The sequence below is a fragment of the Chlorocebus sabaeus genome, chromosome 19 (genome assembly GCF_047675955.1).
Source record: "Chlorocebus sabaeus isolate Y175 chromosome 19, mChlSab1.0.hap1, whole genome shotgun sequence".
Classification (NCBI taxonomy): Eukaryota; Metazoa; Chordata; class Mammalia; order Primates; family Cercopithecidae; genus Chlorocebus; species Chlorocebus sabaeus.
The window spans coordinates 26,675,745-26,954,371 of record NC_132922.1 but is presented as its reverse complement, the minus strand read 5'-3'; the positions used below and the strand labels follow the sequence as shown (position 1 = coordinate 26,954,371).

The window sequence follows — 278,627 nt, the reverse complement described above, 5'->3', positions numbered from 1 at the left end:
GAAACCCTGTCTCTACTAAAAATACAAAAAATTACCTGGTCGTGGTGGCAGGCGCCTATAATCCCAGCTACTCGTGAGGCTGAGGCAGGAGAATTGCTTGAACCTGGGTGGTGGAGGTTGCTGTGAGCTGAGATCTGCACCATTGCACTCCAGCCTGGGTGGCAGAGCGAGACTCTGTCTCAAAACAAACAAACAAACAAAACTTACAACATGCTTTTAGAACCTGCAAGAGTGAAGAAGGCAAGTTGTAGATAGCAGACACTCAGTATTATCTTCTTTTAATTCAAGGTGGCTTGTATAAGCATACTGGATGAAGGACCATGATGAATTTGGTTCTACACCTTCCATTTTTATGTCCTCTTGCCTTGCTTCTGTGACATCATTAGTAAACATGGCAGCAAAATAGTCTGAGCCAGAGGAGAGCACCAGTCTGTGAGCTGAAATTTGCAATCACCAGCAACAAAAATTTACATGGCACAACTATTTATGTCTCAAATAGTTTTTCATTTTTTAAAATGCTTGTTCGGCATAATAAAGGGCTTGGAAAAATTCATGATGAACACGGTTCCATTGTATGACAGGATGATAACGTCTGACTACCACAAGAAGTCCGCGTCGGGCTCCGGAGACTGCCGGGAGTCATGGCGGGCGGGGGTGGAGAAGTGGGGGAGGCGAGGGCAGAGGGATGCTTGCGTGCCCCCAACCCCTTCTTGGCAGCCTCACCTCCGGCGCTGGCGGCCCCAGGCTAGCCAATCCTGATCCATCAGGCGGCTCCAGGCGGTGGGAGCGGGGTCAGAGTCCTCAGGTGGCCCCACAGGGGGCGGGTGAGTGGATGGGGGTCCAGACTGGCTCACCCATCAGTCCCGACACTGCGCAATTGGCTGCCCACCCAGCCCACACAATGATTGTTTTTGTATCTAAACATAGAAAAGCTACAGTAAAAATATGGTATTATAATTCTTTTTTTTTTTTTTTTTTTTTTGACAGGATCTCACTCTGTTGCCCTGGTTGGAGTGCAGTAACTCGATCACAGCTCACTGCAGCCTCGACTTTCCTGGGCTCAGGTGAGTTTCTCACCTCAGCCTTCCAAGTAGGTGGGACTACAGGCGTACATCACCATGACTGGTTTATTTTGTATTTTTTGTAGAGACAGGGTTTCACCATGTTCCCCAGACTGGTCTCAAACTCCTGGGCTCAAATGATCCACCCACCTCTGCCTACCAAAGTGCTGGGATGACAGGTGTGGTAGCTCACCGACATTGTAATCTTATGGGGACACCATTGTATATTTGGTCCGTTGTTGACTGAAACATTGGTGACAGTGCATGCTTTCTTCTAAAAACCTTGATTTACACCTAATCTCCTGGTCAAAAAGGATGGCAAGACTTGTTAGTTGGCAGAAGCTATGCCCTTTTTACCTGTTGATTTATGTGCTCCAAGATTACTAGTTAGTTCCTTTATGTAGCTGTCATAGCATTGCACTGTTCACTTAAGAAGTCCCCACAATCCAGGGATCACTCAATCCAGGAATGAAAGGATTAGAGATGCCAATAGGCAAAGGGCAACCAAGCACTATTCAAAAGAAGTTAATCCACGCCTCCCATTTGCAGCATTCTAAACTTTATAAGAGGTAAAGGCAAGAGGTAATGCTTTTCCTCCCTTCAATTCAGTTTCCTGACAGATTTTTCCTAAAGTCTTTTTTTTGAGACAGAGTCTCACTCTGTCACCCAGGCTGGAGTGCAGTGGCACAATCCCGGCTCACTGCAACTTCTGCCTCCCAGGTTCAAGTGATTCTCCTGCCTCAGCCTCCCGAGTAGCTGGGATTACAGGAGTGTGCCACCACACCCAGCTAATTTTTGTATTTTTAGTAGAGACAGGCTTCCCCATGTTGGCCAGGCTCGTCTCGAATTCCTGACCTCAGGTGATCTGCCCACCTGGGCCTCCTACAGTGCTGGGATTACAGGTGTGAGCCCCAGCACCCAGCCTGTTGAATATAAAAATGCTCTAGGAATAAATGCTTGGTGCCACAAAGTGAAACCAGCGCTCAGGCAAAAGTTTTCTCAGCAAGGCAATTTACTTCTGCAGAAGGGTGCCAGTCAAGTCAATCAAGATTGCAAGAGCACACTGAACAAAGGAGAGCAGGGGGTTTTTATCTCTGATGCATAGTCCTTACCTCTGTGTCACTCCAATGGGCTGGGGTTGGACTGCACAGCCAAAAATATTGGCTATTTGCAAATATTTTTCTAAATATGGAAGGGAAGGGGGATGTGAGGTACAGTGGTGAACCGTGTAAGAGATGCATGGGGCTAACAGGTGGTATATCTTTGTTACTATTCTTATCTTTTTTTCATGAGACCTAGGGACTATCAGGTGGTATATCTTTGTTGTGATTCTTATCCTTTTTGCTTGTAATATTTCCCATATTGGGTCTTGGCTAGGTGCAATCCCTTGTATTAGGAATTTCTTGCCTAGCAGGGGCTTGCTGTGGCTCAACCCTTCATATTAAGGATTTCTTGCCTATTTGGGGGGTTCCTTGTGGCTCAACTCCTCATATTAGGGGGTATCTTGCCTATCCTTCACTGGAAGCTTTACTAAGGCTCAATTCTCACATATGAGAGATGTCTTGCCTATCCTTTAACCCCACCTGCTGAAGGCTCCTTGCATACTTCTTTCACTTTGTCCACTCTGGCCACTTCCCTTGCAGGAATATTTCAGGTCCCTCTTAGCATTAAGGCGGGTCAGTATAAACTCCTGAGGGGACCCCTGGAGGGCCATCCTAAGGTCACCTATGAGGTGACCACAGAACCGCAGATTAGACTCACTCACTCCACACAGCAGTAGTGCTTGTTTGCACTTTCGACCTCCAGAATGCCCTGACCTCCCCTGACCACCAAGGAAGTACTTTGTTGCCCCTGTGACATTTCCTACCTTGGTCTGTGCACAGAGTTTACCTAGTCACCGCAGTATTGCAAGCCTTTCCTCCCCACATTGCTGAGAGTCCGGGTTTATTCATCCAAATGGGTGGGTCTTGATCTCCCATCCCTGAGTCCACCACAAAGGGGCAGTGGGACACATCTCCCCTGGGTGGGGTGACCAAAGACCCCTTCCCAAAGAAGAAAGGGGATCCCAGAGGAGCCCCCAGAAATGTTGGATACAAAAATGCTCTAGGAATAAATGCTTGGTGCCGCAAAGTGAAACCAGCACTCAGACAAAAGTTTTCTCAGCAAGGCAATTTACTTCTGCAGAAGGGTGCCACTTGTGTCAATCAAGAGCATAAGAGCACATCAAACAAAGGAGAGCAAGGGTTTTTTTTTTTTATCTCTGACACATAGTCCTTACCTCTATGTCACTCCCCCATGGGCTGGGGTCAGACTGCACAATCTGAGCTGACCTGATTGGCTATTTGTAAATATTGTTCTAAATATGGAAGGGAAGGGGGATGTGAGGTACAGTGGTGAAGAGTGTGAGACATGCAGTTTTGGAGTAACAACGGGTGCAGGTAACCAAGGGAACAGATGTGAGTTATTGATTAGAGTTGATGGAAGGGGGTAGGCTGTTTTGTTTTTGTTTTGTGTTTTTTTTTTTTTTTTTTTTTTGAGATGGAGTATCGCTCTTGTTGCCCAGGCTGGAGTGCAATGGCACAATCTCGGCTCACCGCAATCTCCACCTCTCAGATGCAAGTGATTCTCCTGCCTCAGCCTCCCTAGTGGCTGGGATTACAGGCATGTGCCACCACGCCTGGCTAATTTTGTATTTTTAGTAGAGACGAGGTTTCTCCATGTTGGTCAGGCTGGTCTCAAACTCCCAACCTCAGGTAATCCACCCACCTCGGCCTCCCAAAGTGCTGGGATTATAGGTGTGAACCACCGCACCAGGCAGGGGTAGGCTGTTTTACAGTAACTAGGGGCAAGGAGGAATAAGAAAGTTAAGTCTGAGAACAAAGGACAAGGAAGTCAGCAAACTAAATCTTTGAAGAGAAACTCAGAGAAATTCATTGTATCTTACACGGCCTAATGTCCTTTTTACATCTAGATTTTTACATTTCACTTGAGCTGAGGATTGGGGGTGGTATGGGGTGTGAAATTTTAATGAGTACCCCAAAGGAGGTTTTTTTGGCAATCAAATTGTTTATTTCTGCTATAAAATGAGTTCCTTGGTCTGACTTAATCTATAACAGAAAGCCAAAATGAGAAATAATCTCAGTTATTAATTTCTTTTTTTTTTTTCAGACAGAGTCTCGTACTGTTACCCAGGCTGGAGCGCAGTGGGGCGATCTCAGCTCATTGCAACCTCCATCTCCCAGCTTCAAGCAATTCTCCTTGCCTCAGCCTCACAAGTAGCTGGGATTACAGGAGCCCACCACCACGCCCGGCTGATTTTTTTGTATTTTTAGTAGAGACGGAGTTTCACTATGTTGGCCAGGCTGGTCTCAAAATCCTGACATCGTGATCTGCCCACCTCAGCCTTCCAAAGTGCTGGGATTACAGGTGTGAGCCTCCATGGCCAGCTGAATTATTAATTTCTTCACCAGTGTTGTGGCATCAGCACATCCAGTCCAATGGTATTCAGTCCATCCACTAAACATTCAGACAGTAACCAAACCGTGGGAATGCCCTAAAGCCAGAGGTAAATCAATGAAATCCATCTGGAGTCCTACAAGTGGCAGTGTGGGCCTTGGAGGACTCCCCAAGGAATGCTGGTTTCCTCCAGAGATTCCATGAGATTTAGAAGTTGTGCACTGGGAAACAGTGTGGCCAGAAGTTTTGTGGATGCCAGGGTGAATTAATTATATTTTAGTTCCTTAGCTATCCTCCGTCTCCATATGTCCCATTTGATAAGTGCAAGCCAAAAGGTCAAAAGAAAGGAAGCCACGGAAAGTCTATTCGGTCCAATGTATCATCTGTCTGGTAATTATTTGCTGTCCTTTTGAATTCATTTGTCTTTTTCAGATTGTGGGGCATTTGCCTGGTAATACTAACAATAATCAATAATATCAGTCAGGGATAAAGACACAGATAAATTGCATGGAAAAAGGATGCAGGGGGATCCATTTCTGGCTGTGTATTTTGTAGCCTTGTCAGCCCTATCATTCCCTAGAGATATAGCATCAGGGCCAGGTGTGGTGGCTCACACCTGTAATCTCAGCATTTTGGGAGGCTGAGGTGGGCAGATCACAAGGTCAGGAAATCAAGATCAACCAAGACAACATGGTGAAACCCTGTCTCTACTAAAAATACAAAAATTAGCTGGGTGTGGTGGCATGTGCCTGTAATCCCAGCTACTCGGGAGGCTGAGGTAGAAGAATCGCTTGAACTCAGGAGGTGGAGGTTGTGGTGAGCCAAGATCGTGCCACTGCACTCCAGCCTGGCAAGACAGCGAGACTCCATCTCAAAAAAAAAAAAAAAAAAAAAAAGATATAGCACCAGTCTCCTTAGTATGGGCTAAACCATGAGCAACAGCAGTTTTTCTTGAGAGGTGAATAGCCTGTAGTAGGGCAACAATTATATGCCCATTGGCAATAGCAGTACCAGTAGCGTTTAAGAATTCTTAGGATTGGTCATGTATGGTGGCTCATGCCTGTAATCCCAGTACATTGGGAGGCTGAGGCAGGAGGATTACCCAAGACCAGCCTAGGTAACACACTGAGACCCCCATCTCTCCAAAAAAATGAATTCTCAGGATTTCCAGATTGCACCAATAATCAGCAGACTCCAACTGGAGTTGGTATAAATAGTGGCAGTTTTCCCTTCTGCCAATGCACAAGCTCTAATAAGAGCTATAAATTCCCCAGCTTGGGTTTTACTTTACTGTGGACAAGGAGGACCTCAAGGGTTTCTTGTGGGGAAACTATGACATAGTGGTTATTATGTTCCCCTGGAAACACCGTTTATGGGAGCCATCACAAAATAGGAGTGAGTCTGGGTTGTCTAAAGGGTGCACAACAGGTCTCGTTACCTTGAGACCATTTCTATCATTGGAAGGCAATCACATGGAATGGAATGGGGTTCTCCATCGTCAGGGAGGGCTAATAGAGTAGCCTTTTTTTTTTTTTTTTTTTTTTTTTTTTGAGACAGTCTCACTCTGTCGCCCAGACTGGAGTACAATGGTGCAATCTCAGCTCACTGCAACCTCTGCCTCTGGGCTCAAGCAGTCCTCCCACCTCAGCCTCCCAAGTAGCTGGGACCACAGGTGTGTGTCACTATGCCCAGCTAATTTTTATATTTTTTGTAGAGACAGAGTTTCACCATGTGGCCCAGGCTGGTCTCGAACTTCTGGGCTCAAGTGATCCACTCACCTCAGCCTCCCAAAGTGCTGAGATTACAGGTATGAGCCACCATGCCCAGCTGAGTAGCCAGATTTAAAGTGGCACAATGATGTAAGATAATGGAGGTTTTGGTTAATAGGACCTGTTCATAGGTCTATTGCCATGTGGAGAGGTACTATGTCTTACAGACTTGGAAGATGGACAGCATGGGGAACATAACAGAAAATGGATAAGCCTAACATGAGTGCTGGCTTTGTCAATTACAAAGTCAGCTGCAGCCACCACATGCAGGCATGAGGGCAGGCCTGCTGCCACAGGGTTCAACTGGCATGAGAAACATAGGATATATCTGAGAGGCAAAAGGTTGTCGTAGAATACCTCCAGCAATTCCATTATTTTCATGGTAATAGAAGTGAAAAGATTTGTCAAAATTCAGTAAGCCAAGATCAGGGGTGTGGGAAATGCTAATTTCAAGGCTACAAAAGAGATTAGTGCCTCTGAGGGCCAGAAAATGGGCGCTGGGATGGTGTCTTCAAGGAGGGCATATGGAGGTTTAGCAAGGGCAGCAAAATTAGAAATCCATTGGCGACAATAGTCAGCTGTCACTGGAAATTTATGTAGTTTTTGTTTGTTTGTTTGTGTGTTTTTTGAGATGGAGTCTCGCTCTGTCACCAGGCTGGAGTACAGTGGCGCAATCTCAGTTCACTGCAACCTCCAACTCCTGGGTTCAAGCAGTCCTCCTGCCTCAGTCTCCCAAGTAGCTGGGACTACAGTGCACGCCACCACACCCAGCTAATTTTTTGTATCTTTAGTAGAGACGGGGTTTCACCATGTTGACCAGGATGGTCTCGATCTCTTGATCTCGTGATCCACTGCCTCGGCCTCCCAAAGCACTGGGATTACAGGTGTGAGCCACCACGTCTGGCTTATTTGTTTTTGAGACAAGGTCTTGCTTTGTCACCGCGCTGGAATGCAGTGGTGCAATCATGGCTCACTGCAGCCTCAACCTCCTGGGCTCAAGCAATCTTCCCACCTTGGCCTCCCAAAATGCTGGGATTACAGGCGTGAGCCACTGCGCCCAGCCGTATAAAGTTGTTTTTTGTTTTGGGGAGAGAGATAAACAAAATTGACTTAAGACATTTGGGGGTGAGCTTCTGAATGCCCTGAGATAGCTCATGCCCTGAGTAGGTTATAGTTGTTTGTACCCACTGAGTTACATTAGAAGGCTTCGTGGGCTTCCTCAGTCAGCACCTTTAGGAGAAAGAGGAAGTCTGTAAGAGCATCCTGCTTAGTATAGTTTATTTTATTTTTCTTTTTTATTTTATTTATTTTATTTTTTGAGACAGAGTCGCACTCTGTTGCCCAGGCTGGAGTGCAGTGGCATGATCTTGACTCACTGCAACCTCCACCTTTTGGGTTCAAGCGATTCTCCTGCCTCAGCCTCCTGAGTACCTGGGACTACAGGCGTGTGCCACCATGCCTGGCCAATTTTGTATTTTTAGTAGAGACGAGGTTTTGCCATGTTGGCCAGGCTGGTCTCGAACACCTGACCTCAGGTGATCCGCCCACCTTGGCTTCCCAAAGTGCTCAGATTACAGGCGTGAGCCACAACGCCTAGCCTGCTTAATATATTTTCAAAGTAAAAGATCAACATATTGGCAAGAGGGGAACCTTGGGTCAAGGCTATGAAATCTAAGCCAGCTTTAAGAACTTAGGAAAATATTGAGGGAGACTCACAATGTCTCTGAGATGTGTGAGTCCACGTTAACTGTCTCCCTCTCAGTGTAGCTGTATAACCACACCAGACCAATCTGGTTCAACTTCTATGTAACAAAGTTGTGAGCTGCATACCTGGTTCATCTGGACACAGTCAGGTTAAATGACCTTCAGATTCAACCTGAGGACCGCGGCAACTGAAAAAAAACTCACAACTTTGTTACATAAAAGTTGAGCCAGGATGGGCACCATGGCTCACACCTATAATCCCAGCACTTTGGGAGGCTGAGGTGGGAGGATTGCTTGAGCCCAGGAGTTCAAGACCAGCCTGGGCAATGTGGCAAACCCTATTTCTACAAAAAAATTTTAAAAATTAGCTCGTCATGCTGACACGCACATGTAATCCCAGCTACTTGGGAGGTTAAGGTGGGAGGATCACTTCAGCCTAGAAGGTCAAGGCTGCAGTGAGCTGTGATCACACCACTGTACTGGAGTACAATGCCTGGTTGACAGAGCAAGACTCTTTCACACACACACACACACACACACAAGCTAAGCCAGATAGGGTTGGACGCAGTTACAAACCCCCTCTGAAACATCCCACCCCTCATTCTTGAGGGGTTAGGGATGAAGGTCATTCTTCTCTATCTACTTCATGCTGACAGGGAGCAGTGAAGCTACTAGAGGAGTGAAATTCTCAGGGTCCTGAGTTCAAATAAGTTTTTGGGTCACCTGAAGTTGCTCAAAGGAGCTGGTATTGCTGCTGTTATACAAAATGAGGACACAAAGTTTACTATCAGTTTAAATATACAGGGACTGAAAAGGAACAGAACAGAGGCCACTAGGGGCCACAGCACCAATGAGGTGAAGTGAGGTATAACGGACTTCACTGCATTCCAAGGGTAGCTCGCTGGTTGAGCTACCCTTCTGGTTGAAGGAATGCAGCTGTTCTGCTTGTTTAAATATTTCCTTTTTTTTTTTTGAGATGAGTCTCACTTTGTCACCCAGGCTGGAGTGCAGTGGCGTGATCTCAGCTCACTGCAAGCTCCGCCTCCCGGGTTCACGTCATTCTCCTGCCTCAGCCTCCCGAATAGCTGAGACTACAGGGGTCCAACACCACGCCCAGCTAATTTTTTGTATTTTTAGTAGAGACAGGTTTCACTGTGTTAGCCAGGTTGGTCTCGATCTCCTGACCTCGTGATCTGCCCGCCTCAGCCTCCCAAAGTGCCAGGATTACAGGTGTGAGCTACCGCTTCTGGCCCCTTTCTTTTTTTTTGAGACAGAGTCTCGCTCTGTCACTCAGGCTAGAGTGTAAGTAGCACAATCTCGGCTCACCACAACCTCTGTCTCTTGGGTTCAATCGATCCCCTGTCTCAGCCTCCTGAGTAGCTGGGACTACAGGCGTGCACCACCACGCCCAGCTAATTTTTTGTGGTTTTTTTTTTTTTTTTTTTTTTTTTTTTTTTGAGACGGAGTCTCGCTTTGTCACCCAGGCTGGAGTGCAGTGGCGCGATCTCGGCTCACTGCAAGCTCCGCCTCCCGGGTTCACGCCATTCTCCTGCCTCAGCCTCCGAGTAGCTGGGACTACAGGCGCCACCACCACGCCCGGCTAATTTTTTGTATTTTTAGTAGAGACGGGATTTCACCATGTTAGCCAGGATGGTCTCGATCTCCTGACCTCGTGATCCACCCGCCTCGGCCTCCCAAAGTGCTGGGATTACAGGCGTGAGCCACCGCGTCCGGCAATTTTTTGTGTTTTTAGTAGAGACCGGGTTTCACCATGTCGGCCAGGCTGGTCTTGAACTCTTGACCTCAAGTGATCCACCCACCTTGGCCTCCCAAAGTGTTGAATATTTCTTTTACATTAGCCTCTATTTCCTCTGGAGGTATTTACCCAAGTGCAACAGGAGGTATTGGTGCCACACACAACCCTCCTGTTCTGCTAGTAAATAGTCTAAGGCCAATTGCTTTTCCAACACTACATTGGCTAGTCAATTTAGAGAAATATGCATATTTTGGAGAGCCTCTCCAGTTTAAGCTACCAGAGCCTTGGGTATTCAGATTAAATTTCTTAGGGTGACCTCATAACAGGCAACCCCCTGCAAGAAAGGGCGGCCACCCTACAGCAAGTCTGGCAGCTTCCACAGTTTGTCCAATAGCGCCCCCTGCTTTTTTTTTTTTTTTTTTTTGGTTTCTTATGATGGCTGGTTGCATTATGGGCTGCTACCCTGAGGGGCCCCAGAAAGCCCACAGTATACTGTCCTAGGCATATTACATTGCCTAAACAAGGGTGAGACACTGTAAATACTCTTTTGTAGCATGTTTGCCTCTTTTCTCATTTTCCTGAACAATGTAAATAAACTTGGCCTATTCTCCTAGTGACATTGCCCCTAGCAAGTGAGGTCCACACAACCCTGTGATGTTTTGTTTTTTTTGTTTTTTTGTTTTTTGTTTTGTTTTTTGTTTTTTTTGAGACGGAGTCTTGCTCTGTCACCCAGGCTGGAGCGCAGTGGCGCGATCTCTGCTCACCACAAGCTCCGCCTCCCAGGTTCATGCCATTCTCCTGCCTCAGCCTCCCAAGTAGCTGGGACTACAGGCGCCCGCTACCACGCCCGGCTAATTTTTTGTATTTTTAGTAGAGACGGGGTTTCACCATCTTAGCCAGGATAGTCTCGATCTCCTGACCTTGTGATCCGCCCACCTCGGCCCCCCAAAGTGTTAGGATTACAGGCGTGAGCCACCGCACCTGGCCAACCCTGTGATGTTAACGACTCCTCTCAAAGGATAAGCAACAGGTCACCCCATCCAAGTTTGGGGATGCCTAGGGCACATCCAACATTCGAACAGATAGTTCCCACCAGCTGTGATACAGGAGACCCTGACTATTACATTGGCCTCCCAGAGACCGAAAGGGCCAAAAAGCATAAGGGAAGGAGAGGGGCCATTTTAAGATGTTTTATGAAGGGATTTGCCACCACCTAAGCATCTCCACAGTGTAAAAGGGCAACACCATGAGGGTTCTTGCAGGGATAAGGAAGATGCCTACTATGGCAAGAGAAGGGCAAGGGGCACGCTTGACTTGTCTGAGCCTTTTCTTCTAAAAATCAATTTGAGGTTTGAGATGGGTTCACAAATGTATGCGGGGGAGGCATCTTCTGGGGGCTTCTGGGTTTTCTTCACTTTTTTTTTTTTAGAGACAGAGGCTCGCTATGTCACTCAGGCTGGAGTTCAGGGGTTCAGTCACAGCTCACTGCAGCCTTGAACGCCTAAGCTCATGGGATCTTCCCGCCTCAGCCTCTGTGTACCACCAATTAGCCGTGCCTGGCTAATTCTTTTATTTTTTGTAGAGACAAGGTCTCACCATGTTGCCCAGGCTGGTCTTAAACTCCTGATGTCAAGTGATCCTCCCCACTCTGTGTGAGCCACCATGCCCAGTCTCTTCACTCTTGAGTGATGGATCCAAGGGGTTACTTCGTGGAGTTTAAGAGAAGAATGAGTGGTTAGAAGTGTTAGGTAGGGCCCCATCCATACCAGGCTGAGCTGGTCCTGGGGGTACTCGGCCTTCCAGGTCCTGAGGCATACCCAGTCTCCTGGGTTGTACAGATGAAGTTTTACCCCAGAGGGGACCAGGAGGCTGGGGTTGCAGAGGTGGTTGACAACAGTAACCAATGACTCCAGATGAATAATATGAAATGCTTCATTACCCTTTCTATCTCCCCATCCGGGCAAGAGAAGGGGCTGGCCATGCCTGGATAAGGCCTTACGTATAACATTTCTTTTTTTTTGAGACTGGGTCATCCAGGCTGGAGTGCAGTGGTGTCATCATAGCTCACTGCAACCTTGACCTCCCTGGGTTCAAGCAGTGTTCCTCCTTCAGCTTCTCAAGTAGGTGAGATTACAAGTGCGTACCACCATGCCTGGTTATTATTATTATTTTTTAAATAGGGATGAAGTTTCACTATGTTGCTCAGGCTGGTCTCAAACCCCTGGGCTTAAGTGATCCTCTTCACAGGTACGCCTCTCACAGTTCTGGGAATACAGGTGTGAGTCACTACACCCAACCCCATATATTTCTTTCTTTCTTTTTTTTTTTTTTTTTTTTGTGATGGAGGCTTGCTCTGTCGCCCAGGCTGGAGTGCAGTGGCATGATCTCGGCTCACTGCAACCCCTGCCTCCCAGGTTCAAGCAATTATCATGCCTTAGCCTGCTGAGTAGCTGGGATTACAGGCGCATACCGTCACACCCAGCTAACTTTTTTGTATTTTTAGTAGAGATGGGGTTTCACCATGTTGGCCAGGCTGGTCTTGAACTCCTGACCTCAAGTGATCCACCTGCCTCAGCCTGCCAGAGTGCTGGGATTACAGGCATGAGCCACAGCGCCCAGCCCCATATAACATTTCAAAGGAGCTAAGACCCATTCTTCCTCTGAGTGCTACCCATACTTGGGCCAAGGCTATGGGTAACAGCTTTAACCAATTCTCTTGGGCCTCCTGGCATAACTTGGCTGGGATACCTTTGAGAGTTCTATGAGGGCCAGGCATGGTGGCTCAAGCCTGTAATCCCAGCACTTTGGGAGGCCGAGACGGGCGGATCACGAGGTCAGGAGATCGAGACCATCCTGGCCACCATGGTGAAACCCCGTCTCTACTAAAAATACAAAAAAATTAGCCAGGCGTGGTGGCGAGTGCCTGTAGTCCCAGCTACTCGGGAGGTTGAGACAGGAGAATGGTGTAAACCCGGGAGGCGGAGCTTGCAGCGAGCTGAGATCCAGCCATTGTGCTCCAGCCTGGGCGACAGAGCGAGACTCTGTCTCAAAAAATAAATAAATAAATAAAAAGGGGGTTCTATGAGACCTTTCAGTCTTTCCGAAGGAGTTTGGTCTCCAGGCTACATGCCACTTCCACTGTATGACCAAGGCCTGGGTAGTTTTTACCACTATGTTAGAAGTGAATGCAGGTCCATTAGCACTCTGGACTGACTCAGGGAGACTAAATCGAGGGATAAATTCCTTTAGTAAAGCTTTCATGGCTTCTGCCTTTTCAGTCCAGCATGGAAAAGCCTCTATCCAACCAGTAAAGGCATCAAGAAAGCACCAAGAGATATTTAAATCCTCTACAAGACATAGGTGTAACAGTGGAGTCAATTTGCTAGTCCTCCCCTCACATGGCTCCCCTGAATTGTACCACCTCGGCCAAGGGAGATATGGGAGGTCTGGTTTAAGCATTGTTTCTCTGACAATAGACACATTGGTCAGCCACTTTACCTATCATTTTCTTTGCTTTTTGGGGTCCTTATTATCCTGAGGAGCTAGGTGTGCATAGCCTCCTTGCCATAGTTTGAGAGATCATGCACAGGTTTTGTAATAGCCCAACTCAGATTTCTGGGCACCCAAATCCTGCCTCTCTTATTTAGGGCCCATCCCTCTGAGAGGGAACTCTGATGATCTCCCTCTCGTATGGCTTCCTGTAATTCCCCAGGGGAGTGTCTTGGTTTATTGGTTTATATTCATAAAGAGGTTCTGAAGGAAGCAGGGACTTTCCCTCCCTGTGCGTGCCAGGTTGCTTCCTTCATTATTTCAAAGTCCCCCGTTAGATGACCACTGCGATCTGTCTAGTCATTTCCACTGTGCAGTAGTGCTAATATGTATATTGCATATTTGATTTATTTGTTATTGGCATTTAGAAGTCCCCTTTCTTACCCGATTGCACCATGGGCATGGATCACAGCGAACACATATCTCAAGTCTGTACAAACAGTCAAAGCCTTGTCCTTTCTTAGTGCCAGGGCTCTGGTTAAGGCTATTATCTCAGTTTTTGGGGCTGAAGTTTGGGCAGGGAGGCTTTTGGCCTCTGTGGTTTTCCATAGGGAGAGAACCACATATCCTGCCCTTCTTCCGTCTCTTTCCATGAAGCTACGGCCATCTACAAACCCTATGTCTTCATTTCCTTCTTCAACCACATCTCTGCTACAGAGAACCTTGAAGGTCATTTCTACTAAATGCAAGGGGTTAATATTGGGAACCGAGACTTGCATTTTTCCCGGGCATAACCTCAAACTTTGGCTAAATTAACATTTATTGCTTGAGACACCTGTCTCAGTTATTTTTTGGTTAACACAATACAGATAAAGTAGGATCCCTATCTCATATCACACATAAAAATTAATACAGATGGACCAAAGACCTAAATATGGGGGGTGAATCAGTAGAAAATACAAGAGAATATCTCTATGACCTTGGGACAAGGGCTGAGTTTCTAAGCAAAACACAAAATGCTCAAATCATAGAGGAAAAGATTGATAGTCGCCTGTGTTACAATTTTAAATTTGAGATTCAAAAACACACCCTAGGAATTAGGGGTGGAAAACAAGCAAGCCACAGAGTAGGAGCAAATATTTGCAATTAATGCACTGAACTGGTATCCATAAAATTATAAAGAACTACCAGTCAATAAAAACCACAACCCAATAGAAAAACGGGCAAAAAATATAAACAGGCATCCTCAGAATATGAAAACAGAGTAGCCAATAATTACATAAAAAGAAGTCCAGCCGGGTGTGGTGGCTTATACCTGTAATCCCAGCACTTTGGGAGGCCGAGGTGTGCGGATCACAAGGTCAGGAGATCGAGACCATTCTGGCTAACAGGGTGAAACCCCTTCTCTACTGAAAGTACAAAAAAAATTAGCTGGTAGGCCGGGCGCGGTGGCTCAAGCCTGTAATCCCAGCACTTTGGGAGGCTGAGACGGGCGGATCACGAGGTCAGGAGATCGAGACCATCCTGGCTAACACGGTGAAACCCCATCTCTACTAAAAAATACAAAAAACTAGCCGGGCGAGGTGGTGGGCGCCTGTAGTCTCAGCTACTCGGGAGGCTGAGGCAGGAGAATGGCGTGAACCCGGGAGGCGGCGCTTGCAGTGAGCTGCGATCCGGCCACTGCACTCCAGCCTGGGCGACAGAGCCAGACTCCGTCTCAAAAAAAAAAAAAAAAAAATTAGCTGGGTGTGGTGGCGGGCGCCTGTAGTCCCAGCTACTCGGGAGGCTGAGGCAGGAGAATAGCGTGAACCTGAGAGGCGGAGCTTGCAGTGACCCGAGATTGAGCCACTGCACGACAGCCTGGGCTACAGAGCGAGACTCTGTCTCAAAAAAAAAAAAAGAAAAAAAAAAAAAGTTCAAACTTACTCAAAGTAGGGAAATGAAAATCAAAGTTATGATGAATATTACATTCCACACCCATCAGGTTGGCCCGCTCAAATTGTATGTTTAAGATGCTATATTTAATGTTATTACAATCAAATTATGTTCAAGTTATTTAATACGCTATTACAATCATTATAAGAGCAAATAATTGGCAACTCTCCAAACGCACATTACAAGAGGATGGAACAGGATATAAGAGTGGAAATTAGCGAATTAGGCCCATACATCTGCGTGGGAGGATCTCAGCGAATGGACGGGTGAAACGCCGGAAGGGCACACAAACCGAGCCCCGCCCCCGGGAACCCCGCCCCCCCCCCCCCCCCCCCACACACACACACGGAGCATGCTGGAGGCTGATAGGTTGGTTTGACCACGCCAGTCCGGCCCTCGCCTGGCCCCTTGGAGCCCCGGCCCCGCGTGGAGCATGCTGGGGAAGTACGAACTTACTTTCCTCGGCAGCCCCGCCTCACGGGGCTACCGGCTACCGGCTACCGGCTACCGGCAGCGGGCAACGGGCGCGCGCTGCTCCGTTAGAAGGCGGTGACCATCTGCCAGTGTGCCCAGGGCTTCTGAGGGCGCTGGATGGCTCCGTTGTGTCCGAGTGCCTCGGGAGCTGCAGGGAAGGGGCGGGAACACTACCCCGGACCCCATGGAGAGTGCAGAGGCGGAAAGGGAAGGGCCTAGGGACCTCAGATTGTTTTGAATCAAGGGCCGAAAGCTCGGATCGGAGGGAGGGAAGGAAATACTTTCGTGCCTTCAGAGAGAGTCTAGAGTCCCAGGCCGTGTCGGGTGGAAGGAACTGCTTAGCGCCCCAGAGGGAAGGAAGGAGAAGGGAAAAGGGTTGGACTCAGAAAAAGTGGAGGGGAAAGAAGGGAGATGGGAGAAATGGAGGGCAGAAGAGGCAACGTTACTTTGCCCTGTAAACCATAATGAGCCCATATGAGAAAGCAGAAAGGTGGGTGGGGAGTCGGGGGCTAGAAAGGAAAAGAAACAAAAGCTGTCTTGGTCTGAGTCAGGAGCCCAGCTCTTGGACAGGAAGGGACCTCAGAGATGGCTTTCACAGGTGGCTGTGACTGCAGCTCTTTCTGGTGCCTCAAGCTCCCTTTTAACTCCTGGGAGACTTTTACCTTCGGGAGAGATTTCCCTTCGGGTTAAGGAGGGGAAAGAGGGACAGTGACAAGGAATGCCAGGAGAAGGTGAGGGAGAGCACACATGAGTGTTAGGTTTTTGAAAAAAGACGAGGGTTAAAGACAGAGTTGACAACTCTACAACACAGGTTTATTAACACATCCTAGAGAGGTGGGGACCAACTTAATGCCAAAGCCCCACCAGCACTTACAGCCTGGAATCATTATAGGCCTGGATGAGGGATCTGGAATGGTACAACTTACCGCCCAAGAGGATGTTAATAAAAATACTTCTTAAACCTTTGTTGCAACAAGATGTGATAAAGAAGTCAGACGGTTGGGGAGGATGTTACAGCCCAAACCCCTGCAGAATGTTTCACTCTGACCAGGGTCTATGAAATGTTGGGAAGATTTACAAAATAATACAGCTTGGACTAACAGTGAGGGCCCAGCCTGGGGAGAGCTAGGCACTGATTTTAAGAGAAATCTATGTCTTTGGCTATGCCGGAAGCACTGCAATCTTGTTTCAAGAACTTCTGGTTGTGGTGGACTAAGTCTAAGACTGGGGGTCCAGAGAAGACCCCATCCTTAGTAACCCTTGTCAATAGGAAGACTTCTCATGGAATCTGCTCTTTGGGTTTGACCCTCTGTCTTGATGATCATGCCTCATTCATCCTTGTTAGGTTTTAAAGGAAAGGTGAGGGTTGAAGAAAGAGTTGGGAGCTTAACAGCAACACAGGTTTATTGCCAGCACAAACCTGTGGAGGGGGGACCAGCTTAGTCTCAGATCATGAGTCCCGCTTACAGACTGGGACAGTTACTGTAAGAAAGAGGAAAGCAACACAAAGGGTGGTTGGGCAGTCAACAAGGACAGGTTTATTTTAGAAAACAAACTTGAGAGGGGCTTCTGGATGAGTTAGCTCAGACTAACTTCTGTTACAGACTAAGAATATTTAAGGGTTTTGGAAGGGGGCTTATCGTAGGTTCTGAATGTTTCTGTGTGAGGGAAAGTTTATTGCGGGGTTGGAATGTCTCTGGTTGGAGGGGAGGCTGTCTTGGGGTTGGCATATTTCTGGTCAGAGAGGGGTTTATCTCAGGGTTGGAATGTTTCTGGTTATGCTGACATTAGCCATTAGGCTGATGTTTTGGGGCTGGATATAGGCGGCTTTTAATTAAGGGGGAACTTAGAATGGTGGTGTTTGTTCAAGATGGCAGTGCTCCTGCTCTGTCAGTTATAGGTCTGGACGGGGGGAGAACAGGCAGTATGGCTTGCTGCCCGGCAGGATGTTGAAGATGTTCCTTGGGCCCTTCGTCCAGGAGGATTTGATAGAGGTTTTCCTATAGTTAGGTGGTTAGGCAATATTTTTTTTACAGCCTGAACCCCCATGGAATGTTTTACTCCGACAAGGGTCTGTGAAATGTTGGGAAATGTCTATGGCCGTACTGTAAGGCTCTTGCATTGGTTCGAACCCCAAGAGCGCGCCAACAAACAGCACAAGGCAGTGTGGAGCAACACACTGTTTTAATGAGTGCCTGGGTGGAGACGGGCTGAGGCCTAAAATGGCATCAGCCCCAAGTGAGGATGGGGCAGGGGTTTTATAGTCTCCTGTAAACAGGAAGTGTCCCAGTCCGACGTAATGGCTACGTGGTACCCAGTTGACCTCTCTCTCGATCTTCAGGGGTACCTGTCTTCTGGCCAGCTCTCTTCCTGCTTCTGCTATCTTGCTGACACATGCTGCTAGCTAGCACAAGTGGTCTTGAGCCTTGGGACTGGGCCTGAGAAGGGAGGAGTTATTCATCCCCCCAAGCTTTCAGGTGCTGGGGAGAATCTTTCACATACCACCCTGAACACACCCAATCTCTTCTGATCTCAGAAGCTAAGCAGGGTCTGGCCTGGTTAGTACTTGGATGGGAAATGTTGGGAGGCTTACAAAATGGTGTAAGTTATCTTTGGATTTAAGCCTACGTCCCACAGGGAAGACCTTGTTGGTTTTCTCCCTACAGAACCTGCTGTGACATTAAGTGAACAGCTCCTGGGGGTGCATCACAATAGGGAAGTTATTGAGCTTCCAATGTTTTTGTGAAGCTGCTTTGTCAACTGTGAAATAACTATTGCCCTGCCCACTCCTGGGGTTGTTAGAGACCCAGTGAGATACTAAAAGCGTGTTTAAAGTGTGTAGGGTCTGCAAATGCAATAAAGTGTTGTCAGAAAACCCAACTCACGTGGCTTTGGGGGCCACTGGTGAGAGAAGAGACTGGAGGCAGCCTGCTGTGGCCAGAGCCTCCTGCTATTGTCAATTTCTCCTCACTGTCCCCTTTACCAGGAAGGCTGTGTCAGTTTGATCAGCTGCCAGTCTGTTTGCCCTCATTCTCCCTGGCCCTGCCCTGAGTCCAGGGACCTGGATTTGAAACCTTCATCTGTCACTTACTATCTGAGTGATGTTGGGCAAGTCATTTCAGTCCTTTCCTGTTTAAATAGAGCTAAGACAGCCTATGAATGAAACTGTATAAACCAAGGCATTTCTGGCTCCAGTAGGAGGCAGCTGCTCTGAGGGAGAAGCCCTGGTCAGGAATCTGTTACAGTTATTTTGTCACCAACTGGGATGGCCTTGGGACAAAGCACAGCAGCTGTCTTGACCTCATCAATAGCCTTGACCTCATCCCTCATGTCATGCTGTGTCATCTTCAACATCTGTCACTTCCATCAGCCTTAGCATTGGCTTTGGCCTCAGTTTCCTCATGTGCAACTTGAGGATGATGATTCTTATAGGAATCAATAAGCTTAGGATAAAGAAGCGATTGGGTCACATTATACCTTAAATGCATTAAGTGGTGTCTTCAGTTCCTAGAGATTAGCAGATTGCATGGCATGAGAACAGAGCCATAGAGAATGTTTGAGGTCCCATTAATAACTGATAAGAGGCTGATCAGTAAGCACTGGGAGGGGAGGATTGAGTGTTGAGTGAAGAGTTGGAGGGTGGAGGATTGAGTCTTGGGTGAAAGTTGGTGGGTAGAGGATTGAGTCTTGGGTGAAGAGTTGATAGGAAAACAAAGCTGAACAGAAAACCAGGGCATCATCAACACTGATGAGTAATTTTTTTTCTCTATAAAGTGATTATTTAGATTAAGAAAAGGAACGACAAATTTTGAAAAGCCGACAAACACCACAAACTCCGGGAAAAAAACATCCTGACATTTTTACTAAGTGACAGACACATCTGCGCCTTTAAAATACTCTGTCCCCCCCATATTTTTTGGCTGCAGACTCTGATCACATTTTTGTGTGACAGTGATTTTGTAATATTTTCGATGGAGGGAACAGAGAGATAATTCTGTCTCTCCTTTGGCAGTAGGCATGTCCCTGTCAGGTAGGAGCTCAGCAGGACTTTTCAAGCACCTGTCAAAACTCTGCTGATCAAAACAGAACATAACAATAACAAATAACGGCCAAAACCAGCTCGGATTAGGAATTATAATGCATTTGCATAAAATACTCCCACCAGGGCCATGACAGTTTACAAATGATCCCATGGCAATAACCCAGGAATTACCTTACATGGTTCCAGCAACTTCCTGTTACTTTTCCAGAAAGTTTATGAATAAGCTGCCCCTTATTTAGCATATAATTAACAGTGGAAATAAATATAGCTAGCCAGTGATCCTGGAGTGCTACTCTGTCTATGGAGTAGCCATTTTGCTGTACAGTGTTGATTTAATAAACTTACTTTGCTTCCGTTTTGTCTGTTAGCTCACTCTTGAATTCTTTCCTGAGCAAAGCCAAAAACCCTCCAGGCTGAGTCCCTATATGGGGATTCGCCTGCGTCAGCCAGAAGTAATTTATGCACAAAGATAACTATAGCAATTTTTAGTAGATACAGAAGTGACGTCAAAGCCCAGAAATCCATCCCACTTAAACACACACAAAATGATCCCCAATTTTACCTTCTCCCTTAGCCATATCCAAAATAGCCACAGTCATTCCAACAGGACAGATGCATGAGCGAGAATATGAACTGAAAAGAGAGAGTGGGCCTCAACCAACTTGTAAAAATGGCTTCTACATATTTTCCAAAAGCACATGACAAAAGCATTGATAGGGCTGCTCCCAAGGCAAAGAGGACCCCTGAGGGTTAAGCTTCATGTTGTCTGTGAAGCCACCTCTGCTCTGAATAATTGCAGCTCCACCCGTTGCAGCTTGCTCTTCCCCCCAACACGTCCCACCTCACCCCACTCTCAACACATACAGTGGGGAGGCTCTGAGATTTGTACCCACCCCCTAAAAGAATCCTCCTCTGGGCGGGATGAGATTCTCTGGCCCTTAGCAGGGCTCCAGCCTGCCCTGTCCTATGCCACACATGCACGGGCAGTCAAAGCTGAACTTTGAACCACAGGTGCACTTCTTGAAAGGGGGCAGAGTGGGAGGCAGAAAAAACAGGTTGGATCCTATACATGCCTTTGGGAACCCTGAATGAACTCTCGGGGTTCCGCGTCTGGTCACCTTTACACTGCCTTCTAAGACTGTTGGGAGGAGCTATTGAACACTCTTACATAAGACGTCCGCAAGCATAAAAACATGGCAGCAGGGGAGGGGAAACGAGAGAACAAGAGTAGAAGAATTGGAATAAAAGACTGTAGCTTGGAAGGGAGGGCAGTGTGGAGGGGTACCCAGATCGGGCCATCCTCACTGTCCCCCTGTTGCCGTGCCAGAGGCTGGCCCTGCCAGGAAAGCCTCATACCTTATCTCAGTTTCCCCTTTAAAGCAGGGCTGCTAATTCCTACCTCACAGGGTGGTCCTCATGAGGACAACATGAGGTAACATCTGAGGAAATTGCTTGGGAAAGTGTAAAAGGCCACTTACACAGAAACCCCTCATGACCCATTTGGCCAAAGTGGGGATGTGGACTCAGAGGCCCTGGACCCAGGCCTGGGTCCTGCCTTGCCTGTTTGGGGAAATGGCCCTGGCCTTTACTCAACACTGACCCTGCCTTAGGAGGAAGAGTCCTGCCCAAGCCAACCTCCCACGCCCTGACCGAAGCAGGTGCGGTCAGAGAGTCCTGGCTTAGGAGTCAGAGGGACTGAGCTCAACGTATGGGTACCCTAGAACCTGCGCCTGGAGAACTGAGTTGCTGATGCAGCCAGGTCCCTGCTGCTGGGGTAGCCCAGCCTACCCCTCCAAGGGCCTTCAGGGAAGAGAACCTGCTGAGGCTGGGGGTACCAGGAGAAGGGTCCCCCAAGGTTGGAACTTGCATGCAGGAGGATGCTCAGCAGGGGCTGCAACGGGGGCTTTGGGAGCCCACCAGGCAGGGATCAGCAAGGAGTCTGACTCAGCAAGGGACTGCAAAGCCAAAGTCTCACTTCAGTCTCTAGGCCCAGGGATCAGGCTCACCAACTCCCTGCAGAGGCCCCAGCAGCAGGGGGCCGCAGGCTCACAGCATGGACAGTGGGTGATATCTGTTGTAAGCTCTCCTCTTCCCTCTCCCGCTCCCCATGGCCTCCACTATCAGAACATATTCTGCCTGTTGCAATATGGACAGAGTGGGTCCTTAAAAAAAATTACTTAAAATGATAGTTCAGGGTTCATTTCCAGAAGAAAAAATAGGTGTAAGGGGTTCTGGGACAGGCCTGTGGAAATCGGGAGTGATACCGAGGCTGACTGTAGCGTTGGGGATAAAAAGGAGGAGTCCCAGAGTGGGGTGGGGACCACATAGGACACCACTTCTTTAGGGCCCAGAAGGAGGCAGGAAGTCTGATATCAGCAGGCAGTTGGGAGTTCCTAGGGGTCTGGGTTGGTGGAGAGAGACCTTCACAAGTTGGGCAGGCTGCTCTGCTTCACCCCAGATTAGAGGGCACCACAGGATACCCACATGGCAAAGTGGCCAAATCCCAAGGGAAGGCCCGGGGAGCTGAGTTGAAACTGCCCCCTGCTCCTGAACTCAGGGGTCAGCGATATTGCTGCTACTTGCTAAGCCCAGTTGCCCCTGTGTTATCCACTCCCCGCTGGAGACCTGGGGCAGCATAGATTCCCCCCACCTAGGACTTGGAATGAGTCATCATTCAATGCTATTTGATTCCACGGGTAGCTTGGACCCCAGACTACAAATTATTTTACTACTCTTCCTACTTTCCCATCCTAAATTAGGTCCAACCTCAAAGTTCAAATTGGAGTCAGAGGTTCTGCAAATATATAAAATGCCAGATACCTAGATAAAAAGTCAACCTTAGAAATGTCTTTCATAAATTTCCTAGGGTCAAATTCAAGTCAAAAAATTAAGTTCCCTTGTCCTTTTAGGTTAAAGTCCAAAGGAAAAAAAAAAAAAAAAAAAAAAAGTCTTAAGGTCAAAGGATTCAAGCCCAAAGCATTCAAAGAGAGCCCAGGGGCCCATCAGAGCCCAGTGGTGTTCACCTCCTCTCCAAGGCTCTGTGCTTACCCAGTGAGCAAAGTGGCCCGTGGGCACGGGAGGGCTGGGTGTCTCCTGGAAAGTGAGATCCTTCTCTCCACATCTCAGCATTTTCACTGGCCTGCCATGTGCTCCAGTTTTAAAAGACTCAGGGTTACTAGGAATGAGCAGATGAGGATAGCCTCAGCTTCCTGCTCGCCAACCACAGGGAAGTCCTTAGAGCAGCGTGCAGGCCATGAGATGTCTCCAGGATCCCGGACCCCGCCCCATGTAGTCCTCTGTTCCTGCTACCTTAGTACTCCAGCAGGAATGCCCTGGCAGCTGATGGAAAGAGAGTAGACAGGGAAGACAAACCCTAGACCCCACGGCATAGCTGACCAGGTGGAGGGTTAGCATTAGCCCTGGCGACCCCGCTATGGTGGAGCAGGAAGCAACTTCTACTGTCCTCCTCCCTGAGCATCTCTGTACAAGCAGTCATCACCCGCCTGGGTCTTATTTATAACACCACCTTCCTTTTCATATGTGTGAAATCTCTTCATTTCCATTTCTCTCTGTGTGCCCATTGCATGGGTGTCTTCGGCCCTAAGAGATCCCACCCCAGTCAGTGGAGCGCAGCCCGGCAGGTTGCTGAGCTGAGCACCAGGGAGCAGTGGTTATGTCCCACTGGCTCTCAGGACACTAGCTGTCCTCCACTGGGGATGTTCCCAGCCCTAACTAAGCAGCACAGTTTCTGCAGCACAGTTGTCAGCAGCTAGGGACAGATGTCCACAGCTGTGCTTCCTCACGCGACTGCTGGCTCGTATCCCCAGCATGGCTCAGCTGGGGTCCTGGTAGTTGTGCTGGCTGCTGGCCGTCTTCACACAGAGGGCTAGTCATTTGTGTTCAACCCCAGTGCCTTCCCTCCTTTTACTTTCTCTTTGCTTTCCGGCCCATATATTTACTTTTTCTGACATATTCCTCTAGATTTTGTCACTTGGGGGTCTCCCCTGGCAACGGAAAGCAAAACCAGGCAATCCCAGGTTTGCCACAAGAATTGCTGTTGAAACAGTCCCACGGCTGCACCCAAGAGATGGCGGCCGTGGCCATCAGCCTCCCTGCTGTCAGCCCCTCTCTCCTGACTGGCTGTGCTCTCCTCAGGGAGGACTCCACTGAACCCTCCTTGCCACCTAATCCCTACATTTAAAAAATGCATTCCCTGGCCGGGCGCGGTGGCTCAAGCCTGTAATCCCAGCACTTTGGGAGGCCGAGACGGGCGGATCACGAGGTCAGGAGATCGAGACCATCCTGGCTAACACGGTGAAACCCCGTCTCTACTAAAAACACAAAAAACTAGCCGGGCGTGGTGGTGGTCGCCTGTAGTCCCAGCTACTCGGGAGGCTGAGGCAGGAGAATGGCGTAAACCCGGGAGGCGGAGCTTGCAGTGAGCTGAGATCCGGCCACTGCACTCCAGCCCGGGCGACAGAGCGAGACTCCGTCTCAAAAAAAAAAAAAAAAAAAAAAAATGCATTCCCTTAGGACCTGAGCAACCCTAGGCACCCACCCACAGTAACTGCACTTTCCCCAAGTGTACCCAAAATATTCTCAATGTTTGATGCTGATCTTCTGTCCTTTAATTTGTCCAAATTCCCTACAGCCTCTGAGGGCTGCCCTGGCTCATGGAATGGCTTCTGGTTCTTACAGAGTCACTGTCTGCAGCATTGAATGGCCACCCCTCAAGAGTGTTCTGGGTTACCTGGTTCCCTGGTGGTGACCCTGTCTGTTCCCAACGTCTACCCTCCCCTCACATCAGGGAGCTTTCCTGTCCCCTACATTGGTCTGGCCCACTCCAGGGTCCCATGATCCCTCATCTCTGCCCAACCTGCCTCCTGACACCACTGCTTCCCTTCTAAGGGTAAGACTGTGGTGTGTGTTTCAAACTATTCCAGTTCCTTCTGGATCTCCTAAGTAAACCCAATTCCCTGGGACAGGCGGTTCTCAACAAAAGCCATTTGGATGGCCCTTGCTAACTTTAGATGTGTATTGATTTCATTGTTTCTCTATCTCAACCCAAGAAAACAGCATATTCTCTGAAGGGCTCTGATGCCCTTTAATGCTGTTGTCCATTAACAAACTCTTGCCTTTCTGTGGGCAAAGCCACGACTTTAGTCTCCCAACTCCTGGGTCAAAATGTATGTAATAGCTGGGCACGGTGGCTCATACCTGTGATCCCTGTAATATTCTGGGGTGCCAAGGAGGGAGGATCACTTGAGGCCAGCCTGGGGAACCTAGTGAGATCCCGTCTCTACAAAAATAAAAATATAATTAGCTGGGCATGGTAGTACAAAACTGTAGTCTCAGTCACTCAAGAAGCTGAGGCGGGAAGATGACTTCAGCCCAGGAGTTCAAGGTTACTGTGAGCTTGATTGCACCACTGCATTGTAGCATGGGCAACAGAGTGAGACCCTGTCTCCAAAAAGAAAAAACAAATAAAAACAAAATGTACATAAGGCACAAATCCACAGCAAAGCTGAGCCGCACAAGGGGACGAACTCAGCAGGCCTAGGGATGTGCTTTGTGGGTTCAGGAGGGACCCTCCCCAGTCCCTGTTCTGGCAGGAGGCTTCGGGGGCAGCTCATCTGGCACAACTCCACTGTGGCTGGTACAACAGTCATACCAGGGTACACCGGCCCCTTGCTGCCTTCGCAGTTGGAAGTGGTGACCTCGGACCTGGCTGAGAACACAGGAAAGGCAGCAAGCCTGGGCCTGCCCTCCTCCATTCATGCCTCAGAGGTTCTGTAGCCTCCTCTGCACCGTCTCTGTTTGGATTAATAGGAGGACCGTGCAGTAGTCAGAGAACATGGCTCTGAGCCGTGACCGTCCCCAGAGCACTGTCCTGAGTTGCCAAGGTCATACCCCCACATGGACCTTATTTATATCAGCAAGGTGGAACCTCCAGCCTGGGCCACTAGTTAAAAGCCAACCCTAAGACCATAAGGATCAGCTCGTGGCTCCAAAGCACTGTGGGGAACTGCCAAGGCCAGAAGCCAGCGTGGTCCCCGTGAAGCCCCGGTGCACACACCAGGCATCCCAAAGCCTCAGACTTTTATGTGGTTACTTGAGGACTCAAAGCTCAAAGCCTCTGCTGGATTTAAGGGGGCTTAAATAGAACACGCCTTTCTTCCCATTCCAATCCTGGGGCCTCTGCCACAGTTGTGAGGGTCACAGCACTTGCCAGAAGACAGGGAGCACACGGCAAAGCAGGGCCCCAAAAGGCCGAGCTAGACGGGGGGCGCTAAGGGGGTGCTTGTTTAGGGACATAAGCACCTCATGGGGAAACAAGGAGGTGAGGAGGATAAGGCTCCCAATCCCAGGAGAAACAGTGGTGGGAAGCTCAGGGAGGCTGGGGGTGGGCTGGGGAAGAGGCCAACAAAGTGGGAACAGCCCTCCGTATGGGCCAGTGACTGGCAAGGTCTTAGAGGGATGGGGCAGTTGGGCAGTGCCTCTGCATGGCACGGTACCCAACCGTCGGCCTGGTGGTGGTGCTCTTCACTTCCTCTTCACTCCCTTCTACTGTGCATGTTAACTTTTGTATCAGGGAATATGAGATATGGAAAAATGCATAAGGTTTAATAAATATACACAGACACTTGAAAGAACAGAAAAATACTGCAGCACCCCGTCACCTCCCAAATGCCCCTGGTAGGTGGGACTGCTGTCCTGACTGTGATAGAAACCATTTTCCTGGCTTTCTTCATAATTTTCCGACCTACACATCATCCTCTGAACAATACAATTTGGGGCTTCTTGTTTTCAAACTTCATATAAATGGAACTGCATTATATGTATCTTGTGGCTTTTGTTCAGTGTGTTTGAGATTTGTCTGTGGTGATATTTGTACCTATGGCTTGTTCGTTTCACTGCTGTTGAATAATTCCGTGAATGAACAAGCATAATTTATCTATTCAATTCTTGATGGACATTGGGTTGCTTCCGGATACAAGTTTCTCCAGGATAGATATACCGAGGAGTGGGACTGTGGGCACGTTAGTTACAGCCAATGGGGTTGGTAGTGGTGTGTCATGGTGGTTCTTATTTCCCTGATTTCTACTGAGGATGAACAAGTTTTCCATTGGATATTCTGTTTTGTGAAGTGGCTTCTAAAGTCCTTTGCTCATTTTTTTAAATAGGGTTTCCTAATAATGCAATGTTGAGGTAGGAGATCAGCAGAACTTGTTTTCCAAGCACTGGTCAAGACCTTGGTCATGACCCCGCTGATCAAAACAGAATCTGGTCAGAACAGGATGCAGTGAAGAAATCAGCTGAAACCAAGATGGCGACAAAAGTGACCTCTGGTTGCCCTCACTGCTCATTATATGCTAGTGATTATGCATGCTAAAAGACATTCCCACCAGCAGCATGACAGTTTACACATGCCATGGCAATACGCAAAAGTTATCTTATGTGGTTTAAAAGGGGGAGGAACCCTCAGGTCCAGGAACTCCGGATCCCTTTTCTAGAAAATTCATGAAAAACCTGCCCCTTATTTAACATATAATTAAGAAGTAGCTATACATATAGAGAGCTGGTAGTCCAGGAGTGCTGCTCTGCCTGTGGGGTAGCCCTCTAAATCCCATCCATCTGTATGGATGCTCTATGAAACCCACTTTTCTGTACTCTGGTGCTCTAATAAACTTGCTTTGCTTTCACTTTTTTCTGTTGGGTCACAAATTATTTCCTGTGCAAAGCCAAGAACGCTCTCAGGCTGAGCCCCAGTTGGGGGGCTCACTTGCATTAAGACCAGTTGCAGAAACTGTACCATGTCTTTTATTCTTACGGTGTCTTACTAACAGTGTGTCAATCTTTCCTTATTGTATGTACTCATTTTATCTTACTTAAATCATAAAGATGATATTCTTCTACATCATCTTTTAAGATCTTTGTGGCCTTTTCTTTATGGCTCTAATCTATGTATAATTGACTTTTGTGTGGGAGTTAAATAGGAGTCCAGTTTGATCTTTCTTCTTACATGGTAGCCAGCTGCCCAGTACCCCTAGTTGAATGAGTTCTTCTTTTCACATGAATTTCAATGCTCCCCCAGTATGATATCGTGTCCATGTGTGTGGAGAGGTCTGTTTCTGGATTACTCTTTTTTCCATTGGTCTGTTGTCTGCTATGTTCTGATTCCACTTTGCCTTAATTGTGTAACTTGATAATGTGTCTTGATATTGAGAAAGCAAGTCCTCACATCTTGCCTCCTTCAAGAAAATGTTTTGACTCTTCTTGGTCATTTAGAGTCTCATATAAATGTTAGAATTAGGTTGTCAATTTCCACAGAAAAACCTGTTGGAATTTCGATTGGGACTGTGCTGAATCATCAACCAGACAGAACTGTTACCAGCACAATATTGCCTCCAGTACAGACATGCCAAGACCACCTCGGTTGGTAGGGGAGACCCTAATCCAGTGGCCGCTACAGGAATTAAAGACACACACACAGAGAAACATAGAGGTGTGAAGTGGGAAATCAGGGGTCTCACAGCCTTCAGAGCCGAGAGCCCTGAACAGAGATTTACCCATATATTTATTAACAGCAAGCCAGTCATTAATTAGCATTGTTTCTATAGATATTGGATTAACTAAAAGTATCCCTTACGGGAAATGAAGGAATGGGCCTTACGGGAAATGAAGGAATGGGCCGAAATAAAGGGATGGGTTGGGCCAGTTATCTGCAGCAGGAGCATGTCCTTAAGGCACAGATCGCACATGCTATTGTTTGTGGTTTAAGAACGCCTTTAAGCAGTTTTCTGCCCTGGGTGGGCCAGGTGTTCCTTGCCCTCATTCCGGTAAACCCATAACCTTCCAGCATGGGCGTTATGACCATCATGAACATGTCACAGTGTGCTGCAGAGATTTTGTTTATGGCCAGTTTTGGGGCCAGTTTATGGACAGATTTTGGGGGGCCTGTTCTCATTGCAGAGACATGGTCAGTCTCTTCATTTATTTAGTTCCCCAATAACTTTTAGGGTGTTAGTTTTCTCTGTAGAGGTTCTCTGTAGAGTCTTGGATTTGTTTCTAGGTACAGGAAACTTTTTTAAAAATATTTTATATAGACCAGGGTCTCACTATGTTGCTCAGGCTGGTCTTGAACTCCTGGCCTTGGCGTCGCAAAGTGCTGGGATTACAGACGTGAGCTACTGCACCCAGCCAGGAAATTTCTATTGCTCCCCTACAACCCCCACATCTTCTCCATCTGCATGAAATCATATTCTCTGTATGCTATCTGTAAAGTCATATCTTATTCTGAGAAATGTCCATTTCTGCATTAATACTCATCGCATGTATTCTAAACATACTTTGTCTTGTTTGTCTTGTATATAGGTTATTGTAGTTACTTGACCTGGCCGAAATGTTAAATGTGTATAAGTTCTTGTCCTTCATGTCTTCTTCTGGCTTTTTATTCACTAATAGTCATCAGCATCCTTACTGTCAATTAAGAGATGCTCCTTCTCAATATTTTGATATGATAGTACAAGGATTCTAAAGGAGGAACCTTCTTTTTTAGCAACTGTGTTTTTTGTTTTGGTTGGCAATTCACTAAGGACTCATCCCATCATGTTATGAGGGAGACATTCTTGGAAGCGTGGCTACTTTTCAGATTCTTCTCGGCACATAGCTGTCACTCATGCTTTGCTGTGAGATGGGGTGCCCTACAGATGGATGGGGTTTACAGGCTTAGGGTTACTCATGTCTTTTTATAAGACATTATTGCTTTGTTTGTTTCTTCTTCAGAAAACAAATTCTAGAGAGCTGGGGTTAATCTGTTCCGCAGTCTGAATGTGTTACCGAAACACCAGGGGTTTCATCTAGGTCCCATTGCTTGCTGCACAGCCAATCACTGCCGGGAAGAAGGGCTTTATTTGGGTGCTGCAGTCAAGGAGAATGGGAGATAAGTCTTGAATCCATCTCCCTGACCAACTAAAATTGGAGGATTATATAACAGTGGAAGGGATGTAGCTATGTTTGGGAAGGAATTAGGAAGGGGTAAGAAAGCAACCATGATGACCAAGAGATCCAGCATCTCCTTGTCTGGATGCAGTGATCTGGTGAATTTGAGAGAGGATTACCTTGTGGAGGAAGGCAACAGGAGGGAGCCTTCTCTCTGGAGCCCCTTGGCATGCTTTGAATTTGACCTCTGTAAATCTATTACCTATTAAACTGAGAAGAGAGCTAGGTAGGCAAGAAGCCAAGTCACTGGGGCGGGGGGGACGACATGGGGGATGAAGCTTCTCATTTGTAGCCTTTCAATTCAGTGCTCTATCTGGCTGTTTTGAAAGCTAAACTGTGAGTTGAGACCCCATGGTCACCAGATGACGCCTGAGGTTCCAGGACTGAAGAGACAGAGTCAGTTTCTGAAACTGACAATCTCTGTCTCTTTTACATGGGCTTCAAACACAGAAATGAAGTGGCTTGGCCTCACTCACCAGGAGGGGAAATCTGGGCAATTGGCTGGTGGGTTGACACTGTCCCTCACATTGTCCTGGAAATTACTCAGGGAGGCCCAGGCCTGGAGAGCTAAGACTTGGCTTTCACTGCTCAGCCTGGAAAGGAACTGAGATGGCCGAAGAGGGCTTTATAGAAACATAGTGTCAGTGGCCCAGAAATCCTGGAAATATCCCAAGTTCCAGGGATCAGCTGATCTCTGTGTGTGTCTCCTGCACAGAGAGAGCTCCACCTAATTCTGTGGTCTTTGGGCTAGTGGCCCCAGGGGCCCCTCACTCAGTACTTGTCCAGGTAACTGAAAAACCACTCTGATATGAGGGTTGGCCCTGTATTCATCTTCTCTACTGCTTTAGAGGCTGTAGGGTTGTCTCATTGCCTGCCCTGCCGGTTCCTGTGAGTGGTAGAGCCAGCCCTTCAGTGTGGGGCTGGTGGGGAAGCAGTTCCCAGTGAATGCATTTTAGTTGCATCCCAGCAGGATACCGCTCCAGCTTGCCTTGCTGCACAGACTGGCCTCACTGGCCTCCTAGCACTTCCCGGCTCCATTTGGAGACTTCTAAGTAGATACCTGACCACACTTCCTCATTGTCTCTGTCCCTGCCTCCCTATCCACTGCCATCAAGGCTGGCACATCAGGAACAATAGTGCCCTCTGAGGAAGGGGTAAGGGCGAGATTTCACAATTTATCAAGACCTGAGTGCAGGCACAGGCCACCTGCTCTCTCCTCCCCTCCCAAGGCGTTCCTTGGATTAATCGTGCCTCTGAGGATGTGAGATGTCCCTGTCATGCCTACATGATTGAGTATGTGGGAAGGACTTCTGATGAATCCCTTCATTTCACAGATGGGGAAAACTGAGGCCCGGAGAAGGAGCAGAGTGGGGGCTTGATCCTGATCTTGCTGGAATCAAGCTCCCAGAAGGGAGTGGGGTATGAATGGAGGCTGGCAGTGAGGGGTGGTGGGGAGGGAGTCTCTGCAACGAAGCTGTTACCGGAGGGGATGAGGTGGGAGACGTGCAGGGTGGGAAGTCTTGGGGAAAGCCTACATTGCTGGACTCTCCAGAATGGACAAGTACCGAGGGGGCCCCTGGGGCCACAAGCCCAACAGATGACAGAACTGGGTGGAGCTACGTGCAGGAGACACACCCAGAAAGGGAAACCTCGGCTAACAGGACCTGGGCTGAAGCAAAAGGGCCTGTGGGCGTTGACCAGGTGGCCTCAGGGAGGGTATCCCGGAAGAAAGGTGTGTGAACCTACAAAATGAGGTTCAAAGCCTGCCAGGCTGTCCATCCGTTGCAAACAGTGGCCCTGAGGAGAGTGAGGGTCACCCTGTAGGCCAGCAGTCTTTCTCAGCAGATGACATGGTACCACCAGAGTGATGGAGAACAGGCAGCATGATGGGCCCCACACCTGTCTGTCCTGTACCTCGAGGTTTGTGGTGTTATGTGGAAAAGCATTTCCAAGGCTGACCCTGCAGGTTCTGGGGCAGTCAAACGGGGGTTTGAGGAAGGGGCCCACCACCTGGCGGACAGTGGAGCCTGTGCTTTGGAGGAAATGGAGCTGGCCATGGGATGGGGGTCGACGGGGGCAGGTATGGCTTGAAGGTAGGATGTAGCAGCTGCCCTCCCCAGCAGGCAGGCCGGTTGTTAGTCCCAGGGGACTTAGGAACACTTTCAGCAGGGCGAGTGGATAGGCCCCCGACCCACAGACACCCGCTTTGTTCCTGCAGAGTCCACCTTGTGGATGCCCCCAGGGGGCCACAGAACCTCAGACACTCATCTGTTTTTAGAGGGCGGCTCTCCCATCAACCCTCCTGCCCTCACACAGCAGGTGCCAGGGCCCTTGTAGGGGGCATGGCATTGAGTGTACGGCCACACCCTGGATCCTGGGGTCAGTGTCCTCATCTGTGAAATGAGGGAGTTGAATTAGATGCTCAGGGAGCCCTGCGGCCCTGCTCTCCCCATCCGTGGCACAGCTGAGAGTGAAGACCGCTGAGCTGGGGTGGGGGCCGGGGGCCAGCCAGGGCTTGGTGGGGTGTGGGACCCCAGGCAGAAAGAGCTTATTGTGGGGGGAACTGGGGGTCCTGGGCAAAGCTCTGCCTCAGGCCTTGGGAAGCTGGGGCTGGGGGCACCCAGGAGCTGAGGGGATGTGACAAAGGCCAGGGCCAATGAGGGTGCCTGTTACACCGCAGGTACTCGGATCCAAGAAGGACTCTTCAAGCCTGAAAGCCAGGCTGAGAGGAGTGGGACCTTCGGCTACAGCTGGAGCCATGCCATGCCCCCCATGCCTCCCCCAGCCGGGAGGCAGACAAGGGGTTCCACCGCCCTCTCACTGAGTTAACGAGACTGAAGTGACACTGGGGACCTCAGCTGGCAGGAAGTAAGCTAAGGAGGGCCTTGCTTTAGAGACCTTTATGGAAGGGGTACCCCACCCCAAGATGGGTGCCACCCTTCCAGGCTCCCTGGAGCTTCTATTCTCCTTCCTCTTTCTAATCTTCACCCCACCCAGCCCCACTGCTCTTCTGGAAGGAGAGCTTGCTGTCCGGTGCTGGGCGGGATGACGGAGTGAACACGGGACTGGGGAGGAGACGTGGCTGGAGAGTAAGAGAAGCAGAGGAGTCACACTCCACTCACCTCGACCTCCCAAAGTGCCGGGATCACAGGCGTGTGCCACCGCGCCCAAACATAACTGAAGGCTTTACAGACATGTCTGTGGCACCACAGAACACGAACTGTCCCAGTGGAAACCCCACGCACAATTTCCTCAGGGAACTGTTGTGGCGGGGGCTTGGGTGGCTGAAGGGAGCAGAACCCAGGCGTAGGGTTCAGGGGTGGACGGAGCGGTATAACCAAGAACTCCGCACCTCCCCCGCCCACCCGCCTGAAAACTCTGCTGAAGTCACCTAACAAAGCAGCAGATGGCAGTGAGTGGCTCTGGGTGGGATCTTTCTGTCTTCTGGCTATCCTCTGCCCATCCAGAAAGCTGGGGGAGGTGGGGCTGAGAGAAAGGTCTAGGCCTAGAAGACCTGGGACTCTCAACTCCAACTCCTCCTCCCCCTCTTCCGTAGTGGGCTCACCTCAAGCACCCCACGTGGTGGCCCTAGGAAGAACAGCACCTTAGATCCCGAGTCTGCAGCCCAGGGCAGGGTGCCAACTTCTCCTCATCCCTTCATAGACCACAGAATGGAAAGACACTGGGGCTTCTCTGTTGGGAGCGTAGGAGGGAAAGACTGGACAAAAGGGCTCGCGAACAGGCTCCAAGGGGAGCAACCCCGCCCTGATCCCCGCCCCCAACACCGTTCCCGGCCTCGCTCCCCAATGTCCCGGCTCTGTACGAATTCCTCCCGCAAGCCAAGGAACACCGAGGCACTCCTGGTCTCTAAACCGTTTTATTTCTCCAGAAGGTTGGGGTGGGCGAGCCTAGAACACTGCGTGCGGCGGGCTCCCGGGTCCAGCCAGCGCAGACCGCGTGGGGCCCGGCGGCTCTTACGCGAAGGTGGAGTTGTTCCAGCCCACGTTGGCCGCGTTCATGTCGTAATAGTTGATGTAGACCCTGCGCGGGGAGGAGGCTGGACTCAGCGGGCGGCTCAGTCACCGGCCTGGCCGCGCGCCGCCGCCCCTCCCCCGCGCCTCCCCCGCGCCTCCGCGTACCTGTCTGGGCTGATGCGCAGGCGCTCGGCCAGCAGGCCGCACAGCAGCTTGCTGTAGGAGCGGTTCTGCGCGCCGCCGATCTTTCCAATGCTGTGCAGGCTGCAGAGCGCGCAAGGCTCGCTGGAGCCTCCGAAGGCCATGAGCTGGTCCGGGACCACGTGCACCGCGATGTACTGCAAGAAGGGGCGCGGTCAGCCCGCCCCAGCGACCTCGCCAAGCCCCAAGCGTCCACTTCGGGCCCGAGCCACCGTCCTCCCCCCGCTCCGTCCCCCCAGCTCCGTTCGGGAGTCGCCTCCCCGGCTCCCAGCGCGGGACCCCCTCGTCCGGCCGGCACCCCCTCTTCCTGTCCCCTCCCGGCAAACCTGGGGGGGCTTGCCGGTGGCCTGCGCCAGCTGCTGGGTGAGCTCGGAGAGGAACCCGTCCGGCACTGAGGCGCGGGGCACGTTGGTGTTTACGATGAACATCGGCATGATGGCAGAAGAACCCAGACACCCGCGCAGAAGCACAAACGCACGCGCCGCGGCCGCCGCTGAGCTACGTGCCTGACTTCTCGGACACTACTGCGGCCCCGCCTTTTGTGACGCCACCGCCGGCGCCAGGCCCCGTCCCCGCGAGGCTGCGGCTCCGCCTCCAGTGGGGACGTCACCGCCTGCCTCGGCTCCGCCCCGCAGGGCAGGACCCTGGGCGACTCTGCCCGTTCCTCCAGCAACCGCCGCTAAGCCCGGCGCACTGTTCCAAACCGTTCTCCACGTGGCCGCTAGAAATCGGCCTGTCCCGGCCTCGCTTCGGGTCTTTCTTAGTCCTTTCATTAGGTCACCGATGATAGTCACCAGGAGGCGCTGTGCCGGCAGTGGGGATGCGGTGGTGAACCCGGAAGATGGCCCCTTGCCCTTCCAGAGATGAAGCCGAGTGGATTCCACTGCACGCACTGAGCCCCTGTACGTCCTGAGTCTTTGGGCCACGCGTCCCCAAGGGCTCCAGTCCCCGCACGCGTTAGCTTGTGTGTTTGAGATGGGGAGGGGCAGTCACTGCGTCAGGTGAGAGGGGAGCTGCCCCTGCGAATCACCATCCGGGGAACTTCCCTGAACCCCTGCTCTTTAAAGAGGATAGGATGCTGGGAGGCACCGAAGGGAAGGAGGTGAGGTCGAGACCAGGTTCAGTGGTTCAAATGTGCGCAGCTCAACTTCTCTGGGCCTCTGGGCAACTTCAGCTCCTCAGGGAAGCCACACCCTAGTCAGGTGCACCGTGTATGCCCTCTCATAGAGCCCTTGCTGAATTTCTTAACTGTCTTTTCCACTAATGGTAAACTCGGGGACCATCTAGCAGGTGCCAAGCATACAAGAGACATTGACTTAATACTGCTGAATGAATGAATGAATGAATGGGTGAAAGAAGATAAGCCATGACATAGCAGGAAGAGGATAAGGCAGCAAGTGGATCACAGGCCAGGTCCTCAGATTTCCAGGGAGGTCCTGTCCTTGGTCTCTGATAGGTGCAATCCATATACCCGTCTCGGTGAAGGCCATGTGATATAGTAGGGACACCCATGCCTGTGGGACCCTCGTGGCACCAGCCAGCCTCCGGTTGGGAGGCCCCATGGCCCATTTATACAAATAGCCTATGGGTGTTGGTTCCTGCAACTGGGCCCCAGACTCTTTCCCTCCTGCTGTCGCACCTTCTCTTACTTGTGTCCAGGGCTCCCTAAATGATGGCACTCCATGCCATGTCTCCAGCCAGGGGCACTCCCCTAAGCCCCAGGCGCTGACAGCAGCCGACTGAGTGTCCACTGCTCTGTAAAGTCCAGATATATGACTTGTCCTCCTACACCTGATCACCTGCCAGTGAAATGTGCCTCCTTTCACTATCCCTTTATTCCCACTTCTCTCTATTCCCTGCACTACTGCCTAGTCTGCACTAGCTGTATTGCCTTTGGCCTGGACCACTGTGACTTCCCTATGGTGGACTGCTGCTCCTCAAGGGAGGAGTCTGTTTCCCACCCCCAGGCAGCAGATTTAGCTATGACTCCCTGTGCCCAATGAAAGCTGAACAGAATTACATAAGTCATTCCAGGCAGAAGACTGAAGAGCCGGGGCCTGGTTGACCTGTTCCCTGTGAACCTGAATGACAAGGTGCAGCCTCGCCAGCAAGCACCTGAGCTCCCCCTGGATGTGAGCCCCTGCCAATCTCAGGTTGTTATCATAACAAAGGGTTGCCTTACCTGGCCAGTGACGGAGCAGGAGCATTGCCACCTTGAACAAACACCACCATTCTAAGTTCCCCCTTAATTAAAAGCTGCCTAAATCCAGCCCCAAAACATCAGCCTAATGGCTAATGTCAGCATAACCAGAAACATTCCAAACCTAAGATAAACCCCTCTCTGACCAGAAACATGCCAACCCCGAGACAGCCTCCCCTCCAACCAGAGACATTCCAACCCCGCAATAAACTTTCCCTCACACAGAAACATTTGGAACCTATGATAAGCACCCCCTCCAAAACCCTTAAATATCCTTAGTTTGTAAGAGAGTGTGGCTCTGACCTAACTCGACCAGAAGCCCCTCTCAAGTTTGTTTTCTAAAATAAACCTGTCCATGTTGACTGTTGAGCCACCCTTCGTGTTTCTTTCCTCTTTAATTCTTATAGCCAGGACAGCCTCTGAGCCACTTGTCATCTCCTTGTACCCTCCCCAGCTGTTTCCAGTGGCAGTCAGCCTCATCTTTCTAGAAGGGTACCCAAAGAAGTGATATGATTTGCCTCTTACTAGCATGGGCATTTGGCTCAGTTTCCCCATCTGTAATTTGGGGATGACAATAATGTTCACCTGACATAGAGGTATTATAAGCACCAAGTGGCCTAAATGCCAGTAACAGTCTCCTCTGATACTAGGGATTGTACTGTCACAAGGCCCTGTGAGCTTCCCCCAACCCTCCCTTGTTCTCTGAGTCATGGCACACTGTCCTTCAGTACCATGGCTCCTGGCTCCAGGGTTGGGGTTGGTCCTGAAATCCAGCTTGCCCACACTTTCCCTTGTCTGACTCCAACTCATCCTCCAGTTCTTGACTCAGCCTCAGGTCCTTGGGAAAGCCCCTGAAGCACCTGGCTTGGTCCATTCCCACATGTGCCCAGCACCTGTCCTGTCCTTCAAGGCTATCTCCATATTTCTGGGTTAAGACTGCATGTCTAGGCGATAAACTCCATGCCAGTGGGGACAGTCTCTTTTTGGGCATTGCTGTATGACTACCTCCTGACCCCTTACCTCCATGGTAGGCAGATGACCCCCTGCCCACTAAAGAATAGCAGGAGGAGGACAAGCACTAATCCCTGGAACCTATGAGTATGCTATGTTACCTGGCAAAAAGCACTTCACAGATGCAATTAGGATTATGGACCTAATAGGGAGATTAGCATGGAGTATCTGGGTACACCCAATCTAACCACATGAGCTCTTAAAAGCAGATAATTTTCTCCAGTCAGAGTGCCAGATTCGAAGCAAGAGAAGCACTCGATGTCCACTACTGGTTTTGAAGATGAAGGGGACCAGAGAGACCTCATGGTACAACCACAAAGAACTGAATTTTGCTCACAACCAGATTGAACTTGGAAGTGGATTTTTCCCTTGTCCCTTCTGATACCTTGACTTTGGCCATGCGAGTCCTGACGCAGAAGACCTAGTCATGTTACGCTGGACTACTGATCCACAGAAATTGGGAGATAATAAATGTGTGTTGTTTGAAGCTGCTAAAAGTTTGTGTTTATTTGTTATAAGAGCAATAAAAATAATAAACCTGGGACCCATAGGGACACAATAATTATCTGCAAACCATGGGCAAATGCTCCAGGAGGCATTGGCAGGCATGGCTGCTGACTCCCTCTTCCTCCTCATGGCAGCATCCCAGATCTGTTAGAAGATTCACTGCCCCAGAGCCCCTGCCACCCAGGTGTGGTCACCTCATCTCCCACCCCATCCTAGCACATCCAGCTGGAGGCACCACCCACCTGTCAGTTTTCTCACCCCTAGGCCTCTGAGAAAGCATTTTCATGGTCTGATTCTAAAGACAGCGGTGTGTGTGTGTGTCCATGTGTGTATGCGTGCACGTGTGTGTGTCCACATGCATGCTCACATGCACGTATGAGCCTATGAAGCTAGAGTAGCTGAGAAGTCACCATCTAGCCCTGGAGTATGCACCCAGACAGGAGCCTGGGTTCCCCGGGCAGAGTCATCTCTCTCTAGGTGTTTGATTCTCTCTAATCTTCAATGATTCCCTGCTACCTGCAGAATGAACCAGAGTGGGGGCAGAACACGAACCTCGAAGAGCACTGGCTCAAGTTCAGCTCCACTGCTAATCCACCGGGTCACTCTGGACCCCTTGGGTGGCCTAAAGGCCTCCTCAATAAAATGGAGATCAAGGAGATCAGGAAGCACACCGACTCTAGACTACACTGCCCATGAGCACTCTGAATGATCAGCACCAGCGTGCCACGGACCTCAGATACCAGGCGAGGCCCCAGACGCAGCATGTGCAGTGATCAAGGTCTGGGGTCCATGGTCACCAGGTCTACTCCTGGCCATTCCAGGTAGCTGGGTGACCCTAGACAAGCCACTGGCTTCTACTCAGTCTCTCCTATGTACAACAGGGGGGATAAAAGTACTAATTCCATGGGGTCCTTTCCAGGATTAAAGGAGCTAACACTTGGAAGACACTCAGAATGGTCCTGATACGTAGAAAGCCCTCCATAGATGTTATCCTTGAACATTGTTGTCACTGGGAGACTGTTTTACTTTTTGCAAGGTAAGGATGACCGCCATCCTCATAAGCCTGGGCACAGCCTGAGGACAAGGACTGAGGCGGAAGCCTTTGGATGTAGTGGACCCTAGGTGGATATGTGTGAACTGAAGGGAAAAATGATTCAGCTGAGGTACAGTGATCTGGGTCCCAACAAGAGGGAACCAGAGACTCAGAGGGTCCAAGAAAGGAGAGGATGAGAGCAAATACAGGAGAATGGACAGCGGCCCTTTGCAGGCTGTGCAAGCCCAGATCCTTGTGAGCGCCGCCTGGATCCTGGCGGCCAGGCAGTCAACTTGAGCCTGCCAGATGGGCTGGGCCCTGTCTCCTGGCCCTGGGAAGCTGGGACATGTAGGTCCTGGTAATTAATAAACGAGGGAGGGATTTGGGCTAGTTGAGGGGCTTGATCACATGCTCTGGGAGGTGGGGAGAGGCCACACTGGGTCTGGGGTCTGGGGAGGTGGGCTGGAGCTGGGGAGCATGGCTGTGGCTCCTCTCCAGCTACATGAGCTAGACATCGATGCTCACGCAGGCTCGGCAGAGACAGGTCGGCTCCCACCCTGGACCACCCCCTAGAAACCCAGTCTGGCTCTCCCGCCCCTCTCGGCGCTGCCCTTCCTTGTCTTCAAGGTCCTGTCCTGAGATCCTGTCTCCTCTCCCTGAGGGGCTCCCTGGGCAACAAGGGACGTGCAACCCCCACCCTGTGCTCCCAGAGTGGCCAGAGCCAATTCCGGCTGGGTGGGTGGTGAGTGAGAGGGCAGGGCTCCGGCTGGGGACCAGGTCACCAAGTGGGTCTGAGGTAGGCCGGGACCTGGGTGTCACCTGATGCCTGCTCTGTTTGTGGCATGTACCCCGGGATCTCAGGGGTGCTTGTCAACGGATTCTTACTCATGACTCTACATTGGAGGTCTGCAGCCAGGGCAGCCAGGGAAGCCATTTGGAGCACAAAGGTAAGCTGGGGAGCAGGTCAACAGATGCAGGATCAGGGTGGATGGACACAGAGGGTCAGAGTGACCACACAGAAGGTCAGAGTGACCACACACAGGGCTCCTGGGAGGGCTGCCCCTGCCAACTGAAGACTCCACAGTGACTGGACACGGGGGCTTCATTCCCATCCCACAACGCTGCTGCCTCCGAGTGGCTCCAGCTTTATTTTTTTTATTATTATTTTTTTTTTTTGGTAGAAACAATGTTTTGCTCTGTGGCCCAGGCTGGAGTGCACTGGTGCAATCATAGCTCACTGTAATCTCCAACTCATGGGTTCCAGCGATCCTCCCACCTCAGCCGGCACTACAGGCACATGCCACCAAGGCTCTAGCTTTTAAAAGGCTCCCAGCTGAGCCTATCCTTGGGAAGCCAGCTCAGAGTCACCATCTCCCTGAGACCCCTACTGATCCCCTGACCCACATATTTCTCTCTCCAGAGAACCCACTGCCACCACTTCTCTTGAACAGTCACTGTTTCCTGACAAAAGCGAAATTCTTTCTTATACAACAATAGTCCATTGATTTTTTAATTTAGGCACCAAAGTAAAATAATGAAGAAAAGATGGCTGTTTTTAAGCAAACAGTGCTGGTACGACCAGATAGCCATTTCAAAAAAAAAAAGAAAGAAAAGAAAAAAGGGCCAGACGCTGTGACTCATTCCTGTAATCCCAGCACTTTGGCAAACATATGGCTTGAGTCCATGAGTTCAGGACCAGTCTGAGCAACATGGCAAAATTCTGTCTCTACAAAAACAAAGACAAACAATAAAACAAAACAAAACAAAAATTAGCCAGGCATGGTGGCATGCACCTGTAGTCCCAGCTACTCAGGAGGCTGAGGTGGGAGGATTGCTTGAGTCTGGAAGGTAGAGGTTGCAGTGAGCTGAGATCATGTTACTTGCACTCCTGGGCAACACACAGTGAGACCCTGTTCCAAAAAAAAAGAAACCTCAACCCCTCACACCATACACAAAAATTAACTTGAAATTCAGCATCAGCAACATAAGTGTAAAAGCTAAAACTATCCAACATTTAGAAGAAAATCTTTGCAACATTGGGATAGGCAAAGATATCTTATGGCACAAAAAGCATGAATCACAAAAACCAAAAATTGATAAATCAGACTTTACCAAAATAAAAATTTCTGCTTGGCTGGGCCAGGCGGCTCATGCCTGTAACCCCAGCACTTTGGGAGGCCGAGGCAGGCGGATCACGAGGTCAGGAGATCAAGACCATCCTGGCCAACATAGGAAACCCCGTCTCTACTAAAAGTACAAAAAAATTAGCAGTGTGGTGGTATGTGCCTGTAGTCCCAGCTACTCAGGAGGGTGAGGCAGGAGAATTGCTTCAACCCAGGAGGCAGAGGCTGCAGTGAGCCGAGATCGCGACACTGTACTCCAGCCTGGGTGACTGAGCAAGACTGTCTCAAAAAACAAACAAATAAAAATAAATAAATTCTGCTCTTAGAAAGGTAGCATTAAGCAAATAAAAAAGGCAAGCTACAGACTGCAAGAAAATATTTATGATACTATATATTTAACAAAGTGCTAGCTTCCAGAATGTATAAAAAATGCCCACATTTCAAAAATGATGACAACCAATCTGATTAAAAATAGCAGATAAGGGCTGGGTGCGGTGGCTCATGCTTGTAATCTCAGCACTTTGGGAAGCCAAGGTGGGTGGATCACCTGAGGTCAGGAGTTTGAAACTTGCCTGGCCAATGTGGCAAAATACCATCTCTACCAAAAATACAAAAATTAGCAGGGCATGGCGGCTCACACCTGTGGTCCCCCCTACTTGGGGGGCTGAGGTGGGAGGATCGCTTGAGTCCAGGAGGCAGAGGTTGCAATGAGCTGAGATCATTCCACTGCCCTCCAGCCTGGGCAAGAGAGAGAACCCTGTCTCAAAAAAAAAAAAAAAAAAAAAAGTAGACAAAAGATTTGAACAAATTATTCATAAAAGAAAACCCACGAATGGCCATGAAAAGATGTCTAACATTATTGGTCATCAGGGAAATACCACAATTAAATGACAAGATACCACTACACACTCACTAGAATGGCTAAATTGAAAACACTGACAATACCAAGTGCTGGTGAGGATTTGGAGTATCCAGAACTCTCACACATTGTTAACGAGAATGTGAAATAGTATAATCAATCACTTTTGAAAACAATTTGTATACAGTTAAATATGCATTTATTATTAAGCCCAGCAATTCATTTACCCAAAAAGCTAGACTGACTGTTTATGTCCTCCCCAGGTAACCTCCCCATACATTGAAACCTAATCCTTCATATGATGGTACTTGGAGGTGGGGCCTTTGGGCCTCTTGGGAGGTGATTAGGTCATGAGGGCAGAGCCTGCATGAACGGGATTGGTGTCCTTATAAGAGACCCCAGAGAGTTCCCTTGCCCCTTCTGCCATGTCTAGGAGGACACAGTGAGAAGACCGCCATCTATGAATCAAGACATGGGCCCTCAGCAGACACTGAATCCACTGTCACCTTGATCTTGGACCTCCCAGCCTCCAAAACCACAAAAAATACATTTCTGTTGTTTATAAGCCACCCAGGCTATGGTTCTTTGTTATAGCAGCCGACAGACTAAGACACAAAAGAAATAAAAACACATGTTTAGACAATGATTTGTGTAGGAACATTCACAGCAGTTTTATTCAAGATGGCCAAGAATTAGAAACAGCCAAAATGTCCACTAACAGGTTGATGGATAAATAAATCATGGTCTAACCACAGAGGGGAATACTACTCAGCAATACAAAGGAGTCTCTCCTAATACATGCAACAACATGCATGAATCCCAAAAACTGTATCTGAAGCCAAGCCAGATACAAATATGTACATACAGTATGGAATGACTTCAGATTCTGAAAAAAGGTAAATCTGACTAATTGAGGCAGAAAGCAGGTCAGTGGTCCCCTGGGGCTGGGGCTGGGGTGGGTTATTGATAGCAAAGGGGCATGAGGGTGCCTTGGGGCAGGGTAAACGTTGCATCTGGATTGCGGTGGTGTTTCACAAGTGTATACACTTCTCAAAACTCACCAAATATGGACTTAAAATGGATATATTTGATTATGTGTAAATCATACCTCAATAAAGTTGATTAAAAACATCAATTCCTCAGAAAATTCTGATCACTCCCCTCTCAGACTAGGTCAGTCCTCCTGGTATGCATATCCATACCCACTACAACCTGTATTTATTTTTTTTGAAACATGGTCTCCTTCTGTTGTCCAGGCTGGAGTGCAGTGGCTCAATTAGGATTCACTGCAGCCTCGGCCTCCCAGGCTCAAGTGATCCTCCCATTTCAGCCTCCTGAGTAGCTGGGACCACAAGCATGTACCACCACACACAGCTTATTTTATTATTTTTTTATTTTTTGGTAGAAACAGGATCTTACTGTGTGGCCCAGGCTGGTCTCAAACTCCTGGTCTCAAAGCGATCCTCCTGCCTTGGCCTCCCAAAGTGCTGGGATTACAGGCATCAGCCACCTCGCCTGGCCAACCTGTATTTTTCTTTCACTGCATTTCCTGAGTCTGTAATTATTACGTTTTAAAGAGATGAAGTCTCCCTCTGTCACCCAGCCTGGCATGCAGTGGTGTGATCGTAGTTTACTGCTACCTTGAACTCTTGGACTCAAGTGATCCTGCTGCCTCAGCCTCCTGAGTAGCTAGAGCTGTTAGCACATACCACCATGCCCAGCTGATTTTTTAATTTTTTTGTAGAGATAGAGGGTCTCACTATGTTACCCAGGCTGGTTTCAAACTCTGGCCTCAATTGATCCTCCCACCTTGGCCTCCCAAAGTGCTGGGATTACAGTCATGAGCTGCCACAACCAGCCTGTAATTATGTTGTTACTGATTTTCTGTCAGTTAATTACCTTTAGCCTGGAACACCACTCTCACCACTGATTGCTAAGCACCTGGAGCCATGTCTGCACACAACGGGTGCTCAATAAACACTCCTTAAACGAAGGAATGCAGGAGGGAGTGAGGACCAGGGCCCTGGCAGGAAGCAGAGGACACGACAGCAGCTGGCTTTGGCCCCTGGTCACCCCTTTGGGACTAGAGTTCTGTCGACTGGATAACCTCCGGGCTCCTCCACATGGGGCCCTGGGCCCGCCTCGGGAAGTTGAGTCTGTGTAATTCTTCGGAGATCTCTTGGAGGGTCTTGCCTTTGGTCTCAGGAAGGAACAGGCCAGTGTAGATGGCCCCACAGACACAGACACCAAGGAAAGGGACATAGAGAAAGTGGGACAAGGCCTCCTGCGGATTAAAAGAGACCCCAAGACCTGGTGTGGCTCCATCAACCCCAAACGGAAGGCCCATGACAGGTTGTGAGGAGGGATTTGCCCCCCTCTTTGCTCCCCTAAGACCCCTCCCTTTCAGTCTCAGTCTCCCTGGATGGAAGCCTCCCGCTGGGGTTCTCAGCGGGAGGCTGAGATGACAGGGACACAGCCTAAGGCAGGGCCCCCAGCGGGAGGGGCGGGCCTACCATGATGAAGGGAAATCCCAGGCTGACCAAGAAGAGCATGATCCACATGAGCGCCCCGCAGACCATGCAGGCAGCGGGCCTGGCCATCTGGTCAAACAGCTCTGTGGCCAGGATCCCCGTCACCCCGGCTGGAAGGAGGGGCAGGGACAGGGGTCTGCTGGCCAGGGCTCCCTGCCTGCCTCTCCCCTACCCCAGCCCAGACATGGGAGTGGGAGCCCAGGCCCAGTCTGTATGGGGGACCCCTCAGGGCTCTCCTCCTGCCATTCCCTCCCAGAAGCCCCAGCACGAGGTGGTCTCTGAGGGCCCGCAGGGGACATTGCATTCACACCACCACCGTGCACCCAGCCACCCATCACTCCTTCTATGTGATGACGGATGCCCAGAGCCCCTTGGGCCCACTCACCAGGGCCAATGCCAAAGCTGAGGATGGAGGCAAAGATGCAGGCCACGGCCAGGTAGAGTGTCCAGGGGAATGAGCTCTGCCGTGGACGGGGCAGGGGTGAGGTGGAAGTTAGCCTGGCCTGGACCCTCCAGCCCTCATCCACCCCAGCTACCTGCAGGCACAGGGCCACAGTGAAGATGCTCCCCCAGCAGGCCATCAGGCTGTACCCACCGATGAGCAGCACGCGCCGACCCATCCTCTCGACTGCCACACACTTCAAAGGAAGAAAGCGCAGACCCATGCACCCAGCCATGGTCCCTGAGGTGTGGGGCAGGCAATGGGAAGGGGTCTCCTGAGAAAGCTGGTGGTGGAGGTGGGGGTAGTTTATTGCTTCAATGTGACTTTATTAATTTCCTAAAGGAACTTGGTCAATCAATCACCCAACTTCAGCCAGTTTCCGCATCTCAAAATGGTGCTGGCAGTGACCCGCAAACAATAGATGCTCTCTAACTCACTGCATTGATTGATTGATTGAGACAGGGTCTCGCTGGTCCAGCCCAGGCTGCAGTGCAGTGGCATAATCTCGGTTTACTGCAGTCTCAACCTGCTAGGCTCAAGTGATCCTCTCACCGCTGCCTCTCCAGTAACTAGCACTACAGGCAAAGACCACCACACCCGGCTAATTTTTGTATTTTTTGTAGAGACGGGTTTCACCGTATTGCCCAGGTTGGTCTCGAACTCCTGATCCCACCTCAGCACTATCACCTGGGGTGGAGTGCAATGTCACCACCTCGGCTCACTGCAACCTCCACCTACTGGGTTCATGTGATTCTCCTGCCTCAGTCTCCCGAGTAGCCGGGATTACAGGTGCCCGCCACAATGTCTGGCTAATTTTTTGTATTTTTTAGTAGAGACGAGGTTTCACTATGTTGGCCAGGCTGGTCTCGAACTCCTGACCTCGTGATCCACCCGCCTCGGCCCGAAGTGCTGGGATTACAAGCGTGAGCCACTGCACTCGGCCCCTCACTGCATTTTAACACCATAAACTGCAGTGTAAACTGGTTTAATGCAGAGGACCTGGGGGTCCCTCCCCCAAGGGCTGGTGGAGGAAGGGCGCCCTCCAGACTCACACTAACAATCGCCATGAGCAGCTCGCAGCTCCCAGTCCCGATGGTGGCGTACTGGACTTTCGCTTCTGGCACTCCTGCTTTCTGGAACACGGAGGAGGCGTAGGCGTACATCTGGGAGAGCATGGCTTTCAGGCCTGGGCTCCTTTCCACCTCCCATGGCTCCCAGCAGCCTGCAACACCAAGCCTCCAGGGCCCAGGGCGTGGGGCGGGGCAGGGGTCTCACCAAGTCATTCCCGCAGAGCTCCATGGCACTGCCCAGCACCACGAGGCTTGTCACCTGTCTCCTCAGGGCCCGATGCTGGAACAGCTCCCATGGGCGCCGGGCACGGCAGCCCTGGCAGGCAGCGCGCTCCTCCTCCAGCTCCTCCAGCTCCCTTGCCAAGTCCCCGGAGCCCCGCAGTCGCCGTAGTGCTGAGCCAGGGAAGAGGGTACTGAGCTCCCCTTCCCCAAGCCCCTCTTTGGTCCCCCCACAGGGACCCTCTCCTCCATCACACCATTCCTTTCCTTCTTGGCTCACTCTCTGTCTCTGTGTCTGTCTCTGTGTGTATGTCTCTCTCAATCTCTCTGTGTCTGTTTGCCTCCCTGGTCAGATGGAGATGATCTTCCTGGCCCTGACATTTCTCAGGGCTGTTGGGGTGTTGCTACCGTGGATGAAAAAAGGCTTTAGAAAGAAACTCGGGGTTCTGCGGACATATCATGACTATTGCAGCACATTATCAAACTCAATTCTTCACCCCTCCCTGCACCCATGCTGCTTGCTGTGTGATTTTGCAGTTCCTCCCACTAAAGGGGCAAGTACCGCCTACATCCCTGCTCCTGGCTCCAAGCTTGGCCAATAGGATGAGGTTGCAGTAAGGGCATGCCATGTTCCAGCCTGAGCCTTAAGAGGCCTTGCTCACTTATATTTGCTCTTCTGCCACCATGAGAACATTCCAGGCTAGCCAGGAGGATGACAAGAGACATGGATAGCCATTGACCAGGTGCAGTGGCTCAAGCCTGTAATCCCAGCACTTTGGGAGGCAGAGGCGGGCCTGAGGTCAGGAGTTCGAGACCAGCCTGGCCAACATGGTGAAACCCCGTCTCTCCTAAAAATACAAAAATTAGCCAGGCGTGGTGGCAGGCGCCTGTAATCCCAGCTACTTAGGAGGCTAAGGCAGGAGAATTGCTTGAACCCAGGAGGCAGAGGTTGCAGTGAGCCAAGATCGTGCGATTGCACTCCAGCCTGGGGGACCAGAGTAAGACTCCGTGTCAAAAAAAAAAAAAGAGAGACATGGACAGCCAAAGGGGCCCAGATGAGCCACCCTCGCTGGGACTGTTCTAGATCAGCCAATGCCCAGCTGAGCTGCAGTTGCAGGAATGACCAAGATCAGCAGAGACATCAGCCAGAACCATCCTTGATCAGCCCAGCCCAGAGGACTTAGAGGCTTAGGCTAAACAATTGCTTGTTTTGTTTGTTTGCTTACCACCGAGATGTTATGATTGTCTATTAGTCAGCAATAGAAAGCTGATCAATAAATTGGCACCAGGAGTGGGTGCTACCATAACAAAGACCTGTGAAATATGGTATTAGTTCCAAGATCAGGCAGAGGATGGCGATGAGGTTGAAGAAATGAAATGCTATGTTATATAGTGCAGTACCTTGGAAGAAAGAAAATGGGCTCAATGAACTTATGGACTTGAGCAAAGAAAACTCCAAATGTTGAAAGCATGCACTGGTTGCTGTTAAATGAATATTCTAAGCTCGCTGTAAGACATGAAGAATTAGCTCAGAAAATAACTGGCCAGTTTGCAAACAGAATTCAGAGGCAACCAAATTTAATTAAACATAGCATATTTCAGAAACGCTGGGTTAGTTGAAAACAACAACAAAAATGTTTTCTCACCTCTATCCTCTCCAGCTAGCAAAAGAATCCCAAATTAAGTAACAGCCTGTGAGCAAAGATCAAATCCGGAGCACCGCCAGGAAGCCATGGACTCATAGTAAAGATCAAATCAAGCATGTGGCTTAAAGCAGTGCCTCATAGACCCTCACAGCTAGAAAAGGGGGCATTTAGGAGCCTTGCGGGCGTTGTTTCAGGGTAGCCTGACATACCCTAAATAACAGCAATTAGGCCTTGGGAGAGAAGCCTGTCTCAAAAGTAATTGTGAGTGTGGTTTGTTGGCACATGAAAAAACCTCAAATACATAGAAAACTCACATCATTTTTGAGAAAGTTGTATTGGCAAAAGCTCTGCTTTTTGACCAGGACAATTTGACCAGGACAATTTGACCAGCTCTGCTTTTTGACCAGGACAATTTAAAATATAAAGACTTCTGTGCCCCAACTTTTCTTTCTTTTTTTTTTTTGAGATGGAGTCTCTCTCTGTCACCAGGCTGGAGTGCAGTGTGCAGTGGCACCATCTTGGCTCACTGCAACCTCCACCTCTTGGGTTCAAGCGATTCTCCTGCCTCAGCCTCCCTAGTAACTGGGACTACAGGCGCATGCCACTACGCCCAGCTCATTTTTGTATTTTTAGTAGAGATGGGGTTTCACCATGTTGGCCAGGTTGGTCTCGATCTCTTGACCTCGTGATCCACCCGCGTTGGCCTCCCTGGTATTACAGGTATGAGCCACGGCGCCCGGCCTGCCCCAACTCTCTGTAGACAGGAAGCAAGCTGAGAAATGTGCTCAACCATCAAAAGCAGCACACTGTGCAATGCCCTCTTCAGAAGGAATCAAGGAAGGTGATAGAAAAGGAAAAACATCTCAGAGGGCAGATGCAAGAAGCATGGAGAGCCACGCATAGTGGTGTGTGCCTAGAGTCCCAGCTACTCAGGAGGCTGAGGCAGGAGGATCACTTGGGCCCAGGAGCTCTGGGTTGTGGTACGCTAGGCAGATCAGGTGTCTGCACTAAGTTCAGCATCAATATAGTGACGTCCCAGGAGCAGGGACCACCAGGCTGCCTAGGAATGCACTGGCCCAGGCTGGAAATGGGACAGTTCAAAACCTCCGTGCTAGCTGGATACAATGGCTCATGCCTATAATCCAAGCACTTTGGGAGGCCAAGGAGGATGGATCACTTGAGCTCAGGAGTTTGAGACTTGCCCAGGCAAAAGATGAAACTCCATATTTACAAAAAATACAATAATAAAAAAAAAATTAGCCAAGCGTGGTGGCACGGGCCAGTAGTCCCAGCTACTCAGGAGGCTGAGGTGGGAGAATTGCTTGGGCCTGGGAGGCGGAGGTTGCAGTGAGCTGAGATCACACCACTCCAGCCTGGGTGACAGAGTAAGACCCTATTCCAAACAAAACCAAAAAAAAACAAAACAAAAACGAAGAAAACTTCCACGCTGATCAACAATGGGGTCATGCCTATGAATAGCCACAGTACTCCAGCCTGGACAAGCGAGAACTTGTCTCTAAAAATTAAAGGAAAAAAAAAAAGAAAAAAAAAGAACCATGGCCTGGGGTGCCCTTCCTAGGGGGCAGGGGACAGAGCCGGAACTTGAACAAAGAATACTCCCTACCCCCAAGGCAGGGGACATGGCCGTATTTTCCTAGGGGCACTTCAGAATTGTTATAGATTAGTGACTGCTCCGTGCCTGCCTTGCTTCCTCGTTTTTGAAATGAGAGCTTTAATTCCGGTTACCTCATCTTACTTTTCACCATTGCACGCTGAGTGTGGGAAGGGAGGAAGACTTATCTTTCTAGATCCTAGGTTTCTGGATCAAGAAAAGGCCCATATAGACTTAATGTGGTGTAAGATCTGGGACTTCAAGCCTGATGCCATGATTGGATGAGACTCTGGGGGATCCTGGGATGGGACTGAACACATTTTGCACAGAGGAGAGACATAAGTAATAATTGTGGCCATGGTGACAGAGAAGAGTACACTAATGGGCTCTGGTCTTCACCCCTCCTTAAATCCACACCCCTTGCGATGGGAGAGGATATGCCATCAATTTTCCCATCCCTTGACTTGGAATTTGGCAGCATGACTGACTCCCTTTGGCCAATGGAATGTTAATAGCATGAGGGGACCAAAGGTTTGGAAAGCACTTATGCAACTGATTTGCTTTCTTGTTTCTCTGCCATCATCATACTATTCCTAGGCTAACCTGTTGGTACCAAAAGTGAGAGGACAGAAAGTGCAGCAAAACTGAATGACTCCAGTCCAGACCAGCCCAGACCGGCCAAGCCGCAGCTGAACCTCACCGCTGCCCCCGTCTCCCGCCCCATGCTGTGAGGTAGCCCAGCTGAGATCAGCAGAGCTGCGCAGCCAGCCAGGCAAGCAAATGAATAAAAGATGCAGTAAATAATTGTTGCTTTAAACCAGAAATGTGGCAGTTGTTCCTTAGGCATTCTTATTGTAGCCATAGTTGACTGATAAGATGACCATCACCCAGTTGGCATTGGGTAGGTGAGGTCTTGCACAGGTGTTTGACCATGTGTGTGTGTGTGTGTGTGTGTTTCTCCACACCACTCTGGAGTTCTTGAATAACAGTGGCTATGTCTGATCCATTTTGCTGCCTGGCAGTTTGGACAGCCACTTGATAAGAGTTCTGACTGAAGGCAGGTATGGGCAGATCATGAAACTGAGACACAAAGAGAGGGATAGCTTTTCCTTGATAAATGAACCTATGAAATGGGGACCCATATACTCTGAGGAGATGCACCCCTTGGTCAAGGCAGTCTGGGAGCCCAAGGACAGAGACTCACCTGCCAGGCAGGCCTCGGTGTCTCCACAGTCAATGAGGAGGTAGCGTGGGCTTTCGGGGAGCAGAGGCAGGGAGGCGAGCTGCAGCACCCCGGGCACCAGGCAGCTGGCCAGCAGCAGAGGCCAGGCCTGAGGGTCACCTAGAAGCTCCCTAAGGAGGCAGAGGAGAGGCCAGGCCAGATTCCTCTTTGCCAGAGTCCCACCACCCTGCTCTCCTGCCCACCTGCACACCCTCCTGCAAAGGGTCTGCAATTGCCCGTGCCTCTTCCTATCCAAGTCTGGGTCTGAGCATCAAGATCCCTCCCACCCAGGCTGGGACCAAGAGAGGACAGGGACACTGCCCCACCTCATCCCTAGCAACTCCCCTTCCCAAGAGTCAAGGCTCTGCGTTCTCCTCTTTTTTCTGGAATAACTGGAACAGGTTTCTCTTTGAAAGCCCAAATCTTTACCCTCTCCTCTGTCAAGACCTGTTCTTTGCTCCCTGACCTGGAGAGGATAGGAAAAGGTGATTCACATTGCAGTATGTTGACTGATACCCATTTTGTGAATTGGCAGCAGAGATGTGGATAGAGGATTTGATGCCTTCATGCAAAGCAACAATGCTTTAATCTACTAGTGGGTAGGGGAGACATTTAGGTGAAGAAAGGTTTTTACTGGTATCTCCGAAATACTCAATGCATGTGGGGGAGGGGTGCTTACCTGAGTCCGACCACCTGTCCCATCACGATCCCCAGAGCGGTAAAGATGGCTGAGCTCATGGCCACAGCTCCTCGGAGCTCCTTAGGGGCGCTTTCCCCCAGGTACATGGGCTGGATATTCATGCTCACGCCTGGACGTGTGCACAGCAGAGGCACATCAGCTACCAGCTGGGACTTCCCTCCACGACATCGGCCTGTCTCCCCTGCCCCACTCAGCACTGTCCAGCCACTCAACTGGATCCTGGCACTGAGGGCTGATCCCTCACCCCCCACACTCTGAGGGGTTCTGCTTCACCTGCTGAAGGACCAATAGGATCCCAACTCTACTCCTCAGAACTTCTGAGAGAGGGCTTTCTCAGATCTGCTGCAATCCTGGTCCCTGGCCACAGTCCCACATGTTCGTGGGAACTTCCTAGGTCCCATCACTGGGACCTGAGTGTGAAGGGCTCTAAGGAAGCTGTGTTGGAGCCCCTAAAAGCCCAGGTGGATGTGCTCAAAATTCTGCTCTCTCACATGAAAAGCCCCACAAACTGAGGAGTACCTAACAGGCCATTCTGCCTGAGGGAAGATCAGAAAACTCATCCTATATCCCTTTATACTTTGGCTGCCAGGAAGCTCATGGCTTACAGTGTTACTCAAACATGGGACCTCTGTTAGTGTTAGTTTGCAGGTGTTTATTCCCCCACCCCTACACAACTTTTCCATTGTTCTGTACCTACTTTAAATATCTAGTCATACGAGTCTTTTAAGATAAACTATATTTCATCCTTTTGTGACAAAGGTAGGCATAAACAAAAAATAAATAAATGAGGCTGGGCCCAGTGGTTCACGCCTGTAATCCCAGCACTTTGGGAGGCTGAGGCAGGCGGATCACAAGGTCAGGAGATCGAGACCATCCTGGCTAACACAGTGAAACCCCGTCTCTACTAAAAATACAAAAAATTAGCCAGGCATGGTGGTGGGAGCCTGTAGTCCCAGCTACTCAGGAGGCTGAGGCAGGAGAATGGTGTGAACCCAGGAGGCAGAGCTTGCAGTGAGCCGAGATAGCGCCACTGCACTCCAGCCTGGGCAACAGAGTGAGACTCTATCTCAAAAAAATAAAATTAAATAAATAAATAAATAAAGGGAGGAAATGAGGGAAGAAATGAAATAAAAGAAATTAATGAATTTATGAATAAATAGGCATAGAGAGGTAGGACGAGAAGCCCCCACCCCATACCTGCACTGACTCCCACAAGCAGTCTTCCCAGCATGATCATCTCAAAGGAGCCTGCTTTGCGGCTGAATCCAAACAGAATTGCTGCCAACACCACAAAGATGTTATTCACCAGGAGGGACTTCTTCCTTGGGGGAAGTGAAACAGAGAGGCTGTGGTTCAGTCCAGAGGGACCATCCTTGGGGACCACTCTTTGCAACTCTAACAAGCCCTGATCACATACACACGTGTGTGTGTGTGTATTTGTGTTTCAAAGAGTCTAAACTGCATGAACGGAAATGACCATTATACCTAGGCTCACCTATGGTATGCCTTGAGGTGAATATTCCCACTCCCCTCCCCCACCATGCTCTCCAATTACTCTCCTTTCTGCCTACAACAAAGCTTGAATTAACAGAATTTATGTGGTATGGCTTTCCCCCTTCAGATTAAGTATTGTTCTCCCCAAACTTTCTGAAAATGAACGGACTGGCCGGGGCGGTGGTTTACGCCTATAATTCCAGCACCTTGGGAGGCTGAGGTGGGAGGACTGCTTGAGCCCAGGAGTTTGATTTTTTTTGTTTTTTTTGTTTTTGGTTTTTTTTTGAGACAAAGTCTTGCTCTGTTACCCAGGCTGGAATGTAGTGGTGCAATCTTGGCTCACTGCAACCTCCATCTCCCAGGTTCAAGCTATTCTCGTGCCTCAGCCTCCCGAGTGGCTGGGATTACTGGCACACGCCACCACGCCCAGCTAATTTTTGTATTTTTAGTAGAGATGGGGTTTTTCCCTGTTGGCCAGGCTGGTCTCAAACTCCTGACCTCAGGTGACCCACCTGCCTTGGCCTCCCAGAGTGCTGGAATTATAGGCGTGAGCCACAGCACCCAGCCAAGACCTTGAATTTAAATCGTGACTCTGTCATTCATTAGTTCATGACCTCAAGTATGCCATTAACTACTTTGAGTCCTGGTATCCTTGCTGTCAAATGAGAGGAGAGTTCCTACACTAACAGGTCTGTTGGAACACATAATTTTTAAAATATATGTAAAAATTGGGCTGGGCATGGTGGCTCATGCCTTTAATCCCAACACTTTGGGAGGTCGAAGCGGGCAGATCACCTGATCCCAGGAGACCAGCCAGGGCAACATGATGAAACCCCATCTCTACAAAAAATACAAAAAAATTAGGCTGGGCGCGGTGGCTCACGTGTGTCATCCCAGCACTTTGGGAGGTCAAGGCAGGCAGATCACCTGAAGTCAGGAGACTTGAGATCAGCCTGACCAACATGGAGAAACCCCATCTCTACTAAAAAAAATACAAAATTAGCCAGGCATGGTGGCACATGCCTGTAATCCCAGCTACTCGAGGCTGAGGCAGGAGAATCGCTTGAACCTGAGAGGTGGAGGTTGTGGTGAGCCGAGGTTGCGCCACTGCACTCCAGCCTGGGCAACAAGAACGAAACTTCATCTCAAAAAATATATATATATATATTAGCTGGGCATGATGGTGCATGCCTGTAATTTCAGCTACTCAAGAGGCTGAGGTGGGAGGATTGCTGGAGCCCAAGAGTACAAGGCTGCAGTGAGCCATGATCACGCCACTGCACTCCAGCCTCAGTGACAGAGTGAGACTCTATCTCAACAACAACAATGAAGGAACTAATATGTAATTTCTCAGATTCAATACAACTCCAGGGAGGAAGAACAGGGACTTTAGAGTGAAGGAATGGACGCATAGATAGTCAAGTAGAGTTTCCTTATATTTTCCTCCATGTATTACAGAGTTGCTTCTCACAACTCAGAATGGCTGTATGTCTCAATGCCTTGATCAATGGGACAGACACCAATCCAAGGAGGGGCCATTGGAAATGTCACCTGTTCCATCATGATGAAGCATTAGCTTTGGCTCCTAATACTGAGCTCAGAAGTGCTGTCATACAGATCACCCAGGAGAGCTCACTGTGATGGTATAGCTCATGGTACTGAGAGGGAAACTGAAGACCGGAAGTGGCCAGTGTTCTGCTCAAAGTGACCAACACATTGATGATAAAATATGAGCCAAAGCCTGTGTGTCTTGTGTCTAGAGAATAAAAAATGACAGTAGATTATAACAAACTTGATCCAGTGGTAACTCCAATTGTAACTAATAATTACAATGACAATGATATACATTTTCCTCACTGGAATTAATAAATCCATTAATAATAATTAAGTACTTCAATCTGGTGAGTGCACTTTGCTCCATTTCAATACACAGACATTGCCAAAAACACTTAGCATTCACGTTGCAGGAAGAGTCATACACCTCCACTGACCTGCCTTAAGTATATAGCAGCAGCCGGGTGCAGCAGCTCATGCCTATAATCCCAGCATTTTGGGAGGCTGAGGTGGGCGGATCATGAGGTCATAAGTTTGAGACCAGCCTGGCCAACATGGTGAAACCCCATCTCTACTAAAAATACAAAAAGTAGCCAGGCTTGGTGGCAGGCGCCTGTTATCCCAGCTACTCAGGAGGCTGAGGCAGGAGAATCGCTTGAACCGGGAGGCAGAGGTTGCAGTGAGCCGAGATTGCACCACTGTACTCTAGCCTGGGTGACAGAATGAGACTCTGTCTCAAAAAAAATAATAATAATAAATAAAAAAAAAGGATATAGCAGCTGTCCAGCTGTGGGCGACAGTCCATTCCACAGGGACCTGTGCATCCCATAGGACATGCTGCTGTCTCATTATTTGGATGAGTTCATACAGAAAGGACCTGGAGAAGAGGAAGCAGCAAGTGCACTAGATGTCTTGGTAAGGTACACTGTGACAAAGAGTAGAAGATTAAAAACGAGACGGGGGCTGCCACTCCAACGAAGTTCCTGAGGTCTAGAGGACTAAGAGGTGGCAGCGTATTTTCTCCAAAGTGCATGACAAATTGCTGCACCATAGTCCCCTTCCTCTAAGGAGGAGGGACAAACCTCTGAGAGCTTCTTTTCATTTTGGAGGCAGCGGAATACCACATCAGGTGTCGTGACCCGGCACATTTATCAGGTGACTTGAAAACCTGGCAGTTTTGAGCGGTGCTAAGCAAGAGAAGTATTTCTCTAGTGGATCGAAGCCAAATTCACGTCGCAGAGTACTAGCAACTATACACGATCATGGCCCCAAGCCAAGCTCAAAGAGCTCTGCCACTCAACCCTTTAGCTTTAGGAGAGCCTGTGGTGCTCAAAGTGGCAGTTAAAATACTCTAAAAAGAGGTCACAATGCAAAACCAAAGCTTTTTAAGTTGAGCTACTTTCCTTCAGCAAATTACTAGCCTCTTTTATATATACATATTATATATATTTTTTCATATATATAAAAAATTATATATATATATTTATTTATTTAGAGATGGGGTCTCACTATGTCACCCAGGCTTGAGTGCAGTGGTGCTATAACAGCTCACTGAAGCCTCGACCTCCCAGGCTCAAGTGATCCTCCCACCTCAGACTCCTGAGTAGCTGGGACCACAGGTATATGCCACTATGCCTGGCTAATTTTTTCTTTTTTTCTTGTAGAGATGGGGTTCTGCTATGTTGCCCAGGCTGGTCTCAAACTCCTGGGCTCAAGAGATCCTCTTCCCTTGGCCTCCCAAAGTGCTGGAATTACAGGCATGAGCCACCATGCCCAGCCTGCTATCCTCCCTCTTAAGGAGAAAGAGCTCCTGGCCTTGTCACTAGGCCCTAGTGGGGAATAAACACCAGGCTGCGGGATGCCACAGGGCCATGTACTTATCACAACTGGGTGCTGTATGACACCCTCCTACTAAGGTTGGGTGTGCCCTGTACTACTCCATCACTGAATAGAAGTGGTATAAACCAAACTTGCCCAATGTGGGCACCAAAGTTTCCCATGAATAGGTCACTCACATCAGTTTGGACCTAAAAGGTATTGAAGGACTTAAACTTATCCTATAGACAGATTTTTTAGCATGGACCTTTTTTTTTTTTTTTTTTTTTTTTTTTTTTGAGACCGAGTATCGCTCTATCACCCAGGCTAGAGTGCAGTGGCGCAATCTGGGCTCACTGCAAGCTCTGCCTCCCAGGTTCAAGTGATTCTCCTGCCTCAGCCTCCCAAGTAGCTGGGACTACAGGCACCCGCCACCACGCCCGGCTAATTTTGTTGTATTTTTTTAGTAGAGACGGGGTTTCACTGTGTTAGCCAGGATGGTCTCGACCTCCCAACCTCATGATCTGCTCACCTCGGCCTCCCAAAGTGCTGGGATTACAGGCGTGAGCCACCGCGCTCAGCCTAGCATGGACTTCTTTTGCCTCTTTTTATTTTTCTTTTCTTTTTTGTTTTTGAGATGGAGTCTTACTCTTGTTGCCCGGGCTAGAGTGCAGTGGCATGATCTCGGCTCACTGCAACCTCTGCCTCCCAGGTCAAGTGATTCTCCTGCCTCAGCCTCCTGAGTAGCTGGGATTACAGGCGTCCGCCACCACGCCCGGCTAATTTTTGTAGTTTTAGTAGAGATGGGGTTTCACCATGTTGGCCAGGCTGGTCTCGAACTCCTGACCTCAGGTGAACCTCCCCCGCCCCACCTCAGTCTCCCAAAGTGCTGGGATTACAGGCGAGAGCTACCGCACCCGGCCTGTCCCTTTTTCAAAAGGTTTGGTTGGACAGACAGTCTTAGATGAAGCAGAATTTGAAGACTGGTTTCAAGGAGGTACAGGGAAACACTAAGTGGGTGTATCTTTTAAAATTAGCCCAGTGGCCGGGCGCGGTGGCTCAAGCCTGTAATCCCAGCACTTTGGGAGGCCGAGACGGGCAGATCACGAGGTCAGGAGATCGAGACCATCCTGGCTAACACGGTGAAACCTCGTCTCTACTAAAGAATACAAAAAAACTAGCCAGGCGCGGTGGCGGGCGCCTGTAGTCCCAGTTACTCGGGAGGCTGAGGCAGGAGAATGGCGTAAACCCAGGAGGCAGAGCTTGCAGTGAGCTGAGATCCAGCCACTGCACTCAAGCCTGGGCGACAGAGCCAGACTCCGTCTCAAAAAAAAAATTAGCCCAGAACCTGAAAATATAGCTGGGCACTGTGGCTCACGCCTGTAATCCCAGCACTTTGGGAGGTCGAGGTGGGCGAATCACCTGAGGTCAGGAGTTCGAGACCAGACTGACCAACATGGAAAATCCCGTCTCTACTAAAAATACAAAATTAGCCAGGCGTGGTAGCGGGCGCCTATAATTCCAGGTATTCAGGAGGCTGAGGCAGGAGAATCGCTTGAACCCGGGAAGCGGAGGCTGCAGTGAGCCAAGATTACGCTATTGCACTCCAGCCTGGGCAAGAAGAGCGAAACTCTGTCTCAAAAAAATAAATAAATAACCTGAAAATATACATAAATATGTTTCTGCTTATCAGAATCCCCTTCCTGCTGCAAAGAGGCTCTTCATAATCATGCATAATCATGGACAATATGACCTTCTATCCGTAGCTGGCATTCAACTGCCTTCCTTGACCATCTTGGTGCTTACTCACTTGGGTGATAAACAAAGCAAATAGGGTAGAAAGCACAGAAAACGCCCATGGGCTCAACAATAGGGGCTTCCTGGCACCGAGATGACTAACCCACCTGTTCCCCTACGCAACCAACCCTGAGCACCCAAAGATGGCAACACATTTCAGAGCTCCAGTCAGCTGCTGAATGTAAGAACTACATCCCCCTGTCCTGGGGAGTGGAACAGACATTTGACATAATCAGAATAGGTATATGTGCTAAATTTGAATTTTTTTTTTTTTTTTTTTTTGAGACGGAGTCTTGCTCTGCCGCCCAGGCTGGAGTGCAGTGGCTGGATCTCAACTCACTGCAAGCTCCGCCTCCTGGATTCACGCCATTCTGCCTCAGCCTCCCGAATAGCTGGGACTACAGGCGCCCGCCACCTCACCCGGCTAGTTTTTTTTTTTGTATTTTTAGTAGAGACGGGGTTTCACCGTGTTAGCCAGCATGGTCTTGATCTCCTGACCTCGTGATCCGCCCGCCTCAGCCTCCCAAAGTACTGGGATTACAGGCTTGAGCCACCACGCCCGGCCTAAATTTGAATTTTTAATTTCTTCCTTTCATGCTTATGCCAGCTGAACCAGGTACCATGAGATAGCCACACAATAGTTATTACCTCCATCTTCGTGGTAAGAGCCCCACTTTTGTTTGTGATTATTCCCCTACTCTCCACGGTGCAGATATGAGCCCCAGTGGTCTAATCCAGTCTTGGTGATCCTGTGCTAGTGCTATGGTTTGATGGTTTGTGTCTCTTCCAAAATTAGGTTGAAATTTAATTTCCAATGCAACAGTATTTAGAGGTAGATCTTTGGGAGATTGATCAGGCCATGAGAACTCCACCTTCATTGATGAGACTAGTGCTTTATAAAAGGGCTAGAGGGAACTAGGCAGGCTCTTTTTGACTTTTGCCCCTTTGTCTTCCACCATGTGAGGACACAGCATGCGCCCTTTCTGCCATGTGAGGACACAGGGACAAAGAACCACCTTAGAAGCAGAAAGAGGAGCCTTCACCATACATTGAATCTGCTGGTGCCTTGATCTTGGACTTCACAGCCTCCAGAACTGTGAGAAAGTAAATTTCTGTTCTTTATACATCATCCAGTCTCAGTTATTTTGTTATGGCAACAAAAATAGACTAAGATCGCTAGTAAGCCAGCTGTTTTGAGACAGGGGCTCACTGTGTCATCCAGGCTGGAGTGCAGTGGCACAATCAAGACTCACTGCAGCGTCGATCTCCTGGGCTCAGGTGATCTTCCTGCTGCAGCTTCCCGAGTAGCTGGGTCCATAGGCATGTGTCACCATAACTGGTTGATTTTTTTTTCTTTTCTTTTTTTTTTTTTTTTGAGATGGAGTCTTACTCTGTCGCCCAGGCTGGAGTGCAGTGGCATGATCTTGGCTCACTGCAGCCTCTGCCTTATAGGGTCAAGTGATTCTCCTGCCTCAGCCTCCTGAGTAGCTGGGACTACAGAAATGTGCCACCACACCCTGCTAATTTTTGTATTTTTAGTAGAGATGGGTTTTCGCCATGTTGGTCAGGCTGATCTGAAGCTGCTGACCTCAGGTGATCCACCCGCCTCAGCCTCTCAAAGTGCTGAGATTACGGGCATGAGTCACTGCGCCCAGCCCATACCTGGCTAATTTTTTGTAGAGATGGGGTCTCACCATATTGCCCAGACTGGTCTCAAACTCCTGGACCCATGCAATCTTTCCTCCTTAGTGTAATTCCTCCCAAAGTGCTGGCATTACAGGGGTAAGCCACCCTGCCTGGCCAGGCCTGGCTTCTAAGAACTTCCTTTCATGCTATGAGCTGCCCCAATGTCCTTCGAGCTATACATTTTTGATTCTGTTCATCAGAGTTAGTTTGTGTTGTTTGCAATCCAAGAACTGCACTAGATACGCAGGAGGAAAGTGAGGCCCAGGAAGAAAATACTTGTTTTAGGTCAGTTAGCACTTGTTGGCAGACATGAAATTAGAAACCAGAAGTCCTCCCTCTCTCGTAGCACAGGACTATTTGCTCTACCAAATCCTGGAAGATGTGTCTCACAAGGTGAAACTCCAGGCAGAGTAAGAGGCTGGATGAGGAGCTGATCTGGGCCTGGAGCTTGCCGGGCCTCTTCCTGCTTCCATGTCCCTCAGCCTGCAGGCTGCAGCACTCTTCATTAAAGGGCATTCAGGGGGTACACAGGAAGCACTTACCTTCCCAGCGTGATGGCCAAGGGACCTGCAAGCAGTGCTCCAAAGAGGCCTCCTAGGGGATACAGAGACACGATGAGGGACCACATAAGTAGAATTAGGTAGTCAGGCAGTGGCTCTCCAGTACGCGCCTGCCACGTCTCATTGGTGAATTCCTGAATGTGCTGTGGACAGAAATGCCAGTCAGCCTTCTGGGGATGGGGGCGTGGGGGCACTAGACAAGCCTTCTCCCCATCAGGGTTCCATGCTTCTGCAGAACAGGCAATGAGAACAGGCACCGTGTCTTCTGAGCTCCCCGTGGAGCAGGAACCAACTCACCTGAGCACTTCCCCTGTGCAGGGCACCATGCTGGTTCTTATCCCTCAATATCCCTCAGAGCCTAGCACTGGACATGCCCCATTTGCCCCTCTCTGCAAAAACACTTTTTCTCCCTACTCACATAACACTTCTGACAGCAAATGTGTGGATTTTTTCCACATCAAGCAATTCTCTAACTCTCCGGACACGAGCTGGTGTACTACAATGGAATCCCATTCTGACACTATCTACCTGGAGTTAGCATCAGATCCCACAAGCCAAAGGGCTCCATTCCACAAGACTGTCCCCTCTTCAGATGCCAACTGCAAGACCAGGTCTCCTGCACTTCTGACCAACTGGCCATCAACTGGGGATTCCTAGGACCCTTTCCGTGGGTTTGATAATTTGCAACAATGGCTCACAAAACTCAGGAAGGCCCTTTACTTACATTTACTGGTTTGTTATGAAGGATGCAACTCATGAACAGCCATATGAGAAAGATGCACTGGGCATGGTCCTGGGGGAGTAGGTTGCTAGAGGCTTCCATGTCCCCTGCAGGAGCACCACCTTCCCAGCACCTCAATGTGTTCACAAACCTGGAAGCTCATCAAATCTTGTGTTCAAGAGCTTTTATAGACCTTAATCTTCAGCTTCTCTCCCTTTTTCAGAGTTCTGTGAGTGGGGCTGAACATTCTGACCCTCTAATCTCTTGGTCTTTTTGGTGACAGCTCCATCCTGAGGCAGTCTAGTGGCCCTGCCCTGTCACCTCATTAGCATACGCGCAGGTATGATGAAATGGGGCTCATTGCAAATAACAAAAGATGCTCCTATCACTCAAGAAATTCCATGGCCAGGCACGGTGGCTCACACCTGTAATCAGAGCACTTTAGGAGGCAGACATGTATGGATCACCTGGGGTCAAGAGTTCAAGACCAGCCTGGCCAACATGGTGAAACCCCATCTCTACTAAAAATATTTTAAAAAATTAGCCAGGTGTGGTGGCAGGCACCTGTAATCCCAGCTACTTGCGAGGCTGAGGCAGAAGAATTGCTTGAACCCGGGAGGTGGAGGTTGCAGCAAGCCAAGATTGCGCCAATCTTGGCAAGTAATCCTCTTGCTTCAGCCTCCCGAGTAGCTGGGACTACAGGCGCCCGCCACCAGGCTCGGCTAATTTTTTTGTATTTTTTTAGTAGAGATGGGGTTTCACTACTTTTGGGAGGCAGCCTCCCAAAGCACTGGGATTACAGACATGAGCAACCATGCTCAGCTTTGGTCACTGTCAAGACTGGGGATTAGGCTCAGGGAGAGGTGAAGTGACTTGCTCACAGCTTTAGCCATGGGTCAGGGTTGTACCAGGTAGTTTGGACTCCCCAGACTCCAAACCTCAGGTGAGTGAAGGAAGTCACATGGTTAGGAAAGAAGTGGGGAAGACATGGACACCCTTCTCTTGGTTAGCAATGAAATGTCATTTGCAGGTCTCCCGACAGAACAGAACACAAGGGAGGGCAGTGGGTTCAGGTGCTGGGCCAGTTCTCCCCTGCCCAGCTCAGGGCAATGACTGTCAGCCTAGTGCCCACCAGCTGCCTCTCGGGGGAGGAACTGTCCACAGGAGCTGGGACCAGGGCCAGCTTCCCCTGACATTGACTGGAACTCCTCAAGAGTGACCATTGACAAAGATTCTCCTCAGAGTTTCCTAAGCTCTTTTTTTTTTTTTAAAGATAGGGTCTCCATCCCAGCACTTTGGGAGGCCGAGACGGGCGGATCACGAGGTCAGGAGATCGAGACCATCCTTGCTAACACGGTGAAACCCCGTCTCTACTAAAAAATACAAAAAAACTAGCCGGACGAGGTGGCGGGCACCTGTAGTCCCAGCTACTCAGGAGGCTGAGGCAGGAGAATGGTGTAAACCTGGGAGGCGGAGCTTGCAGTGAGCTGAGATCCGGCCACTGCACTCCAGCCTGGGCAACAGAGCGAGACTCCGTCTCAAAAAAAATAAAAATAAATGAAGACAGGGTCTCCCTCTGTTGTCCAGGCTGGAGTGCAGTGGCATGATCATAGCTCACTGCAGCCTCGAACTCCTGGGCTCAAGCCATCCTCCCACCTCAGCCTCACAAGTACCTGCAAATACAGGCTCATGCCACTGCACCCTGTTGAATATTTTTTTACTTCTTTGTAGATACTGGATCTTGAATGTTGCTTAGGCTGATCTCAAACTCCAGGGCTCAAGCAATCCTCCCACCTCGGCCTCTCAAAGTGTTCAGATTAGAAGGGTGAGCCACTGCGCCCGGTATTCTGAGCTCTTTTTCAACTAGGTCTCAACTTTTGGACTTCTGTGTTCATCTCTGCCTTGTTCAGTTTTAGCAAGTGTCCTGCTAAGTTGATTTAGCTAGAATCCTCATCCTCCACATCTGATAACTTTCAAAATCTAATCGGCCTCCTTATCCTCTGCCATCCTCCATGATGTCTGGTTACCCTGGCCTGCCCTCAACAAGAATCCTGTTGGGTCAATTTAACCAGAATCCCCCACAAACGCCTGATGATCCTCTTAGTCATTGTGCACCCACTGACCCCACTCTACTCCTCGGCTATCAGTTCTCACTTGCCCATGCTGTATTTGAAGTTGAATCCAATCTTTCTGCCTCAGGGCTGGACCCCATTGCCATGGTCCCTCCAACTAGTGCTTGCCACCTCTTGAATAAAGTCTTCATTACTGTGCTTTGACAAGTGTCATTGAATAGTTCTTATTTTTGTTTTTGAGACGGAGTTTTGCTCTTGTTGCCCAGGCTGGAGTGCAATGGCGCGATCTCGGCTCACTGCAACCTCTGCTTCCCGGGTTTGAACAATTCTCCTGCCTCAGCCTCCCAAGTAGCTGGGATTACAGGCACATGCTACCATGCCTGGTTAATTTTGTATTTTTAGTAGAGATGCGGTTTTTCCATGTTGGTCAGGCTGGTCTGGAACTCCCAACCTCAGGTGATCCACTTGCCTCAGACTCCCAAAGTGTTGGGTTTACAGGGGTGAGCCACTGCGCCCAGCCTTCTTTTTTTTTTTTTTTGAGAGGGAGTCTCCCTCTGTCACCCAGGCTGGAGCACGGTGGCGAGATCTCAGGTCACTGCAACCTCCGCTTCCTGGGTTCAAGCGATTCTCCTGCCTCAGCCTCTGGAGGAGCTGAGATCACAGACACGCACCACCATGCCCAGCTAATATTTCTACTTTTAGTAGAGACAGGGTTTAATCATGTTGGCCAGGCTGGTCTCGAACTCCTGACCTCAAATGATCCGCCTGCCTCAGCCTCTCAAAGTGCTGGGATTATAGGCATGAGCCACCATGTCCAGCCTGAATAACTTTTTCTTTAACAATTAGAACTTAACACTATTCAGCAGGGTAGGGGAAGCCTCTGAGCCTAGGAAAGTCTCCTTTGTGGGGGCTGGTGATGGCCGTGGGAGGTAAGGTCTGAGTGACCTGCCCAGCCCAGGATGGACCCCTCTCTAGTCTGAGTGTGCACTGAAGTGGGTGCTCAAATGCTTGATGAATGAATGAATAAATAAACCAATGCATCACGCCTGTAATCCCAGCACTTTGGGAATCCAAGGCAGGCAGATTACCTGAGGTCAGGAGTTTGAGACCAACCTGGCTAACATGAGGAAAGTCCATTTCTACTACAAATACAAAAACATTAGCCAGGCGTGGTGACAGGTGCCTGTAATCCCAGCTACTCAGGAGGCTGAGACAGGAGAATCACTTGACCCTGGGAGGCAGAGGTTGCAGTGACCTGAGATCTCGCCACCGTGCTCCAGCCTGGGTGACAGAGGGAGCCAAGATCACACCATTGCACTCCAGCTTGGTCAACAAGAGCAAAACTCCATCTCAACAAATAAATAAATAAATAAATAAATAAATAAATAAATAAATAAACCAATGCAGCCAGCTCAGACCTCCCTTTCTAAATTCTCATCCTTGCTTTAAGAGGCTGGGCTGCTATCATTCTTTCTATCCCCATCTCTATCTTCTGCTAACAAATATTACTTTGGAGGAAGTTCTCTCCAATGTCAAGTACAGCTCGTGGTTCCCCCATAAAGGTGATCACCTGGCCCAGATCTGGCCAATCCGAGCATCCCAGCCTCCTGACCACATTACTGGTCTGGGAGTGGACACGTAAACCAAACCAGCCCCTCAGGCTCTTCCCTGCCTTTCTACATGAGCTAATCTGGAAGACTTTTGTTGGTGGGGGGAGTTCTCAGCTGGCAGGAAGTGAATCTGGTGACAGCAGCTCCCCAACTGGGTATGAAAACAAGGCCAAGGCAGGCACGGTGGCTCATGCCTGTAATCCTAGAACTTCAAGAGGCCGAGGTGGGTGGACCACTCAAGCTCAGGAGTTCGAGACCAGCCTGGGCAACATGATGAGACCCTGTCTCTACTAAAAAATACAAATGAAATAGCTGGGCTTTGTGGTACACGCCTGTGGTCCCAATTACTTGGGAGGCTGAGGTGTGAGGATCGCTTGAGCGCCTGAGCTTGGGGCAGAGCAGAGGCTGCAGTGAGCCAAGATTGCGTGACTGAACTCCAGCCTGGGTGACAGAGCAAGACTCTGTCTAAAAAAAAAAACAAAAACAAAAACAGAGAGAGGAAAATCAGGGGCAGGACAGCCACAGTTCTGTCCTGGGGCCTGGTTCCTGCAGCTCTCCCCCAAAGCTGTGTGAAGCCCCATATCCCATCATTTCCAGTTATGACTAGGTACTTGCCGTTCTTACTTAAGCAAGTTAGAGGTAGGCTTCTATCACTGGGGCTGAAAGACCCATCCTTTCCACAGACACTCACAGAACATTGGCTTGGGTCAGGCTATGATCAAGTGCCGGAGATTCAAAGATGACTCAGATGCTGAGAGCGAATCAGCAGGAGAGAGGAGATGGACACAAAACAGCCTCCACACAGCCTGAGTGAGGACAGCCTGCACCAAGGGCTGGAGAGGCAAGAAGGTTTCAAGGAGGTGGTGGTATCTGGGGTGGGCTTCTACAGGTGGAACAGAGAGGGCCCCTCCATGAAAGGAGGCTTAGAGGAAGGGCTATGTCATAGGCATCTGAGGAACTATACTTAACTTGCTTTGGTATCAGGGTTGGGGGAGCGAAGGTGTGAGACAGTGAAACCGAGGGGTTCATTTGGTCCGATCTGCCTGCCCTGCTTGCTTTTTAAAATTTCTTCTTCCTTTTTCCATGAAGCTGAGGCCCTGGTAGCTCAAGGCCATGCCGCTGAACACGGAAACTTAACCTCCACTGGCTACTTTATAAATAACATTCATGAGACCGGGTGTGGTGGCTCATGCCTGTAATTCCAGTACTTTGGGAGGCTGAGGCAGGCGGATTACCTGAGGTTGGGAGTTCGAGACCAGACTGACCAACATGGAGAAATCCCGTCTCTACTAAAACTGCAAAATTAGCCGGACGTGGTGGCACATGCCTGTAATCCCAGCTACTCAGGAGGCTGAGGCAGGAGAATCGCTTGAACCCAGGAGGCAGAGGTTGCAGTGAGCTGAGATCACGCCACTGCAAACCAATCTGGGCAACAAGAGCAAAACTCCGTCTCAAAAAAAAAAAAAATTCTGAGCAGGGGAGTGACTTGAAGAGATCAAGATGGGGAGAGGCTGAAGGCAAGGAGGCCAGTGAGGAGGCTGGGCCAGAACTGGGAATGTGCTGGAGACATGGGGAGAAGTGGCTGGATTCTAGAGGTAGTTAGGAAGGACTTGGTGTCCAAGAGATGAAAAGAAGTCAACGCTGACCCCTCCATCACTAGGTGGAAGATGGAGTCATCCGCTGAGATTAGGGACTCAGGAGGACATGCAGGTTTAGAGGAAGATGTATGCTCAGTTTGAACCTGCAGGAACCTGTGGGCCAACCCAATGGAGACAAATTTGTGGCAGAAAGCACCACCAAGTGGATGCCTGGCTGAAGCCCCTCAGTGGGCAGCTGTTAGCCAGTACCCACTCAGAAACGGGCAGTCGACACAGAGAGGATACATACCGAGGTCGGGGCATTGATGATAGACAGGTTATAGCCAAACTGAAAAGTCCCACCAATGCCAGCAGCACAGATGGTCAGGAGCAGGATCCTGCCCTGAATCTGAGGAGAGAGGGGAGAACACAGAGTGACCAACAGCCTCCACCCCTTTCCCTGGACCAGAGCTGCCAATCACAGCATTGCAATTTATCTGAATCAAGCAGTGATGTCTCCACTTTGCAGATGAGGAAAGTGAGGCTCAGAGAGGAGTTAACCTGGGTCACACGGCTGACAGGTAGCAGAGGAATCCAGGCCTCCTGCTCTGAGTCCAGGACCCCACTTTACCCTCACGCCACCCATAGCCCCAACGTTTCCCTGAGCTGGAAAGCAGTTCCCATCCCTCCTTGTTGGGCTGCCCCTGAGCACATCTGCTGTGTTTGGGAAAGACAGTCGCCTGAGTTGGGGCCCCAGCAGAGTAAAGCTCTGCCTCCAGCAGGACAGGAACCCCTGACTTGCCCCAGAAAAACGTTCTCCAACAGAGTGGCCAGGCTCCAGGAATCTGGGCTGAGCCTCCTTCTCTTACCTCCCACCAGCATGTTCTGTAACTAGGCTAAGAAAAGAGGCCACATGGACCTGCAGGTGCAACGACTTGGGGACATAGGAGCAGCAGAGAGGCAGCATAGATGGCCAAGGTGCCTGGTCCCTATCCCAGCTCTCCCCTTACTTCCTCATCCTAAGTCACTTCCTTACCTGGACCTGGAGATAATGAAGCCTACTTCTAGGCTGGGTACACGTGAGTCATGTACACTTGGTACACAAAAGGACAGTGAAACACTCTTAGAGATGGAGGGAGAATTCCCAAAGGCATCCCCAATGCCTCATCATTTGTAGTTGGGATTTTCTCTTTTTTTTTTTTTTTTTTTTTTTTTTTTTTTTGAGGAGTCTTGGCCAGGCGCAGTAGCTCACACCTCTAATTCCAGCACTTTGGGAGGCCGAGGCGGGTGGATCGCGAGGTCAGAAGTTTAAGACCAGCCTGGCCAAGATAGTGAAACCCCATCTCTACTAAAACTACAAAAATTGGCCAGGCGCGGTGGCTCACGCCTGTAATCCCCGCAATTTGGGAGGCCGAGGTGGGCGGATCACCAGGTCAGGAGATCGAGACCACCCTGGCTAACACAGTAAAACCCTGTCTCTACTAAAAATACAAAAAATTAGCCGGGCCTGGTGGCGGGTGCCTGTGGTCCCAGCTACTCGGGAGACTGAGACAGGAGTATGGCGTGAACCCGGGAAGCAAACAGTGAGCCGAGATTGTGCCACTGCACTCCAGCCTGAGCGACAGAGCGAGACTCCGTCTCAAAAAAAAAAACTAGCCAGGCTTGTTGGCAGATACCTGTAATCCCATCTACTCAGGAGGCTGAGGCAGAGAACTGCTTGAACCAGGGAGGTGGAGGTTGCAGCGAGCCAAGATCGCACCACTACACTACAGCATGGGCGCAGAGCAAGACTCTGTCTCAAAAAAAAAAAAAAAGAAAAAAAGAGAGAGACAGAGTCTTGCTCTGCCGCCCAGGCTGGAGTGCAATGGCGCAATCTCGGCTCACTGCAATCTCTGCCTCCCAGTCCAAGGGATTCTCCCGCCTCAGCCTCCCAAGTAGCTGGGATTGCAGGCATGTACCACCACGCCCAGCTAATTTTTGTATTTTTGGTAGAGACTTCTGACCTCAAGTGATCTGCCCACCTCGGCCTCCAAAGTGCTGAGATCACAGACGTGAGGCACTGCACCCAACCTGTAGTTGAGGTCTTCTGAGGGATTCACAAAATTGTTTATCTTTCTCCTTTTGTGATTTTTTGTTTTGTTTTTTTGAGACAAGGTCTCATTTTGTCACCCAGGTTGGAGTGCAGTGTCGCGATCTTGGCTCACTGCAGCCTCAACCTCCTGGGCTCAAGTGATCCGTCCACCTCAGCCCCCCAAGTAGCTGGGACTATAGGCATACACCATCACGCTGGGCTAATTTTTTTTGTATTTTTTTGTAGAGACGGGGTTTCACCATGTTGCCCAGGCTGGTTTCAAACTCCTGAGCTCAAGCGATCCACTCGCCTTGGCCTCCCAAAAGTGTTAGGATTACAGGCGTGAGCCACCATACCCGGTCTACTCTTGTGATTTTTAATTACACAATGACACGTTTATTAAGATTTTTGAAAATTCAGTATATACTGAAAGTTCTCCAACTCCTCCAAAGGCACAACAATGAACTCCTTCCCTCAGGTATTTTCCTAGATATTTGCAAAGTAGTTGACTTTACAAAAATTGAATCGTTGGTATCTTCCCCCAAAAATTACTGCTTTTCTTGTTCTGGCAAATTGTTCTGTAAAATTAAATGTATTATCTTTGAAAACTTTGACACAATTTTCATGACAGAAGGATGTTTGGCTAAGGTTTTCTGAAGTTTCTAGAACCTATGGACTATTTATTCATTCATTGGTCAAATACTGAGTGTTGGCCGGATGTGATGGCCCATGCCTGTAATCCCAGCACTTTGGAAGGCCGAGGTGGGCAGATCACTTGAGGTCAGGAGTTCAAGACCAGCCTGGCCAACATGGTAAAACACCATCTGTACTAAAAATACAAAAATTAGCCAGGCATGGTGGCAGGCACCTGTAATCCCAGCTACTCAGAAGGCTGAGGCAGGAGAATTGCTTGAATCCGGGAGGCAGAGGTTGCGGTGAGCCCAGATTGTGCCACTGCACTCCTGCCTGGGCAATAGAGTGAGACTCTATCTCAAAAAAAAAAAAAAAAAAAAGAGAGAGAGAAAGATACTGAATGTTTATCTCAGCCAGGAAGTGTGCTGGGGGGGCAAGATATAGCTGGGAAAGAGCCAGTTGTGCTTTCACCATTCAGTGAGATACTACTGCACTGGAGGGTGGGGGAGCAGAGGAAGTGGCTCTGAAGGGCAGAATCCTGCTGAAGGCTTTGCCATAGGTCTGAAGACAGGTTGGTGACAGGGGCCCTGGCTGCCCATAGTTCCCATAAGGCCTAAGTAACTTTCTCTTAGGCTGGAAGCCTTAGGAAGAAGCGAGGTGAGAAACCTGGAGTCTGGTACCTTTGGGGCCACATTACAGCTCCACGGGGGCTTCATGGAAGTGAGAGCTCCCTTAAGACAGTAGATCTGAAGGAAGCAAGGAACACAGTGCTTGATAGCAGCTGAACTCATGTAGCAGGAGATGTTGACAGGTCTCTAAGACTACAGGAAATTGTTGAATTCAATGAGATCATGCATGGAGATTGCCTATACCGTGCCTGGTCATGGTAAACATTCAGACATTAGCTATGATATGGACCATTATTAATTCGGCAAACAAAGATTTATTGCCTCCCTATTATGGTCAATAATCCTACTGTTCTGGGTGTTGGGATACAGCAGTGAACAACAGACAAAATCAATGAGCTATCAGAGCTTTCCTTCCAGCAGGGAAAGACAAGCAATCGCAAAATGAACGAGCAAAATATATAGTACATCAGCTGGTGCTACAGAGACTTAAAGCAGGGAAGGGGCGTAGGAAGTGTTAGGACCAGGTGGTGCTATTTTATTTTTATTTTTTACAGACAAGGTCTCGCTAGGTCGCCCACGCTGGAGTGCAGTGGTGAGATCCTACTAGATCCCTGCAGCTTCAAACTCCTGGGCTCCAGCGATCCTCCCACCTCAGTTGGTACTATTTTAAATAGGGCTGTCAAGGAATACAAGTGCAAATGAAGACAAAGGAGGTGAGGGAATGTGCCATGCAAATACCTAAAGAAATCAGTCCAGAATGGGGAGGAACCCATAGAAGTGGTGGGCAGTGCAGGCGCTCTCCTCTGGCTGCGCCCTTTCCCTCTGTGAGGCAGGACGCCAGGTCAGAGCTGAGGGAGCATGAGAAGGAAAGAGGCGAGGGTGGGAAACAGTCACGGGCAGGAGTGAGCGGTCAGGACTGCCGTGCTCGGAGGGCTTACTGCCTCTGAGGTCAGGGTTGATCGGCAGAGGATTTAGCATCTCTGGGGGCTGGGGTGCCAGGGTCCAGCAACCTTGCTCTGGCCCACAGGCCGACCCTGGACGTAAACACCTGCCTATGGACATCTGAGCCTAGCACCTAACGCCACTGTACATACAAGCACGATGTTTTTGAACATTTGAGGACTTAGTGAAGCCTCCAAGGTGGCTATACATGCGCAGTTCACTCAGGTCCGCAATCCCTCATCTGAAATGCCTGGTCTGGGCAGGTATGAGAATTCAGACCATTCCAGATCGCAGGAGGGCATGGAGCATTCGGAAGAGGGGCCTGAGCGGAAGTCTTGCTGTCCCACGGAGACCCTAACTGCCATTACCAAGCGGTTAACCGGGCGCATGCGCGCGGAGGAAGGTCAGCGCGCTGTACCCAGCTGTGAAAGAGGGGCTAGCGCACGCGCAGTAAGCGTTTGAGAGGCGCAAACCAGTCGAGACAAAGCGGTAGCGCAAGCGCAGTGGGTATTGAGAGCGGCCGCACAAGCTGAAGGTTCGCACAACGCTAACCAGTGGACGGGAATGGGGCCTGAGACTCAAGCGCAGGCGCAGTGGAGCGCAGAGCCGTTAGACTGTCGCGGAGGGCGCCTGAGGCGCAAGCGCGGACCCGCAGCGTGTTGAGAGTTGCTGCCGGTGCTGGCTGGGGAGCTTGCCGCCGCGGTGGGGGAGGGGGTCGCCGCCGCGGTGGCGCGGGGTTTGTCGCCACCGTGCGGGGGGGTGGTCGCCGCTGCTGGGGGCTCACCTGCGTCGGAGGCCGTAAGGACGGCTCCAGTTCATCCTCCATCCGCCTCCTCCGCAGCACTGCGGCTGAAAAGCTGCTCACTCCTCACTAAGCCAAATCCCAAGCTCATCTCTGCAGGCCGGAAGGGAGCTCTGGTCCAAGGTCATCTCGGCCAAGCCCCTGCATTCGCCCCCGCAGGTGCCGGCAAACGACTCTGGTTGCTGCGCTCCCAAGTCCTCCCCCGAAATTCCGGCCCTGGCCCCTCGTCCCCCTCCCTTGCTGCAGTCTCTGGACTAAATGTCTGAGGGTTTCTGTCTCTCGCTGGTAGGACCTCAGCCGCAATCCTGCGCGACCCCCTGCTCCGGTCGCCCCTGCCGGCCGCCAGAACCTAGGAGGCCCCTGCCCCTGGGCGCTCTCGGGAAGGCCAAGCCCTTGATTGTGCACAGATGCACCCCCCCCCCACACACCCCGCCAGACACTTGGGTTCAGGTATCCTTGACCTTTCCCCAGAGGAGGGGAAAATTAGGAAGGACCGAAAGACAGACCCACCAGTCTGCTGAGCGCTCTCATCTGTGCGTCCTGGGCAGAGCGAGAGACTCGGCTGAATGCGGGTAGGAGAACCGGTCTGAACTGGTCTCGGGTTGCCGCCAGGGATCCTTTGCGTGAGAGGCAGGTCCCACCTATGGTGGGGGCACTTGGAGTTGAGGAACCACGGAGTCCACTGGACCGGATTAATCTTTTATCCTTGAGGGCTTCTCAGGCCCTGCATGGAATCCAGGAGCTGGACAAAGACCAACTGAAACCAGATTTGCCAAAGATGCTATTTGTGGTCACAGAAACATAGAGCTGAACATGACCTTAAGTAGTCATCTGAGCAAAGAATGTGATGGGCATTCTAGTATAGCTCTATTGCTCAGACTTGGTTTTTGTTTGACTTTTGCTGCTCTGAACTTCAATTCCTAAAAACACTGCATTTTTAAGGAAAAGCACAAATAAAATATTAGCAGTTATCATAAATAGGTATTTTATTGCATGATTTTCCTGCATCTATTAAGATGATCATATGGGTATTCTTTAAATCTGTTAATGAGATCAGTTACATCAATAAACTTCCTAATGGTAAACCATTCTTGAATTCTTGGGGTAGCGGCAACTTGGTCATAATACTGTTGTAATATACATTGTTAGTTTCAACTGCTGATATTTTATTTAGATAGGTTAATTTTTTTCAAAACAACCATTGCCTTTTCCCCCTTAAAAAGTAAGTGGAAAGTGGCCGGGTGCGGTGGCTCACGCCTGTAATCCCAGCACTTTGGGAGGCTAAGGCGGGCGGATCACGAGGTCAGGAGATCGAGACCATCCTGGCTAATATGGTGAAACACCATCTCTATTAAAAATACAAAAAATTAGCCAGGCGTGGCGGCAAGCGCCTGTAGTCCCAGCTACTCCGGAGGCGGAGGCAGCAGAATGGCGTGAACCCGGAAGGCGGAGCTTGCAGTGAGCCGAGATCGTGCCACTGCACTCCAGCCTGGGCGATAGAGCAAGACTCCATCTCAAAAAAAAAAAAAAAAAAAAAGGCCGGGCGCGGTGGCTCAAGCCTGTAATCCCAGCACTTTGGGAGGCCGAGACGGGTGGATCACGAGGTCAGGAGATCGAGACCATCCTGGCTAACACGGTGAAACCCCGTCTCTGCTAAAAAATACAAAAAATACAAAAAACTAGCCGGGCGGCCGGGCGCGGTGGCTCAAGCCTGTAATCCCAGCACTTTGGGAGGCCGAGACGGGCGGATCACGAGATCAGGAGATCGAGACCATCCTGGCTAACACAGTGAAACCCCGTCTCTACTAAAAACACAAAAAACTAGCCGGGCGAGGTGGCGGGCGCCTGTAGTCCCCGCTACTCGGGAGGCTGAGGCAGGAGAATGGCGTAAACCCGGGAGGCGGAGCTTGCAGTGAGCTGAGATCCGGCCACTGCACTCCAGCCCGGGCGACAGAGCAAGACTCCGTCTCAAAAAAAAAAAAAAAAAAAAAACTAGCCGGGCGACATGGCGGGCGCCTGTAGTCCCAGCTACTCGGGAGGCTGAGGCAGGAGAATGGCGTAAACCTGGGAGGTGGAGCTTGCAGTGAGCTGAGATCCGGCCATTGCACTCCAGGCTGGGTGACAGAGCAAGACTCTTGTCTCAAAAAAAAAAAAAAAAAAAAAAGCGGGAAGTGACGGGCTAATAAATGGCTCTAGGACAATTGATTATATGGGGAAAAATGAAAACTGGACCTCTGTCTCACTTCATATACAAAAGTCATTCCAGGTGCACACAAACCTAATGCAAAAACCTAACTTTAAGCATTTTAGGCTGGATGCAGTAGCTCCCACCTGTAATCCCAGCACTTTGGGAGGCTGAGGCAGGTGGATCACTTGAGCCCACGAGTTCAAGATGAGCCTGGGCAACACGGGCAGACCCTCATCTCTATTAAAAAAAAAAAAAAAAAAAAAAAAGTAAAGGCCTGGCGAGGCGGCTCACGCCTGTAATCCCAACACTTTAGGAGGCTGAGGAGGGCGGATCACGAGGTCAGGAGTTTGAGACCAGCCTGGCCAACACAGTAAAACCCCATCTCTACTAAAAATACAAAAAATTAGCTGGGCATGGTGGTGGGTGCCTGTAATCCTAGCTACTTGGGAGGCTGAGGCAGGAGAACCATTTGAACCCTAGAGGCGGAGGTTGCAGTGAGCCAAGATTGCACCACTGCACTGCAGCTCAGGCCACAGTGCGAGATTCCATCTCAAAAAAAATAATAATAATAATAGCTGGGTGTGATAGAGCACTCCTGTGGTCACAGCTACTTCAGAGGCTGAGGTAGGAGGATTGCAGTGAGGGAGGTTGAGGTTGCAGTGACCCATTATTGTGCCACTGCCCTCAAGTCTGAGTGATAGAGCAAGATTCTATTTAAAAAAAAAAAAAAAAATTAGGAGGCTAGGCCTGGTGGCTCATACCTGTAATCTCAGCACTTTGGGAGGCCAAGGTGGGTGGATCATCTGAGGTCAGGAGTTCCAGACCAGCCTGGTCAACATGACGAAACCCCATCTCTACTAAAAATACAAAAATTAGCTGGGTGTGGTGGCACATGCCTGTAGTCCCAGCTACTCAGGAGGCTGAGGCAGGAGAGTCACTTGAACCCAGGAGACAGAGATTGCAGTGAGCCAAGATCATGGCACTGCACTCCAGCCTGGACGACAGAGTGAAACTCCATCTCAAAAAAAAAAAAAAAAAAAGAAAATATATAATACTTTTATAACCTCAGGATAAACAAGGATAAACCATGCAGATTTCTTATGAGGATTTAACTTCATTAAAATTAAAAATCTGTGTGTCAAAAAACACCATTAATGGACCGGGCACAGTGGTTTATGCCTGTAATCCAAGTACTTTGGGAGGCTGCAGTAATTGGTGATCACACCACTGCACTCCAACCGGGGCAACAGAGCAAGACCCTGTCTCAAATGAACAAAAGACGCCATGAAAAGGTGAAACCTGGCCAGGTGCGGTGGCTCCAGCCTGTAGTCCTAGCACTTTGGGAGGCCAAAGTGGGAGGACCACTTGAGTTCAAGAGTTCAAGACCAGCCCTGGCAATGTGGTGAGACCACATTTCAATTTAAAATATATATATTTTTAAAATATATATATTTTAAAATATATATTTATATTTATTATATATATATTTATTTTATATATATATTAAATATATATAAATATTAAATAGATATATTTTTAAATTATATATATTTAAAATATAAATATATATTTAAAATTATATATATTTAAATATATAAATATATATTTTAAAATTATATAATTTTAAATATATAAATATATATTTAAAAATATATAATTTTAAAATACATATATATTTTAAATTATATATTTATATATTTTAAATATATATATTTTAAAAATACATATTTATATATTTATATATTTTAAAAATATATATTTATATATTTTAAAATATATAAATATGTAAATAAAAAATATATATATATTTTTTAAAAGGTGAAACCTAAAGCCACCAAGTAGAAGGTATCTACAACATATGACCAACAAAGTATTAGTATTCAGAATGTATATAGAATACCCACATACCAATAAGGAAAAGAAAATGGGCAAACAGGCTTGGCGCAGTGGCTCATGCCTATAATCCCAGCACTTTGGGAGGCCAAGGCGGGGCGGATCGCTTGAGCTCAGGAGTTCGAGACCAGCCTGGGCAACATGGTAAAACCCTGTCTCTACCAAAAATACAAAAAATTAAACCCCATCTTTACCAAAAAATGCAAAAAATTAAACCCCATCTCTACCAAAAAATGCAAAAAATTAAACCCCATCTCTACCAAAAAATACAAAAAATTAGCTTGGCATGGTGGCTTGGCCTGTAGTCCCAACTACTCGGGAGGCTGAGGCATGAGGATCACTTGAGCCCAGGAGGCGGAGGTTGCAGTGAGCCAAGATTGTGCCACGGCACTCCAGCCTGGGCTATAGAGTGAGACTCTGTCTCAAAAAAAAAAAAAAAAGATGTGAACAGGGAATTTACAGAAGAGGAAACTGAAGTGACCAAAAAACTAATTAAAAGATAGCTGCATTAGTAATCAGGAAATGCAAATTAAATCCACATCAGCATACTGGTTCCCACTCAACAGAGTAACAGCTTAATTCTGGCAATACCAAGTGGTGCTGGCAATCAGTTGGAACACGCATGTACTATTGATGAAAATGTCAATTGGTACCAGGTGTAGTGGCTCATGCCTGTAATCCCAGCACTTTAGGAGGCCAAAATAGGAGGATCATTTGAGGCTGAAGTTTCAGACCAGCCTGTGCAATGTGGTGAGACCCTATCTCTATAATTTATTTTTAAAAATTATCTGGGCACAGTGGCATACCACACAGCTGTGGTCCCAGTTACTTAGGAGGTTGAGGTGGGAAAAATGGCTTGAGCCCAGGAGGTCAAGGCTGCAGTGAGCCATGTTCACACCACTGCACTCCAGCCTGAGTGACAGAGTAAGACACTATCTCAAAAAAACAAAGAAAAGAGAGAGAGAGAGAGAGAGAGAGGGAGGGAGGGAGAGAGGGAGGGAAAATGTAAATCAGTGCAATTTGGGCAGATCAAGGAAGTTGATTCACCTACGTCTCACACCCAGCAATTCCACTCCTGGGTTTACCTTGGAGAAACTCTTAATCCCACGTTCAAGAACTGTTCACAAATGCAGCATCGTTTGTACTATAGGAAAACTGGAAACAGCCCAAATGTCAATCCTCCGAAAAAAGGGGAAATAAGCTGTGGAATATGATAGAATACCACTCATCAGTGAAAATCAGTGGACTAGACTAGACAAACGATATCAACATGTATGAATCACAACGCTGCATGAACAAAGTTGCAGAAAGACGCATACGCGCCGGGCACAGTGGCCCACACCTGTAATCCCAGCACTTTGGGAGACCAAGGCGAGCGGATCACGAGGTCAGGAGATTGAGACCATCCTGGCTAACATGGTGAAACCCTGTCTCTACTAAAAATACAAAAAAAAGGCCGGGCGTCGTGGCGGGAGCCTGTAGTCCCAGCTACTCAGGAAGCTGAAGCAGGAGAACGGCGTGAACCTGGGAGACAGAGTTTTCAGTGGGCCAAGGTGGCGCCACTGCACTCCAACCTGGGCAAAAAAAGAAAGAAAGACACATACACTATTATGCCTATATATTGTTTGGAAATATACAAAACTGTACCTGATGTGTGTGGGAATACATGTCTACATAGTAAAAGCCTGGGGGTGAGCCTGGGGATAAGTTCCAAATTTAGAACTCGGTTTAACCTTGAATCCAAGACCCTGCCAGACTGGACCCTGATCTGGCCACCATTAACGATACCTGGCTGTCCCTTGATTCTCCCTGAAGTGCCTCTTGGATGCCCTAAAGCCACCCCCATCTCATTGGAGACAGGTCCCCATGTGTGGGCTCCCCAGCCATTATTATCCTTTGGCCAGGAAGCTCTAGGTTACACCTCAGCAAACATTGACTGGGAGTTTAACCTTGAGCATGTGAAAGTCACAGCTGTATTTGTAGCAGCCTGGTGCTCACATCCGTCCTGTGCAGTGCTAGGTGCAACTACCTGCATGTGGATGTCAACCTCATTTACAGGGAGAGTCCCTGAGGCTCCACGAGGCCAAGCCCGTGCCCGCACCAGCCCTACAGCCCGGCTGGCAGAGCTGGTCTTCCTCACATTGCCAGGGTCAGCCTGCTGACCCTCAGGCTGGGGCTCCCCGACGGCCTCACCCCAACAGCGGGGCCAAACCTCATGAGTGGAAGGCACTGGGGGAGGGGTCAAAAGAACACCCCCTGACTCTTCCAGCCCTTGGCTTTCTGCATTGATTCTCATCGAGTCTGTTTCCCAGGTGAGAAGGTGGAGATGGAGGTGAACTGCCCACAACCACCAGCTGCTCACACACCTTCCTACATGCTAGGGCCTCTTCAAGGATGGGAAAACTGAGGCCTAGAGCCAGCAGAGATCTGCCCTGGCACAAGCAGGAAACAGGGAGGAGTGCAGCTCAAACTAAAAACAATCAATGCAGGCCGGGCGCTGTGGCTCATGCCTGTTATTGCAGCACTGCGGGAGGCTGAGGCAGGCGGATCACCAGAGGTCAGGAGTTCAAAACCAGCCTAGCCAATATGGTGAAACCTCATCTCTACTAAAAACACAAAGACTAGCCAGGTGTGTGGTGGGTGCCTGTAATCTCAGCTACCCGAGAGGCTGAGGCAGGAGAATCACTTGAGCCGGGGATGCAGAAGTTGCAGTGAGCCAAGATGGTGCCACTGAACTCCAGCGTGGGCAACAGAGCAAAACTCTCTCTCAAAAATAAATAAATAAATATTAAGAAATATATAAACAAAAACAATCAATCCAGCGCAGCCCGCTGGTGATACTGACTCCCACTCGGCCCGCACCCCACCCCGGAGCCCACCGGCTCTTCTGGCGGGGTGCCTCCGTGTCCCCGAAGTGTCTTACAAAATGCCCATTACCCGGGCCTAGGGAGGCGGGGCCCGGCTTGGGCGTCTCCCAGGGATTCCACCTCCTGATGGAGACTTTCCCAGTCCTCGGGGAATGAATGGGCTCACCGCGCCCGGGTCCCGCTGGCGTTCAGCTTCTTCCCCACAGGCTTTTCGGGATTTCCCCGACGCCGCCTAGACCGGCTCCGGCCGCGAGGGGGCGACAGAGCCCGGGCTCTGCGGAACCTGGCACCAGCGATCGCCGAAGACTCGCGAAAGTTCAGTGCTGGCGGTGAAACGGAGGCCTGCACCCAAGCGCCGCTGGGTAGGGGGCACTTCATCTGGGGAGCCTCCCCTTTCTGCTTTGCCCTGGCTGCCCCTCAGCCCTTGGGCGCTCAAGTCCTGGCCGTTGTACTGGGTTGCAGCCTCCGGTCCTGCGCCACCCGCCCCGGTGTGATTTCACTTCCCCTGTCCTCACATCTAGCCGCGCGGGACCAGGTGGGCCAGGACCCCGGGGAGCTGAGAAACCCGATGCCAGTTCCCGCCGGCCTCAGACCGCCTGCGTGGCTCTCGTCTCTGCTCCTTGCGGGGTGGGACAGGTGCCTCCTACCTGAAGCCAAGACTCAGGCAGCAACTGGCCCGGTCCATCCCTGGGGGTGAGTGAGCGGGGCGGGGCATGGCTGACAGCGGGGACCTAGCGTTCCTGAGCACCTCACTACTAGTGGGCTGAGCAGCTCTAGGCCAGCCTGTTGGCCTCTCTGAGCCTCGGTTTCCTCATCTGTCAGTGGGCTTGAGAGCGCTGTAGCACGGAGGACTGCAACGCGGTTCAAGGCTACCCAGAGGCCATTCCTTCCTGCAGCCTTTCCTATTCCCCCCACGTGGGTGGGCATCTCTGTCCCACACCAGGAGCCTCCTGCGGGGCAGGGGGCAGAGGTCAGGAGTCCTGATGATCACTGAAGCCTCTGACTCCGGGATTCAAGCGATTCTCCTGCCTCAGCCTCCCGAGTATCTGGGATTAACAGGCGTGAGCCACCATGCCCAGCTAATTTTTGTATTTTTAGTAGAGACGAGGTTTCACCATGTTGGCCAGGCTAGTCTCGAACTCCTGACCTCAGGTGATCTGCTTGCCTTGGCCTCCCAAAGCACTGCGATTACACGTGAGAGCCACCACCCCCAGCCAACACAGGGCCTTTTTTGATCCCCCAGTTTTCCCAGACAGACCCTAACCTCAGACCGGTGTGCTGGAGGGCTGCCGCCTAGCTGGACAACGCCAGTCAAGGTTGGGGTTGACTGGGGTGCAGGAGTGCAGAGAGGCAGGTCCTGCAAACTACCCAAAGCCCTGCTTCATCCTCCTCTTCAGAGCTGGCATCTACTCCAGTTCTGGGTCTCATTTCCAGCGTTAATAGTTCAAAGACAAAGAAAGAAAGAAAACAAACCCTAACCCCACAACCAGCTGAGGCGGCCCCTCCTGGTCACCCTTTGATGTTTGAGGACCGAACAATGGGGCTGATTGCAGATGAGAGATTTGAAGCCATCTTAATTAGAAGGAAAGAATGTCCTCGTGGTCGGCTGTTCTAAAAATACAGCGGTGCCCACATCTGGAGGGAAAGGGTGGGGGCCTGAGGTGGGGACGGTGGTTAGGCCAGAGTCTGAAGCACTGACGCCTGCATTCCTTGGGGCGAAGGGGGGGCCTCTAAGCAGGGCCCCTTGGAAGGGGGTGGGGAGACACCAAACCAGCCAGTCTGCTGTGGCTAGACCACCTTCTGCAGGTTTGGGATGTGCAAGCAGTGGAACAGGTGTGCCTTCCTGCGTCTGCCCTCACCACTTCAAGAAAACCCTCCCTGTGCTGTGCTGCAGCCTCGGTTTTCTCTTCTCTCCAAAGGGGCAACCAAATTTGTCATTTGTTTGCATTTCAAATACTCACTTTGCAACCTAATCTTGTATTTGTTTTGCATTATTCTTTTTTTCTTTCCTTTCCTTTTTTTTTTTTTTTTTTTGAGACAGAGTTTCATTCTTGTTGCCCAGGCTGGAGTGCAATGGCGCGATCTCGGCTCACTGCAACCTCCGCTTCCTGGGTTCAAGCAATTCTCCTGCCTCAGCCTCCCAAGTAGCTGGGATTACAGGCACGTATCACTACACCTGACTAATTTTTGTGTTTTTAGTAGAGACAGGGTTTCGCCATGTTGGTCAGGCTGCTCTTGAACTCCTGACCTCAGGTGATCTGCCCACCTTGGCCTCCCAAAGTGCTGGGATTACAGGTGTGAGCCACTGTGCCTGGCTGTTTTGCATTCATTTTCTTAAAGAGGTCCTCCTAATCTCATGAAGGTAAAGGGCACTGGAGGGCTGGGTGAGTGTTTGGAGGAGGACGTGGAGGCAGAGGCTCTGGTAGTGTCACTGTGAGAGGATGGGTCACCTGGGTTCTCATCTCAGCCCACTGTTAGGAGCCTCCCATCCCAGCGGCTGGATAATCACCTGGCATGGGGAGCATGCCCCTCATGGGAGCAGGGCCTGGCTGCTTGTTGGGGCTATCAGTGGATGCAAGCCAGGTGGGAGGTGTGGTGAACGTAGGCCTTACTTTTTTTTTTTTTTTTCTTTTTGAAATGGAGTTTTGCTCTTGTTACCCAGGCTGGAGTGCAGTGGCGCAATCTCAGCTCACCGAAACCTCTGCCTCCCGGGTTCAAGCGCTTCTCCTGCCTCAGCCTCCCGAGTAGCTGGGATTACAGGCATGCACCACCACGCCCAGCTAATTTTGTATTTTCAGTGGAGACAGGTTTTCTCCATGTTGGTCAGGCTGGTCTTGAACTCCTGACCTCAGGTGATCTGTCAGCCTCAGCCTCCCAAAGTGCTGGGATTACAGGCGGGAGCCACCACGCCCAGCTGAACCCAGGCCTTTCTGAAACTCTCCTTCCACCAGACCATGGCTCTGAGTCACTAGTCCTGGGCAGGGCCTTCCAGAGTGGTGGCCCGAGTCCCTAAAGATTGGTTTCCTTTTGTAGAGATGGAGTGTCACGCTGTTGCCCAGGCTGGCCTCAAACTCCAGGGCTAAAGCAATCCTCCTGCCTCTGCTGGGACTACAGCCACACGCCACTCCGCCCAGCTTTTTCGAAGTCCAAGGCAGAGCTGTCTCAGGTTCTATCTCTGTAAACTCACATCCCTGACCCTGCCAGATGGCTGACTCTGCCAAACAGATAATCTGCTTCTCCCCAAACACCGCCCACAGCGCTGAGCCTGAAAATAGCTGAGGCGGGGGAGGGGGAGGCCCCCACCAGATGCTCTGGAGCTCTGGGGTGCTTGGCCGGAGGTGGCTTTGACATTCTGGCAGCGGCCACAGCAGGAAGTGGGAATTCCTGGCAATTGCTCTAGGTCATGACAGTCAGGACACAGGCTCGGGCAGGTCCGGCTGCTGGGGGCTGAATGGGGATGGTTTCATCAGCCATGAAGGGTCAGAGACAGTAAAACGAGGCCCAGACAGCAGGGAAGCAGCTCGTGAGTGGAGTCTCATGTTGGAGACACTCCCTGGGAGCCCAGAGGCTGCAAGAAGGTCTCACCTCCAAACCAGAGCTGGAAAAGGGTCTGAGGCTGCACAGCGTTAGCTGGTTGGTGACACCCCCACGCTTCTGTGCCCCAGTGATGGGATCAAGGATAGCTCACTTCCTCCGCATGGGTCCTTTCCATCACCCGTCATGGTGGCAAGGCCAGGACTGCTGATTTTGTGCCTCTTTAGTTGTGTGTCCTCAGGCAGGTTACTTAACCTCTCTGAGCCTATTTTCTCATCTGGAATAGTAACCTACTTCATCAGGTGGTGATGAAGCTTCAGTGAGTTTAGTAAAAGCCATGGTGTAGTCTGGCTATGGATCACTGAGAGGCTATGATCTCCCGCCCTTCACGGGTCCTTGCCTAGTCCATGAGCAGCGCACGGGCCCATTCCTGCCTCCCCACTTTTGCTCAAGCCTTTCTCCCTGCCTAGCACATCCCCTCCTCCTACTGTCCTCATCAGGAGCTCTCCTGCCCCACGGCTGCCCTTGACCACTCACCAGTGTGTTTCCACTCCCTGCCTGGTATGGGATTCAGTGTCTCCTCCCCTGGCCAGAAGCTGAGCTCCTGCAGGTACCCACAGCGACTCCCTCCCCAGCCCTGCAGGCTTCTGTGGCTGTTCCTGACCATAGGCCCATGAGAGCTCCTGGCTGAGAGGAGACAGCGAGGAACAGATCAGGCGGAGACGACTGGCGGGGCCCTCCAGCTTCCTCTGTTGGTGCATTCTTGCTCACACGCATTCACTCATTCATAGCAGAGATGGGCCTTGGATGGGGAGGCCAGCTGTGTTTGTTACAGGAAGGGGCTTCCTCCCAGAAATCTCTGATAGCCTCATTCTAGATCAGAGTACAACCTTGGAGCTGAAAGAGACTCTACACGTGGACCCTTCTGACCCCCACCTCACAGACGGGGACACTGAGAACCAGAGAGGGAAGGGAGTGGCCAGGTCACAATGCCAGCCCCGAGGCTGCAGCTCCAGCCCTGGAGTCCAGGTCTGTCTTCACAGGGTTCCCTGTTTACCAAGGCCCTGCGTGTGCCAGCTCCACAGCAGAGACCAGGGGCAGAAGGGCTGTTATGTGGGCAACAGAAGCCCCTCTGCATGAAGCAGGAATGACCAGGGCCACAGGAGGGAAGGAGCTGGGAGGACTGGGTGGAGGGCAGGGAGGGCTTCCACCCCACAGCACCCCAAGCTCACCTGCCCAATTCAACGAGTGGTCTCCCTCCCTTACTGGCCATTCACCCATGTCTCCGCCCGGTGGGGGCTCACTGTCCCCCACGCAGGGCAGGCCAGGAGCCCGCCTACCTTCACCCCCACTACCGAGCATTCACTGAGGCCTGTGGCTTCAGCCATCCTGACCCTCCCGCTCCCTCACTGTTAATGTGAGCCACTGCAGCCACCACTCTCCTCCCCTGCTCATCTGATTAGGACAGAAACCACAGGCGACACACCTCTGCCTGGCCTGGCCCTGCTCCTCCCTCCCATCACAAGCAACTCTTCTTCCTTGCCTCCTTCACCTTCTCTCCTCTGCTCTCTTCCTCTCCCCCAGCTATCTCAGGGCCTTTGCACAGGCCCTTCCCCTATCCTGGCCTGGTTAGTGCAACCCATCCTCTGCCCCATTCTGCTTCCTCCCTCCCCATCCCACCCAGAGACCAGCTTATTCCTGGAAAGTCCAGATTCTGCTACCAGGTTCAGAGGGCCAGGCCCAGGCCGCTCCCTCTGCAGCCTGACACAACCCACCTGGATGGTTTGTTGTTCTTGCGCTCCGGCCACAAGCAGCTGCTGCTGTGTGGGTTCCGGCTTCAGTGCTAAAAATAGCCCGTGGCCCAGACAGGAAGGGCCAAGGGGGACACAGCTGCTTCTGGGAGGGGCTGGCTGGAAGCCTACTCACAGCAATTGCAGGGGTTCCTGTGCTCGAAGGGGGTGGCCCCCGTGCTCACAGTCCCTGAGGAGAGGTCCCCTAATGGACAGGTGCTCAGGGCCCAAAAGAGGCACTGTGTGTCATCAAGAAGAAAATACAGCTGCACCAGCAGGTACACAAACATTCAGTTTGTTTCTGATTCTTGTGGTTAGTTACAACAGGCATGGACTGCCTTTAGAATAAAATATATTTAAAAATTAAGTGCTCGGGACTCTAACAGAAGTAGGTGAGCTCTGGTCCCTTTGAAGGTGATCAGGGAGGGCTTCCTGGAGTAGGAGGCACTTTTTACCCTCTGCTCTCCCTCTCTTATTTTTTAAATTTTATTTATTTTGCTTTTAAAAAACACATTTTTATTATTATTATTTTTTTTTTATTATTTTTGAGACAGAGTCTGTTCTATCGCCCAGGCTGGAGTGCAGTGGCACGATCTTGGCTCACCGCAACCTCTTCCCCCGGGGTTCAGGTGATTCTCCTGCCTCAGCCTCCTGAGTAGCTGGGATTACAGGTGAGTGCCACTTCACTCAACTAATTTTTGTATCTTTAATAGAGACGGGGTTTTACCATGTTGACCAGGCTGGTCTCTAACTCCTTACCTCAGGTGATCTGCCTGTCTTGGCCTCCCAAACTGCTGGGATTACAGGCATGAGCCAATGTGCCCAGCCAGGAAACATATTTAAAAATATATATATTTTTAAGAGTCAGGGTCTCAGTCTGTCACCCAGGCTGGAGTGCAGTGGTGCAATCTCTGCTCACTGCAGCCTCGACCTCCTCGGCTCAAGGATCCTCTCACCTCAGCCCCCTGGCTCTCCCTGCCTTCCCAGTTGGGGCTACAGGCATGCACCACCACGTCTGGCTAATTTTTGTATTTTTTGTAGAGATGGGGTTTCTGTATGTTGCCCAGGCTGGTCTTGAACTCCTGAGCTCAGGCAATCCGCCTTCCTCAGCCTCCCAAAGTGCTAGGACTATAGGCATGAGCCGCCACCACACCCAGCCTTCCTCCTTTTTTTTTTTTTTTTTTAACAGAATGAATAGTTCGGAGAGCTGGGACAGTATTAGAGGAGAGAACCAGAGGCCTGAATAAGAGTTAGTGGTGGTAATGAGGCATAGGAGACAAGGGAAAGGCCTAGAGAGTTCCGTGGGAGTGTCAGGTGTGACATAGGGGGCCGGGCGTGGTGGCTTATGCCTGTAATCCCAGCTCTTTGGGAGTCCAAGGGACGATTGCTTGAGGACAGGGGTTTGAGACCAGCCTCAGCAACACAGTGAGACGCCATCTCTACAAAAAAAATTTAAAAATTAGCAGGACATGGTGGCATATGCCTGTTGTCCCAGCTACTCGAGAGGTTGAGGCGGGAGGGTCACTTGAGAGCAGGAGGTTGAGGCTGCAGTGAGCTGTGATCACACCACTACTCTCCAGTCTGGGCAACAGAGCAAGACCCTGTCTCTAGAAAAAAACAAAAAACAAACAAAAAAAACGTGCAACATGGGGCTTTGGGTACAGAGCTGACTCCAGGCTTGGGGGCTGAGGACGGCCCCTCCTAGTGTGTGAGGCCAGTGAGGGGGGAAGCTGGGTGGGGTGAGTATACAGAGGGCGCTCTCCTGTCTACAGACACTGAGAGGGCCTGGATAGGAGATCTAGGTGTCCTCTGGGAGTCAGCAGGAAGGGTCACAATGCCAGGGAGGTGGCATGGGGAGCAGAGCCCATTGTCACCTTACCCCACAGGTCCCCCGCCCATCCACCGTCCTCAGCACAGGAGAAAGAAGGCTGGCCCAGCCGGCAGGTCTGCCACCGTGATGTTAGTGTAAAGGCACTTCCTCACTAGGACCCTGGGAACGTGGGATACCCAGGGCTTCTCTCCATAAAGAATTATCTGGAGGGGCTCAAGTGTCCAAGGAGAAGTGGACCTAGTGTTTCCAGAATGGCCTGTTCTGGGCCTCAGACTGGACAAAAAAGAAGGGAAGTCTGCCCCAGGCCCTGTTCTGCTTCTTTATATGCCTTAGTTTCCCCGTTTGAGGATATCCTGGGGCTCTGGAAAGGGAGCCTCTTCAGTGGACCCAGCCGCTGCTCCCTGGATGTCCTGCCATGCTCCCTCCCAGCCCTGGCTGGCCTCCCCCACCCACCCCAGGCTCCTGGCCTCCCAGGAATGTGCTTCTCAGCCCCCAATCTGGGCGCCTGCCTTATCGGCCCCCAATCGAAGGGGAGACAGACGCCCCGGTCGACAATGACGGCCCCTCCCGTTAGCCCCAGCCTGACCCTGAGTTGAGGGCCAGCCAGCGCCTGCTAAGTGCCTGGAGGAGGAATACCTCCCCTTCCCCACGCTGACATGAAACCCGACCTCCTGTACCGGCTCCTTTGTGCCCGCTGGGCGCCCGCGCCGGCGTCAGAGGCCCTGGGTCCCCGCCCTGCTGCACACTGTGGCTGCCAGGGTGGGATTTGCTTTGCCTGGCATGCTTCCAACATGACCTTAGCCTGCTTTGCTGGAAAACCAAGGTTGTCTGCGGGGATCCCCTCACCCTGCTCCCAGTCCCCAACTCCTCAGAGTCTTGGTCCAACCCCTGCTGTATGAGGCCAGACCTTCTCACATCCCTCCAACAAATGCACATCCCTCCAGCACTCCAGGCTCTCCCCCTCCCGTCCAGAGCAGGGAGGAAGGCTCCTGAACCCACTCTCATCAGGCACTGGTCTCAGCCCACTCCCCAGGGAACCCCCCTCAGGGCACTCGTGGGACCCTCATGCTCTTGGGATCCACCTGAGAATCTTCTCAGCCAGTTCTCCCTCTTGGCCACTTCCAGTCTCCTCAGGGGACCTCAGAGCCCTGTCCAGAGCATCCCTCATCTTCCACACTTCCCTCCAAGGCTGCACTCCCCTTGTTTGTGAAGGCACATCCATTTATGTGCCTCCCTCTCCCTCCTGCCTGCCATTATCCTGGTTACCAGGAGCCTTAGCATGGCTGCAACTCAGTCCCTTCCCAGGCCATGTCTCCCTGGATTATCACTGCCTGGCTCCTGAAGCCCTTTCCTGGCTCAGCCTCCCTCGGCCTCCCCAGCTGGGGCTGCCTTCCCTCCCTGGCTACTGCAGGTCAGGCTACCCAGGCCTGGCCTCTTTTCTCCATCGACCCTTGCCCCTTGAGCATCTCACACATGCCCAAAGCTACCCATACCATTGATCTACTACTGGATGACAGCACCCACATTAGGACTGTCTGCTCCAACCCCCACCCCAACACCACACTCAGATTGTTCCAAGCGATGTCACACAGAGGCCTCAAATGTGATGAGGCCAGAACAGGACCCTCTGTCCCCCTCACCTTCTCCCCACGAGCCCTCCATCTCAACAAAGACGACCACCATCCATCCACCCTGCAGCTCAGGCCTCTGAATCCACTTGGACTCCCCTCTCTCAGCCCTGTCCCATCTGTGGACAAACCCGTATCCCACCCCGCCTCGTCCTCCAGATTCCACCCCCCCAAATAATCACTGTCCCTTAAAGCCTCCCCCTGCTCACGGATTCCTCTGGCAGTCCACTACCCTAAGAGCAAACACAGAGGGTTTTGCTTTGTTTTGTTTGTTTTAAGTTTAGTAACATATACATAACATAAAATGTGTCCAAACTATTTTTAAGTGTTCAGTTCAGTGTATTAAACATTCTTATGCAACCAGCCCCACCGTCCATCTCCAGAACGTTTTCATTTTCCCAAACTGAAACTGCACTCATTAAACAGCAACTCCCTGATCCTTCTCATGTAAGTGGAACCATACAGTATTTGTCTTTTTGTGACTGCTTTTTTTTTTTTTTTTTTTTGAGACAGAGTCTCACTCTGTTGCCCAGGCTGGAGTGCAGTGGCATAATCTCAGCTCACTGAAACCTCCACCTCCCAGATTCAAGCGATTCTCCTGCCTCAGCCTCCCGAGTAGCTGGGATTACAGGTGCGTGCCACCACGCCCAGCTAATTTTTGTATTTTTACTAGAAATGGGGTTTCACCGTGTTGGCCAGGCTGGTCTCAAACTCCTGACCTCAGGTGATCCACCTGCCTCGGCCTCCCAAGTGCTGGGATTACAGGTGTGAGCCACTGTGCCCAGCCTTGTGACTGGTTTACGGTACTGAGTGTAATGTCTTGAAGGGTCATCCATGTTGCATCATGTGTCAGAATTTCATTCCTTTAAGGTTGAATGGTATTGTCCTGCATGTAGACACCACACTTCGTCTGTCCCATCGCTGGGTGAACCGATGTGAACCATTGTGAATAATGGGGCTATGAACATGGGTGCATGAATATCTGTTTAAGTCCCTGCTTTTGATTCTCTTGGCTATGTACCCACAAGTAGCATTGCTGGATCATACGATAATTCTATTTTTAGTTTTTTGAGTCATGGTCATGTTGTTTTTCACAGCGGATGCACCATTTTATATTCCCACCAATGGTGCCCAAGGGTTCCAATTTCCCCATATCCTAGACAACACTTTATTGTTTTGCTTTTCACAATTACCATCCTAATGGACACAGGGATCCTTGTAAAGTGACAAACTTCACATCTTCCCAGAGGCATCCTAGGTTACCCCACCTAGCACTGCGGACCCCCACGTGTCCCCACCCCTCAGTTGGCAATACTCTCATCAAGTGTCAGCACTAGCTTATTGTATTGACTGCCTCCTGGCTGGACTGTAAGAGACAGTGTCTTTTACTGGATGCTGTATCCCCAGCATACAGTTGTTTAGTAAACGGAGGAAGGAAGGACGGGAGGAAGGGAGGGAGGGAGAGGAAGGGAGGAAGGGGAGGAAGGGAAGGAGGGAAGGAGGGAAGGAGGGAGGAAATTTCTATTTTCCACCAAAATATTGAGGCTCTCTCCTGCCTGTCCACTTGCTCTGGTGCGCCTCTCAACCCTCGGGCCCCACCTGGACTCAATCCCCCAGTCCAGCCTCTCCTTCCGTGGGCCCCCGGGAAGAACCCCGACAGGGGCCAGCACATTTGAGTGGGGCCTTGGAGGTTTGGACACATTCCCGAATGCCTCCCTGCTGTGGGTCCGGTGGGCCTGTCTCGGGTTCGCAGCGAGGAGAACGTTGTGGCTAGGTCGTCAGTGAGCTGGAAATGAGCCCGCACTGCCTGAGCCGCCACACTCCCTGCGCCCCTCACGCGCCCCGCTACGCGCCCGCCCCCACGCGCCCCGCCCCTTCCTGTTTTGCCTCGCCTGCTCGGGTCTTCGCTCCTCTAATCCTACGATCTTAGCCCCGCCCCCGTGGTGTCGTGGGTCCTCGCTACTGGTCCTCTCCTAGAAAGCCGCGAAGTGACCAGTTCCTCATTGGCCACACGTTCTCCCGCGCCACCACCGCAGCCACAACAACCGCCACGTGCTCAACCTTGGCGCCTGCCCATTGGCCACCAGCCTCTACCCGCCCACTCTCCCTTTCCGCCCCTAATTGCCCTCTTCCTCCTTCCATTGGCTGCCGGGCTCGGGGGCTCTCTTTTCAGCTGGGGCGCGCAGCGCCTCGGATGCGGATTGGTAGAAGGCGGGGCTGGGAGGCGGGTTAAAGAGCGCGTTGCTGGCTGGGCCACGCGTGCTTGAGAAGGTTCAATGGCGTGGCAGGGACTAGCGGCCGAGTTCCTGCAGGTGCCGGCGGTGACGCGGGCTTACACCGCAGCCTGTGTCCTCACCACTGCGGCGGTGGTAAGCGACCGGGCGGACCGGAAGTCGCCTTGGTTACAGCCTCTGGCGGGAGGGTGAGGGTCGCCATGGTTACGGCGTGGCTCCCTGGCAGCTCTTGACTGACCCCTGGTTCTACAGCAGCTGGAGCTCCTGAGCCCGTTTCAACTCTACTTCAACCCGCACCTTGTGTTCCGGAAGTTCCAGGTGAGGCCGCCCCGCCCCGCGCACCTGTGGGCCCGGCCCGCCCACCCCGCACCTGACCACCCGTACTCCGCAGGTCTGGAGACTCGTCACCAACTTCCTCTTTTTCGGGCCCCTGGGATTCAGCTTCTTCTTCAACATACTCTTCGTGTATCCTGCGCCCTGCGGACATAGGCTGGGTGGAGGGCAGGCCTGCCGGGCTGGGAGAGCCCGGGACGGGGAAACTGAGGCCTCACCTGGTGGCACTTCCTATACCGACGCCGTAGGTTCCGCTACTGCCGCATGCTGGAAGAGGGCTCCTTCCGCGGCCGCACGGCCGACTTCGTCTTCATGTTTCTCTTCGGGGGCGTCCTTATGACCGTATCCTTCCCGCAGGCTCTGGAACCTCGGGCTAGGGCGCCTCGGGGTCCGGCCTGTGTTGGTCCTGGGGCTTGACATGAACGGCCATATCAGAAAGGGACACAGTCGCTCTCTCCAGCTTAGTCTGTGTTGAGGGTCGACTTTGTGCTCAGCTGCAGGGGCCAGGGCTAGATCTTCAGTGCTCTATGCAAAATACAAGGCGATGCACAAAAGAGCCAGGTGGGGTGTCAGGGCCACTAGCTGAGCCCTGAATGCGAGTAGCAGGGAGAAACTGGGGCAGGGACAGGCAGTGGTTGGACCCTGGGATGAGGCTGTAGGTGTGCAGGGCAGATCTCATGGGACCTGAAGCGGACTGTCTGTCGCCTTTATTGGACGGGCTCATCTTGATGAGGGAATAGCACAGAGGGGAGATGAGGGGAAGAATTCCGGGGGCTTGAGAAGTCAGAGGGGCCCTGAGCTTGGGCTGAGGCCTGCCACCGGAGCACCTTGACTCTGGCCCAGCTGCTGGGATTCCTGGGCAGCCTGTTCTTCCTGGGCCAGGCCCTCATGGCCATGTTGGTGTACGTGTGGAGCCGCCGCAGCCCTCGGGTGAGGGTCAACTTCTTCGGCCTGTTCACTTTCCAGGCACCGTTCCTGCCTTGGGCACTCATGGGCTTCTCGCTGCTGCTGGGCAACTCCATCCTCGTGGACCTGCTGGGTGAGCCTCCTGGTACATCCAGTCCACCCCAGGCTGGCCACTCCCCTCAGGACACGCTGCTTATGCCCTGGGGCCCCTCTCCCATCCGTGCTGGAGCTCTGTGCACATCTGGACCTCTCATCTGGCTCCATCCCCATCTCCCTGCCCTCCCAGCTGCTGTGCTCTTACAGCCCCTCAAGCCACCTGGCCCACATAATTTGCATCTTCAGGGCTGATCTGCTGATGCTTTCGTGGTCCTAATGGGGGTGGGGATGGGCGGGTCAGGGTTCCTGCCTCATGGCTCCCACTCCTCCACTATTCTCAGGCCCGCCCCTCCCTGTGTCCTGTCTGCTTCTGGGCCCTTTAAGCTTGTCTTTCAGGGCCCACCCTGGGCTGACACTCTGTGCAAGATTTTGAGGAACTCATGCTCTGGGGCCTGCAGGGCCACTAGGCTGTGGATGAGGGCCTGGGGCAGGTTCTGCTGGTCTAGGACTCTGGGCTGTGGAGGGTGACCCTGCAGTCCGTGGCTGTCTCACAGGGATTGCCGTGGGCCACATCTACTACTTCCTGGAGGATGTCTTCCCCAACCAGCCTGGAGGCAAGAGGCTCCTGCTGACCCCTGGCTTCCTGTGAGTGTTGAGAGTCCTCCCTCCCTCTCCCCGCCCTCAGATGGATCCCCACCGATGGGGACGTGTGCTGGCCTCTGCTCAACACGGGCCCCTCCCCACAGAAAGCTGCTCCTGGATGCCCCTGCAGAAGACCCCAATTACCTGCCCCTCCCTGAGGAACAGCCAGGACCCCATCTGCCACCCCCGCAGCAGTGACCCCCACTGAGGGCCAGGCCTAAGAGGCTTCTGGCAGCTTCCATCCTACCTGTGATCCCTACTTGGGGCAGAAAAAACCCATCCTAAAGGCTGGGTCCATGCAAGGGCCCACCCGAATAAACAGAATGACCTGCAGTCTCTCGGCCCACAGCACTGGCTTGCCCACCTCACCCAGCCACATCCTTCTCTGCCTGCCCCGTCCTCACTCACTGTGGCCTCTCAGCCCAACTGTAGGTGGTAGGATAGGGGTGCCCATTAGAGGGCAAAGAAACTGCCCATGGTTGCCTGGCAGAGCTTTGAGCTCACAGGTGACAGGCTCAGGGTTTTCATCCTGGCCCTACCAGGGCTTTTGGGCAAGTCCTGCCCACCATAGGGCTCCGCTCCATGCCAGTCAGTGGGGAATTTCACCAGATTTCGGCTGCTGGGGCCAGGACAGGCCTCTCCTAGACTGTGCCGAGCCAGCCTACAGATAGATGTTCCGGCCAGTGGTGCCTTCAGGCTGATGCTGATCTAGCCTCTCCTGTTCCTCATCAGCCACCCTGACAGGTGGGCCTATAACTCATTTATCATCTGGTGACACCAAAGCCCCATGGAGTCAGGTGCAAAAGAGGGCCAGGACTGGGTCTTTCTTCTGCCCTTTCTATGACCCCCAGAGCCTTAGTTTTCATCTTAGCAGAGTCCTGAGACTAGGTGAGGGAGGGACTTCTGGAAGGTTCTGTTCCTGCTCTTTTTAGCTGAGGACCTGTGTGAGCCTTATCTGACCCCTACGGCTCACTTTTCTGACCTGGCAGCTTTCCTTGTTGCTCTAGGCCTGTCCATGTTGTGGTTTATTTCTGGATGCTCAGTGGCATGGGGCCTCCTCCAGCTACAGGTTGTCATTTTCATGGTAACAACACTGTTCTCTGTTGAATCTACCCTCCATGTTGTAGCCAGACCTTGTGGAGCTGGCTCTGCGGCGGTGTGAACTGGCAGTCAGGAGTGAGGGCCCAGCCTCCCCCGGCACCTCCCAGCCAGGTGGCCCTGCCTGACCTGTGGGGTGAGGCAGCCAAGGTTCCTTCCATCCCACCAGTTGTGGAGACACAGGGCTGCCTCACCCTTTCATTGCCAAGGTTCTTGCCTCATGGAGGGAACAAACACCTCAGCAATGAAACCTGTTCATGTCCAAGAGCAGCTGGGCTGGGAATCTTCCCTTTTGTTCAAGGCCTTCCAGTAAGGCCCAGCTGTCCCCTTGCTGTGTGTGGGGCTCTGGGGAGTTCCACTCTTTGATGGAGGGCAGAGGCCGTGAGTGCAGACTCCCTCGGTAGAGTCTCATGCTAACATGTGCTCAAAGGAGCCCCCATCTCACATCCCAGCGACCAAGAACCTCAATCCCTAATTGGAGCTCTGCCTCTGCCCACATGGGGCCCTACCCCACTTCCAGGGAGCACGGCAATCTCTGACCCTAGCCCTGCCCTGGCAGCAAGGGACTTGCCAACAGCTGAGGGTGGCAGCAGTCTGTGCTGGGATCTGTGCCCACTCCCTTCAGTGAGGCTGGAGCTGCGAGCCAGTTTGCTGCCCTCCTAGATCCTATGTCCATTCTAAAGAGTGGGGACCCCTCCCTATTACAGATGAGAACACAGAGGGGACACAAACTCCTTGGAGGCAGGACTGGGAAGGGACCTCGGGCTATGTCTCCTCCCTGCACCATGTCAACCCCAAGAGCTGGCACCAGGCCGGAAGGGCTATTCCCATATTTCCCACAGCTGGCCTGTGAGGCAGGAACTGGCCCAGGCCACAGCGCCTGCTGGGGTGGGAAAGGGCCCCAGTTGACCTGGCTATGGGTGCCACTGGAGCTAGAACAGCCCTCCTGCACCCAGGCTGGCGACAGCCCAGCAGTGCCCACACAGGACTGGGCCCTCCGCAGGGGACTTCAGAGCAGCAAGGCCCCAGCTGGCAGTAGCCTGACCATCTGAACACAGCAGAGCCAGGGCGGCCCAGGGACAGCAGGAGAGCTCACCGCACCTTTCTGAGGCCAAGCAAGGGGAGCAGGGTTAGGGCTGTTGCTGAAAGGCAGAGAGCCTCTGCCCTGAGCCTCACAGCCACTCTTCTCAGCTCTCTGGGTCTGGAAGGAGAACAGGCTGAGGGGAGCTGAGGTGCTACCAGAAGCCCCATTCACCCTTACCCGTCCACCTGGGAATCTGAGGCAGAGGAGGGCGAGGCCTGTGTGCCAGCCTTGTTCACATGCCACCTTTGTCCCCCCAAGCCCCAGCCCCACTTCTGGCTCTCATTATTTTTAATGCTAAAACTTTGAAGAAATTGAACATGACCTGTTGCCTTTTATTTAAAAACTGTTAGTAGCCCTACCTGGGGCTCCTATACAAAAACAAAACACAACCTAAAATAAGGTTTCTTCCTGACCCCAGAGACTGGGGAGGGGCGGGGAGGGTGGGGGGCAGGACTGGGGCTCAGCAAATGGAATGTGTGCCGGGAAGGGCCACCCGGAAGCCCCCACTCCACCCCCACCCCGATCCTCAGGATGGCGCTGGGCTGTCCCCTCGCCTCTGTCCTTGCCAGTAGATGGAGGAGAGGCGGCCCAATCTTCTGAGATGCTCCGTGGGAGCCGCGTGCTGATGGGCTGGTTACCAGGCCGGGGCTGTGTTGGCAAGACGCCTCATCCGCCTGGAAGAGGAGTGGGGAGGGCAATGAGTCGGGGCCAGTTCCCAGTCTGGGTGCTGCCCTTCCCAAGGCTCTACAGGGCAGCCAGGTGTGGGGGTGGGAACAGAGGCAGGATGTGGCCCCCAGCAGGTCTGGACCCAGCCTTCTCTCAGCCTCACCTGTCTGCCACTCAAGCCCTGCTCATCACTCCAGGGACCCCAAAACCTGGATCTGGGCTGTGGTCAGACCCTCAGCCTGAGGAATTATGTTTGTTCCCTGCAGGGAAACATACTCTGGGGCTTGGATGGGGCCTCGTCACCCAGAAGGCTGGCTGGATGGGCCTCATCACCCAGAAGGCTGCCTGTCTCTAGCAACACGAGAGGTTCCCAAAGACCATGGGAGACTGGGAAAGGCAATGGCCCTGCCCCTTCCTGGAAAGCCAGGTGCCTGTAGGCAGAGCCCAGGACCACAGGGCCAGGGGTACCTCGTGTTCCTGTCCTGGTCGCGGATCTTCTTCTCCATCTCGGCGTCTGTCAGAGTCTCCAGCAGCGGGCACCACTGGTCCGCATCGCCCGTGTTCCGGATGGCAATCTCCACTGTGGGCAGAGGGTTCTCACTACAAGGAGGGGAGGCAGTGAAAGGAATGACTTTTCCAGCTACAGATGGAGAGTCCTCAGAAAGCTCTGGCCCCTGTCTGTGCCCTGCTCCTCCGAGCAGCACTGTTGGCACCCAGGGGAGGCTCCAGCCACCTGAACCCCAAGGGAGCTGCTGGAGGTGCCAGCGCCTCTCCAGAACAACAGTGTTGTCACCATGACCCCACGGGCTTCCCTTCAAAGTGAACTTTCAACAGGCCCTTTGCGCCCAGCATCTCTCTGTCTCTGAGATGGAGGAGGGGGCCACTGGCTGTGGAGGTGGTCCTCCTTGACAGGACAGCACGGGCTGGGCCACGCTAATGCCACAATGCCACAGTCAGGAGGTGGAGCCCATAGGAGCAGAAGGACTGTATGCTCCACCCAGTGTCCAGAGCCAGGGCCCACTGATCAGGGAAAAGGGATGGATGGTGAATGGGAGGAAAGGAGTCTCCCAGAAGTCCCCAGCGCCCCACTACTGAGGGCCACTGCACAGCCTGTTTCTGCATGTTCTACACACTTGCCCCTCAGCCCACCTCCTGGCCAAACAAAACCCCCCGAGAGGCTGGTCTGTGCTTAGGATCAGACAGCTGGCTGGCAGGGAGCTGGACTGAAGCCATATCCCTGGACCACACTTTGCCCTGGGTCTTGTAAGGACCACCTGACTCTGCCCCAAGGTACCCTCCTCTTGCCAAGGGGATACAGCAGAGGAGGGGCAGCAAGGGCAGAGGCTGCACAGGCATGGGGTGGACACAGGAGTGCTGGGGGAGGTGGGAGGGTGGCTGGCTGCCCCCTTTCTGGGCCTTGATTTGCAAGTCTGTGATAGGACGCTAAGGAGACCACAGCTATGGATGCCACAGGGCCCGTGTGCCTCCCACATGCAGTGGCCCCTGTCACCCCCACCTCTGAGACAGCAGCTTTGGGTGCTGACAGTGTTTCCCGGTTGAGTGACACCAGACCCCTGGCTTGGCAGAAGGCCTCAGACTGCGGTCCTAACCATGACTCTCCCACTTCCCCTCCCCTCTCCAAGGTCCTTTCCTTTCTCCTCCACTTGGGCACCTCCACTTGGCTCTCCCTAGACTCAGCCCTGGGAGAAGGACACCCTGCCAGCCTGCAGCCCTGCAAAACACAGTGAGTTCTGGGAGGAGCAAGGACAGGCTGGGCTCAGGGGAAGCGCCAGGCGGACACTGATAGAGTAAGAGAGGACAGGTCCCTGCAAACCTCATCTGGAATATGGAAACATTTATTGCTGTGAAGGGCTTTTGAAAGATGACTGTTATTAAAGCAGCCAACACACATCCATTGAGGGAGCTTCCTAGGGGCCAGGGACCTTCTCACGGCCTCCCTGTAGCTGGCACTCAAGGTTGTGGGACCAGTCCGCCTGCAGAGCGAGCCCCAGCTCCCTATATCCACACCAGTGAGCACACACCCAGCACCAGGAGCCACGAGCCCGTTCCAGGTTGGGTTCAGTGCTGCTCTCCTCAGCCTGGGGTCTCGGGGACTGTGAGCACACAAGGCACAGCACAGGGCACTGGCTGCGGCTGGCTCTCCCTGCAGCAGGCCTGACCCCTCACAGCTGACGCTCAGCCCACCAGGTCCATGCCCATGAGTCCCAGAAGCTCGAGCTCATGCTGGTGACGCAGAGGCAGGGCCAGAGGCAGTGTCGGCACCCCCACCTGTTTGGGCCTCTTGGGCTAACCCATCCTCAGCAGCTCCTGACAGCTGGTCCCCGGACAGCACAGGGGAGGGGGGGGTTAGCAGTCTAGGGACTGCCCCAGCCCCAGACCCCAAACAGCATTCCTCACCGTGAGGGCTCCCAGCAGCCTTCCTTGGAGGGCAGACATGAAAGGCACCGAGCCCACACCGAGGGGAGCAAAACATGTTTTTCTCTTAAATAAGAGCTGATGAGTGGGTCCCAGAGGCTCCTTTGTTTACCTCCCCTTGACACTGGGAAGATTCCACTCCAGTGGGTTTGTTCTAAAATAAATGCTCGCACCAACCACGTAAGAATGGGCCTAGAGCCAGCACTAGCCTGCCTTGGGTTTTGGGGGGCATATGGGCAGGGAGATGCTGTCCTGAGTTCCAAACGGTGCTGGGGACCCTGGAAGCCACCCTGCTCCCCACTCCTTCCAGGGAATTCTGGTTCATGGGCTTCGAAGCCACCAGGGACCCCAGACCTTCCTACCACCCAAAGTGTCCAGGTGGGGACAAAGAGACCCAGGCAGGGATGGTGATATCTGAGTTGACAGAGAGAGGCAGGACTGATGCCGGTCAAGTATCTTGAGGTTTACTTTCAATGTGATCTCACTTTCATGACCTCACGTGATGCAACAGACAAGTATTATCCCCATATTACAAATTACAAAATATAGATAGACTTCAAGGAAAACGACCTGCCCACAGCCACTCGACCAGGAAGGGGAGATGCCAAAACTTGGTGTCGCCCTTATGTTTGCAATCAACACCTCCGAGGCCGCCAGGAGCCTCAGTTGATTTTTCCAAGGGTGTCAAGTCCACGCAATGGAGGAAGAGTAGTTTTCAACATGGTGCTGGGGCAACATGACTCTGCATTGACAATGGAGTCTCAGATATGAAACCAAAAGCACTAGCAACAAACTACAAAAATAGATAAATTACCGGCCGGGCGCAGCAGCTCACACTTGTAATCCTAGCACTTTGGGAGGCTGAGGCAAGTGGATTATGAGGTCAAGGGATGGAGACCATCCTGGCCAACATGGTGAAACCCCATCTCTACTAAAAATAAAAAATTAGCTAGGTATGGTGGCGTACGCCGGTAATCCCAGCTACTTGGGAGGCTGAGGCAGGAGAATTGCTTGAACCCAGAAGGCGGAGGATGCAGTGAGCCGAGATCACAGCACTACACTCCAGCCTGGTGACAGAGCGAGACTCCATCTCAAAAAAAAAAAAAAAAAAAAAAAAGATAAATTGGACTACATCAAAATGAAAACTTTTGTGCTTCAAAGAACACTATCAAGAAAGTGAAAAGGCAATCCCCCAAATGAGAGAAAATATCTGCAAATCATGTATCTGATGAGGGACTTGTATCTAGAATATATAAAGAACAATTATAACTCAACAATAAAAAGACAACCCAATTAAGAAACTAGCAAATCGCTTTCTCCAAAGAAGATACACAAATGGCCAGAAATACAGGCAAAGATGCTCAATATCATCAGTCATTAGAAAAATGCAAGTCAAAACCACAATTACTTCACACCGACTCAGATGGCTGTGATCAAAAAGAGAACAGCAAATGTCGGCGGGATTCAGAGAAACAGGAATCGCACACTTCTGGTGGGAATGCAAAATGGTGCAGCCACTTTGGAAAACAGTCTAGAAATTCTTCAAAATGCTAACCATTGAGTTGTCACGTGACCCAGCAACTGTACTCCTGGGTATATAGCCAAGAAAATTGAAAACAGATGTTCACACAAAAACTCGTACACCAAAGTTCTCAGCAGCAATACTCACAATAGCCGAAAAATGGAAACAACCCAAAAGTCAGTCCGCTGATGAATGAATAAAATGTGGTCTATCCACGCAATGAGATAATATTCGATCATAAAACAGAATGAAGTCCTGATAAAAGATGCTACAACATGGATAATCCTTGAAAACATTATGCTAAGAAGCCAGTCATAAAAGACCACCTATTAGATGGTTCCATTTCTATGAAGTACCCGGAATAGGCAAATCTACAGATAGAAAGTGGATGAGTGGACATCTATGGCTGAGAGACGGTGGGGAGGAACGGGACTGCCTGCTGCGGGGTGTGGAGTTTCCTTTTGGGGTGATGAAAAAGTCCTAAAATTGATGGTGGTGATAGTTACACAGCTCTGTGCATATATCAAAAACCACTGCACTATATACTTCAAATTTGTGAATTGTATGATTTATGAATATCACAATAAAGCTGTTAAAAAAACAAATAAAACCTGACATCAGGCCAGGGCTGGTGGGCAGAGCTTCGGGAGGAACCTCTGAGGCTCACACTCAACCAGCCCAACGTGTCCCTGACATCCCCCAGCCTAATTCCTGATGCTGTGCCATCAGAGGGACACTGCCTCTCTGTCCCTCACACAGGCCCAGCTACCAAGCTCCCTGACCCTTAGTCTCTCTTCATCCCCACCCTGTACGTGTAGGACTGCTAGTGTGCAGAGCCCCCTGGGACAGACGCCCTGCCTGATCCACAGGGCCCACCTTCCTTCTCAAGCACCTGCCTGTCCCTGGCCTCCTCTCGATCCTTCCTGCTGCAGTCCCCCGTCAGCACCTGCCCTGGCCATCCTCAACCCAGGTTCTATGCCCTCCATTGCCCTTCCTCATGCCCACAGCCTCCAGTGCTTTCAGTGGCCATGGCACACTGATGGCCATGCACGTGAATCTGTCTCCTCTGCCAGACAAGGCACTGTCTCCTCCAGTCCCTAGCCAGGAACACAGGGCTGGCCCAGGGGAGATGCCAGTAACTTTGCAGGATCAGCTCTCCTCAGAGGCTCTGCCTAGCCCAGCCTCCTTCCCCTTGAGCCCTGTCTCCTTCCTGTCACTGGCCCTTCATCCTACTCTACTGGCTCTATGACATCTGTGTCACTCTGGTCCCAGTCTGTCTTCTAGGAGCCTAGCGCTTCTGACCAGTTTGTCACATGCCCGTTTCCCCTTCATGCTTGTCTCCTGTCTGTCCCACTGCCAAAGGGAGCAGGCTCTTCTCTGTCCTGGTTCCCCCGAGGTGTGGACATAGTGGCCTTGCGCACACATGTCCTGTGGCCGGCAGTCGCCCCACTGTACCGTGGATCCAATGTCCCCATTGCCGAGGAGGGTATGGAAGCCAGGCACTGAGCTCTGGCTGGGAGAGATGGAGGGACTGGCTCTTGGGGAATCAGCGAGTGCCTCCATTATGGGGTGACCTAGGCCCAGAGCTGAAAACCCTTTTTTTTTTTTTTTTTTGAGATGGAGTCTAGCTCTGTTGCCCAGGCTGGAGCACAATGGCGCAATCTCAACTCACTACAATCTCCACCTCCCGGATTCAAGCAATTCTCCCGCCTCAGCCTCCTGAGTAGCTGGGATTACAGGTGCCCGCCACCACACCTGGCTAATTTTTCTACTTCTAGTAGAGACGCGGTTTCGCCACGTTGGCCAGGCTGGTCTCCAACTCCTGACCTCAGGTGATCTGCCCCCCTCGGCCTCCCAAAGTGCTGGATTATAGGCGTGAGCCACCACGCCCAGCCTGAAAACCCTTTTTAAGAAGTCATGTGACACAGCAGTTGCCAAGCTTTCTGCGTGGCAAAGACCAGGCCAGGACTCCTGGTCTAGCTCTCTGTGGGCTGACTGGTCCCTGGACCTGGGGACTCAGTGGCCCATCCTCCTTTCCCCAGGCAGGGCCAGGCAGGACTGACACTGGTCTCCCTGGGGACAGAGTTAAACAAAGTCCCTCCTAAGATCCCATGGGGTGGGGTGGTGCAGTGGGGGGAACGCGGGTTGGAGTCAGGGATGACAGTCCAACCCTAAGGCCCTGTCCTGTCATTGAGGCTGTCTTCTAGTATGGGAAGTGGGAAGACACACGCAGCCCTCCTGATGCTAAAAGGCCACTCAGGACACGTCCCAGGTCCCCAGGCAGGCCGCCCCTACCACCTGGCTGCTGTGATAGGGACCTGTGCTCACCCTGGTCCCCTCTGCGGGATGGCCTTGCCTTTAACCCTAAAGATTTGAAACCTGCACGCTCAGCATAAGAGACAGCAGGGGGTGGGGGGTCTGTGACGCCCCCAGGCCCCACAACTGGAATGCATTAAGTGGTCACTGAGATAAAGAGGAGATCCGTCTCTAAGTTCTGACCTGCCACCACCAGGGACTCCCCAGGGGGCCTGCTCTGGAGCCACTCTGCAAACTGCAGAGGGCCCAGAGTTTGGCAAGGAATTCAGGCTCAGGTCACCTTCGGGTCAGAGCAGGAGGGATGGTGCTGTGGTGGCTGAAAGAAAGGATGCTGCGAGGACCTGTCAAGAGGCCCCGGGGACTTCACCTCCCGAGCCCGGACTGTGGGCACGGCGGCTGCAGGGCTAGGTGAAGGTCAACACCGTAGGGGCCGGATGCTGGGGGCAGCTAGTCTGCCACCCATACCTGCGAGCCCAGAATGAGGGTTCTGACTGGATCAGCCTCTGGGGGAGGAGGTGCTCAGTGTTGATGCTTGCAACATCACTGCCTCCCAGGTCCTCAGACCCAACTCTGGTGGAGTGAGGCCACCCTTGACTGGCTCTCTGGCCACAGGGCTTGGCTCTGTGCAGGGTGAATGCACACTACAGCTGCACTTCCAGGCAACACCCCGCGGGAACAGGGAGGCATCAGACACCAGACCCCCAGCCTCCTCTCTGGGCTGCCCTGTCTGAAGCAGAACCATGTGACTGGCAGGGCTGCTGGGGGGCAGGTCACAGGATCTCAGCACCACTGCGCTCAGGCAGGGGCTCAGCTGTTTCCCAGGCCCGGGGCCCTCGAGCCCCGTGGGTGGCTCTCATTCCTTCTTCCTTGCTCAGATTTACAGGAAGTCGTAGAAGCTGTCTCTTGGGATGTCTGGGAAAACAAGTTAGACACAAACCTAACGAGCTCCATTAACTGTCATGGCTTTGCAAAACAGACCTTCCTATTTGCTCCTCATGTAGCATTTTAAGCTGTCCTCCCTGAGTGATGACTGTAGATGTGGAAGATGATAGTCTGATAAGCAGATGAAAGCCAAACATCCTGTTTTGATGTAGGGATGCTTGCCGCACCCCCACCCCATCCCAGCACAGAGGACACGGTTAGCAACCACAGGGCTTCCCAGTCCTAGAGTCCTGCTGAGCCAGGAGAGCTCAACCTCACTATTTTTTTTTGGAGACGGGGTCTCACTCTGTCACCCAAGCTGGAGTGCAGTGGCATGATCTTGGCTCACTGCAGCCTCAACCTCCTGAGCTCAGGCGATCCTCCCACCTCAACTTCCTGAGTAGCTAAAACTACAGGTGTGCACCAACATGCCTGGCTCATTCTGGTATTTTTTGTAGAGATGGGGTCTCCCCATGTTTTTCCCAGGCTGGTCTTGAACTACTGGGTTCTGGCGATCCACCTCAGCTCCCCAAAGTGCTGGGACTGCAGGTGTAAGCCACTGTGCTGGGCCTTGACCTTGCTTTTAACTCTAAGTCCTTCCTCTTGCCAGGAGGGCCTCTCCCAGGCCCATCCCCATCCCTAGCACAGAGGACACTGGACTGGAATATTCTGTTCACACCTCCACCACCATCTCAGCCAGCCCTAATGCTGCAGGCAGGGATCAAGGTGTCCTGTCTCTATCTTCCAGGGCAGCCAGGATGGGTTCCAGCCCAGCATGGTACTCATCAAATGCTCTCTGACTGACCAAAGGCAGAATTACTACAGTAAGAAGGAGCTGCTAGGGACCCCTGACTCTTGAAAGTTGGGCGGGTCTTTGTGTTTCAGACAGAATTCAAGTTCAACAGATGAAGAACCTTGGGCAGGGGCCACCCTGACCAAAATAACAGTCTGGGCAAGAGCAGAGAGAGAAGGTGTGGGGCAGGATGACTGAATGGTGGATGGCGGGGGGCAGGCCCAGGGCTCCGTGGAGGGAAGGACTTGAGGTTCGCCCTGACAGAACTCAAGTCTTTGCCAGCTATTGTGTTAAGTGCTTCTAACCCTACCTGGTACAGCGGAGCCCCAGTGAGACACACAGGGCAGGAGGGGGACACAGCAAACACACAGACCCCAGCCAGATGGTGCTGCGAAGCTTGAGAAAGCCTCAAAGGTGTCACCACTCACACAGAGAAGTCTTTTTCTCCAAACAGTTTTGCAGGGAGATGAGGGAGGGAGAGACTCGTGCGCGTTCCTACCTGAAAGCGTAGGTCTTCTGATGCCAGCTCAGCTGTCCCCGGATGCTGTATGCGATGGTGGTGACAAACTCCCCGCCCAACCCCAGCTCCGAGCACAGCTTCAGGGCAAACTTCTCTGGCGAGTTCTCCTTCTCTGACATGTCCCACTCAAACTGGTCCACCAGGGAAATGTTTCCCACATGGATGTTCAGCTGTGACGACAACCAAAGGACATGAGTTAGAGCCTTTGGGACTGCCCCCAGCCCAGGGAGGCCGCGAGGAGCGGGGGCCTGCCAGGCCTGCAGCGCGCCCTGCCCACCAGGGTCCACCGGCTGAGAACTGCAGGTGGCCCTTGTCCTTCCAGTTTCCCATCCCCAAAACAAGGCTGACCCCACAACCCTCCTGTCTGCCGTGAGGGGCTCTGGCTCAGGGCCCAGCACAGTCACCCTCAAGAGGCCCTGAAGTGACCCCGGGGGCACCTGAGTCCCATCTTACCTTCATCCCATCCCTGCTGTGCCCTGTGCTGGTGACCTTCCTTTCTGCCCTTCGCTCCTGCTGCCATCGGTCTTACGTGACTACACCGGCCAGGCAGGCCTCAGCTAAGGCATCCCTAAGTCCTGTCTTAAGCCAGTGTCTATGCCTTTACAGAGCTTGCCCCTCTCAGAAAACCCTGCCTAGCACATTCACAGATGCACCCCACTCTAGGCCAACACAGCGAGGCGACAGGGAAGCCTGTGGGGAGCACAGTGCTGGGCCAGCTCCTCCCACATCCCCAGAGGACTCCCTGCAGCACATGACTCACAGCCAGAGGGCCCAGGCCCTGGGTGTGCTGTCAGGGGGTTTTCACCAGTGGACATCTGGGAAGCCAGCACCCAGCCGGAGAAAACACACAGACTGTACCCCAGGAGCTCCCACCTATGCCCGCCGCGCCTGGGGAAGCACCATTTTGACTTCTCACCCCTTGAGTAGGTATGGCTCTTCTGAATAAGGTGGACCCTTCGGGGTCCAGTTTCATTCACTCTGCATCATGCTTGCAAGGCTCCTCCCACTAGAGTGTGGGGCTGGGGTCATCCCTCATTGCTGTCCAGTGCTCCACAGGGCAAGCAGGCCATAGGGCACCTGCCTATTCACCTAAGATTTTTTTTTTTTTTTCGGCGGAGTCTTGCTCCGTCGCCCAGGTTGGAGTGCAGTGGCACGATCTCGGCTCACTGCAAGCTCTGCCTCCTGGGTTCATGCCATTCTCCTGCCTCAGCCTCCGGAGTAGCTGGGACTACAGGTGCCTGCCAACACGCCTAGCTAATTTTTTTGTATTTTTTAGTAGAGATGGGGTTTCACCGTGTTAGCCAGGATGGTCTCGATCTTCTGACCTCGTGATCTGCCCGTTTCGGCCTCCCAAAGTGCTGGGATTACAGGCGTGAGCCACCGCGCCCCGCCTGTCCTTAGCTTTTAAGTCAAGGATCAGGGTAGGCAGTTGCAGGGAGAACTCACCACTGCCTTGGAGCCCAGCCCTTCCGGGGACTTCTGCCCCCTTTTAGAGATGAGGGCATCCCAATCCCCAATCATGTTCATAAAGCCCTGTGCCTCAGAGCCCTGCCCACCACCACCCACTTGCTAGAATGGTCTTCCCCTCACCTGGCAGGGCCAGCCTCTTCTTAGCATCCTGGTCTAAGCTAAAGTGCCAGCTCCTGAGAGCTCCCCTTCCCATCAGCCCCTTTCCACACCCTTCTCTCCATTTTCTCCCCCTTTGGAGACAGGATGTCACTCTGTCACTCAGGTTGGAGTGCAATGACATGATCATGACTCACTACAGCTTTGAACTGCTGGGCTCAAGGGACCCTCCTGCCTCAGCCTCCTGAGTAGCTGGGACTACAGATAGGCACTACCATGTCTGGCTAATTTGTTTTGTAGAGATAAGGTCTCTACAAGGCCCAGGCAATATATCAAGTGTTTTGGGCAGAGAAGAGACCCTGTGGTTGAGCCCTCTGCTCCCCGCAGGCTTCCCTGCTGCCTCTCTGTGTTGGCCCAGGCTGGCCTCAAAAGATCCTCCCCCCAACAGTCTCCTGAGTAGCTGGGACTATACCTGCGGGCCACCATGCTGGCACCTCTCCTATTTTCTTCACAGCACTTAGGACTGTCTGAAACCATCTGAATCATTTGCCTCCAGGAATCCTAGCATGGGCAGGGTGTATTTGTTCTGGGAATCAAGGAATCCTCACGCAGAGGGAGGAAGCCAAGGGGCAGAGCTGCACCATCCTGTACAGGGCATGCAGCCAGGCAATGGGGCCTGCAGTCAGGCCCCCATGTCCTTTGCTATCTCCACATATGCCCACGCCTGATGATGAATGGAATAGGAGGTACTAGCCCTTCCCAGCTGGAATCTAATGCCAAGCAAACCATGTGGGTGCTGGGTCCAAAAAGAGCATGCAGCAGCAGACAGCCCATGGAACCACCCAACAGGACTCCATAGGACCATAGGCACATGGCTCCCACCCAGCAAGCCCTCCCTGCCCTGGGCTCATGGATGGAGCTGCCTGTCCCCTGTCATTCAGTCACTAACACATTCATTTATTCCAAAATCTAGACTGTGTGTCTACCAAGGAGAGGCACAAGAGAGACAAACATTCCAAAGGCTGCTCTGAGAAAGGTGAGGTGGTGCATGTCTGTCGTCTCAGTTACTCGGGAGGCTGAGGTGGGAAGATCACTGGAGCTCAGGTGTTCGAGTCCAGCCTGGACAACACAATGAGACTCTGTGTCAAAAAAAAAAAAAAAAAAAAAAAAAAGCCATGCTGGTGGGGGCACTGACAGACACTAAGTAAGTTAAGTGAGCATGTGGTATGCCAGACGGCACGGGAGTGCCAGGGAGGAAAGGGAGGGAGGGGCAGAAAGTCCGGGCTGGCCTCAGAAGTCAGGAGGCCAGGAAGGAAGGTGGCCTTTAGGAAGAAGTGAATGTACCCCAGGAGCAGGAATGTGGCTCCCTGGGGGAGAACAGTCCCAGGTGGGGGACACAGTGATGTAAAAGCCTGGGGAGCCAAGGTCTGGCACCCGGGTCGGCCCAGTGAGGGGAAACGGGAGGAGATGAGGGTGGCGAGGGACTGGAGCAGACGGCAGTTAGGGCCCTGAGGCCTTTGGAAGCGTTTGGCTTCCACAGAGGGATGTGGGAAGCTTCTGCGGTATTTTAGGCAGAAAAGAGATACGGGCTGAGTTGCCATGCTGAGACCTCTACTGGAAGGCAGGGAAGGAGGGAGGGAGCCATCTGGCAGTGGCCTTGGTGGGGTAGTGAGGAGCGCTAGACTCCAGGTGGACTCACAGAGCCAAGGCAGGGCAAGGACTCCCAAGCAGGTGCATAGCAGGGCCAGGTCCCTGCCCACCTCCCCCAGCCCCGACTCACATCTTACCCCATGCACTCTCCTGACAGGGCCTGGACAGTGCCACTGGGTCTGATGGCTCAGATTTCAGCAGCACCATGTCCCCAGCTTCCTCTCCTACCTGCCAACCCCTGCTGGAACTGGGCAAAGCCGACCTGGGCCAGGTGCCCTGACAAGGGCAGCCAGGCCTGGGCTTTGGTCCCAGCATTGCCAAGAATATCTGTAAGAGGCCGCTCCAACCTAAGGCACTCTTTCTGAGGAGAGAGATGGTCCTCACGTGCCATGGCTCCAAAGATTCCTGTTTTCCTTCAGTCATGTTCCAGGATCAAGACAAAGACGGATGTCCTCAGAAGTCAAGAGGCCAGGAAGGAAGGTGGCCTTTAGGAAGAAGTGAATGTACCCCAGGAGCAGGAATGTGGCTCCCTGGGGGAGAACAGTCCCAGGTGGGGGACACAGTCATGTAAAAGCCTGGGAGCCAAGGTCTGGCACCCGGGTCGGCCCAGCTCTGGCCAGGCACAGTGGTTCATGTCTGTAATCCCAGCAGTTTGGGAGGCCAAGGTGGAAGGGCTTCTTGAGCCCAGGAGTTCGAGGCCAGGAGTTGGCAACCCAGTGAGATTCCATTTTCTTTTCTTTTTTTTTTTTTGAGACAGAGTCAGTGGGATGGGAAGAGCCTGTCGCCCAGGCTGGAGTGCAGTGGTGCAATCTTGGCTCACAGCAACCTCCACCTCCCGGGTTCAAGCAATTCTCCTGCCTCAGCCTCCAGAGTAGCTGGGATTACATGCGTGTGCCACCACACCCAGCTAATGTTTTGTATTTTTAGTAGAGACGGGGTTTCACCACGTTGTCCAGGCTGGTCTTGAACTCCTGAGCTCAGGCAATCTGCCCACCTCGGCTCTCCAAAGTCTTAGGATTACAGGTGTGAGCCATGGTGCCCAGTCGAGACTCCATTTTCTACAGAAAATTTAAAAATTAGTCAGGCATGGTGGTACGTGCTTATAGTTCCAAGTACTCAGGAGGCCAAGATGGGAGGATAACTTGAGCCCAGGAGGTCAAGGCTGCAGTGAGTCATGGAAAAAAAGGACGGAAGAAAGAAAGAAATACCCAGCTCTTCTGAGTCCAAGTTATAGATGGGAAATCCTGGGTGTGACCGTCTATTCCTCTTAAGACAGGTCACTGTTCCCAGGGTCACGGTGCCCAGGAGGCCTCTGGCCTGAAAAACACAGTCTGTCCCACATAACACAGGCTTCCCTGGGCCAGCTGTGTCCACCCTGTGACATCTGGTCTGACCCAAAGGGCAGAGCAGGAAATCTGGCTGAGGGCGGTCTCTCAACCTGCCAGCTACCACCATCCTGCAGGTGGGAATCACAGGTAAGTCAGAGGGTCACTGGGGAAGCCTCTTCTGGTTGGGCAGGGGACAGCCCCAGGAGGATTACAGCTGCTGGGCAACTTCCTGTATGGCTCCTCCTCAGGCCCCATCAGGATAACAACAATGAAAATGGGCTCAATTCTGAGAAAAAGTAAGGGAAGCTGCCAGTCAGGTTTCATGAGGACCCTGTCTATGACCAATCCCAGTCATCTGGAACCACACGGCTGGGTGGGTTAGCCCACATGGCCTCATCCTCAACATGTTTACAAGACAAAGAGGAGCACAGAGTGGAGCCCTCAGGGCTGCCCTCCAGAGCCAGCAGACCATACTCAGGACACAGGACACAGGCCAGGTGCTTGCTGCCGCTCCCATCCTCACCCCACTTCCCTCCTAACATTGTCCCTTCTTTTCCTCCTAGCTGGCTATAATGTGAAACTGAAACAAGTTTTGGGAAACAAATTTGTATTCTTCTCAAAAAGGTATTAACAAGTAAAGAGACTGAATCAATAACCAAAAACCTCCTAACAAAGAAAAGCCTTAGGCCTGATGGCTTCATTGGTGAATTCTACCAAAGATTGATTGATTGACTGAGTCAGAGTCTCACTCTGTCGGCCAGGCTGGAGTGCAGTGGCACCATCTCGGCTCACTGCAACCTCTGCCTCCCAGGCTCAAGCAATTCTCTTGCCTCAGCCTCCCGAGTAGCTGGGATTACAGGCGTGTGCCGCCACACCCGGCTAATTTTTGGATTTTTAGTAGAGACGGGGTTTCACCATGTTGGTCAGGCTGGTCTCTAACTCCTGACCTCAGGTGATCCACCTGCCTCGGCCTCCCAAAGTGCTGGAATTACAGGCGAGAGCCACCGCACCCGTTCATCTACCAAACATTTAAATAGGAGCTAATACCAATCCTTCTCAAACTATTCTTTAACTTATTGCCCTGATACTTAAGTCAGACAAAAAATACTACAAGAAAGAAAAACTACAGACCAACACCCCTTATAAGTGTTGATGCAAAAATCCTCAAAAAAATACTGGCAAACCAGCCAGGCACGGTGGCTCACGCCTGTAATCCTTTGGGAGGCCGAGGTGGGCAGATCACTTGTGGTCAGAAGTTCGAGACCAGCCTGGTCAATATGGTGAGACCCTGTCTCTACTAAAAATACAAAATTTAGCCAGGCATGGTGGCATGTGCCTGTAGTCCCAGCTCTTCCTCGAGAGGCTTAAGCAGGAGAATTGCTTGAACCCAGGAGGTGGAAGTTGCAGTGAGCCAAGATCATGCCACTGCATTCCAGCCTGGGTAACAGAGCGAGACTGTCTTAAAAAAAGAAAAGAAAAGAAAAACTAACAAGTGTCAGTGAGGATGTGGAGAAATTGGAACCCTTGTGCATTGCTGGTAGGAATATAAAAGGGTGTAGCCACTGAGAAAGGCAGTATAGTGGTTCCTCAAAAAACTAAACACCGTACAATCCAGGAATTCCATTTCTAGATATACACCCAAAAGAAATGAAAGCTTTCATGTTTTTCTAAAATGGAAGCCAAAGGCACAGCATCAAATCAAACCAAACCACTGACCTTTTTAGAGTAATCACATGTGCCAATTTCACCTACTTCTTATATCTTCCTATTTTCAAAGCTCCCCTCACCCTCAAGGCATAGTCTGGCAGTGGCGCCTCAGCACAGCAAGGACTATGCTATACGCTCTGCAGGGTGCAGGCCGGCGTCCGGTTGCCAGCCCCACCACTTCTCAGCTGACCAAACGTCCACAGGTGATCTCAGCTCTCCATGTACCTACCTCTTCACCTGTAAGATGGCCGCTAAGGCAGCATCTTATTGGGTTACTAGGTCACCCTGGAGCGCTCAGCCTGGCCCAGCCAATCAGCTGCCTTCACCTTCTCTAGACCTCTGAGCTTTGCTCAGAGCCTGGCAGTGCCTCAGAGGCACCCGCGGAATGTGTCCAGAATGTAACACTTTACTATGAGAACTCAGCCTATTCCCTTCCTGGGGGATTGCAGGGAGCAAAGCCAGTTGCTACGACTTTCCAGATGACATGGAACCCAAAAACGGGCTTCTGCTGAGGGAGGCCTTGTTGTACCCTCAGTGCTCTATGATGACACCCACCCTGAGGGCCAGGAAGGCTCCAGTGCTGGGTGAGAAGTCACCCACCTTGATGATGACGCGCTGGTCTGACTGGTCCTCCAGGATGCTGTCCGTGGGATAGGACTCGATCTGTTGTCTGATGGCGGAGGCGATAGCTGGCACAAACGTCAGCGGGTTCAAATCCAGATCGTCACAGAGGATTTCTGAAAACATCTCAGGTGTCATCAACTTCTCTGAAATCAGGAGAGGGAAGGGATGCCAACAAACTGTACCATGCTTGGGCATGGACCGGCCTCCCTCACCCCTTCCTCTTCGAAGTCAAACATCTCAGGATGCAGAAGAGGAAAACCAGGGCACTGAGGGTGGCCTTCCTGGAAACTGGGAGTGGAAGGAGGGAGCACATGACTAGCAGGCCCCCAGCCCTCATGCTGCACAGATCTCCTGCTCCATACCCTGGGGGTGGTCATGGCCATAAACACTCCCCCCATTCTGCTCATAGCTGGGTGGGCGCATGAGATTATCCTAACTAATGAGATGCTCCGGGCAAGGCCAGCAAAGGCACATCGAAGCTTGCGTGCCACCTCTCTACTCCCCTCTGTGCTGAACTGATGGCAGACGTGATGGCACAGAGGCTGGCCCAATACCAGGCCTCATGTGAGCAAAACACACTGTGCCAAGCCATAGCAATTTCCAGGCCTGTTGACTGCAGTAGCAGCAGCAGGGCCTCAACAAGGTCACAAGTGTGGAGGTCCCTACAGATCCCGGTTCGTGGAAAAGTAATTGTACCAGATGGGAGCTCACAGGGACCATCTGTGGCCAGCCAGACCATAGCAACGTCCCCTCAGTCAACGTTCTCTCCCTGCTCCGCCCAGATCTTACTGACAAGACGCCTTGCAGGGATAAGCTGAAAAAGCCAGGAAAAATTCCCTCAGAGCAGACAGCAGGATTCCATCAAGAAGCAGGTCTGCCACAACCCCACTATTTCCTCCCTGCCCTAAAGACACACTGGGGACTAGCATCCTAACAGCCCGCGGGTCAGCAACAGCAGGAACCTCAGGTGCACTGGGTAAACACCCAGTGAATACACTGCCCAGGGCATTTTAAAATGAAACTTTTTATTTTTAAGTAATTGCAGATGCAAGAAACAACACAGAGAAATTCCATGCACACTGTGCCCAGTTTCCTCCAAAAAAGTCAAGATATAGGACTGTATCTGTATCCAGTGATTCATCCAGGTTGTCACTTCCTTTTACTGCCAAGTGACATTCTGTGGTATGAAGGGGCCACATTTTATTCACTACTGAAGGCTGTCTAGGTCATTTCCAGTTTCCGGCTATTACAAATAAAGCTGCTATGAACATCCATGCGTAGGCTATTGTATAAACATGTCTTCATTTCTCCAGGATAAATGCTCAGGTACACTGGTTGCATGTTTAGTTTGTAACAGAAACTGCCAAACTGTTTTCCAGGGCAGTTTTCCAGCCACTTGACATTCCTACCAGCAGCTTATGAGTGACCCAGTTCCTCCACATCCTCACCAGCATCTGATGCTGACACCACTTTTTATAGATGTGGAATAACAGCGTAGTTTTAATCGGCATTTCCCTAAGGCAAAAAATGTGGAAAAGCTTTTCAAGGTATATTTGCCACCTGTATAACTTCTTTAATGAAGTTTCTCTTCTTGTCTTTTGCCCTTTTTTTTTTTTTGAAACAGAGTTTCGCTCTTATTGCCCAGGCTGGAGTGCAGTGGTGTGATCTTGGCTCACAGCAACCTCAGCCTCCCGGGTTTGAGTGATTCTCCTGCCTCAGCCTCCCGAGTAGCTGGAATTACAGGTATGCACCACCACGCCGAGCTAATTTTGTATTTTTAGTAGAGATGAGGTTTCTCCATGTTGGTCAAACTGGTCTCGAACTCCTGACCTCAGGTGATCCGCCCGCCTCGGCCTCCCAAAGTGCTGGGATTATAGGCGTGAGCACCACCCATGGCCTTTTTTTTGTTGCTTTGTGGGGACAGAGTTTTGCTCTTATTGCCCAGGCTGGAGTGCAGTGGTGTGATCTTGGCTCACGGCAACCTCCACCTACCAGGTTCAAGCAATTCTCCTGCCTCAGCCTCCCAAGTAGTTAGGATTACAGGCATACGCCATCACACCCGGCTAATTGTGTATTTTTAGTAGAGACAGTTTCTTCTCTATGTTGGTCAGGCTGGTCTCGAACTCATGACCTCAGGTGATCCACCCGCCTCGGCCTCCCAAAGTGCTAGGATTACAGGCATAAGCCACTGTGCCTAGCCTGTTTGCCTATGATTGTCTAATTGCTCCAGTGCCATTTTGTTGAATGAGCTGTCTTTCCACCATTGAATTACATTTGCATCTTTATAAAAATCAGGAGGGCACGTTTGTGTGGATCTGTCCCATCATGGTATGTCACTCCACCAACACCACACAGTCTTATCGCAGCTATATAGTAAGGCTTGAGATTGGGTAGAACGATTACTCCCATTTTACTCTTTTTCAAAACTGCTATAATCCCAGCACTTTGGGAGGCCGAGACGGGTGGATTGCCTGAGTTCAGGAGTTCGAGATCAGCCTGGTCAACATGGTGAAACCCTGTCTCTACTAAAAGCACAAAAATTAGCCGGGTGTGGTGGCAGGCGCCTGTAATCCCACCTATTCAGGAGGCGAGGCAGGAGAATCGCTTGAAACCGGAAGGGGGATGTTACAGTGGGCTGAGATCATGCCACTGCACCTCAGCCTGGGCAAAAGAGCAAAACTCCGTCTCAAAAAAAAAAAAAAAAAATTTCTTTATCTATTTTAGTTTCTTTGCCTTTCCATATAAATCTTAGAACAATCTTGTCTATACCTACAAAAAAAAGTCTTGCTGAGATTTTTCATAGAAATTGCATTAAATTTGTATATCAATTTGGGGAAAACTGACATCATCTAGAGTCTTTTAATCCATGAATATGATATGTCTACCTATTTAGGTCTTCTTTAATTACTTTTATCAGTGTTTTATAGTTTTTGGTATATAAGTCCTGTACATGTTTTATTAGATTAATACCTAAGTATTCCTTTTTTTATTGAGTGATGATAAATGGTAATGTATTTTTAATTTGTGTCTAGGTACTCATTAATAGTATATAGAAATAAAATGGATTTCTGTATGTTTACCTTGTATCCCTTGTATCTTGTGACCTTGGGGAACTCAGTTATTAGTTCTCCAAGTTTTCTGTAGAGCCCTTGGGATTTTCCACAAGGACAATCATGTCATCTGCAAATAGGATTTTATTTCTTCCTTTCCAATCTACATGTCTTTTATTTCCTTTTCTCGGCTTATTGGATTAGCTAGAACTTCCACCATGTTGAATAAGAATAGTGACAGCAGACATATTTGGCTTGTTCCTGATCTCTGGCAGAAAGCATGCAACCTTTCACCATTAAATGTTAGCGACAGAAGGCCAGGCGCAGCGGCTCACCCCTGTAATCCCAGCACTTTGGGAGGCTGAGGCGGGTGGATCACGTGGTCAGGAGATCGAGACCATCCTGGCTAACACAGTGAAACCCCGTCTCTACTAAAAATACAAAAAGTTAGCCGGGCGTGGTGGCAGGGCACCTGTAGTCCCAGCTACTAGGGAGGCTGAGGCAAGAGAAAGACGTGAACCCAGGAGGCGGAGCTTGCAGTGAGCTGAGATCATGCCACTGCACTACAGCCTGGGTGACAGAGCAATACTCTGTCTCAAAAAAAAAAAAAAAAAAAATAAGCGACAGGACTTTTTGTATTAAATAGATGTTTTATTAAATGGAGGAAGTTTCCTGCTATTATTTTTCTGAGCATTTTTATCATCAGGTGTTGAGTTCTACAAAATGTTTTTTCTGTATCAACTGATCTGATCCTGTGATTTTTCTTCATTAGTGTGTTAATACGCTGGATTACATTGATTGAGCTTCAAATATTGACCCAGCCTTCCATCCCTGCAATAAATCCCACTTGGTCACAGTATATAATTATTTCTATATATTGCTGAATCCTATTTCCCAATATTTTGCTAAGGATTTTGCATCTATAGTCATAAAGGATATTGGTTTGTATTTTTCTTTTTTTGGTACTGTCTTTAGGTTTGGTATCTGGGTAATAGGAGCTTTATAAAGTTGATTAGGAAGTACGCTCTCCCATTTTCTGGAAGATATTGTGTAGAATTTGTGTTAATTCGTTTTTCAACATTTGATAGATAGAATTCTCCAGTGAAATCATATGGGCCCAGAGAATTTTTGGGGGGAGAATTTTTTTCCTTTTTAAAAATAATGTTTTATATTTTAAAATTTAATTAGAGATGGGATCCTGCTAGCCTAGGCTGGTCTTGAACTCCCGGCCTCAAGGAATCCTCCCACCTTAGCCTCCCAAAGAGCTGGGATTACAGGTAAGAGCCTGGCCATTTTTGGGGGTTTTAAAATTACAAATTCTGTTTTCTTAATAGTTACAGGGCAACTCAAATTATCTATTTGATATTGGATGAGTTGTGCTAATTCGTGCTTTGCAAGGAATTCATCCATTTTGTGTAAGTTGTCAAACTTACAGAATTGTTTACAGTATTGATATCTGCAGGGTCTGTGGTGACATCCCATTTCATTCCTGATGTTGGTAAGTTACGTTCTTTTTGTCAGCCTTGCTGGAGGCAAAGATTAATAAAACATCAGTTTTATTAATCTTTCAAAGACCCAGCTAGGTTTCATTAATTTTCTCTATTGTTTGATTTCTGTTTTCAATGTCATTGATTTCTGCTCTTCAAATGTCCTTCCTTCTGCTTAGTTTGGTTTTGTTTCCTTTCTCTTGGTTCTTGAGATGACAGCTTAGATTATCGATTTGAGGAAAGCTTTTCCTGTCTTCTAATGTACGCACTGGTGCTACAGATAATCCGCATTGCTGTATTTAGTTTTATCCCACAAATTTTGATATGCTGCATTTTCATTTAGGTCCGTGTATTTTTTTTTTTTTTTTTTTTTTTTTTGAGATAGAGTCTCGCTCGTCGCCCAGGCTGGAGTGCAGCGACGTGATCTCTGCTCACTGCTACCTCTGCCTCCTGGGTTCAAGTGATTCTCTTGCCTCAGCCTCCCGAGTAGCTGGGATTACAGGCATGCACCACCATGCCCAGCTAATTGTTTTTGTATTTTTAGTAGAGACGGGGTTTCACCATGTTGGTCAGGCTGGCCTCCAACTCCTGACCTCATGATCCGCCTGCCTCAGCCTCCAAGGTGCTGGGAATACAGGCGTCAGCCACTGCACCCAGCACTTAGTTTTCTTTCATCTAAGAATGTGTTGACTAAGAACGTCCAATATCGTTCATTCCTGAACAATACTGTCACTGGGTACAGGATTCTAGATTAATAGTTCTTTTCTTTCAGTACTTGAAAAATATCATGCTACTTCCTCTAGCCTCCAGTTTCACATGAGAAATCTACCATCATTTGGCTGGGCGCAGTGGCTCACGCCTGTAATCCCAGCACTTTGGGAGCCTGAGGTGGGCGGATCACGAGGTCAGGATATCAAGACCATCCTGGCTAACACGGTGAAACCCCGTCTCTACTAAAAAATACAAAAAAATCAGCCAGGCGTGGTGGCAGGTGCCTGTAGTCCCAGCTACTCGGAAGGCTGAGGCAGGAGAATGGCGTGAACCTGGAAGGCGGAGCTTGCAGTGAGCCAAGACAGCGCCACTGCACTCCAGCCTGGGCAATACAGTGAGACTCCGTCTCAAAAAAAAAAAAAAAGAAAAGAAATCTACCATTATTCTTACAGTCTTTTCCCTACAGGTAAGTTGTCCTTTTCTCTGATTGCTCTCAAGATTTTTTTCTTTGTGTTGAGTTTCCAGAAGTTTAATTATGATGTGTCTTTGCATGGATTGCTTTGGGTTAATCATAATGGGCTTCACTTGGCTTCTTGAATCTATCATTTGATTTTTTTTTTAACTTAAAAAAAAAAGTTGTCTTTTTTTTTTTTTTTTTTTGAGACAGAGTCTTGCTCTGTTGCCCAGGCTGGGGTGCAGTGGCTGGATCTCACTCACTGCAAGCTCCGCCTCCCGGGTTTACGCCATTCTCCTGCCTCAGCCTCCTGAGTAGCTGGGACTACAGGTGCCTGCCACCTCGCCCGGCTAGTTTTTTGTATTTTTTAATAGAGACGGGGTTTCACTGTGTTAGCCAGGATGGTCGTGATCTCCTGACCTCGTGATCCGCCCGTCTCGGCCTCCCAAAGTGCTGGGATTACAGGCTTGAGTCACCGCGCCCGGCCAAACAAAAGTTTTTGAGTCAGGGTCTCACTCCGTTGCCCAGGCTGGAGTGCAGTGGCTCAATCACAGCTCACTGAAGCCGCAACCTCCCGGGCTCAAGTGATCCTCCCACCTCAGCCTCCAAAGTAGCTGAGATCACAGGCATGTGCCACCACATCTGGTGAATTTTTGTAGAAATGGGGTTTCACCATGTCACCCAGGCTGGTCTTGAACTCCCGGGCTAAAGTGATCTGCCCGCCTCAGTCTCAGGTGTGAGCAACTGTGCTCAGCCTCATTTAATTTTTTAGAGTCCAAAACAAGCATGTGGATATAAATCTCTAAAAACTTGCCTTCTATAGCCAAGTGTAGACACTCAGGACCCTAATCACTCCTTTGCCTGTGTGCCAAGACAGATTCGCAAACCTCTTCCTGAGGCGATTCCCTTGTTCCCCTTGTGGTCAAAGATGGCATCTATGTCTGCATGTGTTCTGGTTAGGCAGCTCATCTTTTCTGGAGGATTTTAATGCTTCCCTTCCTCAGCAGACTGTTAAGGCAGGTGACACCATACTTCACCAGTGATTCAGAGAAGCCCTACCTCAAGTCCTTTTCAGAGAAGATAACCTCAAACGCATCACAACACCTACCAGAAACCTGAGAAAAATCCTGATTCCTTTTTTTTTTTTTTTTTGAGACAGAGTCTCACTCTATCGCCCAGGTTGAAGTGCAACACCACGATCTCAGCTAACTGCAACCTCTGCCTCCCGGGTTCTAGCGATTCTTGTGCCTCAGCCTCCCAGCTTGCTGGGACCACAGGCGTGCACCACCACACCCGACTAATTTTTATATTTTTAGTAGAGATGGGGTTTCGCCATCATGGCCAGGCTGGTCTCAAACTCCTGGCCTCAAGTGATCCTCCCACCTCACCCTCTCAAAGTGCTGGGATTATAGGTGTGAGCCACCACGCCTGGCCAATCCTGATTCTGAAGGTGGCCTAAAGAACATACACTTCATTCATGCTACTCCAGTAATGCTACTTTACATATTTAATCCCTCTGTGATAAAGACTCTCATGCCCACCTTTAAGATGATTTGAAATTTCAAAGCAAATCAGTAACAATTTTGGTGGCCTTCTAACCACCAGTTAAGAATCATAGCTCTTACAAACGCCAAATGCCACCCAGAGCTGAGGAAGAGTTCGCAGAACAACACTATTTTGGTTCTCCACCAGTTAAGACTGTGTTCTAAATTACTTTCAGTGGACATCATATTTTACATGAGGACTCCTAGGAGGAACAGCCCAGTGAAACTCACTGTGGAGTTCATGGATGATCCTGGTCTTCCTTACTATACCGTGCCCTCTTCCTGAGGGCTGTAGGAAATCTCAGATTCTAGGACCACATGTGATTCTACTTCTTCAGAGCCACAGGCTGCTACTAACATTGACCACACTAAGTGTGCAAATGATCCTCACGTCTCACTCTGCCTGGTTCTAAAAAGGCCCAGAGCCACGCCCAATTCCCAGCAATGTTCACCAAATAAAATCTGAGTACAAGCTCCCTCTTCAACTTGAACATTTCTTCTTTATCCAGTTTTTCCTAACCACTCCATTTTCATTTGCTTTAGTCATTTGGGCCCAGTGTACTTATGGTAAGCTTCCTTACATGCTTTTTGGAACAGGGTGGAGATATAAACAAACCGGAACTTTCTATGTGTTGCCCAAAGAAACGTAACGAGACAGAGCATGGACTGATCCAATGTGAACAACTAAATTCCTATGCTGGGCTAGATTATGTTAAGAGAAACAGCAGCTGGGCACAGTGGCTCACACCTGTAATCCCAGCACTTTGGGAGGCTGAGGCGGGCGGATCACCTGAGGTCAGGAGTTCAAGACCACTTTGACCAACATGATGAAACCCCGTCTCTACTAAAAATACAAAATTAGCCAGGCATGGTGGCACATGGTTGTAATCCCAGCTACTCGGGAGGCTGAGGCAGGAGAATCACTTGAACCTGGGAGGTGGAGGTTGTGGTGAGCTGAGATTGTGCCACTGCACTCCAGCCTGGGCAACAAGAGCAAAACTCCATCTCAAAAAAAAGAAGAAAAACGGCAATGAAAAACAAGGCCCCTGACCTTAAAGGATTGAAATGGAGAGGGAGAGACAAGAATTAACAAATAACTCTGATGTGGGCCAGCAGAGATAAGCGGGGAGCTTGGCAGAGATAACAGGCATTGTGCAGCGCTGGTGGCCTGGTCCCCATGGGCTGTCCTGTCCCCGTTCTGGGACATGACCAGTGAACTGTACCTGTCCCCATCTATACTCAATACAACCTCCTGGAGTCTCTTGCCAGTGTCCCCCCTCACCCATGTCTCCTCTCCCTGGCATCCCCGCTCACCAGCTGACCTGTGGGACCTAGGGAACAGGCACCCGGCACGTGGCTCTCAGGCATTCTTCTCAGGGCTAAGCAGAAGCCTTTGGACTCAGGCCTGGCACTAGTGTGAGCAAGTGGTAGTCCTAGCACTCAGGCCTAGCATGCCGAGTGCCTGGGGATGACCAAAGGAAGCAGCCTAATCCTTCCAGAAAGCTCAAGGCAGCCACAACCACTCATACTCTCCTCCCTTTGGAGAGAAAAATGTTGCAACTATGTTATCTGCTGTGGAGATGTCTACAGCAGAGGGTGTTTTAGCAAACAAAGGTACCTCAACCCAGTAGAAAATGCTGCACTGTTTGAAGATTAAAGAAATCACAAAGAGGCTGGGTACAGTGGCTGACGCCTGTAATCCCAGCAGTGTGGGAGGCCATGGCAGGCGGATCACCTCAGGTCAGTTCAAGACCAGCCTGGCTAACATGGTGAAACGCCATCTCTACTAAAAATACAAAAATTAGCCAGGCATGATGGTGGGTGCCTGTAGTTCCAGCTACTCAGGAGGCTGAGGCAGGAGAATCGCTTGAACTTAGGAGGTGGAGGTTGCAGTGAGCTGAGATCGCGCCACTGCACTCCAGCCTGGGCGACAGAGTGAGACTCCATCTCCCCCCACAAAAAAAGAGAAACCAGAAAGATACTTAGGACAAGTGAAGAAAAATAAAACAAGACTTGCTCTATAGTGACAACTGTGTTAAATATGTTTGCATGTGGAATTGACAGAGAGAAAAGGTAAAACTGAAAACATTATTCGGGTGGTGAGAGTCTGATGATTTTAAACATTCACCCATTTAAAAATAACGCTCGGCACAGTGGAACATGCCTGTATTCCTAGCTATTTGGCAGGCTGTGGCAGGAGGACTGCTTGAGCCCAGCAGTTCAAGATTACAGTGAGATATGAGAGTATCATTGCACTCCAGCCTGGGCAACAGAGTGAGACTCTGTCTCTTAAATAAAATAAAATAGGTAAAATAAAATAAAAATGATATTCACTGCATTTTGTCTGAATATAAAGTGTATGTTCATTATAAAAATTCAGCAGGATACAGACACTAAGTTAGAAAAAAAAAAACCTGGTATTCAACAAGATCTAAAAAAACAGTAATAATAAAATAAAATAACAAAAATACATTCTAACAGACTTAGAAAAAAATAGGAAAATAAATGCATGCATGATCCTCCCTCCCAGATGGGATAAGCAGTCTAGACACTTGGGATGCATACCCTTCTAACCTTTCTGTCTACATCTGCACAAAGACTGAGTTCTGTTCAGGCTTTGGAAGCCCAGGAAGAGCCAGAAGAGATGGCATCTGACCCAGGACTTACAGAGTGAGGATATCTAAAGAGATGACCAGTTAGGGGAGGAGAGAGGCACGGGGCACACATGCAGCCTCACACAGCAGAAGCAGGGTGGTGGACAGGACCCAAGGCAGGTGTGTGCAGGGCTCGGGGGCTGAACTAGGTCTGAGTGGCATTGTCATCATCATCCATGCTATGCAGACCAGCCACCTCCCATGCCAGGCCCCTTGGGCCAACCAACCTCAGTATGGGGAAAGGAGTCCGAAGTTCACATGCCCAACCCACAGTGAACAGCAACAGAACCAGGGCTGAACCCAGAGCCCACACCCTCCAAAACTATGCCCCAATGTCCCGCGTGTCAGGTCCAGAATCTGCCTGACAGGCAGCTGGTAGGAAAGGGGACTTTTCCCACATAACACACAGGGGCTGGGGCCAGGCCCAGCCAAGCCCGACTGCCTTGTACCATTCATGTTCCAGGTGAAGGCATCTCGCAGTTTCTGCCCATCGATCTCCATGTCTAGCCGGATGGGGACCAGCACCTCGGGCTGAGATGCGTTCTCGTGGATCACAGCTGGGTCGTGGTCATCAAAGCTGAAAGTGAAATGGAAGCAACAGTCAGTGAGGGTGCCAGGGCCCTAGGTATGCAAATTTTCAGCCTCCCTCTCTGCACAGCAGGCCTCTGCAAACCCATCTGGGGAACATGGCCACTTATCAGCTAACAGCTGAGGCAGCAGGGGTCCCGGGGCCACGGTCTAATGGGGACAGGTGGGTCCATAAATGACAAGCACCAGTCTGTCTGCAATAGGATCGACCCGGGCAGTGTTGGAACAAAACCCAGATGTCCTGCAAAGGGATATTTAAGCCTGAAATTTGGCAGGACTTTCACAGAAGGCTGTGGGAAAGGAGAAGAGCATTTCCAGAAGAGGAAATTTTCCAGTAAGACCAAAGCAGGTGAATGGAGGAACTGCTGAGAACGCACAAACAGACCACAGAGCACAGATTCCATGGGGGGCAGTGGTCAGGGATTCTGCAAAGCTAGCGGGTGTCGAAGCACCCACAGTTCTCCTCTCAGGCTACGCAAACTGGCCACTGCCCTGAGGGAGTCCCAGGAGGATTCCAAGCAATGGAGTTGAGTATTTTGGGAAGATAAAGAGGGAAGAGTTGGGCAGGCAGGTTGGTGAGATGGAGCTGGAGGACAGAGGACACCTAAGGGCATCTGGGAGCATGGAGAGGGCTGAGAAGGGCCCCAGCGATCTTGGGAGGCAGATGGAAGAGAGAGAGAAACGAGCTGAGTGCCAGGCATGAATGCGCTGGGAAACAGACAGGGAAAGGGGTAGGGGTGCTGGAGGAAAGGGGTGGCCACTCTAAGGGAGAAGGGGACAGTCAACTAGGGATGGGAAGAAGAGATGGAGGGAAGGAAGAGAGAAGGAAAAGGAGGAGGGGGAAGGATGGGAAGGAGGGAAGGAGAAATGATGGAAGGAAAGAAAGAAGAAAGGAAAGAGAGGAGGAAGGAGAATGGGCTAAACCTTAGCAGAGGCAACTGCTGGGCAGAAGCTCTGGGAGGTCTGACAGCAGTGAGGGCGATCTCAGGTCTGAGGCAGAGTGAGTGGGGCAGAGTGTGGCAGGGGCAGAGTGTGGCAGTGTCAGCACCAGACCAGGTTGGGCCTGGCACCCCAGTGAGAACTCCTGCTTCTGCTCCGAGGGTGATGGGGAGCCTGGAGGATTTTGCGTGGAGAGGTGACACGATATGCCTGGAGCAGAGGACACACCAGCTACAGAGCTGAGAAGGCAACAGGGAGGGGAGGCAGGGGCTGCTAGAGACCCCAGGGAGAGCAGCGGGGGGCTGGCCAAGGCAGTCCCGGGTGGGACCCTGGAGAGACTGGACTTGTGTGAGGAAAAGCCAGGCCTTGGGAAAGAAAGCTACAGCCTGAGCAAGGAGACGGCTGGATCTCCATGCACCGAGATGGAGAAGTCTTCAGGCAGCATGAGGCTGAGGGGGTGAGGGCAGCTGAGGAAGTCTGGACCACAGAGGTAAAAAACAGACCCCGAAGACATCTACAGCCTAATCCCCAAAACCTATGACTGTCACCTCACATGGCCAAAAAGGAGACTTTGTAGATGCGATTAAGTGAAAGATCCTGAGAGGTTAACCAGAAGGGCCCTAAATTACATCACCAAGTGTCCTTTTAAGAGAGAGACAGGGAGATTTCACACAGAGAAGGCCACGTGACCACAGAGGCCAAGACTGAAGTGAGGCAGCCACAAGCCCAGGAATGTGGCAGCCCCCAAAGCTGGAAGCAGCAAGGACCGAATCGCCCCGAGGGCCTCTGGAGGGAGCACGGCCCTGTCTACACGTGCATCTGGTCTAGTGAAACCAAATCCGGGCTCCTGGGCCCCCGAACTGTGAGGGAAGAACTGTGCACTGCTTGCAGCCACCAGTTTGTGGTGGTTTATTCCAGCAGCCTCTGGGAAGTGGTGGCGCAGTGGGAGTCATGTGGATGGCATGTGAACCGTCAGACTGGCTATGACCCACTCGTGTGAAACTGAGGGCAGAGAAAGGGCACAAGGACTGCGCCCCGAGTAACTCCACTTGAGGGGCCAGAGAGGTGAGGAGGACACGGCAAGGTGACAGCAGACAGAGCCAAGGAGGCTACAGACAATGTCCTGGAGGTCAGGGAAACACAGCAGTTCAAAGAGGAGGAGGTACTGTAGCATTGTGGGGAGCACAAAGTCAAAGCAGTGTTTTTCTGGGGAGGAGGGGACTGAAATGTGCTGGAGAACTAAGGGAGAATCAGCGCGGAGGGTGAGCGCAGCGACACATCCGCACCAAAGGGGGAAGGTTCTCTTCTTGTCCCGGCCCATGCGGTTCCTGTTGATGGTCGTGGAGCATGGCACGGCATCCAGGTGGTGGGAGCTGTTGGGCAGGGTGGGTACCCACTGGCTGTTCCTCTTGGCCTTCTGTTCCCTGGGGAGATACAAGAAAATTCCCCCCAGTCAGTCTAGGAGCCTGATCCTGCCCACCAGGAATCAACTCATGCTCAGGGGATGCCTACTGTACCTCTGTCAGGCTCGAGGCTCCCGTGGGAGTTGTCTGTGCACCTGATTTTGCAGGAGCCTGCTCCCCAGGCTGTCATCAGATGCTAGAGGCACCTGGGCAAGGGCAAGGGTATGGAGGGGCACCAGACACAGCCCAGCACGCAGGTCAGTTGCTAACCCACAGCCATGGTGTACTGCACTGAGCCAGGCATGGCTCCACGGAAGCACTTCCTGGAGATGCGGGAAGTGGTACAAGGGGGAGGTTTGTACAAGGGGTGGACAATAGAGCAGAGCCTTAGACACCAAGTCAGGGTTCACTGTGGGGAGGGGCACGGGCAGCAGCAGGGAGGAGAGACTGAGGGGCAGTCCAGGGAGGGGACCCCCAGGGAGGGGACCGATCACAGGTCTCACATGCTCCGTGAGAAGATGACTTTACTCAGCAGATGGCTGGGAGTCCCCAGGGTTTTGAAGGAAGAGACGTGATCAGACTGTCATTTTAGACATACTAGCCATCCTGAGATGGACTAGGAAAGGCCTCTGGCCTCTGAGCTTCCAGAGCAGTAGAAGTCAGAAGATGGGTTGATAAATATCTTCCAGAGGTGACATCCAAAGTAATTTAAATAACCCATGTCCCATGAAGAGTTTGATCTTCTCTCCCAAATTCCAGGTTACTTTTACCAAAAGCGCCAGGCACAGCAGCTCATGCCTGTAACTCTGGCACTTTGGGAGGTCAAGGTGGGCAGACCACCTGAGGTCAAGAGTTTGAAACCAGGCCAGGCGCGGTGGCTCATGCCTGTAATCCCAGCACTTTGGGAGGCCAAGGCGGGTGGATCACCTGAGGTCAGGAGATCAAGACCAGCCTGGCCAACATGGTGAAACCCTGTCTCTACTAAAATTAGCCAGGTGTGGTAGCAGGCACCTGTAATCTCAGCTACTCAGGAGGCTGAGGCAGGAGAATCGCTTGAACCTGGGAGGCAGAAGTTGCAGTGAGCCGAGATCACGCCACTGCAGTCCAGCCTGAGCAACAAGAGCAAAACTCTGTCTCAAAAAAAAAAAAGGTGAGTTCAAAACCAGCCTGGCCAACACGGTGAAACCTCAACCCTACCCAAAATACAAAAATTAGCCAGGCATGGTGGCACATGTCTATAATTCAGCTACTCAGGAGGCTGAAGCATAAGAATCACTTGAACCCAGGAGGTGGAGGTTGCAGTGAGCCGAGATCAGCCACTGCACTCCAGCCTGGGTGAGATGGCAACACCCTATCTTGAATTAAAAAAAAAAAAGTATATATATATATACACACACACACACACATATACATAAATATACACACATATATACACACACACCAAAAGCTATTTTAAACAAAGGCAAAGGCTCCAGGGCTGGGTGAGACAGATGAGAGCATTTGGGTGCCTGCTGTACTCTGTGCGTTCCCATTTTCCCTGGCAAGGCTGTGAGCAGGAGCAGGCAGCGACTGTGTCACTTCCCTGTGTAACCCCAACACCTCCGCAACCACTTCCGCAATAACTATTCAACAGTTCAGAGCAAGTCATGACAAAGGTGTCTTTCTTTTTTCTTTTTTTTTTTTGAGACGGAGTCTCGCTCTGTCGCCCAGGCTGGAGTGCAGTGGCGCCATCTCAGCTCACTGCAAGCTCCGCCTCTCGGGTTCACGCCATTCTCCTGCCTCAGCCTCCTGAGTAGCGGGGACTACAGGCGCCCGCCACCTCGCCCGGCTAGTTTTTTTGTATTTTTAGTAGAGACGGGGTTTCACCATGTTCGCCAGGATGGTCTCGATCTCCTGACCTCGTGATCCGCCTGCCTCGGTCTCCCAAAGTGCTGGGATTACAGGCATGAGCCACTGCGCCCGGCTGACAAACGTTTGACAGTGCCGTTGACAGTCCCTCTAAGGAAGGACCCGGGAAGACAGCACAAAGGCCCTTCTCCTTTCCAGAGGGTGGGGGGGCAGAAGCAATATCCAAGACCTGCCTGGACTCTGGGCCCTTTAACTCTTTTCCCTTCTAAAGCGGGAGTTACTTACACGTCTGATGCCGAGACTGGGACTACCCCTTGATTACTGGTAGGGGTAGGGAGGATTTTGTAGTACTCATTTTGGGGAACATGAAATCCGCTTGGGCAGGGACTAAGAGAGGGGACAGCAAGACAGAGGTCCCCTCTACAGCCTATCTGGGTCATGGTTCCTAATCCTGGCCACTCGGACTCAGAGTGCAATTTTATTTTATTTTATTTTTAATAGAGATGGGGGTCTCACTATGTTGCCCAGTCTGGTCTCAAACTCCTGGGCTCAAGCAATCCTCCCACCTTGGCCTCCCAAAGTGCCGAGAGTACAGGTGTCAGCCACCACACCCGACCCCAGAATGCAAAATTTTAAGTAGCACATTCCTGAGCCCCACCCAGGTGAAGTGACTTCCCACCTCTGAGGAAGGGCCCAATAAGACAGGTTCTTTGCAGCTTCCATGGATGATTCCCAGGCAGCTGAGCCTGTATTTGGAAACCACAGATCTTGACCAACTCCTCCTTTCTGAATGGATATGTTAGAGCCTGGGCTGAGCCCCTGCCCCCTCATCCTGCCCTATCAGTAGCAAGTTCTTATTTCCAGGTCTAGCTACCAACCCAAGTGGACAATGCAAGTGTCACCAGACACAGTGAATGTGACTAACATGCTCAGCCATACACAGAATCTGCAAATCTAAGTTATAAACGTCAATCTTCCAGCCAGGTGTGGTGGCTCACACCTGTAATCCCAGCACTTTGGGAGGCCGAGGTGGACAGATCACCTGAGGTCAGGAGTTTGAGACCAGCCTGGCCAACATGGTGAAAGCCCTTCTCTACTAAAACTATGAAAATTTAGCTGGGTGTGGTGCCAGGTGCCTGTAATCCCAGCTACTAGGGAGGCTGAGGAAGGAGAATAACTTGAACCCAGGAGGCGGAGGTTGCAGTGAGCTGAGATCCCGCCACTTCACTCTAGCCTGGGTGACAGAGCGAAACTCCATCTCAAAAACAAAACAAAACAAAAAAACACCCTTCCTTCTATTGCAATCCCAGGATCCGTGAGAGAGGGCACCCAGCCTCTGCTCAAATTGTCCAATGACAGGATGGGTAGGGTGCCCGGCCCCCTATTGGGCTGACTGAGTAATGTGGAGTCAGCCAAGCTATTTCCTTCAAACCTCTGCCAACCCCCACCCCTAAAGACTTGACCTCCAGGGCAATGGAATTCCACTCTTGCAGCTGTTCCTCACGTCATGATCACCAAGAAACTGTTTTATCGCCCCATAAAAGATTCCCAGCTGACGTGTGCAGAATTAAAGTGCCATCCATATGCACACAATTTCCTTCTGCATCTTCCCTGGGAAGGCCAAGCCATCCTTATGTTCTTACCACATCCCTTGGGGGAAAAAGAATCTGCAAAGCACACGCCTGTAACACTGGCCAGCCTGGAGGCGTGCCACCTTTCTTTGGGGGGAATCATAAAAAAGATTTTCCATAACCACATCACTCTGAACAATAATCCTTTTTCTTCCTTAATGCTCCTTGGGCTTTGTGCAGAGAAATGCATACTTTCTCGAGAGCTGAATGCACAAGGTAGATGGGTACAATCTTATATTCTGCACGTCTCACCCACAGGACCCCTGTCTCGGGTCACTGCAGAATCTACTTAATTACACCACGTATAGGTCACATCTTTGTCTATTCAAGTAGCTGACCCGTCAGTAACCTAGGCTTTCCTTGAGGCTGGGTACTTAAACGACTCCATATTCTCCAGTATTATTCACAATGCTACAAAGAATCTCTGTACATATAGTGGGTTTATTGATTCATTTTGTTCTTTGAAAATATTTCCTTGGGACAAATTCCTAGGGGTGGTATTAGTGGGCCAGAGAACAAAAAAGTTTGATGTCAGGATGCTTTACATAAAGGGCACTCCTGGCTGGGCATGGTGGCTCACACCTGTAATCCCAGCACCTCCAGCACACATGAGCGCAGCTCCATCACACCTTCCCCAATTCCTTACATTGCCAGTTTTTTGTTTTATGCTTGGAATTTTTATATTTATTTATTTATTTATTTATTTTATTTATTTATGAGACGGAGTCTCACTCTGTCGCCCAGGCTGGAGTGCAGTGGTGCAATCTTGACTCACTGCAAGCTCCACCTCCCAGGTTCACGCCATTCTCCTGCCTCAGCCTCCTGAGTAGCTGGGACTACAGGCGCCCGCCACCACACCCGGCTATTTTTAGTAGAGACAGGGTTTCACCATGTTAGCCAGGATGGTCTTGACCTCCTGACCTCGTGATCCACCCACCTCGGCCTCCCAAAGTGCTGGGATTACAAGTGTGAGCCACCGCGCCCAGCCTTAATTATTTATTTTTTTGAGATAGAGTTTCACTCTTGTTGCCCAGGCTGGAGAGCAATGGTGCGATCTTGGCTCACCGCAACCTCTGCCTCTTGGGTTCAAGCGATTCTCCTGCCTCAGCCTTCCTGAGTAGCTGGGATTACAGGCATGCGCTACCATGCCCGGCCAATTTTGTATGTTCAGTAGAGATGGGGCTTCACTATGTTGGTCAGGCTGGTCTCAAACTCCTGACCTCAGGTGATCTGCCCGCCTCAGCCTCCCAAAGTGCTGGGATTACAGGCGTGAGCCACCATGCCCAGCCTATTTTTTTTTTTTTTTTAAGAGACAGGGTATCGTTCTGTTACCCAGGCTAGAGGAGAGTGGTGTGATCACCACACCCAGCTAATTTTTTTAACCTTCAGTAGTGATAAGGTCTCACTATGTTGCTCAGGCTGGTCTCCTAGGCAACAGAGTCAAATCCTGGACTCAGGTGATCCTCCTGCCTTGACTTCCCAAAGTGCTGAGATTACAGGCATAAGCCACCATGCTCAGTCTTATGGTTGGAATTTTTGAAATTACACATGAGGGCAAATTCTTTCCATGTTTGTTTACTCCCTTATACTTCAAGGTATGGACCATCTTTTATCTATTTGTTGGGGTATCCAAGTTCGTTGTATAAATCTAGATGTATAGATTCTAGATATAACATCGTAACTTTCCAATTACTTGCTTTTTTAATTGTTACTATAAATACTCTTCTAAAGGTTCTAAGTTTTGTTTTGTTTTATTTTTTTTGAGATGGAGTTTCGCTCTTGTTGCCCAGGCTGGAGTGCAATGGTGCGATCTTGGCTCACTGCAATCTCCACCTCCTGGGTTCAAGCAATTCTCCTGCCTTAGGCTCCTGAGTAGCTTAGATTATAGGCATGCGCCACCACACCTGGCTAATTCTGTATTTTTAGTAGAGATGGGGTTTCTCCATGTTGGTCAGGCTGGTCTCGAACTCCCGACCTCAGGTGATCTGCCCGCCTCGGTCTACCAAAGTGCTGGGATTATATGCGTGAACCACCACGCCCAACCAGGTTCTAAGTTTTTATACATTCAAATCTATTGTTGTTTCTTTTGTGAGTTTATGTGAGTCACTAATTTTTCTGACAAATTGGTCCCACTTATTTGTTTTTTAAGAGATGAGGTCTTGCTGTGTTGCCCCAGGCTGGTCTTGAACTCCTGGCCTCAAGCAATGCCTCGGCCCCCCAAAGTGCTGGGATTACAAGCGTAAGCCACTGTGCCTCGCAGAGTCCCGCTTTCCAAGCATTCGTAACTGTTCCCTGGAATCCAGGACTTGGCTTACGTTTCTTACAAATTCCAATGATACAGAAGAAACTTAGAAACCTGGCTAAGAAAATGTATAAAAACAGAGGGAACGGTTAAAAAGTGTTTCAATACAAAAATTAGGACCAGGCATGGTGGCTCACATCTGTAATCCTAGCACTTTGGGAGGCTGAGGCGGGCGGATCACCTGAGGTCGGGTTCGAGAACAGCCTGACCAACATGGAGAGACCCCCATCTCTACCAAAAATACAAAATTAGCTGGGCATGGTGGTGTATGCCTATAATCCCAGCTACTCGGGAGGCTGAGGCAGGAGAATCACTTCAACCCGGGAGGTGGAGGTTGCAGTGAGCTGAGATCATGCCACTGCACTCCAGCCTGGGCAACAAGAGTGAAACTCCGTCTCAAAAAAAAAAAAAAATAGCCAGATGTGGTGGCAGGTACCTGTAATCCCAGCTACTCGGGTGGCTGAAGCAGGAGAATCATTTGAACCTGGGAGGCAGAGGTTGCAGTGAGCCGAGATCGTGCCACTGCACTCCAGCCTGGGCAACAAGAACAAGACTCCATCTCAAAAAAAAAAAAAAGGTGTTTCAATTTAACTTCAACCCAACCAGTTCTTGAGTCTGAGAAAAGACCCCACAGATGTCCCCAGAGATGCCTTGGCCAGGAACGCATTACCTGAGGTAGGTGGGGGGCTCTGTGCTGATGGACACAGCCTTGTACTTCTCATCGTTGCCGTCCAGAATCTCTTCCACTTCCGAGGCTTTTAACAGGGTCACACTGGTGGCTAGAGTTGTGTATCCGTGATCTGTAACAGACAGACATCACTGGGTCACTCTGCTGGTGGCGGTGGCACACAGCAGCCAGCCAAGTGGATGCAGCACATCAAGGTCCTCGCATGCGGGAGGTGGGAAAAGCAAGGTGTCAAACTCACTACTACCGAATGCTGGCCTCTTCCAAAAGGGCAATCTGGACTGAGTGCTTTACTTACAAGTCCTGCTGGGTAGAGCCTCCAAAGGGACTGATTTAGACTAATCTGCCCCAGGAGCACTGGCTCAGGGGCAGAGGGTAGTGCTCAGGGCAGCACCAGCAACTACAATACAGCACGACCAGCGGGGACACCTTGGTCCTCACTCGGGAAAAGAAAAGCCCCAGAGTAACACCCCAGTGGGAAGAGGTCTGACACCACCACAATCCACAACACGATGCGAGGTGGGGAGATGGAATGAGAGATGAAGAATGCTTTTCTTTTAAAACAAGAGCCCAGAGAGTTGGAAAGAGCTGCTTCACACCAAACCCGAATTTCTAACCCCGAGCCGGTCCAGATGGGCTGCCTGGAAAGCAGGACAGATTCTAGGCAGCTCGACCCCTCGCTCTTCCGGGGAACCTCCGTCAAGAGCTACCTGTCTGTGGGCCCAGTCTGGCTTCTCCTGGAGAAATCAATCGCTTATGGGGAAGGTATCTCCCAAGACTTAGCCCAGGGACTTGCGGAGGGGGAAGCAAAGCTGGGGACTCACTGTGTTAGCAACTGATGCTCTGCTGGGGGAGGAGGGGGAACAAAAAGGAAACTGTTTTAAGCAAGTGAGTAGAAATGTCATAGCAGCGGATCAAAAAGAAGCTCCGGCTCCTGCATTAAAAGAACCACTACTTTCCCGCAGTGGACAAAACCACAGCAGCACCTACAGACACAAACAAACAGCGCAGACTACGAAGCATCGCGCACGTGCTCACAGACACACCCAGGCCCAGGGCAGCTCTCTACAAGGCGCCATTGCCACGTGGGAAGCAGTTTCGCCACCTGCCAAAGGACATGCTGTGACCATACCCAAATGTCTCCATGGGAATGTCTCCTGCAGAGCCCCCAGAGTGTCTGAAGAGCACCCTTTCACCCTGCACAGAGCTGCCGTGACCCAAAGCCCACTAGTTTCACTAGTGTTGGGCAGCTCAACTAGCAAGCCCCAGGCACACACAGGCCACCAGGAGCAGGGACATGCACATGAGCTCTAGCACACTGGCTGCCAGGATGAAGTGCTATGGGATGGATGTGCTCTGGGAAGTAAGCGGTGAAAGCCCCAGAGGGGAGTGGGAGCTGGGACCACCACCCGCCACTCGGGCTGCATGGAAGATGATTATGGCGACACACCCACGGCAGATGGCAGAGCATCGCAGCATTCCTAAAACGTTTTGAGACCAACATGTCTTCACAGCACCTGCTAGTGTCCCGGCCCCGGCCCGCTCACGTACCCAATGGCCCTGCTGGAATACTTGACAGTGGACCACCAATGGCTCCCTGGAGCCACTTCCTCGCCTGGAGTGCTCACAGGGCGGCCCACCCCTGGGATGCTCCCTGCCCGACTAAGGCCAAGGCTGCAGTGAAGACACTCTGGAGTGAAAACGTTTTATCTTCATGACATAAGCGAGTGGTTTTGAAACAGGTTTACAAACCCTCGTGAAGACGCACCCTTAGTGTTAGGTTTTGTTTTTTTACCATGTGACGATGCAACTATTTTCTTCCTCTCTTCCACAGTGGCTAGTCGCCTCCAGAGTGAGGGGTATCTCTTGTACAGAGAACCTCGGAACATACGGAGGTAGTTTCCCACCTATGAGTAAAGCAAGAAGGCTCATTATGAGGGTCGCAGCACCACAGGGAAGGGGAGGGTCCTGGTGCAGACTGCATCAAGCAACAGACAAACAGGCCTCGAGGTGGCCCCCAGGCGCCAAGCTTTCCGCAGCATTAAAACACATTCTGCTGATACGAAAGGTTCACCAGCAGTGCACATCTGGCCTGCATGTGTGCATCCTGACAACAGAACCAAGTTCCGAAACGCCTGGGCAGATGCCTGAGTGGGAGGCCCCCAGAGCTTAGCAAGCAACTCATGGTGATTTTGATTTTGGACTAAGGATCTCTGGCACTTTCCAGAAATGCAAGGCCTCCTTGACCTTCTTTTATCTTAAGGACAAGACTTTGATATTTTTACGATGCAATAAACACCAAAAAGGTCTTTTAATTTTAGACAGATGCCAGATAATTTCCCCCATGGCCTGTGCTGCTTTGTTTAGTAAAAAAACCCCAACCAGGGATACCAAAGGAATTTTCCAAAAGGTTTACAAGGCAATCACCAGATTATTGGCAATCACCAGACTGCTATATAAATCATCACTGACTCAAACAATGGCTTCAGTTTGCTTGTACCAAGTACTGAGAGTGTGACTTCCTTAAGGAAAATAAATCTAGTCCTAAAGATTTTATGAGGGTACCCTATTGTCTCACTGACTTTTCAAGTATGATCGCTTCGGAGTCACATTGCAAGGGATGGCCAGTAGACTGGGTGCTAGGTGCTGGCTCCATCTGTAACCTGGGATCACTTCCCATTTTCTGGGTCTCTTTACTCATCTGCCAAATGATCAGCAACTCTGAACTTCACCCTATGAAGGACCACTTCTATTATTTTTCCCATTTTATCTACCCAACATAGTATATATTTTTAATTTCAAAATTTATTTTTAATTTTTATTATTATTTTTGAGACAGTGTCTCGCTCTGTCACCCAGGCTCAAGTGCAGTGGTGTGATCATAGCTCACTACAGCCTTGAACTTCCGGGCTCAAGCGATCCTCCTGCCTCAGCCTCCTGAGTAGCTGGGACTATAGTTGCGCGCCATTACAACCGGCGAATTTTTGTATTTTTTGTAGAGACGGGGTTTCACCATGTTGCCCAGGCTGGTCTCAAACTCCTGGGCTCAAGCAATCTGCCCACCTTGGTCTCCCAAAGTGCTGGGATTATAGGTGTGAGCCACATACCCGGCCTAATTAAAAAAAATTAAAATTAAAATTTGTAGAGACAAGAGTCTCATTATGTTGCCCAGGCTGGTCTTAAACTCCTGGGCTCAAGTGATTCTCCTGCCTTGGCCTCCCAAAGTGCTGGGATCATAGGTATGAGACCCAGGCATAGTATTAAATAAAATGTTTCTCCATTTTCAGCAGTGACTATAATCAACAACCAGGGCTACTGAACACTGTGAGAGAAGAGCAGCCACAGCAGCTCACTCACTTTCCACACAGAAGGCACAGACCCCTCTGTGTTATTTGGCTTGTGTGTCAGTATCATCCAGTATCATGGTAAATGTAGAGTTTCCATTCGGTTTTTTAAAAGAAATTGACCATACTCCCCACTATGACTATCTTGCAGGCCCTGCAGGGCTCTGAGACTCCTAGATGCCCCCCAAAGCCCCTTCAGAACTTAGGAAACTGGGCTTGCCTTCCTGGCTTTTCTCTGAACCAGCCTTCACCGTCTTGGGACCCAGGTTTCCTGAATATAAAATGAAGGTGCTGGATTGGGGATCTGTTACGGTCCTCAAAGCTTCGTGACTCTGGTTTGGTAAATACAGCTATCTGTTAATGGCAGAACAGTGACACACACTCATAGTAAATGCAGATGCCCTCCCAAGACAGCGCCACAGATGGCACATGGAGGCACTGGGGATGTTGCTCTGGCTGGCCCACCTCTCTGAATACAGTGCCTGTTTTCCACAGGGCAGTGTGCTGGAACCATCCATCCACCACTGTCACTGGAGCTACTGAATTTCAATAGACCTCTGACCTTGAACCCTTCCCTAAACTCTGAAGGTCTGCTGATTAAGTCAGGTCCAAAAAAACAAACTGCCTGTCCATCTGAGTCTCTTACAGGCTGGGTCTCAGGAAGATCATTCTGACTGGGAGGCCCAGGAGTGAAGGGGCTGAAAGACAAGCCTGTAATTAGCTTTCTAGAAACTACAGTGTGTTTTGGGGAAGATCTTGGAGACCATTTAGTCTAAGCATTCACATTATACACGTGAGAAATGTGACACCAAGGCAGAGTATGGCTGGAACCAGGCCTCCCAAGGTTCTTCCCACTTGGCCATGCCCAGCTTCTCAATTTGCTCCAACTAATAAATGAAAGCTTTCTTTTGAAGTGTCACCCACTCAGAGCCAAACTGATTACTTTTTTTTTATTATTATACTTTAAGTTCTAGGGTACATGTGCACAACGTGCAGGTTTGTTACATATGTATACTTGTGCCATGTTGGTGTGCTGCACCCATCAACTCCTCATTTACATCAGGTATAACTCCCAATGCAATCCCTCCCCTCTCCCCTCCAAATTGATTCCTTTTACACCCATTAGATCAGGTAAACAATTCGCCTAGTATTGAAATTCAACAGCCTTTTGCATTCTGCAGTTAGGCAGGTGCCTACCAGCCAATGAGAACCATTCTGAACTGTGGCAGATGGACAGGCACTGGATCCACCTCCCCAGGGAGGTGGAGTTTTGAAACTGTTCAAAACTACATCTTTGAACAGTTGTAGTTTAAGTGACAACGTGAAAATTTTATTGCATCCTGCATTTTTTGTTTTACAAAAATTGATGGAGGCCAGGCACAGTGGCTCATGCCTATAATCCCAGCAGTTTGGGAGGCCGAAGCGGCCAGATCACTTGAGCTCACAAGTTTAAGACCAGCCTGGACAATATGGTAAAACCCCATCTTTACTAAAAATACAAAAATTAGCCGGGTGTGGTGGTGTGAGCCTGTAGTCCCAGCTACTTGGGAGACTGAGGTGGGAGGAGGGCCTGAGCCTGGGAGGCAGAGGTTGCAGTGAGCCGAGATTGCACCACTACACTCCAGCCTGGGTGATAGAGTCAGACCCTGTCCGGAAAAAAAGAAAAAAAAAAAGGGTGGAAAATGCTAACACTAAAGTTCTGATGCTATTGACCTTAGTCTCAATCCATGGGACTCAGTGTGACCATCTTGAGGCTTCATTCATTCATGCTATGCTCAATTGTGAAAGAAAAAAAAACCCTAAAGTTTAAAAAGTATGAATGGGCTGAGTGTGAGTGTGGTGGCTCACACCTGTAATTCCAGTACTTTCAGAGGCTGAGGTGCAAGGATCACTTGAGCCCCGGAATTCAAGACCAGCCTGGGTAACATGGCAAAACCCCGTCTCTACAAAAAATACAAAAATTAGTCGGGCATGGTAGTGCAAACCTCTAGTCCCAGCTACTTGGGAGGCTAAGGCAAGAGGATCGCTTGAGCCCAGGAGGTCAAGGCTGCAGTGAGCTGCGATCACACGACTGCACCAAAGCCTGGATAACAAAGTGAGACCTTTTTTCAAAAATAAAAATAAAACAAAATAAAGCATGAATACAATGTTGGAATATGATACTAAAAACTGCTACAAGGAAAAGAAACTCATTGCATTTCATGACAGCTTTCATTCTCCAGGATTGGCACTTACTTCCTTACATGAGACTCCACTGCTTGACATTTGTACATCTGAACTGCATATCCATAATTTTTTAAAAAAGATAACATATACTAGCTGGGGACTGCCTTTGGAGCAAAAAAGGCTAGTTTGAGACAATCTGGAAAAACCTAATATATGGCCGGGCATGGTGGCTCATGCCTGTAATCCCAGCACTTTGGGAGACCCAGGCGGGCAGACTGCTTGAGCCCAGGAGTTGGACACCACCCTGAGCAACATAGCGAGACCCCGTCTCTATAAAAAACGAAAAACAAGAACCTAATATACTGGGAACAAACACCCATTAAAGGCCAGTTGTAGGGTTTTCCTAAAGTCAGTCATCCAGTTGATGCAACAAAATGCAGCCTCTCTAGTTAAGGGTTAAACATTTTTAGGCTCTTTCCGCTGTAACAATTCAGAATCAGTTCACAGATATGGAAAGTGTCAATTGCTTCAGAATTGCTGAAAGATCTGGCTTAGGCATGGGGCCCTTATTCACCCAAAAGCAAACATCGTCCAGTCTGTTTCTTCACTGGTAAACAAAGGTCAAAACACCTCCACTGCCCACCTTAGAGGCAACAAACACAATGGGGATGAGCCCTCACTAAGTCCGGGGTTTCCAGTCTGCCATTTCAGGTTCCCACAAGTAGCAATGGGAGGAGGGGCGCATGTGAAATTTACAACATCTAAAAAGGGTCAAAGGCAGCAGTGCGGTCCCCCAAGCATCGCAGGAGCTAACTCAATATCTCGTTGATTTGCGTCTGGCTGGAAACCAACCCAGCGCGGAACCACTGGGGACCCTCTCGGCGCCAAAATCCTGGTAGCACTACAGATCGCGCACCTCGGCGAAATGGGTAAGGAAATCCCAGGTCGATGAGGGGGCGGGGGCCATGCCCGACACGCCCACTAGGCCACGCCCTGCAGCCCCGAGCGCGCGCGCGCCCGCCCGCCCCGATGAATGGAGACGCGCGCTCTCGGCGCATGGGCCTGCCCCAGGGCTCCCGCGGGGCCGAGCCCGGGGAGGGCGAGGACGCGCCGCGGGCTACCTCGGAGCCGATCATATAGAACTCGCCGTCGTCCTCCAGCTGGAACTTCACGGGCTTCTGCCCGAAGGTCTTGCTCAGCGCCATCATCATCATTGCGGCGGCAGAGGCGGGCGGCTGGAGCCGGGCTGCGAGAGATCGGGAGGGCTGGGGCGGGGCCGGGGCGTGCCGGGCCGAGGGAAACCGAAGCCGGAAGGCAAAATGTGGACCGGGCCGGGTACTGGCGCCTCAGCCGGGCTCCTCAGCCGCCGCCGCAGCCGCAGACGACGACCAGGCCGCCCTCAGTGCGCAGGCGCTGGCGTTGACGCTGACGCGCGCGCCGCCGCTCAAACAAAAGGCCGGGCGCGCCTCCGCGGACCCCTTAAAGGAGCCACGACTAATTTCTCTTTCTCCCAGGCTGCCTCCCAAGTCGTGGTGTAGAGGACTTCTCACGGACAAAAATAGCCACTGAGGTCCTGAGTCAAGCAGTGGCTTTCCAAGTCTTACAGCCAGGACTGGAACTGGCCCAGGGGAAAAGAAATGAAGTGAGACCTGAAGGAGGAGGACCTAGTATCTGGAAGCCTGAGTGGTCTTGGCATGCTTTGGGACCCCAGGCTCGTGCCTTAGCTTCCCCACCCCTAAAACGCAGTGCAGCTGAGCAGATAGGCAGGCCCCTAGGAACAGATATCCCAGTTCCGGGCCTACGGCTGTCCCTGCGGTTGTGGAGGTGGGCAAAATGACAACAGCAGATAAGGCTTGGCAATGTTCAAAGGCCCAGGTGGTATTTGGTTTGGCTGGTGCATCAGATGAGCCAGAATTGGAAGGGAGGGACACCTTCCACCTTCTCCATTCCCCTCTTAGCTTCACACTCTGCTTAACCCAGCCCTATGGTGGGGAGCGAAACCAGGCAGCCCAGTCCTGCGGCTCTGCCTCTTGGCTCTTACAGCCTAGTGAAACTAATGAAAGTCTCAAAGCAATCATGTAACTGATTGAATAATGCAGGGAGTAAAACAGTGGCCCACTACTGATGATTTCATACGGTTCAGTCTAATGAAATTGCAGCTGTGACTGGGCTCAGTGGCTCATGCCTATAATCCCAACTCTTTAGGAGGCCAAGGCAGGGAGGATCACTTGAAGCCAGGAGTTTGAGACCAGACTGGACAAGACAGCAAGACCCTGTCTCTACAAAAATTTTAAAATAAATAAGCTGGGTGTAGCATGGTGGTGTGCACCTGTAGCCCCAGCTACTTGGGAAGTGGAGCGGGAAAGATCCCTTAAGCCCAGGAGTTCAAGGTTATAGTGAGCTGATTGCACCACTGCACTGCAGCCTGGGCAACAAAGGGAGACCCTGTCTCTCTTACAAAAAAAAAATGCAACTATGATAAATGCTATTACAAAGACACACATGGGGCTAGAAGGTAGGGCAAGGAGACACTGGAGAGTTGGGAAGGGCAGTGACTGAAGTTGCTTTGTTCAGTATCCTCACAGTGGTGGGAAACCAAAGTACAGTAATCCCTCAGTATCCATGGGAATTGGTTCCAGGACCCCCTGCAGATAATAAAGTCCACAGATGCTCAAGTCCATTATATAAAATGGTGTCATACTTGCATATAACCTACACACATTTTCCTGTATACCTTAAATCACCTCTAGATTCCTTATACTACCTAACACAATGCAAATTATATATAAATAGTTGTTATACTATATTGTTAGGGAACAACGACAAGGAAAAAAGTCCATACATGTTCAGTACGGAGGTAACCATCCTTTATTTATTTATTTATTTATTTATTTATTTACTTTTTTTTTGAGACAGAGTTTTGCTCTTGTCACTCAGGCTGGAGTGCAATGGCACTATCTCGGCTCACTGTAACTTCCACCTCCCATGTTTAAGTGATTCTCCTGCCTCAGCCTCCCAAGTAGCTGGGATTACAGGCTCCTGCCACCACACCCGGCTAATTTGTGTATTTTTAGTAGAATGGAGTTTCACCATGTTGGCCAGACTGGTCTTGAACTCCTGACCTCAGGTGATCCACCCACCTCGGCCTCCCAAAGAACTGGGATTACAGGCATGAGCCACTGCGCCCAGCCGTATCCTTTTCTTATTTTTTATTTTTTTGAGATGGAGTCTCACTCTGTCACCCAGGCTGGAGTGCAGTGGCGCAATCTCGGCTCACTGCAAGCTCCACCTTCCGGGTTCACGCCATTCTCCTGTCTCAGCCTCCCAAGTAGCTGGGACTACAGGTGCACACCACCATGCCCACCTAATTTTTTGTATTTTTAGTAGAGACGGAGTTTCATCGTGTTAGCCAGGATGGTCTCGATCTCCTGACCTTGTGATCCACCCGCCTCGGCCTCCCAAAATGCTAGGATTACAGGTGTGAGCCACCACGCCCGGCCTTGCATCCTCTTTTTAAACATTTTTTTTTCTACCTGAGGTTAGTTAAGCCTATGGATGCAGAAACCACAGCTATGTATGGAAGGCTGGACTGTGGCATGAGCAGATAAAATGACCACCACCCTGGAGGATGAACAGAGGGGACAAGTAGGAAAGTGGGGAGCCAGTTAAGAAGTCACTATAACAAAATGTGATGTAGAAATGGAGCAGAAGGAGCCCTGAGCACTGTGCCCAGCCCCAAGGTTGGCGGACTTCGACCCTGGCTCCCAGGACAGGGCTGAACAGCAGCCAGGCCTCCCCATCTTAGCTGAACATTCACAAAAAGAGACCAAGCAGGCAGGTAGAAAACAACTGTGTTTAATGACAATCCTCAGTTTTAAAAAAAAAGAAAGAAGAAGAAACTTTATACACACTGTACACACATTTACAATGGCTTTGGAGGATAGCAGTGCTGCAAAAAGGGCTTCAGGAGGATCCGGCCTGGGAAAGGATTGAGGTATGTTGCAGCCTCCAGGGCCCAGGGTCTCCTGCGTGAAGAATCCCCCTCCCCAGTTGACTGTGAACTTTTTGGCCTGGATTCTGCAGAACAGATTTCCAGGATTGTCAGCCAGAAGGCAGACAGATGCAGGCACCTACCAAGACCTGACCTCAGGAAGTAGTCCTGCCCTACAGCCCAGTTGCTCAGCCAGGGCTGAAGGCCACGGGGCCCCAGCACCCTTGCTTCAGTGCCAGCCCCTGGAAGGAACCTCACAACAGGGATAGAGCAAGGACACTTCAGTTCCCCCAGCCCTGCCATGGTGCTACCCTGAGAGACAGGGATGGAGACAGGGCAGCCAGGTTTGCCAGGACCTGCATAGCTGGCCCAAGACTGCCCTTCCTCTTAAGTCATGCCAAAGCCTCCCTACCCAGTCTAAGACAGTTGCTGGCAGGTGACCACGACCTGCGTGGCCCTCCCTGCAGTTGTCATGGTGGTTGTACCCCACCCCATCCCCCTGAGGAGACATGGGCTCAGTCCCATGCCTGGTGCCCACAGCCACAAAGATGACCATGGGTCTCTAGCCTGATATTCGTGGCCTGGCAGGGGTCAGCACCCCTGAGGGCATCCAAGCCATGGTCAGAGGAAAGTGTTGGCAGGCTCGGCACAGCCGAAGAAGTCGGGACCCACGAGACGGGGGAAGCCTTCCAGAGCCTTCACCTTCACAGGGTCAAACTTCCAGTAGAGGCGGCCGCGCAGGAAGTAGGCATAACCTGAGAAGAGAAGGTGGTCAAGCCTAGGCGAGTGGACACTGGGCCCTACTCCTGCCTGTCAGGCTGTACCCAGGGATGGGCACTAAGGGAGGGCTGGGTGAGCAGCCCTTGGCCACTGCTGAGTTCCTCGAGTCCTGCAGGATCCAGGGCCAGCCTTTTGGAACCTCTCTTCCCTCTAGGGAGCTCTTCTGCCTGCCGCGGAATCTGGGCTAGGCTAATACCCAGCCTGACAGGTACCCAGGGCCTCAGAGGCCTGAGTCCCACCTCTCAGGAAAGCAAGTCCTGTTGCCCCTACCACCCTCCACATCACTCTCTCCTGCACCCATTAACCAGGCTGTTGATGGGCATCCTGGAGTCCTGGAGCTGGAGGCTATCCTAGGATAGCTGTCCCAGTGGGTCCTGATGTGGGAGAAAGAACACAGAAGAGGAGCCCAGCAGGGGAGGGAGCACTGGACTGGCTCTAGCCCTCTGTGGTTGTGGGAGGCTGGGTGGGTCAGTGGTTAGGAGCAGGGACCATCAGGGTAGAAGCTGAGGTTAGGGGCCTCATTGCCTGAGCCTCTGTTTGCTCCTCTGGAAACTGGGTTCACAACAGGTGTTACATCAGGGGGCTGTTCTGAGAACTGGATGAGACCAGTAAGGAGGTTAGAGCATTGTTGGCCCTCAGTGTATGGCACTTTATTGTTCTACTGGCTGTGGCTGAGGAACCAGGGTAAGACCTTGCACTTCTCTGACCCTCAGTCTGCTCATCTGTAACATAGAATGCAGCACTAGCTGGCCACCGAAAGGAGGGCAGATGGCGCTGGGCAAAGGTCCTGTGATGAAGAGCCAGGCTTCCTGCTGCAGGCATGTAGGAGCCCAGCCACCACCAGGTGGGAGATGCGGCTGCTGTGCCCACCTCCTACCAGCTACCCCACCCCCAACGCACCATCAGCATCCTGGAAGGCAGCGTCGATCTCAGAGGGCACCCCTCGCCAGTCAGTGGCCCTGCGGGGCACAGGACTGTCTACACGCCGGGTGCTGGGGTGGAAACGCCAGTAGTCCCTGCCTCGGAAGAAGTAGATCTTGTTCTTCTCAGGACCCCAGACCAAGGCGGCATGGACCGGGAACCTCACCAGGCCCAGCTCAGTGAGGGGTGCGGGGCCCAGGACTGGCTTTTCACCGTCATACACCCAGTACTGAGCACCTGCCGGAGAGGGAAGAGGCTGCAAGGACCTGCCCAGCCACCACTGCCATGCCCAGCCACTGTGGACCTGCTTGACTCCCACCACAGACTCTCCCAGCCACAGTTTCCTCATTAGTAAAACATGCAGGCCAATAATGCCTGCTCAGCACCCCACCCGCAGAGGGAAGTGGGAGGCCTGGGATAAGCTGGGGCAGTGAATGCTCTGTAAACTAGCGCATGGGCGAGGTTACTCTCATCAGTGGAGGGCTGTCTGGGCGCCTGCTCCTTCCACTGGCATTTGGCCATGACAAATGCCTGCTGACCACTCCCTGGGCCCCTGCAGGGTGGGCTGCCCTGGAACCCACGCAGGTTTCCCATGCTGTGCCTTCATTTGTGAGGTCCCTGGCATCTGCAACGCTCCAGGCTCTCATCTCTGCCAGTTGAAGATGGAAATCCCAGCTCTAGGATGACAGACCTGGATCAATTCCCTGCCCTGCCTCTTCCCAACTACACTCTTGGTGAGTCACTTCACTGCCTGGGAGCCCCAGAGGCCGCATCTCTAGAACCCTGCCCCATGGGGTGGCTATGAGAGTTGAATGCCCCACCGTGCAATCCCTTCCATGCTGCTCCTATCTCAAGAGCCATCTCCGGGAGCCTCCTACCTGTGCCTGAGGAGCAAACCACACTCTCTTCCTTGGCCCCCAGGCTTTGGGGCACCTCTCCCTGTCCACTGTGTCCCTGAGGATCCGTCTGTCTGTTCCTGCCTTTGACCATAACATTCCTGGCTCTGGGAAGTCTCTTGGGCAGATCCCCAACCCCCACTCACCTTGGAAGAACCAAATGTGGCCCCGGGCATCCTCAAAGGCAGCATCCACAGGGCTGGGCAGTCCCTGCCAGTGGCGAGAGGCCAGTGCTGGGTAGCCGGGTTGCAGCTGGCCCCCACGCAAGCGCCACACAAAGCCCGCTTTGAAGAAAAAGAGCTCGCCTCGGATGGTGGAGACCGCATCAAAGGAGGCCTCGCAGGCATCTGGTGGGGCATCCGGCTGTGGGGGGAGAGAGGGACACATGCCGAGGGCATATGCTGCAGCCACAGCAGCCAGCAGAGGAGCAGGGGGACTGGCGGGCAGGGCCTCACCTCCAGCGGTGCAATCTCATTGGTGTCTATCCCAGCCTGGGGGCCCAGGGCTGGGGTCCTGGAGGTAACAGTGGGCCAGTGCTGGCCATATAGGTGTTGAATGCCCCTACGGTCATCTGGGCTGAGACTCAGCGGGTAGCGGAAGGTGTAGAAGGCAGACATCAGGGCCTTGGCGGCTGTTGTGTGCTGCAGCCCCAGTACGTGGCCAAATTCATGGGCTGCCACCTGCAGCAGGTCTGTGCCTAGAAAAGGGAGGTGGCTCAGCAACCCCCGAACCTCCTGCCCAGGACATCCAGCTCCAGACCCCAGCTCAGTGACCTTGGCGAGTCCCCATTCTTTATGATCTTCAGTTGCCCCATCTGGAAAATGGGTCCCCAGCCCATACCCTGGTCATCCCCGACAGTCCAGGTCTCATCATAGTCGAAGTGGACATCCCCTTCTCGGTGAGTCTTAGGGAAGAAGGCATGGGCCAGGATGCCCCCAGGCCCATCAAACGGCAGGTCGTCCCCATGCCAGTACCTACAGATGGGTGGGGGTGGGGTCAGTGGCTGCTGGCAGGTGAGGCTGTTCCCGGAGGGGTCCCAGGCCACCCATTCACCTGGCGAAGTCGATCATGATGTCAGCATGGCCCTCGTGCACCTCAGTGAAGGTGAGTGGCGTCACATCACTCCATACCTTTAAGGCCTCTGCCATCGTCTGCCGCACCTGCTCCTGCACCAGCTGCCATGGGAACCGAAGGATCCTGGAGGGAGATGGAGGGGCCTGGGCCTCAGGGAAGGGACAGCCCCTGATGGCTGCGGCACCAGGAGTTGCCCCTGGATGCTTGGTGGGTGTGTGAACACTGAGGACACAGGCAAGGTGTGCTCTGGGCCTCAGCTTCAGCGCACTGGTCTCCCTGGCCACACAGGCACATGTGTATGTGGTTTGCTCATACTTAGGCAAACACAAGTGTCTGCATTCAGTGGAAAGAACCAGGACCAGAGGTCCCGAGACCCCCCATCCTAGCTGACAGTGCCACTCACTGTGGGGAGACCTTGGTTCCTTGAGCCCCCATTGGTTCCCAGACCCCCCACTTAGGAAATTCTGAAGACCCCAGTCTCAGCTCCAATGCTGTGTGACACCAGCCCATTCTTTATTCTCAGGCTGGGTCCCCACCCGCAGCATGTGTGTGTCCCAGCTTCCCTATCACCTGCCCAGGGTCCTCCCAGGTCACCCAGTGAGATGCCCACTACTGCCTCTCCCTGCTTACCACTGTCTCCACCTGCTCAAAGCCCAAGTTGTGATGGTAGAGTTGGACAATGACATGGCTGACACCCACCTCAGACTGAGGATGGGGCTATGTCTGCCTCATTCACCATGGAGTCCCAGAGCCTGGTCCTCACAGGTCTCTAGTAAAGGCTGCCTGAGTGACTGAACACCTGTCCGCAGGCATGTGCTGGGACTCTGCATGATGACAGAGGCACTGCCCCTCTGCTGAGGGAGGGTCTCCATATGTGTGTGTGTCTAAGTCGGGGTTTCAGGGTGTTTGCCTATAGATGGCCCCCATGGGGTTCAGCGGGCACACAGGGCTGTTAGACACAAAGATCTACCCCTGGCCTGCGTCTCAAGCCGCAGCTGTGAGGGAGGCTGGCTTACCCACGGACACACAGGTGGCTTTCTAGTGTCCTGCTCCCAGGCCCCTACCTGTAGGTGAGATCCGTCTTCTCCCAGCGCCCGCCAGACAGCACGAACCTCTTCTGTCGGTTGCGGGCACTCAGCCCATCAGGTGGGTCAGGCACGCCACAGCGGGGAGGCCTAAGGCCACTGGCAGGCCGGGGGGCCTCCTGCGTGGCAGGGGCAGGCGCCAGGCTACTGAGCAGGGCTGCATGCCAGGGCTGTGGCCCCCTCCTCTCGGCATGGCGGTGGTGGGTGTCCTAGGCAGGAGAGATGACACGAGGGTCTGGTCAGGCCTAAGGTCTACATGGCCCACAGTTAGAGGCATGGCCCATCAGCAAACCCACATGCAACCCCAGCCCACTGTGTGGCAGGGCAAATGGGAGGAAAAGGGCACCAGCACGTGGCCAGGCCCTTTGGCATCGGCCTGGCTCTCTGGTTTCCTGACACCTTGTTCCAAGGCATCAAGCTTTCCCCCACAGCGTGGAGGGCCCTGGGCTGCCTGTCACCCACTCCAGCTACTTAGGCCAATGAGGTCTGGGGGTGGGGGCACACTGGGACTGGCTATGAGCCATACACTCCAGGAATGGACCCCAAAAATCTTCCTCCAAGGGAACACCAGGCAACCTCCGCCTGCTCCCCACAGAAATTCACTTCCACCTCCCTTTCTTCCTGTGTCCACTAAGTTCAGACACACCTGGGTCACCCCCCATGCTGTCCCTGTAGTGTGAGCAGGCTCTGCCCTCTCTCCTGCCCAGGATTTCCCCCACCTCCTCCCCAGTGTGGAGCGGCTGTAGCCCTGTAGTGTGGCCTCAGTCAGTGTAATCTGACTGCTGGGGGTGATACTGATTTGTGGACTGGACAAGGTGAGGTATGTACAGCACCTAGCACAGGCCCAGCACCTGGGAGGGCACCTGGCCACTGAGGCCTGGCTTCTAGCAGAGGCAGTTTTGGTCACACCCCACCAGGGCTAGGAGTAAGGTGGGAGCTGATCTGTGATCTGCCTGCCTTCTTCAAGCAAGGAGGGTGGGGACAGTTAATTACCAGGTGCCCAGCCCCACTCGCCAAAGCCCCAGGACCACAGATGGCGATTCAGACCTGAGCTACATCCTGCTACCCGTCTATAAGTCTCCAGGGCAGACATTACAGTTCTTGTGCATGAGAAAAACAGAAGCTCAGAGAGGTTGGAGACCATGCAAAGTCACCCAGCAAGGGCATGGCAAGGCCAGGCCAGGACCCTGGCAGCCCAGGGCTAAGGCGAAGGCCTGGTTCTGGATACCGCACAGAAGCCTAGTCTCCTTCCTGCACTGAGGGAGAGGGATGGACCTGTGCTGTTTGCTGAGAGACTCAGCACCTGTCTGGTCCCGGCAACTGCAGCCTCCTCACAGCCATATTTGGGGCAGGAGCTCAGCCACTCAGGCCCCACCTCACCCTCAGCCTTTGGCAGCTCTCCCAGGCTCCAGACACCCCAGGGATCTGATCAGCGTCCCAACGCTCCCTGCTCCTGATCCCAGAGCTGAGGAGTCAAGAACACCCCACCATGAAGGGGAGCCTTCTGAACACAGAGGCTATGGAACTACTAACGGTGTGAGGCTCTGCAGCAGCTTCCTCCCGTTTCCGAGCTTGCTTATTGCATGGTTACCTGGCACAGCGCAGCCTCACTGGGTTGTGGGTTCTGGCCGATTCTGGGCTTATTGGTTTTTTGTTGTTTTCTTGAGACGGAGTCTCGTCCTATTGCTCAGGCTGGAGTGCAGTGGCTGGCACGATCTCGGCTCACTACAACCTCCACCTCCCAGGTTCAAGCAGTTCTCTGCCTCAGCCTTCCGAGTAGCTGGGATTACAGGTGACCACCACTATGCCTGGCTTATTTTTTTTTTTCTTTGAGACAGAGTCTCGCTCTGTTGCCCAGGCTGGAGTGCAGTGGCGCAATCTTGGCTCACCACAAGCTCTGTCTCCCGGGTTCACACCATTCTCCTGCCTCAGCCTCCCGAGTAGCTGGGACTACAGGCACATGCTGCCACGCCCAGCTAATTTTTTAATATTTTTAGTAGAGACGGGGTTTCACCTTGTTAGCCAGGATGGTCTCGATCTCCTGACCTCGTGATCCACCCGCCTCGGCCTCCCAAAGTGCTGGGAATACAGGCGTGAGCCACTGTGCCCACCCTCACACCTGGCTAATTTTTGTATTTTTAATAAAGTTTCACCATCTTGGCCAGGCTGGTCTTGAACTCCTGACCTCATGATCCACCCTCCTCGGCCTCCCAAAGTACTGGGATTGCAGGCGTGAGCCACCGCACCCAGCCTGGGCTTATTGTTAATAAGTATTTATCACTGGTTGCAGGTTAGGATCTTGGCAACAGCTCCAAAGACTTGCTCTTAGCCCTGATGGAACCTCTCACCAACTCCACCATCATCACCCTCATTTCCAAGATGAGGAAATGCGCTCCAGAGGAGTTAAGCCGCTTGCTCAGATAACAGCTGGCAGGCAGCGGACTGTCTGTGCTCACAGCCCACCCAGCTCCCTGCTACCTCTGCTCTGCAGGGGTTGAGTCACCCTTCCCCTGAAGGAGGGACCCCGGCTGGCCTCACCTTGGTGACAGAAGAGAAGGAACTCAAATTATTCAGCGCCTGCTATTTCCCGGGCATTTTGCAGGCAGGTTCGTTGGGCTTCCAATACCCACCAGGAAGGTGGAGATGCTACATGTCCAAGTTCTCCCATGGAGGATGTGGGCTGCCAGAGGGGCCTGCCTCCTCCTCCTGGCCACACTGCCTGCTTGACCTACAGGAGAAACAGATTCTTTTCCTCAGCCTGGCAGTGGTATGAAGACCCTCGCTGGAAAGGGCAGAGCTGTGCTGTCCCCTGGGAGCTCCAAACAATCCAGAGCCTAGCCTGCCAGCTCTATCTATGCCCATGGCCAGAAATCTCTTCCTCTGCCCTCCAGTGAATCCTGGTGCAGACAGCCATGGAGGGAGCGCCATGGGCATGCCCCACCCCTTCCACTGTCCTTTCCTGTCCTTCTCTCATGAGGCACCCAGTCAGTCCATGCCCAAACCCCTGGATCATGACAATCTTAGTGTAGCAAAAAGAGCCAGCCGTTGAGGTTCAGAAGGCCTAGTTCTATGACATGGAGACTCTAGACAAGTCATCTTCCTCTCTTAGCCTTAATTTTTCTATCTGTCAGATGGGGACGGTGCCACAGCAAAGGGCTACATGACATCCTTCTGTAATGCCTGCTGTAGCCTCTGGCACAGAGAAGCACCTCTTACCTGGCCCCGTTCCTTGTCCCTGTAGGCCCTCCCCTCCCTTGGGAATCTGCCCTTGCCAGTCCCTACAGCTCCCATCACCCACCTCCCCTCTAGCTTCCCAACCAAATCTCCAGGCTTCAAATGGTAAAACAGAAGCCACAGCTAGAAGGCAACTTTCAGGCCTAGAAAAGAGAAGCACCTTGTGTGGGGTCTTCCGGCGTATCGAGGTCTCTTCTCCCTGTCCATGTCTTGTTCATTAAATTCTTAGAAAGTGAGTGAGCAGGAGATGCTAGAAATGAGGCCTCCAGCTAGTGAGGTTGTTTTTAGAGCCCATGATTTTTTTAGAGCCCATGAGCTCTTGGCCTCAGTTTCCCCATGGCTGGGATAGGGCACACACTGTCTGCCTCACTGTCCTCCCACACTTCATCTTTCCGAGTCCTTTCTGGCCTGGGGCCAGATGCCCTAACTACAAGGCATGGCATCAAGCAGCTTGCTACTTGCGAGACAGGTGGGCTTGGCCTTCCCAGGACTCTTGGGATTCAGTGAGGTGAGGTGATAGACACAGGCCACCCCTGGCCTCATCTACACCCCTGGGGAATTTGAGGAACAAACAGCTCCCCCATTTCCCAGAGGATGAGACAGAGCCCAGAGAGGTTAAGGACTTTGCCTGGGATCACACAGCAAGTCATGCAAGAGCTGGGCCTAGACCTGGGGCTCAAGCCTCCCACATCCAGGGCTTCCCCCTGTCTCTCCAGCTCTTGGCTTTTCTCCAAAACTTACTTTCCCAAGAAGCATTCCTGCTTCCAGTGCATTCCCTCTGTCTTGGCCAGTAACCTCCCTTGGCCTGCCCTGTGGTGGGTTCTTAGCTCACTTAGCCCCGCCCTCCTCTGGCAGGCACCAAACCTTGGCCTCAGACACATTCAAGGAATTTCTCAGCTGATCTAGTGTCCTGGCAGAGCTTAGAGACTCAGAGTCACCCCCAGCCCGGAGTCAACTTGCAATCCAGAAAATGGGAGGCACCAGATAGAGGGGAGATAAGGGAGGACCCCAGGGTGCCAGGAAACCACTGCGGAAGATCGGGCTCATTGTGCCCCTTTCTGGGCCTCAGTTTGCAGTCGGTCTAGTGGGTATAATTAATTATAGCTATGCCTTCTGATGTCAGTGGGAGGCGAGCCTTCGATGAAGGCACTTGTTAGGCTATGGAGGAAGACGGGAGCATCACCATGCAGGTATCATCATGACCCTCTGAGGCTCAGAGAGGTCAAGCAACCTGCCCAACCCGCACAGCCAGTTGGCAAGCAGGGATATCTTCTCCCTCAAACCTTCACCTAATTTTCCTGTTCTCACCCCTCTGCTGCTGGCTCTAGGAAGGACGGTAGCTTCATCCCGTTCGGACTGCAGGGCTTCCATCAACCCTGAAAACTGGGAACTGGGCTGGATAAATATTTACAGAGTTCTCCCAGCCCTGCTGAAGGCAGCCTAGAGATAAACACATCACAGGTGACCCCAAATGCTCCCTGCGTGTTTGCAGAATGACAGACCACAGTTCAGCTCAGACCCCACCCCAAGCTGGCCCCCAGCTCCAGCATTGACCATGCACAAGTGTCAAAGTGGCAGTTACAGGTGACAGTGTTTCTAGTGAGCCTGGCATCACCTCATTGCTCAGCAGTGGGCACAGCAGTAGGCACCGTTGCCCCCTCCCACCCCCCACCCCCACTAGAGATAGAGTAGGTAAGATTCTGAGGCATGGCAGGATTCACCCAGGGTCGCATGGTTCAAACCCAGATCTCTCCAGTTTCCAGACCTGTGGGTTCAATGGCTACCCACAGTGATTCCTGACTCTGTCCCAAGTCCTAGGGACCAAGAGGGGCTGGGAAGGAGGCAAGACTCCAGACTGAGATGCCCCCTGTGCGCTCTACCCCACCCATCCCATCCCTTTCTGCTCCCATAGCCAGCACAGGACAAGGCTGCCCAGGGCAGAGCCAGAGTCGCTGGACAGAGGTTCCTAGCCTGGCCAGGACTCCCTCCTCACCAAGCCAGTCCTGAGACTCCTGCCTGTCACCCTCTCCTGCTCCCTTCCCTGCCTGAGCTGTCTGGATGCCTCCGCTGTGGAGTGGAGTGGCCCAGGGACCCAAGGAGCTGTGGACCCACAGTGGCCCAGGCTCTGGCCCCAGGCCGTGTGACTGGTGCCTGGAAGTGCCCCAGGGAAGGGTCAGTTTTTGGGACACATGCAAGCTGTCACACACACTTCCATGACAGTCCCTCCTCTCCTCACTCTGCCGTCCTCTCTTACCTGGGCTTTCTTCTCCTTTCCTGAGCACATAAATTCTCCCTTTCCTTTCTCTCCCTGCTTCTTTCTGACAGCCACCTCTCAGTCACACACACTGCACTCATACTATTTCATACTCATGTTCTCCTGGCTCTAAGCCTCCCGAAGCTGCTGCCGGCAGGTGCCCGCGAGGGACATCTCCAGGTTCAGACCCCATTTCCCGCAGCACAGCGCTGCCCTCCCCAGCTCTCCCTTTATCCTCATCGCACCGCACACCTGGAGGTGTACTAACTGCGGCCACACACCTGCAGGCTGACACCTGCCTGGGATCTGCTCGGCTTTGTCCCTGCGATGAATAGGGGGCCCTGTAACCACTCCCTCTGCTACTTCCTTCAACGCACACTCCAGCACCCGCTGCTGGAGCGCGAGAGGCAGGTCCCCACGCTGGGAGCAAGCCTGAGTCCAGCGTGGAGTCCCGTCCCACCAGCACGAGCGATGCCGGCGCCGGCTCCCCTTCACGCCCGCAGGGACTGGAAGCTCGCTGTCTATCACGCCTAGAGGGAACCAGAAACCGTTTCGGGTACCAGGCGCAGGAGGCCACCCGGGGCGCCCCCTTGGGTCCGGATCTGCCGCTGGGCCCAGCCCGCGTGCCCGGCGCCCCTTCGGCGAGGAGCGCCCGGCGAGTGGCGGGCACTCACCGGCGGCAGAGCCCGGGCCAGCAGCGGCGGCGGCTGGAGCAGCAGCAGCAGCATCGGGAGCAGGAGGGCGCGCGGGGCCGCGCTGCGGAGCCAAGCGGCCGGAGCCATCCGCCCCGGGGCTGCTGGGCTTGCTGGGCCGCGCCGGGCCGCCGCCCCTTATAGCTTCCGCCCCACCCCCGGCCCGCCCCGGCCCCGCCCCCCGCCGCCTTTTGTTCTGAACTCTCCTAGCCGCCGCGGCCCGGGTGGGGGAGGTGAACGGGGAGGGGACGGCCCAGCGGGGTCGAGGGTCGGAGACAGGGTCCTTCCTCGGGGCTGGCCAAGTCCCTGTCTGGTGCTGGGTGACCCTGGCCAGCCCGTGCCGCTCTGGGCCTCAGTTTCTCCGCTGGGTGGTGGCCGTCCAAAGTCTTAGACTTGGCTAGAGTCTGAGAGGAGTCGGGTTTCGTGGGTCCCATCCGTACCCCCACCTTTGGAAGGCGCATCCCACTGGGTCTCCTTGGTGGCCTGACCTCTGACCTCTGTTAGCTTGTGACAGGTGGTCCTACCCACAAGCAAGTTCCCCCACCCCTCAGAGCCTCAACGGATCCTTCTAGAAGATGACACAATAGCCCCTCTGAGGAAAGGGATATTATTTTATTTATTATTATTATTATTTTCTTTTGAGACACAGTGTTTCTCTCTCTCCCAGGCAGGAGTGCAGGGACTTGATCTCCACTCACTGCAACCTCCGCCTCCCAGGTTCAAACGATTCTCCTGCCTCAGCCTCCCAAGTAACTGGGACCACAGACGTGTGCCACCGTGCTTGGCTAATTTTCGTATTTTTAGTAGAGATGGGGTTTCTCCATGTTTGCCAGGCTGGTCTCGAACTCCTGACCTCAAGTGATCTGCCCGCCTTGGCCTCCCAAAGTGCTTGGGATTACATGAGTGAGCCATTGCACCTGCTCAGGAATGGGATATTAAAATGTGTCCCAGGGGAAAGTGAGGCAAATGGCAGGGACTGGCCAGTCCTTCAGCTTGGGATAGACCAAAGCTTACAGATAGGGAAACTGAGGCTCCAAGAGGGAGGGGCCAGGCTTTTCCATACCAGCAGACAAGTGGAGGGGTCAGGAGGTCCTCTAGCTGTTTAGCTGGGGGGAGGGTGCTGTCAGAAGGATGCGGGAGGTATATGAGTGGAGTACTGGGCCCCCAGGGTGTCCCCTGGTCAGGGCCCAACAAGCCCCTGGGGACTCCTCCAGGCTAGCCACCTGAGACTTGAAAGAAAGGAAGTGAGAGGCTGGGGCACAGTGAGTCACGCCTGTAATCCCAGCACTTTGGGAGGCCGAGGCAGGTGGATCACGAGGTCAGGAGTTGGAGACCAGCCTGACTAACGTGGTGAAACCCTATCTCTACTAAAAATACAAAAATTAGCCAGCCATGGTGGCACATGCCTGTAAACCCAGCTATTCAGGAGGCTGAGGCAGGAGAATCACTTGAACCCGGGAGGCGGAGGTTGCGGTAAGCTGAGATTGTGCCATTGCACTCCAGCGTGGGCAACAGAGTGAAACTCCATCTCAAAAAAAAAAAAAAAAAAAGAAAGGAGGTTAGACTCAAAGAAGGGGGTGTGTCCACATTCTGGAAGGGATCCTCCAGTCTCATCCCTGATTTTTGGGGTTACCCAATCCTGCTGTACACTGAAATGATGAAGGGCCTCACTACCTCACCAGGCGACCTGTTCCATCATGGGTGGCCCTGCAGAGCCACAATCCAGGCAGTGGCTCCCATCCTGGCAGGCAGCGCTCTGAGCTGCTCTAAGGTGAAGCTGTGGTCAGGAAGCCTGGGCCAAGAAAGGGAAGCAGGTGGGGAAACGTTTCACAACTTATTCAAGAAGACTCCACAGAGACTCCTAGAGGGCAAGGAGAAGTAAGACAGCAGTGATTTTTACAACCGGGACAGTTCATAATCTTTTCTTTCTCTCTCTCTTTTTTTTTTTTTTTTTTTTTTTGAGATGGAGTCTCGCTCTGTCGCCCAGGCTGGAGTGTAGTGATGCAACCTGATGCAACCTCCGTCTCCTGGGTTCATGCCATTCTCCTGCCTTAGCCTCCTGAGTAGCTGGGACTACAGGCGCCCACCACCACGCCCGGCTAATAGTAGAGACGGGGTTTCACCATGTTAGCCAGGGTGGTCTCGGTCTCCTAACTTCGTGATCCACCCACCTTGGCCTCCCAAAGTGCTGGGATTACAGGTGTGAGCCTCCGCGCCCAGTCTTTTTTTTTTTTTTGAGACCGAGTTTCATTCTAGTAACCCAGGCTGAAGTGCAATGGTGCGATCTCAGCTCACTGCAAGCTCCGCCTCCTGGGTTCAAGTGATTCTCCAGCCTCAGCCTCCCGTGTAGCTGAGATTACAGGTGCCCACCATCACACCCAGCTAATTTTTGTATTTTTAGTAGAGATGGGGTTTCACCATATTGGCCAGGCTGGTCTTGAACTCCTGACCTCAGGTGATCCACACGCCTCAGCCTCCCAAAATGCTGGGATTACAGGCATGAGCCACCACACCTGGCAGGCAATCTTTTCTTTAAAGTCATTCACTTTTATTTATTTTTATTGTTTTGAGACAAGGTCTTGCTCAATGGTGTGATCTTGGCTCACTGAAACCTCCACCTTCCAGGCTCAAACGATCCTCCTGCCTCAGCCTCCCAAGTAGTTGGGACTACAGGTGTGCATCACTATGCCCTGCTAATTTTTGTATTTTTTGTAGAGACAGGGTTTCACCATGTTGGCCAGGCTGGTCTTGAACTCCTGGACTCAAGCAATCTGCCTGCCTGGGCCTCACAAAGTTCTGGGATATAGACATGAGCCACTGTTCCCCGCTAAAGTGCCTCATTTTTAAAAAGTAGGCATTTCAGGCTGGGCGTGGTGGCTCACGCCTGTAATCCCAGCACTTTGGGAGGCTGAGGCAGGTGGATTACGAGGTCAAGAGATCGAGACCATCCTAGTCAACATGGTGAAACCCCATCTCTACTAAAAATACAAAAAAATTAGCTGGGCATGGTGGCATTCACCTGTAGTTCCAGCTACTTGGGAGGCTGAGGCAGGAGAATCACTTGAACCTGGGAGGTGGAGGTTGCAGTGAGCCGAGATCACGCCACTGCACTCCAGCCTGGCAACAGAATGAGACTTCCTCTCAAACAAAACAAAACAAAACAAAACAACAACAAAACAAAAAATTAGCCGGGCATGGTGGCGTGCGCCTGTGGTCCCAGCTACTTGGGAGGCTGAAGCAGGAGAATCGCTTGAACCCAGGAGGCGGAAGTTGCAGTGAGTGGAGATCGCACCACAGCACTCCAGTCTGAGGGACAGAGCAAGACTCCATCTCAAAAAAAAAAAAAAAAAAAAAAAAAAAAAGTAGGCATTTCAGTGCCTGCTTCAATGTTATCCTTTTAGCCTCATTTTCATTTGTGTAACCCACTTAAGTGGTCTTGGGTGCCTCCGAGGTGCAAGGCCATGCCTTGTGGAACCTGCAGTCCATCAGCCATGGGAGCTGAAGGAACAACTCTACAGTTTAGGCCCAGGGGACCACCATGAGAAGTGTGCAGTTTGTTTGGTTTGACAAACAGGAACCAGGTGGGAGGGACTGCATGAGCAAGGGAGTAGCGGCTGGACCAGGCCTGGTGAGTCTGCCAGGAAAGAATGGCCCACCCTTTGTGTGCTCACCTCACTGGGAGGCCACCCTCAAAGTGGGTGGTCACCCCCCTTCAGAGAGGAGAAACTGAAGACGGGGTGGGGAAGGGCCCTGTTCACAGGCTGGCTGAAAGGACTGCAGTGTGTGAGAACACAGGGCTGCACCTGACCTCCACGGAGAGCATGCATGGCCGGGGACAACTGTGCACACACAGAACTGAGCAGGCCAGGCAGGGCCAAACGCCCCAGCCACCACTCCCCTCGCCCCTCGACCTCCTCCTTCCTTACAGAGGGGCCCCCTCTCTTACTTGGTGACCCACACCCCTAATTCTGGGTGCTTTTGTTCTTGGTGTTGCACCCTGCCCACAATCCCGGTGCCGGGAGTCCTCTGTGGGCACAGCAAACAGTGATGAGGGACAGTCCCTGCCTTCCCCCACCTAGGAGTAATAATAACAACCACGGCAAAGTCACCCAGAAAAGACCATAAAAACCTCAAGTTCAGCCAGGCGCGATGGCTCATGCCTGTAATCCCAGCACTTTGGGAGGCTGAGGCGGGCGGATCACGAGGTCAGGAGTTCCAGACCAGCTTGGCCAACATGGTGAAACCCCGTCTCTACTAAAAATACAAAAATAGCCAGGTGTGGTGGCATGAGCCTGTAGTCCTACCTACTCAGGAGGCTGAGACAGGAGAATTGCTTGATTCTGGGAGGCGGAGGATGCAGTGAGCCGAGATCGCCACTGCACTCTAGCCTGGGCGACAGAGCAAGGCTCCATGTCATAAATAAATAAATAAACCGCACGTTCCCGAAGAGCAGGAAAACGTTCTAAATCCGCGCTCCAGCTCACCTGGCCTGGAACCAAGCTGCTAAAATTGCGAGGCTACAGGCTTCAACTTGCGCTAGATTTGACTGAGCTGGGCAAATGCTCCTCGGCCTTTGGGATAGACACGCTGCCTGGATGTCGCGTAAAGGCCGTCAGTGTCGGGGATTGCACCCACGGAGCCGGGGACTAGGTGGCGGGGCCGGCCCGGGGAATCCGGTGGGGTTGAGGACCGCGCTGGGGGCCTCATCTCATCCCCCGCGGGCGCTGCCTAAGGCTGCTGGCGTTGGCAGCGCATTTTGGCCCAGGCAGTCGAAGACGGGTTGGGACGCCCCCCTCGTGGGAGTTCTGGGGATGGGTTGCTCTAGGCCTTCCCCAGGGTCGCGCTTCACTGTCCTAGGCCATCCGAGACCCCGAGGCCACGCGGTGGTCAGCAGACCTTGTCTGGTGGGAGGGGGCAGACAGCCGAGCCCGGAAGGGGGCAAAGAGCAGAGTCAGGCCTGGAACCTCGCGTCCCCTTCCCGGTTGGCCCCAGCCCGTCGCCTTCCCGTATCCTCTCCCCTACAGGGCTCCCAACAACCCCCAACTCCGCTCCCTGCCCTCTGCGGTGCTCCTAACAGAAGGAACCGTCCCCCTCCTTAAGCCCTCGGCGTTTTTCCACGCAGGCCCGTGTCCCTAGAACCCGCACAGCCTGCCAAGCATAGGGAGGGAGCAAGGTCCCATTTCCAGCCAAGACCCGGAGCTGCTGGAAGGGAGAAGTCCGGAGGACGGGCGAAAGGGGACAGGCTTGGGGGGCAGTACCACCTCCCCCTGGGGGCGTGTCCCTGAGGCCCCGCCCGGGGCCCCGCCTTTTTTGCGCCGGCTGTGACAAGCGCTGCGGCATTTGTCCCCGGGACAGAACCGCTGCCGCCGTCTCTAAGGTCGCCCGGGTCCCGCCGCCGCCACCATGCCTCGGGGAAGCCGCAGCATGGCCTCCCGGCCAGCCAGGTGTGAGGGGGACAAGGGCCCTGTGGGGAGGGGGTTAGGGAAGCGTGGGCACTCCCCCAAGGGCGTCCGCAGAGTGACCTTGGCTGCTGCTGCGCCATCTTGGCGGGGGGAGGGGCGGGGGTGCAGCACCCACATGTGGAGACAGGGATCGTCCACCTCTACGGGGGTCGTTTCCAGGAGCTGCAGCACCCCCGGCCTGGGGTCTGGCCAGGATTAACCCTGCTTCCTCCCACCTCCGCAGCCGCCCCGCCGCGCCCTCTGCCCACCCGCCCGCGCACCCACCGCCCTCAGCAGCCGCCCCAGCACCCGCCCCTTCGGGCCAACCGGGGCTCATGGCTCAGATGGCTACCACGGCCGCAGGGGTAGCCGTGGGCTCCGCTGTGGGACACGTCATGGGCAGCGCCCTGACCGGAGCCTTCAGCGGGGGGAGCTCGGAGCCCTCCCAGCCTGCTGCCCAGCAGGTGAGCAGCGGGTCCAAGAGAAACTGAGGCAGGATTCTCTCAAGGCCACACAGGGAGCTGCCCAAGTGTCCAGTGAGGAGTGTCCGCGTGTACTCACCATTGCTTCAGCCCAGGACTCTTTGCCCAGGAAGGGTCCTAGTCCACTGGTCTTGAGTTCACTGTCACTTAGAGGCAGGCTTCCCAGTCCCTCCCTTGAGGCCAGGGTCCCTAAGCTCCCAGGGAGAGACACCAACCAACCCTTTAAAGATGGGAAACCCAGGCCCTGAGGGCTCAGAGACTTGTCCAAGGTCAGCTCACCCTAGCAGAGTGGAGGGATGGTGGATTTCCTGAGCCCCTGTTCTCCCCGCACCCAGGTCTGCACATTGTGGCCGCTGGGCCCAAGGGTGAAGGGGAGCCACTTCCCTGATGACCTTTCCCCTGCTGGGGACCCCACCCGCCCTAAGCCAAACGTGGCTTTGTGGCTAGGTCAGGGGTCATGAGGATTAGTGTAGCTGAGCCAGGAAGGTGCTAAAACTTGTGGGGGTGGGGCTCATACTCTGAGAGTCCAGGCAGAGTACTGGGCTCTTCTAGAGCCTTCTCCTCCCTCCCCTGCACCTGCCCAAAGTGCCCATTAGAAGGCAGCAGAGGCCAGGCGCGGTAGCTCACGCCTGTAATCCCAGCACTTTGGGAGGCCGAGGCAGGTGGATCATGAGGTCAGGAGTTCAAGACCAGCCTGGTCAACATAGTGAAACCCCGTCTCTACTAAAAATACAAACATTTGTTGGGCATGGTGGCAGGCACCTGTAGTCCCAGCTACTTGGGAGGCTGAGGCAGGACAACTGCTTGAACCCAGGAGGCGGAGGTTGCAGTGAGCCGAGACTATGCCACTGCATTCCGCTCTAGGTGACAGAATGAGACTCCATCTCAAAAAAAAAAAAAAAAAACAAAACAAAAGAAAAGAAAAAGAAGGCAGCAGAAACACGCTGTCTGTAGCCGCCTCCACTGCTGGGTCACTCAGCCTGCCTAGGACCCTTGGGGCACCCAGGCTGGGGATGTGGGGAGGGGCAGGTGGCCCCAGCTTTGAAACGCACCTCCAGGTACCAACTCCAAGCTGATCCTGCAGCCTCTTGCACTGTACCCCCAGGCCCCCACCCCCACTGCCCCCCAGCACCTGCAGATGGGACCCTGCGCCTATGAGATCAGGCAGTTCCTGGACTGTTCGACCACTCAGAGTGACCTGTCCCTGTGTGAGGGCTTCAGCGAGGCCCTGAAGCAGTGCAAGTACAACCATGGTGAGTGGGTGGACCCCGACCCAGGCGGGGAGGGGGAAAGGCCCACCCTCCTCTTGAACCTGCAGACTGACCACCAGCCTGTGCTGCTCCTCCCTTCACAGGTCTGAGCTCACTGCCCTGAAGAGGTTGGTGCGAACTTGGGGGCCAGTCCTGCACCCACCTCTACCCCTCGCCGACAGCCAGACCACAACACCAGATTGTACCTGGATAGCTGGGATTGGAAGTGAGGAGGTTTCTCACCCCACAGATAACCTAAGACACAAATGTGCAATTAAAAGTTTATTTTAGACCATAGCCTGTTGTGTGCCTCTCTCGATGGCCTGTCTTCAGGGAGCTCCCTGGCTGATGAGGTGGGGTCAGGATGGATGTCTCACTACAGTGTGCAATCCATCACCTTAATCAGGGCCCTGGGTGGGGAGGAGGAACCCTGTTGCAATCTGCACTGTGGTTAGCACAGGACAGATACCTTGGGCAGTCCAGAGTGTGGTAGAGAGGCATTAGTAGGTGATCCCAAGGGCATCTGACTCTGAGGGTGGAATGCCAGGATGAACTCATGGTTCTCCCCCTTCTCAGGGATACCTGCCACCTCTACCCTTCTTGTCTCTGCCTCCGCATCCCATTCTCTGCACCCACAGCTTAGGTGCCCCCAGCAGCCTTAAATCCTGTCTGACCTTGCCCCTCTTGCTGATACAACTTCTCAGCAATTCCAGATTCTGCAAGAGGAGTCGTACTGGGTTGCTGTCTGTTTGCACCTGATCACACAAGGCAGAGGTCATGGCTAACCGCCTTGGGTCTGAGTCCAACTTGGCTAGTTGGCAGTAGTGTGCCAGGTCCCCGGGCCTGCCAGAATGGAAGAACAAGCCCTTCGAACCCAGTGTGGGCCGTGCCATCACACACCATGCTGCCACCTTCGTTGAGTTCGTCCAGCAGTTGTGCACTGAGCTCCTACTGTGTGCCAGCCCCTATGCCACATCTGTGAAGCCTGAGGACATTCCAGCCCTTAGTGAGCTGGCATTCCAGTGGGGTGGTAGGGACCTGTCTCAGGGTACAGTGTGTTCCGTCTGGGGGTATAGGTGCGTGGAGTTGCTGTTGAGGGTCTGCCTCTCATCGTATGTGTCCCTCCCACAGGAAGGGGTCCCACTCTGGGTGTCTGCATGGGTGTCCATATCTCCTCCGTACCTGGCTCCCGGTCCCAGCTAGCAACTCCTGGGTGGCAGGGAGCTCACCTTTCTGGGCCTTGAAGTGGGGCTTTGCTCATGGCGGCCACGCCGGGTGCCCATGCGCTTCCTCCAGTTGTGGCCCGCAGAGGAGAGGCCTGACAGCCTGCGTAGTTCCTCTGGAAGGCCCGGGAAGTCCTGCTGGTAGGGGCTAGGGAGAAGGCGTGCCCTCCCCCTGGGCTGTATCCTGACACTCACCTGCCAGCTCTGGGTAATGGTCATCCAGGTTCTCCAGTAGGGACTCATAGCGGGTGGGGACCATGTCCTCTCCCTCTGTGGCATGTGGAGAGAGGATGAAGGACACCTGACTGGCCTGATGGTCCCTACTCTGCCTCTCATTCTGGAACTGTTTGCTAGTCCAGGCTGGGGGCAGAGCACGGGGTAGGGATGGAATGGCGCTAGGTCCCCAGCTGAGGTGGGAGGCTGGACAGGGCCTTGGGTGGTCTATGGTCTGCTACGCCCCCCTCTTACATTCTAACATAGCTGCAGGGGAGAGAAGCTTGGGCCACCTTACTGATGGTTCGAACGAGGACATATATGGCTCGCTCCTTCAGCAGGGAGTTGCCCATGGTTTGGGTCCGTGCAGCCCCTTCCTTCAGGTCCTCCTCCAGGCTCACTAGGTTGCCGTCCTCAGCCAGGAGAGCAATGGTCGCTGGGAGGACATGGAGAGAGGCTGGGCAGGGCTGGCACCCCTGCCTGGGACCCCTCAGCCCCTCCTTCTCCCTGTCTCCTCACCATCTGGGGGCAACCCTGCTTTCTGCCTCAGGTGGGCGGTGAGGTTCACCAGCCTGCAAGAGGTGTTCACCAGCACGGAGCAGCCGGCTGTGGAGGAAGGGCAAAGGTGAGCATGTAGGATCTCTTACCTTCCTCCACGTCTGGGGTCCTCTGTCTCTCCTTCCCATCTTTCCCTTTCCCAGAGCTGCGACTGGGCCTAGGGGGGCTAGGACTGTGCCCCAGGCAAAACAGCTCCGACATCTGTTGCTTAAACTGCCTTGGAGACCCCTCCATCCATCTCCCGTGTGTGTTGACTTTTCTCCCATATAGGGTGACCCCCAAGTGTTGGTCTCTTGAGTCCTGCAAAGCATGAAGTGCGCGCCAGCCCAGCCTCCTCCCGGGCCCCGCCCCCACGGGACCCAGCCCGTCCCCGCACTCCCTCCCCTACCAACTCCCCTCTTCCCCTCCACCACCGCACAGGGCCGACCCGCCTCCAGCCGGGGGGGACGGGGAACCTGCAACTGTGGCTAGAGTTTCAGGTGTCTGATGCACGCTGAAGCTTGAGGATCACGGATTGAATGGCGAAGAGATTGTGCGGTTTAAAAACCTGCTCCAGGGTGATGCGGCGGACGCTGGTCGAGAGGAGTCCTCGTGAATGAGCAGGACTCAGCTCGGGTTTTCCCTTTAAGGGACTTGCTCCAGGTGCTCGCTTTGCCTCCTCACAGAGCCGCTTCCCTGACCCCTGCCATCTGTACCACTCCCCTCTTTCCCGCCATTGCCTCCCCACCTTCCCCAAGGGCGGATGGAAGCAGCTTCTGAGTGTGCTCATCCCCCTACCCGCCTGCCAAGACAGGGGACCCCACTTACCCCCAAACATCACCTTGATAAACATAGCTGCAGCGGGGGAGGGAGATGTGGGGGACTTTGATCCCCCAACTCCCGATTCCCCAACTAAGGAAAGGTCTGGAGCAGAGACCTGCTTCAGGGCAGCGCTCTGGAGGGAGAAGTGGGTGTGTGAGTGTGGCTGGGTGGCCCCAGGGCCAGACCCCTACTCAGCCACCTCTGTGGTTCTGCTGCTTCAGCCTAGTTCAAACCCTGCAGCTAGTCCAAGACTCCTGGCCTCCTAGTCCTCCCCACTGAGCCCTGGGCCACAGCAGCTCCCTAAGCTTCCAAGCTGGTCTCCATGGCAGTGGGGGCGGAGACATCTAGGCAGGAAATACCTTCCTCCCTGTATCCGTTAACTGGACCCATGGGGGAGGGGTGGCAGAAGAAGTGGGCGCTGGCATTCCCTGAGGCGGGGAATGCCATCATTGGGACTGATTGTTTTTTTTAGAGACAGTCTCCCTATGTTGCCCAGGCTGGTCTCGAACTGGGCTCAAGCAATTCTCCTGCCTCATCCTCCCACAAGTGCTGGGATTGCAGTTGTGAACCACCTCCGCTGGATGAAGTGTCATTTACATACAGTACAGTAAAGTTCACCCTTTCTGGTGTTTTCAAGTTTCACCAACTCTCATATAACCACCACCACAGTCAAGATACAGAACATTTCCATCACCCCCAAATTCCAGGTCCATAGCAGGTCACAAGCACCTCCTTGTTAGCACTCGCCATTAGCTAGTCCCTCACACAGGTTCTCACCGTCATTTCCTGTCTTTTATTTATTTATTATGCTTATTAATTATTATTATTATTATTTTTTGAGATGGAATCTCCCTCTGTCACCCAGGCTACAGTGCAGAGGCACGATCTCGGCTCACTGCAACCTCCGCCTCCCGAGTTCAAGTGATTCTCCTGCCTCAGCCTCCTAAGTAACTGGGACTACAGGTGTGTACCACTACACCTGGCTAGTTTTTTGTTTGTTTGTTTGTTTGCTTTGAGATGGACTCTCGCTCTGTCACCCAGGCTGGAGTGCAGTGGTGCGATCTCGGCTCACTGCAAGCTCTGCCTCCTGGGTTCATGCCATTCTCCTGCCTCAGCCTCCTGAGTAGCTGGGACTACAGTCGCCCGCCACCATGCCTGGCTAATTTTTTTTTTGTATTTTCAGTAGAGACGGGGTTTCACCATGTTAGCCAGGATGGTCTTGATCTTCGGACCTTGTGATCCACCTACCTTGGCCTCCCAAAGTGCTGGGATTACAGACATGAGCCACCGCGCCCGGCCTTTTTTTGTATTTTTTTTTTTTTTTTTTTTTTTGAGACAGAGTCTCGTTCTGTCGCCCAGGCTGGAGTGCAGTGGCCGGGTCTCAGCTCGCTGCAAGCTCCGCCTCCCGGGTTTACGCCATTCTCCTGCCTCAGCCTCCCGAGTAGCTGGGACTACAGGCGCCCGCCACCTCGCCCGGCTAGTTTTTTCTGTTTTTTAGTAGAGACGGGGTTTCACCGTGTTAGCCAGGATGGTCTCGATCTCCTGACCTTGTGATCCACCCGTCTCGGCCTCCCAAAGTGCTGGGATTACAGGCTTGAGCCACCACGCCCGGCCTCTTTTTTTTGTATTTTTAATAGAGATGGGGTTTCACCATGTTGGTCAGGTTGGTCTCGAACTCCTGACCTCAAATAATCTGCCCACCTTGGCCTCCCAAAGTGCTGAGCCACCAAGCCTGACCTATTTATTTTTATTTTTTTGATAAGGAGTCTCGCTCTGTCAGCCATGTTGGAGTGCAGTGGTGCAATCTTGGCTCACCGCAACCTCTGCCTTTCGGGTTCAAGCGATTCTCCTGCCTCAGCCTCCCAAGCAGCTGGGATTACAGGCATGTGCCACCACACACAGCTAATTTTGTATTTTTAGTAGAGACAGGGTTTCTCCATGTTGGTCAGGCTGGTCTCGAACTCCCGACCTCAAGTCATCCGCCCCTCCTTGGCCTCCCAAAGTGCTGGGATTACAGGCATGAGCCACTGCGCCGGGCTGGCTGGCTTGCTTTCTCTCTCTCTCTTTCTTTCTTTCTTTCTTTCTTTGTTTCTTTCTTTTCTTTCTCTCTCTCTCTCTTTCTTTCTTTCCATTTCTTTCTTTTTTCTTTCTCTCTTTCTTTTTCTTTCTTTTCCTTCCTTCCTTTCTTCTTTTCTGTTCTCTTTTTTTTTTGAAACAGGGTCTTACTCTGTTGCCCAGGCTGCAGTGCAATGGCACAATCACAGCTCACTGAAGCTTTGGCCTCCCTGGCTCAAGCAATCCTCCCACTTCAGCCTCCTGAGTAGCTGGGACTACAGGTGCATGCCACCATGCCTGTTGAAATGTTTTTCTTTTTAATTTTGTAGAGATGGAGTCTCGTTATGTTGCCTAGACTGGTCTTGAACTCCTGGGGTCAAGCGATCCTCTTGCTTTGGCCTCCCAAAGTGGTGGGATTACAGGTGCAAGCCATTGCTCCTGGCCTCACATTGTTTTTTTGCCTCTCCATGTTCATCCTTTCTTTGACTTTTTTTTCTCCATGTCTCTTTTCATTATCCTTTCTCTTTCCATCCTGCTTACTGCCTCCCCTCTGTCTCTGTCTCTCCACTTCTGTCTCCTGCCCCCACCCCATGATCCTCCACCAGACCTCTCCAGCCAGGGCACCAGGTGGATGCCTGGAACAGCGCCTCCCTTTTCCCAGCTCCCTTACCCCAAAGTTTTAGAAGTGCTCCCAGCCCCCATGATTCAGCTGTGTCCTGCCCTTTGCAGGCAGAGTTCGGGACAGTGAGGGTGGAGGAAAACTGAGTCTTTCATGAAGCCTGCCATTGTCAGACTCTGGCTCTGGATAAGCACTTTCCTTTGGACTGCCTTGGTGTTTCCATCTGTAAAACAGGGATGTGACCCATGACTTAGCAGGGCTGTGGTGACGATTAAGTGTGATACATTTTAAAGAGCTGTCTCTGTGCTCAGCACCTTGATGTAATAAACACTCCAATCAGTATTGCAGAAACAGGCAGCACTTCCCAAACTTATTTAAACATGGGGCGGCCAGGCGCAGTGGCTCATGCCTGTAATCCCAACACTTTGGGAGGCCGAGGCGGGCAGATCACTGGAAGTTGGGATCTCCCCAGCCTGAGCCAACATAGCAAGGCCTCATCTCTGTAAAAATAAAAACATTAGGCCGGGCGCGGTGGCTCACGCCTGTAATCCCAGCACTTTGGGAGGCTGAGGCGGGTGGATCACAAGGTTAGGAGATCAAGACCATCCTGGCTAACACGGTGAAACCCTGTCTCTACTAAACAAATAAAAAAAAAATAGCCGGGCGTGGTGGTGGGCACCTGTAGTCCCAGCTACTCAGGAGGCTGAGGCAGGAAAATGGCGTGAACCCGGGAGGCAGAGGTTGCAGTGAGCCGAGATCGCACCACTGCACTCCAGCCTGGGTGACAGAGCGAGGCTCCATCTCCAAAAAAAATAAAAAATAAAAAATAAAAAAAACATTAGCTGGGCGTGGTGGCTCACACTTGTAGTCCCAGCTCCTCGGGGAGGCTGAGGCGGGAGGATCACTTGAGCCCAGTTCAAGGCAGAAATTAAAATCATACCACTACGCTTCAGCCTGGGTGACACAGTGAGACCTTGACTAAAAAAAAAAGACAAGGCCGGGCGCGGTGGCTCAAGCCTGTAATCCCAGCACTTTGGGAGGCCGAGATGGGCGGATCACGAGGTCAGGAGATCGAGACCATTCTGGCTAACACGGTGAAACCCCGTCTCTACTAAAAAATACAAAAAACTAGCCGGGTGAGGTGGTGGGCGCCTGTAGTCCCAGCTACTCGGGAGGCTGAGGCAGGAGAATGGCGTGAACCCGGGAGGCGGAGCTTGCAGTGAGCTGAGATCCGGCCACTGCACTCCAGCCTGGGTGACAGAGCGAGACTCCATCTCCAAAAAAAAAAAAAAAAAAAAAAAGACAAAAAACAGTGCCCTCTTTTTTTTTTTTTTTTTTTTTTTTTTTTGAGACGGAGTCTAGCTCTGTCGCCCAGGCTGGAGTGCAGTGGCGCAATCTCGGCTCACTGCAAGCTCCGCCTCCCGGGTTCACGCCATTCTCCTACCTCAGCCTCCCGAGTAGCTGGGACTACAGGCGCCCGCCACTGCGCCCGGCTAATTTTTTTCTATTTTTTAGTAGAGACGGGGTTTCACCATGGTCTCGATCTCCTGACCTTGTGATCCGCCCGCCTCGGCCTCCCAAAGTGCTGGGATTACAGGCGTGAGCCACCGCGCCCGGCCTTTTTTTTTTTTTTTTTTTTTTTGAGACGGAGTCTCGCTCTGTCGCCCGGGCTGGAGTGCGGTGGCCAGATCTCAGCTCACTGCAAGCTCCGCCTCCCGGGTTCCCGCCATTCTCCTGCCTCAGCCTCCCGAGTAGCTGGGACTACAGGCGCCTGCCACCTCGCCCGGCTAGATTTTTGTATTTTTTAGTAGAGACGGGGTTTCACCGTGTTTGCCAGGATGGTCTCGATCTCTTGACCTCGTGATCCGCCTGTCTCGGCCTCCCAAAGTGCTGGGATTACAGGCTTGAGCCACCGCGCCCGGCCATTTTTTTGTATTTTTTTAGTAGAGACGGGTTTTCACCGTGTTAGCCAGGATGGTCTCGATCTCCTGACCTCGTGATCCACCCGTCTCGGCCTCCCAAAGTGCTGGGATTACAGGTTTGAGCCACCGCGCCCAGCCACAGTGCCCTCTTTTTAACTCACAGCCTCCAGAATTCCCTTGGGGAGGCTATATAGCCCCTTCCCAGGTACCACTCCATTCTTGACACCTCCTCAGGGTATCTCCATGACAGTCAAGATAGAGTCTCTTGATTCCCTTCTTGGTGGCGATGAAGCGGAGATCCTTGGATGGCAGATGGTGACTATCAGAGCTGAGGCTCCAGGCCTGGAGTGGTCTTTCCTTCCAGATTCTGGCTCCAGGCACTGGAGGATCCACACTTACAGTCTCCTGAACTGTATTCTGCGGGACGTGGGTCCCCAGATATGGTTCTGTCCTGGGGAAAAGTGCCCCATGTTTGTTTGTTTGTTTTGAGATAGAGACTCATTCTTGTCACCCAGACTGGAGTGCAATGGCACGATCTTGGCTCACTGCAACCTCCGCCTCCTGCGTTCAAGTGATTCTCCTGCCTCAGCCTCCTGAGTAGCTGGGATTACAGGCGCCCGCTACCACGCCCAGCTAATTTTGTTTGTATTTTTAGTAGAGATAGGGTTTCACCATGTTGGCCAGGCTGGTCTCGAACTCCCGACCTTGTGATCCACCCACCTCAGCCTCCCAAAGTGCAGGGATTACAGGCATGGGCCACCTAGCCCCTCTCATGTTTTTGTTTGTTTGTTTGTTTGCTTGCTTTTGAGACGGAGTCTCACTCTGTCGCCCAGGTTGTAGTGCAACCTCAGCTCACTGCAGCCTCTGCCTCCCAGGTTCAAGCGATTCTTCCGCCTCAGCTTCCCTAGTAGCTGTGATTACAGGCGCACACCACCAAGCCTGGCTCATGTTTTGCGTTTTTCGTAAAGATGGGGTTTCACCATGTTGACCAGGCTGGTCTCGAATTCCTGAGCTCAAGTGATCCCCCCGCCTCTGCCTCCCAAAGTACTGAGATTATAAGCCTGAGCTGCTGCACCCAGCCTTATTATTATTTTTTGAGACAGAATCTCACTCTGTCACCCAGGCTGGAGTGCACTGGCACAAACATGGCTCACAGCAGCCTCAAACTCCTATGCTCAAGTGATCCTCCCACCTCAGGCTCCTGAGTAGCTAAAACTACAGGTGTGAGCCACCACGCCTGGCCAATTAAAAAATTTTTTTTGTAGAGACAGGGTCTTGCTCTGTTGTTCAGGCTGGTCTCAAACTGCTGGCCTCAAACGATTTTCCTGCCTTGGCCTCTCAAAGTGCTAGGATAACAGGTGTGAGCCACCATGCCCAGTGTCACAATTATTTTCTGATGTTAGCCTTACCTTACCTGAATAATAATAAAACCGATTAAAATGGTGCACTCTTGTGAGGCACAGTGGCTTATGCCTGTTATCCTAGCACTTTGGGAGGCTGAAGGAGGAGGATCGTTTGAGGCTGGGAATTCAAGACCAGACTGGGCAATATAGTAAGACCCTGTCTCTAAAAAAAAAAAAATTTTTTTTTTTTTTTGAGATGGAGTCTCACTCTGTTGCCCAGGCTGGAGTGCAGTGGCGCGATCTCGGCTCACTGCCAACTCCACCTCCTGGGTTCACACCATTCTCCTGCCTCAGCCTCCCAAGTAGCTGGGACTACTGGGACTACAGGCGCCCACCACAACGCCCGGCTAATTTTTTTGTATTTTTAGTAGAGACAGGGTTTCACTGTGTTAGCCAGGATGGTCTCGATCTTCTGACTTTGTGATCCGCCCACCTCGGCCGCCCAAAGTGCTAAGATTACAGGTATGAGCCACTGCGCCCGGCCTACAAAAAAATGTTCAAAATAATTAGCTGGACATGGTGGCTCACACCTGTAGTCCTAGCTTCTTGGGAGCCTGAGGTGGGAGGATCACTTGAGCACAGAAGTTTGAGGCTACAAATGAGCTACGATCACACCATTCTACTCCAGCCTGGGCAACAGAGCAAGACTCTGTCTCAAAATAAGTACATCAATTAAATAAAAACAAAAGAATTAGTCAGGCATGGTGGCATGCACGTGTAGTCCTAGCTATTCGGGAGGCTAAGGCGAGAGGACTGCTTGGGCCCAGGAGTTCACGGCTGCAGTGAACTATGATCAGGCCGTTGTACTTCAGCTTGGGTGACAGAATGAGACCTTGTCTCAAAGAAAAAAGAAAAAGAAGGCTGGCCACGGTGGCTCATGCCTGTAATTCTAGCACTTTGGGAGATGGAGGCAGGAGGATCACGAGGTCAACATAGTGAAACTCCATCTCTACTAAAAATACAAAAATTAGCTGAGCATGGCGGTACGTGCCTGTAGTCCCAGGTACTCGGGAGGCTGAGGCAGGAGAATCACTTGAACCCAGGAGGCGGAGGTTGTGAGCCAAGCATCGCACCACTGCACTCCAGCCTGGGCAACAGAGCGAGACTCTGTCTCAAGAAAAACAAAAAGAAAAGAGAAAAGAAGAAAAGGAAAGGAAAGGAGAGGAGAGGAGAAGAGACGGGAGGGAAGGGGAGGGGAGGGGAGGGAGGGGAGGGGAGGAAAGGGGAGGGGAGGAGAGGGGGGAAAAGTGCCATTGAAAACATAGTTTGTGGCCGGGCACGGTGGCTCACGCCTTTAATCCCAGCACTTTGGGAGACCCAGGAAGGTGGATCACGAGGTCAGGAGTTTGAGACCAGCCTGGCCAACACAGTGAAACTCCGTCTCTACTAGAAATACAAAAATTAGCTGGGCATGGCGGTGCATGCCTGTAGTCCCAGGTACTCGGGAGGCTGAGGCAGGAGAATCACTTGAACCCAGGAGGCGAAGGTTGTGGTGAGCTGAGCATCATGCCATTGTACTCTAGCCTGGGTGACACAGCGAGACTGTCTCAAGAGAAAGGAAAAGAAAAGAGAAGAGAAGAAAGGAAAGGGAAGGGGAGGGGAGGGGTGGAGCAGGGGGAAGTGCCATTGAAACATAGTTTGTGATCGGTCGCTTTCAATCCCAGCACTTTGGGAGGCAGAGCAGATCATGAGGTCAGGAGATCCAGACCAGCCTGACCAACATGGTGAAACCGACCAACGTAGTGAAACCCCGTCTCTACTAAAACAAATACCAGCTACTTGGGAGGCTGAGGCAGGAGAATCGCTTTGAACCTGGGAGGCGGAGGTTGCAGTGAGCTGAGATCGCACCACTGCACTCCAGCCTGGGCAACAAAGAGCGAAACTCCGAAACTCTGTCTCAAAAAAAAAAGAAAGAAAGAAAAGAGAGTTTGTAACTCAAAGTTCCCCTAAAAAAGGGAGTACACCAAGGTGTGCCACACAGGAAGCAGAAGGAGTGGGAGGAACTGTGGGCAAGGGCCTCTATTGTGGTTTCCAAGGCTGGGCCCGCAAGTTTAGGACTGAATAATTAAAGTGGATTCTGGAGCATGGGCTGTCCCTAGTTGTCTGGTGCATAGACCTGGAGAGATTAGGGCAGGTGGAGTATAAGAGCAGATTAAGGAGGGAGTTGAGGGGGTTGGGATTAGTTGACTTGCGTTTGAAAAGCATGCTTTCAGAAGAGTTATTTACTCTCATGGCTGGGTGAGGTGGCTCATGCTTGTAATCCCAGCACGTTGAGAGCCCAAAGTAGATGGATCATTTGACGTCAGGAGACTGAGATCAGCTTGGCCAATGTGGTGAAATCCCATCTTTACTAAAAATACAAAAGGAATTAGCTGGGCCTGGTGGCGCATGCCTGTAATCCCAGGTACTTGGGAGGCTGAGGCAGGAAAATCACTTGAACCTGGGAGGCAGAGGTTGCAGTTAGCGGAGATAGCGCCATTGCACTCCAGCCTGGGCGACAGAACGAGATTCTGTCTGATAAAAAAGAAAAAGAGTTATTTACTATCTATAGAGACTGGGTAACCCTGGGAGGGTCAGTCCCACAATGGTCAACAAGGCCCCAGATCACAGAGCACTGGAATACAGAAAATAAATGACATGGTTAATCCACCCCCTGTGGCCAGCACTTAGCAAATAGGTCCCATCTTTGCATTTTCACAATCCTCAGGCTGGCATTATGCTTAACTTCATGTTCCAGATGAGAAAACTGAGGCACAGTGGGGGGAAGTAACTTGGCCGAAGTCATGCAGTTAAGAAGAGCAGGAGCTAGGATTCAAACCCAAGTTCAAAACCATCTCAGCTACTTGGAATCCTAGCAAATTAAAGGTGGTGATAATGTCAAGTGCTGGTGAGGATGCGAAGTCACTGTAAACTCTCTTACTCTGCTGGTGGAAGACCAGGTTGGTACAAACACATGGGGAACCCTGGCAGACCTAGTAAAGCTAAATGTATTCTTTCCTTGCCGTCTGGCAGCTCCTTTCCTGGGTGTCTCTCCATCACAAATGAGTGCACCAAAAGACATGGACAGAGACATTCACAGAAGTTTTATTTGTAACGGCCAAAGACTGGAGAGCATCCAAATGTCTAACAATAGGAGAATGGAGAAACTGATTATGGTGCATTCACACAACGGATTACACACAGCTGTGGGCATGAATGAAATATTGCTGCACACACATGGATCACTTTCATCATGTTCAACAAAAGAAGCGGCACAAAAGAGGGCACACTATCATTGCACTTATAGTTGAAGCTCTAGAGCAGGCAAAAACTAATCTAAGGTGATAGAAGTCAGAATGATGATTCCCTTGAGGGTGCAGGTCATTTTTAACTGAGGGGGCCTCAGGGGAGATGGAGATGTTCTTTTTTTCTTTTTGAGACGGAGTCTCGCTCTGTCACCCAGGCTGAAGTGCAGTGGTGCGATCTTGGCTCACTGCAACCTCCGTCTCCCGGGTTCAAGCAATTTTCCTGCCTCAGCCTCTCCAGTGTTGGGACTACAGGCATCCCCCACCATGCCCAGCTAATTTTAGTATTTTTAGTAGAGATGGGATTTCACCATGTTGGCCAGGCTGGTCTTGAACTCCTGACCTCAAGTGATCCGCCTTCCTCTGCCTCCCAAAGTGCTGGGATTATAGGCGTAAGCCACCGCCCTCAGCTGAGATTTTCTAAATCTTGATCTGGGTGGAGGTTGCAGGAGTGTGTGTGTGTGTGTGTGTGTGTGTGAGCGCGCACACGCGTGCATGTGCGGGCATACATACATATACATAAAATCATCAAGCTATACACTTAAGATTTATGCATTTTACTGTATGCTAGTTGTACCTCAAAAAAAAAGTGGATTTCTTTTTTTTTTTTTTTTTTTTTTTTTGAGACGGAGTCTTGCTCTGTAGCCCAGGCTGGACTGCAGTGGCCGGATCTCAGCTCACTGCAAGCTTCGCCTCCCGGGTTTATGCCATTCTCCTGCCTCAGCCTCCGGAGTAGCTGGGACTACAGGCGCCTGCCACCTCGCCCGGCTAGTTTTTTGTATTTTTAGTAGAGACGGGGTTTCACCGTGTTAGCCAGGATGGTCTCGATCTCCTGACCTCGTGATCCGCCCGCCTCGGCCTCCCAAAGTGCTGGGATTACAGGCTTGAGCCACCGCGCCCGGCCAAAAAAGTGGATTTCTACCTGCTATAACTGCACATGAGGACTTCTGGGCTCCTGTTCTTGGAAGGCCTTGTGGTGCCAGTACCCTGGCATTTCGGAAGATGGGGCTTGGCCATTGGGCTCCAGTCACCGCCCCTCCTTCCTCAGTCAATAGGCTGATTTGCATGCTCTGTTGTGGTCCAGTGGCCTTCCCAGCCCTGTGCCTCAAAGCACCTGGAGCATATAGCCTTGCAGAACTTCTCCTTGCCTGCCTCCCTGCCTCTGACCATGGCCTGCTGGTGCCTCAGCTTCCTTCTGATGGGGACCTTTCTGTCAGGTGAATCCTCCCTGGGCCTCACTCACCTGGGTGTGGGGTGGGGAACAGTACTGGCCCCAGAAGGCCCCTGCAAGGAGGCAGATCGATGGGGACAGTAGAGCAGGTCCTGGGAGGGGAATTTTTTTTTTTTTTTTTTTTTTTTGAGACAAGAGTTTTACTGTTGTTGCCCAGGCTGGAGTGCAATGGCGCAATCTCGGCTCAATGCACCTCCACCTCCTGGGTTCAAGTGATTCTCCTGCCTCAGCCTCCTGAGTAGCTGGGATTACAGGCATGCGCCAACACACCCGGCTAATTTTGTATTATTAGTAGAGATAGGGTTTCTCCATGTTGGTCAGGCTGGTCTCAAACTCCTGACCTCAGGTGATCTGCCCACCTCAGCCTCCAAAAGTGCTAGGATTACGGGCTTGAGCCACCGCACCTGGCTGGGAGGGGTATTGAGGTAGAGGGGTGACCTGGCTTCAGGCAGCTCTGCCCTTGACCTGGGGCAAATCACTTCCCTGTGTGGGTCTTGATTTTCCCATTTGTGAACGACCAGGTCACTAGAGCCCTGGACTCTGACTTTGGGTCTCCTTAGTTTTTCACAGGGGAAGCTATTGTGGGCTGGTCCCTACCCCACAGGGCCTGAGGCCATCTAACCTCCCTGAGAGGTTCCCTGCAGCCAGTTGCCCGAGGCTGAGTAGATGTGTGGGACAGCCCAGGAGGTTCCTGGGGTTGGTTAGTCTGTATTCAGGGTTTGGAAGAGCTGAAGTGAAGTGGGCGGGGAAGTGGGGGAGGAGGGGTGCAGTTCTGCAGAGAAACGTGGATGGGTAGCAGAGGGACCTAGAGGCTGCTAGTCCAACCTTCTGAGCTCTGGGCCTTTAACTGAACACGGATCCTTTAGGGTATGGCACTAATGGGGACTTGGGGGCTAACTCCAAATCCCTCACTCACAAAGGAAGATGGAGGTCCAGAGAGGGCACCCTAAGTCACACAGAACCAGGCCTCCTGCACCCCATTCATTGCTAATCCCATAGCACTGGGCTATGAGCCCTTTGGAACTGGGAGTCTCCATGGAGTCCAACCAAGCTTTCACAGGGCAGGGGTGGGAGAGAAGGAGTTCAGGCTGGGCCTGAGTATGTTTGTGTCTCTCAGTCTCCCAGACAGTCCTGGCCCAGCCGGATGCACTGCTGGTCTTCCCAGGCCAAGTGGCTCAACTCTCCTGCACGCTCAGCCCCCAGCACGTCACCATCAGGGACTATGGTGTGTCCTGGTACCAGCAGCGGGCAGGCAGTGCCCCTCGATATCTCCTCTACTACCGTTCAGAGGAGGATCACCACCGGCCTGCTGACATCCCTGATCGATTCTCTGCAGCCAAGGATGAGGCCCACAATGCCTGTGTCCTCACCATCAGTCCCGTGCAGCCTGAAGATGACGCGGATTACTACTGCTCTGTTGGCTACGGCTTTGGTCCCTAGGGGTGGGGTGTGAGAGGAGTGCCTCCCCTCTGCCTCCCGTTTCTGCCTCTGACCTTGGGTCTGTTTTTAACTTTCTCTGAGCCTTGTTTCCCCCTCTGTAAAATGGGTTAATAATATTCAACATGTCAACAACAGCTATTGTGAGGGTCATGAGATCCTGGCTGAAAAATGTTACTGTCATGGGTCTGGGAGTTGAAGACCCACTCTCGGGGTGGGTTGCAGTGTGCAGGGAAATGGGGATTCTGGGGACTGTTGTCAAAGAGGAAGCACCTGAGACTCTTGAGGCATGGCCCAGACTACCCCCTGGCCCCCTGGGGACTCAAACTGGTAGCCTGACCTTCCTGTGACCTGAGGAGCTGGAGGGAGAAAAAGGAACCAGCCCTTCACGCCCCCAACTCTGCATGGTTGGTTATGGTCCAAGGGTTATGGCTCTAGGGTGGCTGGTCCCCATGGAACTCAGGCTGTTGGCTTGGGGAGGGGCAGCCACTGCCTATGGCTTGGAGTCTGTGCCCAAGGCCGGACAGAGCATTGATGGGGCAGGAAGGCAGGTGTGTGTAGGTAGCATGGGGGGGCACTCGAGCGCCATGGCTGAGGGTGCTGAAGGCAGGTGGGCAGACGGCTGGGGCAGAATCTCTTTTCTCAGGACAGTGTGTTCTCCTGATGTCCTGTGATTGGGCCAAGGTCTGCGGAGGGAAGCTCTCCCACAAGCTGGGCAGCTGCACCTGAGCTGGGGCGGGCATGGGCAGAACACCGGGTGGAGGAGTCAGTCTTGCCATCAGCAGCAAGGAGCGGGTGGAGATTTTTTTTTTTTTTTTGAGATGAGTCTCGCTCTGTCGCCCAGCCTGGAGTGCAATGGCACTATCTTGGCTCACTGCAACCTCCGCCTTTCAGGGTCAAACGATTCTCCTGCCTCAGTAGCTGGGATTACAGGCGCGTGTCACCACTCCCGGCTAATTTTTCGTAGAGACAGGGTTTCACCATGTTGGTCAGGCTGAGTCTCGAACTCCTGACCTCGTGATCCAACCGCCTCGGCCTCCCAAAATGCTGGGATTAAAGGCGTGAGCCACTGCGCCCGGCCAGGGGGGCGGAGATTTCAATATCACATTCCTCTTCCCTCCCGGTGCGCCTGAGAGGCAGCGCTTCAGGTCGAAGTCAGCCCTGGGATGCAGAGAGTTGCAGGGCTCAGGGTCCTGGGATGGTCCCGCAGACACTCCTAGCTCTTCGCCTGCCCCTTCTCATCTGTTTCTGTTGGGGGCGGGGAGGGCAGGCAGGACCAGGGCTACCTTTGAAACAGGTTGAGGGAGGGGGATCCTAACAGGACCCCGGTGCCTGTGTAGAGTGACAGGGTCGACAGCTCTGGGGCTCCACTCTCCCTTCCCTGAAGACCCCAGCTGCTTCAGTAGCTTCTGGCTTGCACCCAGCCCCAGCGCGAATGCCCCGAGTGCTCGCGGCTCGAGGTCCGCCCGCCCGTCCCGACCTGTTTCCTCCTCTACTCTCCTGCCAATGCCTGCCCATCTCTTGTTTCCCGGACGGCCAGAGCCACCATGCCGACCGGAGAGGCTCTCCTGACTCGGGTCCTTATGTCCCGGGGCCCGGGGGCTACCTGCGGCAAACCCCGGCGCTGTGGGACCACCGAGACGCCGGGACCTCCGCGAGGCCTAGAGTGGTCCCGGAAGTGCCCGCGGGCCGGGGGCGGGGCTCTTGGCGCTCGGGCGGCCGCGGGCACAGCGTCAGCAGCTGCCGCGGAGCAAGGCAGCGTCGGCCGCGTCGGCCGCGGGTTGGAGCAGCTCAGGTGCGGCCCCGCCCCGCCCGCCTGCGGCCCCGCCCCGGCTCAGGTGAGCTGCCCCTCCCCGGCCCAGGTGAGTGGCCCCGCGTCCGTCGATGTGACCCGAGTCCGCCTGACCACCTGTCCCTCCGGTGGCCCTGGGTGCGCGTGTCCCCAATAGCGGGGAAGCCTGTAGGGGCGCCACGTCGCCGCCTGGGCAGCGTGTGCGGGTCCGTGGCCACTCTTGGGCCCCCAGCCAGGAAACCTTGACTGCACTAAGGGTTTGCAGGGTGCCCAGGCCCTAGGGACTCTCTGGAGGATGGGATGACAGATGCAGAAGGACCCGGAGAAGGCCCCGACAGAGGTGGGAAGCATGGAGTTCCAGACCTTTGCATTTTCGGTCCAAAAACACTTAACATGTTGTGGGAGACAGATAAAGGGTTACCAACTTTTTATCCTGAGTGGAGACTTCAGCGTGTAGAGGCTACATAGTGGGAATGGAAAACCTCTACGGAGGGAAGTTTGAGAACACCAGGATTTAACAGGTGGGCGGAGGAAGAGTTGCAATCTAAAGATATCAAGAAAGAGAACTTGGAAGGCATGAAAATTGGGAAGAAAGCGTTCAGAAGCCAAGGGAAGAAAGCGAGGGTGGGGATGGGGTTGGGGGGGGGGTAGCTCAAAGCTTTCATGCACCCAGGTAGGCAATGTGGGCGGGTGAAGGGATATTGTCATATCTTCGTTTTTCAAGAGAAAGCCAGAAACCTACTGAGTTTTAAATATTGGCAACTAAGGAAAATGAACAGGAAAAGCCGAACTCTTCGAGAGCCAAACATAACGTAGCAGGATCTCCAGGCTGCCAATTTGCAACCTCTGAAATGAAGGGTTTTGAGAAGGAGGTATTGGAGAGCAGTGCCAGATGGGGTGGGAAGGTGAGGACTGAGAAGAGAGGGACTTGGCAATGAGGAGGTCATCGGATGCCAGAGCTGAGGTCCCAGCTGAAATCGGAAACTCGAAATTTGTCGTGGTGCCATACATAGTTGTATGATTTTTCTTGGCAACATTTAACAACTTAGGAGGAACTGGTAGAGAAGGCTGGGACTTAGGGGCTAGTTGCAGCCCGACGAGGAGGTGAGGAGCATGGTGCTGGAGCGTGAGAGTTAAGTGACGCGCATAGTATAGAGAGAGTCTAAGCTGGATGGAGAAGGGGTGGAACTGGCAAAGGAGAACTAGAGTAAAAGTGGCTTGGATTTCATGAGGTTGAAAAGCACAAATTGAGTGAGAGAGCTGGAAGGGTTGGAGATTGTGGGTTGCTGAAGAGGGGCGGAGGGGGAGAGGAGTTGAAATGATCTAAGAATTTTTGAAAATACTTTAGGTCTGGGCGAGGGGGCTCATGCCTGTAATACCAGCACTTTAGGAGGCCGAGATGGGTGGATCGCATGAGCTCAGGAATTCGAGACCAGCCTGCGCAACATGGCTAAAACCCGTCTCTACAAAAAGTACAAAAATTAGACAGGTGTGGCACGTGCCTGTAGTCCCAGCTACTTTTTTTCTTTTCTTTTATTTTTTTATTTTTTATTTTTTTTTTAAGACAGAGTCTCGTACTGTCGCCCAGGCTGGAGTGCAGTGGCGCGATCTCGGCTCACTGCAAGCTCCGCCTCCTGGGTTCACGCCATTTTCCTGCCTCAGCCTCCTAAGTGGCTGGGACTACAGGTGCCCACCACCCAGCCCGGCTAATTTTTTTGTATTTTTAGTAGAGACGGGGTTCACTGTGTTAGCCAGGATAGTGTCCCAGCTACTTAGGAGGCTGAGATAGGAGAATCACTTGTGCCCGGGAGCCAGAGGTTCCAGTGAGCTGTAATCATACCCCTGCACTCTCCTGGAGAAAGAAAATACTTTAGTTCAGTCCTGTTTTAAAAATATATCCAGTCTTTCTATTGGCTGAAAAATCATTTTAAAAAATCATTTCTGGGCCAGGCGTGGTGGCTCACGCCTGTAATCCCAGCACTTTGGGATGCCAAGGCGGGTGGATCACCTGAGGTCAGGAGTTTGAGACCAGCCTGGCCAACATGGTGAAACCCCGTCTCTACTAAAAATACACAAATTATCTGGGCCTGGTGGCGAGTGCCTGTAATCCCAGCTATTCAGGAGGCTGAGGCAGGAGAATTGCTTGAACTCAGGAGGCGGAGGTTGCAGTGCACCGAGATTGCGCCGTTGCACTCCAGGCTGGGCAACAAGAGTGAGACTCCATCTCAAAAAAAAAAAAAAAATCATTTCTGCTGAGCATGGTGGCTCATGCCTGAAATCCAGCACTTTGGGAGGCGGAGGTGGGAGGATTGCTTGAGCCCAGGAGTTCAAGACTAGCCTGGGCAACATAATATTATCTCATCTCTACAGAAAAATTAAAAAATTAGCTGGGTGTGGTGACATGCCCCTGTAGTCCCAGCTACTTGAGAGGCTGAGGTGGGAGGATCAGTTGAGCCTGGGAGGTCAAGGCTGCAGTGAGCGGTGATTCCACTCCTGCACTCTAGCCTGGGTGACAGAGTGAGACCCTGTCTCAACAACAAAAAAATTTTTTTTCAAGTAGAAATGAGTTCTGACTATTCTGGTTAATTTAGTATATATATTTTTTAAGGCAGTTACTCCCTAGATTCAGTATAAGGATAATAGTACCTTTGTATAGAGTTGTGAAGATTAAATGAGGTGCCATGAAGGACCTATTAATGCCTAGCACATAGTAGGTGCTCAGTGAATATGAGCTGTTGCTATCGTTATTGTGTCACCTGAAGACTTTGCCTTTATCTAGCACAGAATTTTCTGAATAGAGCTCTTTGGGGCTTCTTCAGGGGCCACAGCTGGGAGGGGGAGTGCTGAGTGGGCTGTTCTAGCTTCCTTCATTGTTCCTGCTAAGGCGCCCTCCTTCAACTGGAGCAGCTCTGCTTTTGTCTGTTTTATTTATTTATATCTCCTAGACCAGCGATCCCCAACGTTTTTGGCATCAGGGACCAGTTTTGCGGAAGACAATTTTTCCCTGAATGGGTGGGGGACATGCGGGATGGTTTTGAGATGAAACTTCCACCTCAGATCATCAGGTGTTAGATTCTCACAAGGAGTGCACAACCTAGATCCCTCATATGCACAGTTCACAATAGGGTACAAGTTCCTATGAGAATCTTATGCCGCTGCTGATCTGATAGGAGGCAGAGCTCAGGCTGTAATGCTCACTCACCTTCCACTCACCTTCTGCTATGCGGCCCGGTTCCTAACAGGCCACAGACCGGTGCCTGTCCCCCACCCTGGGAGTTGGGGACACCTGTTCTAGACAGTTGACTTATTTGACTAAAGTGTTCTTTGACCAAAAAAAGTGACAGTTCTAGCACAAAAACAAATGGCTTTTCCTCCATTTGGTCACTTATTCAACAACTGTGTTCATTGGAATTGTGCTTTTGTGCTGGGGACTGGAGCTTCTGAAATGAAGGAGCGCAGTATTTGCCCTTAGGGAATTTTCAAGCTAATGGTGGGGGCCTGAGATGGTGAACAACCTGAGGGTGCAAAGAAAAGGGGACATTTGGACAAGTCCTGAAGGATGAGCAAGTGGCAGTCTGAGAATGGTCCTTACCTGTTAGGACCAGACAACAGGAGTGCAAATTAGTCATCGAGCTGGAAAATTGGAAGTGTTGGAGGGACCAGCCTGGGCAATACAGTGCGACCTCATCTCTACAAAAAGCAATAATTTAAAAAATTAGCAGAGTGTGGTGGCATACACCTGTAGTCCCAGCTATTCAGGAGGCTGAGGTGGGAGGATCACTTGAGCCTGGGAGGCAGAGGTTTCAGTGAGCCAAGATCACATCACTATACTCCAGCCTGGGCAATAGGGCAAGAGCCTATCTCAAATAAAAAAGAAGAAGTGTATGGGAGAGACAGGCAGGAGGTGGATTGGAAGGGCCAGGTGTGAAGGAGTTGGGCTGTCACAAGATCCTAAGAAGAGAACCACCAGGCCAGGCACGGTGGCTCACGCCTATAATCCCAGTACTTTGGGAGGCCGAGGCAGGCAGATCACTTGAGGTCAGGAGTTTGAGACCAGCCTGACTAACATGGTGAACCCCAGTCTCTACTAAAAATACAAAAATTAGCCAGCATGGTGGTGGGCACCTGTAATCCCAGCTACTCGGGAGGCCAAGGCAGGAGAATCACTTGAAATTGGAAGGCAGAGGTTGCAGTGAGCCAAGATCGCGCCACTGTACTCCAGCCTGGGCGAAAGAGTAAAACTCCATCTCAAAAAAAAAGAAAAGAAGGGGACCACCATAATCCATAATCAGGCTTACATTTTAGATATTTGACTCTATTCTTAGTGTAGGGCGTGCACCAGAGGGAGAGGTGGAAACCGGAGGTCAGCAGCTAGTTTGGAGGTGAGCACTAAAAAGATCCCAGGAGGTAGCACTGAAGCCTGAGCTGCAGAGTGGCAGTGAGGACTGAGAGACAGAGACGCTGCCCATGCAGCCTCAGGAAGTAGATAGGAGGGGACCAGTTGGGTGAGAATAACAGCAGCTATGCTGGCTCCCAGGCTGGGGCACTTGGCTGGAGGGAGTGCGGCTGAACTAGGGTAAGGGAAGAGCTCTCTTTCTCTTTCCCAGTAAAACCTGCCCCCAATGTCACCCAGTAGCTGGAGTCTTGCTCCTTATCTGCAGTGGCCCCACTTCCTGGTTGTTGTTGTTGTTTGAGACAGAGTCTCGCTTTGTCACCCATGTTGGAGTGCAGTGGGGTGATCTCTGCTCACTACAGTCTCTGCCTCCCAGGTTCAAGTGAGTCTCCTGCCTCACCCTCCCTAGTAGCTGGGATTACAGGCATCCACCACCACACCCGGCTAATTGTTTTGTGTTTTTAGCGGAGACGAGGGTTTCACCATGTGTCCAGGCTGGTCACTCCTAACCTCTAGTGATCTGCCAGCCACGGCCTCCCAAACTGCTAGGATTATAGGTGTGAGCCACTGTGCCCAGCCCCCACTTCCTGTTTTAGCTCACCTTTCTGAACACCTTCAGCCCGTAGAGTCTATACACCATGATGTGGCACTTGATTGTGTCTATCTGTCTGCCTTCAATTGTCTGTGGTAAGCAAAACCTGCCTCTAACTCATTTGGGATCATCTTCAGGGCAAGATTGTGTCTTATGCATATTTGGTTATTTCTAGATTCTAGGACAGGAAGCAGGCATTTAGGACATGAGCTGCTTGACTCGCTGACTTGACAGCGTTCCTGTTTTCTTTTCAGATTGTCAGAACAGTAAGTGTGGCCCAAAGAAGAACATTTTTAAAGAATTACAACCATTGGGGATGATAGCAGATTCACAATGGAGGTTCCCCCAGCAACCAAGTTTGGCGAGACCTTTGCATTTGAGAACAGGTTAGAGTCACAACGAGGACTTTTCCCAGGGGAGGACCTGGGGGACCCTTTTCTTCGGGAAAGAGGTTTGGAGCAAATGGCTGTGATCTACAAGGAGATCCCTCTTGGTGAGCAAGACGAAGAACATGATGATTACGAGGGGAATTTCAGTTTGTGCTCAAGCCCTGTTCAGCATCAAAATATCCCCCCAGGAACCAGACCCCAGGTTGATGAGCTCTTCGGACAAACCTTCCTCCAGAAATCCGACCTCAGCGTGTGTCAGATAATCCACAGTGAAGAACCCAGTCCATGCGATTGTGCAGAAACAGACAGAGGGGACTCAGGACCTAACATGCTTCACAGAACCCCACAACCAGCCAAGCCCTACGCGTGTCGAGAGTGTGGGAAGGCCTTCAGCCAGAGCTCACACCTGCTCCGACACCTGGTGATCCACACCGGGGAGAAGCCCTATGAGTGCTGTGAGTGCGGGAAGGCCTTCAGCCAGAGCTCCCACCTGCTCAGGCACCAGATCATCCACACCGGGGAGAAGCCCTATGAGTGCCGGGAGTGTGGGAAGGCCTTCCGCCAGAGCTCAGCCCTCACGCAGCACCAAAAGATCCACACGGGAAAGAGGCCCTACGAATGCAGGGAATGTGGGAAGGATTTCAGCCGGAGCTCCAGCCTCAGGAAACACGAACGGATTCATACAGGAGAGAGACCTTATCAGTGTAAGGAATGTGGGAAATCCTTCAACCAGAGCTCAGGCCTGAGCCAGCATCGAAAGATCCACACCCTAAAGAAGCCTCACGAGTGCGATCTCTGTGGGAAAGCCTTTTGTCACAGGTCACACCTCATCCGACACCAGCGGATCCACACTGGGAAGAAACCATACAAATGCGATGAGTGTGGGAAGGCCTTCAGCCAGAGCTCCAACCTCATTGAGCACCGCAAGACCCACACCGGCGAGAAGCCCTACAAATGCCAGAAGTGCGGGAAGGCCTTCAGCCAGAGCTCCTCCCTTATCGAGCACCAGCGCATCCACACCGGTGAGAAGCCCTACGAGTGCTGTCAGTGTGGCAAGGCCTTTTGCCACAGCTCTGCGCTGATCCAGCACCAGAGGATCCACACTGGCAAGAAGCCCTACACCTGCGAGTGTGGCAAAGCCTTCCGGCACCGGTCCGCCCTCATCGAGCACTATAAAACCCACACCAGAGAGAAGCCCTATGTGTGCAATCTGTGCGGCAAGTCCTTCCGGGGGAGCTCACACCTGATTCGCCATCAGAAGATTCATTCTGGGGAGAAGCTATAGAAAGAGGAGCCCACACAAAGCTTGAAAGCCTGTGCTAGATGGAGCCCTTATTCCACATCGCATGGTCTCCAAGACCCCACCTACCTCCCTGATGCTGAATGGAAACCCTCCAACCTAAGCGCTCTTGAACATCCCACTAGCAGGAAGGCCCCACGTGGCCCCCGGCCAAGCACGCCAGCTCTCAGCAGGTTTTCTGCGTGGAAGGGAAGGCGGGGCGATAGGGAGGGCAGCTGGAAAAGAGAGCTGGCCTTCAGTTTCTCCTTGCATTTGACTCCCAAGCCTACAGGATTTCATTTTACCCTGTCTTCGCTTTTCCCAGAATCCAGAAGAAGGATAAATGCCAAGAGGGAGAAAGTTGAGTTAAACCCAGGAAAATATCAAATGAACTCTTTAAATCAGGCTGCAGTCTGGCACTTTTAGAAGACAGAAACCACACTCACAGTCCAAATCAGTGGAAGAAAAATGAATTCAAAAGTAGAAGTGTCAGCAGCAAAGTGTAATTTTCTCACTGGGTTGGGCATTGGTGGGGACAACCAAAACAGGTCTGCAGAACAAAGGCAGGTCTGGAGGGTGGGTCTTGGGATGGGGGGTACGGGTGGTGAGCCCCTGGGCATGGTCTCTTAACCCTCTCCTTAGCCCTAGGGCAGTTTCCCTCAGACAGCTCTATTATAGGAGGATAGAGATTTGATCGTGTTGGCCGGAGGATGTTTGACACCTGGCTGTGACTCAGCCTGGGCACTGGACGTGACTGCCCTCCAGGAATAATCCCTCCCTGAGACAGTGTCCCCAAGACCACAGTGTGCCTTGGACATTAGCAGGGCCTGGGTCTGGTCTGGTCTGACAATGACGCAGCCCTCCTGCCCCAGTGTCAGGGGACCTGGGAAGCTGGGTGGCTTGTTGGAGGAGGCCGTGTTCTAATCAGAAGGTCTAGGTTCAAGTCCTAGTTCCACCCCCTCCTACCTGCGTGAACTTGAACAAGTTGTGTAACCTCCCTGGGCTCCATTTCCCCATCCAAGAGTTGGGGTAATGGGAACTGGCCACGTGCCTCTAAGGGTTGGTGCCAGGCTGCCATTCAGAATGCAGCCATGGTGAAAGTGCTTTGGCAACTGTGAGCAGTCATGGTGACTGAGGACAGATTCCCAGAGTGACCCCTGCCCCACCCCAGTGCATTTCCGCAGACTGGAGAGATGTTCCCATCTGGTTTGTGAGCGGTGGGACCTCTTATTGAAGAGAGCTTTCCCTTCCTCCGCCCCTTGCAGCCTGGGCTGTGTATGCCTGCGGATGCACTGTCCCACACAAGGACACTTCCTCTTGGACGCCATCCTGAGCCTCCTGTAGCAGCAGTGTCATTCCGCACTTCCATATTCTGTCTTCCCCGCCTGCCAACTAGGAGTTCATGTGGGGCTTGTTTAAACAGTACCATTGCCTGTGTCCCACCCGGCCCAGTTCAGTCAGCCCCAGTGGCGGCAGGTTTTAAAGCTCCCCAGGTGATTATAACTTCCTAGTGTGCAGCCAGGCTGTGGGCCCTGTGCTGGGCTTTTTTTTTTTTTTTTTTTTTTTTTGAGATGGAGTTTTGCTCTGTCTCCAGGTTGGAGTGCAGTGGCATGATCTCTGCTCACTGCAATCTCCAACTCCTAGGTTCAAGCGATTCCCCTGCCTCAGCCTCCTGAGTAGCTGGGACTACAGGCGCGTGCCACCATGCCTGGGTAATTTTTTGTATTTTTAGAACAGACAGGGTTTCGCCATGTTGGCCAGGATGGACTTGATCTCCTGACCTCATGATCTGCCTGCCTGGGCCTCCCAAAGTGCTGGGATTACAGGCATGAGCCCCCGCGCGTGGCCCGTGCTGGCCTTTTATGCATCGCTTGACAGCTTCCAATGTCAGCCTGCTGGCTTTGGCTGAGCAGAGCTTGAAGGCCATTCTGTCTCAGTGCTCCCACTCCCTGCTCCCTGTACCAGGAGCCTCAGGGATGGGCTCAGGCAGTGATGGTCAGTTGACCGCTTGGAAAGTGTTTCCCTGGAGCCTCGAGGATCTCTTTAGTCCTGACTTCCCTCGGGCTCCTCAGAGGTAGTGGGGAAGGAGGCAGTCTAGGCTGTTTTGAAGTTTCCTAAACATTTATGGCTGGGCTAACATAACTTCGTCATGGTAACACTGGCTATTTCAGCTGATCAGAAGCTCAGCATGGCCATTATGCCTAGTTTTGATGAATAAACATGGGAAAGCCATAATTAAGTTGGGCTTGATAGGCCAGAGATTTCCAAATGACAGATATGATAGGCTGGAGAGGTCATGGTGGGAGTTCCGGTCATGCCTCTGTCCAGCCCCTGTCTTTGCTACGTATGTGAAACATTTAACATTTAACTAGCACTCCATTGTCCACCAGAACCCTCTGTGTGACCAGTTGGACCAACTGGGTGGTGCCCTGGGCACTGCCTGCAAGTGGCCTCATTTCAGGTGTGTCTCTATCAAGAGTGAAGAGAGAATGCTAGGATGCAGTTGGGACAGCAGGCGACATCAAGCAGGGGCCCCTGAAAGATCTACCTCCTCTTTACCCCTGCCCCTCTCCCCCACCGTTATCATCTGGCAAATGTCTGTTACCTACCTTTGGTCTCTCCCCATCCTTCCTGCACACCCCAGCCAAACTGATTTTTAAAGCATCACTTTGCACAAGTCACCACTCTCCTTAAAACTAACTTTCAGGAGCTTTTCGGCACATAAAGCCTCGTTTCGGCCAACCTGCGTTACCCACTCTGAGCAAGCCACATGGAGTTCAGGCTGCCCCTGCTCACCTCAGCATCACTCCCAGCTCATAATTCTGTGCTGTTCTTGCATTTCGAAATATGCACTTTCTCCTCCTCTCCCTCCCTCTCTGTTTCTAATTTTTGTGTAACATGGAGATGAAGATCCCCTCTCCCCCAGGGGTTAACAGATAAACATGATAAGACCAGGTACTTTTCTTTTTTGGAAGTATGACCAGAGCCCCAGAGCCTCATTCCCTCTGTTCAAATTCTTTCCTTGTTTTTTTTTTTGTTTTTGTTTTTTTTTGAGACGGAGTCTCGCTCTGTCGCCCAGGCTGGAGTGCTGTGGCCGGATCTCAGCTCACTGCAAGCTCCGCCTCCCTGGTTCCCGCCATTCTCCTGCCTCAGCCTCCCGAGTAGCTGGGACTACAGGCGCCTGCCACCTCGCCCGGCTAGTTTTTTGTATTTTTTAGTGGAGACGGGGTTTCACCGTGTTAGCCAGGATGGTCTCGATCTCCTGACCTCGTGATCCGCCCGTCTCGGCCTCCCAAAGTGCTGGGATTACAGGCTTGAGCCACCGCGCCCGGCCCAAATTCTTTCCTTGTTTTATAGGTCGTTTTTTTTTTTTTTTAGACAGAGTCTCACTGTCGCCTAGGCTGGAATGCAGTGGTGCTGTCTTGGCTCACTGCAACATCTGCCTCCTGGGTTCAAGTGATTCTCCTGCCTCAGCTTCCTGAGTAGCTGGGATTACAGGCATGCACCACCACGCCTGGCTAACTTTTGTGTTTTTAGTAGAGATGGGGTTTCACCATGTTAGTCAGGCTGGTCTCAAACTCCTGACCTCCTGATCTGCCTGCCTTGGCCTCCTAAAGTGTTGGGATTACAGGCGTGAGCCATGGCGCGTGGCCGGCTTATTAGATATTTATTTAAAACCCTCTCATTCTATTTAGATTCTCAAACAGTGTAAAGTTATAAAAGATCATCCCTGGCAATATTTTAATCAGTTGTCTTTTAATTTAGTTGTTCTTTGTTTTTGTTTTTGTTGTCCTTTTTTTTTCTTTTTATGGCAGTGGTTTACTTAGATGTTGTTGAGTAGTACAAAACTCCAACTCTTGCTTTTATTTACTACTCTCTTTGTTTTGTCAGCGTATATGTGTTCTCTCTCCTTTTTGTTTGTTTTTTTACTTTATAATTCTAAGATTACTTGGATATAATTAATCATATTTTAAATATTTGTAGTAAATGTAGGTACTTTGGTCTATGATTTTTGTTTTGTTTTGTTTTTAGAGGGAGTCTCGCTCTGTTGCCCAGGCTGGAGTGCAGTGGCATGATCTCAGCTCACTGCAAGCTCTGACTCCCGGGTTCATGCCATTCTCCTGCCTCAGCCTCCAGAGTAGCTGGTACTACAGGCGCCCACCACCATGCCCGGCTAATTTTTTTTTTTTTTTTAAACAACAAAAATTTATTCTCTCAGCAGTTTGGCCCCAGTGCCTATGCACTTCAGCATTACACCATGCACACTGCCTTAAAAGACACCCTGTGTCCTCATAAGACACACAGAGAAGAGAGACACAGAGAAGCGGAGCATTTGCAAACAGAGCCGGCTAATTTTTTGTAGTAGAGACGGGGTTTCACCGTGTTAGCCAGGATGGTCTCGCTTTCCTGACCTTGTGATCTCCCCACCTTGGCCTCCCAAAGTGCTGGGATTACAGGCGTGAGCCACCACCCCCGGCCATTTTTTTTTTTCCTTCTTCTTAGACAGCTTTGTCTGCACTCCGTTAAGTTTTGATATGTGGTGTTTTTTGTTATAGTATTAAGAATTTCCTTTTGGCCAAGTGTTATTATTTAAAAATATTTCTAAGTGGGCCGGGCGTGGTGACTCACACCTGTAATCCCAGAGGCTGTAACTTGAGGAATGGGCTCAGAGCAGATTCTGGCACCGAACCCAACTGTGACAAGAAAAGAGACAAGTGGGCCCAATGACAGACCTATAGTCTATCCAGAAATGACACTCCACATATGGTTAATAACTCGTAGAGATGGGAAAAATACAAAAAATTAGCTGGGCATGGTGGTGTGCGCCTGTAATCCCACTTTGGGAGGCTGAGGTGGGTGGATCACGAGGTCAGGAGTTTGAGACCAGCCTGGCCAACATGGTGAAACCCTATCTCTACTAAAAATACAAAAATTAGCTGGGCACAGTGGCAGGCACCTGTAATCCCAGCTACTGGGGAGGCTGAGGCAGGAGAATTGCTTGAACCTGGGAGGCAGAGGTTGCAGTGAGCCAAGATTGTGCTACTGCCCTCCAGCCCGGGTGACAGAGCAAGACTCCATCTCTGGGAAAACAACAACAACAAAAACAAAAAATAGCCAGGCGCGGTGGCTCACGCCTGTAATCCCAGCACTTTGGGAGGCTGAGGCGGGTGGATCACGAGGTCAGGAGATCAAACCATCCTGGCTAACATGGTGAAACCCCGTCTCTACTAAAAATGCAAAAAATTAGCTGGGCGTGGTGGCGGGCAACTGTAATCCCAGCTACTCTGGAGGCTGAGGCAGGAAAATGGTGTGAATCCCGGAGGCAGAGCTTGCAGTGAGCCGAGATCACGCCACTGCACTCCAGCCTGGGCGAAAGAGTGAGACTCTGTCTCAAAAAATATATATATATTTCTAAGTGATGAATGCTTAGGGTATTGCTGCTTATCTCTTATTGTATGTGGTGTCAACATTTCTAAGTGTCCATAGACTTCTTTGGGCCTGGATATATTATCAATTTTTATAAAAGCATTTGTGTAATCTCAAAATGTGTTTCTGTTCTACCACTTCTATTTGTTAACTCCATTTTTTCATTGTTTTGTTCAAATCCATACTTTTCTCTGACTTTCATTTGCTTTAGAGTTCTTCACCTGGGGTCCATGGCCTACTTAGGAGTCTTTAGCATGTAGGGGTTTATTGGTTGTAGACCCCTAGGAATTGAACAAAGCTGGATATGTGCATGAAGGAATTTTGCTGAAACAAAGATCTGTAGTATTTACTATATTTTTAAATGCCTCTGTGACACCAAAATAGTTCAGAACACTCATTTACCTGATCTAATCATAGTTTGATTTTTGTGTGTTATATCTTTATGTATTCCTGTTTCACTTTTAATTTCTGTATGTGTATTGTCGCTATGTTGTGCTGTTTTTCTCAAGTCATTTTTGAGAAATAGGCAGGGTATAAATTATCAATAAATAAGTATCATGTTTGGGGCATATATATTTAATAGTGATATATTGAAAAACTCGGCCGGGCACAGTGGCTCACGCCTGTAATCCTAGCACTTTGGGAGGCCGAGGTGGGCGGATCACTTGAGGTCAGGAGTTCTAAATGAGCTTGGCCATAATGGTAAAACCCCATCTCTAGTAAAAATACAAAAAATTAGCCGGGCATGGTGGTATGTGCCTGTAATCCCAGCTACTTGGGAGGCTGGGGTAGGAGAATCACTTGAACCCGGGAGGCAGAAGTTGCAGTGAGCCGAGATTGTGCTACCGCTCTCCAGCCTGGGTGACAGAGCAAGACTCTGTCTCAAAAAAAAAACAAAAAACCAAAAAAACAAGAAAAACGATGCCTTTTAGTACCCTCTTTGCCTCTTTTAATATTTCTAGCTTAAACTTGTCTTTTCCAAATATTATAATTGAAACCCTTTGCTTTTCTTGAATTTGCATGGTAGAGTTTAGCTCAGCATTTTATTTTTTAAATTTGTGTATATATTTTGCTATACCTCTGTACATAAATAACAAATCGTTAGAGTTTGTTTTCTGGTTCTTTCTATAATTTCTTTTTATACAAGAAATTCTATCATTAATACTATTGAGCAAGGCATAATTTATTTTCATCTTAATATTTTAATATATATTAACTAATTTAACCTCAAAAGGCCATGCTCACCCCTCACTCCCATCTCTAGGAGTTATTAACCATATGTGGAGTGTCATTTCTGGATAGACTATAGGTCTGCCATTGGGCCCACCTATCTCTGTTCTTATCACATTTGGGTTTGGTGCCAGGATCTGCCCTGAGCCCATTCGTCAAGTTACAGCCTCTGACTTCAGGGTCCTCAGCTGTAATGGGGGAATGATGCCACTCACAGCCTTGGAGGGCTCAGAGGTATAAGGAATGCAAACATGCTTAGCAAACTATGAGGTGCAGTTGATTATTACACTATTAGTATTTTGAAGTATTTTTTTCTTTTCCCTTTTTTTTTTTTGAGATGAAGTCTCACTCTGTAGCCCAGGCTGGAGTGCAGTGGTGCGATCTCAGCTCACTGCAACCAGGATCAAGCGACTCTCCTGCCTCTGCCTCCCGAGTACCTGAGATTACAGGTGCACGCCATTGCACCTGGCTAATTTTTTTGGGGGGACGGAGTCTCACTCTGTTGCCAGGCTAGAGTGCAGTGGCGTGATCTTGGCTCTCTGCAACCTCCACCTCCCAGGTTCAAGCGATTCTCCTGCCTTGGCCTTCTGCGTAGCTGGGCTAACAGTTGTGCACCACCATGCCCAGCTAATCTAATTTTTGTATTTTTAGGAGAGGCGTGGTTTCCCCACGTTTGCCAGGCCAGTCTCGATCTCCTGACCTCAGGTGATCCACCTGCCTTGGCCTCCCAAAGTGCTGGGATTACAGGCACGAGCCACTGTGCCCGGGCCTCTTATGAGTCTTTAATACCAAGGATGCTTCCTCAAGATAAAGGCTCAAGTCCATTTCAGTGTCGACTGTCAGGGACTCAGCTGCAGACTCTTTTGATTTGTCTGCTTTTTGTTTTTGATTTTTTTGTTTTTTGCAAGCCTTTATGCTGCTTTCCTGTCTTTCTCCTCTTCCTGAGTTCCCTTCCGCATACCTACAGCGTGACTTCCACCAAGCTTGCAAGCTTGCTGTTTGCTGCAAAGAAACCTGGACTGACAATCTCTCTTCTGTCATCTGGGCAGCCAGACTGAGTGTCCCCTTCTACCTGTGTACATGTCCTCTAACACCTAACCCTTTGCAGCTTCTGGTTTTTTTTTCTTTTTTCTTTTGGAGACAGAGTTTTGCTGTTGTTGTCCAGGCTGGAGTGCAATGGCAAGATCTCGGCTCACCACAACCTCTGCCTCCTGAGTTCAAGTGATTATCTTGCCTTGGCCTCCTGAGTAGCTGGGGTTACAGGCATGCGCCATCACGCCTGGCTTATTTTGTATTTTTATTAGAGAGGGGGTGTCTCCGTGTTGGTCAGGCTGGTCTCAAACTCCCTACCTCAGGTGATCCACCTGCCTCGGCGTCCCAAAGTGCTGGGATTACAGGTGTGAGTCACCATGCACGGCCGGCTTCTGTTTCTTTATCTATAAACAGTACTGTCATGAAGATGCAATCAGATGGATTTTAGCTCAGAGCCTGCCACCTGGTGACTTACCCATGTTAGGTATTGTGGTTACAGCCCTGCTATCAAACCACTTCTCCGACTCTCTAGCCTCAATTCATTTGTCAAAGCGTATGGCCCCGGTATTTTGCTGCATATTCAGAAGTATGACCTCACGTCTGCAGAATGCCACTGGCTTTCACACGAAGCCTCCCAGAAAGGGATGCCAGGCCTCGACACTAGCTGGTGGATCTCAGGACTTGCCACTCCAATTTCACATTTTTCAGGACCACATGGCATACAGTTGGTCTCACAGTCTTTCCTGTCTTCCCAGTGGTCAGCTGCAGCCCAGTTCTAGGGCTTCTGTGGGGGAAGACAGGAGAGGGCTGGGAGTCAGGGCACGAAAATGTGTCAGATGAAGCTTTGCTTGCAAGGACCTTACCACTTGGGTGGTGGAGAAGGCCCAGAAGGCACTACTACAGTGCTTCCAAATCAGGAAAAGATTGCTAAATGCCCGTACTACTCAGGATGACATGGGAGCCCAGAGTTGGACACCTGGATCAACCTGACATTGATGATGTTTGGCTAGAATACTGATGGATGAATGGGAGGTAGCAAGACCGACACTGAGGGAAGGGCATCCCAGGCACAGGGAAGAGCATTTAGGAAGACTTGAAACAGTCGGATATATTCTGAGAATTCCAAATAATTCCACTCTTAAGTTGAGCCAGGGTGTAAAGTCTTTAAACTATAACACATTCCAGCCATTGGTCTCTTTTTCTCCCTCTATTCCACCCCATATAGCTCAATACTATAGCTAGATTTATCTTCCTTCCTTTCTTTCTTTTTTAAGATGGGGTTTTGACTGGGAGCAGTGGCTCACACCTGTAATCCCAGCACTTTAGGAGGCCGAGTGGGGTGGATCACCTGAGGTCAGGAGTTCGAGACCAGCCTGAACAACATTGAGAAACCTCATCTTTACTAAAAATACAAAATTAGCCGGGCATGGTGTTGCCTGCCTGTAATCCCAGCTACTTGGGAGGCTGAGGCAGGAGAATCGCTTGAACCTGGGAGGCAGAGGTTGTGGTGAGCCAGGACCATGCCATTGCACTCCAGCCTGGGCAACAAGAGCGAAACTCCGTCTCAAAAAATAAATAGATAAAAATAAAACAAAATAAAGGCCGGGCGCGGTGGCTCAAGCCTGTAATCCCAGCACTTTGGGAGGCCGAGACGGGCGGATCACTAGGTCAGGAGATCGAGACCATCCTGGCTAACATGGTGAAACCCTGTCTCTACTAAAAATACAAAAAACTAGCCGGGCGAGGTGGCGGGCGCCTGTAGTCCCAGCTGCTCGGGAGGCTGAGGCAGGAGAATGGTGTAAACCCGGGAGGCGGAGCTTGCAGTGAGCTGAGATCCGGCCACTGCACTCCAGGCTGGGCGACAGAGCGAGACTCCGTCTCAAAAAAAAAAAAAAAAAATAAAATAAAATAAAATAAAATAAAATAAAATAAATTTGGCTCCTCTGATTTTAAAATTGATTGGGGCTCCCTATGACCTAAAGAACCAAGGTCAAACTCCCTGTCTTGACCTTCAAAACTCTTCACAGCCTTCCCCCAAACTCTTCCATGTCTCCTCCCTACCTTTTCTTATAGCCACGTGGATGACTTCCTGTTCTCCAAGCAGGCCAGTCACCCTTTTTGTCCAGACTTCTCCCTCTGCCTGGAATGTTCTTCTCTCCTTCTTCCTTGGGCAAATTCCCCCTATCCTCCAAGACCCAATGCAGAGGACGGTTTATTGGAAGCCCCTTCAGGGTACTCCCAGTGCCTAGAATCCAGCCTGTCATTTTGGTTGAATAATTAATCAGATCAAGGACATAGTCCCTGAGTACCCAACAGAGACGCCCCCCTACACCCACCCCCTTGTGCTCCCTGCACTACTTCTCCATGCTATGTTGGAACTTCTTGAAGTCAGGCTTCATTTCTTTTCTGTTTCATTTCTTTCTTTCTTTCTTTCTTTTTTTTTTTTTTTGAGACAGAGTCTCACTCTGTTGCCCAGGCTGGAGTGCAGTGGCGCGATCTCGGCTCACTGCAACCTCTGCTTCCCAGGTTTAAGCCATTCTCCTGCCTCAGCCTCCTGAGTAGCTGGGACTACAGGCGCTTACCACCACACCCAGTTAATAGAGACGGAGTTTCATCATGTTAGCCAGACTGGTCTCAAATTCCTGACCTCAGGTGATCCGCCCACCTCAGCCTCCCAAAATGCTGGGATTACAGGCATAAGCCACCATGCCCAGCCTCATTTCTTTTCTTTTTTAGAGGAGTCAGGATGGAGTGCAGTGGCTCAATAGCTCACTGTAGCCTCCAACTCTTGGGCTCAAGTTCTCCCGCCTCAGCCTCCTGAGTAGCTAGGGGACTGCAGGGGTGCACCATCATGCCTGGATTTTTTTTTTTAATTAAATTTTTGTAGAGACGAGGTCTTGTTATATTGCCCAGGCTGGTCTCCAACTCATAGCCTCAAGCGATCCTCCCACCTCTGCTTCCCAAAGTGCTGGGATTACAGCTGTGAGCCTCCGCGCCTGGCACAGGCTTTATTTCTTATGCTCCTTCCTTTTTCCTGGATGCCTTTCTAACTCTGTATCTGGCACATAGAGGTGCTCCGTACGTGTTTGTTGAATGAATGAATGAATGAATGAATGAATGAATGAATGAGCGAACATGCCATTTCACCTTATGTATCTTGTGAACCCGCCAGGCCCAGGCCTGATGTCATAGCCTCTACCCATGGCCCGAGTCTCCAGTCCCCTGCATGTCTGCTGGCCACAGCGCGAACGCCGAGGCACCACCCTTCCCAACCCCACCTCCGTCCGATTCCCCGCCGGGGTCCCCCTAACCCTTTCCCCGCCGGCTTCCCGGTCCCGGGACCGCCAGCCTCCAGCTCAGCCGGAGGTGTCCCCGCCCACAGCCAGGATTGGAGGACGGAGGCAACGCCCACCCCGCCGGGCGGCCTCCTATTGGCACAGCTCAGGCCAATGGCGGGCGCGACACTGTCCGCGCGGCCAGGCGGAGGTGAGTGCGCCGCGGCCGGAGGAGCGGGACGGGCGCGGAGAATGCCAAGAACCGTGGCGCGCGCTCAGTCCGCGTCGCCAAGGGCTGCGCTCGGCCAAGCGCAATGCCCTGAGCTCGTAGTCGGCCCGGCCCGGGGACCTTGCTGGCCGAGTAGGTCGTCAGTCAACTCTTGTCTTCCAGACCTGGAGGACCCAAGCTTCCGGACGACGAGGAACCGCCCAACATGGCCTCGGAGGTGAGTGGGACCTCGGGGACGCCGGTCCTCCCAGCCTCGAAACGAGAGGGTGGGGGCGCCAGACCTGCCTCGGCCACCATGCTGGGAATCCGCCTTCAGGAAGCCTTCACTCCCAACACTCCCAGGCGCATCTTCTGGAGCTCAGCAGTCACCTTTACCGGGACTAATCAGTGTCCCCAGGCAGCCCTTATGGCAAACCCACCAACCCACGCTACTAGGGGTAGAGTGGCTCTGCGCTGACCCTAGTACCCACGCTACTCGGGGTAGAGTGATGCCTGCCTGGCCAGGAAAACTGCTCCCACGCCTTCAGCCCCCCACCTCTTCAGTCCTTCTTCCCACGTGTCCTGTCAGGTCCCACCCGGTACCACACCCTTTCTGCTACAGCAATTGTCCCTGTTTGTAGAATAAGTCTCAGCCCCTAAAGTATTCTTGTCCTTGACTGTGGCACGTGGAAAGAGCCAGGAAAAAGGGGACGTCGCCCCGTGGCTCCAGCAACCCGGTGCCTGATCCTTTCCTGTCTCACTGGAGGCTGCTCCTTAGGATCAGCGACTCCTGGCTTCTCTTCCCAACCACTGAGATGCCGGAGTCCCAGGCACAGGTTTCCTTCCTTGGGCCTCAGTTGATTTATCTGGCAGTGGGGGGTAATAATAGCTGTCGGCCTCCCTCCGAAAGGCACTAGATTATGAGGCTATTACTTTGGACCCTTCAGGTTAAAGAAGCTGTTTGTCTGATGCTTGATGAAGGGAACTCCGGGAAGCAGGAGCTCTGGGTTCCAGCACCTTCTGGCTCTCATTAGCTAGCAATTCATTTCCTCTTTCTAAGTGCCCTTCAAGCTTCTGGGTCATGGGAGAGGGCAGGGGGGCAGGGCCTGGACTTTGGAGCCAAACAGACTTGGTTTCTGTACCAGTAACTTGAGCCCTCTGAACCTCATTTCTCATTTGTGAAATAGGGGTGATATTGTGATATTGTCTACTTCATAGAAGGCTGTAATAACATACATCGAATCCCTAGCACAGTACTGAGCAACAGTAGGTGCTCAATAAATGGTGGCTAATCACAACAGTACTGATATTTCTACTTTGGGAGGCTGAGGCAGGAAGATTGCTGAAACCCAGGAATTCTAGGTCAGCCTCGGCAACATAGTGAGACCCTGTCTCTACAAAAGTATTTGAGGCTGGGTGCAGTGGCTCACGCCTGTAATCCCAGCACTTTGGGAGGCTGAGGTGGGCGGATCACGAGGTCAGGAGATCAAGACTATCCTGGCTAACACGGTGAAACCCCATCTCTACTGAAAGTACAATAAAATTAGCTGGGCATGGTGGCGGATGCCTGTAGTCCCAGCTACTCAGGAGGCTGAGGCAGGAGAATGGCGTGAACCTGGGAGGCAGGACTTGCAGTGAGCCAAGATAGTGCCACCGCACTCCAGCCTGGGCAACAGAGCAAGACTCTGTCTCAAAAAAAAAAAAAAAAAAAAAATTGAAAATTACCCTGGTGTGGTCGTGTACACCTAGAGGCAGAGGCAGGAGGATCGCTTGAGCCCAGGAGTTTGAGACTGCAGTGTGCATGATCTCACTACTGCACTCCAGCCCAGGCAATCTCAAAAAACAAAAAACAAACAAAAAAACCCGCCAGACGTGGTGGGTCACGCCTGTAATCCCAGCACTTTGGGATGCCAAGGTGGGCGGACCACCTAAGGTCAAGAGTTGAGACCAGCCTGGCCAACATGGTGAAACTCCATCTCTACTAAAAATAGAAAAATTAGCCAGGCGTGGTGGGACATTCCTGTATTCCCAGCTACTCGGGATGCTGAGGCAGGAGAATCGCTTGAATCTAGGAGGTGGAGGTTGCACTGAGCTGAGATTGCGCCACCGCACTCCAGCCTGGGTGACAGAGTGAGACTGTTCCAAAAAACAAAACAAAACAACAACAGTAAAACCACAGTGATCTCCTAAAAAACAGAAAAGAAAAAAGCATGGTGTGATGGTGCATGCCTATAATCCCAGCTACTCAGGAGGCTAAGCCAGGATTGCTTGAGGCTAGGAGTTCAAGACCTGCCTGGGCAACATCATGAGTCTCTGTCTCATTGGGGGGCGGGGGAAAATGACCTCCTGCCTTGGGTGTCATTGGCAGGACTGGTGGGACCTGACAGGCATGGGCGGTCCTGTCAGTCGCTGTCCATCTCCCTTCCTTCCCAGCGTCCCCTGGGCTCCCCCTGCCCTCATTCACCCCTTGCTGAACCTACCTTTTCCTGGACCATTCATGCACCATCATGGGGTATTACTCAGCTGAGGCCTGTACCAGCGCTGCAAGGGTGACCTATGCCCTCCTAACAGGCATGGTATATGGAGTGATAAAGTCAGTCACCCAGCTAGTATGTGATGCCAGGCACTGGGTTAGCTTCCTGCAAAACCAACACCTCCTCCACCCTAGAGAGTGATGTACAGATAAATTCCCCCACACTGACCTTGAGGGGAGGGTGACTGGGATGTAGGGCCTGGAGGGGGCCTGCCCTGTGCTGCAGTCAAGGGAGGCATGGCCACACCAAGCCTGCAGAAGGCCCTGAGGCCAGGCTGGGCACTTGGCAAGTGTTTAGTAGAGAGCCCATGGTAACACAGAGACCTCTCCTACATAAATCTCACCAAACTCCTGACAAGAGGGGTCTGACATTAGAGGCCAAGTACGGTGGTTTACGCATGTAATCCCAACACTTTGGGAGGCCAAGGTGGGAGGATCGCTTGAAGCCAGGAGTTCAGTTCAAAACCAACCTGGGCAACATAGCAAGATCCCAGCTACCACATTAAAAAAAAAAAAAAAAAAGAAACAAGCCAAGCTGGGTGCGGTGGCTCACACCTGCAATCCCAGCACTGTGGGAGGCTGAGGTGAGTGGATCACTTGACGCCAGGAGTTTGAGACCAGCCTGGCCAACATGGTGGAACCCTATCTCTAATAAAAATACAAAAATTAGCCAGGTATAGTGGCGCATGCCTGTAATGCAGCTACTCGGGAGGCTGAGGCAGGAAAATCGCTTGAATCTGGCAGGTGGAGGTTGCCGTGAGCTGAGAGGGTGCTGCTGTGCTCCAACCTGGGCGACAGAGCAGGACTCTATCTAAAACACAAGCAAAAAAACTAGCCAGTTGTAGTGGTGTGTGCCTATAGTCCCAGCTACTTGGAAGGCTGATGCGGGAGGATCGCTTGAGCCCAGCAGTGGGAGGCTGCAGTGAGCTGTGGTGGCACCACTGCACTCCAACCTGGGTAAAAGCAAGACCCTGTCCCTAAAAGAAAAACGAAATGTTTGAAACTTACATTTTAATAACAACAAAGATAAAGAAGCTCAACTCAAGGAAGAATGAATAAGTGCTACCAGGTGATTTGGGAGCAATGAGAGATTTTGTTAACTAAAGAAGCAAACTTCAGCAGTGAGGACGTGATACCAAATCCCCAAAAGGGTCAAAGCTCTGGGTCACAGATAAAATCTTCCAGAGCAGTTGTTCCCAGACTGCCATTCTTGGCCATCATAATTATCGCCCAGGAACTTGCTAGAAATGGAAACTTTCAGCTGGTCGTGGTGACTGACACCTGTAATCCCAGCACTTTGTGATGCCGAGGCGGGCGGATCACCTGATGTCAGGAGTCCGAGACCAGCCTGACCTACATGCAGAAACCCCCGTCTCTACTAAAAATACAAAAAATTAGCTGGGCGTGGTGGCAGACACCTATAGTCCCAGCTACTTGGGTGACCGGAGGCAGGAGAATTGCAGACCACAGGCATTCAGAGAAATAAACAAAGTAATTTCTTTCTTTCTTTTGTCTTTTTGAGACAGAGTCTCACTCGGGCACCCAGGCTGAAGCGCAGTGATGTGATCTCGGCTTACTGCAGCCTCAATCTGGGCTCAAGATCCTTGTGCCTCAGCCTCTTAAGCAGCTGGGACCACAGGTGTGTACCAGCACTCTTGGCTGGTTTTTGTATTTTTTTTTGTAGAGATGGGATCTTGCTATGCTGCCCAGGCTACAGTTAGAAATTTATATCAGGTAGAACCAAGAAACACATTATATGTCCCTCATTCCACCTGTTTAAAATTCCCTTCTTGCCTTTTCCCTTTTCATATGTTAGGTTTTGAGCTCCTTGGCCTTCTTTTTTTTTTTTTTTTTTTTTTTTGCAGCTTATGGAAAATTGATACTGAGCTTGATAATGTGGGAGAAAAGGAATTTCAGGGTAACAAGAAAGAGAGGCCAGGTGTGGTGACTCATGCCTGTAATCCCAGCACTCTGGGAGGCTGAAGCAGGTGGATCACCTGAGATCAGGAATTTGAGATCAGCCTGGTCAACATGGTGAAACCCTGTCTCTACTAGAAATACAAAAATTATCCAGCAGGCATGGTGGCACACACCTGTCGTCCCAGCTACTCAGGAGGCTGTGGCAGGAGAATCGCTTGAATCCAGGAGGTGGAGGTTGTGGTGAGCCGAGATCGTCCCATTGCACATGAGGATGTGTCTCTTCTTTTCAGCAGCTGCAAAGTGGTAGACACCGTTTCATGTCATAAAATTGATTCAAAGATTCTTGCCCGAATAAGGAGTGTAATTGATATACTCATGAAATTTGTTCTGTTTCCTGTTGCTAAAAGTGATACTTGGGAACAAGATACTAAAACATGCAGAAAATGGATGAATCTCAAAAACATGCTGTGTGGAAGAAGCTAGACCCAAAAGAGCATCCCATATAATTCTATTGATGCGAAATTCTGGAAACACCAGATCTAATCCATAGTGACACAGAGCAGATCAGTGGTTGCCTGGGTCAGGGCTGGAAGGTGGATTGCCTGGAAGGGGTCAGAGGGAACTTCCCTGGAGTAATGAGAAAGTTCTTTTTTTTTTTTTTTTTTGAGACAGGGTCTCATTTTATCACCCAGGCTGTAGTGCAGTGGCTCGATTTTGGCTCACTATAACCTCTGCCTCCCAGGTTCAACCATTTCTCCTGCCTCAGCCTCCTGAATAGCTGGGATTACAGGCATGCACCATGACACCGAACTGATTTTTATATTTTTAGTAGAGACAGGGTTTCACTGTGTAGTACAGGCTGGTCTTGAACTCCTGACCTCAGGTGATCAGCCTGCCTTGGCCTCCTAAAGTGCTGGGATTACAGGCATGAGCCACCGACCGACCTAGGGAAAGTTCTTTTTTGTTAATTTGTTTTTGTTTTGAGACAGGTTCTCACTGTGTTGCTCAGGCTGGAGTGCAGTGGTGCTGCCTCAACTCACAACAGCCTTCCTGACCTGAACCTAGGTGATCCTTCCACCTCAGCCTCCCAGGTAGCTGGGACCACAGGCCTTTGCCAACACGCTTGGCTAAATTTTTAAATATTATTTGTAGAGATGATATATCACTATATTGCCCAGGCTGGTCTGGAACTCCTGGGGTCAAGCAATGCTTCCACCTTGGCTTCTCAAAGTGTTGGAAATACAGACATGAGCCATCGCACCTGGCCTTAATTTTTTTTTTTTTTTTTTTTGTGACAGCATCTTGCTCTGTCGCCCAGGCTGGAGTGCAGTATTGAGGTCATAGCTCACTGCTGCCTCCAATTCCTGGCTCAAGTGATCCTCCTGCCTCAGCCTCCTAAGAAGCTGGGACCATAGGTGCATGCCACTATGCCCGGCTAATTTTTCAAAAAAATTGTAGCCAGGTATCTCCTATGTTGCTGAGGCTGTCCTGGAAGTACTGGCCTCAAGCAATTCTCCCGGTTCAGCCTCCCAAAGTTGGGACTACAGGCATGAGCCACTGCACCCAGCAGAAAGATCTTTTTTTTTTTTTTTTTTTTTTTTTTTTTTTGAGACAGAGTCTCGCTCTGTTGCCCAGGCTGGAGCGCAGTGGCCGGATCTCAGCTCACTGCAAGCTCCACCTCCCGGGTTTATGCCATTCTCCTGCCTCAGCCTCCCGAGTAGCTGGGACTACAGGTGCCCGCCACCTTGCCCGGCTAGTTTTTTGTATTTTTTTAGTAGAGACGGGGTTTCACCGTGTTAGCCAGGATGGTCTCGATCTCTTGACCTCATGATCCGCCCGTCTCGGCCTCCCAAAGTGCCGGGATTACAGGTTTGAGCCACCGCGCCCGGCCGGAAAGTTCTATATCTTGATAGTGGCAGTGAGTATTCAGATATATCCATTTGCTAAGCCTCATCAAACCATACAGTTAAAGCAAGACCCTGTCTCAAAAAAACCTATACACTTAAAATAAGTGCATTGTATTGTATGCAAACTATACTTAAATAAAGTTTATTTTAGGTAATAAAACAACTGTCTATGAAAGTATTTATGCAAAGGGGAGGGAGTCTTTGAAGACACTCAGAATTCAGAGATTATTTTTAGGTCTTGTCAAAAAAAAAAAAACCAAAAAACCCAAAAACAAAAACCTTTAACCTCAAAAACCACACAAGAGGGCGGCTGAGGTGGGAGATCAGAAATGCCTGTTATTCTAATTGGATGTTGTATTTGATAATTGTTGTCATGATATTGATATTAAAATATTAGAGTAACAATTAAAATATCAAGTGACATCTCTGTAGACATAAAGATACAAACACTTGTATTTATTTACATATGGGCTGAGCATGGTGCCTCACACCTGTCATCCTAGCACTTTGAGAGGCAGAGACGAGAGGATCACTTCAGGCCAGGAGTTCGAGACCAGCCTGGTCATTATAGCAACATCCCATCTCTATTTAAAAAAAAAAAAATCTGATGGGGAGCAGTGGCTCACACCTGTAATCCCAGCACTTTGGGAGGCTGAGGAGGGTGGATCACGAGGTCAGGAGTTCGAGACCAGCCTGGCCAACATGGTGATATCCTGTCTCTACTAAAAATACAAAAATTGGCTGGGCATGGTGGCTGCTGCCTGTAATCCCAGATACTTGGGAGGCTGAGGCAGAATTGCTTGAACCCAGGAGGTGAAGGTTGCAGTGAGCCGAGATCGCACCACTGCACTCCAGCGTGGGCAACAGAGCAAGACTCTACATCAAAAATAAAATAAAATAAAATGGAGGAGGAAGAGGAGGAAAAAGAAGAAGAAACAGCTAGGAGTGGTGGCTCATGCCTGTAATCCCAGCAATTTGAGAGGCGGAGGAGGAGAGGAAGAGGAAAGGAGGAGGAAAGGGAAACAGCCAGGCCAGTCGTGGTGGCTCGTGTCTGTGAGGAGGAGGAAGAGGGGGAAAAAATGGAGGAGGAGAGAAAGAAATGGAGGAGGAGGAGGAGCAAAAAGAAACAGAGGAGGTGGAGGAAAAAGAAATGGAGGAGGAGGAGTTGGAGGAGGTGGAGGAGGAAGAAAAAGAAATGGAGGAGCACGAGGAGGAAAAATAAACAGAGGAGGAGGAGGAAGAAATTGAGGAGCAGGAAAAAGAAATGGAGGAGGATAAAAAGAAACGGAGGAGGAGGAAAAAGAAATGGAGGAGGAGGAAAAAGAAATGGAGGAGGAGGAGGAGGAAAAAGAAACGGAGGAGGAGGAGGAGGAAAAACGGAGGAGGAAAAAGAAACAGAGGAGGAGGAAAAAAATGGAGGAGGAGGAGTTGGAGGAGGAGGAGTTGGAGGAGGAGGTGGAGCAGGAGGAGGTGGTTGAGGAGGAGGAGGTGTTGGAGGAGGAGGAGGTGGAGGTGTTGGAGGAGAAGGAGTGGAGGTGGAGGAGGAGAAGGAGGTGGAGGAGGAGGGGAAGGAGGAAGTGGAGGAGGTGGAGGAGGAGGTGGAGGTAGAGGTGGAGGAGGTGGAGGTAGAGGTGGAGGAGGTGGAGGAGGAGGAGGTGGAGGTGGAGGAGGAGGAGATTACTGAGGAGGAGGTGTTGGAGGAGAAGGAGGTAGAGGTGTTGGAGGAGGTGGAGGTGTTGGAGGAGGTGGAGAAGGAGGAGAAGGAGGTGGAGGTGGAGGAGAAGGAGGTGAAGGTGAAGGAGGTGGAGGTGGAGGAGAAGGAGGTGGAGGAGGAGGAGAAGGAGGTGGAGGAGGAGGAGGTGGAGGAGGAGGAGGTGGAGAAGGAGGAGGTGGAGGTAGAGGGGGAGGAGGTAGAGGTGGAGGAGGAGTTAGAGAAGGAGGTGGAGGAGGAGGTGGAGGAGGAGGAGGAGGTGGAGGAGGAGGAGGAAGTGGAGGTGGAGGAGGAGGAGGTGGAGGAGGAGGAGGTGGAGGTGGAGGAGGAAGTGGAGGAGGTGGAGGTGGTGGAGGTGGAGGAGGAGGAGGTGGAGGTGGTGGAGGTGGAGGTGGTGGAGGTGGAGGAGGAGGAGGTGGAGGTGGAGGAGGAAGTGGAGGAGGAGAAGGAGGTGGAGGAGGAGGTGGAGGTGGAGGTGAGGTAGAGGAGGTGTTTGAGGAGAAAGAGGAGGTGTTGGAGGAGGAGGAGGAGGTGTTGGAGGAGGAGGAGGTGGAGGTGGAGGAGGATGTGGAGGAAGAGAAAGAAACAGCTAGGCCGGTGCAAGGTCTCATGCCTGTGAGGAGGAGGAGGAGGAAGAAAAAGATACGGGGGAGGGGGAGGAGGAAAAAGAAATAGAGGAGGAGGAGGAGGAGGAGGAAGAAAAAGAAAGTAAGGAGGAAAAATAAACAACCAGGCCCAGCAAGGTGGCTGATGCCCCTAAGGAGGAGGAGGAGGAAAAAGAAATGGAGGAGGAGGAAGAAACAGCCAGGCCAGGTGAAGTGGCTCATGCCTGTGAGGAAGAGGAGGAGGAGGACAAAGAAACTGCCGGCTCACACCTGTAGTCCCAGCTACTGGGGAGGCTGAGGTAGAAGAATCGCTTCAACCCGGGAGGCAGAGGTTGCAGTGGGCCGAGATCGTGGCACTGCATTCTAGCCTGGAGACAGAGGAATACTCCATCTGATCTCAGGAAAAAAAAAAAAAATTAACCGCCAGGTGCGGTGGCTCAGGCCTGTAATTCCAGCAATTTGGGAGGCAATGAGAATTACTGAAATGCAATAAGAATTACCGGAATGTTGAACCAAGACAGGAAGTGAGCATGTGCCGTTGGAAAAATGGCACAAATACACTAGCTCAACACAGGGTTGCCACAATCCTGTAATATGTCAAAAAAAAAATTGGACCAGGCAAGGGGCCGGGAGGAGTGACTCACATCTGTAACTTAAGCACTTTGGGAGGCCAAGGCAGGCGAATCACCTGAGGTCAGGAGTTCCACACCAGCCTGGCCAATGTGGTAAAACCCCGTCTCTACTAAAAATACAAAAATTGGCTGGGGGTGGTGGCAGGTGCCTGTAATCCCAGCTACTAGGTAGGCTGAGGCAGGAAAATCACTTGAACCCGGAGGGTGGAGGTTACAGGGATCCAAGATCGTGCCATGGCACTCCAGCCTGGGCCACAAGAGCAAAACTTCATCTCAAAAGAAAAGAAAAAAAAAAAAAAAACGGGCCAGACAGGCTGGGTGCAGTGGCTCATTCCTGTAATTCCAGCACCTTTGGGAGGCCCAGGTGGGCGGATCACGAGGTCAGAAGTTAGAGACCAGCCTGGTCGACATGGTGAAACTGCGTCTCTACTAAAAATAGAAAAATTATCCTGGCATGTTGGCAAGAGCTTGTAATCCCAACTACTAGGGAGGTTGAGGCAGGAGAATCACTTGAACCTGGGAGGTGGAGGTTGTAGTGAGTGAAGATTGTGCCATTGCACTCCAGCCTGGGTGATAGCCAGACTCCATCTCGAAAAAAAAAAAAACAAAAAAAAAACAAACAAAAACCCCAAAACCAAAATTGATATTTCCCATGTACATTCGACCTTGACTGTTGCTCATTCAACCCAGCCCAGCTCAGTGCCCCACCCCTGGCCCTGAAGAGACCATTCTGGCCCAGATATGTCCTGGCTCGGAGTAGCACCTTCTGCTACCACACTGGGCCTCCCCTCTCAGTGCCCAAGGGGAGGCACCTCACCCTGATTTCCCCATGGGATCCTATTATGCCTGCCAGTAAGGATAGGCACTTGGTCCTAGAGCAGAGTGGTCTGCCGTCGGACCAGCCCAGCACTCCAGGTGACCTCAGCCTGCCCCAGGCCTTCCTCTAGGTTGGTACTAATTGGTTTGGCTGCAGTCCCGTGTATTAAGCAGTTGTTTTTATTACTAACAACCCAGGCAGGGTGGCCCGGGAGCTCGCTGGGGGAGGTGGTGCCAGGCTCCCAGCTGAGGGGCAGGCTGGCTCCAATTCTGACTGGCTGGCCCTAGTGATCAGATCCAGGGCCCCGCCTGGTGCTTTGCGGGAGACCTAGGCTTGGTGGGGCAGCTGGGGGGTAATGAGCAGGACTAGTTCAAAAGATAGAGTGGGGGCAGAGGCTCTCTCTGCAGGGCAGAGTCCTTTGACAGCTGGGGCTGTTGGGCATGGAGGGGTCAGCTCACAGCTCAGGGCCAGAGCACGGTAGAGGTCTCTGGGGTGCACATAGGAACCAGGAGTGGAGCTAAAGCATGTCCTATCCCCTGTGAGCCCTCCCTTGGTAACTGCTGGCATTTCCTAATTCCTTCCTGAGCACCAGGCACTATATTATGTATGCAATTTGCAAATGTTTTATCTGACTGAATGCTCAAAACAAGGTTATCACAGGTACTGTATTATTTTTAAGAAGGAGTCTTGCTGTGTCCCCCAGGCTGGAGTGTAGTGGCGCCATCTCTGTTCACTGCAACCTCCTCCAGGGCTCAAGTGAATCGCCTGCTTCAGACTTTCAAGTAGCTGGGACTACTACTGCCCGCCACTGCGCCTGGCTAATTTTTGTATTTTCAGTAAAAACGGGGTTTCCCCATGTTGGCTGGACTGGTCTCAAACTCCTGACCTCAAGGGATCCACCCACCTGGGCTTTCCAACCCTGGGTTTTTATAATAGGCCCCAGGCTAGGTGGTTAACAGAGGTCTGGGGCATTGCAGGGGGACAGAGGAGGACATATGTCCCCATTGGCCATTGTAGAGTTGCATCCACAAAAAGGACATCAGTGAAGTGATGTGCCCACCTCCACCCCACCCTCCTCCCAGTCCTGGGCACTAGGGCTGCTTCCCAGGTACTCTGTACCCCTCCCCGATTTGTCCCGTTCCCTGGCCTCTGCCTGCTTTTAAAACATAGATGTGGCCAGCCCCTTGGCTCATGCGTATAATCCCAGCACTTTCAGAAGCTATAGGATTGCTTGAGCCCAGGAGTTCAAGACCAGCCTGGGCAACATAGATCCTGTCTCAACATATTTTTTACAATTTTTTTTTTTTTTTTCTGAGACAGAGTCTTCCTCTGTCACCCAGGCTGGAGTGCAGTGGCACTATCTTGGCTCACTGCAACCTCTGCCTCCTGGGTTCAAGTGGTTCTCCTGTCAAGCCTCCTGAGTAGCTGGGACTACAGGTGAGTGCCACCATGCCCAGCTAATTTTTGTGTTTTTAGTAGAGACAGGATTTCACCATGTTGGCCAGCATGGTCTTTATCTCCCGACCTCGTGATCCACCTCTCTCGGCCTCCCAAAGTGCTGGGATTACAGGTGTGAGCCACTGCGCCCAGCCCTACAAAATGTTTCAGAAATGTCTAGGTGTGGTGGCACATGCTTGTAGTCCCAACTACTGGGGAGGCTGAGACAGGAGGATTGGTTGAGCCCAGGAGTTTGAGGCGGCAGTGAACTATGATGGTATCTCTGCACTCCAGCCTGGGTAACAGAGTGAGACCCTGTCTGTAAAAAAGAATTAAAAAAAAGTTTTTTAAATGACAAAATGGGCTGGGCTCAGTGGCTCATGCCTGTAATCCCAGCACTTTGGGAGGCTGAGGTGTGTGGATCATCTGAGGACAGGAGTTCGAGACCAGTCTGGCCAACATGGTGAAACCCCATCTCTACTAAAAATACAAAGCTCAGCCAGGTGTGGTGGCACATGCCTGTAATTCCAGCTACTTGGGAGGCTGAGGCAGGAGAATCAGGCTTGAACCTGGGACGTGGAGGTTGCAGTGAGCCAAGATCGTGCCACTGCACTCCAGCCTGGGTGGCAGAGTGAGACTCAGTCTCAAAAGAAGAACAAAACGTAGATGCTATGTGCCATCTCTCTGCCTTTGGCTCCTGGGGAGTAAGGGGTCACCCAGTGACCTCCTAGAAGGCCAGGGACAATGGGGGGTGTCAGGGTGCTCTTCAGAGCCAAGGGAGCAGTAGGAATTGGGATCTTAGTCTGACTCCAAGCTGTGAGGGAGAGAGTTGCAGGGCACTTAGGCTTGGTGGAGACCGTCAGTGCCTCTTTGCCTGCCCCTGCAGCAGAAGTTCAGGACACCAGAGCCAAGACCAGAGGCCCTGGTGGAACAGCGGTGAAGAGCATGGGTTCTGACTTCAGACTGCTGGGCTGCAGCCCTGGCTCTCCCACCCCAGGTAAGGGCAGGCTGCATGCCTCCCTGTGCCTCAGTTTCCCCTTCTGCATAGTGGAATTGTATTGGTGCCTACCCCAGAGGGTTGTCATCAATTAGGATGGCACCTGGCACGTTGGTCAGTGGCAGGAAAGGTTCTAGAAGCTCGGCTCTGGTCCCAGGGGTGCCTCAGGCCCTGCCACCATCTCCTTGGGGTGGTGCCATGTGGTGGGAAAGACCCCAACTTCAAGGCCAGACTCAGTCACTCATGCCTGTAATACAAACACTCTCAGAGGCTGAGGCGGGAGGATCACCTGAGGTCAGGAATTCAAGACCAGCCTGGCCCACGTGGTCAAACCCCTCTCTACTAATGATCCAAAAATTACCCAGGTGTGGTGGTGTGTGTCTGTAATCCCAGCTACTTAGGATGCTGAGGCAGGAGAATCTCATGAACCCAGGAGGCGGAGGTTGCAGTGAGCCGAGGTCGCGCCACTGTACTCCAGCCTGGCTCTGTCTTGGTGTTCAGCCACGTGGCCGTGCTCACTCCCAGGGTGACTCTGGGAAGGTCTGAGCCTCCTTGTCTTCCCAGTTAGAATGATCTGATGCCCCTGCTGCCATCAGACGTGGTAAGTTTCCCGAGGACTCTGCAAGAGGTACTGTTCTGGAGGGTGGAGGCGAGACTAATTGTTCCTGCTCTCCTGGCCAGAGTGACCCAACAGGGCTTCTCACCAAGGCCAAGATGGATGGTTTTACATTGAACTAATTATATACACAAGTGCTGTTTAACTGTGTGCCTTGATGGCCGCCTCACTCCTTTAATGACCCTGTGGCCCACATGGCTCATGGGTAAAGGTGTGCTGGGCCCGAGATGCCCCCTCCCAGGGTGCACTTCCAGGACTCAGCTCCTGGACAGGGACAGTCAGTCATCAGGGATAGGGTGGGACCGGGGCAGGGGCTCTCGGCCGCTGATGCCTGCTCACCTGACCCCTGGCATTGCTGCTACCTGCTCTAGGTGGCTGAGGAGTGGGCCCAGGGCACCTTCAAACTCAACCCCAATGATGAGGATATCTACACAGCCAATGAGCGCCACCTGAAGATACAACCCCTACAGCCCCACTGCTTTCCTGGCCTCCCCTCTCCACCTTGCCTGGGGCCACTTTGAGCATTAGCACCGTCATTCTGTGATCATTGGTGAAACCTCAGGGAAGCCACACACGGGAGGGAGCCGGAATGACCAGGTGTCTCTAGCCCCTCCACCCCTCTTCAGGCCTAGGTCCTCCCGCACCTGCCCCCAAATAAAATGGGTGTGAGAGGAGGCTGCTGCGTGTTTCCTGTCCTAGCCTGGCTCCCTCATTGCTGGGCTTTTTGGGGCTGGCCTGTGGGGATGGTCAGGGACTGGAGAGGCAGAGCAGGGTCACCTGTAATCCCAGCACTTTGGAAGGACAAGGTATGAGGATGCTTGAGGCCAGGAGTTCGAGACAAGCCTGGTCAACAGGAGACCCGGTCTCCACCCAATAATAAATAACTAGCACAGCGTGGTGGCCCATGCACATCATCTCAGCTGCTTGTAAGGCTGAGGCGAGAGGATCACTTTCGCCTAGGAATGGAGGCTGCAGTGAGCTATGATCACACCACTGTATTCCAGCCTGGACAACAGACTGAGACCCTATCTCTAAGAAACTAAAAAAATTTAAAAAACTGGAATCAGAGAAAACTGGGCAAGGGCAGTGAGAGTCATAGATGGGAAGGGAAGAGGGGCCTCCCATCACAGCCTCTGCCCTGTCCAGACCCCATCCCCTTCAAACAGGGTATCACAGTGACCTCCTAGGCCAGGAGCGGTGGCTCACGCCTGTAATCTAGCACTTTGGGAGGCCTGGACAGCATAGTAAGACCCCAGCTACTACATTAAAAAACAACAACAACAACAACAACAAAACTAGTTAAGCTGGGCAGATGGCTCACACCTGTAATCCCAGCACTTTGGGAGGCTGAGGTGGGTGGATGACCTGAGGCCAGGAGTTTTGAGACCAGCCTGGTGAAACCCCATCTCAAACTCTTTCCCCCAACTCCAAAAAAAAAAAAAAAAAAAAAAAAAAGCAGTGTGTGGTGGCACACACCTGTAATCCCAGCTACTTGGGAGGCTGAAGCAGGAGAATCGTTTGAACCCAGGAGGCAGAGGTTACAGTGAGCCAAAATTGCCCCACTGCACTCCAGCCTGGGCGACAGAGGGAGACTCCCTCTCAAAACAAAACAAAACAAAAACACACACACACAAAAAACAAACAAATTAGCCGGGCACAGTGGCAGGTGCCTGTAATCCCAGCAACTTGGGAGGCTGAGGCAGGAGAATCGCTTGAACTCGGTGGTCGGAGGTTGCAGTGAGCCGAGATGGAGTCACTGCACTCCAGCAATCCTGAGGAGACTTAAGAACTAAACATAGTATGGTCTCCTGGATGAGATCCTGGGACAGGAAAAGGACATTAGGGGAAATAGTAAAGAAATCTGAATCAAGTTGAACCTTAGTTAATAACAGTGTATCAGTATTGGTTTATTGGGGCTGGGCATGGTGGCTGACATCCTAGCACTTTAGGAGGCTAAGGTGGGGAGATCCTGAGGTCAGGAGTTCAAGACTAGCCTGGGCAACGTAGCGAGACCACATCTTTCTAAATTAATTTCTTTCTTTCTTTCTTTCTTTCTTTTCTTTCTTTCTTTCTTTCTTTCTTTCTTTCTTTCTTTCTTTCTTTCTTTTCTTTTCTTTTCTTTTCTTTTCTTTTTTCTTTCTTTCCTTTCTTTCCTTTCTTTCCTTTCTTTCTTTCTTTCGTTAGCATGGTGGTATACACTTACAGTCCCAGCTGCTAGGAAGGCTGAGGAGGGAGAATTGCTTGAGCCCTGGAGTTTGAGGCTGCAGTGAGCTGTGATTGTACCACTGTGCTCCCGCCTGGTCAATAGGGCAAGATCCCATCTCTCCAAAACTTTTTTCATTAAAAAAAATTTGTTTTTTTTGAGATGGAGATTTGCTCTTGATGCCCAGGCTTGAGTGCAATGGTGATATCTTGGCTCACCGCAACCTCTGCCTCCTGGTTTCAAGTGATTCTCCTGCATCAGCCTCCCGAGTAGCTGGGATTACAGGCATGAGCCACCACATCTGGCTAATTTTGTATTTTTAATAGAGACGGGGTTTCTCCCTGTTGGTCAGGCTGGTCTTGAACTCCCAACCTCAGGTGATCGGCCTGCCTTGGCCTCCCAAAGTGCTGGGATCATAGGCGTGAGCCACCATGCCTGGCCTTAAATGTTTTTTTAACTGAAACATGGTCTCACTATATTGCCCAGGCTAGTCTTGAACTCCAAGACTCAAGTAATCCTCCCACTTTGGCCTCCCGAAGTGCTGGGATCATAGGCGTGAGGTACCATGCCCAGCCAGGTTTTTACCTGTAGCAATTTACCATACTAATTTAAGGTGTTCGTAAGAAGGAAGCCAGATACAAGGGTATGTGTGAACTCTGCTGTCTTGGCAATTTGTCTGTAATTCTAAAACTTTCAAAATTAAAAGTGTACTCAACTTCTCAATGTGCTGCTAAAGAAAAAAGTAATTAAAAAATTAGAAGTGTTTTATTTTAAAAATCTTTCTTATTTATTTTTTTGAGACAGGGTCTCGCTCTGTCACCCAGGCTGGAGTGCAGTGGCACGATCTTGGCTCACTGCAACCTCTGCCTCCCAGGTTCAAGCAATTCTTCCACCTCAGCCTCCCGAGCAGCTGGGATTACAGGCATGCGTCACCACGCCCGGCTGATTTTTTTATTTTTAGTAGAGTTGGAGTTTCACCATGTTGGTCAGACTGGTCTTGAACTGGCTTCAAGTGGTCCACCTGCCTTGGCCTCCAAGGTGCTGGGAATACAGGCGTGAGCCACCCTGCCCGGAATTTTTTTTTTTTTTTTTTTTGAGATGGAATCTCGCTCTGTCACCCAGGCTGGAGTGCAGTGGCGCGATCTTGGCTCACTGCAAGCTCCACCTCCCGGGTTCACACCATTCTTCTGCCTCAGCCTCTCAAGTAGCTGGGACTACAGGCATCCTCCACCACACCTGGCTAATTTTTTGTATGTTTAGTAGAGACAGAGTTTCACTGTGTTAGCCAGGATGATCTTGATTTCCTGACCTCATGATCCACCCACCTTGGCCTCCCAAAGTGCTGGGATTACAGGCGTGAACCACCGTGCCCGGCCTATTTTTTAAATCTTTTTTAGAACCAAGGTCTTGTTACGCTGCTCAGGCTAGATTCTAACTCCTGGGCTTAAGCAATTCTCCTGCCTCAACCTCCTGAGCAGCTGAGACTACAGCATGTGCCACCACACCCAGCCAAAAAGTTTATATGTTTTTTTTAAAAAGAGAGAACTTAAGACTTCCTGGAGCACAGATGTCAAATAGCAGTTGAGTCCACCATTGTGCTCCCTTCCCTCTGGATCTTTCTTCCTGAGTGCCTGTGAAAAGCAAGCTTTGGCCCTGCCTGTGCGGCTCCAGCCCACCGGTGATTGTCATTTCCTGACGGCCAGTCCTGTGGACTCTGGGCTTGCTTAGCCAACCCCACAAATGCAGAAGCCAAGCTTTTACCAATACATCTATCTGTGTAGATGTATGTCTCTATATAGCTTGTTTGTTTGTTTGTTTGTTTGTTTGAGACGGAGTCTAGCTTTGTCATCCAGGCTGGAGTGCAGTGGCACAATCTTGGCTCACTGCAACTTCCGCCTCCCAGGTTCCAGCGATTCTCCTGCCTCAGCCTCCCGAGTTGCTGGAACTACAGGCATGCACCACCACGCCTGGCTAATTTTTGTATTTTTAGTAGAGATAGAGTTTCATCATGTTGGCCAGGCTGGTCTCAAACTCCTGACAGGTGTGAGCCACTGTGCCTGGCCAGAAGCCAACATTTTATTAATAAATCTATGTATGCAGATGTGTGTCTCTATATGTTAATCTATATCTGAATCTGTGTATCCTACTGGTTCTGCTTCTCTGGTTTGAACCCTAACACAACTAGTTTTTTTTTTATTTTGAGTTGGAGTCTTGCTCTGTCACCCAGGCTGGAGTGCAGTGGTGTGATCTCTGCTTATTGCAACCTCCACCTCCTGGGCACAACTAGTATTTTATAATCTGTTAGGAATTCATATGTTTTTCAAAAGATCAAACTACATATTTAAATACATTTCAAATACAAATTTAAAAAATCATATTATGAAGCATTCAGTAAGATCCTACATTATTAGGCCAGGGACAGTGGTTTATGCCTGTAATCCCAGCACTTTGGGAAACTAAGGCGGGCAGATTGCTTGAGCTCAGGAGTTTGAGACCAGCCTGGGCAACATAGCAAGACCCTGTTTCCACAAAAAATAGAAAAATTAGCTGGGCATGGTGGTGCGTGCCTGTAGTCCCAGCTGCTCAGGAGGCTGGGGTGGGAGGATCACTTGAACTCAGGAATTTGAGACTGCAGGGAAGCATGATTGAGCCATTGCACCCCAGCCTGGGTGACAGAGTGAGACCCTGTCCCACCCCCCCACCAAAAAAAGTGCATCATATAATTCTATTGTAAACTATTAGCAAATAAAATGAAAGAAAATTATTATTTAAAAATGGGCCAGGTGCAGCACTTTGGGAGGGCACAGCAGGTGGATCACTTAAGACCAGGAATTTGACACCAGCCTGGCCAACATCGTGAAACCCCATTTCTACTAAAAATGCAAAAGTTCGCGTGGTGTAATGACACATGCTTGTCATCCCAGCTACTCAGAAGGCTGAGGCAGGACAATCTCTTGAACCTGGGGGCGGGAGGTTGCAGTGAGCTGAGTTCATGCCATTGTACTCCAGCCTGGGCAGCAAGAGTGAACCTTTGTCTCAAAAAATTAAAAAAAAAAAAAAAAAAAAAAAAGAACCTCATCGCGACAGCCACCATGCAATGGCCCAACCGAACGCTCTTTCACATCTGCTGTGAGCCTGGCTGAGGGGCCGATTGTTGAACTCCTCTAACTCAAAGCGTGCACATCAAAGTGGGAATCTCAGGGCTGTGAGATTGGAAGTGAGACCTATAATGGGCCAGTGGAAGGAAAAAGTTGAAACATGGTTCCTTCAGTTCTTCTTTCTCAGTTAAAGGCTGGCAAGTGTGAGCGATGCCTTTCTAGAGACCTCTGACTCCCCAGAGCCCAGGGAGAGTCTGACAACACTGAGGGAAGGGCAGAGTGATCTCGTGTAACCCAGTGTGGCCTCACCTGGAGTAGGAGGGTGGGCGAGTTGCTCTCTGGAATAATTTCTTGTGGAGTTTTTGTCTCTAAAGATTGGCCAATGGACACCGTCCATGAGGGCAGCTGCAGTGAGGCAGATCTGCAGGTGGAGAATGATACTCTAGGAGGATCTCTGGGAGCAGTTGGGTGACACCTGTTTCTTTGGAACCTAGGAAAAGGGCGAGAAAGTCAGAACCAAAGGAAATATGTGTAGAAGTCTGACTTATTCCTTTTGTATTTTAATAAGATAAAGAGGAGACGATTAGTGTCCATGGGCTTTGTGTGCTGTAACCATTTTTTTTAACCATTTTGTAACCATTTTTTTCCTTGCTCTGATTTTAGTAATTACCTTTTCCAGAAGACAAGTTTTTCCTTTCTATGTTACAGCAAACATCAAAGCCTTGAGTTTTGATTGGTTAATATCTTCTGGGACTTGGGAATGCAAGAGTCTTATTAGGTCCAGGCACTGACTAAGATGCGAGGTATCTGGTGAGACTCCCTCATGCTCTCCACTTGAACATAGTTGTTTCTCTGAGATGGTCTCAGAATCTTCAGTCCCACGCTCCATATGCCGCATCCAGCAAAGCTCCCTGAGGGACTCACAGTCTCCAACCACCAGGGCACTGACATTAACTCTGTGTCCTTTTAGGTCCCCCTGAGGACAGCCTGAGTTTAAAATCTCTACCACCAAGTGAGGAAGACAATCATGATGCCCAGGTAAGACCCCCTTTCTTTTCCTTCTGAGGAAATGTTGCTTTCCTGGTGTGAGAAGCAAACTCACCCATCCACACCCAAAGAATGGACTCAGAGGCCTGCAGAACAGAGAAAGCGAGACTTTTAATGATGGTCTTGCAAGATCGGGTATCTGATGGGCAGACACAACCAGAACAGTTTCTTTGTTTTTTTTTTTTTTTTTTGAGACAGAGTTTTGCTCTTCCGCTCAGGCTGGAATTCAGTGGCGTGATCCTGGCTCACCACAACCTCTACCTCTTGGGTTCAAGCAGTTCTCCTGCCTCAGCCTCCTGAGTGGCTGAGATTACAGGTGCTTGCCACCACACCCAGCTAATTTTTTTGTAGTTTTAGTAGACACGGGGGTCTTACCATGTTGACCAGGCTGGTTTTGAACTCCTGACCTCAAGTGATCTGCCTGCCTCGGCCTCCCAAAGTGCTAGGATTACATGCGTGAGCTACCATGCCCGGTCCCACCCAGAAGAGTTTCAACAACCAATTTATCCCCTAGTGTGCAGGTCCCTCCCCTGGTTCCTCATAGGCTGAGTATTGTGAGGTCACAATCTTCCCAGGTGTCACATATTGATTGACGTGTAGGGGCTTTAGGTATTTTTTTTTATGGTTGTCTTATTGCATTTTGTTGAAGCCCACAATGCATTGCCATCCTAGTCAGCTCAGGGGCTCAAGTATTTGACTTATGACCTAAGTAGCTGGGCAGGCTGATAAGAACAAACAAAGTGAGCTATTTTGCAGGCTAGTGAACTTTCAACTTAGACTAAACTTATTTGTTAAAGTGAGGACAACTAAGCGGGGTGGAAAGGGGACCCAACAAGCAGGCATTGCCCATCCAACCAGGAGCCTAGGATTTCTTCTGTCCTTTGCTGACCTAAACAGGTTCAAGGCACTTTCTCTTAAAAATGAACCACTGTGTGGCCGGCCACGGTGGCTCACGCTTGTAATCCCAGCATTTTGGGAAGCCGAGGCGGGCAGATCACGAGGTCAGGAGATCGAGACCATCCTGGCTAACATGGTGAAACCCTGTCTCTACTAAAAATACAAAAAATTAGCCGGGTGTGGTGGTGGGCGCCTGTAGTCCCAGCGACTCGGGAGGCTGGGACAGGAGAATGGTGTGAACCCAGGAGGTGGAGCTTGCAGTGAACCGAGATCGTGCCACTGCACTCCAGCCTGGGCAACAAAGCGAGACTCCATCTCAAAAAAAAAAAAAAAAAAAATGGACTGCTGTGGCCCAGTGTGGTGGCTCACGCCTGTAATCCCAGCACTTTGGGAGGCCAAGGTGGGCAGATCACAAGGTCAGGAGATCGAGACCATCCTGGCCAACATGGTGAAATCCCATCTCTACTAAAAATACAAAAATTAGCTAGGTGTGGTGGCGCATGCCTGTAATCCCAGCTCCTCAGGAGGCTGAGGCAGGAGAATAGCTTGAACCTGGGAGGTGGAGGTTGCAGTGAGCTGAGATTGCACCACTGCACTCCAGCCTGGCGATAAAGCTAGACTCCATCTCAAAAAAAAAAAAAAAAAAAAAAAAAAAAAAAAAAAAAAAAAAGACCACTGTATGTATTATTTCCTTCACCTGATTTCTTTCCTTCTCAATTAATTTTGATGTAAGAATATGACGAGGCACATTATGTCCAACATACACAATAGTCCTTCTTGGGGTGGAGTTCAGTGGGAACATCTTCCCATCTAATACATGACACGCTAGGATGTTTTTAATCACAGCATCCATCATCAACTGTAATGCAGAGGCATTTTCCTCCACACCAGTTTTCCTCTTTGAATTAGGCATTGTGAGTTTACCAATCTAAATCAACTTCAAAGAAATTCCGTGGGAAAATCTCTTGTCTTTTCCACACATGTCCTCTATGCTAGAGTGTTTTGTCTTTGACATGGACTCAACCACTGTTTCAAAAGTAGTTTTGTGAAGTCATCAGGAGACTAACAGATCTGTGTAAGGGGTGCAGCAGAATTGATCTAATCCTCATGGCATCTTCTTTTGTCTCATTGCAGATTTTACCATCACCTGTGCAGGGTACGTACCTTGAACTAACTCACTTTCTGAGAAACAACCTTGCTGGCTTTAATATATAGAAACCTTTATTTATTTATTTATTTATTTATTTATTTATTTATTTATTTATTTATTTTTGTTGAGACGGAGTCTTGCTCTGTTGCCCAGGCTGGAGTGCTGTGGCTGGATCTCAGCTCACTGCAAGCTCCGCCTCCCGGGTTTACGCCATTCTCCTGCCTCAGCCTCCCAAGTAGCTGGGACTACAGGCGCCCGCCACCTCGCCCGGCTAGTTTTTTGTATTTTTTTAGTACAGACAGGGTTTCACTGTGTTCGTCAGGATGGTCTCAATCTCCTGACCTCGTGATCCGCCCGTCTCGGCCTCCCAAAGTGCTGGGATTACAGGCTTGAGCCACCGCACCCGGCCTAATATATAGAAACCTTAATCTGGGTTCCTGTTAAGAATATTGGGGGTGTGGTGAGAGCAAATGATTTTGCAAGTGTATAGCTCTGACCAGAGGGGCTGTAGAAATGTGTGTGAACCCAGAGGACCAACCAGGAGATTTTGTGTGAGCCAGTGTGTCTTCACCGGGAGTAGGAGAAGTGAGTGCACCTCTCACTGACTTATCCTGATGTTGGTGGTTCTAAAGAGTGGATTCTGGAGAATCTCAGCAGGGAAGAGGATGCCTTTCCAGGTAGGCAGCAAGACATCAGATGGGATCTAATAAAACAGCATTTCCAGGAACCTTCATGTTATACCCGCTGCTTGGGAGGCTCAGGGATGGTGTAGAAAGAGAAAAAGAAAAAGTAAATATAAGCCGCGTTTGTTATTTTCCGAGTTTAATGTCATCATGGTGAGAAGTACTATGTTTATGGGCTTTTGAGTATCCTGTGTTTTCGATCACCTCTTCTTGCTTTATTATTTAAAGATGATTTTTCTGAGAACATCTGCTCTTTTCTGTCTGTGCCACTGCAAAATACCAGAGCCTTTGGTTTGGGACACAGTTCTGTCACAGGCAGTTACTTAATCCTGGAGACAGAATTCTTCTGTGATGTGCCCAGATGCATAGGGGAAGTGGATCCTCACCTTATGAACTGTTAGGTTTCATGGCAGCACATTCATTTGTCTGTCCTTGCTGTTTCCCTCTGGTGTCAAGAGCTCTTCCTGGGTGTGGAGGATAGAATGAAAATTCACTCTGGGCTCACTGCAGAAGCTCCAATGTCTTGGAAATGGAGGGAGAAGCACAACCTTGAGCACACTGTCAGCATTCCATTTCTTCATTTGAATGAGAATATGCAGTTTTACTGTCATTTGTGGAAGAGACTTTCCTTTCCCCATTGTGTATTCTTGGTACCTTTGTTGAAGATCAGCTGACTCTGTATGTGTGCATTTAATTCTGGGCTCTCAATTGTATATCTGTGATACTTATGTGTGCCCCCATGCTAGAAGCATGCTGTCTAAATTTCTCTGGTTTTTTTTTTTTTTTTTTTTTTTTTGTAGATTTCAATTTCATGAATTTGCATCCTCCAACACTATTCTTTTTCAATGTTACCATGGTTATTTGAGGCACACAAAAGTTCACTAAAGTCTTAGGATTATCTTTTCCATTTCTGCACAGATGGCTGTTGCCAGTTTGATAGCAGTTGTTGTGAGTCTGTAGATCATTGTGTAGTATTGTGTGTTAGTCATGCTTAGTCTTCCTATCCATGAATACAGGATGCCTTTCCACTTATTTGTATGTTCTTTACTTTCTAGAATCTTTATGTTGACAGCTGATTAGTTAGATTTAAAATGACCGATATAAATTTGTGATTTCTTTTTTCTTTTTTTTTCTTTTGAGACGGAGTCTCACTCTGTCACCATACTGGGGTGCAGTGATGTGATTTCTCCTCACTACCACCTTCGCTTCCCGGGTTCAAATGATTCTCCTGCCTTATCCTCCCAAGTAGCTTGGAATACAGGCATGTACCACCACACCCAGCTAATTTTTATATTTTTGGTAGAGTCGTGGTTTTGCCATGTTGGCCAGGATGGTCACGATCTCTTGACCTCATGATCCGCCCACCTCGGCCTCCCAAAGTGCTGGGATTACAGGCGTGAGCCACCGCGCCTGGCCAAATTTGTGATTTCTTATACCAATATTTTGTATTTCTGAATGAATAGGCATCAAATTAAAAAAAAGTTATGTAAAGTAGTTAACCAAAAAATCACCCTTGTCCTCACGGACATTTTTTCATGAATTTGTTCATTAGTATACATTTCCTCATTTCAGTAGATCATGTATATTTGAACCTGGAAACTTATCCTCATGTGAGCTTGGCCTGTATGAATGAAGCCTGACCTTTAGGGACTCTCCTCAGGGAGAGTGACATAGGAGCTGATGAAGCCCCTGATCACAGGAGCCCAAAAGGTTGTGTGCACACACCCTTATTCCAGAAGAAGACTTACAAAGAGGAAATCATGACTATTTTTAATTGTAGTATTTTGGTATTACTTTTTAAATGATCTGTGTGAAAAAGAATGTGTGATTAATAGAATAGAGTAATTTGGGTAAAATTGAGTCCATTTCACCAATAAAATAGGCTTTTACTTCAGTAATAAATCCTTTGAAATAGATGTTAGATGTAGTACCAGCATAATTGGGTCCTAGTGTGCTTACACGGTCTTGAATACGTTAAGAAAATGCTGTTTGTTTTGAAGAGTTTCAAAACATTTGAGAGGGAGGAAGGCACTCTTCCATTGACCCTTAGTGTGTGCTTTAGTTCCATTTGGGATTGACTGTTTTGTGTTACTGCATGATGTCTCTAGTACAAGGCCAAGGCCTCCATGTCTCATGTCTTTCCTGCTCCCCTTCTCTGCCATCCCTCTTCCACTCAGGGGAATAGCCCAGCATCAGTGCAGTCCATGCTTGTTAATCAACCACCTCCATACACCACATCCAGCAGAGCTCTCTGAGTGACTCACAGTCACAAACACCCAGGGCACTGATCTTTCCTCTGTGTCCTTCCAGGTTCTGAGGACAACCTGAGTGTAGTAAGTCTACCACAAAGTGAAGATTATGATGGTGATGGTGATGATGATGATGATGATGATGATGATGATACCCAGGTAAGACCACCATTCTTTGTCTTCTAAGGAGGTGCTGGTTTTCTGATGTGAGAAACAAAGTCACCAGTCCAAACCCGAGGAATGGACTCAGGGAGCTTAAAAACAGCAGAAGTGAGATTTTCTTTCCTTTTTTTTTTTTTTTTCTTTTTTTCTTTTTGAGACAGAGTCTCGCTCAGTTGGCCAGGCTGGAGTGCAGTGGTGCAATCTTGGCTCCCTGTAACCTCCATCTGCTGGGCTCAATGAATTATCCTGCCTCAGCCTCCTGAGTAGCTGGGATTACAGGCATGTGTTCCCAAGGCTAGCTAATTTTTGTATTCTTAGTAGAGATGGGGTTTCACCATGTTGACCATGCTGGTCTCAAACTCCTGACCTCAGGTAATCCACTCACCTCAGCCTCCCAAAGTGCTGGGATTACAGGCATGAGCCACCCCACCTGGCCGAAAGTGAGACTTTTAATGACAGTGTTGCAAGATCCGGTGTCTGATGGGAAGACACACCCAGCACAGTTTCCACAAGCAATTTATCCCCTAGTGTGCAGGTCCCTGTCCTGGTTCCTCATAGGCTGAGTACTGTGGAGTCACAATCTTCCCAGGTGTTGCCTATTGATTTTTGGGGAGGAGGTTTTAGGTATTTTTCTAGGGTTGTCTTACTGCATTGTGTTGCAGCCCACAATGCATTGCCGTCCTAGTCAGTTCAGGGGCTCTTCAAGTATTTGACTTATGACCTAAGTAGCTGGGCAGGCTGATAAGAACAGACAAAATAAGCTATTTTGCAGGCCAGTAAACTTTCATCTTAGACTAATCTTCTTTGGTTGAAGCGAGGACAACTAAGAGGGGAAGAGGGGGGCCCAAGAAGCAGGCATTGCCCATCCAAGCAGGAGCCTGGCATATCCTACTTCTTCTGTCCTTTGCTGACCTAAACTGGTTCAAGGCAGTTTGTTAAAAATGGACCACTGTATACATTATTTCCTTCACCTGATTTCTTTCCTTCTCAATTAATTTTGATATAAAAATATGACAAGGCACATTATGTACAACATACACAATTCTCTTTGTAAGGATGGAGTTCAGTGGGAGTTTCTTTTTCATCTAATACATGACACACTAGGATGGTTTTGAAGGACAGCATCCATCATCAGCTGTAATGCAGAGGCATTTTCCTCCACACCAGTTTTTCTCCTTGGATTCGGCATTGTGCATTTACCAATCTAAATCAACCTCAAAGATTAATTCTGTGGGAAAAGCTCTTGTCTTTTCCACACGTGTCCTCTATGCTAGAATGTTTGGCCTTTGACCTTGACTCACCACTGTTTCACAAGTAGTTTTGTGAAGTCATCAGGAGACTAACAGATCTGTGTAAGGGGTGCAGCAGAATCGATCTGATCCTCATGACATCTTCTTTTGTCTCATTGCAGATTTCACCATCATCTGTCCTGGGTATGTACCTTGAACTAACTCACTTTCTGAGAAACAAACTTGCTGGCTTTAATATATAGAAACCTTAATCTGGGTTCCTGTTAAAAATATTGAGGGTGTGGTGAGAGGAAATGATTTTGCAAGTGTATAACTATGACCAGCGGGGCTGTAGAAATGTGTGTGAACTCAGAGGACCAACCAGGAGATTTTGTGTGAGGCAGTGTGTCTTCACCTGGAGTAGGAGAAGTGAGTGCACCTCTCACTGACTTATCCTGATGTTGGTGGTTCTAAAGAGTGGATTCTGGAGAATCTCAGCGGGGAAGAGGATGCCTTTCCAGGTAGGCAAGAAGATTTCAGGTGGGGTCTAATAAAACAGCATTTCCAGGAGCCTTCATGTTATACTTGCTGCTTGGGAGGCTGAGGGAGGGTGTAGAAAGAGAAAAAGAAAAAGTAAATATAAGCCGCATTTGTTATTTTCAGAGTTTAATGTCATCATGGTGAGGAGTACTGTGTTTATGAGCTTTTGAGTATCCTGTGCTTTCGATCACCTCTTCTTGCTTTATTACTTAAAGATGATTTTTCTGACAACACCTACTCTTTTCTGCCTGTGTCACTGCAAAATACCAGAGCCTTTGGTTTGGGACACAGTTCTGTTACAGGCAGTTACTTCATCCTGGATATCAAATTCTGCGGTGTGCCCAGTTGCATAGGAGAGATGGATCCTCACCTTTATGAACTGTTAGCTTTCATGGCAGCAAGTTCATTTGTCTGTCCTTGCTGTTTACCTCTGGTATCAAGACATCTCCCTGGGCATGGAGGACAGGATGAAAATTCACTCTGGGCTCACTGCAAAAGCTCCAGTGTCTTGGAAATGGAAGGAGAAGCACAACCTTGAGCACACTGTCAGCATTCCATTTTTCCTTTGAATGAGCATGTGCAGTTTAACCATCATTTGCGGAAGAGGCTTTCCTTCCCCGTTGTGTATTCTTGGCACCTCTGTTGAAGATCAGCTGACTCTGTATGTGTGCATTTAATTCTGGGCTCTCGATTCTATATCTGTGATACTTATGGGTGCCCTCATGCTGGAAGCATGCTGTCTGAATTTCTCTGTTTTTTGTAGATTTCAGTCCATGAATGTGCTTCCTCTAACACTATTCTTTTTCAATGTTACCATGGTTATTTGAGGCACATAAAAATTCATTAAATCTTAGGATTATCTTTTCCATTTCTGCACAGATGGCTGCTGCCAGTTTAATAGCAGTTGTTGTGAGTCTGCAGATCATTTGTGTAATATTGTGTGTTAGTCATGCTTAGTCTTCCTATCCACGAGTACGGCATGCCTTTCAAGTTATTTGTAAGGTCTTTACTTTCTAGAATCTTTATGTTGACAGCTGATTAGTTAGATTTAACATGACTGATATACATTTGTGATTTTTTTTTTTTTTTTTTGAGTAGAGTCTCACTCTGTCACCATACTGGGTGCAATGATGTGATCTCCGCTCACTGCCACCTCTGCCTTCCGGGTTCAAGTGATTCTCTTGCCTTAGCCACCCAAGTAACTGGGACTGCAGGTGCATGCCACCACGTCCAGCTAATTTTTGTATTGTTAGTAGAGATGTGGTTTCACCATGTTGGCCGGGATGGTCTCGATCTCTTGACCTTGTGATCCTCCCACCTCGGACTCCCAAAGTGCTGGAATTACAGGGATGAGCCCCCATGCCTGGCCAAACTTGTGACACCTTATACCAATATTTTGTATGTCTGAATGAATAGGCCTCAAATGAAAAATATTATATAAGCTAGTTAACCAAAAATCACCCCCATACTCATGGACATTTGTTCATGGATGTGTTCATTTGTGTTGGTATACATTTCCTCATTTCAGTAGATCATGTATATTTGAACCTGGAAATTTATCCTAATGGCAGAAAGTATTGAGAGTCACGACTCTCAACTTCACTGGTGTAGGTTGTGCAGGCTGTGTGAGTTTGGCCTGTTAGAATGAAGCCTGATTTTTAGGGAATCTCCTCAGGGAGAGTGACACAGAGCTGCTGAAGCCCCTGATTACAGGGGCCCAAAAGGTTGTGTGCACACACCCTGGTTCCAGAAGAAGACTTACAAGGAGGAAATCATGACTATTTTTAATTGTAGCATTTTAATATTTCATTTTTTAAATGACCTCTATGAAAAAGAAATTGTGATCAGCCTGGCGCGGTGGCTCATGCCTGTAATCCCAGCACTTTGGGAGGCCGAAGTGGGCGGATCAGGAGGTCAGGAGATCCAAACCATCCTGGATAATATGGTGAAACCCTGTCTGTACTAAAAATACAAAAAAATTAGCCGAGTGTGGCGGTGGGTGACTGTAGTCCCACTTACTCGGGAGGCTGAGGCAGGAGAATGGTGTGAACACAGAAGGTGGAGCTTGCAGTGAACCAAGATCCTGCCACTGCACTCCAGCCTGGGGAACAGAGGAAGACTCTGTCTCAAAAAAAAAAAAAAAAAAAAAAAAAAAAAAAATATATATATATATATATATATATATATATATATATATGATCAGTAGACTAGAGTAATTTGGGTAAAATTGAATCCATTTCACTGTTAATTAAGTAATTAATCCTTTAAAATAGATGTTAGATGTAGTACCAGCATAATTGGGTCCTAATGTGCTTACACGGTCTTGAATACGTTAAGAAAATGCTGTGTGTTTTGAAGAGTTTCAAAACATTTGAGAGGGAGGAAGGTACTCTTCCATTGACCCTTAGTGTGTGCTTTAGTTCCATTTGGGATTGACTGTTTTGTGTTACTGCATGATGCCTCTAGTACAAGGCCAAGGCCTCCATGTCTCATGTCTTTCCTGCTCCCCTTCTCTGCCATCCCTCTTCCACTCAGGGGAATAGCCCAGGATCAACTCAGTCCAGGCTTGTTAATCAACCACTTCCACATGGCACATCCAGCAAAGCTCCCTGAATGACTCACAGTCACAAACACCCAGGGCACTGATCTTTCTTCTGTGTCCTTCCAGGTTCTTCTGAGGACAACCTGAGTTTAGTGAGACCACCACAAAGTGAAGATTATGATGGTGATGGTGATGATGATGATGATGATGATGATGTCCAGGTAAGACCACCTTTCTTTGTCTTCTAAGGAAATGTTGGTTTTCTGATATGAGAAAAAAACTCACCCGTTGAAACCCAAAGAATGGACTCAGGGAGCTGAAAAACAGCAAAAGTGAAATTTTCCCTTACCTCCCCTCCCCTCCCCTCCCCTCCCCTCCCCTCCCCTCTCCTTTCCTTTCTTTTTTTTGAGACAGAGTCTCGCTCAGTTGCCCAGGCTGGAGTGCAGTGGTACAATCTTGGCTCCATCTCCTGGGCTCAATGTATTCTGCCTCAGCCTCCCAAGTAGCTGGGATTACAGGCATGTGTCCCCATGCCCAGCTAATTTTTGTATTCTTAGTAGAGACAGAGTTTCAGCATGTTGGCCAGGCTGGTCTTGAACTCCTGACCTCAGATAATCCACCCACCTCAGCCTCCCAAAGTGCTGGGATTACAGGCATGAGCCACCCCGCCTGGCTGAAAGTGAGACTTTTAATGACAGTGTTGCAAGATCCGGTGTCTGATGGGAAGACACACCCAGCACAGTTTCCACAAGCAATTTATCCCCTAGTGTGCAGGTCCCTCCCCTGGTTCCTCATAGGCTGAGTACTGTGGGGTCACAGTCTTCCCAGGTGTTGCCTATTGATTTTTGGGGAAGGGGTTTTAGGTATTTTTCTAGGGTTGTCTTACTGCATTTTGTTGCAGCCCACAATGCATTGCCATCCTAGTCAGTTCAGGGGCTCTTCAAGAATTTGACTTATGACCTAAGTAGCTGGGCAGGCTGATAAGAACAGACAAAGTGAGCTATTTTGCAGGCTAGTAAACTTTCATCTTAGACTAAACTTTGGTTGAAGTGAGGGCAACTAAGTGGGGAGGAGGGGGGCCCAAGAAGCAGGCATTGCCCATCCAAGCAGGAGCCTGGCATATCCTATTTCTTCTGTCCTTTGCTGACCTAGACTGGTTCAAAGCACTTTGTGTTAAAAATGGACCACTGTATACATTATTTCCTTCACCTGACTTCTTTCCTTCTCAATTAATTTTGACATAAAAATATGACAAGGCAGATTATATACAACATACACAATTCTCTTTGTGAGGATGGAGTTCAGTGGGAGTTTCTTTTTCATCTAATACATGACACACTAGGGTGTTTTTGAAGGACAACATCCATCATCAGCTGTAATGCAGAGGCATTTTCCTCCACACCAGTTTTTCTCCTTGGATTCGGCATTGTGCATTTACCAATCTAAATCAACCTCAAAGAAATTCTGTGGGAAAAGCTCTTGTCTTTTCCACAGGTGTCCTCTATGCTAGAATGTTTGGCCTTTGACCTTGACTCACCACTGTTTCACATGTAGTTTTGTGAAGTCATCAGGAGACTAACAGATCTGTGTAAGGGGTGCAGCAGAATTGATCTAATCCTCATGGCATCTTCTTTTTTCTCATTGCAGATTTTACCATTGCCTGTCCAGGGTATGTACCTTGAACTAACTCACTTTCTGACAAACAACCTTGCTGGCTTTAATATACAGAAACCTTAATCTGGGTTCCTGTTAAAAAATATTGGAGGTCTGGTGAGAGCAAATGATTTTGTAAGTGTATAACTATGACCAGAGGGGCTGTAGAAATGTGTGTGAACCCAGAGGACCAACCAGGAGATTTTGTGTGAGCCAGTGTGTCTTCACCTGGAGTAGGAGAAGTGAGTGCACCTCTCACTGACTTATCCTGATGTTGGTGGTTCTAAAGAGTGGATTCTGGAGAATCTCAGCAGGGAAGAGGATGCCTTTCCAGGTAGGCAACAAGACTTCAGATGGGATCTAATAAAACAGCATTTCCAGGAAACTTCATGTTATACCTGCTGCTTGGGAGGCTGAGGGATAGTGTAGAAATAGAAAAAGAAAAGGTAAATACAAGTAAAGTTTGTTCTTTTTAGAGTTTAATGTCATCATGGTGAGAAGTACTATGTTTATGGGCTTTTGAGTATCCTGTGTTTTCAATCACCTCTTCTTACTTTATTATTTAAAGACGATCTTTCTGGAACACCTGCTCTTTTCTGTCTCTGCCACTGCAAAATCTCAAAGTCTTTTGTTTGGGATGCAGTTTTGTCACAGGCAGTTACTTCATCCTGGAGACAGAATTCTTCTGTGATGTGCCCAGATGCATAGGAGAAATTAATCCTCACCTTATAAACTGTTAGGTTTCCTGGCAGCACACTCATTCGTCTGTTTTTCCTGCTTACCTCTGGTATCAAGAGCTCTTCCTGGGTGTGGAGGACAGAATGAAAACTCACTCTGGGCTCACTGCAAAAGCTCCAGTGTCTTGGAAATGGAGGGAGAAGTACCACCTTGAGCACACTGTCAGCATTCTGTCTTTATTTGAAAGAGAATATGCAGTTTTACCATCATTTGTTGAAGAGGCTGTCCTTTCCCAATTGTGTGTTTTTGACACCTTTGTTGAAGATCAGTTTACTGTATATGTGTGCATTCAATTCTGGGCTCTCTATATTTGTGAAACTTATGAGTGCTGGAACCATGCTGTCTGAATTTTTGTATTTTGTGTGTGTGTGGATTTTAATCTCATGAATGTGTATTCTCTAACACTATTTTTTTTGACATCATCATGGTTACCTGAAGCACATAAAATTCATTAAAATAGTAGGATTATCTTTTCCATTTCTGCACAGATGACTGTTACCAGTTTGATAATAATTGTTATGAGTCTGTAGATCATGTGTGTAGTATTGTGTGTTAGTCAGGTTTGGTCTTCCTATCTATTACTACAGGATGCCTTTCCACTTATTTGTACCTTCTTTATTTCCTAGGATCTTCATGTTGACAGCTGATAAGTTAGACCTAACATGACTGATAGAAATTTTTGATTTCTTACACCAATATTTTGTATGTCTGAAAAAATAGGCATCAAATATATATATATAGGTATATATACACACACAAATATGAGAGGGAGGAAGGCACTCTTCCGTTGACCCTCAGTGTGCATTTTAGTTCCATTTTGGGTTGACTGTTTTGTGTTGCTGCCTGATGCCTCTAGTACAAGGCCAAGGCCTCCATGTCTCACGTCTTTCCTGCTCCCCTTCTCTGCCATCCCTCTTCCACTCAGGGGTACAGCCCAGCATCAACTCAGTCCATGCTTGTTAATCAACCACCTCCATACACCACATCCAGCAAAGCTCTCTGAGTGACTAACAGTCACCAGCCACCAGTGCACTGATCTTTCCTCTGTGTCCTTCCAGCTTGGCCTGAGAACCGCTTGTTTTTAAGATGCCCACCACGATACAAAGATGAAGATGATGATGATGATGATGCTGATTGTGATGATGATGATGATGATGTCCAGGTAAGATCCCCTTTTTTGGTCTTCTACAGCAATGTTGCTTTCCTGATTCCTTCACTTCTCAGTTAATTTTGATATGAAAATCTGGCAATGCACGTTATGTACAATGTACCCTATTCTCTTTGTGGAGCTGGAATTCAGTAGGAGTGTCTTCCCACCTTATATGTGGTAGAGTGCTTTTAAATGACAGCATCCATTATCAACTGGAATGCTGAGGCATTTTCCACACCAATTTTCCTCTTTGGATTAAGCATTGTGCATTTGCATATAAAATTAAAGGTAAATTCTGTGAATAAAGGTCTGGTTTTTCTATAGCTATCCTCTGTGCTAGGCTTTGGGGACTTTGACCTATGGCTCAATCGCTGTACCACCTTCTGGTTTTTTATCGTTGTCCAGAGAATAACAGATCTGTGTGAAGCGCACAGCAGAATCTGATTCTCACGATGTTTTCTTTTATATAATTGCAGATAACAGCTTGGAAAGAAAGTGGTATGTACCATGAAATAACTCACTTCCTGAGGGAAAAACTTGCTAGCTTCAGTGTATAGAAACCAGATTCTGGGTTCCTGCTGGGAAAGAGGCTTGGGGTTCTCATGAAAGTGATTTTGCCAGTATAGAACTCTGGCCCGAGAAGCTGTAGGGAGGTTTGTCAACCCAGAAGAAAGATGAGGGGATCATGTATGAAGCAGCGTGGGGTGGGAGACAAGCCCATCATTCAGCTTCAGCTAAAGTAGGAGGAGTGGGCGAGTCACTCTGTCTAATGACTTATCCTGGTGTTTTTCTTTCTAAAGACTTGATGCTGGAGAGTCTAAGTGACGAGGAGACTCATCCAGGTAGGGAACTACGTGCCAGGAAAAATCCAATGGGAAAAGGTTCCCAGGAGCCTCCAGGTTATCCCTGCGGCTTGTGAGGAGGGGCTGAAGGAGGGGGTATGAAATCAGAAAGAAAATGGAAATACGTGTGAGGTCTGGCTTGTTGTTTTCAGAGTTTCTTGGCATCATGGTAAGAACTGTCTCTATGGGCTTTGGGGTTGCCGCGTTCATGAGAGATTCTCTTTGCAGTCCACCTGCTCTTTTCTGCCTGTGGAACATCAGAGCCTTTGGTTTGGATTAGTCAGCACTCCTAGGGATTGTACACAAGGGTGTAGGCTTAAGCACTGGGTGTCATCTGTGATGAAGGGAATCTGGGGGACACAGCCCTCTCACAGGCATTTCCTGGAACCTAGAGAAACAGTTCTTCTGCTGTGTGCCAAGGGGAAATCGAGAGTCACCCTCTGAACTTTCAGGACTTGTTAGTGCATATTCATGTTTCTGTCCTCACTGTGCGCTCCTGGTTTAAAGGGATCTCCTGGGGTGGATGGCGGAGTGAATATTCATGCTGGGCTCACTGGTAAAACTCCAGTCTCCTTTGAAGGGAGGAGGAATGTTTGACCTTGAGCATATTTCCAGCCTCCAGTTCCAACTCAGTCACAGATTCTGAGATGAGGTTTCTTTCTCCCCAGTTCTCTAATTTTTGGAGAAGCCAATAGTTCCTTCCCACAAAAGATAGCATCACACTATTTCCTATCTTCAAAACTTTGGCTTCAATTTTGTTCTTTAAGTTGATATTCATCACTTAAGTTCTAGACTTTTTCTTTTTTTATTTTTTTTTCTGAGACAAAATCTCGCTGTCTCGCCCAGGCTGGAGTGCAGTGGTGTGATCTCAGCTCACTGCAAGCTCTGCCTCCCGGGTTCGCGCCATTCTTCTGCCTCAGCCTCCCAAGTAGCTGGGACTACAGGTGCCCACCACCACGCTTGGCTAATGTTTTTGTGTTTTTGATAGAGACAGGGTTTCACCATGTTGGCCAGGCTGGTCGTGAACTCTTGACATCAGGTCATCTGCCCACCTCAGCCTCCCAAAGTGCTGGAATTACAGGTGTGAGCCAGAGTGCTCAGCCAAAAAAATAATTTTTACATAAGCTAGTTAACCAAAAATCACCCCCGTACTCATGAACATTTTTTCCTGAATTCATTCATTTCTATTGGTATACATTTCCTCATTTCAGTAGATAATGTGTATTTGAACCTGAAAGCTTATCCTCATGGCAGAAAGTGTTCAGAGTCATGTCTCTCAGCTTCACTGGTGTAGGTAGAGCAGGCTGTGTGAGATTGGCCTGTTTGAATGAAGCCTGACTTTTAGGGAATCTCCTCAGGGAGAGTCACACAGGAGCTGCTGGAGCGCCTGATCACAGGGGTCCAAAAGGGTGTGCAGAAGTGGTTCCAGAAGAAGACTTACAAAGAGGAAATCATGACTATTTTTAATTGCAGCATTTTAACATTGAATTTTTAAATGATCTCTATGAAAAAGAATGTGTGATTAATAGAATAGAGTAATTTGGGTAAAATTGAGTCCATTTCACCATAACATTGGCTTTTAATCAAGTAATAAATCCTTTAAAACAGATGCTAAATGTAGTACCAGCGTAATTGGATCCTAGTGTACTGACAGGCTCTTGAATACGTTAAGAAAATGCTGTTTGTTTTGAAGAGTTTCAAAACATTTGAGAGGGAGGAAGGACTCTTCCACTGACCCTCAGTATGCATTTTAGATCCATTTGGGGTTGTCTGTTTTGTGTTGCTGCCTGATGCCTCTAGTACGAGGCCAACAGCTTCATGTCTCGTGTCTTTCCTGCTCCCCTTCTCTGCCATCCCTCTCCCACTCAGGGGAATAGCCCAGCATCAACTCAGTTCATACTTGTCAACCACCTCCATACACCACATCCAGCAAAGCTCCCTGAGTGACTCACAGTCACCAACCACCAGTGCACTGATCTTTCCTCTGTGTCCTTCCAGCTTGTCCTGAGGATGGCCTGTTTTTAAGAGGCTCACCACAACGCAAAGATGAAGAAGAAGAGAAAGAAGATGAGGATGATAATAATGATGTCCAGGTAAGACTCCCCTTTTTTGTCTTTTACAGCAGTGTTGCTTTCCTGATTGCTTTACTTCTCAATTAATTTTGATATGAAAATCTGGCAGTGCACATTACGTACACTGTACACTATTCTCTTTGTGGGGCTGGAATTCAGTAGGTGTGTCTTGCCAACTGATACATGGTCTGCTAGTGTGGTTTTCAATGACAGCATCCAGTATCAACTGGAATACTGAGGCATTTTCCACAATACCAGTTTTCCTCCTTGGATTAAGCATTGTGCATTTGAATATAAAATTAAAGGTAAATTCTGTGAATTAAGGTATTGTTTTTCTATAGCTATCCTCTGTGCTAGGCTTTGGGGACTTTGACCTATGGTTCAATCGCTGTACCACCTTCTGGTTTTTTATCGTTGTCCAGAGAATAACAGATCTGTGTGAAGCGCACAGCAGAATCTGATTCTCATGATGTTTTCTTTTATATAATTGCAGATAACAGCTTGGAAAGAAAGTGGTATGTACCATGAAATAACTCACTTCCTGAGGGAAAAACTTGGTAGCTTCGGTGTATAGAAACCGGATTCTGGGTTCCTGCTGGGAAAGAGGCTTGGGGTTCTCATGAAAGTGATTTTGCCAGTATAGAACTCTGGCCCGAGAAGCTGTAGGGAGGTTTGTCAACCCAGAAGAAAGATGAGGGGATCTTGTATGAAGAGGCGTGGGGTGGGAGAAAAGCCCATCATTCAGCTTCAGCTAAAGTAGGAGGAGTGGGCGAGTCACTCTGTCTAATGACTTATCCTGGTGTTTTTCTTTCTAAAGACTTGATGCTGGAGAGTCTAAGTGAAGAGGAGATTCATCCAGGTAGGGAACTACATGCCAGGAAAAATCCAATGGGAAAAGGTTCCCAGGAGCCTCCAGGTTATCCCTGCTGCTTGTGAGGAGGGGCTGAAGGAGGGGGTATGAAATCAGAAAGAAAATGGAAATACGTGTGAGGTCTGGCTTATTGTTTTCAGTTTCTTGGCATCATGGTAAGAACTGTCTCTATGGGCTATGGGGATGCTGTGTTCATGAGAGATTCTCTTTGCAGTCCACCTGCTCTTTTCTGCCTGTGGAACATCAGAGCCTTTGGTTTGGATTAGTCAGCACTCCTAGGGATTGTACACAAGGGTGTAGGCTTAAGCACTGGGTGTCATCTGTGATGAAGGGAATCTGGGGGACACAGCTCTCTCACAGGCATTTCCTGGAACCTAGAGAAACAGTTCTTCTGCTGTGTGCCAAGGGGAAATGGAGAATCACCCTCTGAACTTTTCAGGACTTGTTAGTGCTCTTTCATGTTTCTGTCCTTGCTCTGCGCTCCTGGTTTAAAGGGATCTCCCGGGGTGGATGGCGGGGTGAATATTGACTCTGGGCTCACTGGTCAAACTCCAGTCTCCTTTGAAAGGAGGAAGAAAGTTTAACCTTGAGCACATTTCCAGCCTCCACTTCCCAACCCAATCACAGATTCTGAGATGATGCTTCTTTCTCCCTAGTTCTCTAATTTTTGGGAAGGCCAAGAATTCCTTCCCACAAATGATAGTAGTACACTATTTCCTCTCTTCAAACTTTGGCTTCAATTTTGTTCTTTAAGTTGATATTCATCTCTTAAGGGCTAGATTTCTTTTCTTTTCTTTTTTTTTTGACAGAGTCTCACCCTGTCGCTAGACCAGAGTGCAGTGGCATGATTTCAGCTCACTGCAACCTCCCCCTCCCTGGTTCAAGCGATTCTCCTGCCTCAGCCTCCTGAGTAGCTAGGATTACAGGTGCCTACCACCACATCCGGCTAAGTTTTGTATTTTTAGTAGAGACTGGGTTTCACTATGTTGACCAGGCTGATCACGAACTCCTGACCTCAGGTGATTTGCCTGCCTCAGCCTCCCAAAGTGCTGGGATTACAGGTGTGAGCCACCACGCCTGGCCAGGGTTATTTTTAATATAATTGTGTCTATCTCAAGTAATGGTGCTTGGAGTGTTTTTGTCAATGGTTTTGGAATAGCACCAGCACTCACTTCTGTGGAGCAGACTATTAGAAGGAGGCATGTCTTTCATTGTCATAACTAATGCCAAACTTTTTCCAAAATGATGACACCAATTCATGCTCCTCTAACAGCATATGTGAATAGTTGTTTCTCCAAATCCTCATAGACTCTTAGTTTTATCTCTTTCTAAAAATTCCATCACTGTGGTTAGTCTTTCATTTGTATAACATATGACTTAAAATCTTTACCGAAAAGAAAGGTTGTTTGACTCTAATGATGCAGGGCAGTAGATTTGTTTACACCGCCTCACCACAGACACGTAAGTAACGCACTGCGCCGACATTCCAACAGTTGCGACTTTACTAGGCAAAGGGAAATTTTCAGCTTTGTTATAATCTTATGGGACCACTGTCATACATGTTGTCTGTCATTGACCAAAATGTCATTCTGCCACATATGACTGTAGTTAATAAGCAGGTACTTAAGTTATAAGAATGAACATAATAACAGATATAAATTGAGTATCAGATATTATATGGGCATTTCTGTATGTTGCCTCCTTGAAGTGTCACAATCACTTTGAGACAGAATTAGTTTTGTTATAGTCATTATGCAGATGAGGAATGTGAGTCTCAGTTAAGTAAATTACTCAGGAGACACCAAGAGCTGGATCTCTTTAACACCAAAGGCTAATCTAGAAACTAACATGCTGCACCGCCTGTAGTGGCAAAGTAGACTTACCATAAAATGAAATGTGCTTCCACAGCTGGGTGTGTGAGCTTAGTGAGGCTGGTGTTACCCATTGCTCCATGGCTCAGAAATTTTCTTGCTGAAACTGGGATGGAGAAGCTCTTGGCTCAGGCAGTGAAAAGTTACTGACAGGTTGTTTGAGTGCAGTTGAAGGATTATGCTTCCATAGAGCATGTGGTTGTTCTCATGGAATGAGAACAGAGACAATCAAAGAGCATCACCTAGAGCGAGACTCTGTCTCAGAAAAAAAAAAAATTGCCCATATAATAGGTTAAACATTAGATACAGTCAATCAAACTGGGTCTTACCGTGTTAAAAAAAAATGTGTTTTTAGACAGTGATAGGAAAGAAGAAAAAAATTAAAATAGTTGATGTGGGGTCAGACACAGTGCTCATGCCTACAATCCCGGCACTTTGGGAGGCCCAGGTGGACAGATCATGAGGTCAGGAGATCCAGACCATCCTGGCTCACATGGTGAAACCCCGTCTCTACTAAAAATACAAAAAATCAGCCAGGCGTGGTGGTGGGCGCCTGTACTCCCAGCTACTTGGCAGGCGGAGGCACGAGAATGGCGTGAACCCGGGAGGTGGAGCTTGCAGTGAGCCAAGATCATGCCACTGCACTCCAGCCTGGGTGGCAGAGCAAGACTCTGTCTAAAAAAAAAAAAAGTTGATGTTTTCTGTGTCGGACTGTGAGTAAACTGCTTTTAAATAGAATTTTGTATGAAGTTCTTTAGGCAATAAGTAAAAATGGAAGGGAAACCTGATGGCAGAGAGCAGCCAGGACCACAGTTGCCTGTGGATGCAGAGACTGTGGTGGAGCCTGGAAGGCACCAAAGACCATGAGTGCCCCCGGGCAGTCAGTTCAGTGACAGCACCGCTCATTATCTGATCGGCAGGCACCCCACTAGCACATGGAGAGAACAGGGAGGCCTAAGATGAGTCCAGGCCATGGCAGATCTCCAGTGAGGGGATTGTGGAAGATGTGAAAAGCATTCTGGAGGGGAAGGTAGCCCTGCAGTTTAGCGGTCCAGTTTCCCTCACTGGTCTGACATGGTATAGCATAGAGGTACTCACACAGCAGTCCCCAGTATCCTCCCACTTCCCTAAAGGCTTAAACATACCATGGTGTGTATCAGTTTCTTAAAGAGCACAATAGCATGTTACTGAACAACTAAAATTGCAGAGAAGTGGCCTCGTTTCCTGGAAGTGTTTCAGGGAGGGGGAGGTGGTGAAGCTCCACTGGGGAAATGCTCATGACCGAAGAAAGTTGAGGCCTGAGGTCAGATAGTTGGGCTCAGCCACATGGAGACCACCTCGTGCCCTACCAGAACAATCTGGTGGTGTGTCCAGCCTCAGCTGTCTGGGGTGGCAGTTTGTGCCTTTGGGCTACAGTTGAAGACCAGTTGCCTCATCTAGGCTGGCTCCCATACCTCTCCTGGCAACAGCTTCTTAAATCCCGGAAGCTGATAATGGTGTGGTAAATGGGTCTTGGGAGAATGGAGGCAAGAATATGGTGCTCAGGACTTCTAGGTCCTAACATAGGCTGTGTTCCTGGCCCTCCCCTTGTAACAGAGGCACCTCTGTCCCTGGCTGGTGTTTCCACATCTCTAATTTCTCCTCAGCCTGGACTGCAGAGGTGGGAGCCCAGGAGATGCTGGCGTAGAGGCTGTTTAGTGGGATGATGTCATAGTGCACAAAGCTGGGAGCCTGCTCTCATTGAAAAGGGGTTGTCTCTTCTTTATCCAGGGTGAAGGACTTCCGAGGAGCTGACCAGGGTGCTGACCCAAAGGGCAGGCCACTGTGTGCTGCAGGAACATCTGAGGGAGGCTCAAGCTCTGCCGTCAGGCGTTTTCCCAGGCTTGGCGTAAAGAAGTGATGGAGACTTTCGTGTGATTCCTAGGCTCCCCTCCTGGACAGCACCAGGAATGTGCCTTTGAGGTGGCTGGGCTTCAGGCCAGCCTGAGGGCGTGCTTGGGTGACTGAAGAATGCAGCTATTTGCTGGGAAGATCTTAAGGAGAAAACCAGAACCTCTCCCTCTCCCGAGCTCTCATCCTGGGGGGAGCCCTGTCATCCTCAGTCAAAAGACATAGTCATCCTCAGTCAAAAGAACCTGCATCGGGTTTCATCTTTTGCCTTCTTTCCTGCCACCCAGGGTGGGAACAGGCAAACGTGGCTGAGGAGAGTGACACCCAGCCACACACCCCATGGGTCAATCACTGGAGCTTCTGAAACCTGCTGCAGCTGGGTTCCTTCCTTCCCCCAGCCCAACTTCCTGCCCCCAGCTTTGTCCCTGGAGGTCTCAATCCTGTTCTCTACATTCTGAGGGGAACTCTTGGCCCCAGCAGACAGTAAAACTCCAAGGCCACCTCCCACCCACCCCCAGCACTGGGTTTGGCCTTTACCACCCAGGACCTGGTGCTTCTAGGCCTGGCATTTCCCCTTTGGCAAGAGAGTGAGAAGAGACATAACTGTGCTCCAGGAACAAAAAGTGCCATTCCGACTTGAAATAAAGAGTCTGAGCGCATTGATTCAGTTGCAGAGGTGGCTGATCACATCTGACCCAATGAGGGGCTCAGGGCTTCCACTCAATGACATCGATGGTGATCTGGGTCGCCTGTCATAAAGTCTTGCCCTCGTAAGCCTTGCTGTAAGAGTCCTCCTCAGGGACACGGAAGGTGTGCACGTGGGCCTGCCTGCAGGACCTTGCAGTCCTCGGGGGCCTCTGGCAGCATGGTGAGGGCCTTGGTGGCCTTCAGGCACACCCTGCCCATGGGTGAGTACAGCAGCTCCAGGAGCAGACTAATGGCTTGTGCGTCCAGGGCCACGTACTTCCCAGCAGGCCACCAACACAGGGCATTCCTAACAGCCTGAATGGGCCTCTTTTCACCCCCTCACAACCTAGCCCTCAAGGGGAGGTGCCACCCTGTCCCCACCCTGCAGTGATTCACTGATTCATTCACACAGCAAGATGCTGAGGCAAGAGCTGGGCTTTCCCATCTCAGCGCTCTTTTGGGCCAGGTGATTTTCAACTTGGAGCCAAAGTTCTCCTACTGCGACCTTTGGGTCTGGAGCAGCAAACAGAGCAAAGCCTTGTCCTCTGGAGCTCCCCTTGGGGATGACAGAAAGTGATGGCAAGGATGGCGGTCACAGTGGACACAGGAGGATGCGGGGAGGCTGGGGAGGCTGCAGTTTCAGAGAGAAAGCTCTCTCCTGGAAAGCCACTCTCCTGGTCCCATGGGAAAGGACCTCTGTGCAAACCTAAGATGACGGGGCAGGGGTGGCGCCTGGGAACATGCATTTCCACAGACCACCCGGGGTCTGGTTCAGGGGCCACACTTGGAGAAATACTCACCCAGGCCTCTAATGAGACTCTCAGAAGAAAGAGAAGCCAGGACTTAGGGAAGGCAAGAGGGCACCCCCAGCAAGGGGACATGGCCATGGCCAAGGCAGGGACTCTGGGGGTCAGTGACCGGCCCGTCCTCACAATGAGGGGCCCAGTGTGGGAACACTCCCCCCAACCACCGCAAGCTCTGAGTCTTTGTGCTGCCCCAGTTTTGAGGCCAGGATGTAGACTGTGATCCTGTGTGGCCTGGGGTGAGAGACAAGACACTGCGCCTCCGTGTCCTCACCTGTGAATGCAGACATTGCCTCCCTGGAGGGTTTTCTAAATGTGAGGTTTGGAGACAATGCCTGGCACACAGGAGGCTCTCAGTGACCGCTGGGTGTCAGGATCATCATCAGTGCTTCTCCTGTTCTCACCTTCCTCATGGGGAGGAGGTGCCAGACCCTCTCCTGCATCCTCCTGCAGGCAGGGGCCGGGATGAGTTCCTGGAGCTGCTCCTCTGCAGCTTCTACACCAGTGAGCAGATCAGACCCTTGCTGATGATACTGTGGGCCCCTGCAAGACAGGAAAGGGCACTGAGGGTGGACTGGCCACTCCCCCTCCCATGCTGGTTGGCCTCAGGGCTCAGGAAGGATTTTGCAGAACAACTGGGTGAGTTTGAAAAGAGAACTTTCAAGTTCCCTGTCACCCCCTGAAGCTGCCTGGCCAGGGGCCTGAGAAGCCAGCAGGAGGCTGTGGATGAAGCCATGTCAGGGACTGAGAGGGCAGGTGCAGAGGACCCAGGAAGGGCCAGCTTTTGGTCGCTGGCATCTCAGGGAGCATCTGCCATAGCAGGGCACAGTGGCCTGAGAGGCAGCAGCCACCCCTGGGAGATCTGGCAGCTCACTCCGTGGGGTCCAGGCACACCAGGAGACCCTCCACTCTTCCCTACCACTGCCCCAGAGTAGGGGAGCCAAGAAAGCTCCCCCTTCCCATCCAAAATATTTCAAAGGGGTTGGGGACTCACGCCTGGTCAGACCAGCCCTTGAGAAGAGTTTGGGTTCGACTCTGAGATGGAAGACCTAGAGTGCAGGCCAGTGTCTCACACACCAAAAAGAGCTGTGCCCCAACTAAGGGCGACGGGAAGCCATAGGCTCTGGCCAAGGGGTCTTGAAGGGACCTGGGGCTCTGTGGGAAGGGGGTCTCCACATGGCACAGCTGGGGTGCAGGTACTGGGAGAAGTACAATGAGGCAAGCCTCGCCCATAGACAGGCCCCACCTGGCTCCTCCCAGCTGGAGCTGGAAGCCAGAGGGGTGAGGAGTTACACTGTCCCAGCCTGAGCAAAGGACAATTCCGAGCTCGGGGGCACAGGAGTGTGCTCAGCAGGACTGGGTGAACAGGCCCTTTGTTGGGAAGGTGAAGAGTACAGCCTTCCAGGAGCAGGTGCCTGAGGCTTCCAGACAGGCTTCTTTGGGAGGTGGCCAGAGGAGATGCCTGTTTTCCAGGGCAGGAATTGGAGGGAACGTCCAGGCTGGAGAGGTTGAGCCAGGCTGTCACAAGGCTTTGAAACTTCCCATATGAAAGCCTGGCTGTTGGAGAGCGTTTGTTTGGAACTTGAGGCTAGGGGATTCTGTTCAGTCTGGTGCCAGCCACAGCCTTTGGATGGGCAGAGCAATGATCGGGTGAGGGTGTAAAAGAAAAGTACCGAGGAAAGAGAAGAGGAAAACCAGCTTTAACAACAGTCTAGGCTGGGTGCGGTGGCTCACACCTGTAATTCCAGCACTTTGGGAGGCCGAGGTGGGTGGATCACCTGAATTCAGGAGTTTGAGACCAGCCTGGTCAACAGATGGTGAAATCCTGTCTCTACTAAAAATACAAAAATTAGCCGTGCGTGGTGATGGATGCCTGTAATCCCAGCTACTTGAAAGGCTGAGGCAGGAGAATCACCTCAGGTGAAGCAGGAGGCAGAGGTTGCAGTGAGCTGAGATAACACCACTGCACTCCAGCCTGGGCTACAGAGTGAGACTCCGTCTCTTAAAAAAAATAAATACAATCTGTACTGTGGAGGCCTTGGGTGGGTGTCCCGAGCTCTAAGCATGGACTGTTCCCTCTGTTGGGAGCTTCCTCCCTTCATCCCTCCTGGTTGACTCAACTCGGCATAAAGGTCATTTCTTCTAAGAGCCTGTCCCTGACTCTCCAATCCAGGATATGTTTATTGTCTGAGAGCGCCCAATTCCTGCCACCACTTGTCATTTCCATTCACAACATTTGTTTCATTGTTTTTTTTTTTCAGATTTGGGGTCTCGCTCTGTTGCCCAGGCTGGAGTGCAGTGGTGCAATCACAGCTCGTTGCCACCTCGACCTCCTGGGCTTAAGCGATCCTCCCCACTCAGCCTCCCAAATAGCTGGGACCACAGACATGCACTGCCATGCCAGGCTAAGTTTTAAGTGTTTTTTCTTTTCCGAGTTGGAATCTTGCTCTGTCACCCAGCTTGGAGAGCAGTGGTGCGATGTCGGCTCACTGCAACCTCTATCTCCTGTGTTCCAGCAATTCTCCTGCCTCACCCTCCTGAGTCACCACCATGCCCAGCACTGCAGAGGTTCTGTGAGTGCTGACCTAGACCCTCTCGATAGTTTCTTAAGAATTCAGAACCGGGGCCAGGCACAGTGGCTCATGCCTGTAATCCCAGCACTTTGGGAGGCCAAGGCAGGTGGATCACTTGTTGAGGTCAAAAGTTCAAGACTAGCCTGACCAACATGGTGAAACCTTATCTCTAATAAAAATGGAAATTTAGGGCCGGGCATGGTGGCTCACGCCTGTAATCCAAGCACTTTTAGGAGGGCGAGGTGGGCAGATCATTTGGTCAGGATATTGAGACCATCCTGGGTAACACAGTGAAACTCCATCTCTATTAAAAATACAAAAAATTAGCCTGGCGTGGTGGCGGGTGCCTGTAGTCCCAGCTGCTCAGGAGGCTGAGGCAGGAGAATGGTGTGAACCCGGGACACGGAGCTTGCAGTGAGCCAAGATCACACTACTGCACTCCAGCCTGGGCAACAGAGCGAGACTCTGTCTCAAAAAAAAAAAAAAAAATTAGGTGGATGTGGTGATGGGCACCTGTAATCCAAGCTACTTGGGAGGCTGATGCAGGCGAACTGCTTGAACCTGGGAAGGGGAGGTAGCAGTGAGTCAAGATTGTGCCACTGCAGTCCAGCCTGGGCGACAAGAGTGAAACTCTGTCTCAAAGAAAAAAGAATTCAGAGCTAGTTACCTTTTCAAAGAGGATGAGCAAGGGTGCATATCCACGAGCCACTTCCCCCTACTTGACAAGTTTGCAGAAGTGGCATTCTGTAAGCACAAGAAATTAAAGGGTGCAAACAGAACAGCGCAGTCCACCGTGGGTGGCTGTTCTCTGTGTGTCAGCGGGAGTCCCAGGAGCTGTGACAAACGAGTGTGAGCTGGCTGGGGAGCCACTAGCTCAACACAGTGTTGCCACAATGCTTTAATATGTTTAAAAAAAAAAAAAATGGGCCAGGCAAGGGGCTGGGAGCGGTGGCTCACGCCTGTAAGCTCAGCACTTTGGGAGGCTGAGGCAAGCAGATCACCTGAGGTCAGGAATTCAGGAACAGACTGGCCAACATGGTGAAACCCCATCTCTACTAAAAATACAAAAATTAGTTGCGCATGGTGGTGGGAGTTTGTAATCCCAGCTACTCTGGAGGCTGAGGCAAGAGAATTGCTTAAACTCAGGAGGTGGAGGTTGCAGTGAACCAAGATTGCGCCATTGCACTCCAGCCTAGGCGACAAGAGCAAAACTCTGTCTCTAAAAGAAAGAGATAAAAAGAAATGGGCCAGGTGGACTGGGCGCAGTGGCTCACACCTGTAATCTCAACACTTTGGGAGGCTGACGTGGGCCGATCACAAGGTCAGAAGTTTGAGACCAGCCTGGCCAACATGGTGAAACCCCATCTCTACTAAAAATACAAAAATTGGCTGGGTTTGGTGGCAGATGCCTGTAATCCCAGCTACTTTGGAGGCTGAGGCAGAATTGCTTGAACCCAGGAGGCAGAGGTTGCAATGAGCTGAAATTGTGCCACTGCACTTCAGCCTGAGTGACAGAGCGAGACTCTATAAAAATAAAATAAAATAAAATGAAGAAGAAGGAGGAGGAAAAAGAAAAAAAGAAGAAACAGCCAGTTGTGGTGGCTCACACCTGTAATCCCAGCAATTTGGGAGGCAGAGGAGGAGGAGCAGGAGGAGCAAGGGGAGGAGGAGGAGGAGAGGAAGAAGGAGGGGAAGAAGAAGGGGAAGGAGGAGGAGGAAGAGGGTGAGGAGGAGGGTAAGGAGGAGGGGGAGGAAAAAGAAATGGAGGAGGAGGAGAAAGAAACAGCAGGCTGGGGGCAGTGGCTCATGCCTGTGAGGAGGCGGAGGAGGAAAAAAGAAACGGAGGAGGAGGAGAAAAAAACAACCCAGGAGGCAGAGGTTGTACTGAGCTGAGATCATGCCACTGCACTCCAGCCTGGGAGACAGAGCGAAACTGTGTCTCAAAAAAAAAAAAAAAAATAATAATAATAATAATAATAATAATAATAATAATAACAGCCAGGGTGCCACAGTGGCTCACGCCTGTAATCCCAGCAATTTGGGAGGCTGAGGCGGGAACATTGCTCGAAACCCAGGAGTCTGAGACCAGTCTGGGCAACATAGTGAGACCCTGTTTCTACAAAAAAATTAAAAATTAGCAGGAATGGTGGCACAAGCCCACCTACAAGCCCAGCTACTCAGAAGGCTGAGGCAAGAGGATGACTTGAGCCCAGGAGGTCGAGGCTGCAGTAAGCTGTGGTTGAACCACTGCACTCACGCCTGGGCAGTGGAGTAAGACTTTGTCTGAAAAATATAATAACAAAGTTTGAAATACAGTAAGAATTACTGAAATGTGACACAAAGACACCAAGTGAGCACGTGCTGTTGGAAAAAATGGTGCCAATCCACTAGGTCAACACAGGGTTACCACAATCCTGTAATATATTGAAAAAAATGGGCCAGGCAAGGGGCCAGGTGGAGTGGCTTACGCCTGTAATCTCAGCACTTTGGGTGGCCGAGGCAGGTGGATCACCTGAGGTCAGGAGTTCAAGACCAGCCTGGCCAACATGGTGAAACCCTGTCTCTATAAAAGATACAAAAATCAGTTGGGTGTGGTGGCACGTGCCTGTAATTCCAGCTACTTGGGAGGCTGAGGCAGGAGAATCGGCTTGATCCCGGGAGGCGGACGTTGCAGTGAGCCGAGATCACGCCACCGCACTCCAGCCTGGGTGGCAGAGTGAGACTCAGTCTCAAAAAAAGAACAAAATGTGGATGCTATATACCATCTCTCTGCCCTCGGCTCCTGGGAGTAAGGGGTCACCCAGTGACCTCCTAGAAGGCCAGGGACAATGGGGGGTGTCAGGGTGCTCTTCAGAGCCAAGGGAGCAGTAGGAATTGGGATCTTAGTCTACCTCCAAGCTGTGAGGGAGACAGTTGCAGGGCACTTAGGCTTGGTGGAGACCGTCAGTGCCTCTTTGCCTGCCCCTGCAGCAGAAGTTCAGGACACCAGAGCCAAGACCAGAGGCCCTGGTGGAACAGCGGTGAAGAGCATGGGTTCTGACTTCAGACTGCTGGGCTGCAGCCCTGGCTCTCCCACCCCAGGTAAGGGAAGGCTGCATGCCTCTCTGTGCCTCAGTTTCCCCTTCTGCATAGTGGAGTTGTATTGATGTCTACTCCAGAGGGTTGTGTCATCAATTAGGATGGCACCTGGCACGTTGGTCAGTGGCAGGAAAAGTTCCAGAAGCTCGGCTCTGGTCCTAGGGGTGCCTGAGGCCCTGCCACCATCTCCTTGGGGTGATGCCATGTGGTGGGAAAGACCCCAACTTCAAGCCCAGACTCAGTCACTCATGCCTGTAATACCAACACTTGCAGAGGCCGGGGTGGGAGGATCACCTGAGGTCAGGAATTCAAGACCAGCCTGGCCCACATGGTGAAACCCTGTCTACCAATGATCCAAAAAGTAGCCAGGTGTGGTGGTGCATGTGTGTAATCCCAGCTACTCCGGAGGCTGAGGCAGAAGAATCTCTTGAACCCAGGAGGCGGAGGTTGCAGAGAGCCGAGGTCGCGCCACTGCACTCCAGCCTGGCTCTGTCTTGGTGTTCAGCCACGTTCCCATGCTCACTCCCAGGGTGACTCTGGGAAGGTCTGAGCCTCCTTGTCTTCCCAGTTAGAATGATCCGATGCCCCTGCTGCCATCAGACGTAGTAAGTTTCCCGAGGACTCTGCAAGAGGTACTGTTCTGGAGGGTGGAGGCGAGACTAATTGTTCCTGCTCTCCTGGCCAGAGTGGGCACAGTGGATCCTGTCATGGAGAAGTTCCACGCATCCATCACCTATGACCGGCACCTGTGGGAGGTGGATGTTCAAGGCAGCAGAGGCTACAGCAGGGGCCTGGAGAAGGCAGGGCTCCTCACCAAGGCCGAGATGGACCAGATACTCCATGGCCTAGACAAGGTACTTGCCATGGCCCATGCCCCACCGGAGTCCCCCTCCCTGTGGCCCCAGGCTCCCACCAAATCCCTGAGCAATTAGCACAGTGTTGCCTGTCTGTGGTTTCACATTGAACTAATCATATACTCAAGTGCTGTTTAACTGTGTGCCTTGATGGCCGCCTTGCTCCTTTAATGACGCTGTGGCCCACATGGCTCATGAGTAAAGGTGTGCTGGGCCCGAGATGCCCCCTCCCAAGGTGCGCTTCCAGGACTCAGCTCCTGGACAGGGACAGTCAGTCATCAGGGATAGGGTGGGACCGGGGCAGGGGCTCTCGGCCGCTGATGCCTGCTCACCTGACCCCTGGCATTGCTGCTACCTGCTCTAGGTGGCTGAGGAGTGGGACCAGGGCACCTTCAAACTCAGCCCCAATGATGCTGACATCTACACAGCCAACAAGCACCGCCTGAAGGTACGACCACTGCAGCCCTGTAGGGAGACCCCCTGAAACTATTGCTATGGAATAAAAGATGAAATGCTCCTGATTATTGTAAATAGAAAATTGCATACAGGATTGTGTAAAGACAATGCCAGGTTGGACCGCCAGAATGAGCCAACAGCGTGTAATGTGCTTCCCCCTGCAGAGAGCCTATGAATGGATGTGCAGTCAGAGAGATTTCACATCACCAAGATTCCTATCCCAGAAAAGCAGATGTTCATGGCTCTGGGAATGGAATGCGACCCTTGTTGAGAGCCTATAAATGGACGCATGGGGTGCACCTGTCCATATGGATAAGATCGGACTATAAACGCCCTCATCTTGCCACGGCTCTTCTAGGCCTCTTTAGGGTTAAGGCATATTCCCTTCTGAGAATTTCTGGTCTAATGGGTTGTCTAGCTTCACGTCCTGTTTCTATGGATTGTTTGTAACCAATTTTTGCTGCAACTGTTACTGCTGATTAATATCTTGCTAATCATAGTTTATGGAAAGACTGTGTTTCTGTTTTAAGGCTCTGTTAGAAATTACTGATGCACACACTACATTGTAAATCTTATCTATATACTGTACTTCTACATACAGATGTTATGTTAAAGAATTACTTCATCCCCATGTCACCATCTCACCTCATAATCAAATGACCCTAAATCCCTCACTAACCTACTTCTGCCCTCACTAAACTTAATAATAAATGCTGGTATATCCAGTGCATTGGCGGCACTATGGGACCAGAAGTGGTGACCCCCCTGGACCCAGCTTTCACTATCTTGTGTGTGTCTATTATTTCTCGACCTGTCGATCCACCTGGGAACAAAGAGAGCCCCGTTGCATTGCAGGCTGCTGGCCAGATCCCGCAATACAGCCCCACCACTTTCCTGGCCTCCCCTCACCACCTTGCCTGGGGCCACGTTGAACATTAGCGCCATCATTCTGTTTGCTTCGCCATTGGCAGACAGGAGGTGAGACCCCAGGACATGGGCCAGGCGCAGTGGCTCATGCCTATAATCCTAGCACTTTGGGAGGCTGAGGTGGGAGGATCGCTTGAGGCCAGGAGTTTGAGACCTGACTGGGCAATAATAACGTGGTCCCGTAAGTACAAAAAAAAAAAAAAAAAAAAAAGAACAAAAGGCCTCAACAAAGATGGCGAGAGATTTGGGCAGGACCTGGGGCCCTGGGGTAGGGAGGGAGGTTGGCAGGGTTGATGGGGAACCCTACCTTGCCTGGGCTGACCCCTTGGGATATAGACCGTGACCCTTGGCCTCCCTTCACCTCCAGGAGCTCATTGGTGAAACCGCAGGGAAGCCACACACGGGACGGAGCTGGAACAACCAGGTACCTCTAGCCCTCCGCCCCCCGTGCTCTGTGCTGTCCCAACCTTGGGGAGCCCAGGGGGCAGTCAGCTCAGCAGTGGTCCTGGCTCCCCAGGGAAGCAACACGTCGGCCTCCCTGAGCACCACCTCCTCCTTGCACAGGTGGTCACGGACCTCAGGTTGTAGATGTGCAGACCTGCTTCACACTCTCAGGCCTCCTCTGGAAGCTCATCAGGACTGTGGTGGATCAGGCAGAGGTGTGAGTCCCCGAGGGATGCCCAGGGGGCAGAGAGAGGTGTGATGGCAACCTGAAGAGCAGACCTAGGTGGCAGGGGTGAACAGGGTAGGGGTGCCAGGCCCTGGGGGACAGGGGCATCCCAGAATTCCAGGGTCGAGGCAGAGCAGCTAAGAGTGGGGCATTTCCTGCAGACCCCAATACTCCCATGGCAGTCTAGCTCAGCCGACAGGGAAAGCTCACCCTTCACGGGGCTGGGTGCGGGGGTTCATGCCTGTAATCCCAGTACTTTAGGAGGCCGAAGTGGGTGGGTCACGTAAGGTCAGGAGTTTGAGACCAGCCTGACCAACATGGTGAAACTCTATCTCTACTAAAATATAAAAATTAGGCAGGTGTGGTGGTGGGCGCCTGTAATCCCAGCTACTCGGGAGGCTGAGGCAGGACCAACTGCTTGAACCCAGGAGGCGGAGGTTGCAGTGAGCCGAGATCGCGCCACTGAACTCCAGCCTGGGCGACAGAGCGAGACTCTCGTCTCAAAAATAAACAGAAAGAAAACTCACCCTTTGTGGATTTAAGGGCAGGAAGCTAAGGCACTAGCTTGGCTGTGCCTGAAGCAGCCAGTCACCCCCCCACCCTGCCTGTGCCCCATGTCTCCCAGCCCATGCTCCGCTCCCCCACCCAGCCCATCTGGCAAAAGACAGAGCCAAAGGCTGCCTCCTGCTGGCCTCATCCCAGGCTTTCACCTGGTGTCTTTGGGACTGGATTTGTTGCTTGCAGACCTGGAGGAGGAGCTGCTGAGGAGTCTCCCTGGGTTATCAGAGACCCCTCCTCTTCCTCAACTCCCCATGACCCCTGTTTCACAGACCTGGGGGAAACAAGGGCACACGAATTTCACCCTGGAGGTGGAGTGGGGCTGCTAGGAGGAACCGGGAGTGTCTGCTACTGAGTTCAGGGTTTCTTTAATTTTTTTTTTTTTTTTTTTTTTTGAGACAGGGTCTTGCTCTGTCACCTAGCCTGGAGTCCAGTGGCATGATCTCGGCTAACTGCAAACTCTGCTTTCCAGGTTCAAGCAATTCCATCCAGTGCCTCAGCCTCCCAAGTAGCTGGGATTACAGGTATGTGCCACAACATGCAGCTAATTTTTGTATTTTTTTCAGTAGAGATGGGTTTTGCCATGTTGGCCAGGCTGGTCTCCAACTCCTGAGCTCAGGTGATCCACCTGCCTCGGCCTGCCAAAGTGCTAGGATTACAGGCATAAGCCACTGCACCCGGCCTAGTTTTAAAATTTTTAACTTTTTAAATTGTCTTTAGAGATGAGGTCTTTCTCTGTCACCTAGGCTGGAGTATAGTGGCTCGATAACAGCTCACTGCAGGCTCAAACTCCTGGACTCAAGTGATCCTCCCACCTCAGCTTTCTGAATAGCTAGAACCACAGGTGTGCACCACACCCAACAAATTTTTTAAATTTTTTGTAGAAACAGGGTCTCACTATGTGACCCAGGCTGGTCTCAAACTCCCGGCCTCAAGCGATCCTTCCCTCTTGGCCTCCCAAAGTGCTGGGATTATAGACTTGAGCCACCGTACCTGACCTTGAGTACAGAATTTCTCTATGGGGTGATGAAAGTGTTCTAAAATTGGTTTTGGTGATGGCTGTACACAAAAATGTAAACTTTAAATGGGTGAATTAATTGTGAATGATATCTCAGTAAAGCTAGTTTATTTAAAACAACAACAGACCAGGCACAGTGGCTCATGCCTGTAAACCCAGCACTTTGGGAGACCAAGGCGGGTGGATGACCTGAAGTCAGGAGTTTGAGACCAGTCTGGCCAACATTGTGAAACCCCGTCTCTACTGCAAATACAGAAAGTTAGCTGGATGTGGTGGCAGGTGCCTGTAATCCCAGCTACTTGGGAGGCTGAGGCAGGAGAATCGTTTGAACCCAGGAGGTGGTTACAGTGAGCCAAGATCGCACCATTGCACTCCAGCCTTGGCAACAGGAGTGAAACTCCATCTCAAAAACAACAACAACAAAAAAAAACAGGCCAGGTGTGGTGGCTCAAATTTGTAATCCCAGCTCTTTGAGGGGCCAAGGCAGGAGGATTGCTTGAACTCAGGAGTTTCAGACCACCCTGGGCAACATAGCAAGACCCCATTTTTACAAAAAATTAAAAAATTAGCTGGACATGGTGGCATGTCCCTGTAGTCCCAGCTACTCAGGAGGCTGAGCCAGGAGGATTGCTTGAGCCCAGGAGATTGAGGCAGCAGTGAGCTATGATCATGCCACTGCACTCCAGCCTGGGCAACAGAATGAGACCCTGTCTCTAAAAACAAAAACAAAACAATAAGAGAACAGGACCATCACTCACAGCACCTCTGCCTCTGCCCTACCTACTTGAATGAGGAGCAGGGCGTCTCAGCTGCTCAGAGCAGCCCTTGAATGAGCCCCAGCTATTTCTGGGGTCCTCACACGAAACCTCCCATGACCAAGTCATACCCAACACGGGCCTCCTCCCCTGTTCTGCCCCCCGCTCGGAGATGCTGAGTGACAGAGGCTCAGGCTTCGGGTGTTCCTGGCAAAGCCTCACCCCTGAGGCCCCACAGCTCAGACCCAGTCCTTGGTTCACACGGCCCCACATCCGGCCTCTTTTTCCCTTAAGACGGATTTTTCCTGGGAGATCACTGGATCCCTCATTCAGGTGGAGTGCTGCAGGACGACACTTTTTCCAGGGGTGACCCAGGCCTGCAGAGTCCCAGTGTCACAGGCAAGCCTTGCCTGAGCCTCTACCTGACTCCCTGCTCCTCCTCGCCCACAGGGAACGTGACATCATCTTCCCTGGGTACATACACCTACAGAGGGCCCAGCGCATCCACTGGAGACACTGGATTCTGAGGTGAGCCGGGTGAGGTGCAAGAGCCCTGCCACAGGGGAGGACCCCGACTGCCCTGACCCTCCTGCCCCTGGCTTCCCACAGCCACGCTGTGGTGCTGACCTGAGACTCTGAGCGGCTGCTGGAGGTGCGGAAGCGGATCGATGTCCTGTCCCTGGGGAGATGGGTTAGGCTGCAGTGTCCCGAGGGCCTGGTGGGGGTGGCTGCTGCATAGCTTTAGGCATTGGGAAGGGCTGAGTGGGACAGAAAGCCATGTCACCTGCGAAACAGGGGACCCTGCATGGAGCCCCAGCTCTCGCTAAGATGGGGACGACCAAGCCAGTGAATGTGTCTGAGCAGGGCCAGAGCTCTCCAGCAAGGCTCCTGGTGGGCCCAGCCTGCTGCCCTCAGCCTGACATATGGGGACATGTCAAGAGACAAGTGTTCTACACCCAGGGCGACTCAGTGCTTGGGGACAAGTGTTAGTGTACACCTGGGGACAAGTGTTCTGCACCTAGGGCGACTCGGTGCTTGGGGACAAGTGTTAGGGTACACCTGGGGACAAGTGTTCTGCACCCAAGGCGACTAGACCAGGAAAAAGGCTGAGCTACAGGCGGTTGCTCTGGCAACCAGGTCTTGTTTCTCTCTCTCTCTCTCTCTCTCTGTGTGTGTGTGTGTGTGTGTGTGTGTGTGTGTGTCAGGGCTGCCTGCCAGACCCTGGTCACCATGAATCCCTGTCCCTGCAGTGGGTCCATTGTGGGCAATCCCCTGGGTGTGGACTGAGAGCTGCTCCGAGTAGGTGACATGTCCTGCCCCTCCTCCCCAGGGAGAGTCACCCTTAGCACTAGCCAGGACCTGCAAACACACCTGAAACCAGAGGGCAGGGGCCTGTGGCTCCCAGTGAAACCTTTATTCATTGCCTATGGGCCCTGAGGTCATGTAGGCCAGGGGTCACCCATGGCAGGGGTGCCTGGTACTGAGAGATTCAGGGTTCCTGCCTCCCTCCTGGGACTGTGCAAAAGATCCCTCCCCCCAGCTCCCACCCCACCCTGATCCTCTTCCCTGATCCTCTTTCCAGGGGGAGGGGGCTGGGCAACCTGGTTAGGGGAGAGGAGGCCACTCCGTCCGTGTCCTCCAGCCCAGCCCCACTTCCTCCCACCCCCCAGAACTCAACTTTGGGGCCATCACTCTCAATAGCATGGATGCCACCAGTGAGCTGGACTTGCTGGGTGAGTCTTGGGGAGCCAGTCCCCTGCCCTGTGTCTCACTTCTGTCCCCCAGCCTGACTTCTTCCTGTCTCCTCCCACCCCTGTACGGTTAGGCTAGTTGTGATGATGGTTGTACATCTCCTGCCATGTGCCTCCCAGGAAGACAAGGAAGCTGTGTTTGAAGTGCCAGACACCAAGAGTGCCATGCTCCAGGTGGCCACTGGCGTCATCTCTACGCTGCAGGCAAGACACGACCCACCTGCCTCTCCTCCCCTAGGTCCCTGGCGCTTCAGCCTGGCGGACAGAGTGAGACCCTGTCTCACAAAAATAAAAAAAAGTGAGGGAGAACTAATCAAAGTACACTGTCAAAAGAGTAAAAATACAACCCTCAGATTGGAAGTAAATATTTGCAATGTACATATAAGGATTAATAACCAGAATACATTAAGAATTCCTGTGACTAAAAAACAACGAAATATCAATTCAAAAATCACCGGGTGCAGTGGCTCACACCTGTAATCCCAGCACTTTAAGAGGCTGAGGCAAGTGGATCACCTGAGGTCAGGAGTTCGAGACCAGCTTGGCCAACATGGTGAAACCACATCTCTACCCAAAATAGAAAAAATTAGCCAGGCATGGTGGCAGGTGCCTGTAATCCCAGCTACTCTGGAGGCTGAGGCAAGAGAATTGCTTGAACCCAGGAGGTGGAGGTTGCAGTGAGCCAAGATTGTGCTATTGCACTCCAACCTGGGCAATAAGAACAAAACTCCATCTCAAAAAAAAAAGAAAAAAAGGCAAGGGTAGGGGCACATGTTCTCAGGATCTCCTGAGGGCTGTGTCATGGGTCTTAGTCACTAAAAAATTAAATTAAAAATGTAAAAAAATAGGCAAGGGACTTGAGTAGACATTTCTCCAAAGAAGATATACATATTGGTTGAAATGTACATGAAAAGATACTGAATATCATCAATCATTTGGGAGCTGCAAATCAAAACCACAGTGACATGCCCCTTCACTCCCATTTGGATGGCTGATATTAAAAACAAACAAAAAAAGAAAATGAAAAATAACAAGGCTTGGCAAGGGTGTGGAGAAATGGGAACCACATTGTGCATTGCTGGTAGGAATATAAAATGGTGCAGCTACTGTGGAAAACAGTTTGGCAGTTCCTCAAAAAGCTAAACACACAATTACTAAAAATTCAGTCATTCCACCCCTAGATACATACTCAGGAGATCAGAAAGCAGGGACTCAGATACTTGCATGCCTGTGTCCGCAGCAGCATTATCTGTAATAGCCAAACATTGGAAACAAGCTGAATGTGCATCCACAGATGAATGGATAAACAAAATGCAGGATCCACACAATGGACTCTTATTCAGCTGTAAAAAGGCATAAGGTTGGCCGGGCGCGGTGGCTCACACCTGTAATCCCAACACTTTGGGAGGCTGAGGCAGGTGTATCGCTTGAGGCCAGGAGTTCAAGACCAGCCTGGCCAGTATGGTGAATTTCCGTCTCTACTAAAAATACAAAAATTAGCTGGGCGTAGTGGCGCATGCCTTTAAACCCAGGTACTAGGAAGGCTGAGGCAGGAGAATCATTTGATCCCAGGAGACAGATTGCAGTGAGCCGAGATCACACCACTGCACTCCAGCCTGGGTGACAAAGTGAGACTCAGTCTCAAAAAAAAAAAAAAAAAGTACATGATGAGACTGGCAGTCTTGCCATACCAGGTCACAAAGAAGCTCTCGAAGATGTCTATGGCTATGTCCAAAGGACTCAAGAGCTGCCTTTGAAGAGGCCCCCAGTAGCCCGAGGACAATTTGAGCTGCACTAGGAACAATACTTGCATGGATTGAATCCATTAGTCATTTTAATAATGAGACTTCAAATGAACAAACAAAACTAACCAATCACCTTTGGAGGATGATTAGAAGCCAATTTATGGCCAGGCACCATGGCTCACGCCTGTAATCCTAGTACTTTAGGAGGCCAAGGCGGGCAGATTGCTGGAGTCCAGGAGTTGGAGACCAGCCTGAGCAACATGGTGAAACCCTGTCTCTACTAAAAATGCAAAAAATTAGCCAGCGTGGTGGCGCATGCCTGTAGTCACAGCTACTTGGGAGGCTGAAGTGGGAGGATCAACTGGGTCAGGGAAGTCAAGGCTGCAGTGAGCTGTGATTGCAACACTGTACTCCAGCCTGGGCAACAAGAGTAAGACCCTGTCTCAAAAAAAGAGAAGCCAATTCCTTACCTTGAAAATAGGCAGGCCGGGCGCGGTGGCTCAAGCCTGTAATCCCAGCACTTTGGGAGGCCGAGACGGGCGGATCAAGAGGTCAGGAGATCGAGACCATCCTGGCTAACACGGTGAAACCCCGTCTCTACTAAAAAAAATACAAAAAACTAGCCGGGCGAGGTGGCGGGCGCCTGTAGTCCCAGCTACTCGGGAGGCTGAGGCAGGAGAATGGCATGAACCCAGGAGGCAGAGCTTGCAGTGAGCCGAGATCCAGCCATTGCACTCCAGCCTGGGCAACAGAGCAAGACTCCGTCTCAAAAAAAAAAAAAAAAAAAAAAGAAAATAGGCAAAAAATGGGAAAGAATCTAAACATTGATCTTGCCTGCCCTATACGAACTTTATCTTGTAGCGTAAGTCACAAAGACGCATTACGTCCCTCCTGAGGAAAGATCACAGTACCACCTATAGTGTAGCCAAAGGGATCAAATGTGGATCTGACCGAGCTTACAGATCCAGCTGCTCACTTGCTGGAAAAACAGAAGACGGAGAACAAGTTGAAGTGCAATGAAAGTAAACCATCAGTAAAATCCAGGACTGCAGAATTCTACAGGTCAAAGTTTTGGGCTCTTCATCATGAAACTGTAAGAATAAAAAGGGATGAGGCTGAAGCAGAAGGATCGCTTGAGGTCGGGGGTTCAAGACCAGTCTGGGCAACATAGCAAGATCCTGTCTCTACAAAAAATAGTAAAATAAAATAAAGTAAAAAGAAAGGAATTGAGGGTGATCCTCTAGATAAAGAGTCTTTTTTTTTTTTTTTTTTTTTTTTTTGAGCTGGAGTCTTGCTTTGTCTCCTAGGCTGCAGGGCAATTGGAGGGCAATGGCCCAGTCTCGGCTTACTGCACCCTCCACCTCCCAGGTTCAAGCAATTGTCCCGTCTCAGCCTCCTGAGTAGCTGGGATTACAGGCACCTGCCTAGCTAATTTTTGTATTTTTGTAGAGACGAGGTTTCACCATGTTGGCCAGGCTGGTCTTGAACTCCTGGCCTCAGGTAATTGGCCCGCCTCGGCCTCCCAAAGTTCTAGGATTACAGGCGTAAGCCACTGTGCCTGGCCAAAGAGTCTTAAAAGACATGTTAAAGTCAACAGAAGTGCAAGAGAAAACTATCATGGTAAGGGATAGGAATAAAACTGTAAAGAAGCCAAAGAAGTGGTTTCTGCGAAGTCAGAATTGTGGGTACTTGAAGCAGGAGGAAGGTCATTGTATTTGAGACAGGACAAAAGGGAAGTTTCTCTAATGGCTGGAAAAGAGTTCTTTTCTTTTTCTTTTTTGGAGATACAGTCATGTTCTGTTGCCCAGGCTGGAATGCAGTGGCACCATCATAGCTCACTGCAGCCTCAAACTCCTGGGCTCAAGCGATCCTCCCACCTCAGCCTCCCAAGTAGCTGGAACTACAGCTGCATGCCACCATACCCAGCTAATTGTTGGCATTTTTTTTTTGTAGAGGCAGTGTCCTGCTGTGTTGCTCAGGCTGGTCTCGAACTCCTGGCCTCAAGCAATCCTCCCACCTCAGCCTCCCAAAGTGCTGGGATTCTAGGTATAGGCCACCACAGCCAGTCTACTTCTTGACCTTCAGTGGTAGTTACAATTATAAGCTCTCCTTATAATTCATAAAGCTATGAATTATAATCAACACATTTTATTTATAATTCTCTCCTTAGACCAGGTGCAGGGGCTCATGCCTGTAATCCTAACACTGACACGAGTTCAGGAGTTAAAGGCTGCAGATGAGCTATGATTGTGCCACTGCACTACAGCTGGAGGTGACAGAGTGAGACCATATCTCTAAAAAATAATAATAATAACAATGATAATAGTAATAATAATAATTATCTCCTTGTAGTTCATGGTTTTTTTTGTTTGTTTCATTTTTTGGTTTTTTGAGATGGACTTGCTCTGTTGCCCAGGCTGGAGTGCAGTGACCGTATCTCGGCTCACTGCAACCTCCACCTCCCAGGTTCAAGTGATTCTCCTGCCTCAGCCTCCTGAGTAGCTGGGATTACAGGTGCCTGCAACCAAGCCCAGCTAATTTCTGTATTTGTAGTAGAGACGGAGTTTTGCCATGTTGGCCAGGCTGGTCTTGAACTCCTGACATCAGGTGATGTGCGCACCTCAGCCTCCCAAAGTGCTGGGATTACAGGTGTGAGCCACCACGGCCTGGCCAGTTCTCATGTTTTTTGTGTGTGTGTTCTCTTTTTTTTTTTTTTTCCCCGTATCTGTGTCTTATCATAAAATTTAAAAATTAAGTTTATTTCAAAACCAATTCCTCTAATTTTTTTTTTCCCAGGAAATCCTGCAAGGGCATAAAACTGAAGTAAATGGATTGGATGGAACTGGAGTCAAGAGTGACTCCTGGATTTACATAACAAGGGTAAGGCAAGAATCACAGAAACATCACAAGGTCATGTATAGCTTATAACGAATAACTAACAATCTCCTGCAATGTATTGCAAGGTTACAGTACTTTGTAAGATGATGAGGAATGGCTTTCCAGAGAAGGCAGGATAGGAGCCAAACCTTTTTGTTGTTGTTGAGACGGAGCCTCGATCTGTCACCCAGGCTGGAGTGCAGTGGCACAATCTCGGCTCACTGCAACCTCTGCCTCCTGGGTTCAAGGGATTCTCCTGCCTCAGCCTCCTGCGTAGCTGAGACTACAGGCACATGCCACCATAGCCAGCTGGTTTTTTTATTTTTGTAGAGATGAAGTTTGACCATGTCTCCCAGGCTGTTCTGGAACTTCTGGGTTCAAGTCATCCTTCCACCTTGGTCTCCCAAAGTGCTGGGATCACAGGCGTGAGCCACCTCACCCAGCCTCAACCATTTTTAAGTGTACAGTCCAGTGATATTAAAGATATTTAAAATGTTGTAAGCCATCACTGCCATCGATCTCCATAACTCTTTTCATCTCATAAAACAAAAAATATGTACCTATTCAACAATAACTTCCAATCTGCTCTCCACCCCTCCCCTGGAGACCACCATTTTGCTTTCTGTCTCTGTGATTTTGACTTTGCTAAGTACCTTGTATAAGTGGAATCATACGGTATTTTTTGTGTGTAACTGGCTTGTTACATCTAGCGTAATATCCCTAAGGGTCATCCGTATTGCAGTATCTGAACTTTTTTTGCTTTTTAAGGCTGAATAATATTCCATTGTATGTATATGCCATATTTGGCTTATCCATTTATTCATAGATGAACACGGATTGTTTGCTTATTGTGTGTGTGTGGGGGCGGGGGGGGGGTTGGAGACAGATTCTCACTCTGTTGTCCAGGCTGGAGTGCAGTGGTGCAATCTCCTGCACCTTACTGCAACCTCCACCTCCTGGGTTCAAGCGATTCTCCTGCCTCAGCTTCCCGAGTAGCTGGGATTACAGGCATGCACCACCACGCTGGGCTAATTGTTGTTGTTGTTGTTGTTGTTGTTGTTGTTGTTTTGGTAGAGACAGTTTCACCATGTTGGCCAGGCTGGTCTCGAATTCCTGACCTCAAGTGATCCATCCGCCTCGGCCTCCCAGAGCACTGGGATGACTGGTGTGAGTCACTGCGCCCAGTCTGTTTCCATGTTTTTCCTACCATGAATAATGCCGCTGTGAACATGGTGTATAAATATCTTTTCAAGACCCTGCTTTCCGTTATTTTGTGTACACAGTCTTCCCTCAGTATCCACAGGGGGTTGGTTCTAGGACACACTGAGGATACCATAATCCACAGATACTCAAGTCCTTGATTTAAAATGAGGTGGTATTTGCATATAATCTGTGCACATCCTCTTGTATACTTTAAATCATCTCTAGATTCCTTATAATACCCAGTACAATGTAAATGCTGTGTAAATAGTTGTTATACTGTATTGTTTAGGGAATAATGATAGAAAAGAAAGTGTGCACATGTTCAGAACAGACACAGACATCACAGGGCTAACTACAATTTCCACGTGCAGTTGGTGGAATTAACATGCAGAACCCATGGATACAGGCCGGGCACAGTGGCTCACGCCTGTAATCCCAGCACTTTGGGAGGCTGAGGTGGACGGATCACCTGAGGTCAGGACAGCCTATCCAACGTGGTGAAACCCCATCTCTACTAAAAATACAAATTAGCCTGGCGTGGTGGTGCACTTCTGTAATCCCAGCTACACGGTAGGCTGAGGCACAAGAATTTCTAGAACCCAGGAGGCAGAGGTTGCAGTGAGCCAAGATTGAGATCCTGCAACGGCACTCCAGCCTGGGCAAAAAACAAGAACAACAACAACAAAACCCTTGGACACAGAGGGCCAGCTATATACAAAGATATGGAACTGCTACATCGTATAATAATTCTGTTTTCAATTTTTTGAGGAATTGCCACACTGTTCATAGTAGCTGCACCATTTTAAATTGCCAGCAACAGTGCACAAGGGTTCCAGTTTCTCCATATCGTCTCCAGCACTTGTTATTTCTGGGATCTTAGTTTGTTTTTAATAGGAACCAAAGGACACTTTTTTACATGTGTAAAATTCACACTTGACAGGTTTGTTTTTCTTCCCCCAGCATGCTAAATCTATCACCCCACTCCCTTCTCGACTCCGTAGTTTCTGCTGAGAAATCAATTAACAATCTCATTGAGGAATCCTTGTACATGACAAAAACCCTTATTTTTTTTTTTTTAGACAGAGTTTCACTCTGTTGCCCACGCTGGAGTGCAGTGGTGCAATCTCAGCTCACTGCTATCTCTGTCTGCCGGGTTCAAGCAATTCTCCTGCCTCAGCCTCCCGAGTAGCTGGGATTACAGGCACTTGCCACAACTTGATCTGGCTAATTTTTTGTATTTTTAGTAGAGATGGGGTTTTGCCATGTTGACTAGGCTGATCTTGAACTCCTGTTCTCAGGTGAGCCACCTCCCTTGGCCTCCCAAAGTGCTGGGATTACAGGCGTGATCCCCCACACCCAGGCAACCTTTTTTTTTTTTTTTTTGGCTGCTGCTTTCAAGACTTTTTGTCACTTGTCAGTTTGATTATAATGTGTCTTACTGTGGATCTTTTTTTGGTTAATTCTATTAGAGTTCATTGAGCTGCTTTGATTTGTAGTTTCATGTCTTTCTCCAATTTGGGATAGTTTTTGGCCATTTTTGCAAATAATCTCTGTCCGTTTCTCTTTCTCTTCTCCTTTGCTGAATTGCATAATGTGTATCTTGGTCCTCTTGATGGTGTCCCATAGTCCCTTAGGATGCCTTCACCTTTGTCTGCTCTTTTTTTTTTTTGAGACGGAGTCTTGCTCTGTTGCCCAGGCTAAGTGCCCTCCGCCTACCGGGTTCAAGCGATTCTCCTGCCTCAGCCTCCAGAGTAGCTGGGATTATAGGCATGCGCCGTCACGCCTGGCTAATTGTTTTTTTTTTTTTTTTTTTTTTTTTTTTTGAGACGGAGTCTCGCTCTGTCGCCCAGGCTGGAGTGCAGTGGCCGGATCTCAGCTCACTGCAAGCTCCGCCTCCCGGGTTCATGCCATTCTCCTGCCTCAGCCTCCCAAGTAGCTGGGACTACAGGCGCCCGCCACCTCGCCCGGCTAGTTTTTTTGTAGTTTTAGTAGAGACGGGGTTTCACCGTGTTAGCCAGGATGGTCTCGATCTTCTGACCTCGTGATCCGCCCGTCTCGGCCTCCCAAAGTGCTGGGATTACAGGCTTGAGCCACCGCGCCCGGCCACGCCTGGCTAATTGTTTTTGTTATTGTTTTTGTTTTTGAGATGGAGTCTTGCTGTGTCACCAAGCTAGAGTGCAGTGGTGCAATCTCGGCTCACTGCAACCTCCGCCTCCTGGGTTCAAGCAGTTCTCTTGCCTCACCCTCCTGGGTAGCTGGGACTACAGGCGTGTGCCACCATGTCCAGCTAATTTTTATATTTTTAGTAGAGATGGGGTTTTACCATGTTTGCCAGGATGGTCTCGATCTCTTGACCTTGTGATCCACCTGCCTCGGCCTCCCAAAGTACCGGGATTACAGACGTGAGCCACCGCGCCTGGCCTAATTTTTGTATTAGGCTGGTCTTGAACTCCTGGGTTCAAGAGATCTGCCCACCTCAGCCTCCCAAAGTGCTGGGATTATAGGCCTGAGCCACTTTGCCTGGCTAGTAACCTATTTTGATATCTAAGTTACAGAATATCAAAGGCGTGTGTCTGGTGTGGTGCAGTGTGTATGTATGTGTGTGTGTGTGTGTATATGTGTGTGTGTGTGTGTGTGCGTGTGTGTGTGTGAATCAGCTGGGAGAATAATAAACGTCACCTGAAGATGGATGGGGTGATCTGTAGACCTGAGTCCTTCTGTGGGTGGGTTAGCCTGTTTGGGTTATATGAATGTAGTTGCATCATGTTCGGCAGAAGCATGGTGTTGCTATTGGCTTTATTTGGAGGTTAATCTGGTTAGAGGAAGTGTGCAGAAAATGCCACAGTGACAAAGGCGGGCTGGAGTGGTTTTGCCCTGTGTCTACCTGGCTAAACCAGGACTAAGTTTCCCACAGTCCCCTTCTCCATATGATTTGGGGTCAGAATTGGCTAAAAAAATTTTGTGAGATACCCGTTGGGCCTGCCCAGGACCAGGGTGAGGGGAGCAGGCACCTGTGTGAGTACAGGGTCAGCACCTGAGACTCAGCAACCTCTTAAATGGTGGCCCTAGGCATCTGCTGGGCACACAGTAGGGTCCCTGCCTGGAAACTCTCTGTTCTCAGGAGGAGGGCAGCTCAGGTGCGACCTGCAAGAAGGAAGAAATTCTGAATAGACTTCTCTACTGTGGGCTGAACCCTCCCACTGAGCGCCTTCCCAACTTGTTACAGAAAACCAGAGCTGGGGCCGGGTGCGGTGGCTAATGCCTGTAATCCCAGCACTTTGGGAAGTCAAGGCAGGTGGATCACCTGAGGCCAGGAGTTCGAGACCAGCCTGGCCAACATGGCAAAACTCCGTCTCTACTAAAAATACAAAAAAAATTAGCCAGGTGTGGCCATGGGTACTTGTAATCTCAGCTACTTGGGAAACTGAGGCGTGAGAATTGCCTGAACCTGGGAGGTGGAGGTTGCAGTGAGCTGAGATTGTGCCACTGCACTCCAGCCTGGGCAACAGAGCAGGACTCTGTCTCAAAAAAAAAGAAAATAAAAAAGAAAACCACAACTGGACAGTAGCAAAACGGTCAAAACAGATTTTATCAGGAACTACTGCAGTGGGGAAGAGGCCTCAGTATGAGATGGGGCTCCATGCAAATACAGCATGGGCAAGTGGGGAAGAGGCCTCGGTAGGAGACGGGTTCCATGCAAATACAGCATAGGCAAGTGGGGATTTATAGCCCTGGAGTAGGGTTGGGGGAGTGAGTGGAAAACGGCTAAGAGGAAGCATCTCAGGGTTAAGGGGGGGTTCTGGCTAAACCGACCTCCCAGGATTCCTCGGAAGGCAGGCCAGGGTGATCAGACATCACCTGGGAGATTGGAAATTTGATCAGATAGGGAAGGTGATCAGATGTTGAGGGTAGGTGACTATGGCTAAACCCACTTAGCAGGAATCTTGCTAAAACTGTGCAGTGCAGACGCAATTAAGGTGGGCACTGAAGCTCAAGGTCAAAGCCAGATGAGAAGGCTTAGATGAGCCTAACTCCAGTTTATTCAAGGAGAGAGTCTTTGTCACACTTCATGCACGGTGGGGAGACCCCTGGGTTTCTGTGAGCCCTGATATCAGAGGCCGTGGGCCTGGTTCCCGCTGTACCTTCCAGGGTTCTGCCGAATGTGTGCCGTTGCTGGATTGCTAGTTGGTTCTCAGATTGTCCGTGGCCTGGATGGTGGGGAGGGGAGAGTGGTGGTCAGCTACCTGTCCTAGGCCTGAGGCCTTCACCACTCCCTCCCTGTGCCCCAAGGAAGGCAGTCAGACCCGGGCCCTGGTCCTGGTCATCAGGGATGGGTCCCTCTGCCTGGAAGATGGAGAAGTCCTCTCTGTGTCCCCTTGGATTTTGGTCTGATAAGGCTTCCCATGAGTAAATCCAGTCACATGGGGGGAAAGGGCAGGGAGAAACCCACAGAAATGGAAGCAGGGCTCTGGGATCGGGTGACCCTAGGTGCCCCACGTCAAGATTCCCAGGTATGCCAGGCAGTAACTCCCTCCTTGTCTGAGGCCATTTGAATTGGGTTTCTGGGACCCACAGCATGGCTCTCTGACATGGTCTACAATAGACATTGCACATGTCTGTGCAAGCATGTGTGGAGGGGCACCCAGCAATGATATCCCAGTCCCAGATACTGCACAGAAAAAGCCTAGAAATTCCATCATAGAGATACGACTGAACTGCTGGAAATGCAAGGAGAACAGACATGACTCTTGCACAATAAGGGCACCTGTAAGTCTTTTGGAGAAGAGCTCCTGTGTATAGGAATGGTGGGGTAGGATAGAGAATGGCTGTGAAAGTAAACAGATGGAAAAAGATAACCATGAAATTCCTACTCAAAAGAAAACTGGTGTGGTTCCATAGATATCAGACAAAAGCAACTTTAAGGTAAAAGGTATCATCTGGAATAAATAGGGCTATTTTTTGGTAATAAAAGTTCTATTTTGGCTGGACGTGGTGGCTCATGTCTGTAATCCCAGCACTTTGGGAGGCCGAGGCGAGTGAATCACCCGAGGTCAGGAGTTCAAGAACAGCCTGGCCAACATGGTGAAACCCTGTCTCTACTAAAAATACAATAATTAGCCAGGCATGGTGGTGTGCGCCTGTAATCCCAGCTACTCTGGGGGCTGAGGCAGGAGAATTGCTTGAACCTGGGAGGAGGAGGTTGCAGTGAGCCGAGATTGTGCCATTGCACTCCAGGCTGGGCAACAAGAGTAAAAAAAAAAAAAAAAAAAAAAACCCATCAGGGAGGTAATGGTGTTTTTTGGTTTTCTTTTGAAACTCACTCTGTTGCCCAGGCTGGAGTGCAGTGGTGTGATCACAGTTCATTGCAGCCTAGACCTCCTGGGTTCAGATGATCCTCACACCTCAGCCTCCCAAGTAGCTGGGACTACAGGTGCAAGCCACCATGCCCAGCTAGTTTTTAATTTTTTTGTAGAGATGGGGTTTCACCATGTTCTCCAGGCTGGTTTCAAACTCCTGGGCTCAAGTGATCCTTCTGCCTTGGTCTCCCAAAGTGATAGGATGACAGGTGTAAGCCACCAGCTGGACCAGCAGTTTTAAATTTGTATACATCTAATAATGTAGTCAAAAAAATATGAAACCAAAAACTGCTGAACTACAGGGACAAATAAATTGACAGTCCCTGAGGGAGATGATTTCTTCTCAGCAGACGAAACAAACCCTAAAAAGCAAAAATAAATAGAAGGTTGAAAGACAATAATGGGTACCTAATGGACTTGTATATAGAGCACGGCATTCAAGGGCTGCAGAGCACATGTTCTCTTCAAAGACAAAAACAGGCAAGAATCATTGACAAAAAGTAACTATATATTGAGTTTTAAACAAGTCTCCATAAGGCAAATTTCAAAGAATTGAAATTATTCAGAGTATGCACCCTAAACACATACAGTTAAACTAGAAATCAATAGCAAAGATATGGCCGGGCACACAGTGACTCATCCCTGCAATCCCAGAACTTTAGGAGGCCAAAGCGAGAGGATCATTTGAAGCCAGAAGTTTGAGTCCAGCCTGGGCAACATAGTGAGACCCTGTCTTTATAAAAATAAAAAAGAGGCTGGGTGCAGTGGCTCACGCCTGTAATCCCAGCACTTTGGGAGGCCGAGGCGGGCGGATCATGAGGTCAGGAGATCGAGACCATCCTGGCTAACACGGTGAAACCCCGTCTCTACTAAAAAAAAAACTTCACAAAATTAGCCGGGCGCGGTGGTGGGCACCTGTAGTCCCAGCTACTTGGGAGGCTGAAGCAGGAGAATGGCGTGAACCCAGGAGGCGGAGCTTGCAGTGAGCCGAGATTGTGCCACCGCACTCCAGCCCCGGGACAGAGCGAGACTCCGTCTCAAAAAAAAAAAAAATAAAATAAAGTAAAATAAAAATAAAAAAGAAAGTAGCTAGATGTGGTGGTATGTGCCTGTAGTCCTAGCTACTCGGGAGGCTGAGGCAGGAGGATCACTTGAGCCTAGGAGTTAGAGACTGCAGTGAGCCATGATCACACTACTATACACCAGCCTGGGTGACAGTGAGACTGTCTCAAAAATAAATAAATAAATAAAAATAAAACCCCACAAAATATCCCCAAAGCCAAATATGTAACTAGAACATCCTCATATATTTGGAAATTAAGAAATATGCTGCTAGGCAGATATGGTGGCTCACGCCTGTAATCCCAGCACTTCAGGAGGCCAAGTCGGGAGGATCACTTGAGTTCAGGAGCTTGAGACCAGCCTGAGGAACATAGAAAAACCCTCTCTCTTAACAAAACATTTACACAATTTAGCCAGGTGTGGGGGCATGTGCCTCTAGTTCCAGCTACCTGGGAGGCTGAAGCGGGAAAATCGCTTGAGCCTAAGAGTTGGAGGCTGCAGTCAACTCTGATTGCACCACTGCACTCCAGCTTGGCTGACAGAGCAAGACCCTGTCTCTAAAACAGAAAGAAGGAGGGAAGGAAGGAGAGAAAGAAGGGAAAGGAAGGAGAGAGAGAAAGAGGGAAAAAAAGAAAGAAAGAAAAAGAGAAAAGAAAGAAACTGCTAAATAAGTCAACAGTTGGAGAACTCAAAAATTAGGTGACATTTTAAACTGAACAATGATGAGACCACTGCATAAAAATTCATAGGATACGGATAAATCAGCACGTAGAGGGAAATTGGTAACTTAAATTCCAGCCCTTTGGGAGGCTTAGGTGTGAGGGATTCCTTGAGCCCTGGAGGGTGAGGCTGCAGTGTGCTACGATTGTACCATTACATTCCAGCCTGGGCTACAGAGTGAGACCCTGTCTCAAAAAAAGACTGTTGTTCAATTTTCACAGATTTGCGAAATGTAAAATTTAAATGTTAATCCCACCCACAAAATAATGCCACAGAAACATCAGAATAATGTTTGACCAAATATCTGGCACTGTGGCCCTGCCAAGTTAACACATAAAATTAAACATCAGCCTGGCCACAAATAATGGTAGCTACATCATCAGCCTCGTGTCCAAGGAAACCTCAAGACTTCTGGGCTTTGAAGAATATTTTCAAGCTGCCAAAATAGCAGAGACCACTTCCAGTGACCCTGAGAACCTGAGAGTTTCTAGAACCTTCACTTCTGGGTCCTGGGGAAAGTGGTCCTGTATTTCCTCTGGAGACAGCCTGGGAGAGAGGGATCCTTGGTGGTGCAGGTGGAGTCTCTGAGGCCTGAGGCGTAGACAGTGGGCAGGGGACTGACCAGCAGGAGGCCAGAATGGGGGACACCCACGAACACGGGAGCAGGGCAGAGGTGACTGGATGGGGCACTCACCTGTGCTCTGAGGGAGGAGAGCCAGGCAGGACCCAGAGGGCTCTGCGGAGGCACCAGGGACCCTAAAAAGAGAGGGCACTAAGCAGGACAGCAGGACCCAGCCTCCTCTGCCCAGGCCTGGACACATCTCAGTCCAGGAAGGGGTGAGGTGAGCCTGGGTGGTCAGAGCCCCAGCTGCACCTGCGGAGAGACCTGGCCCAGCCCAGTCCCATAGGGTCCCCAGGATCCAGCCAGACCCAGATTTCCCACCACAGAAAGATGTGGTCTGAGGCTGCTTCTGTTTAGAGGCCATGGCAGGTGCAGGGTCAGGCAGGGCCTGAAAGGGGGCGGCTGGGGACACTATATTTAAAAACGGTTCCTTCCTCTCCCAAGACCTGGGGCTGTCCTTGGGGGAACCACAGTTTCTGAGTCCCAGGCAATGATGAGTGTCACACTCAAGGGGGGTGCTGGGGAGGGAGCAGCTTCAGCCCAGACCCCCAGAGCACATGCTGCTCCAGTTCTGAAGGTGAGAGGAGCCAGGGTCAGGGGCAGCAGTGGACCAAGCCTCCCAACAGGGGAGAAGCTGCACTGGATTGGGGCCTCCCAGGGGCTTCCCCTGTACCTGCATCGATGTTTCTTAGGGTGTGCACATCCCATTACTGCTCAGCACTTTGCCCGTCTCCCCGAGGATCGGGAGCTATGTGGGATGCAGCCTTTGGCGCTGAGGGGACTCTCAGTGTTTGTGGGACACTGGAATCTGAGCATCAGTCTATGGAGCCTGAGCTCCATGGCTCTTGTGATGTCCATGAGATAACGTGAAGTCTTTTGTTCGTCTGTCTGTCTGTCTCTTGTAGCATCTCACAACCATGGCTGGCAGATGCCAAGGGGATGTGTGAGATGGCCCAGCTCCAGGACAGGCATGTGGCACCCATGAAACTCAACTGGAGGGAAGTTGGGGAGAGTCTCACAGCGCTGGACAAGCCATCGGATGGCACCGCCCTAGGGACACACCCAGTGGTGGGGACCGGGATATGGAGGACCTAAGGCAAAGGGTGGCTTAAAACGTGACAGCGGATCAGCCGCTGGGGAAATGCAAGAGGGGATTTGACACCTGGGCCAGGTGTTCCAGGACAGCAGTTTCCAAAAGATTTTCCATCCAAACTTCCAGCAAGAAGTAGATCTTCCACTGTTACCCAGAGCGTATCTGCGCATTCAGGTAACTGAAGCAACACTCCGGGAACCGTCACCATCCCTCCCGTGGAACAGCTCGCTCTCTAGCTGGAGTCAGCTCTAGGCGGCCTCACTTTAACAAAATGTTAGCTGCAGCCATTGGAATGAATTTCACACCCTCTATGAGTTGCAGTGCAAAATTCGAAGAGTGGCAGTTGAAGCTCAGTATCATCAAGGATTCATTTATTTTATGATGGTTAACATTTTCCAAGCCACACTAACCAGGCCAGTTAGTAATAATAATAATGATAATCGGGCGGTCGCGATGGCCCACACCTGTAATCCTTGCTATCTGGGAGGCTGAGGTGGGCTGATCGCCTGAGATCAGGAGTTCGGGACCAGCCTGGTCAACATGGTGAAACCCCGTCTCTATTAGAAACACGAAAATGTAGCATGATGGCGGGCACCTGTAGACCAGCTACCTGGGAGGCCGAAGCAGGAGAATTGCTCAAACCCAGGAGGCAGAGTCTTCAGTGAGCTGAGATAGCGCCATTGCACTCCAGCCTGGGCAGCAGAGTGAAATTCTATCTCAGAGAAAAAAAAAAAAAAAAAAAGATAATACTAATAAGCCCCTGAAGGTATTATACATGCAGCACTTTCCAGTTTAAAAAGCACTTTCAAAGGACAAGTAGAGTATGGTCCCACCCATAGGAGGTACCCAGGGTAGCCAAATAGAGAGACGGGAACTAGCATGGTGGGTGCCAGGGGCTGGGGGAGGGAGGAATGGGAAGTTAGTGTTGAACGGGGACAGAATTTGAGTTTTGCAAGATGGAAAAGATCTAGATGTGCCATTACACTCCAGCCTGCACAACAGAGTGAGACTCCGTCTCAAAAAAACAGAAAAAGCCATGCCACTTGCGGTGGCTTACGCCTGTAAACCCTGTAGTTTGGGAGGCCGAGGCAGGTGGATCATGAGGTCAGGAGTTCGAGACCAGCCTGACCAACATGCTGAAACCCCGTCTCTATTAAAAATAGAAAAAATTAGCCAGGCGTGGTGGCGGGTGCCTGTAATCCCAGCTACTCAGGAGGCTGAGACAGGATAATCACTTGAACTCAGGAGGAAGAGATTGCCATGAGCCGAGATTGCCCCACTGCACTCCAGCCTGGACAACAGAGCAAGACTTTAAAAAAAAAAAAGGCCGGGCGCAGTGGCTCAAGCCTGTAATCCCAGCAGTTTGGGAGGCCGAGACGGGCGGATCACGAGGTCAGGAGATCGAGACCATCCTGGCTAACACAGTGAAACTCCGTCTCTACTAAAAAATACAAAAAACTAGCCGGGCGAGGTGGCGGGCGCCTGTAGTCCCAGCTACTCGGGAGGCTGAGGCAGGAGAATGGCGTAAATCCGGGAGGCGGAGCTTGCAGTGAGCTGAGATCCGGCCACTGCACTCCAGCCTGGGCCACAGAGTGAGATTCCGCCTCAAAAATAAATAAATAAATAAATAAATAAATAAATAAATAAATAAATAAATCTAGAGATGGATGGTGGTGATGGTTGCACGACATTATGAATGTAGTTAATGCCACTGAACTGTGCACTTAAAAATGGTCAAGATGGGCCAGGTGCAGTGGCTCACACCTGTGATCTCAGCATTTGGGGGCCCAGGCGGGCGGATCATGAGGTCAGGAGATCGAGACCAGCCTGGCCAACATGGTGAAACCCCATCTCTACTAAAAATACAAAAATTAGTTGGGCGTGGTGGTGCATGCCTGTAATCCCAGCTACTCAGGAGGCTGAGGCAGGAGAATTGCTTGAACCAGGGAGTCAGAGGTTTCAGTGAGCTGAGATCGTGCCACACTGCACTCCAGCCTGGTGACAGAGCAAGACTCAAAAAAAAAAAAAAAAAAAGGTCAAGATGATAAATTTTAGGTCGTGTGTATGTTACAACTTTTTTACAAATGAAGAAAACAACACTTTGACATGCATTATCTCCCAACACCAACCTCAACCCGGTCCTGAAGAGCAAGCAGAGCCGACAGCATTTCCAGCCCCACCTCTGGAGGAGCGGAACCTGAGACTCCTGGGTGACCAGAGGCGTCTCTGGCAGCACCAGCAAAAAAGCCTGGCCCTGGCCACCCAGCACAGGTGCTCAGTCCCTTCTCACTGCCACTGCTCCCCCCACCACCAAAGCACAGGGTCCCAAGATGTTGGGAGAGGGTCCGGGATGCCAGGCTGGGAAAGGAGCCGGGGGCCTGTCAGAAGCCATGACATGACGCGCTCACTGCTCGGGAGGAAGCTACTGGCCTCTGAGTGAAATCTGTAAGAATGAGCTCTGGAGATGTACCGTACAACATGGAGATTACAGTTAATAAATGTATTGTATACTGGAAAATTGCTAAGATTAGATCTTCCGTGTTCTCACTACAAAAGCATAAGCATGTGAGGAGATGGACGTGTGAGTCAGCCTGATTTAATCATTTTACAGTGTGGCAAAGCATCACATTGTAGGTGGTCAATATATAGTTTTGTCAATTATACCTTCAGGAAGCTGGGGTGGGGTGTGTGTGTGTGTGTCTGTGTGTCTCTGTGTCTGTGTGTCTGTGTGATGTGAGGTCTGTGAGGCGCTGAATGTGGTACATTAAACAGCATTTTCATTCTTACCTCATGATTCCTGGACTTGAACTGTTGAGTGACTTCTAGCTAACCCCAAACCTGTTTCCCCCTCTCTAACCACACCTCCCTCCAGGGCTGGTTGCAGGAGCCTCAGCCCAGCCCCCTGAACTCAAGCCCTGGGGGACTCCTGCTGGGTGGCTCTCTGGACCCCAGTGAGATGCTCCACAGACCCAGGGCGCCCTCGGGGAAGGAAGGAAGTCAGGCACATCACCTCCTGGGACCAGCCCTGAGGGGACTCAAACCCATCCAGGGTGCAGGTTCCTCCAAAGGAAAGCCCCAGGGGAGGGTCTTGGGGGGCCATGGTGCAGCCCACCTCCCTGTGTGACCTCAGCCCTTGCCGACCTTCTGCCTGTGGTGGGAGGTCCCTGAACAAAGCACCCAGGGCCCCAGGGGCAAGGCCAAGCCCACAGGTGTGGGAGGCAGTTGAGCCCTGGATCCTGACCACAGCAGGGCAGTTGGCAGATGTGCCTCTGGGACAGAACCCCAGGGGTAATGGCCATGGATGCTGGAAGGGGCCTGGCTGGGGGCAGGGACCAGAGGATGAGGATGGGGCCACATGGACTGGGGTGCCCTGGGACAGCTGCTGCCAGCGAGAGACCGGGGCACCACTCTCCAGGGAGCCCACGCTGCAAGTCAGGCCACAAGGGCCTCCGACCCTGAGGGCCGATGAGGCCAGGGACAGGCCAGGGGGGCCGTGAGGACCCTGGTGAGCCAGGCCCCAACCTCAGGCAACGCTGGCCCCTGCTGCTGCTGGGTCTGGCGCTGGTAACCCATGGCCTGGTGCACCCAACGGCTGCACCGCAGAGCAGAGCCCTGGGCCCTGGAGCCCCTGGAGGAAGCAGCAGGTCCAGCCTGAGGAGCCGGTGGGGCAGGTAAGGGGTGAGATATTCCCGGGGATGTGGGGGTCTGGCGGCAGAGGCGGGAAAGGATGACTGAGGGGAGACAAGCCAGAGGGGGGAGGAGGAAGGTTAATCCCTGGAGGGGAGCCAGACACACACTGACTTTAACTGAAGTGTTAATATTTTTCCATAATGGATTTGTTTGAATTAATTTTTATTGCTTAATGTCATATTAAAATATATTTATCTTGATTCCTGAGATTTCTGCCCCCACCCCTTACATTTGGCACGAAGGCCAATGTCTCCCTTACCTCCCCCTAGTCCTTGGGGTAGGGCAGGACCGGAGGCAGGGGCACGACATCCACAGGGGTGGTGGCCGCTATCCCTGAAGGGTGCCCAGGCCTCCCCCTCCTCCCCCTCCTCCTTCTCCTCTTCTCCCTCCTCCTCCTCCCCCTCCTCCTCTCACCTCCTCCCCGTTTCCCCTGGCATATGTCGCCTGTCCACTCCCACCCTCACTGGGCAGGGGCCACTCCCCGGAGCTCCAGCTGATGTGTGAGGGGCCTTTCCTGGAGTCCCTGGGTCACTAGACCTCAGCCAGCATCGCCTCCTGAAACCAGCCCCTAGGAGACCCAAGCTTATCCACGGTGCAGGTGCCTCCAAAGCAGCCCAGGAGAGGGTCTAGGGAGGATACAACTCCCTGTGTGACCTCAGCCCTCGCCACCACTCTGCGTGTGGTGGGAGGTCCCCGGACAAAGCACCAAGCATCTGGGTCCATTTATGACTATTTGGGACACAACAGCCTGGTCATCGCCGGTGCACATTGTACCCACAGGCGATCATCATTTCAGGGGCAGAACCTCCCTCTCGCTGGCCCCATAGGCAGGTCCCGCTGTGATTCCAGCACTTTGGGAGGCTGAGGTGGGTGGATCATTTGAGGTCAGGAGTTCGAGACCAGTCTGGCCAACATGGTGAAACTCTGTTTCTATAAAAAATAGAAAAGTTAGCTGGGTGTGGTGGTGCACGCCTGTAGTCCCAGCTACTTGGGAGGCTGAGGCATGAGAATCGTTTGAAACCAGGAACTCAGGAGGCGGAGGTTGCAGTGAGCCAAGATCACGCCACTGCACTCCAGCCTGGGCAACATAGCGAGACTCTGTCTCAAAAGAAAAGAAAAAAAAAAGACTGTCTAGATGCAGTAGCTAAGTACACAAAAGCCATTTCAATGTGGGAGGCAAGGTGACTGAGTCCAGGGACTCCAGGTTTCTGGCTGAGGGGTTGAGACCACCCATGGTCATTGTGATGAGATGAAGATGGAAAATGAGCTGGGCTGGGGGAAGGTGGTCATCTCCTCTGGACGTGATTAGTTTTAGACTCCTGTTGGGTAGCCCACTGGGCATGGTCAGTTGAGTTGGCAATTGAGGTGGAGCTGAAGGTTTGAAGCTGGGATAGGCTCCAGCCTCGCCATGTGGGCAATAGTGGGGGAGTCAGCAGCTAGGCATGGGCCATGGAGAAACAGATGCCAGGGGAAGAGGAAGACCCCAAGGGGAAAAGAGTCACTGGAAAGAGGGGCCAGCCCCGTGTCACATCCAGCAGAGACACCAGGTACAGCAGAAGGACCTTGGACATGACCATGAGGAGTGCCTTGTTGGCAATGACCTGGGAGAGATGGGGGTGAGAGCATGGGGGACCACACCATGTCCCCAGCACACAACACAGTGCCTGGTAGACAGGATGGATCTGTGGATGGATCTATGGACAAGTAGATGGGTGGATGAACTGTTAGATGATAGATAGATGCAAAGACAGATGAATAAATGGACAGATGCATAGATGGACAGGTGGATGGACAGATGGATGGATGGACAGATGGAATGATCGATCAGAAAAGGCTCCATGAACAAAGTGAGACTGAGCTGCATCTCCATGGATAGATATAAAAGCAGAGGACTCTCCTGTTGAGTCAGGAATGACCCAGTGTCCTGGTCCAGGGAGGAAGTCAGCCTGGCTTGACTGGCGACACTTGTGGCAGACTTCAGAGGTCCTTGAAAAGAGGCCAAGTGAGGTTGGGCAGGTCTGAGCCAGCTCAGGACTCCTGAGCCACACCGCACAGCTGCCTGAGGGGATGCGCCACTCAGAGAGTTCCTGGGACCCACTAGGCCAGTGTTGCCATCAGCATCAACAGCTTCAGAGACTGGGACACAGGCTGGGGTGACTCCAAGGCTGTGGGTGGCACCTGCCTCAGAGAAGGGACAGGCATAGAGACACTACCGGGATACTGGCCACCCCCCTGCCCTGTGCCTAGGTCACAGCCTACACACTGCAGCCCTGTGCCCCTCACACCCAGCAGGTTCCTGCTCCAGCACAGCTCCTGGACTGGTCCCAGGTGCTGGCCCCGGGAGTTTCAGTCCAAGCATAATTCACTGAGGCATGTGTTTGGCAGCGGGACCCAGCTCACCGTTTTAGGTACGTGGCTCTCACAACCTTTCCCAGTCTGTCCCACCCTCTCCTGTCTCTGGAAAATCTGTTTTCTCTCTCTGGGGCTTCTTCCCCTCTGCTCTCCCAGCCTTAAGCACTGACCCCTACCTTTCTCCATGGGGCCTGGACGAGGTGCGTTAGTCTCGGGGTAACCGGCAGGAAGGGCCCCCACAGTGGGAGCAGCCACCTTCAGGTTCCAACAGCAGGACACAGCCTGGTCCCGGGCCCTGGGCTGGGATTGGGCAGGGTCAGGGCTCCTCCCCTCTCCCAGGGCAGATGTCTGAGTGAGGGACAGAGGCCGGTTCTGATGAGAGACAGTCCCCGGGACCCCAGGGTCTAGGCTGAGGGCTGGGTGCCCATCCAGCCTGGGAGGGCCACACGGGGGCCTGGGGACACAGGGGTCACCTTGAGGGGAGGCCAATGGTGGGCACAGAGAGGGCTCTGGGTCTAGGCTGCAGCTCTGTGTCCTGTGCTGGGTTGTGAGGACATGGGGACACAAAGGGATGGGTGAGACTGGGTGAGGTCCCAGAGCCCAGCCCTCCCAGGACAGTTACCAGAAAGGAGAGGGTCTCTTAGGGCAGAGATGTGTCTGTCCCTGGAGCCCCGTCACCTCTGAGGCCTGGTGTCTCTCTGTTCACGGGTCGACCTCCCGCCTTCATTTGAGGAATGGCACGTTAGACTCAGGAGGTGACTAGCAGGGAGTAAACGGGGGTGCAGAGAACTCCACGGCCACCAGGTGAATCAGAAGCTGCTGGAGTGGGCATGGGGGCTGCGGTCCCCCGAAATCTGGGGAAGCAGCTCCAAGAACCCAGCCGATGTGAAGGGTCCTGTGGTCGGGCTGGTGGGGACAGGGGTGATGGCAGAGCCCCAGGGTTTGTCTGGGTGGACCCCCTGCTTCACCAGGAGAACTGAGTGGGCCAGGTTGTGGCACAGCCTGGTGTCCCAGGGGACGGGAAGCTCCAGGCCATGCCAGGCTTGGGCCTCCCCACACCCTGCCAGGATGGTTTTGTGTTTTGTGGGGGAGACCCCTAGATTCCAAACTCAGACTCCAGAAACCAGGAAGGAGGGAGCGCAGCCTGCCCTGGGTACACACGGGGAAACTGAGGCTGCAGAGGAAATGACTGGGCCAGGACGCCTGGGAAAGGTGACTTGGGAAGGCCCCTAGGAAGGTACAGGGCTGTCTGCTCTCCAGTGGGCTCCAGTGGAAAGGAGGGAATGAACAGGGAAGGAGAGGCCCTGGGTGGGCCAGACAACCACACCATGAACCCTCCCAGAGACTTTAGACAGAGAGAGGCGCTCCACAACACCCCACTCTCCCTCTGCCATCTCTCACCCCCTCCTCTGTCCACACAGGTCAGCCCAAGGCCACTCTCTCGGTCACTCCGTTCCCGCCATCCTCTGAGGAGCTCCAAGCCAACAAGACCACACTGATGTGTCTCATGAGTGACTTCTATCCAGGAATCTTGATGGTGACCTGGAAGGCAGATGGTACCCCCATCACCCAGGGCGTGGAGATGACCACGCCCTCCAAACAGAGCAACAACAAGTACGCGGCCAGCAGCTACCTGAGCCTGACGCCCGAGCAGTGGAGGTCCCACAACAGCTACAGCTGCCAGATCATGCAAGAAGGGAGCATCGTGGAGAAGACAGTGGCCCCTGCAGAATGTTCGTAGGTTCCCAACCCTCACCCCACCCACAGGATACTGGAGCTGCAGAATCCCAGGGGAGGGATCTCTCTGCATCCCAAGCCATCCAGCCCTTCTCCCTGTACCCAGTAAACCCTCAATAAATATCCTTCATCAACCAGAAATCCTGCTTCCTCTCTTCATTTCTTATCTCTCATACAATTTGGTGCGTCTCCTGGGTTCTCAGTGTGGCGTTGGGGGAATCCTGGCACCAGTGGGAAAGTAACCTGGAGGGGAGGATCACAATCTCCTAGGCGTGTCCCCTGGGGAAATAGGCCAGGATAGGAGGATTCGGCTCACTGAACACCGGTCCCTCCGTTCTCTCCCTACTCCCCTTCCTTCTTGCAGCTCAACCCCCGACTTGCTGCCTACTTTCTGGAGGGAGGTATTTCTGGCTGAGTCTCCAGATACACCCTCTGTCCCTGTTCTGTTCTGGATCCTCTACCCAGCCACGGCCTGTCTTTCCTCAGCCTGGAAATCCTACTCTGGACCTGGAGTCCCTTTACTTCTGGCCCTGTCCCCTGGAATGCCCTCCTTTCTCTCTGCCCAACTCCCCACCCCTGAGAGCTGGACTGGCAGGACACTCCAACACCATGAAATTCATGAGCTCTTAAATTTTGGGCCCACCTTGATTTTTCACCCAACGGCAGGTTCAGAGGTGTGATAAAAATAGGAGGAAGCCAGGAAGGAAACATACATGAAAGGCCTGCAAAAGGCTCAGGACATTTGCATAAGATAGGCTCTGAGCTCCCCAGAAACCAGTGCAAGAAGGGTAAAAGGTGCTCCATCATTTCTTTCTTTTTCTTTTTTTCTTTTCTCTCTTTCTTTTTTTGAGACGGAGTCTCATTCTCTCACACAGGCTGGAGTGCAATGGCGCAATCTCAGCTCACCGTAACTTCCGCCTCCCAGGTTCAACCGATTCCCCTGCCTCAGCCTCCCCAGAGTTGGAGATGGGGACTGGTGGGAGGTGTTTGGTTGGTGGTTGATCCCTCATGGCTTAGTGCTGTCTTCCTAATAGTGAGTGGGTTCTTGTCGGATCTGGTTGTTTAAAAGTGTGTGGCACATCCCTGTCAACTCTGTTTTGCTCCCGCTCTGGCCATGTAAGACACCTGTTCCCCCTTCACCTTCCGTCATGACTGGAAGCTTCCTGAGGCCTCCCCAGAAGCTGAGCAGATGCCAGCATGCTTCCTGTACAGCCTGCAGACCCGTGAGCCAAGCAAACCTCTTTTCTTTATAAATTACCTGGTCTCAGGTGTTTATTTACAGAAATTCGAGAATGGATTGATACAGACATTAATCTTATTAGCAAGGGCAGAGCCTCTCACCTCCCCAAAGCCACCACCTCATAATACCATCACATTGGAGATGAGGTTCCAACCTGAATTTTGGTGGGACGCAAACACTGAGACCATAGTACCCTATCTCCAAATACAGACACATTCTGAGGACCTGGGGTTAGGACTTCAACGTATGAATGTGGAGGAGCACCATTCAGCCTGGAACATCTGCTTTGGTTTGGGCTCCCCTGCAAGCAGGCCTCAAAGAAAGGCTGTTGTACTTGGAGCTTGTTTGGGATGAGTACTCCCAGGGGCAAGAGTGAGGGATGGGGAGGGGGAGAACAAAACAGGAGCAGCAAGAAAACCAACGTAAAGGCCAGGCACAGTGGTTCACACCTGTAATCCCAGCGCTTTGGGAGGCCAACGCGGGTGGATCACTTGGGATCAGGAGTTAGAGACCAGCCTGGCCAACAAGGCAAAACCCCGTCTCTACTAAAGATACAAAAATTACCAGCCTGGCCAACATGGTGAAACCCCATCTCTACTAAAAATACAAAAATTAGCCAGGTGTGGTGGCGGGTGCCAGTAATCCCAGCTACTTGGGAGGCTGAGGCAGGAGAATCACTTGAACCTGGGAGGCAGAGGTTGCAGTGAGTCAAGATTGTGCCATTGCACTCCAGCTTGGGTGACAGAGTAAGACTCTATCTCAAAAAAAAAAAAAAAAAAAAAAAAAAAAAGGCCAGATGTGATGGCACGCGCCTGTAGTCCCAGCTACTCAGGAGGCTGAGGTGGGAGAATCACTTGAACCTGGGAGATGGAGGTTGCAGTGAGCCGAGACTGCACCACTGCACTCCAGCCTGAGTGACAGAGCAAGACTCTGTCTCAAAAAAAAAAAAAAAAAAAAAAAAAGCCAATGCAAACGTGCATTGCTGAGTTCACCATTACGGAAGCCGGGGTGCCAGATCCCCCAGGATCACCAGAGCTGTCTTACACAATGCATCTCAGAACCATCCGCCCAGGGAAGAAAGGAGGGAGCTTTGGTTCCAGGGCTCTGCTGCCTTTGAGGAAGCGTTGGCCTATAGGGTGTTCACGCCTTTGCACTAGCAGTTGAGCATGCGTAACTGCTGAGTGGGTTACTGTGGAGGGACAGAGGTGAGGGGATCCCACACTGTGGTATCAGCAAAGCCCCGGGTGGGAAGCGAGAGGCAAGCACAGGGGTCTAGGGTAGGCCATTGTCAGCTTACAGCAGCATGGAGCTTGTCACGGCCTGGGAGGTCTATTTACTGCAGCTGGGCCTGGATTAGGAGGTGAAGCCAGGAGGTCTGAAGCCATTCAGGTGAGCTACTCAACACAGTCCCGCCCTACAGCATCCAGCCCCGCCCCTGCTCCCCACAGGGTCCTCCCATCAGAGTTCCATTTGAGGTGCTGGCATCTGCAATACCTGCAAAGACTTCATGCTAGAGGGTTACCGAGAAGGGCTTAGAACCCACCCTGAGTGGGAACCCCTTTCTTTACATGTTGGCCCTGGTCCCTGGCACAAAGGCCCCAGTGTGACAGATGTAGTCACAGGTTTGAGTTCAACGAGATCCATGCTGTGCCCAGTGGAGCCCTCCCCTACTTCCCTTCTTCCCTGCCCCCTCTCCCCTCTCCGGTGTCCCAGGTAGCTGGGGCCTCTCATCTGACAAATCTAAAGTTGCAGGGACAAGAAGCACAAATCCACAAGGAGGTCACTGGGGCATGGCCGGGGGCGGGGGGCAATCCTAGTTCTACAACTTGTCCCTGGACCATGTGTTCCAGCTCCTGGGGATGCAGCACCTCGGACTGGCTGTTGGCTGTGTGCTCCGGGCGTGGCACAAGCTGGCTGCCCCTACGTTCCATCAGGCCCAGGCTCCAGGGTGAGACTAGTGGGCATCGCACTCATGTGCCCACTGGGATCCTCCCTCACCATAAATGTGTCCCTTGGTCTGGGGGCTGGGTGGGCAGGACCCCACATCTCCAGACGGGGCATTCAGAGCTGCATTCTGGATGCAGTGGAGGCATGGAGATCTGTCAGGTGGCACAGAACCGCTGCTGTGGCTGGACTGAGGCAAAGACTAGAGGAACGAGGGTTATGGAAGAGGGGGGTGCTGCTACAGAGAGGGGTGCAGATACAGAGAGGGCTCAGCACAGGATCTAGCACAGTGGGTCTACGGAATTGTCACTATGCCCATTTTACAGATGGGAAGCCTGAGGCTCAGGGGAGGAGGCAGCTTGCCCAGGGGCCCAGTGCCAGCAGGCAGCAGAGCTGGGTTGGGGACCAGCCTTAGAAAACCTGTGCTCATAGCTGTGAGGCTGTCCTCCCTGCCTCACTGCTGACCCAGTGAGTATACGTCTCTTTACAAAAGGAGGCTCCTTCTGTGCCTGTGCTGGCCCAGGGAACATTGAGGAGGCCGAGGTCACCCCGCATGGTGTTCTGGGGCAGCTGCTTCTCTGACCGACAGAAGCCTTTCTGAGATGGCTGGTGGTCAAAGCCACTAACTGAGGGGCAGGGCAAGGGGACTCTGAGCACCTTAGTCCCTATCCCACATCCCGGCTTCTATCCAGGATCTGAAAGTTTCTCCCGACGGGCACTCCTTCCCCTCCAGCTCAGACAAGCGGGCAGGGCTCTGGGGTCAGATAGACCTGAGCTCTGCCCTCTTTCCCTCCTAGCTATAGGGTCCTGGGTGAGTCTTGGTCTCTATTAATTCGTCTCACTTTATGGGGACTGAATGAGATCCAGGGGTGAGGCCCCCGGCCCAGAGCTGCTGTTAATCCAGGGCCCTCCTCTCTCAGGAAGGACACAGAGTCCACTAATGACCATTGATCCACCAAGGTACAGAGAAGGCAAGGGGCCTGCCTAGGTCACCAGCGAGCCTGAGTCTAGTCCAGTCCTCCTGTGACCATACCCCAAAAGAAAATGAAGCTGGAGGCCGGGCGCGGTGGCTCAAGCCTGTAATCCCAGCACTTTGGGAGGCCGAGACGGGTGGATCACGAGGTCAGGAGATCGAGACCATCCTGGCTAACACGGTGAAACCCCGTCTCTACTAAAAAATACAAAAAACTAGCCGGGCGAGGTGGCGGGCGCCTGTAGTCCCAGCTACTCGGGAGGCTGAGGCAGGAGAATGGCGTGAACCCGGGAGGCGGAGCTTGCAGTGAGCCGAGATCCGGCCACTGCACTCCAGCCTGGGCGACAGAGCAAGACTCCGTCTCAAAAAAAAAAAAAAAAAAAAAAAAAAAAAAAAAAAAAGAAAATGAAGCTGGAGACATGGGGGTTGCGGGGAGAGGAAGGAGATGGGGAAGAGGGGGGACCTTACACCCACTCCCCTCCATAGTGCCTCACACATAGTTGGTGTTCACTAAATATTTGCTGAACGATGAGTAAATGTTAGGTGGTTGGATAGATGGGGCCACAGGCGGGTGAGACCTAACTATGCGCTGTTCGAAATCCCAGCCCACCACATCCTGCCAGTCCTCCCGTTAACCTCATTTGGTTACTAGCAGTAGCCTTCAGTATCTGCTGAGTCACTACTCTCAACCCAGACGTGGGGCTGGGCATGCCAGGAATTTGGAGGGAAGAAACATTTACAGAACCTCAGCACTTCACCACCAGCTCCAATTTTTTTTTTTTTTTTTTTTTTTTTTTGAGATGGAGTCTCTCTCTGCCACCCAGACTGGAGTTCGGTGGCACGATCTCGGCTCACTGCAACCTCCACCTCCTGGCTTCAAACAATTCTCCTGCCTCAGCCTCCTGAGTAGCTGGGATTACAGGCGTGCGCCACCACGCCCGGCTAATTTTTGTATTTTTTAGTAGAGACGGGGTTTCAACATGTTGGCCAGGTTGGTCTCGGTATCTTGACCTCGTGATCCACTTGCCTCGGCCTTCCAAAGTGCTGGGATTTCAGGCATGAGCCACCGTGGCCGGCCCCACCAGCTCCATTTTTAAGATGAAGAAACCGAGGCAGGGGGAGAGTCGGGAGTTTTACTCAGCCCTGGAACACCCCACTTCCCCAGCAGCCTTGGGTCGTCACCCCTGCCCAGCTTACCCACCTCTGTTGGGGAGCCTCTGTCATTCTGGCAGGGGGGGTTGGGGACTGGGGAACAGAATGCATTCCCCAGGGCTCTTTGAGTCATGCTGAGTCCTGTAGAAGTCCCAGCACCACCCATGGAGCTCCCAGGAAGCTTCAGCTGGCCTCTGGAAAGCACACTGGGGCTTCTGGCCCCTCTAAACAGAGAATGGCACCCCTGCTCCATGAGTCTCTTTCCTCCTTTCCTCTCTGGACCCTCTTGCCCTTTTCTGTGCCTGGTGGCAGGACCTAGGAGCCCATCTCTGTCCCCCATACGTACTGTGGCCTTGGGCAAGTCCTTGCCCTTCTCTGGGTGGCCCCGCTGGAGCCCAGCCAGCAGCACAAGTCTCTCTTGACCTGACCCTGGAGGACACCGTGGACATTGGAGCTCTGTCCATACCCCCTCTCCCCTGGCGCCCTCCAGCCCCCAGCCCTCTCTCTCTCTCTCTGGCCCTCTTATGGACTGTCCCAGAGGGACAGTCCCCATCCCACCTCCTGGCTTCTCCTTCCTCTTGCTCTCCCTCCTCCTGCCCACTCCGCTTGGAGAATGCCAAGTCTGCAGGTTTCCTATGGCTTTGAACAACCAGTAGCTTGGGAGTGAGCAGCTCAGAGCTTTGCAAGGAGGGCCTGCAGCGAGGCCCACTGTGGGTCCTGGGGGATGCATTGCCTTTGCACCGCATGCGCTGTCCTGCCAACCTTGCTTCATTTTTCTCCGTGGCATGTGCCATCTTCTCACTGCTTACTTGGGTACTGTACTTCCATGGCTTCAGTAGAATGTCACTGCCACAAGGGTAGGGATTTTGTCAGCTGTGGCCACTGTTCGGTCCCCACCCCCACGGCCTAGAACGGCGCCCGGCCCACAAGGGGCCTCCATGAGTGCTGAGGAAGGAGGATTTCCTCCAAGCCACCCTGTGGGGAGCATTTCCTTGTGGGCACCTCGTTACCTCGGATCCACCATCTGCCTGGCTAGGATATGCCAGGCCCCTTTCGGAAGATGGCGAAACTGAGGCTCAGAGAGGAAGAGACGAAGGGAAGGAACGGATGCAACCTCCCACAGTGGTCCATGGTGGGAGTCCAGAGTCGAACTCATGCGTCCAGGCCGCGGCACCTGACTTAGCCCTTCCTCCCACCAGCCAGTCCGCCACCCCAACAGCTGAGAGGGGCCAGGACAGCCTCACCCGCACCCCAGGTCCCTGAGGCCTTCGGCCACGCCCCTGTAGTAGAGTGAAGAAACTGAGGCACCCCGCCTCCTCGGATTCCCCGCAAGCCTCCTTCCCGAACCCGCGTCCGCGCCCCCTCCCCGGGCCCTGCCCTCCCTTCCCGCTCTTGGCAGAGCTCAGCCCGCGCCCCACCCGGAGGAGTCGGGGAGAGAAAGAAAAAAGAGTTTTCCTGCCGCCCGGTGGTGGTGTCAATCGATCAGTGCGGGAGGCTCGCCGGGCTGGGGGCCTCGCTCGCAGCTGCAGGCGCGCAATTATCGGGGGAAAACTGGGGCGGCTGCCGCGGTGAAATTAGTTATCGATACCTCGGCGGGGCCGCGGGGCCGCGCTTGGCGCTGACGGCTGCAGACCCGGCCCGGCCCGCTGGGCGGCGGGGGTGGGGCGGGGACCGGGGGCGGGGGACGGGGACCGGGGGCGGCGGGACGGGGACCTGAGTGGGGGCGGGGGCAGGGGCGGGGGCGGGGGCGGGGGCGGGGGCGGGCCCTCCCTCTGCTCAGGCCTCTTCCTTCTCCTCCCCTCCTCCCTCTCCCTCAGGCCGCGCTGCCCTCTCCCATTCATCTCGCCGCTGTATCCATCCGCGGCAGACCCCACGCGGCCAGGCGCCCCCGCCCGCTGTCCTCTCCTCTCCCAGACCGGCCTCCCCGGCGGGGGCTGTCACCGAGCGTCTGCCACGGCCGGACCCTGCCCCGGGGGAGGAGAGACCAGGGCCGGGGGCGGGAGCCACCCTTGTGCTCGCAGGCCTGGGTTCGAAGCCCAGCTTCCGGGAATGGTTTCCAGATCTCCCTGAGTTTCAGTTTCCTCATCTGTAAACGGGGTGGTGGTGGCTTCGTCCCCCTCTTTGAGAGGACAGCAGGAGAGGCGTCCTGAGAAGTGAGTTCGCCTGGAAGCTGCTGGGCTGTCGTTTGCATTGATACCACCGATCTTCCCAGTCACTCTAGGAGACAGGTCATATTCCCGTTTTATAAACGAGGAAACTAACTCCGCGAGGGGAGACGCCCGTGTCCAGGGACACGCAGTAAGCAGGTGGCCCAGGAGGACCCCAGAACCCGGCTGGAGATGGCTTGGTGGGGTGGGGGGAAGGGGAAGGGGGAGGGGAGGGGGGGAGGTTGCCTGCGGAAGGGGAGGGACAGGAGCAGCGGGAGGTCAGCGCTGGCACCTGCAGCCCTGTCAGCCTGCTGGGGGTGCAGAGGTTTGGGAGGTCTTAGCAGAGTGGTGCTGACAGATCGCAGAGCCTGGGTGGAGGGAGGAGGGGGTCAGGTCAGGGCTCCCCAGCCCTCCCTGAGCCATTGGCTTGGCAGCCTCCTGGTTGGAGAGGAATAGTGGGGAGAGGCAGGGGAAAGAGATGGACGCAAAGAGGAGAAGGTGAGGGTCTTTGCTCAGAGCCAGCCTGCCACCCTCTCCTTTCCCAGCACCAGGCTGGAGAGTGGGGGATTTGAGTTCCAATCCTGAGACTCCACTAGGTGGTGTGTGACCTTGAGCGAGGCCCTGCCCCTCCCCAGGCCTCCTATAATTGATGGTATTGGGTCTTATGTCCCTCAAGCCTCCTTTGGGCTCCCCTCTGCCTGCCACAGCCTCATGCATCTCAGAGTCTCAGAATATTTTTTTTTTTTTTTGAGAAAGAGCCACTCTGTCACCCAGACTAGAGTGCAGTGGTGTGATCTCAGCTCACTGGAACCTCCACCTCCTGGGTTCAAGTGATTCTCCCGCCTCAACCTCCTGAGTAGCTGAGATTACAGGTGTGCACCACCACCACACTGGACTAATGTTTTTTGTGTTTTAGCAGAGATGGGGTTTCACCGTGTTGCCCAGGCTGGTCTCTAACTCCTGAGCTCAGGCAACCTGCCCGCCTCAGCCTCCCAAAGTGCTAGAATTACAGGCGTGAGCCACCGCGCCCGGCCCTCAGCGCATCTTCATCCAGCACCTACTGTGTGCCAGGACTGTGCTGGGCACAGCAGATACAGTTGAGGACAAGACAGCCCCTGTCCTAGTTCTCTCAGAGCTAGATGGGTATTAAGCAAACCATTGTATGGCTGTGCACTTACACCCCAGCTGGAGGCCAGTGCTGGGGGTCACTGCTTCTACCTCTTCCCCTCTGGACTCCTCTTGCTGGCTGCAAGGGGACACAGAAAATGGCAGAGGGACAAGCTAGCCTGTTGGCTGCCTTATGTCCTGTAAAAACTGGTCCTCCCCTGGCTTCTGGGGAGCACGCTATATTCTATTCTTGATTTGGAGATGGGTATTACAGATGAGTTCACTTTGTAAAGTTCACAGAACTGAACACCTGGGATGCATTTCTGTGTATGTGTCACACTTCAACAAAAAGTGCCACTGGAGTGGCTCATGCCTGTAATCCCAACGCTTTGGGAGGCTGAGGTAGGCGGATCACATAAGGTCAGGAGTTCAAGACCAGCCTGGCCAACATGGTGAAACCCCATCCCTACTACAAATACTCTGTTGCTCCAGCCTGGGCAACAGAGCAAGACTTCATCTCAAAAAAAAAGAAAGAAAGAAAGGAAGAAAAAAGTGCCACTGGCTCTCTTCTCTGACCTGCTCGTGCTTCACAGGCAGCAGACTGTGAGGTAGGAGCAAACATCCCACTTGGCAGAAGACAACAGTGAGGCCCTGGGGAACTGAGCCCTCATCTGACTGCAGTGGGACCAGAGGGAGCCCACACATGTGCCCGCTGGAGAGGATTCTGTCTCCAGCTCCCCCAGGTCTGAAGAGCACATCTGGCTGGTTTCTGGGATTCCTGTGACTACAGAATACGCCTGCTGACAGGGGCTACTGAGAGAGAATTAACCATGGCACCTCAGGATAAAAACCCTCTGGTCAGCCGGGTGCCGTGGCTCACACCTGTCATCCCAACACTTTGGGGGGCTGAGAGGGGGCAAATCACTTGAGGTCAGGAGTTCAAGACCAGCCTGGCCAACATAGTGAAACCCTGTCTCTACCAAAAACACAACAAAATTAGCTGGGTGTCGTGGTGGGCACCTGTAATCCCAGCTACTTGGGAGGCTGAGGCAGGAGAATCCTTGAACCTGGGAGAAAGAGGTTGCAGTGAGTTGAGGTTGCACGACTGCACTCCAGCCTGGGTGACAGAGCAAGACTCTGTCTCAAAAATAAATAAATAAATAAATAAATAAATAGATAAATAAATAAATAAATAAGTTTAAAAAAAAGATTTTGGCTGGGCACAGTGGCTCAAGCCTGTAATCCCAGCACTTTGGGAGGCCGAGATGGGCGGATCACGAGGTCAGGAGATCGAGACCATCTTGGCTAACACGGTGAAACCCCGTCTCTACTAAAAAATACAAAAAACTAGCCGGGTGAGGTGGCGGGCGCCTGTAGTCCCAGCTACTCAGGAGGCTGAGGCAGGAGAATGGCATAAACCCGGGAGGCAGAGCTTGCAGTGAGCCGAGATCCGGTTACTGCACTCCAGCCTGGGCGACAGAGCGAGACTCCGTCTCAAAAAAAAAAAAAAAAAAAAAAAAAAGATTTTTAGGGGAATCTGATGGGCTCAAAGAACATCCAATGTCTGTGACAAAGTCTATTCAGCCTGCAGAGCAGACAATCGTTTGCAACAAAAGTCTGTCCAGGTTCATTGACAGACTGTGTCTTCCTTCCTGTGATATGGGTTTAGTTACCGAAAACTCAGAGAAGGGCCCAGAGGTCTTTGTCTTCTTCTTTGGTAGGTCTGGACTCTAGGCAAATAAGGGAACCTCAGCCTGTGCTTTGGGGGAGGTGGAAGATTGAGAGACAGGAGCAGGGTGGGCGGGGGGACAGTTGTTCTCAGTGGATCTGTCTGGTCTTTAAGCAGAGAGGGGAAAATTCTCTTCTAGCAGCTATTGATCTCTAAGAGCCTTTAATTCGAAGCACTCATGATACCAGGGAGCCGTATTTGGGGATAAAGTTCCCTGCACTCCTTCGCTGTGTCTGTGTAATGCTGACTCTGTGTACACAGATGTAGAAACACGAATGGCTCCATACATGCACAACCATGTATATGTTCGCGTGTGTGTGAGCATTTATATGTGCATCTTTGTGGATGTTTGTATGAGCATCTTCCTTTTCCCCTTGTCTATCCATTTGGACTTGGTTTTCAGTGCACATTTGTGAGCGGGTGAACATTTCTGTGAATGTTTATAAGCACATGGAACGGGCATCTTTGTGGCTGCAGGAGTTGCACGGGTGCGTCTGTAATGGCTGTATGTACATCCGTACATTTGATGTGTATTTGCATGCATGAGTGCCATGCGCAATCTCTGTGCACACCTTTGTGGTTTCTTTGCATATGCATGTAATTCCCCTTCACACGTGTGTGTCTGTGTATCTTCCCCTGAGCGAACGAACTTTTCTGTGGGCGCTTGTGCCTCTATGCATGTTCTGAGAGGTGCCCTGGATGTGTGCAAGGGCACACTCATTAGGGATCACTGCCTGCCATGGGGAGGAGCGTGCTTTTCCGGGTTTGCTGGAGGACAGAGAGAATGGAGTGGGGCTCAGCTGCTGGTTGCCTGGTGGGGTATGCTGAGGAGGGAGGCAGAAGCCATCCAGCACCACCCAGCTGCCCCTCACTCCAGCCTTCCCACTGCCCAACTGGGATCCAGGAAAATGGCCTCCTCCTGCTCCCCACAGGCCTCCAGGGCTGGTAGGGGCAGGAGCCTGCGGCAGCCTCGAGCAGGCTGAGATCTCCCTGGTCCCTTGCCAAAGGAGCCTCTTGTGCGCCTCTGGGCTTACTGAGCCGTGCTACGCTGGTGTGTCCACTGTGTGTGCCCCTCACAGCTGCACCAGGGCCTCTCTGCTGAGAGCGCTGTGCTCCAGTGGCCAGGCTGTGGATCCTGGCTCATCCTTCTTCTCTGACCTGCTCACCCTTGCCCTTGGCGAATGGGAGAGCTGGGGAGGCAGAGGCAGGTCTCATCTGAGGCCTTCCTGGAGGAGGGGAATG

The 278,627-nt window shown here is 51.1% G+C and overlaps 11 protein-coding genes, 1 long non-coding RNA gene, 1 other non-coding gene and 1 pseudogene across 63 annotated transcripts in view; 8 read left to right on the top strand and 6 right to left on the bottom strand.

Moving 5' to 3' along the window:
• Window positions 1-586, bottom strand: part of LOC103223029 (kelch-like protein 5) — a 2,660-nt pseudogene extending 2,074 nt beyond the window's left edge.
• Window positions 587-33,549: 32,963 nt separating this feature from the next.
• Window positions 33,550-34,470, bottom strand: MIF (macrophage migration inhibitory factor). Its single transcript, XM_007975114.3, has 3 exons — window positions 34,190-34,470; window positions 33,828-34,000; window positions 33,550-33,729 (listed from the first exon to the last, which is right to left on the bottom strand). The coding sequence occupies exons 1-3, from the start codon at window positions 34,295-34,297 to the stop codon at window positions 33,663-33,665; spliced, it is 348 nt and encodes a 115-aa protein (XP_007973305.1). The 5' UTR covers window positions 34,298-34,470; the 3' UTR covers window positions 33,550-33,662.
• A 7,772-nt stretch (window positions 34,471-42,242) lies between these two features.
• On the bottom strand, window positions 42,243-83,518 carry SLC2A11 (solute carrier family 2 member 11). Of its 32 annotated transcripts, XM_007975130.3 has the most exons (16): window positions 83,259-83,503; window positions 76,168-76,283; window positions 73,333-73,426; window positions 71,512-71,758; window positions 70,984-71,094; window positions 66,235-66,333; window positions 59,927-60,087; window positions 52,236-52,360; window positions 51,018-51,147; window positions 50,321-50,469; window positions 45,845-46,032; window positions 45,622-45,732; window positions 44,664-44,765; window positions 44,513-44,588; window positions 44,110-44,237; window positions 42,243-43,880 (listed from the first exon to the last, which is right to left on the bottom strand). In XM_007975130.3, the coding sequence occupies exons 5-16, from the start codon at window positions 71,023-71,025 to the stop codon at window positions 43,680-43,682; spliced, it is 1,512 nt and encodes a 503-aa protein (XP_007973321.3). In that variant the 5' UTR covers window positions 71,026-71,094; window positions 71,512-71,758; window positions 73,333-73,426; window positions 76,168-76,283; window positions 83,259-83,503; the 3' UTR covers window positions 42,243-43,679. The 32 variants fall into 32 exon arrangements, 31 of the variants coding, with proteins under 31 accessions (XP_007973321.3, XP_007973323.3, XP_072863019.1 ...); XM_007975132.3 differs by lacking the exon at window positions 70,984-71,094 and having other exon boundaries at window positions 83,259-83,506; XM_073006913.1 differs by having other exon boundaries at window positions 43,636-43,880; window positions 44,513-44,852; window positions 52,236-52,384; window positions 70,984-71,142; window positions 83,259-83,514.
• Window positions 83,519-88,656: 5,138 nt separating this feature from the next.
• DERL3 (derlin 3) lies at window positions 88,657-93,431 on the top strand. Of its 8 annotated transcripts, none has more exons than XM_073006921.1 (7): window positions 88,666-89,101; window positions 89,219-89,284; window positions 89,358-89,431; window positions 89,548-89,641; window positions 90,143-90,338; window positions 90,856-90,946; window positions 92,998-93,431. In XM_073006921.1, exons 1-7 carry the CDS (start codon window positions 89,009-89,011, stop codon window positions 93,083-93,085), a joined length of 702 nt encoding a protein of 233 aa, XP_072863022.1. In that variant the 5' UTR covers window positions 88,666-89,008; the 3' UTR covers window positions 93,086-93,431. The 8 variants fall into 8 exon arrangements, with proteins under 8 accessions (XP_072863020.1, XP_007973295.3, XP_072863021.1 ...); XM_007975109.3 differs by having other exon boundaries at window positions 88,669-89,101; window positions 93,045-93,431; XM_037995403.2 differs by lacking the exon at window positions 92,998-93,431 and adding an exon at window positions 91,048-91,276 and having other exon boundaries at window positions 88,669-89,101; window positions 89,222-89,284.
• A 5-nt stretch (window positions 93,432-93,436) lies between these two features.
• Window positions 93,437-135,398, bottom strand: SMARCB1 (SWI/SNF related BAF chromatin remodeling complex subunit B1). 2 transcript variants are annotated; one of them, XM_007975112.3, is made up of 9 exons: window positions 135,102-135,398; window positions 130,239-130,377; window positions 128,456-128,585; window positions 121,888-122,025; window positions 119,524-119,651; window positions 109,151-109,317; window positions 102,279-102,469; window positions 94,260-94,391; window positions 93,437-93,799 (listed from the first exon to the last, which is right to left on the bottom strand). In XM_007975112.3, exons 1-9 carry the CDS (start codon window positions 135,192-135,194, stop codon window positions 93,760-93,762), a joined length of 1,158 nt encoding a protein of 385 aa, XP_007973303.1. In that variant the 5' UTR covers window positions 135,195-135,398; the 3' UTR covers window positions 93,437-93,759. The 2 variants fall into 2 exon arrangements, with proteins under 2 accessions (XP_007973303.1, XP_007973304.1); XM_007975113.3 differs by having other exon boundaries at window positions 130,266-130,377.
• Window positions 135,399-137,814: 2,416 nt separating this feature from the next.
• On the bottom strand, window positions 137,815-149,029 carry MMP11 (matrix metallopeptidase 11). The gene is made up of 8 exons (XM_007975099.3): window positions 148,890-149,029; window positions 142,707-142,936; window positions 141,622-141,765; window positions 141,409-141,542; window positions 141,024-141,265; window positions 140,715-140,931; window positions 139,652-139,909; window positions 137,815-138,726 (listed from the first exon to the last, which is right to left on the bottom strand). The coding sequence occupies exons 1-8, from the start codon at window positions 148,995-148,997 to the stop codon at window positions 138,593-138,595; spliced, it is 1,467 nt and encodes a 488-aa protein (XP_007973290.1). The 5' UTR covers window positions 148,998-149,029; the 3' UTR covers window positions 137,815-138,592.
• A 5,174-nt stretch (window positions 149,030-154,203) lies between these two features.
• CHCHD10 (coiled-coil-helix-coiled-coil-helix domain containing 10) lies at window positions 154,204-156,377 on the top strand. Its single transcript, XM_007975089.3, has 4 exons — window positions 154,204-154,351; window positions 154,593-154,812; window positions 155,936-156,083; window positions 156,185-156,377. Exons 1-4 carry the CDS (start codon window positions 154,311-154,313, stop codon window positions 156,202-156,204), a joined length of 429 nt encoding a protein of 142 aa, XP_007973280.1. The 5' UTR covers window positions 154,204-154,310; the 3' UTR covers window positions 156,205-156,377.
• On the bottom strand, window positions 156,348-160,086 carry C19H22orf15 (chromosome 19 C22orf15 homolog). Of its 4 annotated transcripts, none has more exons than XM_007975098.3 (6): window positions 158,882-160,084; window positions 158,036-158,122; window positions 157,815-157,952; window positions 157,499-157,573; window positions 157,310-157,419; window positions 156,348-156,490 (listed from the first exon to the last, which is right to left on the bottom strand). In XM_007975098.3, the coding sequence occupies exons 1-6, from the start codon at window positions 158,904-158,906 to the stop codon at window positions 156,479-156,481; spliced, it is 447 nt and encodes a 148-aa protein (XP_007973289.1). In that variant the 5' UTR covers window positions 158,907-160,084; the 3' UTR covers window positions 156,348-156,478. The 4 variants fall into 4 exon arrangements, with proteins under 4 accessions (XP_007973289.1, XP_037851345.1, XP_072863007.1 ...); XM_037995417.2 differs by having other exon boundaries at window positions 156,356-156,490; window positions 157,810-157,952; window positions 158,882-160,086; XM_073006906.1 differs by lacking the exons at window positions 156,348-156,490; window positions 157,310-157,419 and adding an exon at window positions 156,501-156,835 and having other exon boundaries at window positions 157,499-157,575; window positions 157,802-157,952; window positions 158,882-160,086.
• An 8,431-nt stretch (window positions 160,087-168,517) lies between these two features.
• VPREB3 (V-set pre-B cell surrogate light chain 3) lies at window positions 168,518-170,963 on the top strand. The gene is made up of 2 exons (XM_007975087.3): window positions 168,518-169,375; window positions 170,507-170,963. Exons 1-2 carry the CDS (start codon window positions 169,327-169,329, stop codon window positions 170,827-170,829), a joined length of 372 nt encoding a protein of 123 aa, XP_007973278.1. The 5' UTR covers window positions 168,518-169,326; the 3' UTR covers window positions 170,830-170,963.
• A 1,594-nt stretch (window positions 170,964-172,557) lies between these two features.
• On the top strand, window positions 172,558-182,558 carry ZNF70 (zinc finger protein 70). 3 transcript variants are annotated; one of them, XM_037995428.2, is made up of 2 exons: window positions 172,558-172,688; window positions 177,858-182,558. In XM_037995428.2, the coding sequence occupies exon 2, from the start codon at window positions 177,937-177,939 to the stop codon at window positions 179,275-179,277; it is 1,341 nt and encodes a 446-aa protein (XP_037851356.1). In that variant the 5' UTR covers window positions 172,558-172,688; window positions 177,858-177,936; the 3' UTR covers window positions 179,278-182,558. The 3 variants fall into 3 exon arrangements, with proteins under 3 accessions (XP_037851356.1, XP_037851357.1, XP_007973277.1); XM_037995429.2 differs by having other exon boundaries at window positions 172,562-172,664; XM_007975086.3 differs by lacking the exon at window positions 172,558-172,688 and adding an exon at window positions 172,709-172,958.
• Window positions 182,559-190,471: 7,913 nt separating this feature from the next.
• LOC103223018 (uncharacterized) lies at window positions 190,472-231,168 on the top strand. 3 transcript variants are annotated; one of them, XR_012089519.1, is made up of 14 exons: window positions 190,472-190,681; window positions 209,890-209,957; window positions 211,998-212,019; window positions 215,007-215,104; window positions 216,519-216,540; window positions 216,741-216,857; window positions 219,545-219,639; window positions 221,066-221,087; window positions 222,868-223,457; window positions 223,760-223,801; window positions 225,800-225,894; window positions 226,367-226,388; window positions 226,691-226,732; window positions 230,386-231,168. It is a non-coding gene; the product is annotated as an uncharacterized protein (transcript). The 3 variants fall into 3 exon arrangements; XR_012089518.1 differs by lacking the exon at window positions 216,741-216,857 and having other exon boundaries at window positions 225,800-225,888; XR_012089517.1 differs by lacking the exon at window positions 216,741-216,857.
• Window positions 231,169-237,873: 6,705 nt separating this feature from the next.
• LOC140709122 (argininosuccinate lyase-like) lies at window positions 237,874-241,161 on the top strand. The gene is made up of 5 exons (XM_073006905.1): window positions 237,874-238,500; window positions 238,865-238,948; window positions 239,812-239,934; window positions 240,251-240,307; window positions 240,448-241,161. Exons 1-3 carry the CDS (start codon window positions 238,228-238,230, stop codon window positions 239,893-239,895), a joined length of 441 nt encoding a protein of 146 aa, XP_072863006.1. The 5' UTR covers window positions 237,874-238,227; the 3' UTR covers window positions 239,896-239,934; window positions 240,251-240,307; window positions 240,448-241,161.
• Window positions 241,162-262,741: 21,580 nt separating this feature from the next.
• LOC140709121 (immunoglobulin lambda-like polypeptide 1) lies at window positions 262,742-267,539 on the top strand. 3 transcript variants are annotated; one of them, XM_073006903.1, is made up of 3 exons: window positions 262,742-262,985; window positions 265,297-265,412; window positions 266,778-267,539. In XM_073006903.1, the coding sequence occupies exons 1-3, from the start codon at window positions 262,780-262,782 to the stop codon at window positions 267,095-267,097; spliced, it is 642 nt and encodes a 213-aa protein (XP_072863004.1). In that variant the 5' UTR covers window positions 262,742-262,779; the 3' UTR covers window positions 267,098-267,539. The 3 variants fall into 3 exon arrangements, with proteins under 3 accessions (XP_072863004.1, XP_072863003.1, XP_072863005.1); XM_073006902.1 differs by having other exon boundaries at window positions 265,294-265,412; XM_073006904.1 differs by lacking the exon at window positions 265,297-265,412 and having other exon boundaries at window positions 266,778-266,926.
• A 6,681-nt stretch (window positions 267,540-274,220) lies between these two features.
• Window positions 274,221-278,627, top strand: part of LOC140709120 (uncharacterized) — a 21,649-nt gene continuing 17,242 nt past the window's right edge. For 2 of the 3 annotated variants that reach the window (XR_012089514.1, XR_012089513.1), the window contains exon 1: window positions 276,855-278,627. This exon is cut by the window's right edge. This is a non-coding gene — a long non-coding RNA (uncharacterized lncRNA). Of the gene's footprint in view, window positions 274,556-276,854 lie in introns of those variants that run through there. The other variant, XR_012089515.1, reaches the window with a different exon arrangement.

Excerpts from the sequence above, each read along its gene's own strand:
- SLC2A11 (XM_073006907.1), bottom strand. The coding sequence starts at position 69,419 with ATGAGTTCAGCTGCTATCAAGCACTGTGTTCCTTGCTTCCTTCAGATC. Across the intron at positions 46,033-50,320 it reads CACCGAGGCCTGCCTGGCAG|CACTACGGCGACTGCGGGGC; the intron begins GTGAGTCTCTGT and ends TCCCTGGCTCAG. Across the intron at positions 44,238-44,512 it reads CAGCTTTGGCATTGGCCCTG|CCGGGGTGACGGGGATCCTG; the intron begins GTGAGTGGGCCC and ends CCCTCCTTCCAG.
- VPREB3 (XM_007975087.3), top strand. The coding sequence starts at position 169,327 with ATGGCCTGCTGGTGCCTCAGCTTCCTTCTGATGGGGACCTTTCTGTCA. Across the intron at positions 169,376-170,506 it reads GATGGGGACCTTTCTGTCAG|TCTCCCAGACAGTCCTGGCC; the intron begins GTGAATCCTCCC and ends TGTGTCTCTCAG.
- MMP11 (XM_007975099.3), bottom strand. The coding sequence starts at position 148,997 with ATGGCTCCGGCCGCTTGGCTCCGCAGCGCGGCCCCGCGCGCCCTCCTG. Across the intron at positions 142,937-148,889 it reads TGGCCCGGGCTCTGCCGCCG|GACACCCACCACCGCCATGC; the intron begins GTGAGTGCCCGC and ends TCTCCTGCCTAG. Across the intron at positions 139,910-140,714 it reads CCACATTTGGTTCTTCCAAG|GTGCTCAGTACTGGGTGTAT; the intron begins GTGAGTGGGGGT and ends CCTCTCCGGCAG.
- CHCHD10 (XM_007975089.3), top strand. The coding sequence starts at position 154,311 with ATGCCTCGGGGAAGCCGCAGCATGGCCTCCCGGCCAGCCAG. Across the intron at positions 154,352-154,592 it reads ATGGCCTCCCGGCCAGCCAG|CCGCCCCGCCGCGCCCTCTG; the intron begins GTGTGAGGGGGA and ends CCACCTCCGCAG. Across the intron at positions 156,084-156,184 it reads GCAGTGCAAGTACAACCATG|GTCTGAGCTCACTGCCCTGA; the intron begins GTGAGTGGGTGG and ends CTCCCTTCACAG.
- MIF (XM_007975114.3), bottom strand. The coding sequence starts at position 34,297 with ATGCCGATGTTCATCGTAAACACCAACGTGCCCCGCGCCTCAGTGCCG. Across the intron at positions 34,001-34,189 it reads CCACCGGCAAGCCCCCCCAG|TACATCGCGGTGCACGTGGT; the intron begins GTTTGCCGGGAG and ends CCCTTCTTGCAG. Across the intron at positions 33,730-33,827 it reads CTGCGCATCAGCCCAGACAG|GGTCTACATCAACTATTACG; the intron begins GTACGCGGAGGC and ends CTCCCCGCGCAG.
- LOC140709122 (XM_073006905.1), top strand. The coding sequence starts at position 238,228 with ATGCCCCTGCTGCCATCAGACGTAGTAAGTTTCCCGAGGACTCTGCAA. Across the intron at positions 238,501-238,864 it reads TACTCCATGGCCTAGACAAG|GTGGCTGAGGAGTGGGACCA; the intron begins GTACTTGCCATG and ends TACCTGCTCTAG. Across the intron at positions 238,949-239,811 it reads CCAACAAGCACCGCCTGAAG|GCTGCTGGCCAGATCCCGCA; the intron begins GTACGACCACTG and ends GTTGCATTGCAG.
- SMARCB1 (XM_007975112.3), bottom strand. The coding sequence starts at position 135,194 with ATGATGATGATGGCGCTGAGCAAGACCTTCGGGCAGAAGCCCGTGAAG. Across the intron at positions 128,586-130,238 it reads AACAAAACCTAACACTAAGG|ATCACGGATACACAACTCTA; the intron begins GTGCGTCTTCAC and ends TGTCTGTTACAG. Across the intron at positions 102,470-109,150 it reads ACCAGCGCGTCATCATCAAG|CTGAACATCCATGTGGGAAA; the intron begins GTGGGTGACTTC and ends TTGTCGTCACAG.
- LOC140709121 (XM_073006902.1), top strand. The coding sequence starts at position 262,780 with ATGAGGCCAGGGACAGGCCAGGGGGGCCGTGAGGACCCTGGTGAGCCA. Across the intron at positions 262,986-265,293 it reads CTGAGGAGCCGGTGGGGCAG|CAGGTTCCTGCTCCAGCACA; the intron begins GTAAGGGGTGAG and ends CCTCACACCCAG. Across the intron at positions 265,413-266,777 it reads GACCCAGCTCACCGTTTTAG|GTCAGCCCAAGGCCACTCTC; the intron begins GTACGTGGCTCT and ends CTGTCCACACAG.
- DERL3 (XM_007975104.3), top strand. The coding sequence starts at position 89,009 with ATGGCGTGGCAGGGACTAGCGGCCGAGTTCCTGCAGGTGCCGGCGGTG. Across the intron at positions 89,285-89,357 it reads TTGTGTTCCGGAAGTTCCAG|GTCTGGAGACTCGTCACCAA; the intron begins GTGAGGCCGCCC and ends CGTACTCCGCAG. Across the intron at positions 89,642-90,142 it reads TCGGGGGCGTCCTTATGACC|CTGCTGGGATTCCTGGGCAG; the intron begins GTATCCTTCCCG and ends ACTCTGGCCCAG.
- C19H22orf15 (XM_037995417.2), bottom strand. The coding sequence starts at position 158,906 with ATGTTTATCAAGGTGATGTTTGGGG. Across the intron at positions 157,953-158,035 it reads AGCAGGGTTGCCCCCAGATG|CGACCATTGCTCTCCTGGCT; the intron begins GTGAGGAGACAG and ends ATGTCCTCCCAG. Across the intron at positions 157,574-157,809 it reads TCGTTCGAACCATCAGTAAG|AGGGAGAGGACATGGTCCCC; the intron begins GTGGCCCAAGCT and ends CACATGCCACAG.
- ZNF70 (XM_037995428.2), top strand. The coding sequence starts at position 177,937 with ATGGAGGTTCCCCCAGCAACCAAGTTTGGCGAGACCTTTGCATTTGAG.